General features: G+C 38.5%; 4 protein-coding genes, 1 non-coding gene and 1 pseudogene across 17 annotated transcripts; 5 read left to right on the top strand and 1 right to left on the bottom strand.

Annotated features, from left to right (window-relative positions):
* The first annotated feature begins 1400 nt into the window (after window positions 1-1400).
* ACBD5 (acyl-CoA binding domain containing 5) lies at window positions 1401-44219 on the top strand. Of its 4 annotated transcripts, none has more exons than XM_087420681.1 (13): window positions 1401-1417; window positions 2740-2905; window positions 6921-7041; window positions 9100-9172; window positions 15112-15226; window positions 19438-19572; window positions 20485-20688; window positions 21468-21574; window positions 27062-27329; window positions 30974-31173; window positions 37442-37486; window positions 37821-37930; window positions 42211-44219. In XM_087420681.1, the coding sequence occupies exons 2-13, from the start codon at window positions 2830-2832 to the stop codon at window positions 42221-42223; spliced, it is 1467 nt and encodes a 488-aa protein (XP_087276807.1). In that variant the 5' UTR covers window positions 1401-1417; window positions 2740-2829; the 3' UTR covers window positions 42224-44219. The 4 variants fall into 4 exon arrangements, with proteins under 4 accessions (XP_087276807.1, XP_087276806.1, XP_014639071.1 ...); XM_087420680.1 differs by lacking the exon at window positions 1401-1417 and adding an exon at window positions 2413-2552 and having other exon boundaries at window positions 2750-2905; XM_014783585.2 differs by lacking the exon at window positions 1401-1417 and adding an exon at window positions 2449-2552.
* Window positions 31159-90416, bottom strand: MASTL (microtubule associated serine/threonine kinase like). 10 transcript variants are annotated; one of them, XM_087420671.1, is made up of 12 exons: window positions 90172-90416; window positions 86729-86866; window positions 79368-79507; window positions 78607-78695; window positions 74425-74531; window positions 74032-74182; window positions 71134-71306; window positions 67072-68214; window positions 65861-66002; window positions 59879-59992; window positions 59688-59789; window positions 31159-31217 (listed from the first exon to the last, which is right to left on the bottom strand). In XM_087420671.1, exons 1-12 carry the CDS (start codon window positions 90355-90357, stop codon window positions 31159-31161), a joined length of 2544 nt encoding a protein of 847 aa, XP_087276797.1. In that variant the 5' UTR covers window positions 90358-90416. The 10 variants fall into 10 exon arrangements, with proteins under 10 accessions (XP_087276797.1, XP_087276804.1, XP_087276800.1 ...); XM_087420678.1 differs by having other exon boundaries at window positions 31199-31217; window positions 59904-59992; XM_087420674.1 differs by lacking the exon at window positions 31159-31217 and adding an exon at window positions 45036-45217.
* Window positions 90417-90584: 168 nt separating this feature from the next.
* On the top strand, window positions 90585-144549 carry YME1L1 (YME1 like 1 ATPase). The gene is made up of 19 exons (XM_004425268.3): window positions 90585-91420; window positions 99487-99618; window positions 104806-104968; window positions 108104-108202; window positions 113616-113725; window positions 115077-115227; window positions 115635-115718; window positions 118730-118812; window positions 127296-127386; window positions 130991-131143; window positions 131707-131839; window positions 132633-132695; window positions 133744-133856; window positions 135023-135178; window positions 135765-135916; window positions 136837-136963; window positions 137262-137335; window positions 137996-138082; window positions 140380-144549. Exons 1-19 carry the CDS (start codon window positions 91388-91390, stop codon window positions 140521-140523), a joined length of 2148 nt encoding a protein of 715 aa, XP_004425325.1. The 5' UTR covers window positions 90585-91387; the 3' UTR covers window positions 140524-144549.
* LOC147912960 (U2 spliceosomal RNA) lies at window positions 93377-93481 on the top strand (annotated as a pseudogene).
* A 16669-nt stretch (window positions 144550-161218) lies between the features above and the next one.
* LOC147912959 (ankyrin repeat domain-containing protein 26-like) lies at window positions 161219-162406 on the top strand. The gene is made up of 2 exons (XM_087420670.1): window positions 161219-161626; window positions 161932-162406. The coding sequence occupies exons 1-2, from the start codon at window positions 161349-161351 to the stop codon at window positions 161948-161950; spliced, it is 297 nt and encodes a 98-aa protein (XP_087276796.1). The 5' UTR covers window positions 161219-161348; the 3' UTR covers window positions 161951-162406.
* Window positions 162407-194888: 32482 nt separating this feature from the next.
* LOC147912958 (U6 spliceosomal RNA) lies at window positions 194889-194995 on the top strand. Its single transcript, XR_015549395.1, has one exon. It is a non-coding gene; the product is annotated as a U6 spliceosomal RNA (small nuclear RNA).
* Window positions 194996-243793: the final 48798 nt, after the last annotated feature.

Genomic DNA, 243793 nt, shown 5'->3' with positions numbered 1-243793 from the left:
AGCTATCATCCGTGCCCATCTTCCTCTATTTTGTATGTGGGTCGCGGCCACAGCATGGCTTGATGAGTGGTGTAGGTCCATGCCCAGGATCTGAATCCTTGAACCCAGGCCACAGAAGTGGAGCACCCCAAACTCAACCACTATGCCACCAGGCCGGCCCCTGTTTTACTGCTGATGGTCACTGAGCTGTTTCCAGGTTTGGGCTGTTACCAAATAGTGCTATTATTAACATTTTTGTAGTTGTCTTTTTTTTTTTTTTTTTTTACAAGATTGGCCCTGAGCTAACATCTGTTGCCAATCTTCCTCCTTTTTTCCCTTTTTCTCCCCAAAGCCCCAGTAGACAGTTGTATGTCATAACTTTACATCCTTCTAGTTGCTCTATGTGGGACACCACCTTGGCATGGCTTGAGGGCAGTGCATAGGTCCGCACCCAGGATCCAAACCTGTGAACCCCGGGCCACCGAAGCAGAGCATGCCAACTTAATTGCTACCCCACTGGGCCAGCCCCACGTAGTTGTCTTTTGATGCACATAATATAGCTCTTTTTATATCCTTCAATTTTAACACTTTTGCATCATGTTGTAATTCTTATATTACGTCTGTTTACCACCCTAGACTGAGCTTATTACATAAGCTTTATGAGCAGCTGTCAAAATGAAGTCCTAGATTAGAAGACTTTTATAAGTATGCATGACTGAATAGACAGGAACTGAAAAGGATATCATAAAAGAGCAAGAAAAGAGTAGCGAAAGCAGTACACATTAAACACACACAGTCTTCCTAGTTTGAGTAAATTAGAGAAACTTATTTTCTTACACCTTGGTATCATGGAAGAAAGTCCAAAACTTAAAGTAAGAGTTTTTTGGATTGACTGACTCCTGGCTCTGCTACTTACTAAATTGTGGGACGTTGGGCAAATTAGTTAATATGAGTCTTAATTTCCTCATTCGTAAAAACCCTCCAGACACGTTTCTGGAATACGTGTCATACGTTTGGCAACAACCAGGCACTCAGTAATCAGTAGCTTTTATTACCTAAACGACATTCTTTGCTTTTATATACATAACCTCAAAATTAGTAAGGATTAAGAGCAAGAAATTAGAGGCCACTTCTCCGATTCAAGCGCGCCCCTTTTGCTGGAAACGGACGCGCTAAGTATTTTGAATTGGCACAGAGTCCAACGCAGTTAAAAAGAAAGATTTCCACCGCAAGGCTCGAGCGTCTGCAGAGCCAAGAAACGGAACCGGAACAGGTGGGAGGAACGCCGGCCGCCGGAGGGAGGTGCCCGGAAGCGCCGCCGTGGGGGGGGAGGGGCGGGGGACTACATTTCCCATAAGTCCGCGGGGCAGGGCGAGGGGCAGGGCGAGGGGCGGGCGTCGGGGACATTACCGGACAGGCCTTGCCCGGCAGTACCAAGGTAAATGCCGGCACTGGGGCTCGGAGCGAAAAGTAACTGATAGGCTGCGGCTAGATTTGCACTAGTAACCCTCCTAACCCATCCCGAACTGACAGAAACGACCTGGCGACTTTGGAATTTCCGGGCGGCAGAACTCCACCCCCCCAACAATGTCAGTGCCCCCTCTATGGGCCTGGGGCGCTTCCTAGATATCTGAGGACGCGGGGCGTTGTGCTAGAAAGGTGGAGGCCCAGGGTACCCCTTTCTGGGGTTGATCCGTATTGGTTCATCGTTCGCCCCTCCCCCACGCCTGTCGCCTATTAAATCGGGCTGGAGCTGGGCTGTGCCCGGCTCCCCGGGGCTCGACGTTAGCGGTGGTGCGGGAGAAGATGCCCTCCCTGCCCCGGCCCAGGCTAGTAGCGGGCGACCTCTCCTGCCCTTTGGTTGTTGCTCGGACGTCCCTGTCTCGGGACAGGTAAAGCTGTCGGAGAGCTGCGAGCCAAGCACTGCTAGGCACCTCCATCCAACATCCTAATCCTTTCATCTACCGTTTAGGGTGCTACAAAGACTGCCACCGGAGAGGCTTAAGTAACTTGCCCTTAGGTCACAGAACTTAAATGGCAGAACTTAAGGTTCTCACCGAGGCTTCCGGAACTAAAGCCCTTTGCTTCTGTCCCATCACGTTCCTGAAATCTTAATCTAAGAGGGCAGGTTCTGGGGACCGCAGAGTCATTTTTCCGCCCAGCGGCACCGACGCGCGCGGCTCTGGGCCCAGGCGCAGAATCCAGCCCGCGGCCCGTGCGCGCCCCGCCGCTACAGCTGTGCTGGCGCAGACCGGCGGTCCGCCCTGGTCAGAGAGCGGGCACCGGACCGTCGCGCTTCTCCTCCTCTCCTCCTCCTCAGGGGCCGACGGACAGCGCGTCACCGCCGCGGCCGCGGGCGGGTGGGTGGAGTTTGCTGCGCGGCGGCGGCGGGAGCTCGTGGGTCCTCCGGCGGCTCTGGGGCGTGGCTGTGGGGAGGGCGCGGACGGACAGACCGACCCCGCCGAGATGGGGGGTGTGGCTGCTCCGCCAGGGTCCTGCGGGTGGGAGGGCGGTTCCGCGACCACCGGTGGCCGGAGCCCCTCCGCCTTCTGGTAGAGATGCTCTTCCTCTCGGTGAGTTGTTTTTGTGTCTACGCGGGCCTGCTTCTCGGCCTTGGTCACGCCCCGGGGAGGAGGAAGGAGCCTGGCCACCGCGGTCGGTGTGGCCTGGATGGGGCAGGGCAACGGGGAACTGACCAGCTGCGCTCCTGGGCCTCCTCCCTCTGGGCATGTTGATCCGCGGCTGCGCTCCATGTTCCAGTTTCATGCAGGCTCCTGGGAAAGCTGGTGCTGCTGCTGCCTGATTCCAGCCGACAGACCTTGGGAGCGGGGCCGGCGCTGGCGGCTGGAGATGGCGGACACGAGATCCGTGCATGAAACCAGGTTTGAGGCGGCGGTGAAGGTGATCCAGAGTTTGCCGAAAAATGGTACGTGCACCCGGTCCCCGCTGAAGAAGCCTCTTGCAGAGGCCCGAGGCCCCAGTTTCGGAACCTCATCTCCTCTAACCTGCTTTCTGCTTGCAGCCTTGCTTATTTAACCTACTTCTTTTCTGCGTTTAGAAGGAATGTAATTGAAGGGGAGGTATCGAATGTGAATTAGTTACCTGCTGATCTTTCAAGCCGGAGACAAATATGCTATCCATATTTTAAGTAGTTTTTGTTGTCGAAAACAGAAGTCTTGTCACTTAATGACTGCGGATTTGGGTATGTTTAAAAAAAACTGGGATGGGGACGCCTGGTACCGCATAGTCATCAAGTCTACTGGTTAAGGCTTTTTGAAAACTTTTGGTATGAAAGGAGAGAAAGGAAAGAACAGTTATATTCATTTGTAAAACAATTTATTTTAGTATATATACTATGTTGACTACTTTTTTTTTTTTTTTTTACTATTGTACTAGTGTTCTCTTTTTTATACTTATATTGGATCTGCTTTATATTGGACCTTCTTTATATTGGACCTTCTTTGCAGCTTGGGAGAAAAGTCATTCAAGTTGTTCTCTTGTATTTAATGTGTCGTTTCTCTGGCTGCCTTCAAGATTTTTCTCTTCGGCTTTGGTTTTCAGCAGTTTGAGGATGACGTGTCTAGGTGTGATTTTCTTCATATTTATCCTGTTTGGAGTTTACAGGGCTTTTTGAATTTGTAATTTTTTGTCTTGGACAGTGTTGGGAAGTTTAAGGCCGTTATTCAAGTATTTTTTCTGTGGAGAGGCTTAGAGGGGGGACTTTTACTTTTCATTGATATCTTTTTGCATTAAATGAATTATTGTTCACAATAAACGTGTATTTTTAAATGATGTGTTTAGGGCCGGCCCCGTGGCTTAGCGGTTAAGTGCGCGCGCTCTGATGCTGACGGCCCGGGCCCGGATCCCGGGAGCGCCCCGAGGCACCACTTCTCCGTCCAACGGGAGGCCGAGTCCCACGTACAGCAACTAGAAGGATGTGAACCTATGACGTACAACTATCTACTGGGGCTTTGGGGGGAAAAACTGAATAAATAAAATCTTTAAATGATGTGTTTAAGTACTGTTATTGTGCCAGAGTGTACAACTAATTACACCATTAATATATTACTGTAGTATTTAATCATGTTCTGTTTTTATTAATTATTTGGCTAAGTAATGAATATTCAACATCAATAAAAATTCATTAAGTGCCGATTCAAAACGTTTTAAAAACAGATATACAGTACACAAAATAGTATTCCTTTTGTAATCTCAAACATTGAATTGGAGGAGGACATATGGGGCATTGAAAGATGAGTGAACATAATGTAAAGAAATAATATAGGAACTTATTTAGGTATTGATTTTTTAAATGTCTGATTAAGAGGTTTATAGAAAGGCATGATTCTAAGAGTTTTATATAAGTTGTGCCTTAATCCTTTCTCCTAAACCACACATTTTTATATTTTTTTGAAAACTGATAAAGCTAGACTTGATGTCTAGTGTACTGTCTTTGACATTATATATCACTTAAGAAACCCATGTAAATGTAAATAGAGTGTATCTACATAGCATTGAAGAAGGTATTGCAAAGTTAGATACCAAATGGCATGTGTGGTGGACTATTTCAGTATACTGTTATCCTCTGAAAGTAAATTGGTATTAATTGAAGCAGAAGTATTGTTATAATGAATTATTAAATATTTTTATAATAATACTTTTAAATTGTTTGATCTGCCTGGACTATTTTGCAAAGAGTAAGATCTTATAGTTTTGTGTTCCTTGTTACTTAATCTTTATTTAAGGCCTAAGGTTATAACAAATCCTGTGGCATCTATGTTTGGTATGCGTTTGGCCTCTAGACATTTAAATTCGTAGATAATGTTTTAAACACATACATCAAATATATCATGCCTGAGCACTTTGAGGACAGTGTACTTTATCCAGTGTCTTACACACAGAATACATTCAATGTAATCAGTTTTGCTATAATCTATTCTAATGTATATATCATTCATCTTAACCAATAAACTTTTAAATCTTACTGGATTGACTTACTGAAGATGCTGGGAGATGAGGCTTTTGATTTTTTATTTATTTATTTATTTATTTATTTTATTTTTATTTTATTTTATTTTTTTTTTTAAAGATTTTATTTATTTATTTTTCCCCCAAAGCCCCAGTACATAGTTGTCTGTCATAGCTGCACATCCTTCTAGTTGCTGTATGTGGGATGCGGCCTCAGCATGGCTGGAGGAGTGGTGCCTCGGTGCGCACCCAGGATCCGACCCCGGGCCGCCGGCAGCGGAGAGCACGCACTTAACCGCTAAGCCACGGGGTCGGCCCCAAGGCTTTTGATTTTTTAAATTTAGATTTGTGTTATTTAAATAGGTAACCCTTTTTAACTGTAATTTCTCCATTTTTTTCTCCCTGCTGTATAAAGGACTAACTCTATCATTGAAACACCATATCTAATAGATATGTCTAAATGAGCATATATTATGTAGACAATTATTACTGTGACTTTGAAGTTAATTACTCACTCTTGGCCAAACCTGAAACACCAGCTCTCAGCTTATCTGTGTCGTAATTTTCACAACATTTAGAAACTACTGGCTTTTGATTACTACATATTATCTGTTCATATGTAATCTATAAAGTTTTTAAAATATCTTTTTACAGTTTTAGTTTTTATTTTTATAATAATTTTTGATATAAAAGTAGTATACACTAAATGTAAAATTTTTTAAACACAAATAAGCAAAAAGGAAAATAAAACTAATCTGTATGCCTACTATCCAGAGATATGCTCTTTTAACATTTTGATGTGTTTCCTTCCACTCTACTCTTTATGTATCTGAATACTTGTTTTGCAAAAATGGATTGTACTGGATATGCTCTTTTTTTTTTTAATTTATTTTTTTTCCCCCAAAGCCCCAGTAGATAGTTGTACGTCATAGTTGCACATCCTTCTAGTTGCTGTATGTGGGACGCGGCCTCAGCGTGGCCAGAGAAGCAGTGCATCGGTGCACGCCTGGGATCCGAACCCGGGCTGCCAGTAGTGGAGCGCGTGCACTTAACCACTAAGCCATGGAGCCGGCCCTGGATATGCTCTTTTTAAACTGCTGTTTTTTTCTCCTTTTATAGTAGATCATGAAAATTTTCTCCTGCCGTTATATTTTTCTACAATATAATTTTTAAGGGCTGTAGTTATAAATTATTCTGTTGTATGTGTGTATCATATTTAGCCAATTATATATTATAAAACATTTACATTCCAAATTTTCCCTGTTATTAAAAGTAGTGCAACTTATAGCACTTGTTCATAGAGTTTGAAATTTTTAAACATTAAAAATGTTGTAGATATGCTAGAAACATATATGAAGACTGATCTTCAAAGACACTGATGTGTCCAAAATTACAGAGGTAGGATATGAGAAATCTGTTTTATCTTGGATTCTTTTTCTACCACAGTACACACTGGTTGGCTTTAGCCAAAGTTCCTTATCCACTGAGAAATTGAAATTTGGCCAAGAGGAGTTGAATTTCTTACTGTTGGAATTTTATTAAACAGAGTATACCTTTAACTTTTTCATTTATGCTAGTCAGTTTTAGTTTGTCACAATCTTTGAATAAAAATACCTTATTACACTTGTGTAATAGTTATTCTATATTTTAATATATTTGTTTTTTAAGTGACATTTGCCAGTTATTTTGGTTACACCTACAGCAGGTTTGTTCATTTATTTTTTTATTTATTGAGCTATTTTAGGCATTGTTATTAAAGTATAAAATCAGAGGGGGTTTTTTTTTTGCAGTGAAGGAGTAAAGCAACTAACAGTCATAACTTTTGTTTCTATAAGATAGCAGTGAGTAAATTGTTGTCTGAACTACTAATGAAATATTTAAAAATCATTATTAGTATAGCTAAGCTAATTTATAGTTTTAGATTATGAATTGTATTCTCCAAGTGATCGGTATTTGATGTATGTTTCTAATAGGTTCATTTCAGCCAACAAATGAAATGATGCTCAAGTTCTATAGCTTCTATAAGCAGGCAACTGAAGGACCCTGTAAACTTTCAAGGCCTGGATTCTGGGATCCTGTTGGAAGATATAAATGGTAATTTTATATGGAAAGCCATGAAAAAATTTTCAGTTTAATGACATAATTATCATATGACTGTTATTTATGTGGTTATGCATTATTCTTTGCATAAAGGGTTCTAGGTACTGGATACAATTTTTATCCTCCAGGTGCTCTTAACATAATTTCACCCCAATAGGAACTTAGGGAAGAGAGGAAAACAATAAAACCAAACGGAGTAGATGCATCAAAGATAAAAAAGCACTCTTAGTTAGTCTTCCCTTTTATGGAGTTTTTTCTTTTTATTATGCCAAGAGCAACTCCCAAACTAAGTTAAATAAACAAACAAACTCTCCTGTCTCTTTTACCTGCCAAGAAAAATAAGGACTTTTGTTTGTGACAGTGTTTGCTTTGAGCTTTTAAGATAAGAAGTAACTAGGAACATGACTCAGGTACCACCATGCTGACTTTTTATCTAAAGCTGTCACTCCTGTCCCACTGTGCTTGAATAGAAATTTGATTTTTAATATACTTAAAAGAATCATAAAGTATCCAGAGATGCCTCTGCCATTTTTTCCAATTGACTAACATTTAATGTTCTTAAATATTATTGAAGACTTTACAAATATCTAACAAAACGTCTAATGTAGTCTAACATAAACTGTATGTTATGAACGGAATTTGCTAATTGGTGAAGCATGTCTTAAGAGCCACAGATGCTTGCTCCACTTTGGTGGCCCGGGGTTAGCCAGTTCGGATCCTGGGCACGCACCAACCCACCGCTTGTCAAGCCATGGTGAGGCGGCATCCCATATAAAGTAGAGGAAGATGGGCACGGATGTTAGCCTGGGGCCAATCTTCCTCAGCAAAAAGAGGAGGATTGGCATCGGATGTTAGCTCAGGGCGGGTCTTCCTCACACACAAAAAAAAGAGCCACACATTTTGATGGCTAAATTTCTTCACCTTGAGTTGGAAGTCCTTAAATTCCTTTGAGAATTTCTTAGTACTATACTTTCTTCTAAAATCTTTATGAATAGTCATAAAATAATAGGTTAATTGTAATAGCAATATGTTATTTAATCTGTTTCAAGAAATTTATTTATTTACTTTATGATTTTTCCTCAGTATTGACCTTTGGTGGAGTTCACCTGCTTCTGGAAAAGTATAAAAAGAAAGATTTTCATGTTAGGCAAAAATTTCAAAGGACTATTCTCGTTATTTAGGGGTTTAAAATTTTCCTGTCTTTCACATTTTCATTTTTTTAGAAGTAAGAAACTTTGCATTTATCAGGTGTATAAGTTAGACTCTTATTTAAATTAATGGAAACTTTTAACTAGAACTTCTATTTGTTTTAAAACATGGCTGTGACAGTTCATGTAGAGTCTTCTAAAGTATTCAGTATAAAACTCTCCTTTATAATGATATCAAAACTTTTCAAGAGTTCTTAGCAAATATTTATGAACAGTCTATAGTCTATATAATATATTCTCTATAATCTACAGAAAATAGTTTATAGACTATAGATGGGCTATAGACTATAGTTTATAGCCTTAGATGGGTTGTATACTTATTGAGTTTTAAATACTATTTAATTTGCCAGTTTATTCATTGTGATATTTTTCTTCAAGGCGGTGCATTTAAAGAGATGCTTTGGAAACGTAATAGGGCTTTAAGTAGAGCCTGTTTTTTTTTTTTTTTGTGAGGGAGATCAGCCCTGAGCTAACATCCATGCTAATCCTCCTCTGTTTTTGCTGAGGAAGACCGGCTCTGAGCTAACATCTATTGCCAATCCTCCTCCTTTTTCCTCCCCAAAGCCCCAGCAGACAGTTGTATGTCATAGTTGCACATCCTTCTAGTTGCTGTATGTGGGACTCAGCCTCAGCATGGCTGGAGAAGTGGTGCGTCGGTACACGCCCGGGATCTGAACCAGGGCCGCCAGTAGCAGAGTGCCCGCACTTAACCGCTAAGCCACCAGGCCGGCCCAAGTAGAGCCTGTTTTAAATTAATGACCCTATACCATCAACTATAAATTGTATTCTGAGCAATTGACAATCAAGTGTCTTTTTATTGTTATTTGGATATTTTCATTTCTAGGGATGCTTGGAGTTCACTGGGGAATATGACCAAAGAGGAAGCCATGATTGCATATGTTGAAGAAATGAAAAAGGTAGGGAAAATAATTCACAATAGGAAATAAAAATATTCAAAGCGGCTCTAATTTAATTTTATCAGGCAAATTAGCTTCTTTGTTTTAAGGAACAAAGAGATTGTCATATGTTAGAATATAGACCCTAGACTATTGAATTTATTAGGGCTTTATCTGTCTCGTCAAAGTTCATCTTAAGGTGAGTGTTTTTTCCTTAAGATATATCGCATTGTGGTGATATCTTGATATTTTTTTGTTTTTCGTCTTCCCTATCTTTCTCTATAGTCAACTTCTGCAAAAGTATGGAATAAGAATCTTTTAAAATATTGATGTCCCTTCCTCAGGAATCTGGGAAGTACCTGGGCTGTCTTGAAAATACTTCTGCTTTGGAACTTTTTATTGAGGAGAAATAGTTAAAAGAATGCCCAACGGTGTTCTTGTACAAGTTTTGACTCATAAACTGAGATATTCCTATCACTGGACTTCTCAGTAACACGCATTTTTCTGTGAACGCAAAGATCCTTCAGAAGCAGAATAATATAAGGATACTTTTAGTTTCTCTGGTAACTACTAAGGAGTCCGTTCCTTATTAACTAGCTCTTTTAAGTCTGTTCAAGGGATTGTTTAGAGGAGCAAATTTATGAAGAAATCATAGATTTTAAAGATAATCTTAGTGCCTTTTTATAAAGGACCACTTTTATGTTGGAGATGGATCAGAATTTGTGAAATCTGGATCTGTTTGATAATCTTAAATAAATTATCTTTGAACATGAAGAAAGTCTGTGGAAAGGAATAGTTTTTTTGCCAGATGGTTTTATAGCATTAATCTCTTCAGTAATTTCTATTTTGCAGATTCAGACTTTTTTTTTTTTTTTTTTTGGTTCTAATCTCTTGTACACTGCTCAAAGTTGTGCCCTTTGTTACATTTTCACAATTTTTTTTTCAGTGAACTTTGTTTATTTATAACAGAGGGCAGAGTTTAGTGCTTTTGGCTGAAAGCCAAAAAGGCCCATGTTCCTTTTTCTTTACCTTAAATAGCATTATAATTTTTAGGACACACTTCTGTAATGTAAAGTTGAATTGATACATTAAATAAAATTTACCCATTTTTCCTATCCAATTTTGTTAATTAATGATGTAGCCACAAAGTGGGAGGGGGATGAAACAATGTGTGTTCTATTGTTTTTTTCCAAGAAAGATTAAAACTATACTCCTGCCTTTTAGCTGTCTTAAAATACTTACACTGTGCCTGTAGACTTCTGTAACTACTCTAACTAAAAGAATACACCAACTATTTTCATTCATACTTTTAAAATTTCATTTCATACTGTGAATATAATAAAGTTTATGGTAAACTTTTAGAGATAAATCTAAAAATATTAGGATATCCATAGATTGAAAATTTGGTTAGTCTTTTAAGTTATTTTTAGAGTTTAGCTTTATGGACATCAGTAGATAAAACTGTGTCTTTCCAGATAATCATGTGGGATAGTACATTATCCCAAAGATCTGATTACTAGATTTGGGACTTTTTCTAATTGCAATAATTTACTAACTGAAGCAGTTATCAAATCATGTTCTTAAATGTAGTTCACAAATCACTGTACTATTGCTCTTTAGAATTACTCTTTTAGGGGCTGGCCCATTGGCATACTGGTTAAGTTTGTTTGCTTTGCTTTGGTGGCCTGGCATTCACAGGTTCAGATCTTAGGTGCAGACTTACACACCGCTCATCAAACCATGCTGTGGCAGCGTCCCACATTCAAAATAGAGGAAGATGGGCACAGATGTTAGCTCAGGGCCAGTCTTTCTCAAGCAAAAAGAAGAAGATTGGCAACAGATGTTAGCTCAGTGCCAATCTTCCTCACCAAAAAAAAGAATTGCTCTTTTAGTATAAGTCTCATTCTATGCCTTTGATTTCAAGAGTTTAGGGTACCTTGTTAATTTAATTTATATGTTATAATAGATAATGTTTTATGGAAAATTGCTTTTCATAATTTATAAACTTTCCAGTGAAATATCGCTGAAAAAGTTGCTAGAATCAAAAATTCTTTTAAAATAATTTAATAGGATTTCAGATTTGAGGGAATAGAGTAACTAATGTGGTTTGGGGGAGAAATCTGTGTTTATTTTATTATTATTATTTTTTTTATTTTTTTAAGATTTTATTTTTTTATTTTTTTCCTCCCAAAGCCCCAGTAGATAGTTGTATGTCATAGCTGCACATCCTTCTGGTTGCTGCATGTGGGACACAGCCCCAGCATGGCCAGAGAAGCGGTGCATTGGTGCGCGCCCGGGATCCGAACCCAGGTCGCCAGCAGCGGAGCGTGCGCACTTAACCGCTAAGCCATGGGGCCGGCCCATGTGTGTTTCTTTAAATAAAATTTATTTTGATTCATAATCAGAAAGAAGTATAAAATTCTATTTTCTGTACAAACTTTACAGGCTATCTTATGAGGATTTCAAGAAAATTCAGCCAGTATTTGAATAATGTCTATTATGTCTTTGGAGCTTAAAGAGAGATCAGTGGACTCAACTCTGTGACTACACATTAGAATCACCTGGGGATCTTGTAAAAGAGAAATACAAATGCCCCAGCATACCCCAGGCTATTTCAGGATTTCTAAGAGGATGAGGTAATCACTGTAATAGAGGGAGGATTAGAACAGAGTCTCAAAGGGTGGAACCTGAAAGTTACCATGGTGGAGGGTCTGGTCAATAGCTCTGCAAGTCCAGGACATTGGCCTTCTCTGAGTAGTGAAAGTGGATTTGTTTTTTAAGACTTGACTCATGATAACCATCTTTTGGAAGTTTAGGAAAAAACCAAAATGCCAATTTCTTAGCTTACAGTGGGTGATATGCTTTTCTAGTGCTCAGCATACTCAGGATTGAGATATGGGACATCCCTCAAAATGTCAGAGGCACTTGGGAAACTGGATTAGTATTGATAAGATTGTCTGTTGAACAGAGAGTAGAGCACTGGGATTTGGATGGCTTTAAGAGATGTGTCCCTATGACAAAAAAGCTCAAGGAGTGTAGTCTTTGCTTTACAGTACAGTATACCAGTACCTTTCTAGTATATTTTCATCAGACAGAAGTGATGTCTCTCACTGAGGAAAAGTGCTGGAGAAACCAAGAAAAATTACTGTGCTTCAGATGCTGCTTTTCTAGAGTCCATGCAGCTTACCAGATATTTCTGTTACAACATTCTTCATTTGGATGTTATAATCCAGTTGAATTAACTTAATTACCTTACACTTTACATAAAATCTCTGAGGATAAGTAGTAGTTACCTAGACTGAGATTTGCCTCTGTCACCTTTTCTGTCTGTGTCTTTCTCTCTCTCTGCTTGTTTCTTTTTTCTTTTTTTTTTGTGAGGAAGATCAGCCCTGAGCTAACATCCATGCTAATCCTCCTCTTTTTGCTGAGGAAGACCGGCTCTGAGCTAACATCTATTGCCAATCCTCCTCCTTTTTTTTTCCCCCCCAAAGCCCCAGTAGATAGTTGTATGTCATAGTTGCACATCCTTCTAGTTGCTGTATGTGGGACGCAGCCGCAGCATGGCCAGAGAAGCGGTGCGTCGGTGCGTCGGTACGTGCCTGGGATCCGAACCCGGGCCGCCAGTAGCAGAGCGCGTGCACTTAACTGCTAAGCCACAGGGCCAGCCCATCTGCTTGTTTCTTGTGTGTGTGTGTGTGAGAGTGACTATGTGTGTGTGCCATTTCTTTTATTTCAACATTGGAGTAAGGGAGAGAATTTTGCAAAGGGCGAAGATTATTCTTAGTTTTTGTGTTTTTTTTTTTTTTTTGTGAGGAAGATCAGCCCTGAGCTAACATCCATGCTAATCCTCCTCTTTTTGCTGAGGAAGACTGGCTCTGAGCTAACATCTATTGCCAATCCTCCTCCTTTTTTTTTTTCCCCCAAAGCCCCAATAGATAGTTGTATGTCATAGCTGCACATCCTTCTAGTTGCTGTATGTGGGACGCGGCCTCAGCATGGCTGGAGGAGCGGTGCGTCAGTACGCGCCCAGGATCCGAACCCGGGCCGCCAGTAGTGGAGCGTGTGCACTTAACCGCTAAGCCACGAGGCTGGCCCAAGTTTTTGTATTTTTAAAGTTTCTGGGGCCGGCCTGGTGGTGCAGCGGTTAAGTGCGTGTGCTCCAGTTTGGTGGCCTGGGGTTCGCAGTTTCGGATCCTGGGTATATGGCGGTGTCCCATATAAAGTAGAGGAAGATGGGCGTGGATGTTAGCCCAGGGCCACTCTTCCTCAGCAGAAAAGGGGAGGATTGGCATCGGATGTTAGCTTAGGGCTGATCTTCCTCGGAAAAAAAATAATAAATTTTCTTCTTCAGAGAGTAACCTCTTAAATTTTGGGTGTATCTTGCTCTGGCCACTTGTGTCTTGACTATATCAACTACTGAAATTCTAGGTTATTGAAAGAAAAATTACTCTGCTTATATTTGCTTAGCACCAGCACATACTCCATTTATTTAGTTCTGACATTTCAAGTCCATAATTCACTCTCTTACTTTATGGGGTGTGAGAAATCCAAACACTGAATCAGGTAGGCCTGCTTTAATTTTTAATTGAGAGATAACTAAAAGAAATCTGGTTTGGAGGAGGATCAAAGGAGGTGGTGAGTAGGGGTCAGGGTGGGATATGTGGTAGGCTTACCAGATTCTGCTCAATCAAGTGTTTATATACACTCTTCCAGTGTGGAATAGTGTAAAGGGTGCTGACTTGTGTTTGAATCATATCTCTACCATTTATTTGCTGTGTCTTTGGTCATATCAAAGTAAACATTACCTTATGGTTCCAATTCTTGGTTTGAATCTAATTCTTGGAATTACTATTATAATCCAAATATATTACAAATCATGTATATGTAATAAGCTATAAAAATGCTCTCCCTAGTGGCCCCAGCCTTACAATAAGAAGTATTTTCTTTAGCAAAAAGGTAATTTTATGATTAAAGCATTCTTTTCACTCCCATCCGTTGACAGGAACAGCAATTAGATAATTTACTGTGAGCCATAAAATTAAATTATAATCACCAAAACTAGTTATTGTTAACATAGTTCATTCTGTATAATCTCTCTCAACACCCCCCACTCCCAGGCCCACAAACACACATGGTGGTGGTGTTGCTGGGTGTATCTCAGCTCAGAATCATATCCGAGTTGCTAATGACCATAGACTACTGATGATCTTTCCTGTATCTGGTTTAAAAATAAAAGCACGTCATTTGAACAAGAATTTTAACTAAAATACAGGAGTGATCAAAAACAGATGAAGGCTCTTTTTCATTGAGCTTACATTCTGTTGTGAAAGAATGTGCACTCGTATGTGGAAGATGCACAGACGCATGGATAAAGAGAACAGATTAGTGGTTAGCGGAGGGGAAGGAGGTGGGAAGGTGGGCGAAAGGGGTAAAGAGGCCCATATGTATGGTGATGGATAAAAACTAGACTATTGGTGGTGAGCATGATGCAGTCTATACAGAAATTGATGTATAGTAATGTACACCTGAAATTGCACAATGTTGTAAACAAATAAGACCTCAAAAAAATAATTAAAAAAAAAAAAAGATAGTCGGTGAATGAACAATAAATCTGGGGGAATGACTAATGAGTCCGAGGTTGTTGTTAAATCTAAAGATACAAGTGGCCACTGTAAAACTGCATATAAGCTGAAAATGTATGCAAGAATGACATAATTTTACATGAAGCTTATGTAAAATAGTCTTCAAAATGAGAGCACTTTTAAATCTTTAATATACTTGAAACTTGTCTAGGTGAGTATATACATTAAGTATGTGATTAATATAGATACTTTGAGAGTCTATAAATGAACTTAAAATCTCAAAATTATCAATAAATGAATTGTAAATATTATACTATTTGATACTAGCGTAGGTCAGATTGTTTGTGATTTCACAAGATTTGTTTCTTTTGATTACAGATTCTTGAAACTATGCCCATGACTGAGAAAGTTGAAGAATTGCTACAAGTCATAGGTCCATTTTATGAAATTGTAGAGGACAAAAAGAGTGGCAGAAGTTCTGATTTAACCTCAGGTTGGACTATTTTACCTAGTTTTTAATTCAGTAACGGATATATTATGCATGCATTAATATTTATATGTCTAAATTTTTTTTTTACTTTCACATGCCAGTCCGACTGGAGAAAATCTCTAGATACTTAGAAGGTAGGAATAATGAAATCCATGTAAAAATTTTGTTTAAAATTTACATGCCAAAGAATTCTGCACAAATTTATATAACTTATAAGCTTGTCACTCAAATTTTCATTCCAAGGAAGCACATTAAAGTTTGAAAATATTATAAACCCTTAAGTTTTAACTCTTAAGTTATGAGAACATGACAGGTGGTTCACTTAATACATACAAAATTATAACAAAATTCATACTTTTATTTTGAAGGATGATATTTTCTATTTTGCTTTATGAATTATATTAGCAATACTGTGGCTGAAATGATTTTCTAGCTAACTTTGAAGTGGATGTGTTTGCAGTGGTTTGATTATAGTGTAGCAAGCTAAAATTCTCAGTGAAGAATTGAAAGGCTTGTCTTTCACGTACTAGCAGGAGTTGAATGATATGCTGATTTGCTGGTATTAACTGTAAGCGTTTGCTCTTCAAATTTTTTTAGAAAGCAGAGTAAAATGAGCCTGTAAGAGTCATTTTAAATGAAAATTATATATGTTTTAATATATGGTGTCCCTTTTTTTTCTGGCATCCCTATTTACAAGGCATCTTTTAGTAACTGATGGAAATTACAGTGTTTCAGAACAGTAATCATCCTGTCCTGTCGTAAGGCCTGTGGTGCGCATTGGCCATAGTAAATGATAATGATTGCATGCTGTGCATACCTCTGTACCACTCCTTGTTTATCTGATTTGCCTAGAAGAGTCAAATATTAACAGATAATCTTCCTTATTCATGCGTATTCAATTCAGAAAAAATATTAAGTGTTTTCTCTGTGTAAAGCATGTTATTAGGATGTGGAAGGGAAGAAATCTGGACTTGGCTTTAGTATACCTGCTTTAGGGTCAGAGGCAGAGATGTTTCAACAACTAATTATAAAAACAAAGAAGAGTTAATAATAATAATAAAGGCTCAGGTCCACAGTCCCTTAGCTATAATTTAATAATTCAAAAGCATTGGGAAAAAAACCTTGATAAACTAAAGATTTTTTTGTTACTCATTTGGCAGCAAAACCTGTCCTGACATGAACTACTTGAGGAGCAAACCCTGGCCTAAAATGACAGGAGGCTATTTTAAGTCTTTATTTATCCTGTTTAGTGTGACTATTCATATGTTTTGCTGCAAAAGTCTTAATTTTTTTTAGTAAGAGCTGCCTAGACTCTGTTGAAGGTGTTACATAATATACAGTATATATAGTGTATGACCTTTGCAAAATTAGAAAAGTCTGGATTTTGAATCATATCTGGATCCAAGGGTAGTAAGGGTGTGGACCTGTACCATAGTTTATTTAACCTGTACCATTCTAATGGACATTTAGATTGCTTCCTCTTCTGATCTTCAAAAATGCTGCTGAAAGGAACCATGTACAAATGTCATTTTACATATTGGAAGTATATCTGTAAAAAATAATATTAGGAGTATAATTGCTGGATCAAAGGATACGGGTGTTCGACGAGTGTTTGCAATTTTATAAGATATTGCCAAATTGCAAGGCAGCTTGCAATCTTGATTTTTTTTGTTTTAACAAAGCACCATGTTAAAAGTAGCCATTTAGGTCCAGTAGAACAGATATATCTGTGTCACACAGGCTTTTTCAGAATATACATACGTAGTAAGTTTTGAAATCAAGAAGTAGGCGCCATCCAGCTTTGTTCTTTTTCAAGATTGTTTTGGCTACTCTGGATCCCTCACATTTCCATATAAATTTCAGAATCAGCTTGTCAATTTTTGCCAAACAAGCCAATTGAGATTCTGATAGGGATTGCAATGAATCATAGATTATTTTGGGGAGTATTGTCATCTCAACAATATTGTCTTCCAATCCATTTATTTAGATCTTCTTTAATTTCTTTCATATTTTGTTATTTGCAGTGCATAATTCCTACACCTTCTTTTGTCAAATGTATTCCTAAGTATTTTATTCTCTTTGGGGCTATGTAAATTGAATTGTTTTCTAATTTCATTTTTGGATTGTTTATTGTTAGCTTATAGTAAGACAATTGATTTTTGTATATTGATCTTGTATCGTGCAACCTCACTGAACTATTTATTAGTTCTAATAGTTTTTTTGTAGATTCTTTAGGATTTTCTACATATAAGAGCATGTCATCTGCAAACAGAGACCATTTTACTTCTTTCTTTCCAATCTGGATGCACGTTATTAATTTTTCTTGCCTAACTACCATGCCTAGGACTTCTAGTACAATATTAAATAGAGATGGCAAAGCAGACATCTTTGTCTTGTTCCTTATTTTAGGAGCACAGCATTCAGTCTTTTTATATAAAAAGTGATGCTTGGTTCTGAGTTTTCTTAGATGCCCTTTATCAGTTTGAAGAAATTCTTTTGTATTCTTAATTTCTTTGGCATTATTATCATGAAAGAATGTTGGGTTTTGTTAAGTACTTTTTCTGCATCTATTGTTATAATCGTGTGGCTTTTGTCTGTAGTCTGTTAATATGATGGATTACATTCATTGATTTTTGGACGTTGAGTAGGGCTCCTTAGTAATTCTCTGTGCTTTCTACAACCCTCATCACGGAACTGCTATGATGCTGCTTTTGCTTCTGTCAAGTGGTTTTGCTACGACCATCCATTTGATGGGGGTTTTGGGGATTCCCTGTTACTTAGTTTTGTTGAATATGTCTGTGGGTGGTGGGTATTTTTTTTTTTTGTGAGGAAGATCAGCCCTGAGCTAACATCCATGCTAATCCTCCTCTTTTTGCTGAGGAAGACCGGCTCTGAGCTAACATCTATTGCCAGTCCTCCGCCTTTTTTCCCCAAAGCCCCAGTAGATAGTTGTATGTCATAGCTGCACATCCTTCTAGTTGCTGTATGTGGGACGCGGCCTCAGCATGGCTGGAGAAGCGGTGCGTCGGTGCGCGCCCGGGATCTGAACCCGGGCCGCCAGTAGCGGAGCGCGTGCACTTAACCGCTAAGCCACGGGGCCGGCCCTGTTTTTTGTTAATTGTTGTCATTCTTGCTTTTTCTGGTTGTCTGGGAGAGTAAGGGAGATTCAAAAACTATGCTGCTACCGTGATTCTCTAAGAGAAAATAGAACACAATGCCTGTGATAGAGTTGGATTTTTACTCGTTTGTTCTGTTGATTTGGTAGACTTAAATAAGAACATAGGCCTGACTGTTTAAGATGTATGGAGATTTTGAAATTTAATATGTTATTTGGGATGCAGAGAAGCATCCAAAATGCATTTGCATAAGTGAAAATAAAGCCCAAAAGTTTATGGAGGAAGACCACTGTTTTTGGCCAGTAGCCACTTAGGAGGCCTTTTTATCTTAAAGAGTTGATAAAAATGTAATTCCCTGTATTTCAAAATGTGGTCCAGTAACCAACAGCATTGGCATCATATGGGAGCTTTATGGAAATGCAGAATCTTAGATCCCCCCAGACTTACTGATTCAGAATCTGCGTTGTAACTAGATCTCAGGTGATTCCTATGCATGTTAATATTTGAGAAACCCTGATGTATTTACTCTCAAGTATGACTTTGGGCAATAGGACAAGTTGCCTTTTTAAGTGATTGATCACATTTACTGATGCTTTTAAAAAAGAGCGTAAATATAAAGACATAATAAAGTAACTTGTGCACCTGACACCCTAGAGGTAATGAAAGGATAAAAAATTTCTTAAATGTAGTCCAACTATAATATTGATAAAATTATTGTTAGGGCAATAATATTATATTTATGTTTGCAGTGTGCTAGCATATAGCAACTGTCTCTTTATTTACCATGTATAAAGAAGATCATTCATCTCTAACTTTACTATTTTGATTGATGTTAAGTTAAAAATAGTTTATCCTCTGCCTTGTTCAAGAAAGATTTGATAGCTTTATCATTTTTGTGGTAAACTGATAATTGAAGGAATTTATTTATGTAATGTATGTATATTTATAGTCAAAGAAAAGAATAGTTATATATCAAAATTGTAACTTTTTACTTCAAAATAGTTTTTTTAGGTATTTGCAAATTACAGTATTATTTGTAAATTACAGCATGATCCTGTGTTATAGCATTAGAGATTAAGTGGTAATTTTGTATTTTAGATCTTGGTAATGTTCTCACTTCTACTTCAAATGCCAAAACTGTGAATGGGAAAGCTGAAAGCAGTGATAGCGGAGCTGAGTCTGAGGAAGAAGAGGCCCAAGAAGAAGTGAAAGGAGCAGAACACAGTGATGATGGTAATCTTTGAATGATGGGCTAATAGTTGTACATTAAATAAGATAAAAGGACATGGAGAGGTTTGGGCTGATTTGGCATTGTACATGTGTGGTGGCATGTGGACTGTTGACCTTAAAACCACATTTGCTGCAGACCAGAGGGCTCTACTACAGAGTATAGGGGTAGCCAGCCTTATGCTTAGATGGAATAGATGTCAGTTGAAGGCTAACAAGAGTAGGCCACTCCTCCAAATATAATACCTGAAATGCTGCATTAGAAATATATTCATTTAAGGTATTGTTCCCAATATGAATATGCATATGTTACCAAGGAGAGGAGACAAGTTAAACTCTCAATATCTTGTCAAGAATAGAATGAATCCAGAGAATACGATACAGGCAGAAGTTTTGATGAAGAGGGAACATTGGAATCATGGGGTACTGCATTAGGGGCCCTTGCTGGTAAGAGTATCAGTGATTCTTGGGAAGGCTGTGTTAGAAAGGGGAGGCAGAAAGACCCTAAAACAAGCTGCACAACTTAATTCTGCCTTCACTTTCCAGTAAGGTGTGGTGAATAATACCTTCTTTGAAAGGTCTTTTTTATTGGCTATTTGGACCCCTTTGTACTGCTGGGTCTCGTAGAACAATTTGCCTGTGCTGAGGGAGTGTAAAGACCTTGGGAGATTATCTCTCAAAAGGGGTTCTAGAAAATTCATAGGCAACTGAAGCAGTTTTGAAACCTATACAGTTTGGGTGAGCTCTCAGCATATAATAAACCCTGTTTCAGGGAGCATCCCCTCTCTCTGATCCAAGTAGGAAACCCTTTGAAGGGAATATGGTAGGTTGGGGAAATGCCTACTTGATATTAGAACAAAGTATATAGAAGTTGACCTACTGTGAACTTTTATGACTCTCTCCATTTTCACATAAAAGATAAGAAAATGATGAAGAAACCCACAGACCATAAGAATTTGGAAATCGTTGTCACTAACGGCTATGATAAAGACAGCTTTGTTGAGGAGGTACAGAATGATATTCCTGCCAGTTCTTCCCTGAATGACAGAAGTGCTGAAGAAGTAAAACCTGTAGATCAAAACTTGGAGCAAACTGGAAAAACTGCTGTCTGCATTCACCAAGGTATTGTCCCATAATAATTATTTGTCCAGCCTCTTTCCTGTGAATAAAGTATTCTCTTAATAATTTTAGAAGATTTAGGAGCAATTGAGAATTTAAAAAACTTCTTATTCAGTAATATCTTAGGGTGTTTTAATATTATAAGGGTTTATATCTTTGAAAGACAGTGAATTAGGGCCAGGGCTTTTATATTTTTATTAAGACATTTCTATTGTGTTTTTATATGGCATTTTAAAACAAAATTTTGAAATTTTTACTTTTGTTCCTGATGTTTCTTTTAACCGAAACTTCTGATTATATGATACCTTTGTTCTCCAATCAGCAAGGTAAGTTATAGTCTTTTCATATCTTAGGGCTCTAGGGGTGAGCCTATAATATAATATGTATTTGGTGAATTATTAACATTGCTGCAATTCAGTCGAGAAACCAAGAAGTATCATTTCTTAATGTAACAAACAAACCTGCCTAGTTGCATCCAAATTTAGGCCTCCTAGCTGGTAGTTAGTTTTCTCTTATAAGGTTATTAAGTTGTGTTAAGGTTTTATCTTGGCTGTGTCTTTGTATAATTCCATGTTAAAATACTTTGTAATCTTTTCAAATAAAAATTATCAACTAAATTTAAAGTTTTGGTTAAGTTAAAAGAAAAAAAGTGTGGCTTGGTAAATTAAATTTGTGTCCCAGTATGAAAATAATACAGAGCTGATAAATTTTGAAAATGGAATAAATGCATTTTTCTTCAATTAGAGAATAATTATTCTTCCTGGATGTTTGTTCATATTTAGATATCAATGATGATCATGTTGAAGATGTTTCAGGAATTCAGCATTTGACGAGTGATTCAGACAGCGAAGTTTACTGTGATTCGATGGAGCAATTCGGACAAGAAGAGGTAAAAATGACATTTTTTAATTGGTAAGTTTTCAAAGTGGTATATCAGAATTCAGTGTCTAACTTCTGTTCATAGCAGGTGTACGTGCTGTTCATCACTTTGAAAACATACCTCTAAAATGTTTAAACATCTATTTTACATTATTTTTTGTGAATTGAAAAGTTTATAAAATTCTTGTATATTCAAAATAATATTTAAATATTATAATTTATAATATACTTACATTTATAAATATTCTGAGAGAGATGGGATGGGGAGGCAGAGGGCAAACTCCTTACGCTAGTCCCTATGTTTGAAACATTGATTAACATTCAAGAAAATTGAATAATTTTCAAACAGATCAGTTCTTCACATTGACTTTAATATGTCAAACTGAAATTTTAAGTGGAAATACTTTTCAAATTTCAGTTAATTAAGATTTAGTATTGGAAGCTAACATTTGGAAAAAAATTATTAAAAATAAGTGAGTTTTTTTGTTCTCTTTGACAACTCTTTCTGATAATGACTAGCATGGTTTTGACAGCCGTATTTATGTTTGGTGTTTTGCATCCTTCCCTCACTCTCTCCCCCTCCTGTTCTAACACAGTTGAAGTTTGTCTTATAGAAAATCATTTATTTTTTGCCTCCCTAAAGTAATGATTTTAACTTTTTCTCTTTGCGTTTCCCTTTTTTTAAATTTCATAATGCAATTAAACTTACCTCCTGGCTTTTTCAGACTTTAAAAACACATAAACAGGGTCTGGCCTGGTGGCATGGTGGTTAAGTTCACGCACTCTGCTTCGGTGGCCCAGGGTTTGCAGGTTTGGATCCCGGGTGTGGACCTACACACCACTTATCAAGCCATGCTGTGACAGGCATCCCACATATTAAGTAGAGGAAGATGGGCACGGATTAGCCCAGGGCCAGTCTTCCTCAGCAAAAAGAGGAGGTTTGGCAACAGATGTTAGCTCAGGGCTAATCTTCCTCACCAAAAAAACCCCCGAAAACAAACAAAAAAACAAAACACATCAACAAAATACTTTTTGACTAAAGTCAAACACAAGTGAGTAGCAGAGATGGGAAGAACAATGGTAAGGAGGTCAAACTGAGAATGAACTGAAATTAGTGAAAAATGAAAAGTGATAAAAATCCAGATTCCCTTTTATTTTCTCTTTTTAATTAAAAAAAATTTTTTTTTTTGGAGAGGAAGATCAGCCCTTAGCTAACATCTGCCAATCCTCCTCTTTTTTTTTGCTGAGGAAGACTGGCCCTGGGCTAACATCCATGCCCATCTTCCTCTACTTTATATGGGACGCCGCCACAGCATGGCTTGACAAGTGGTGCATTGGTGTGTGCCCAGGATCTGAACCTGCAAACCCTGGGCTGCCGCAGCGGAGAGCGCTCACTTAACTGCTTGCGCCACCGGGCCAGCCTCTATTTTCTCTTTTTAAAAAGATTTGTTTGGGGAAGGTTGGTGAAAAAAATGTGAGTGAGGCTTAATCTTAGTAGATATCTGGCTAGTAAATTCTAGGCTTGCTCCTGTTTTCTCTGTAGATCAGTTCATGGACTAAAATCCTCCATGAGGCCCTGCCTGATCTGGCTCCTACTTCCCTTTTTGGCCTCTGTTAACACCACTTTCCTGTTTGGGCTTTGCCCGCCACCCACCCTGGCCTTCTTTGTTCCTCTGATATGTCAAGTCCCTTCCCCTTCTCATCAGAATCTTTGCATTCATTTTACCGGAATGTACCTCCTCCCTGTTCACCGAGTGAACTCCTGCACATCCTTTAAACCTTAATTCAGATGTCCCTTCCTGAAGGAAAACTTAGATACGGTACAGCCTCACCTCACCACCACCCTCACCAAGTCTAGGTTAATTATAGGTTGTCTTCCACAGATTTCCTAGGTGGGTTCTTTTAAAAACGTATTTAATCTCTGTTATCAATTTTGGAGTCCTTGAGAATCAAGGTGCTTTTCAAGTTCTTTTTGTGGACAACTGATATCACGTTTATTGTTTGCCTATTATGATTTGAATGTTTTCCTTTTCTTATTAATTTCCACTCATAAAAGTATTTTTAAGAATTTATAATAACCTCTTGAATGTGTTAGTTAAGTATACCCCCTAACCCCCACACACATATACAGAGTAAGCAATATTTTTTTAATCTTTGATATATTTATCTTATTGCAATAAAGTGTTTAGCCTGATAATATGATGTCTAGGATTTGCTTCAGAGTAATTCCCTGGGGATGGCGTGGGAGTGATAGGTGAAACAGGAGTGGCCCTGAAGTGATACTTGCTGAGACTGGGTGTTTGCTATTCTACTCTAGTGTGTTTGAAACTTCCCATAATAAAAAGTTTTAAAATGAGCATTATAGTTGTCTGTGGAATATTTCTTTTTCCTTGTATTTTATTTTCTAACTAATGTTGCCTATTTAAGTTTTCTTTCCTTTTTTTCCCTTCTTCTATGAGAATGTTGAAATTATGTTCTACATACAGTTGCACCATCATTATTATTGCTCTGTAGTTCAGTTATCACTTCATCATAAGTTCCTTTTACTCTACTTCCTTATGACTGCTTTTATTACCTGTTATAAAGAGCCATTATTCATTTTGTCCCCAAGCTTCATCTCTGTGTCTTATCCATTGAAATATTAGCCAATCTACTAGTATAATTAAAATCTTATTTTATTATTACTTGACCTGTTGTTAATCTAAGCTCAATCTTAATGTTATTTTCAACTTCTTTATCCATGACAGATGATCTGTAATAAATCATTATTTTTAAAAAATGTAAGTATTGGAATTTTATTTTCAGGATGTCTATAGTGCTGTTTGAATACAGCAATAGTTCTACCTTGGTATATATAGTACTCCCTTGGTTTCTGTCCTTTCTATGGGGCTTATGGTCTGAGAGCTCTATAGCCCATTGGTTTTGCTAAGTCTTTGAGGTGATAGAGGAGCTCATGCTTCAAGGGCCTCCTCTCACTTAAACAATTATTGTTTACAAGAAAGTCAGTTTTGAGCCAGCCCTGATGGCCTAGTTGTTAAAATTCGGCTCTCTCACTGCTTCGGTGGCCCGGGTTCGTTTCCCAGTCACAGAATGACGCCACCCGTCTGTCAATTGCCATGCTGTGGTGGCGGCTCACGTAGAAGAACTAGAAGGACTTAGAGCTAGGCTATACAACCATGTACTGGGGCTTTGGGGAGGGAAAAAAAAAAAAGAGGGAGATTAGCAGCAGTTGTTAGCTCAGGGTGAATCTTTCCTGCAAAAAAAAAAGTCAGTTTTTTAATTTCACACTTTTTGTTCTCAGTCCAGTTTAAATAAGTTGAGTAGCTTATCTCTTTCTAAAAGGTTGAAATTTTGAAAGATTGAATTATTAGCCATTATTGCTTTGCAGAAGCTAAAAATAAACCACGTTCTAGAATAACCATTTAGTGGAATAGATAATGCTTTGAAAGTACTGTTCTGAAACTGAAACAGAGACTTGGAGATTGTTTTATATATATACACATGTACATCTGATATCCGTTACCAGTGCAGACCAGTGCACTTGGAATTTTGTCAGGTGGGTTAGATTGCTAAGATAAGAGAATAAGAGAAAGAAGCATTTTAGGGTTTTTTCCCCCTTGTCTTACACATTTTTCTTATCTATTAAGCAGTGCTTCTCAGACTTTAATGGGAAGCTTGTTATAGCACAGATTCTTGGGCCTCAACCCCAGAGTTTCTGATTTAGTAGGTTTGGGGTGGAACCCGTGAATTTGCGTTTCCAACAAGTTCCCTTTTAACGCTGATGCTGCTGGTCTACCGACCACACTTTGAGTAGCACCTAAAGCGTAAGAAGCTAGAGTTCTACTAGCATTGGTGATGTGAGTAGGGGATTGATACTCATTTGTCCCGTCTCACCTTTTCCTTGCTTTCATCAAATAATTTTGTTTTCTGCTTCACGGAGAAGATAGAAGCCGTTAGGTTGTTGCTCCTTCAACTTCATGCCTTGACACTTGCTGCTTTAACTTCCTGACTATAAGCTACACCCATTCAGTCCTTGCCGCCTTTCTTCCCACCTCACTGGAAGACATGTTCTTCTTCCCAACTAAGGCCAATTTCTCTACTTTGTATCATATTTCCTCCCACCTTTTTGGAGACCTTCATCTTTTATACCCTCTAGACTGTTCCCAGCCATTGTCCCTCTTCTAGTTTTTTCTTCTCAAGCTATACACATATACATATCCCTTCCATCTTTAACCGAAAATACTCCCTCAACCTTGTGATACCCTCTAACTGTTCTCTTATCTCTCTCCTTCCCTTCATGGCCAGGCTTTCTGTTGTTCATTCACTGTATTTATTCACATTCAGATACATGCCAACATGCTTTTGTTGCTAATTTGAATGGATGCTTTATATTTCGTATCTCACTTGAGTATCATTAAATAATATTAGCTACTCTCTCCTTGAAAATATTCCATTGGCTTCCATCACTCCATTCTTTTAAAGAGTTTCTTAAACTCTTAGGTAGACCTCTTGGGCCCATTGTGGGCTTCCTCTGTGGAGTTTTTCTTCCTCTGTTGACCCCTTAATTTGGTGTTCTTCAGGCGTATATCCCTAGTTACCACTCCCTTAGTTTCAACCACCACTCACATGCTAATGACTCTTAAAGTGATATCTCCAACCTAGATTTCTTTTCTGAATTCTAATTGCCCTATTGGACATCTTGCCTAGGAACCTCAATTTTCACTTACCTCTAACTATACCATTGTCTCTTTCTGTCCCCCTGAAACCTCCTTATCCTCTGTATTTCTTATCTTGGTGAGTATCACAAAATCATCTAGGCTTTTCCTTTCTTTTCCTCCCCACATTCAGTCTTTAAGTCTGATTCTGTAATCTCAGTGTTCTCAAATCATCCTCTATCCTGCTACTACTTTATTGGTACATGTTGTCATCATTACCACACCTTTGACTTGGCTTATGCTTGTTTGTCCTTCAAGTCTTAGTTCATATCATTTCTTCCAGGAGGCCTGTCTTGACCAAGCCTCCATCCAACCGCAGTGTGAGTTAGGCACCCCTCCTGTGAGCTCCTATAGCACCGTTTGTACATCTTGGTAACACTTATCAATGTTATAATCTTACTTCTCTGCCTCACTTACTAAGACTGGGAGCTTCTTGCAGACAGGGATTCTCTCTCTTTCTTCATAGTATCCCTAGAGTTAAGCATAATAACTAGGATAGGAGTAGACATTTAAATGTTTCTTGGATGAATGACTGACTCACAAGAACAATTCGCTGCGAGAACATCTCAGTTCTTTGCTCATGGACGAATCATTCCTATCCCATTTCTTCCCTACATAAAAGAAGCAGAATATGAATTGAAAAAATTTTTTAGAAAAAGAATATTTCCTATAATAACATGAAAAACATTTCATAAAAATAGCAATTCTTCTATTATCATGCAAATATGTGGTATATAGTTTATGTTTATGGCTTTTAACTAAGTGTTGTTTTAAATTTGTAGTCTTTAGACAGCTTTACATCAAATAATGGACCATTTCAATATTACTTGGGTGGTGATCCCAATCAGCCCTTGGAAACTTCTGGTTTTCCTGAACCTGTTCAAGTATCTACTGGAAATGGCAACATTGGGGATATGCAGGAGGTAGCAGTTGAAGGAAAAGGTGAAGTAAAGCACGGAGGAGAAGACGGCAGAAGTAACAGTGGAGCACCACACCGTGAGAGACGGGGTGGAGAAAATGAGGAATTCTCTAATGTCAGAAGAGGGAGAGGTGTGTATACTTCTTTTTTGTTCTCACTATCTTTATAAACTGATTAGCGAAATGGGGAGGTTCTAGGTAGAAGAGGCATTAGAACTATCATTCTGCAAAGGGAATGTTAAAAGTTATCCTTCCAGGGCCGGCCCCATGGCTTAGCGGTCAAGTGCGCGCGCTCCGCTACTGGCGGCCCGGGTTCGGATCCTGGGCGCACACCGACACACCGCTTCTCCCGCCATGCTGAGGCCGCCCCCACGTGCAGCAACTAGAAGGATGTGCAACTATGACAGACAACTATCTACTGGGGCTTTGGGGAAAAAAAAAAGGAGGAGGATTGGCAATAGATGTTAGCTCAGAGCCGGTCTTCCTCAGCAAAAAGAGGAGGATTAGCACAGATGTTAGCTCAGGGCTGATCTTCCTTACACACACAAAAAATAATAAAAAAAAAAAATAAATAAAAGTTATCCTTCCATAACATCTGACCATTTTACTTTATGTTTAGTTTTCCCCTTTGACTCCACAGACATAATAATGTGTTCTCTGAAGCTATGGGGGAAAACATTTCTGTTTCTACATCTTTTATGCAATTTTTTGAGGTAGCCAAATTTATGTTCTATCACCCTTGTGGACAATCACTTACTGCTTGCTCCAGCTGTGCTGCTGCTTTTTTTTTTCCTACTATAGGTAAAAATTTGAATTCTTTGTCTTTTCCACATTTCCCTGCTTAAGTCAAAAGATATTTAAAGCTGACAAGTCAAGTAATAGAAATAAAAGAATATTTAACAATACAAAGGTAAACATTAAGAATAGTAATGTGATGAAGTAATAGAATAAAGAGTTGAGTGGGGAAGAAAAGTAAATATATTAATTTATAACTGTTCATAGTAAGGAATGAATAGGTACTGTCAAAAAAGAGAATTAATGGAAAGACAAGCTCATAGATACAGATTGGCGGTTGCCAGAGGCGAGGGTGGAGTGGGGTGAGGGGTGGGTGGGGGCAAAATGGGTGAAGGGGGGGTCAAAAGGTACAAACTTCCAGTTATAATATAAATAAGTCATGGGGATGTAATGTACAGCATGGCAACTATAGTTATTAATACTGTTTTGCATATTTGAAAGTTGCGAAGAGAGTAAATCTTAAAACTTCTCATCACAAGAAAAGAAGAGCCTGTAACTGTATGGTGACGGATCTTTAGTCTTATTTTGGTGATTGTTTCACAATATATACAAATATTGAATCATTATGTTGTACACCTGAAAAAAAAAGGAAAATCTCTATATAATTTCATGAGGTCCTGAAAGTTAAAGGATTATCTGTGTATCTGGTTGAAAAAAACCTATATAAAATAAAACAAATGAAGACATGGCAGGAAAAAAGAGAATTAATAGTATTAAAATTAGAGTTTAAAAAATAGCCATTTGAATACATACAAAATTGTGAATATTTAGCTAGGAAAAGAAACATCACAGTATATTACTAGAGCCTTGGATTCAGATCCCTTTCTTGAGGGAATTTACCAAAATGATTTCTATGACAGGCTTCCTGTTTACAGCCTGGCTTCACCCCACCTGCAGCATGCTGCAACTCCTCACAATCACAGGGGCCAGTCCAACTAGCAAAACCCTGAAGTTAAGCTTCTCGAGCTTCTTAGTAAATCTGCCTTAGCATTAAACAAATATTACTCAGCACCTGTTCTTTGTCAGGCTCTGTTTTGGATCTTGGGGATGCTGTAGAGAACAAGACAAAGTCCTTCCTTCCCTGGAGCTTACGTTCTAGGAAAGGAAAGCTGACAGTGAATACATGAATAATTCAGATATGTTGCAAATGGTGATAAGTGCTCTGAAGGAAAAAAAAAGTAGGGTAATTGGACAGAGTGACTGGAGGTGGGGATTACTATAACATGGGAGTGGTCTGCTTAATCCTGTCTTTGTGAAGGCTGGTTTGAAAGCTGAATATTATATAGGATATAGTAAAGTGAGCAGAGACAGGAATAGTTCTTTAGCATCATCAGTACCCATTGATAAGCCATCCCGAAATATCTCAAGCTTTTAAGGATGCAGGAAAAAAACTAAGCCTCAAACTGGACTTCCCACTTTTTTTCCCATGTAAATTCCATATCAGTAGCTGAAGTGGTCCTTTTATGAAGGACCACTTTAAAATTTACTTCCTTTTGATACAAGAGTAGAAGTCTTCTGGAAGATGGTACCGAGCACCTCAGTGTTCTCTTTGTGGTTTAACTTAGCAGACAGCTCCAATTCCATTTCTCTTACAACTGCTTGATGCAAATTCAGCTTTGGGAGCACTGCTGTTACAGGGTTCCAGGATGCTGAAGGGCAATGACGTAGAAAATTTCCTGTTTATTATTTAAAGCAGAACAAACAATACTTACTGATTATATTAGCAAACATGTAAAAACTTGTAATATTCCATTTCTGCAAGGGTGGGGTAACATGGTAGTACCTTTTATACACTGCAGTATAAAACTGTTTGAGCCTTTCTGAAAAATAACTTGGCAACACTCATTAAGAACCTTGACAAAGTTGTTATCCTTTGACCCAGTAATTCTTCCTCTTTGAATCTGTGTGTCCTTAAGAAATCAGCAGAAATTTGGACAAGAATTTATGTACAAAGACATTCGTTGCAATGTTATATGTAATTGCAAAAATTTGGAATTGCCCTAACTATCCAAAGGTGGAGAATGATTGAGTAAATTACTACTTCATGGTCTTTTTTTTTGGTGAGGAAGATTGACCCTGCACTAACATCCATTGCCAATCCTCCTCTTTTTGCTGAGGAAGATTAGCCCTGAGCTAACATCTGTGCCCATCTTCCTCTATTTGGTATATGGGACCCCACCACAGCCTGGCTTGATAAGCAGTGTGTTATGTTTGTGCTCGGGATCCGAACCTGTGAACCCTGGGCCGCCAAAGTGGAGTGCTTAAACTTAACCACTACGCCACCGGGCCAGCCTCATACTTCATAGTCTTAATAGGGAATTCATGTAGCCATTTCAATGTTTTTGAAATAAAATTTAATGATACAGATAAATGTTTATAATATTTTTTAAAAGTAGGATACAAAATCATGTATAAGGGGTAATGCCAATTCTGTAAATATATGTTTAGAAAAAAGAATGGATGGATATATAACAAAATCTTAATAGTAGTGAGATTTCAATATCTACATAATATAGTGGAATTTATAATAAGAAAAACACATTTAAAAACCTTTCGAGAGGCTTATAGTGTGATAAAACCAAAAATGACCAGAGAGGAAGACATACCTATTTAGTGTAGCTTTTAATACTCTAAAGAAGCAGTCTTCAAATTTTTTCAATCTTGTTACCATTTTAGTAAAGAAGTTTTGAGAATGCACCACAAATATGTATATTATTTGAGAATTATATGTGTTTAGTCTTGCACTAGTGTATTAAGTGCATTATAAAACCTTAGCAAGAAAAAATTTAGACTATATCAATATAAATGGAAGTTTATATATCTACTTCTTTGATCCCAATATTTTATATCTTCTTTATTGCTTCTACTCCACTTTGGAGATTTAGAGCACAAAGAAATAACAGAGGAAAATGAATAAAGCACACTGTTTCTACTTTTATAAGAATTATTTAAAACTAACTTATTTTGCTTTCTTAAAATAGGGCATAGGATGCAGCAATTGAGCGAAGGAATGAAGGGTCAGCAAGTGGGGAGTGGAGGTGATGGAGAACGCTGGGGTTCAGACAGAGGGTCGAGAGGCAGCCTCAATGAGCAGATTGCCCTTGTGCTCATGCGACTGCAGGAGGACATGCAGAATGTCCTTCAGAGACTTCAGAAACTGGAAACACTAACGGCTTCGCAGGTAAGCTTCAGGATTTGTCTTATTTTCTTCTTCCACTGTTGATCCTGTCAAACAGCATGTAATTGTCATCTGTGTTAATCAGATTTACACAAATCAATGTAGTTTAATGATTTTTTTAAAAATAAAAAAGGATCTTGTAGAAAATTTTTAGAGTGTAAAATTAGCTGTACCGTTTTGGAGGTAGGAGTAGGGTGCTTGGTATTAGAAGAATAAGAGCTGTTAAATAGTGCAGTTTGAAGAATGAGTAAAGAGACTGTAACTAATGCCCTAGAGTTCATCATTAAAGAGTGATTCTTTTGTAGTAAGCATTGTCCCCTATCTTAACTTCTTTTTAAAATGTTGTAGAGATAATATATTAAGTTACTAACTCTTTTTTTTTTTTTAATAATTTTATTTATTTATTTTTTTCTCCCCAAAGCCCCAGTAGATAGCTGTATGTCATAGTTGCACATCCTTCTAGTTGCTGTATGTGGGACGCAGCCTCAGCATGGCCGGAGAAGCGGTAGTGTCGGTGCGCGCCTGGGATCCGAACCCGGGCCGCCAGCAGCAGAGCGCTGCGCACTTAACCGCTAAGCCACGGGGCCGGCCCTAAGTTACTAACTCTTTAGTGTTGATTAGTTTTAGGATCAAAACTTCAAAGCCAGAGAAGAATGTAGAGTTATAGTGTGACTTCCACTGTCGTTTGACCCTGAAAGATCAAGAGTAGTAAACTTTTGAAAACTTAGCTAGTCAGTTGCAGAAACTCAAGCAGAACCCAGACATCCTGTTTCCTAGGGCAGTGCTGTTTCTAGTAGGGCAGATTGCTATCCTGTGCTGAATAAAGCTAGACAGCTGAATATGGAGGAGGTGCTAAAAGAAAAAAGCGTTCATAGGAAGGGACGATTCAGCTTGGTGCATAGTCTTGACTGGGCTGCGATAATCCTTAGACTCAGCTGCAGAGCTTTCAGATGGCTGCTAGTGATCTGCTCCATTTGTCCCCTGACTAGTTCCTCCTTGAGTCATATTGGTTGGAGAAAAGAAAGAGGCAACTGGGGCCGGCCCGGTGGCGCAGTGGTTAAGTTCGTGCACTCTGCTTCAGCGGCCCGGGTTCACCAGTTCGGATCCTGGGCGCGGACCGACACACCACTTGTCTGTGGCGGCATTCCATATAAAGTAGGGGAAGATGGGCACAGATGTTAGCTCAATGACAATCTTCCTCAACCAAAAAGAGGAGGATTGGCAATAGATGTTAGCTCAGGGCTAATCTTCCACACACACACACACACACACACACACACACACACTCTGAACGTCCTCAGAGATAAATAATAAATGCACAAAATTAAAAAAAAAAAGAAAGAGGCAACTAGCCTGAACACACACACACACACACACACACACACACACACACACACACACACACACACACACACTGAACGTCCTCAGAGATAAATAATAAATGCACAAAATTAAAAAAAAAAAGAAAGAGGCAACTAGCCTGACTGTCTGACCTAGCTTCAAACATAAAACGTCGAAGCATGATACTTTAACAAATGTTAAGAAAAATTTCTAGGGATTAATCAAAGAGGATGTGCTTCCATGATAAGACGAAGACATTGAATGTAAATATATGTAAAGAAATTCATACTGTAGGCTTTGTAAACAACGATTATGAATATCTTACCGTTTACCTAATAACTAACTTACTCAAACTATCACAAAGTTTCTCAATTATATGTATCTCAATGATTCTCAGTTACATTTTATTATTACTTAGATTATGAATCTGTAGACTTTTGTGAGTCTATGAACATCCTAAAATAATATGCAAATTTCTGTTTGATTTTGCATTTTTGAGGAGAGGGGGTTTATTGCCTTCATCAGATTCTCAACAGGGTCTATGATGAAAAAAGGTTAAGAATAGTGACTTAAATACGTGACATCTTGTTTGTATAGGTAAGTGTAGGTTGTTGATATCAAACTATTTTATTTGTATCTTTCATTAATAAGAAAATTCTACTATTCTGTATTAGCTTGAAAAATAACATGTATTTAAGGCCTAAGATCCCATCAAACTATCCCTAGATTAATACAGAACCATCTTAAAGGAAGCAAAAAAGAGCTAATGCAGGTGGGAAACCTCATGTGTTAATTTAGTACTATTGAACATTATTGTTCCAGTAGTCTGTATTTTCTTGTTCTGTGATTTTTTAAAAGAATATTTTGTATCTATTTAATGTCTTTAATGGTAAATTCTGCTAAAAATTCTTTTGATTTTTTTTTAGATGTTTTCTTTTTCACTCTTGTCTTACATAAAACAAACTTAAAGATTCTGACATGTTAAGGACTTTTCCCCTTAAAATTTGCATAGTTCATTTGGATGAATAAAAATTTGCATAATTGATTTGGGTGAATAAAAGAACTAAATTGATGGTAGAATAGTAGTAGACTGTAGAACTGAAGGAAACTTTAGTTCCGTACCCTTAGCTCAGCAGACAAGGAAGCTGAGATACTGAGAGAACACAATAATTGGTGACAGAGCCAAGTCTGTAACTAAAGCTGCCTGAGATATATTACTTTTTTTGTAAAATAGTTCCTTAGATTCATTAACTCAATAAATATTTGTTGAATGGCCACGTACCAGATACTTTTCTAGGCAGTGGACACAAAAATGAAAAGGGAGATAGCACGGTGTAGCAGACCTTGGAGCAAACTACCTGGGTTCAAATCCTGGCTCTGCCACTTAGTTTGTGATCTTTGGTCAGGTTACTTAACTTTTCTGTGCCTCAGTTTCCTTATCTATAAAATGGAAATATTAATAATGGCTACCTCATAAGCTTGTTCAGAGGATAAAATAAAATGCTTGGTAGAGTACCTGGAACATATTAAGCACTTAAGTATTATCACATGAGATGATGACGACAACAACGATGGTAAGACAGCTTGGTTTCTTCTCTCAGGAAGTTCACAACCTTACAGAGGACCTAACTTGTATTTTCTTTATATTTTATGTTTTCTTTGCAATGGTTACTATTGTATGAGATTTTTCCTTTCAAAATGATTTTCAGAAAAATTCAGTAATCCTTATTTTAATTTAGCTATAGAATGGTAAATAGAATTTCTAAATATGTAAAAGCTACATAAAAGCCACTTGATAGTGACAAAGATTTGTTGCTTGACCAAACTTTAGTTAAGCTCCTGAACCTTCTCTTAGTCCCATCTGTTCACTTCTTCCTTGTAAAATCCAGTTTTAGCAGGAACCCTGCTAAGTTAGTTTAACCAGAACTGCCCACCCTTGATATCTGATTGGGCGGCTCATCCTCTACCATCCCCCAGATGATGTGTGATCACTCAGGCCTGTCTTCAGTAAGAATCCTCTTAGGTCAATTTAGCCACAATCTCCCTTACCCCTGATGTTTTCTCTGAGTAATTTCCCATCCACTGATCCCTACCCTGCTCCTTGACTGTAAATTCCCCTTGCCCATGCTCTATTTGGAACTGATCCCAATCTCTCTTCCCCACCGCAGTGGTCCCTATACCTATAGTAATAGCCCCTCCTCCCTTGAATAAAGTCTTCCTTACTGTGCTTTAACAAGCGTCATTAAATTTTTTTAATAATATATAAGGATAAATATTGTTAAAACAAAAAGTCATAATGGTTTTTATACAGGTAGTGCCAGTTATTTCTTAGCTGTAAGCAGAGGTCTTTAGGAATCTTCATTTGCCTTTCCAGACCATTTATTACTTAGAAAAAAATCCACTCATAGTTGCATTCAATTATTTTTTTTTGGTGAGGAAGATTAGCCCTGAGCTAACATCTGTGCCCATCTTCCTCTACATTTTTTATATGTAGGCTGCCTGCCACAGCATGGCTTGGTAAGTGGTGCATATGTCGGCGCCTGTGATCCGAACTTGCGAACCCTGGGCTGCCAGAGTGGAGCATGGGAACCCAGCCACTATGCCATGGGGCCGGCTCCTCCATTTAATAGTTTTGATTCAGCCTTAGTATTTGTCAGTAGTTGCTGCTTTAATGAAGAGTAGTTGTGTCTTCACATTGGGATTTGGTCACCTTGAGTTCCGTTCTAAATCACACTGACTAATGTGACCTTGGATAAGTGATCAGATACCTCGGATCCCAGTTTTATAATTCTACACTTTATTCCATGAAGTCTGAAGAAGTGCCATAGGTAAATCTCTTGGTGAAATATTGTTCTGTCTGCAAGGTACTATTACAACTAATACCATAAAAATGATTACCTTGTCTAGATTCTTTCAGTATTTGCAACTTGAGTATACTGGAATGGTAACTTCTTTAACACCGAATGGTCTGAGGCCGGCCCGGTGGCATAGTGGTTAAGTGCGCGTGCTCTGCTTTGGCAGTACAGGGTTTGCAGGTTTGGAACCCCGGGCGCGCAGGACACACTGCTTGTCAGGCCATGCTGTGGCGACGTCCCATATAAAGTAGAGGAAGATGGGCATGGATGTTAGCCCAGGGCTAGTCTTCCTCAGCAAAAACAGGAGGATTGGCAGATGTTAGCTCAGGGCTGATCTTCCTCACACACACAGACAAAGCAACACCTAATGGTCTGTAAGGACTAATGCAGCATCCAGGGGGAACTAATTGAGTTTTGCCTGTAGCTATAGTCATACTGGGTCCTAGAAATCACATTACCCATAACAAGGACATTTAAAAGCCTGCCCCCCCACCCCCACCCCGCACGCGCTTCCTCCTGTTCCCACTCTGCTCCAGCATGCTGGCCTCCTTGCTGTCCTTGAACCTGCAGCAGGCTCCCTCCCACCCTGGCTCTTTGGACTTGCCAGTCCCTCTGTACAGAAGGCTGTTCCCCTAGTTAGCCACATGGCTTACAATTTTTCTTTGTTTAGATCTTTGCTCAAATGTCAGCAAAGCCTTCCCTGACCACTATTTAAAATTACTTCCAAGCCTCCCCTCCTCCGACGTGTCCCATCTCCCTTCCCTGTTTTATTTACATTTATCACTACCTGACATACTGTGTCTTTTACTGGCCTATTTGTTATTATCTGAATCCCTCCACTAGAGTGTAAGATGTATTAGGGTGGCAATTGTTGTCATTTGCTCCCAGCTGTATCTCTAATGCCTAGAATGGTGACTGGTATGGAATAGATGCTCCGTAAGTGTTTGTTGAAGGAATGATCTTATTAATCCTCATACCATTTCTCTAAAGTTATAATAAATGGAGAAACTGGAGTAATAAGTTTCTAACATCTAGCCTAAGGAAACTTGTGTTGGGGATGAGCCAAATAGGAATCTAAGTTTCCTAAATTAGTTTGAAATTTTTCTGCTTAGTTTATACTTTTCATTTAAAAATGTACAAGGGGCCAGCCCCGTGGCATACTGGTTAAATTCACGCGCTCTAAGCTTTGGAGGCCCAGGGTTCACAGGTTGGGATCCCAGGTGTGGACGTATGCACTGTTCATCAAGCCATGCTGTGGTGGTGTCCCACATACAAAATAGAGGAAGATGGGCACAGATGTTAGCTCAGGGACAATCTTCCTCTCTCTCTCTCTCTCTCTCTCTCTCTCTCTCTCTCACACACACACACACACACACACACACAAGCTTACAAAACTCACCACAAAAAAAACAACTGTGAAGTGAGGGATGTGTTAGTTAACTTGATTATGGTAATCACTTCACAATGTATACTTAAATCATCATGTTGTACACTTTAAATATATGCAGTTTTGTCAATTATACCTCAGTAAAGCTAGAAAAAAAAATAAAATAAAAAAAAATAAAAAAATAAAAAATAAATAAAAAAATAAAAACCTACAACACTAACAGTTCATTTCTCATATCTGTTGTATACCTCTTCTGCTTATCATGAATTTCCAAAACAGATCTTTGGATATTGTTTACATAATCATTACAATTTTAATAATCAAGGCTGCAGTTCTCAAATGTGTTTGTAAATTGGTAGTTTGTATGGAAATTAAGGAATTAATAAGAAAAGTTGAGTAGGTAATTTAATAAAAATATAAAAGAAGTAATGGTTTAGATCAATTTGAGCTTTGATAATTTTTTATTATTTGAACTATAAAATATAAAATGTCAAAGATATTTATTTGGCTAGCAATTTTAAGAAACTTGTTATTTGGTCAGTATGGGTTTCAGGATAGTCAAAGCATAGTTAGCAGAAAAATAGAATAAACTAATATTTCGCCTTTTTTTTTTTAAAAAAAAGATAGGAAATAAAGTATTTTTTTTTTTCATTTTTTCAAAGCTAAATTGCTTCATTTGTATTTCTAGGCAAAATCATCAACGTTACAGACTAGTAATCAGCCCCCTTCACAGGTAAGAAATTTTTTTCTTAAATCTAAGTGTCAGGGTTTCAAATAAGTTACAATAAACTTAGATTATATGACATCTTTAAAGTATTCCAAATGAAATCTACCCTTTAGAACTTTGAAGTTAAAAATATATTTATTTTGTGTTTATTTAAATCTGAAGTACTCCTCAAAATCTACTTACTGAATTATGCTCTGAAATAGAGACCATCTCCCTCCCTTTAGCCAGAAGTGAGATTTATTATTAATTATATATTTTCAAAATTATGAATTAGGTGTGTTTTTAAGTTTATACATGCAATTTGTAATAGATTAGTGACCAGCCTGTTTTATATTCTCAGAGACCGTCTTGGTGGCCCTTGGAGATGTCTCCTGGCACATTAGCTTTCGCTATCATATGGCCTTTCATTGCCCAGTGGTTGGTGTATCTATATTATCAAAGACGGAGAAGGTAATACTATGGTTTTATAATTCAAAGTGGTGTGTAGACTCTTGTAATCTATAGCAGACAGAGCTTTCGGCAGCAGTTAAGGGGATGGGTCCGTTTCACAGATATGTTGTCATACCGAACATTCTGTACTAATCCTGAGACTGACTACCTTGGAAATGATAACTGGTGGATTTCTAAGTGCTTGTTAGACTTAAAAAATTTTTACTTGAGAGCATCTGACGGATTTGTACACCTTTGATTTGGGCAACAACAAGAAAATGATTACAGGCTTAAGTTTTGTGGCTAATGAGGAAACAAGGTTCTTAAAAGTCTGATGTTTATTTTGGGCCCTTTGCTAGTACTAAAGGACAGGGGATGGGTAAACATGCCTGCATGCTCTCTGTACCTTTGAAATAGAGACGTGGACGTTTCTGAACATTTTCACCCTGGTGGTTGGCTAGCTCAAGAAATAGGGATTATTCTAATTTGGGGGCCAGAATTTCAATTTGGGATGCCAGGAGATAACTCAGGTAAGTCTGAGAATAATAGATTGGAATCCTTGAAAGTGTTCTGAGATTGTCTAGGTTAGGAATAGCCTGAGGCCAAAACTGTTGGGTTCAAGAAAATCCTAAAAGCATTGTTTTGGACGCTTTGTAAAGTGACTGACTTTCCATGGACAGACAGATAGACAATTGTTTACCTCACTGATGGCCTCGTGATTATCTTTTCAAGTATCTAGTCACCATTTCCCATTAAGTTATAACAAATGGAGAAAAGAAATAGGGTGTTTGATGATAAGATTTTAAAGCGCTCTCTTAAATATGTGCAGGAAAACACATTTTAAAAAATCTAGAAGTTTAAATAATTCTGGGTATGTTGTTCCTCTACCAAAGAACCCAAGTTTCTAATTACTACACTTGATCACAAAAGCAAAAAGCAAACATGTCCCCTTCTCTCCTGTAAAAGGGATACACAGCACATTAGTATAAGTGCTCCGGTTAGACACTTTATAGGAGAGAAACTGAAATGCTAGTGACATTGGCTGAGTCGTTTCAGTCTTCCTTGTTCTCTGCTTGTGTTAAGACAGTTTGACTTATGTTCATAAATTAACTAAATAAGTTTTCTGCTACATTAATGTTCTTGGAATACACCTGCCCACTTGAAAAACTTCAGTAGGATTTCAGAAGCATAAAATGCTTTCTTAGCATTATTTACTCCCTTTCTAATCCATTTGTGTGTGTGTCATTTCAGCTGTTAAGATACAGACCTTAATATAAGTCCTTTCTTTTCTTCTTTCGTACATTTTACTTTTCTCCTATGATGGTTGGGTTTAGTGCTGTGCAGTGGTTTAAATTCTAATTTCCGGGATAATAGGAGGAACAAAGAACCAAACCCTTTTCAGTATGTGGTAATGCTAGATTTAAGCCGAGGGAACAGTGGCACTAAAGGTAGGTGTTGACATACGTTGCAGCGCATTTCAAAGTTTCTTTTCATGTTTCCTTTCTAGAAAGTTGGGGATTGGAGAGTAGAGAAATTTGACATAGGACAAAAAGCCTAAAGCTTACTTTGGTTAATAATTTATTTTCTGCTTAAGGTTGAAGCAGCTTGTCACTTTAGTAAAGACTGAAAAAACAAACTATACTTTGCTTTAGCAGTCACTGAAAATTGCAGTTTTTCTAAAATAATTTTTTAAAATGTTCCTTACCAGTAGAAGTACACACCATTTCTCCTAAGTGTCCCTTTCCGTTGTTTACAGGTATCTCTGAATGGAGAACTCTTCCCTGTTTAATTTTCTACTTTGTTATTATTGAGTCTTTGTCAAGTTTTCCACTGTATGTTAGGTGTTTAGTCCTTCCAAAATGCAAATTATTTGGCATTGCACAACTGCATTTTGATGAGATATAGTGCTTTTAAGTGTTTTTGTTTATATGTGTAACAAATTAACTGGGGTTGGAGATAGAGCCGTATTTGGCCTTGAGGGGATTTAGGCTTCTTTTAATCTGGCAGTGTTTAACAGTTCTTAATCTGACAGTTACAGGAATGAAGATCAGAAAGCAGTGTGTATGGTATGGAGGAGACAGGTCTGTGTTAGAGATGAAGAGAAAGATCTAGAAGTCCTGTCAGGATGGGAAAAGTGTGGGCAGGAGAGGCTGTGCCCTACTCAGGGACTATCCTGTGCCTCATCCCCTGGTACAGTGTCTGCCGTGTCATAGGCTTTCAATAAATATGTGCTGAGTGCATGGCTGAATGCCCACTGTTGGCAGGATGGCAAATTGAGGTACCAGATGACATGGAGAAGCTTTCATTTTATTTAATAAGTAAAATCTGGACACAAATAGACACACTGAGATAGTCCTGTACATATGTAAAATAAGTGGTGATCTATTTGTGGTAAGCTTAAAAAAAATTTTTTTTTAACATTAAAAGTAATACTTAAGGTCCACTGCTTGATTTTTTTTTTCTAGTATACAAGAATATAAATATAAACGTGAAAGAGATTTCTCACATCACTCTGCAGTGGATCAGAACATTCCTTCTTTATGTGATACGGAGAGCAACACCTGCAGACCTATTCAAAAATAGGCCCTGAACAGTCTCCTGTGGTGCCGCCTCTCCCATTACTTAACCTGAAAATTCTACTATTAAAATGATCCAGGAGTTAAATACTGGAAGCAGACCTGTTAAGCCCAAAAGACTACTCTTGATCTATCACTTTGAAGGAAAGAATGTTTCTAACCACTTTTCTTTATCAGTCTGCCCAGAGTCATCAATCTGCTGTCATGTAGTTTCCTTGGTGACACTGAGCTTCATTAGAGAGGTAATCAGTAAAAATTGGATAGGGGTGGGGAGGATCTGGGGAGAAACATTCTTCAAGATGGAGACTGGGGAAGATGGCACTGGCCCAAAATGTCAGGCTGAGGCTTCTGAGGAGAGGAAAGAATCTCAGCAGTACAGCCAGGGCAGAGAGTTCAACAGGCTAAGTAGGGGAAAGGCAGAATTTTATTCCTGTTCCCTTATCTGTTGTTTCTTGTAACTTTTCTTGTCTTATCACACCATACCCTACATTTTACAAGTTAATTTAAAAAAAAAAGGAGAGAAAGATTGCATTAAGAGCCTGAAAAACATTCGAAAGTTCTGAAGATAGTGATAGTAATTTATGTCTATTCTATTTCCCTGTTACAGTAGATAGAAGATTGGGGGTTCATAGACCAAGTGGTGTGCTTTTTTGTAAATCTGCAAAGGACCTTGTATAGTAATTTGCATCATGTGGGTTCTTGATAAGTGTCGCTGACTGCTCTGGCACTTCCCAGCTAAGGTTTCTGCTAAACCCTGGCTCCCAGTTACTTTAGAACCACCCACAGTTCTGTTCCTCCAGGGGCCTTTTTTCTTCATGCCACGACTGATCTTCTGTTACGTGAAAATTGATCTGATTATTTAAAATGTCACTCTTGCCAAGGGGGTGTACATAAGAAGATTTCTACAGAGGATAAGGAATGGTCCAATTATGTAAAATATCATTCCTGCCAAGGGAGTTGCATAAGAGCATTTCTACAGAGGAGAGGCATGAACCTGTAATGAAAGAATTTCAGGCATTTTGGCATCTTGAGTGCTGGGGAGGGTAGAGATTTTACAGCTGTGGGAGCTCTCCCAGAACTCAGATCATATGTGATTGTTGTGTCTTGTGCTGACGAGCCTACCCGTTTCTTAATGGTTCATTGACCCTGCTCTCACTAAAACAGTCACATCATACATATCTCGGTTGTTGGTGTATATGTCCCCCAGTCCCCCTCAACTACATGGAGAGCTCTTTTGAGGGCTGGGAGCCTGCCTCATTTATGTTCGTATCCCCACTGCCTGGAAAGTAACAGATACATAATATTTGTTGATTAAATGAATAGTCCAGGTTGTATATCTATCAACCTTTTGTAGTTTTATTAAGCTTTTTTGTTTCACAACTTTTCCATTTTGATAAAATTATCAAATAATTTGCAACAATCTGAATTGTATAATAGCCAACTAGAAAAGGATGAGAATCTAGAAGCTAGGAGAGGAGAAATGTACATTTAAATTATTTATTAAAAACTATTTGGTAATGTCAGCACTCACAATTGGGTCTTTCCTTTTGAGCTATAAGTCACATGAAGTAACTTCAGAAGGATCATTTATAGTTTTATGGTTTTATTTTGAATTAGAATATTATATTATGTTTTAATTCAGAAAATTCTTTGGTAGGGATGTGTTTCATATTCAGATTGCATTTATATTCATAGGAAATTGGTTTTTACTTTTTTTTTTTTAAGAAAACTGAACTGAAGAAAATGGTATTTTACTCAAGAAGACTACTGGGCCTGGATGACCTCGGAATGAAATGGATTGTGGAGCTCACAAGAAAATCTTAGTTTCTGATGGTTACACTTCTTTTTGTTGTCCAGTAGTTTGGTTTGTGTACATATATACATATATATATATATTTTGCACTACACAAATGATAACATTTTAAGGACTAATATTGCTAATACTTGAATAATCAATCTCACTAGGTTATAAATAGCATACATAGATTTACCCTACCCTTGAACTTGAAGGACATTAAATTATTAATTATTGTTTGGTAACATGTTTACCTGATTATCTCCCATAGAGAAATATAAGCTGCTTTTCCAAGGTACAGTTGTAATAATGAGATCAAATTTATAACTGGGTATTTTTAATTTTCTAAATTAAATATGAGAAAGAATGCAAACCAAGATTGAATTTCAAATGAGATTAAATCGACTTTATATCTTAGTCACTGCATTGTCGTGCCAAGGAGTAGAAAACTGCTAGAAGAAAATTCTCCACATCCACTTTGTGGGCTGTCCGTAATCTTTCTTGAACATTCACAGCTCTGACCTTAGTGTTCAGTCATCTTCCTTACAAAGTAGAGCCCTATGTACTAGGCTTAGTTTTTACAAATGAGTCACAGAACAGACATAGCCTGCTGATGGAAATGATGAAGAATGGGCTTAAAGTAGGTTTGAAAGTGTATTCTGACCCTGCAGATCATTACTAAGATTTTTATTCAATCATATACATTTATTCCTTTGTAATCATTTCTCTTTAACTGAGGATATCTTGTTTCTGCTTCATAGGGTGCTTTGAAATATAAAATGAAAACTTATTTTTACTGTTTTTACAAACGTCAAAAAGGAAACACATGAAAATCACTTTTCTGCAACTGGTAAACTACACAGACTGGACTCTTAACCTCTTAGTGCCTCAGTTTCTCCTTCGGGGTATAATATTTTAGATAAACCTATTTCACAGGGGGATTGGAAGGATTGCAAGCTAGCAGGCCATATGCTTCCATATTAAGAAGCCATCCCCAGCTAATGTCGATGTAAGTGTCTCTCCCCCACCTCCCGTATGTAGACTAAAAAGAAGACTGTAATTTAGATCCTTGAAGGCTTTGTTTGGAATTATTCTTCCTGTATACCTTCTAAAACTCCCTGCTCATTTAGATGTCCCTTGTACTTTAAAGATTTCTCTGATTCAAAGGCTTAACAGCGAATAATTTTTAAGCATTCTTGGTATGTTTGATGTTGGGTTTAGCATCACGTGTTCAGAGTGTTTTCAAGAAGAGAGAAAGTAATCTGTTCCTAGTATAGAGGGTGGGTCTTTGCCTGAAGAAAAAAGTATAAAAATACGGTTGGTTTTTCCCAAGACTCTTTTTTCTTTATTTTTTTTCTTTTATGTAACTTGATGTTTTTTATTTTTTAATCCCATGTTGATTAAGATGTGTCTTTCTAAAGGGATCTACTAATATTTTCTGTCTAAAGGGATCTACTAATATTTGCTTTTTAAAAACTGTCCTCTATTTGTGTAGGAAAACAAAATGAAGCAAGTAACTGAGTTATATGTAAAAATTATATGTAAAAATAAAGTTGAGACCTGTGGATCAGGGATTATTTCCAAAAATTAGATATCAATCTGGTATCAGAAAATGGTGGCTTTTCTCTTAGTATATAAATAAATAAAATGCCAATTAAGAATGTAAGCAATTGTGATTCATTAACAAGCAGTAACTAACTCCTGGGGTAACCATTTGTATCCTATTCCAAAGTCTTATTTTATAGTTTGAAAAGCATTTTGCACACAGTTCTTGTATATAGAAGTAAAGATGTAATTATAGGATACAGTGTTACTGCTTTGTTTAACAAGAACCTCATTTAAAATTTTAAATTGACAGCGATGGTATTTTTTTAATGATCTACTTTTTTTCTGTTTCTTTATTGTAAAACTAAGTTAAAAATAAAAGGTTAATGAGAAATGATATGGTTTTTATTACTTGTTACTGTTAGAAGTGCATTGATTACACACTAAGGATTAAATGAGAACAAAAGTAGGAATTCATGGAAAGCAATCATAACTCTTTGTAAAGCTGTGCTATTACATATAATTTTATAAAAATCAGAAACTGGGATGAAGTTTAACTCGTTTAGTCATTTGGTTGAGAATGTTATTGATTTAGTCAAAATCTTAGTTTCAGTTCTTATACCAAATAGCTTCCCACAGCTACTCAGTGCCCCCTTAATCAGCCATTTTAAATACACACAGTTGGTCTTAGGTGGAAAATGGTGAGAGGGTATTGTGTTTTTAGTACAAATATATAACTTGTACCTTCTACAGATAGTGATAAAGTGATGTTAGCTATTTGGATCATTTAAGAGATCAAGGTAATAGAAACCTAACTGCAGTGGCTTGGCCCAATAGGTTTTGGGTTTTTGTCTCATATACAAGAAGTCTGGAGGTAGGAAGTCCAGGGCTGGTAAGGTGCTTCCACAATGCCATTAGGGTCACAAGTTCCTTCTCTTTTTCTGTTCTGCCATCTTCAGGGTGTGGCTTTTGTCTTCATGCTTGCCAGATGGCTGCTGCCCATCTAGGTCTAATGTCTACATTGCAGGCAGGCGAAGATCCTTGTCTGATCAGGCATCAGTCACTTGGGAGTCTCACACAGGACACTCTCTCTCCATCTCATTGGCTAGAACTGGGTCTCATAGTTATGTCTTTGTCTATAAAAATATTATTTAAAGAATGAAATTATTCTGGGTAATAGAGATATAATTTTATATATTTAATTTTACCCATACATGGTAGGAAATGCTGTGTCTTTTGGCCTTTAATGCCCCGTTTTTCAGTTCTCTTCTTTCTCTATTTGTTTTTCTTTTCTGTTCTCAATCCTTGTTTTCCTGCTGACTTTCTCTCCATTAATCTTCTTTCCCAGTGGTACCACACTTTATAAGCTGGAAAGTGATAAATGTCCTTTTCCTTTTTAAAACAAACAAAAGAGAACTTCAAAAAAAATTATTTTATTGAGGTCATATTGGCTTACAACATTATGTAAATTTCAGGTGTACATCACTGTATTTCAGTTACTGTATAGACTGCATTGTGTTCACCACCAACAGTCCAGTTTTTATCCATCACCGTACATATGTGCCGCTTAGAATTTTTAAATACATACGTAATATAGGTGAGGGTGTAGCCATTGTAATTTTTTTATTCTGCCTAACACCCTTTCCTCCTCCTTCTGATAACAGCACCACTCTCCTCTGTCCCTTCCTCCCTTTGGAGCACACTCCTTCTTCCACTATCATCAGGTGATTCTGGTGAGGCTGCTAAATGGAACACTGAGCTATGCCCGTTCCTGCCCCACCCCAAGCTCCCCAATGGACATGTGACTGAAACCTGGCCAGTGTATATCCCATTCTCCCGACCACAGTGACAGTCCCAGGGATGGGCATATGACCATCAGTGAGGCAGTCAGAGTTATTCCCTGGATTTATTTCATGAAGCTAGGAGAGAGAGCATTTTGCCTTTTCCAGAATGTTACGAGGTTGGAATCATACAGTATGCAGCCTTTTCAAATTGGCTTCTTTTACTTAATAGCATGCATTTAAGTTTTCTCCATGTAATTTCATGGTTTCATAGCTCATTTCTTTTTATATTTTTTATGGCTGTGTTTCAATAAAACTTTATTTATGAAACAAGCAGGGGGGCAGATTTAGCCCATGGGTTGTAGTTTGCTGACTTTTGGCTTAGATAGCTCATTTCTTTTTAGCACTGAATAGTATTTCATTGTATTGATGTAACACAGTTTATTTATCCATTCACCTATTGAAGGATGTCTTGGTTGCTTCCAAATTTTAGCAGTTAGGAATAAAGCTGCTATAAACATGCGTGCAGGTTTTTGTGTGGTCATGTTTTTGGAACATGATTGCTGGATCATATGGTAAAGGTGTTTTTAGTTTTATAAGAAACTGCCAATGGTCTTCCAAAGTGGCTGTACTAGTTTGCATTCCCACCAGTAATGAATGCGAGTTCTTGTTCCACATCTGTGCCAGCATTTGGTGTTGTCAATGTTGTGGATTTTAGCCATTCTGATAGGTACGTAGTGGTATCTCACTGTTGTTGCACGGTCTTTTTCTTTGAATTATAGCCTGTAGGGCTGTGTATGGCCCTAGAGTTTCTGGGGCCATATATCCTGCCATTTGGAGGGGCTTTGGATAATAAGGCCAACATCTAGACCTAGGAACTTAGACAAGAGTCAGAAACAGTGAGTTCAAGTCCCTTAATCCAGTTATCTCTGAAAACACTACCCCTCTCTTTATACAATTTATTTACATGAGTTAATAAATTTCCTTTCTTACTTAAAATAGTTTAAATTAGGTTTCTGACACTTGCAACTAGAGTCCTGACTAGTAGAGGTGGCTCTTGATTCTCAGGACTGACTGCAGGCTCTGGAGCCAGACTGTCTAGGTTTGAATCCTATGCAGTCACGGGAGAGTCACTTAATGTGTTTCAGTTCCCTCATCCATAAAATTTGGATAATGTTATCTCATAGGGTTAATACATGTAAAATACGTAGAACAGTGCTTAAGATACAGTAAGTTCTTCGTAACTGACAGCTAGTTGTGATGGTAATAATAATTTTATTATTTCACTCTCAGTACTTTTCCAGAAGCAGGCCAAGAACATATGAAATCCAGTTCCCCTTTGCAGGTTTTGAAAGTGCTATGAAGAGATAGACAATGGAAACGTTGGTACAAGGGTACAGATTTTTTTTTTTTAAACAAGAGCCAGTCTCTTCCACTGATCCTCTGAATATTATCTCTTTCCTCAAGGATTTTGCTGCATTTTTCTTCCTCAGATTTGAATACTTTCATCACTTTTGGCTGATTATTTTGGTACTTACCTTCAAGGTTCTAAATAATATGTTTGAACTGCTACTTTTTTTTTTTTTTTTTTGGTGAGGAAGATTAGTCCTGAACTAACATCTGTTGCCAATCCTCCTCTTTTTGCTGAGGAAGATTGGCCCTGGGCTAACATCCATGCCAGTCTTCCTCTACTTTATACGTGGGACGCCTGCCACAGCATGGCTTGATAAGCGGTGCATAGGTCCGCGCCTGGGATCCAAACCTGTGAACCCTGGGCCGCTGAAGTGGAGCATGCGAACTTAACCACTATGCCACTGGGCTGGCCCCCAAACTGCTATTTTTTGATATTTCTGTTTCAGGAATTATCTATTTACTTCCTCCTACTGAAATGGAAGATTTCATTCTTTTTCCTTCCTTTACACTTGCTGCTCACTGTATCCCTTTTGTTTCCCCACTTTTGAAATAGTTTGTCAAGAACTGTGAAGGGTCTAAGATTTTATGCTACTTGCAGGCTAACAAGTTTGCCTGCTACAGTTTTATGGATGTTAGTAGAACGGAGGAGAGTTTATTGCACATAGCAATATTAGTAACTGGAGTATCAACATTTTTACACTGATACTCCAAGCCCCAGTTCCCACAGGGTGATGCAGAGAGGCCAGGTGACACTGCACATGCAATGGGGTGCATTACAGGAGAGGAGCTCTGACCTTAGGGACCCTGAGTCTTTTGTAATGGGTAGTAAGCAGGCCTGAACTTTACTCCAGATAGAGACCTTATCTTTATTATTTTAGTAAGTATCCTGCCGTTTACTGCAAAAGGAGATGCCATCTTTGTTTTCCAAGGCTGTTCACTATACAAACATCCTTGAAAAGACGGTCCAGAATGAAGGGCAGGCAGTGCCTCGCTCGCAGGACATGCAGAAATGCAAGAGAGCCATGGAGAGTTTCCTCCCAACACATTTGTATTATAATTACAGTTAGATCAGTATTCAGGGTTCACATTGTTAGGACTGTGTAAACATCGTTCACAGCCGAGCAATTTATTAACCTGCGATCATTTTCCCTTTCCTGCACAGCTTTTTATTATTGCTGGAGTTAACTGTCTTATTTTTCATTTGCTTCGTTTTCTTTGTACTTATCAATAATTTAATCCCTAATTCTTCTCCAGTTGTCTAAGTAACTTTTCGAGACATTCAGATACACCAGATTCTCTATCAATGTCAGCTTTCTTTTTTTTTTTTTTTTTTTTTTTAAAGATTTTATTTATTTATTTTTTCCCCCCAAAGCCCCAGTAGATAGCTGTATGTCATAGCTGCACACTCTTCCAGTCGCTGTATGTGGGACGCGGCCCCAGCATGACCAGAGAAGCGGTGCGTCAGTGCGCAGCCGGGATCCGAACCCGGGCCGCCAGCAGCAGAGCGCACGCACTTAACCACTAAGCCACGGGGCCGGCCCTTGTTTTTTTTTTTTTAAAGATTTTATTTATTTATTTAATGTCAGCTTTCTGATGAAGTCTCCTGGAAGCTTTTGACCTGCTCTGAGCTTGCTGCCCTCTATGCCCGGCACACAGCTCTCATCCTAGGCTCTGACTTGACCGTCATCCTTGGGATTCTTTTCACCTCCCCCCTCTGTTAAATAGTCAGCTTCCTTTATTCTGTGTTCTTCTCCTTTTGGTTTACTCTCTTATTTCGATGGAGCATGATTTCCAGTGTCTTTCAGAGATTGACTGCACAGGAAGTAAATATTTGGGGACTTGGCACGTGTGAAAATGTCTTTATTCTCCCTTTCAGAAGTTCGAAGACGTTGCCGTGTTGCTTTTTTGTTCACAGTCATAACTGTTAAGAAGTTTGAAGACATGATGCAAAGATGCTTCTTTTTTTAAACAAGTTGTATAGAAAAAACTCATGTGTTTTCCCTTTACTCTCACACTGTTCACATTCACAACACTTCAGACACCAGATGTGGGGTTTGTTTTCCCCCACACCAAGCAATTCTGTGACACCAGCTGAGTGTCCTACAATTTATCTTAATTCTGACACTGTCTACCTGGAGATAGTGTCAGATCCCAGAGGTTAAGGGCTCCCCGTCCCCACTTCAGACTGATCATGAGCCCAGGTTGTTACCTGTGCTTCTGAACATTCGGCTATAAATCGGAGGTTCCCATAGCCGCCTCTTTGGGGTCAATTAATTTACTAGAATGGCTCACAGAACACAGGAAAACAGTTTACTTACTGTTTACCAGTTTATTATAAAAGGATATGGTAAAGGATGCAGACAAACATCCAGATGGAAGACATGCATAGGACAAGGTAGGTGGGAAGGGGAACACAGCTTCCATGCCCTCTCTGGGCACACCACTCTCCTAGCACCTCCATGTGTTCACCAACCTAGAAGCTCTCCAAACCCAGTACTTTTGGGACTTTTATGGAAGCTTCATCACATAGGCATGGTCAATCATTAACTCCATTTCCAGCCCCTCTCCCCTCTGGAGAATGGGGGGGTGGGACTGAAAATTCCAAACTTCTCTTCATGGCTTGGTCTTTCTGGTGACCAGCCCCCATCCCGGAGCCCACCGCCGCCAAGAGTCGCCTTATTAGAACAAAAGACACTTCTGTCACCCAGGAAATTCCAAGGGATTTAGGAGCGAGAACGAGGGTCAAAGAGCAAATATTAGAACAAAAGTTGCTCCTAGTGCTCTTATCACTTAGGAAATTATAAGGGTTTTAGGAACTCTGTGCCAGGAACCAGGGACACAATATATATATTTTCTGTTATCTCACACCAGTCTTTTTTCTTCCTCTTTGGATGCTTATAGGATCTTTGCCCCGGTGTCTGAAATTTCACTCTGTTACAACTTGGTATGTATAGGAGAGATACTCGCTGCAGTGATGGATGCTAGGTAACAAACGACCTCAAAACGCAATGGTTTACGAGCGTTTTTCCCTTGCTCATGCGTCTCCTGGTGGGCTGTGCCTGTGCTGGGCTCAGCTAGGTTTGGCAAACCTAGGCTGTGGTTTAAGTTTAGTTCTGCTCCACATGTCTCCTCTTCCTCCTTAGACCAGCATGCATAATGTCTACTAACCTTCCATTGACCAAAGCAAGTCATATGACCAAGTTCAAGATCAATGGGATGGGGAAACATTCCAACTACTACTCTAGTGAAAACACTGCACTCTTGCATGACAACGGGTGTGGGGTGGATTGCGAACAATCATCCGATCTACCCCAGTAGACCCCTCTCTTTTATGCTGAGCATTTGGCTCTTTCAATCTGCAAATTTATGTCCTTCAGTGCTGAACATGTTCTTGATTGATTTTATTAATAATTTCTTTTCCATTTCTTTGTTCATTCTGTCTGGATCTCCTGTTATTTGGATATTGAACCACCTGAGTATGTCCTTGAAATTTATCTTTTCTCTCCTCTTTTCCATCTTTGTCTTTTTATTCTACTTTGTGGGAAATTTCTTCAACTTTGAACTTTTCTTTTTTTGTTTTTTCTTTTTATTTATTTGTTTGTTTGTTTATTTTTTCCCCCAAAGCCCCACTAGATAGTTGTATGTCATAGCTGCACATCCTTTTAGTTGCTGCATGTGGGACGCGGCCCCAGCATGGCCGGAGAAGCGGTGTGTCGGTGCGCGCCCGGGATCCGAACCCCAGGCCGCCAACGCGGAGCGTGCGCACTTAACCGCTAAGCCATGGGGCTGGCCCGGAACTTTTCTCAGTTCAGTTTTCATTTCTACTATCATATTTTTAAGAATTCTTTAAATTTTTTTGAGTATTCTTTTCTTTATACTATACTATTACCAAGCTATACTGTACTATATACAATATCTTTTAAAATCTCTCTGGGGTATTAATGAAAATATTTTTGAAGTTTTTTTCTGTGTGTAGACTCTGTTTCCCTCAGGTTGCTTTTTTTCTTCAAATTGTTTTGGTCTATGTATTTCAAGAGACTTCCCTCAGGTGTCCAGTAATCCTTGGTTGTCTGCTCATATTTACGAGTGAGGGACTAAAAAGCTGATTGGAGGCTCTGAGTGAGGCTTAGAAATGGTGAGCTTCACTGAAGGGCTTGCTGGATGAGCCGTTTAAAGTTGAGGAACATCCGGGCCAGCTCCGTGGCTTAGCGGTTAAGTGCGCGCGTTCTGATGCTGGCGGCCCGGGTTCGGATCCCGGGCGCGCCCCAAGGCACCGCTTCTCCGTCCAGCGCGAGGCTGAGTCCCACGTACAGCAACTAGAAGGATGTGAACCTATGACATACAACTATCTGCTGGGGCTTTGGGGGGAAAAAAGTGAATAAATAAAATCTTTAAAAAAAAAAAAAAAAAAAAAAGTTGAGGAACATCCGTGTCACATCTTTGGATATTTGTAAAGATCTCTTGAGGTGGTTAAATTCCTGAGAACACTCGACCAATCTGTTGCCTGGAGGATTAAATCCTTGCCATCAGCACTCTGGGAACTGACTGAGGGATGGGGTTAGAGGACTGGGGTCTTGGCATTTGATGTACATAGCTCATTTAAAGCCCATTTTAGTGCTATTACTGTATCAGTCAGAGACCCCGCAAGAATGGCAAACTCATCTAGATATGTTGAGGAGAGTGTAATAAAGAGCCTATTTATGAAGGAATGGGCAGGGTGTAAGGAAACCACAAGGAATAGTTTAGTACTGTATTCGTTTGCCAGAGCTGCCATAACAAAGTACCATAGACTGGGTGGCTTAAACAACAGTAATTTATTTTCTCACAGTTCTGGAGTCTAGAAGTCCAAGATTAACATATTGACAGGGTTTTCTTTTGAGGCCTCTCTCCTTGGCTTGTAGGTGGCCATCTTTTCCCCATGACTTCACATGGTCCTCCCTCTGTACCTGTCTGTGTCCTAATCTTTTCTTATAAAGACACCAGTCATATTGGATTAGGGCCCACCTTAATGACCTCATTTAACTTAATTATCTCTTTAAAGACCCTGTCTCCAAATACAGTTACAGTCTGAGGTACTAGGGGTTAGGACTTCAACTTACAAATTTTGGAGTGACACAGTTCAGCCCATACATAACAAGTACCTTGGGAGGTAGTAACACTGGGTCTCTGTTGCCACCCCCCTTGGCCTTCAGGGATGAGGGGAAGGAGCATTTTCAGATGTCAGAAACAGATTGGGACTCATGAAGAGGGTCACCTTACAAGAGCTGAAACTTGGTCAAGGGAGGCAGCCAGCCTGCTAGAACCCATAGAGAGGAAAGTATGGGAATCAACATTCCTACTTCACATCCTTCCTTCCCTTAGATCTCCTGGTGATACTCTTCAGTAGCCAAATCTAACTGGAAGCCAGAGCACAGGGGAGTCAGTTGATGTGGTCGATACAGGTCGGCTTCCCAGGACACAAAGCAGGCTGGAGAAGGGTGGAAGTGGATCTGGAGGGGCAAATGGAAGATCTGCAGCACAGTACCCTGGCCTTCAGCTGTGCTTGGTAGCCTCTCTGTTTACCCTATACAGAGAAAAAAACCTACGATGTTTGGCAAGAGTCAGGGAGGGCAGTCAGAAAGGTGTGTGCAATTGGGGAGGGGATCTAGGGATCTGCTTCTTTTTTTTTTTTTTTTTATAATTTTATTTATTTATTTTTTCCCCCAAAGCCCCAGTAGATAGTTGTATGTCATAGATGCACATCCTTCTAGTTGCTGTACGTGGGACGCGGCCTCAGCGTGCCCGGAGAAGTGCTGCGTCCCTGCGCGCCCGGGATCCGAACCCTGGGCCGCCAGCAGCAGAGCACGCGCACTTAACCGCTAAGCCAGGGGCCGGCCCGGGATCTGCTTCTTAAATGGAATTCAACTGGTTATTTTAACCACTCCCTTTCACCCTTTGAGATGTTCCTGGTACCCACTCCTGACTGAGCCTTTTTTATTTATTTTTATTTTTTTTTGTGAGGAAGATCAGCCCTGAGCTAACATCCATGCCAATCCTCCTTTTTTGCTGAGGAAGACTGGCCCTGGGCTAACATCCATGCCCATCTTCCTCCACTTTATATGGGACCCCGCCACAGCATGGCTTGACAAGCGGTGCCTTGGTGCACGCCCAGGATCCGAACCCAGGAACCCAGGCTGCCAGCAGCAGAGCTAGCGCACTTAACCACTATGCCACAGGGCAGGCCTCCTGACTGTGCCTTTTTGAGGACTTTTGTAGTGTAAATTGGATTGACTTTTGGCTCTCTCCATAACTCACCAAGGGTTTAGTTTTCCTGGGCTTTTTACTACTCACCCATTTATTTACCACCTTCCAAAATTTTGCTATGTGTCCTTTCCTATACTCTCTGTACTTTTGGGTTGTTCCAGTTACTATGGCTGGATAACAAATTATCCCAAAATTTGTGGCATAAAACAGACATTTATTATGCTCATGGATTGTGTGGGTCCAGAATTTGGACAGGGCACAGCAGGGCTCCACAATATCTGAGTTGACTCAAAGGATGGAGGCTAGAATAATCTGAATGGATGCTCACTCATGTCTGGCGGTTGCTTTTGTGAAGACTTGAACAACTGGAGGCCGGCACAGCTGGGGTTCCATGGGTATCTCTGTTTATATGTGGCTTCTCCATATGGCCTTTCCAGTGTGGTGGCCTAGGGATAGCAGGACTTTTTACGTGTCAGCTCAGGCTCCCACGGTGCATGTCCCACGGGAGAGCCAGGCACAAGCTGTATTGCCCTTTCTAACCTGGCCTTGGAAGCTACACAGACTCACTTCCACCATTTTCTTCATTAGAAGCAGGTCACTTAGGCTGGCCCATATTCTAGAGGAGGGGAATTAGACTCCACTTTTTGTGGGAAGTGTCAAAAAATTTGCAGACACATTACAGGAGCACTGTGTTGGTTTATGCCTTAAAACAACAACTCTGCCCTTTTTAGAGAAGTTTCATGGAAGAAAGTAGCTGCATGTATTCTGTCCACCTCTTTTACTTAGAAGTCTAACTGGTTTCTTGAACTCTTTATTTGGATGTCTCACAGACATGTCAAACTTAATACGCCCACGAATCTTGTCCCTCATCCCCCCATTTCAGGGTCTAGCACCATGGTTGACCCAGTGCTTAAGTCAGAAATGAGGTCTCAAACTTGGTTCCTCCCATTCTCTCACCCTCCCCATCCCATCCATCAGTAAGTCCCACTGATTCCACCTCTAAAATACATCTTGAATCCAAGTGGGCTGGTTCAATAGCCTTCTATTCAGTCTCCCTCCTTCAAATATTGCCCTTACAATACACTTTCCACACGGTTCTAAGAATGATCCATCCATGGCTGGCTTGGTATTAATTGAAAGGAGACCTAGTGGAAACAGTAAATGTTTGCACCATCTTTTGGACTCTGAGCATATTTGTAATCGACTAAAAATAAGACAGTTCTTTCTGGCAAATGGAGTGATTAGACCTGAATGTCGTTCAAGATGTTTTGGAGAATAATGGCAAGGTTTTATAGAGTGACCATTTCCCAAACCCAAAATTAAGACAAATATTCTAAGAAGTAGTGGGGTACTTAGGGTTCAAATCATGATCATTTATTAAACACCTTTTATGTTTGCTATCCACTTCATCTTATTTAATTCTGAAAGAGGTACACCAAGATAATAGGTACTTCTTCAAACGTATTTTCTGTATTTGTTTAACACTTAGTGGAGGTGGGGAAAAATTATTTTCTATTAATAAAAACTGTGTATACCAGCAGATGCACAGATCTCTCCTGGCAGAAGCAGTCAGCGTTCTTTAAAGACATGTACGTATACACACACACACCACTGTCAAAGCCACTCCCATTCTTCCCTTGTTCTTGTTCTGTCTCAGGTTTTTCTTTAATGTGTGTCTGAACCCACAACATCTTGACAGGTATATGAAAGTGTTTAGGTTTAAACAATAGATCACTTGTTCCCAGTAAACCGTTACAGCAGCAGAATTCCAAGTGACGGTAGCTGCACACGCTAGGTGTGTAACAGCGCTGCACACGCTAGGTGTGCAGCAGCGAACTGGTTCTAAGTTGTCTACCTAAGGGCACGCTCTTGCATTGGAAATGGGCTCACTGTCCATGTCCCCCAATTTTCCCTTAATGTTTCAAGTCCCTGATAAGATTGGTGTCCTGGGCAGCTCCATTAAGGAACTGGCTTGTTCTTTGTTATTAGTCTGCAGTGTATAAGTGCACAATCAGCAGCTAAGAGGTTAACCTGCCCAAGGTCTTTTAATGTGGCAGAGCAATGGTTTCAACCGTTTGTGCGCGGTTCCAAAGCCCATTGTCCTTTCTACTACTTGAAAATACCATAAAAGGATAATAAATAATCCTATGCTTTTACCTAATTTAAGGGAAAGATGTAATTTATATTAAACAAAGTTTTAACAACTGTATTTTGAACATCATATTAGAAGAGGTGACTATTAGGTAGGAGCATTAAATCTAAGTAGTCATTACTAAGACAACCTCAGGAAAACCATTAAACCATGGATTCAATTATATAGCACTGGTTATAATGGTCTATCTTTCACAATAACAATTTTAAACTTGTATTATCTTTCTCAACTACATTAATAACAGGGCTCTTACTGGGATGGTAATGGAAAGTAAAAACACTAAAGCCAATGTGCAAAAAGAACAATGGTATTTAATAGATTAGCAGAAAATTTACATATGGTACATTGAAATTTGAACTTTGCTCTTTTTAGGGGTAAGTATGCTGAAAGCCTCAATGAATTTAAGATATGACTTGTGAAGCTGAGTCTTAGCGCATGTGTGTATGTATATATATATATTTAAAAGAATGATGTTGACAGATAATATACTTGAAGTATGTTACAATTATATTTATTAAGCAAAAGTAAATTATTTTTTAAGGATCAGGCTGTCTCTGATAATGCTGCATATGTTTTAAATTATTTTAAGACATAAACTATCACGTTTTTTATTAAGGTTGAACAAGCTGTTAAAATTGCTACAGTGGGGCCAGCCCTGTGGCTTGGCGGTTGAGTGCACGCGCTCCGCTGCTGGTGGCCCGGGTTCGGATCCCGGCCACGCACCGACGCATGGCTTCTCCGGCCATGCTGGGGCCACGTCCCACATACAGCAGCTAGCAGGATGTGCAGCTACGACATACAACTGCCTACTGGGGGGCTTTGGGGGAAAAAAAAATTGCTACAGTGTATCAATCACACCTAAGCTTTCCAGTACTATTTTAAACAAATATATATTGTAGAGAAAGCACCAGAAACAGTTAAGGCAGCAAAACTATTCACAGTAAAGTAAGCTAAACCTTAGTCCTTATTCCTCATTGTCCAAAGGAGTTACACTACTGAGTGAAGGAATTTTCCAGCTGCATTTTTGAGGTCACAATTGCAGCCTTGAATGATTGCCTGTGAGACCACAGCTTTTGTAGGCAATCATGCACAAATGCATTACGTTAAAATAAAACTGTATGATGTTTGTGATCTTTTAACACCAAACTGAATGGTGGACGTAAATAACAGATGAGAAAGAAAACCAAGCTCGAGGCTCACTCTTTGTCTAGAGTGGTAGTGTCATTCTAGTTTTATTGATGCATTTTCATAAAGTGCAGTAATAAAATAAATAAGATGAAAAAAGCTTTGAAGATCTATATACAACTCTGAGATTAAGATAAGTTACTGATTATATTCTTGACAGCCTTTTAACTCTGTGGAAGCTGTAACATACATTAAAAGGTCATTGATCCAGGTAAAATAATGATTTTTCCCCCTTAGATCAATCTAGTATTGAGTATATAATTATGCTAGCTTATTCTATAAGACAAGGTTAGATTAAAGGGAAAATTTATGTGCTATAGGCTAAATCCAGATACAGTCAGGTGCTGAGCATTATTCCTGGCTTCAAAATAGGACGTATCTGTTTCATCATCTGGTTGAGGTATAAAAGGCATCGTTTGATGCTGCAGATTTTCCCAGTCCACATCGCTGAAGAGAGGATGATGTTTGAGTTCTTAGGAAAAATATCAAACGGAATATTATGACACCATTACCAAGTAAGCACTGTTTTACAGGAATTAAGAAGAGACTGTGTCACATACATCTTGCTCTACTTTATTATGCCAGTTTCACAGACATTTGTTTAATATCTGCCTCTCTATTCAACCACATCACGACAGCACACAGTGTCATTCTGTTTATCACTTGGCATTTGACAGGTGCCTGGTCTGTATTTATCAAATGAGTGAATGAATAGTTTGCATATATGTCAAATGAGTGAATGAATGATTTGCCTTACAGAAGCCTGTCTTTCTCACTGCCTGCATAGTCTCACATAATCCCTGACTCGATGAGAGAAGAGAGCTTGGCCTACTTCCTGCTCCCTGATACAGCTTCCACACCACTAGTCTTCCATGAATGATGCTCCATTTCTCATTCCAAGTCCTTGCCACCTGTTTATATTTTGCAATCCTTAGCACTATCTGTTGTCCTAGATAACTTTGCCAAGAAGCTCATCTTCTACTCCCTTGCTTTCTTCCCTATGCTTCATCCTTATCCTTCATGGTGATTTCAGCATACACATTGATGACCCTTCTGACACATTCTCTTCATGGTTCTTTGACTTCTTTGATTTCGCTGACTTGCCTCTCCACACACACCAACCATCTAGCAGTATAGCCACATCTGGAATCTTTACTGCTTCCACCTCCACTTACTGCTTCCACAAAAATCTCAACTTTTTAACTACATTTTCAGTACCTGTCATCTTTCCTATTTCTTCTACCTGCGAAAATGAAAATATGCTCTTTTGAACACACTCTGATATTTAGTTGCTAGACATAACCTCCCCTCTCTTCAACCATTTACTTCATAAGGCAACAAAGATGTTGGCAAAAAATGAAGTGACAATTAAGGTAGTAAACAGTTAAAAAAAGCAATCAAATTTAAGGAAAATATTGGGAGAAGACACAAATGGTAAGAATTCTGTGATGGGTTGGGAAATAAATTTGTCTATAAGTTGGTTTTTCCCTAAACTGAAAGACTGGTAGGAAAAGGGATAAAATAGCAAAAAGAATTCACATTTAGAGAATTTATCTGTCTCTTAATTGTTCAAAATAATTAACCGAGCATGGATTACTTTAGAGTTACCTGTAGTAGTAACTATTAAACTGTGATATCTGGATGTGATGTGATGCTTTATGACCCTCTCATCAAAACTATTTATTTAAACTGAATCCACAAAGGAATTCTGATCTAGGTTAAGATTAACTAAACAGCTGTTGAAGCAACTGTTTTTTAAGTGAAGAATACCCCTACCATCTGCTTCACTATGTAAACTGTTCATTAAACAAACGAACAAAAATTTTAGGTCATTGGTAAGAATGCTCTTCTTCTGTCTCCACTTATTTTCAGCAGATTACAGTACATTATAGCCATTTTCTAAACAACGGTTTCTCAACTTCGGCACAACTAACATTTGGGACCGGATAATTCTTTGTTGTAGGGACTGTCCTGTGCATTGTAGGATGTTGAACAGAATCCCTGGCCTCTACTAGATGCCCCCAACAGCTGTGACAACCAAAAATGTCTCCAGATAATGCCAAATGTCTTTTGAGGAGCAAAATCACCCTAGTTGAGATCCGCTGTCCTAAAATAATTTTTAGAGCTGAGTTTTCAAATGTCTGCACCTTCACTTTACACAGGTTTTTGCTCAAATTCCACTCTTCACAGGTCTTCCTGACGACTCTATCTAAAAAAAAATCTGCCGGCACTTGTATCGGCTCACCCTTTATCTTTCTTCACAGTGTTCACCACTAGATGGCACTGTGCTGTGGTTGTATTTGTTTACTTTCGGTCTCTCCACTAGAATGTGAGTTCTGCAAGCACAGGGATTTCAGTCTGGTTCATCCTTCCAGTACCTCCAGTGCCTGCAGCAGCACTGCCTGGCACCTAGAAGTCACTCTGGAGGATTTGATAAATAAATAAAGAAACTGTTGATCTTATTAGAGGGAACACCTAGAAGCAGATGCAAATGACCTATTACTAAAGCTCATTTTTCTAAATATACCCTATGTCACATGGAAATGCATTTTGGGATGTAATGCTTATTTGTCTTTCTATATACCTTGTTACGAAAAGGATTTTAAGGCAGCTGCTAATAAGATTTACTAGACTTTCAAAATTGGAGATTAACATATCCCTTGTGTTGGGAAAAAAAAAATCACTGAATGGGTCACAATGTACCAAATTTGTCTTATTTGAGGCAACCTGGCACCTGATACATTTGTCAATTAATAATGGTATCAGACCTGATTGTATTTGTTGATGGTTAATTTCATTAGGCTTTGAAAAATCCAAGATACTGACAGGATAAGATTGTTTCAGGTACCTGCTTGAGATTAATAAAATTCAATGAGTGACTATCACAACCTGACCAAATTAAAGTTTAATGTAGAATAAGGACAGATATATCAGTGCATACCTAGAGGGCAGAAATAAACTGAAATTTTTTTAAACCAATTTAGCAGTCAGATCATCTGTAGTATTGTACTAGAACTTGATGTCATTATTAATATTCACCACCTGAAACAAATCAAGAATAAACAAGTTTATTAACACAAAACCTTACCTTTCATTCCAGCTCTCTTTGAATCATCAATGGTTAAAAGTATTTCCACTGCACTTTGAGCATTATCAGATAACTTTTCTTCACCTTCAGGCCAAGGGATATCTACAAATACAGATAAGCTTGTTAATCATTGCTCAAAATAATAATACACAGAGATAAATGAACTATCTTAATGGCAGAAAAAGAATCACCTCTTTTCAGAATATTCTGGAATACTTGTTGTGGTGTTTCATCATTGAAGGGGGGAATTCCTGTTAGAAACTCAAACAAGCAAACTCCAAGGGCCCACCAGTCTACTGCAGGACCTGGAATTTAAGAGGAGGTAGCTGAACTTGCAAGCATTTTGTACAAATGTTTGATCAACTAAAACAATACGTGGATATTCTGGACACAATCAAGGCATTCAAGGCTTTCTTCCAGCTTCATAAGGTGCAAAAACCTAAATTACCTTCATTTAGGCCATGTGGCAATTACTTTCCTTCTCTATTTTCCAAGAAGTTTAGATTAGCAATTAACACAGCTCGTTAAAGAAAAGTTAAAGCTATCTTTTTTCGTTTATTGATGACCTCTGATATTCTGGATATTTATTTGTTCTAAATCCTAAAACACAACCAAAGAATGCATTTAATCTAAAGATTATTCTCTACAACAGAGTAGTTCTCAATTTCAAATCAGGAAACAATAACATTTAGATGGTTCTGTATCCCACTTGTCTCACAAAGGTATGAGATGAGGTAGCAACATTTAAACTAATTGGAGGATAGTCTGGTAAGTAGGGGAAGCCCTACTTACAGAGTGTTTTAATGTGGCTTTATTCCTTTTAAGAATACAGAGGGACAAATTAGTTTAACAAAACATATTCACTTAAACTTTGGCTTGAGGAGGTAATTAGGAGATAAATCTTAATAAATAGGTAAAAGTGATTTCTAAATAAAATCTTTATTGGAAGCATCATTTGCATACAAAAATGTTTTCAACGATTATTTTAAACATGACTTTATAATCTGGTATACTTTTGTTTAGTTCTGTCTATGAATAAAGTGTTCCCTAAGCAAAGGTTAATTTCAGTCCAAAAATGGTTAACTTCAATATACGGTTAGAATAGAAATTCTAGTCTAGTACTAAATTTGCCTGAGAATTACCCTTTAAAATCAATGTCACAAAATTCATTACTGTGGTTAAGCAACTTCCACCATTCCATTTTAAAACAAGTAGGAAAGCACCGGGGAATCTGCCATTAGGAAAAATAATCACATGCATTTGAGTGCCTTCTCATCTGCAAGCCACATAATCCCATCTTCCCTAAGGAACCCAAGATGCAAATAGTTGATAGGCATCTATTTCTATAGTAATCACTATAAAAATGTACAAATCACCTCAGTTAGTAGACCTTTTAAGCAGCACTGAGAAAGAATTATTCCAACAGATTAGATACTATAACCAAATAATAGAAAAGTTGGGGGAAATCAGGAAAAAAACATACATTTTTATTTATTTTACTTAGGTTAGAAATTAGGAACCTTTTCCCAGTTCAGCCAAAATGAACTCATGTCAAAAACGTACATGATTTCCCCATGGATATGTCACACATACCCATATACTTGAGTCAAAGTCTAACAAGATCACATATTGTGATAAATCTCAGCGATTATAACATGTATTATTAGCCAGAGAAATAGAACAAATTTGTTTTATACTACTGGCTAATTCAAAACCCACTTCTGTAATTTGTAGGGATAAATTGGTACTGTTACACTTTTCTAAGAATAATAGAATTAAATGGTTTAGAAAATTCAAGCCTTTCTGTAGTTGCTACTTTTAATGTTTTTATCAAGCCTGTTTCCTTGGTTGCAATAAAAAAGGCTGTATCTTCACTCTCTGCTACCTTTAAAGCTTATAAAAAATGCCACCTGCCTACATTTGTTTTCACAGAGAAGAGCAACTTCTCTGGCTGTCTTCCTGCTCAGAAGACAGAGACAATTCATTTGTGTATTTCATAAGTGAGCTGAAAACAAAAAAAGATTTTTTAATGCAATGTGATCTAGTTATACTTTGACTGTTTAGTTTAATGTGCTTTGCCATGTTACTTTACAGAGAAACTCACTCACCCGAAGTCAGAAATCCTGCATGTAAGAAAACAGTAGTTAGGTACATTGCACTAAAGTTATGGGTTCATTCTCACATCATTCATTGAACTAGATACCAGGTATTGTGCCAGATATAAGGGATACAAAGATGAATAAGAAAAAGAGCTTTCCCCAAGGAGAAAACAGCCTACGCTGGGAGAGACAATACAGATAATTTTAACACAATGTTAAGAGAGCTGAAACAAAAATATGCACAAGGAGCGACGGGAAACGCATGCCAGAGTTCCCAAGTCCCCCTGGCTGAGGGGGAAGATCATGGAGGGCGTCCGAGAAGTCTCAGCTGTGCCTCAGCATCATGTTTAGAAACAGAGGTCAGGCCAGCCCCGTGGCTTAGCGGTTGAGTGCCCGCGCACCGCTGCTGGCGGCCCGGGTTCGGATCCCGGGGGTGCACCGACGCACCGCTTCTCTGGCCATGCCGAGGCCGCGTCCCACATACAGCAACTAGAAGGATGTGCAGCTATGACATACAACTATCTACTGGGGCTTTGGGGGAATAAATAAATAAATAAATAAAATTAAAAAAAAAAAAAGAGAGAGGTCAATACAGGGAGAAACAAAAGAGCTGAAGTGACTGCCCTTGGGGCCTGGAATTTGGGGCAAGAGGTAGAGAGCAGGGAATTGTTGGGCTTTTTAAAAATTATAAATTGCTTTGTACTATTTGTTGTTTTAAAAACTACATATCAAATTACTTTTTTTTTTTTTAAAGATTTTATTTATTTATTTATTTTCCCCCCAAAGCCCCAGTAGATAGTTGTATGTCATAGCTGCACATCCCTCCAGCTGCTGTATGCGGGATGCGGCCTCAGCATGGCTGGAGAAGCAGTGCGTCGGTGCACGCCCAGGGTCCTGAACCCGGGCTGCCAGCAGCGGAGTGCGCGCACCCAACCGCCAAGCCACAGGGCCGGCCCCAAATTACTTTTATGTAAAATAAAAATTAAAAAATATATCACTAGATGGCTGAAGTAACAAGATGTTGCACTAAAATAGTGGTAAGATCTTATAAAGTAAATCTTTAAATCTGAAGCCTTCTTTCATACTGTATCCTAAGTTAGAAAAACTGTAAATTATAACATAGGAAATGAGCTAGCAAATCTGTGACTTTGCAAAAGAGACACTGTACAAAAATCAGTTAAGGGCCCAGAGGAACTTAGTGGCTTTGGCTAGTAAGGAAAGGGGAGTATTAAATGTGTCTACTTTCAACATTGTAGAGATTAACAGCGGTTAGTGAGTGTTGCCAAAGAATTATCCTGGAGTGCTGTGTAGAAGGAAAATTCAGACTCTAATCTTAAGAAATTTTCTTAAGCTTTTGTAGCAGAGAAAAATATAATAACTAATGATAACATAGGTAGAATGACATAAGTTTTAAACAGTTTCTAATACAGGGATATGGAAGTGAATAACTAATTCTTCATAACTGATCAAAGGATGCTTTATGGAAGAGATGACATTTCTTTGTATTTATTTATTTATTTATTTTCCCCCCAAAGCCCCAGGAGATAGTTGTATGTCATAGTTGCACATCCTTCTAGTTGCTGTATGTGGGACGTGGCCTCAGCATGGGCGGAGAAGCGGTGCGTCGGTGTGCGCCCGGGATCTGAACCCGGGCCACCAGCAGTGGAGTGCGCGCACTTAACCGCTAAGCCACGGGGGCGGCCCAGAGATGACATTTCAACTGGGGATGAGATGAGAAAAAATTTGACAGGAAGATGATTGGGGATTGGCTTTTCTAAACAAAGGCAAAATACTTATGCAAAATAAGGAAAATTTGAAACTAAATGTGTCTAATAAGTGGAATGGGAACATAAGGCTTATAAAGAGATTCTTTGAGAGATGAGGCTAGTATGAGAGCTTAGAGCCTTAAATGCCATGATCAGTACTCTGGATTTTATTTTGCAGGTAGGAAGGAGGCACCACAGTTTTTCAAGGAGAGTAGTGTGAGCCACGTTATGTTTTTTTTGTGTGTATTTTTTTTTTGGTGAGGAAGATTAGCCCTGAGCTAACATCTGTTGCCAGTCCTCCTCTTTTTGCTGAGGAAGATTGGCCCTGAGCTAACATGTGTGCCCATCTTCCTCTATTTTATATGTGGGACGCCTGCCACAGCAGGGCTTGATAAGCGGTGCATAGGTCCGTGCCCGGGATCCAAACCCGTGAACCCTGGGCCGCCAAAGCGGAATGCGTGAACTTAACCACTACAACACTGGGCCGGCCGCGTGTGAGCCACATTATGTTTTAAGAGGGAAATCCAGTGGCAATGATTATAGACAACAGAATGAAGTCAAGGAGACCAGAAAGAAAGCTATCAAATTAATGAAAGAGCAAGATGAGGTTCTTACATAGAATAGTGGCAGAGATGAAAAGGTGAGGAGAATACTGCAGAGAGATAATTAACCAGATTCAAATGCCTGAATGTAGCGACAATGTCTGTGTCACCACAAAGATGGTGAAATTGAGATGGGGAACAGAGGAAGAGCAGGCTGGATTACACACAGCATTTGAATGACCAGTAGAGTACTGAATAGGTACTCTGGCCATATGTCTGCTGCCTAGAGAAAGTCAGGATTAGAGAGAGATACCTGGGAAACATCGACATGGATGTGACAACTGAAGTCATGGGAGTGATGAGATTAATAGGGAGCAGGAGTAGGGACCAAAAGATAAAGGGCAGAAACTTGAAGAACTTCTATATTTGGAAGAGATAAGGAAAGAACTGAGGGGCAGCAATAAGAGAAGAGGAATGAGACTGAGAAGAAGCTGGTGGATTTGACAATAATGATGTAACTGGTGACTCTTAGTAAAAAAGTTTCAGTTAAATGGTAGGGATAACAACCAGATTGCCAGAGCAAAAATAATCAGGCAAAGAAAAGAGGCAATCTTTGAGAAGTTAGGTGTTAAGGGGGAAGACAAAGGTGGAAACTTATTTTCAAGCTAAGGAGAAAAGCCAGCAAATAATTAAAAACAGAAGGTGTAGGAGGTGGGGTGGGGAAGATGAGACAGATGATCATGAAAGGAGCCCAAACAAAAGAGAAGTAATTAACAGCAAGATGTAGAAGGGGTTCATGTTATGGGTTGAATTATGTCCCACTGAAAAAAAAGATATGTTGAAGTGTTAACCCTGAGGTCCTCTGAACATGACATGTGGGAATAGGGTACTTACAGATGTAACTAGTTAGGTTAAGATGAGGTCATACTGGAGTAGGGTATGACCCCTAATCTGATATGACTGGTGTCCTCATAAGAACACAGCCATGTGACCACAGAGACACAGGGAGAACACCATATGAAGAGGGAGGATTGGAGTGAGGCATCTGCAAGCCAAGGAATGCCAGATTGCCAGCAAACCACCTGAGGCTAGGAAGAGGCAAGGAAGGATTCCCCTACAGGTTTCAGAGGGAGCATGGTCCTGTCGACACCTTGATTTCAGACTTCCAGCTTCCAGAACTGTCAGGCAACACATTTCTGTTGTTTTGAACCACCCAGTTCGTGGTACTTTGTGACAGTAGCCATAGGAAACCAATACAGCTCCTTTCAGAATGTAGGAAGAGAAAATTCTTCAGAGAGTGAAAGGAAAAAAAGAGATAGGTGAAAATGTCATCCTTCTATTCCTCTGCTGCATTTTGAAGGATAGCTCATTTCTAGCTTGATCCTTCTTGCGAGGGAATAAGTGAGGGTAAGCTCTGAACAGGAATAGGCTTCTACAGACTGAACAGAAGTGTAGACCCAACTTTGTATTCCTGAGCCCAAACCAGAACAGACCTGAGGAGACATTTAGACATTCAGAGCAAAGATAATGGAGGGGGTGGAAGGTGGGGCTTCTCTGGATCAGTGAGAATGAACCAGAAGGCAAAGAACGAACGGCTGCATGGCTTCTTTTCCTATAACATATGCTATATATGTGAGAAAAGGGTATCACATGAGTGCATTTTCTTTTAGGTGATCTAAGTACCAAAGAAATTTAAAACAATTTTACCTCAAAAGAAAATGTAGTGATAGACAACACTTCAAAAACTCAACACACGTGTGCCTTACCATGGGCCCTGCCTAATAGCAGCTCAGGTGCGAGATAGTCTGGGGTTCCGAGAATTCGCCCATCATCCACTGGGGCTGCCCCTCTTCTCACACTCTTTGGAGTTCGGAATGGAGTTCCTGACTTGACCTGATTTGGGGTCTGCTAATTTAAAAAGAGTTTAAGAGACAATAAATATCTTAATTCCTTTTACAGTGAACAGAAATGCTAAAACAAACAAGCTAGACTGCTGGGCATAAAAGACATACTCAAATCCTTGATCAGTTTTGAAAATGGACTCACAACTAATTATAACTATGAGAAGTCCTGATAGCTAATGAAATTCAATAGCTTAGACAACACCAATTATTTCAGTATGATCTGGAGATGCAAGAAACAATGAAAAAATCCACAAGAAAAATTTCTTGATAGCATGGATTAATACATGCTTAAGAACACTCACTGAGGGAGGCTGCGGCTGACAAATGATTGAATTATTAGGACAATACATAAGACAAAACTAAACATAAATAACCTCTTCTGCTAATTAGGCACTTAAGTTTTTAGGATATTGCTGTCTCACGAGGACTCTGTGAGACCACAGGACAGGAATCATTCTATTCTACAGACAGATGGGAAACAGGCTCAGAGGGTAAGGGCCTTCTAAGTCACTCAGTAAGGTCTGAATAGAAAACCCAAGTCTTGTAACCCTAAATTCGGGCTTTACGCTTTCTATATTATGACATCTCTCCCAAGGAAGAAAAACATGAAACTGCGTTTATAAAGGTTTAGAAAATAAAAACAAAATAAGACTTGAAATATGTATTTTTCAACTTTTTTCTGTAAAGAAAAGAGATCATCTAAATATGTCCTTAGAAAGCAGTAAGGTAAAGTGGACTTTAATTTTGTATCTCACAGAACTGCTGTGATTAAGAGAAAATATGTAAACGTGATTGAAAATATGTGAAAGTATATAGAGCAATATAAATGAAGGAGGCACTGGAGTTCAGAATAATAAACATTACTACCAGCTTTGCCTTTCTCCATTAAAATTACAAATGAACTATTATATAACAAGGTTTTCAAAGAAAGAAAATCCATAGATTCCCAATAAGCAGAACAAAAACTGTATGATTAATATCATATAGTCTAGCTGAGAGTCCAAGTAGTTCTGGCCTTAACAGTTTATTTTTCTAAAATCTAAAGAACAAAGTGTTAGAAAGTTATCACATACCTCATATGGCATATAGGATCTTCTTTTTTGACTGGGGGTTACAGCCATGGGATATGAACCACTATAAGCACACGAAATATCCATTGCATCTAAAGAAATAATGCTCATTTTGGATGGTTCTGAGTTATTGGATGCATTAATATGACTGTTAAAACTTCGAAAAGCTACAGCATTTCTTTTAGACAAGGTTAATGTTTTCAACACCTCCGAAGAGGGAGCCAACATTCTTTGGTTACTGTCTTGGACAGCAGGATTCTCATCACCTTTTGGCGAGGTATTTTCTTGGCAGCTGGGTGATACAGTAAGTAGGTCTTCAATATTTGATTCTTCCAAAAAGGATTTTTTGATGCTTTTATCTGGATCTAAGGACTGCCTTTCTAACGGACTTTCCATTATAGAAATTCCAGGAAAAGATGAATCAGAGTCCATACAAATACTTTTAGAAGCTCTATCATCATCAGAACCTAGAAAACTAGAACTTAAGTAGTCCTTCTTATTATTCTTGTCACAATCTTCATCCAGTTCACACATGAGGTTTTTTGCTATTATTGGGATAGGTGATTTTTCTGGTGTTTGTTGTTTATCAATAAAAGAACTGACTATGTTCTCCTTATTAGCACCATCATTTTGCTGCCTTCTATCTACAGATAGCTTAAGGTCCTGGACTTCAGCAGTTAGACCTGTACTTTGATTTGTAGAACAATCTCTCATTTCATTACTACGCTTATATTCTATACAATTTCTTTTATTCTGCATAATTTCCTGACAAGGACTGGAGTCAACCAACTCAAAATTTCTTTTAAAACTTCTTTTCCCAAGGTGCTCTTCAGTCACACCACCAGAATCTACAGCCCACTGATCTAACTGATGTAAACCAGACTGTCTTGTGTCAGCAGCCATATTAATATTATTTATATCCAGTTCTCTTCCTTCCCAAGAAACTTCCCTGGAGAAGCATTTTTTAGCAAGGTTTACACAAGAGCTTCCAGTGGCAGGAATGGCCCTGCTGTTGTGAATGGGAGAAAGGGCTAACTCAAGATCCTTGAAACTTTTGGTCTCGATGGCATTTGTAGACTTTGTACATAAGGGCTTTTCCGTTGTATTCCAACTCATTCTTGTAGAGCCCAATGCTTCGTCACTTTCCTAAGAGGGGAAAAAAACCTTTTTTTTTAGTTATGTAAAGCTGTGATTCTTTAACCTTTTAAGATTTTTTTTTTTTTTTTTAATTCATTTTTTCCCCCCAAAGCCCCAGTAGACAGTTGTATGTCATAGGTTCACATCCTTCTAGTTGCTGTACGCGGGACTCGGCCTCGGGTTGGACGGAGATGTGGTGCCTCGGGGCGCGCCCGGGATCCGAACCTGGGCCGCCAGCATCAGAGCGCGCGCACTCAACCGCCAAGCCACGGAGCCGGCCCTCTTTAACCTTTTAAATCTCTGTCCACTTAGGTGGGATAAATGGCCCCAGAAACTACTATGCTACCTATTCTCACTTTCCAATGGAACAAAAGAACAATGATGATAGAGAATTAAAAAGCAATATAGGGCCAGCCCAGTGCCATAGTGGTTAAGTGTGCACACTCCACTTCAGTGACCCGGGGCTTGCAGGTTTGGATCCCAGGTGGGGACTTACACACTGCTCATCAAGCCATGCTGTGGTGGTGTCCCACGTACAAAATAGAGGAAGACTGGCACAGATGTTAGCTCAGGGACCATCTTCCTTAAGCAAAAAGAGGAAGATTGGCAACAGATGTTAGCTCAGGGCCAATCTTCCTCACCAAAAAAAACAATATAAACAATTATAGTATACGTTTATATACATTATTTTGAGTGAAACACTGGTCTAAAATTTAAATCAACTATTCTATAATACGTATTTGATAGTGTACTGCATGTTCTTTATATAGGACAAATTAACATTCAACATATTCAGGCAAAATTGGGGGTAAGGCTACATATGTATATATCTGCTTTGCAACAGGGGTATGGACGACTCGGTTTTGAACTGAAAAATGAACAAGGCTTGAAATATAGTTAGTGGAAAATTACAGACAACAAAACTACTGTTGATGTAATTGTGTGTCACTTCACACAAGTATAATAAAACCAAGCTGATGTAGAATGAAGCTAAACTAATGGTAATTTATAATTAAAAACCAAAAATAACAAGAATTAAAATCCACTGTCAACAAGATGAACTAATGATGCCTTGATAACAAGATGCTTTTCTTGGGCCGGCCCTGTGGCTTGGTGGTTAAGTGCGCGCGCTGCGATGCTGGTGGCCCGGGTTCGGATCCTGGGTGCGCATCGAGGCACCACTTCTCCGTTCATCCTGAGGCCGAGTCCCGCATACAGCAACTAGAAGGATGTGCAGCTACGACATACAACTATCCACTGGGGCTTTGGGGGGAAAAAATAAAATAAATAAAATCTTTAAAAAAAAAAAAAAAAAAGATGCTTTTCTTGAAAACTGTTTGAATGCCAACTATCTGCAGGTGCCTGTGTGATCAGAGCATTGTACATAATATCGCAACTTGGTGCATGGTAATCAGGATTTTTACAAGATTACTCAATTAGAGTCAATCTTCATAAACTCTAACAGTGCCTATTTTTGATATGTGAAAAAATCAAACTTTATTAACTTACGTAGTAATAATAAGGGGTGCTTAGTCATGAACAAAAAGAAAATTCCTAAATTACAACTCACTGATCTGCAAGCACAGAAAATGATCCATTTGGGGATCAGCACAAGGTTTATCAGGGGTCCCTTGTCACTCCTCTGATCATAACTTGAGAAGCACTACTATAATCCAATCATCGCATTTCTCGGAGATGCAGAAGTGGGAGGAAGAAGGTAAAGCTGTGTATAGTGTGAAATATTATATACAATATGCTTTCTTGATGAAAATAAAAGTGAAATAATAGTACTAGGAATGGAACGCTGGTTTATCGTGTAGCATATATTACCTATAGAGCAGCTTATAAGACGAAAAGGAAAAAAGACTGAGAAACCCGGGCTGGCCCTGTGGCTTAGCGGTTAAGTGCGCGCGCTCCGCTGCTGGCAGCCCGGGTTCGGACCCCGGGCGCACACTGACGCACCGCTTCTCCGGCCATGCTAAGGCTGCATCCCACATACAGCAACTAGAAGGATGTGCAACTATGACATACAACTATCTACTGGGGCTTTGAGGGAAAAATAAATAAATAAAATTATTAAAAAAAAAAAAAAAAAAAAAGATTGAGAAACCCTGCTTGAACTAAAAAATAATGTGACCTGACTCCTAAAATACAAATATCCAACAACAATAAAGAAAATCATATTACTAAGAGCAAATACAATCTAAATTATTTTATCAAAAGGAAAGTTTATTCTTTGTGTAATTCCCATTATTCTAATCTAACATTATTTTATCAGCATTCTAATGAGAGAAAGTTTATTATAATTTAAAATTTTAGTTCCTCTCAGCTTTAATATTTATTAGCTTCAGTAGCTTAAAAAAGGCAAAAACCAAATATATAAATTAAGTAAAATAACTTTAGGTAAATCCATTCACTTAGTAAGCAATCTTCTCAGAATAGATACTTTCAAAGGTACACCTACGTTACTTTGGTGGTCTGAAAGATATTTCTGATCTAGAAGAGTTACTATTCCCTTAAATGAGAAATGGGCAGAAAACAGTATAGAAGGAGATAGTATAAATTTTAAAAACTAAGATATAGATTAAAAAAACTCAACAAGCTAATGTCTGTGTCGTGGTAGGGAATTAACAAAAAAGAGAAGTCCATCCAGATGCCTAGAAGCCAAACATTTACTATCAATTTACTGTGAAAATTTAAAAATTTGGAATCTCATTATGTATCAAGCAAGAATTATTTCACATGTGAATGAGAAATAAAATATTTCAAAAGAATTTGACAGAATATACAGGAAAATGAAGAACGCCTTGACTGCCATTCGTGTCAGAGTTTCATTTCCTTACAGAATTTATATGAAAAGGTATCAAGTGTTTCCATCATTAATTAGACATACATACTTGTGTTAGCTAAGATAAATCTGACTCTAACCTGGCAATCCTTTTCCCATCTGGGACTGCTATGGCACTCAGATTCCACGCTGGACACGAAGGTGTGGGACTGGCTACTGGCACTTGATGTAGCCAGCCTCTTCCTAGACTGGAGGAGATTAGAAGTTAGACACTTCACAGGCATCTCAGGGTTGGAGGCAACTGTCTCAAGACCTGTAGGGAACAGAAAATATCGAAGCTTATGTCACATTTTTCTTAGTTCCTCACTGAACCTGAATCTTTACAGATAATTAGGCAAAGTATTAAGTATTGCATATCAGAACTATTTCTGTGTATGTCTTCTTTTTCTTTGTAAACGTTATCAATCCACAAGGATGGTGGCAGGTATTCTGGCATACAAGTACTGTTCTGAAAGCTAAAAAAAAAAAACCTCTCAACATTCATAAAGTAAAAACCAGGACAAGAGAACTAATTAATAATTAAGAGGAAATCCATTCTGAATATCTGTTATTCTATTTGAAACTCTTCTTGATAAAGGAGCATTATTGATGTGTATATCCAGATGTGATCTAAGGTTAGAACGTGACTAAATTTACTCAGTTCAATTTGTATTTAATTTAAACTACAGCTTTATTTTAATGTTGAGGTTTACGTGCTTACAAGTGTGAATTATACACACCCATAAGGGATTTTTTTTTAATACTACTGGGTAAAACAAATTAGTGAATTGGCTAAGAGCAAGCCAGTGCAAGAAAGCAGTACCATCTACATGATACCTGTTCCTTTATCATAAAAATAATGATGCTAAATACTGTTGCTCCTGGACTTGAAATAAGATACAGCAGATAATTGTGCTTTTACTAAAGATCATAATATGTACATATAAAGATTTTATACATATGTAAAAAGATATGTACATCTTGTTTTCTCTTTCCCAAAAAGGGTGAACATAACTTTACTCCCAAGTAAATTCTTAGTCTTACAGATTTTTAATTTAATAAATCTTAGAACTTTAAAACTGGAAGGAGAATTTCAAAGTCCATCTAAAACAACTTTCTTTTTGGTACATAAATCCTCTCAATGGAATTCCTAAAACTCACTGGACACTGACCTTGATATCTGACTAAACTGCTCAGCTGCCTTTCCCCAGTAATATGGGAACTTGTGTCTAATCTAATGCCAAGTGCATACTGTATATTGGCTAATGAGTTCTCTCTGGATCACTGATATGATCAGACTGTTCCCTACTTTGGAACTTTTGATGGCTCCCCTTCTCTACAGCTTAAATTCTAGGCTCCCTGTCATGACACTTGATCCTTCCCCATCTACCTGCTAAGCTTCCTTTTCCATTGCACGTGCTTCCCATTGTCACATAAAAGCATTTAGTCCCTACGGTCTGAAGACGGAATGTACTTCCATGTGTCCGTGCCTTTGCTCATGCCTCTATCTGAAATGCCCTTTTCCAATATACTTGGAGCTATTAAGTTCCTATTTCTCTTTCTAGGTCCAGCTTGGCTGTTGCCATTTCTTTATTTAGAACCATTCCTGATTTTCCCCACCATTCCTGATTTTCCCAATTAGCATGTATCACTTTCTGTGTTGTATCATAGTATCCTTCTTGTGGCATTTATTTTAGAGGATTCTTGTTCTTATCCCTTCATACCTGTAATCACCACAAAATCACAAGCTCTTCTGAGGCAAGGACCTCTTATTCATCTTCATATCCACCCAAGTGACCAGCACAGTGCCTTGCACCCATCTAGTTCTGACTAGACTAGAAAATGCCTAAGGGAGATGCAATTATTTTCCCTTCAGAATAAAGCTATAAATAACATCTGCATATTCCATATTTTAAACAGTTTTCTCTTTATCAAAGCTATATATATTTTTCAGCCATTTTGATTTTCACAGAAGTGATTTTGGCAGAAGAAACAAGACTCACTGAATTTGAAGCAAAGGGTCAGTAGACAGAAAATTGTACCTGCAATCAGTACTTGGCTTACCCATTAATAGTGTGTAACTAAACATTTTCAGATATTAGTTTTCTCATTTGTAAAAATGAGGTAACATCTATGAAAACAACTAACACTAATTACTCTTTAAAGCATCATTATTCACATTCCCAAGATGAAGAACATGAGTGCAGAGAACTAAATTATCCACTGTTGTTAAGTTATAAAGGGTGAAGTGCTATACAAATGTCCCACTCTCTTCCTCTGCTACTCGGATTTTGTCTTTTATTGTGTGCTAATTAAAAAAATTATATCTTTACTTCAACTATTTTGTTTCAAAATCTTTTGGAAATAATTTTATAAAGACACACAATATTATAGGTACTACATCTTCTCTATATAAGATTTCCATAGACAAATATAGTGTATTTTGAAATATACTACCAGTATAGTGAAATTTACCCAATGATCATTCCAATATTATAGCTAATTGAAGAATATCTCATTACCTAGGCATTTTATTCTGTTGACTTAAAGATCTGCAACAATCCCTATCAGAAATGGCATTTACATGATGAAATATAGGAATGTCACAGATTGTTCAAATAGCTGCATTTCAAAATTATTGAATTCATATTAGAGATTTACTTATTTATTTATTTTTTGGTGAGGCAGATTAGCCCTGAGCTAACGTCTGTTGCCAATCCTCCTCTTTTTGCTGAGGAAGGTTGGCTCTGAGCTAACAGTGTGCCCATCTTCCTCTAATTTATATGTGGGACGCCTGCCACAGCATGGCTTGATAAGCAGTGCGTAGGTCCACGTCTGGGATCCGAACCTGTGAACCCCGGGCCACTGAAGTGGAGTGCGTGAACTTAACCACTATGGCACTGGGCCAGCCCCAGATATTAGAGATTTAAAAATTCAAAAACATTTTGTTCCTTAAAAGACATAATTAATGGAATAAACTACCTTTTTTTAATACTCACATGATTTTAGTAGTTTGCTAGAATAAGGAGTAGTGTCCTTTTGATCTATAGACATAGGACAAATCAGTCCTTGAGAAAGCTGCGATATTTCAGATACATGAGTTGAAAGAATATTTGCAGGGTCTTGATTTTTTTCTGCAACTGGTGTGTACTATTAAAAAGAGAAAGACAAAAACAAATGCTAAGATTTATCTTCACAAAAACACCACCTAAGTGCATAGATTGTTATACCACCTAAGGAGATAAACTGTTAAAGTAACTCAACATGCTTGATATTTAAATTTATTTTGATCATTTATTGAAAAAAAAAAGAAAGAAAGAAAAGAATTTTAAGTTTTAAATGGCAATCTTGAAAGGGCATGTTATGTGAGTCTTTCCTTATCAAGTACGTACAAATCCCAAAGAGCTGATGAGAGATAATACTTGTCCTGGGGTTCTTGAATAATCTTGTCTAGGTTTAGCCATTGACGGTGTTGTAAGGATATCCATCATGTTGAGATCTATGTATGAAAGAAAAGTATATGAAATTCTTTAAAAACTTCAACTGTCATTGACTAAGTCAATAATTGTCTGTTCTGAACTTTGCCCCTCTTTCCACATTATTAACATTGTCTACAAAATTGGCTTGTGCAAGACAAATATAACCAGGGAAGCCACCACGCCACAGAGTAAACAATTACGACTAAGCAGACAGAGAAAGACAAATACCGTATGATCTCTCTCATGTATGGAATCTAACAAAACAAAACAAAACCAAGCTCGTAGATACAGAGAACAGAGTGGTAGTTCTGTTCTTCGCCCAGAGGCAAGGGTGGGGCGTGGGAAAAATGGGTGAAAGGGGTCAAAAAGTAAAAAAAATAAAATTTCCCTATTAAAAAAAAAAGGCAATGATTGAAATCATTAAAGTTTGATAGAACTGAGTCTTGCTCTGGAATGAATAGAACACAGTGTAATGACCTGAAGTCTTAGCTTTTTAGGGAGTACTCAGTCACTAAACAAGAGTGTTATCTAACTGGCAACAAACTAATTCTTGGTAAATCAAATATCAGAAAAGGAGGTAGTAAGAAAAACTAAGACAGGAATCAAGATATTAGGCACATAAATTAAATTTCAATCTCTGAATCTATTTAAGGAATTAATACAAATTATAGGCCCTCATGTTAACTAACGTGCAAGTGTAGGTCAAGATAGAAACTGATGCAGATTTTTATCAGGTTTCAGTGCATAACATTGTAAAATACAACATTCACATGTAATATCATACTATTTTCTTTAGATATCAAAAATGGTAAGAGAAGTGTAATACTTTGTATGTGGTATAAGACTTTAAAAGGTAGACTGAAAGTTTGAACGTAAATTTCATTTATACCTCACCTTGATGAAGCAACAAGGACTAATAGGCAACAATAAATATCTTAAAGAATATTTTACAATTTAACTGTTAAAAAATATTATGGCAATGATTTCTTGGATATGACTCCAAAAGCACAGGCAAAAAGCAAAAATAGACAAATGAGACTACATCAAACTTAAAAACTTCTGCACATCACAGGAAACAATCAACAGAATGAAAAGACAACCTACGGAATGGGAGAAAATATCTGCAAGTCATTTATCTGGATAAGGTGTTAATATAAAGAATATATAAAGAACTACAATTCAACAACAACAATGGAAAACAGATAATCTAATTAAAAAGTGGACAAAGGACTTGGATATACATTTCTCCAAAGAAGATAAACAAATGTTCAACATGATTATGAAAAGATGCTCAACGTTAGTAATCAATAGAAAAATGCAAATCAAAACTACAATGAAATATCACCTCACATCCATTAGGATGGCCACTATCAAAAAACAGAAAATAAGAAGTGTTGGCAAGGATGTAGAGAAATTGGACCCTTGTGCATTGCTGGTAGGAATGTAAAATAGTGCAGCTACTAGGAAAAATACAAGGAAGTTTCCTCAAAAAATTAAAAATAGAATTACTATATAATCCAGCAATTCCACTGCTGGGTATACACCCAAAAGTCTTGAAAGTGGGGTTTCTAAGAGATAGTTACACACTCCTGTTCATTTGCAGCATTATTCACAGGAGCCAAGAAGTAGAAGCAACCCAAATGTCTATTCACAGGTGAAGGGATAAAGAAAATGTTGCATATATATATAATAGAATATTATATGGCCTTAAAAAAGAAAGAAATCTTGTCATATGCTACAATATGGATGAACCCTGAGGACATTATGCTAAGTGATATAAGTCAGTCACAAAAAGACAAATACTGTATGATTCTACTTATATAAAGTATCTAAAGTAATCAAACTCATAGATACAGAAAGTAGAATTGTGGTTGCCAGGGCTAGAGGGAGGGAAAAATGGGATGCAGTGTTTCACTTTCGCCTGGTGAAAAAGTTCTAGAGATCTGTTGCACAACAATGTGAATATAGTTAATACTACTGAACTGTACACTTAAAAATGGTTAAGAAGGTAAATTTTATGAGTTTTTTTATGACTCATAAAATGTTATGAGTCATGAGTTTTTTACCACAATCAAAAAAAAAGAAAGAAACCAAATTCAGAAAAATCTATACGCTCAAAGATGTTTGTCATAGTATTATTTACATTAACCTAAATGTACAATGCTTGGGAGCCATCTCTAAACTTAATCATGAGATACGAAAAAAAATAAAAATAAATAAAAAACATTAAACTGTTATAAAAATAATTTAAATTCATCAGTAACATCACCCTCATACAAAATTTTTCTCATTTGTGATTTTTTCCAATATCTTATCTGAAGACAGATTTGCCGGGCCGGCCCCGTGGCTTAGTGGTTAAGTGCGCGCACTCCACTGCTGGCGGCCCGGGTTCGGATCCCCGGCGCGCACCAACGTACCGCTTCTCCGGCCATGCTGAGGCCACGTCCCACATACAGCAACTAGAAGGATGTGCAGCTATGACATACAACTATCTACTGGGTCTTTGGGGGGGAAATAAATAAATAAATAAATAAAATCTTTAAAAAAAAAAAAAAAAAGACAGATTTGCCTTACAATTAAAAAATGTTCAGATTTTAGAAAGGTTATGTGATAAATAGTATGGAACATCTCTAGTGGCATCTCATCCAGCCACCTGTACTCAAATATTATTACTGCTGTGAAAAGTATGAGTAGTTACATGAAGGAGGATTAATAAAAACTATAAACAGCCCACATCAGCTCAGGTCAGATTTTACCAAATATATGAGAAACATTTAGGTATCCAAAACTTCTTGAAATTTGTACTTGCAGATAAAGAATTGTAGATCTGTATTTATTTTGAAATAATTATAATCCCATGGTTTATAATTTATAAGCCCAATTTTGGATTTCACTGTTCATTTATTTCCATCCTCTACCATTTTAATAGACAATACAATATGCTACCAAGTCGATAAACTATCATTTATCCATGTTTATATGATAAACTTAAGTAATTTCTAATTTCTCCCTATTATAAACAATGCTGCTACAAATAATTTTATTCATATATTTTGTTCTTTTGAATCATTTCCTTAGAATTAATGCCAAGACACAAGTCACTAAGTCAAAGAGAATTAAAACCTTTTGTTTCTTAAGACGCATTGGTAGATTTCCTTTGGAAAGCACTATGCTAATTTACAATGCCCCTAGAAAAAACCTACTGTGCTTTTTGCAGTCTCATTAATACTGGATCTTCAGTTCTCTCTCTCTTTTTTTTTTTGGCTAGCTTAATGGTGTAAAAGGATTCATATATTATTTTTTAAATTAGCATTTTTTTTTTTTTGTGAGGACGATCAGCCCTGAGCTAACATCCATGGCAATCCTCCTCTTTTTGCTGAGGAAGACTGGCCCTGAGCTAACATCTGTTGCCAGTCCTCTTCCTTTTTCTCCCCAAAGCCCCAGTAGATAGTTGTATGTCATAGCTGCACATCCATCTAGTTGCTGTATGTGGGACGCCGCCTCAGCACGGCCGGACAAGCGGTGCATCGGTGCACGCCCGGGATGTGAACCTGGGCTGCCAGTAGCGGAGCGTAAGCACTTAACCACTAAGCCCCGGGGCCCGCCCCTAAATTAGCATTTCTTTCATTACTACTAGTGAAATTAACATACTCCCATATATATATGTGTGTGAATTATGTGTTCATTTTCTTTGTCCCTTGTTTATCAAGGTCTTGGTGATGGTCATGTACATTTGAGTAAGTTCTTTAGGTATTAACTGTTTATCACATTATAGTTATTTTAGTCATTTTATTGATGTTTAATTGGTCAGAACCAGTTTTAGGAGGGATAAAAAGCCAGAAGAACAGAAATTGTGAGTTCCTCTTTGAAGACCCAAAGATCTTTGAGGACTTTTGAGGATTTAACGATAATTATTCCCATTTTTCATCTTTAATTGAAAGAAAATACCATAATACCTTTCTAGTCTATTTTGGAACAAATAATCATCAAATTTTATTCATTATAAACTAACAGAAAAACAGTATAAGTTAATGAAATGTAGTGTCTAAAATTTGTCAGATATTTAAAAAGGTACTTGCCTGTTATTTTTCTTACCTCTATTCAAAGTAACTTTGGAAAGGCCAAAATCTGTTAGTTTAATATGACCTTCATTGGAAATAAGCATATTGTCTGGTTTCAAATCCCTGCACATACAAAAGACAAATAGCAGATAACTAAAAAAGAGCTAGTGTTACCAGGGGAATAAACAGAAAGTTACAGAAGAATCAAACCCTATTTATTTTCTCTAAAATGAGGCACTCATTGGTAGCTTTGGAAGTCCAGAAGACAACTCTCAAAAGAAAACCATCTTTTATCTATCGACTCTACAAGAAAGCTAACTGGTTTAATGCTAGATTATCTCTGGCATTAGATATTCCATTAAAATAAACAAACCTCATTATATAAAATAGAACTCACGCCAGGTCAAAATCATATTTCCCTCTTTCAAGGAGGGTAAGATTAAGCCTTAATAGAGAAGATTCACTTAACCCGACTTTCTTTACACAGAGCAAAACACTGTAAATCAGCTGGGATTATAAAATATAGCACTTTTGTATGATGGTAAAGGAGTGGAAAAAAGATTCAGTACTCTTCACAATAAAATGGTATACACATGGTCAAAGCAACATATTCAAAACCCACAGGCAGAGGAAAGAAGAGTTGATGGAATTTCTGTAACTCACAGTTACTGATAACCTGTAGATAACCTGAATATATGGGCAAGTGGTTATGGAAATATTTAAAACTCAAGTATTTAATACATAATTTGATTACTTGTGCTTTTAAGTAATGGTTGGAGAAAAGTCAGTCTTTACCTGTGGATGATTCCATGTCTATGAAGATAGTCTAGAGCCAATGCTACTTCAGAAATATATTTCACAGCCATGTCTTCATCAAAATAACCATATATATGTAGGAGAGACTTGACATCTCCACCTATAAGATATTCCATTACCTATCAAAAAATACAAATGTTGCAAAATAAAACTAATATGATTACTTTAAAAATGTACTATTAGAGCATTACAGTTATATATTTTTAGTATCATTGTGTAACAGACACGTTTTCTTGGTATCATTCAGTACACATTAATACCAGGTTTGCTCATGTTGCCATATAGTTTTTAAAATTTAAATTAAACTGTTTGGTCTGAATAAAAATTCAGACTTACAGAAAAGGTGTAAGAATAATAGAATGACTTCGCATATAGTCTTCATCTATATTCACCGACTGTTAGCGTTTTGCCACATTTGCTTTTTTCCTCTCCACATATATGAATATAAAATACATAATATTTATGTTAATCGTTAACAATTAGGTTACATAACAAACATCATAACACAACACAGTTATTAACATCATTACCATAAGTATCTTATATGCATGTATTTCTGTTTAGACTAAACAGTTTAATTTTAAAAAAATATGGCAACATTAGTAACTGGTATTAATGTATAGCTTTTAAACTTTTGCTGAATAATTCGAGAATAAAGTTGAAGAGATCATGACCTGTCATCACTAAATTCTTCATCATGTATCTCCTAACAAGGACATCCTTACATAACTATAGCATAATAAAATTCAGGGAGATAAATATTTAACGCAAATATTCCGTTACTATCTAATGTATAGTCCACATTCAAATTTCTCTGATTATCTCAATATTGTCCGATGGCATCTTTCCTCATTCCCCATGCATGGATCATGCATGGCATTTAGTTGTCATGTCTCTTTAGTCTCCTTTAATCTGGAACAGTTTTTTGCCTTTTTGTGGGGGTGGGGTAGAAGCAGTCTTTCATGATACAGTCCTGACATCTGATTGTTTCCTCATGGTTAAACTCAGGTTATGCATTTTTGGCAGGATACTACATAAACGATGTTGAGTCCTTCTTAGTGACTCCCATCAGATGGGACACCTAACATCAGTGTGTTCCATTACCGGTGATGTTAACTTTGACCACTTAAGTAAGGTGATGACTTACCGATTTCTTCAGTGAAGAAGTGCTTTTTTCCCATTTCTAATTAATAAGTAATCTGGGGGGAGATACTTTGAAACTATGTAAATAACCTGTTCCCTAACAAACTTTCAAGCAATGATTTTAGCATCATGTGACTACAGATGATTCTTGCCTGAATCCGTTATTGCTATGTGGTTGGAAAGCTCTATTATTCCTGATACATGTACTAGTCATTATTCTCAAAATTTTCTATAGTTTTAATATAGTTTAATAAAATACTGCCTACTAAGAACTTAATAAAACAAGGTCATTTCTTTTCTCTTTAGGTCAGTAGTTTCCCTAGTACATAGAGGTTAGTCAATATTTGTTGATAAGACCAATCATTAAAACACTTACTAAACATAAAATCCATGCTTCATACTGTGCTAGCACTGGGAATATAAGCATGAATAAAATGTAGTCACTGTACTTACAGAGTTTATAATTCAGTAGTAGGCAAATAAGTAAACAGATACTGTATTTGAGCTTATGAGAATGCTTATTTCCTTACATCCTCATCAACAATGATTATCAACTTTTTTATCTTTGCCAAACCAAGGAAGAAAAAAATGGAGTTGTTCACATGCTTACTTTCTTTACTTTTAGGAAGATTTAGCATCTTTACACTGTTTCTGGTCTTTTATATTTCTTCTGTGAACTAATTCTTCTATTCTTGGCCCATTTTTCTACTGGGGTATTTATCCTTTCTTATTGTTTTGTAAAATCTATTTACACAGTAGTTAAATTAGCCCTTTGTCTGTCTTCTGGACAATAAATATTTTCTCCAAACTTGTCATTTCATTATGTATATGGTAGTTGGTGTCAATATAGGTTTTATTTTCTACTTAGTTAAGACCTGCACCATTTTATGATTACAAAAATATTCACATCAGTTTTCTTCTAGTACTTTTATGGATTGCCTTTTTTAAGTAGAAATCTCTGATACAAAAGGGGAACAAATGAACCTAGCACTATATCAAGTTTCATAACCATACAGAGAATTATTTCAAGTGACTTCAGAAAACAGAATCTTGACAGTATATCTCAAGGACAAAAAGAACTGCAAAGAAATCCTAAATTGAATCCAGTTGTTTTAGTATTAGTAAAACAATGTTGGTATTGTTATTTTGAAAATATTAGATATACATATGCTGTAAGTTAAAGCAAATAAGTAGTTATGTTAATGTTGTTAGGAACCCAGATTCTCGGTAAAAGAATACAAATGCTTTTTTCAAAGTATTTTTATATCTTATACATTTTTTCAAAGATATTAAGTAAAAATTCCATAATCAGCATGAACTCATGATATATTATGTTCTTTCTATAAAAATATGTATTTCCTAGTCTGTCCACTAAAAGGAATGACAACCTAATGAACCTGAAGTTCATCGCTAAAAGCAACGAATGTTACTATTCACTACCACCTAGACTGTGGTCTCTAAACACTATTTCCCAATAAAATTAGAAGCTGGACCTCCTTGCCCAGGTCTAATAAAGGACATTTACAAAATGAGCCTTAAATATCTTGTCACGCCAGTGCCAGCCCTGTGGCTTAGCGGTTAAGTGCGCGCGCTCCGCTGGCGGCCCGGGTTCGGATCCCGGGCGCGGACCGATGCACCGCTTCTCTGGCCATGCTGAGGCTGCGTCCCACATACAGCAACTAGAAGGATGTGCAACTATGACACACAACTATCTACTGCGGCTTTGGGGAAAAAAAAGGAGGAGGATTGGCAATAGATGTTAGCTCAGAGCCGGTCTTCCTCAGCAAAAAGAGGAGGATTAGCACGGATGTTAGCTCAGGGCTGATCTTCCTCACACACACACAAAAAATCTTGTCATGCCAGAAAGCAAGGAAGCTATCAGAATACTAGGATAGTATGAAAAGACAAAGAAGTTAACCGAAGGGGCTTCCATTCACTGAAGATGGGATAATTTGAACATAGAAAATAATGACTGGGGCCAGCCTTGTGGCATAGCAGTTAAGTTGGCGCGCTCCACTTCAGCGGCTGGGGGTTCGCAGGGTCAGATCCCAGGCACGGACTGACGCACCCGCTTGTCAAGCCATGCTATGGCAGCATCCCATATAAAGTGGAGGAAGATGGGCATGGATGTTAGCCCAGGGCCAATCTTCCTCAGCAGAAAGAGGAGGATTGGCAACAGATGTTAGCTCATGGCTAATATTCCTCACACACACACACAAAATGACTGCAGTGGATTAAAATACATCAAATCATAAAATTCCGTGAATTCATAAAGATACTAAAAAAACATGCATTTGGAGGTTGCTCTTCAGAAAACTGGTGATGAAAGGAAAAGAATCAAGCAGTTATTCTGCCTTCCTCATACAAGCTGTATTACAGAGCAACGAATTATATGAAAAGGGGAAGTTCTTTATAGAATTCCAGTTAATAAAAGCTGAAGGAATAACAGAATTTACAAACTCATTTTGCAAACCTTGATAAAATAAAGAATCCAGGCAATGAATCAAAGGATACCAAAACCATTACATGACAGGTTGATGGGGAGGGGGAAATAGAAGAAACAAATTTGGCAAAATATTGGTAACTGTTGAACTTAGGTGATAGATACATGGGGGTTCATTATATCAATCTTTCCATTTTTGTGTGTGTTTGAATTTTTCCATAATAAACATTTTAATCTTTACATTCTTTGTACCTAGCATAGTACCTGGCATGTAGTAGCCAATTATTTGTTGTTATTGTGGTTAAGTTCAGTCTTACCTTATCTCTTTGCCCCAAAGTAGCTTCCTATTTCTAGGAAATCTTTGTTTTGTCTAAAGAGGTGCTTTGCACACTTTAATGAGCCTGGGATCTCATTAAAATTCTGATTCAGCAGATTTGGAGTGGGGCTTGAGATTCTGCATTTCTAATAAGCTCCCACATGATGCTGATGCTGCCTGTCTGTGGACTACACTTTGAATATCAAGGATCTAAACAAGTGATGAAGTTGATAGACAAGATACAGTCCCCTACCTAATTTTAGGAATAGGAAATTAAAAATATTATAGTTGTTTACCTATTCCACTAATTCTAGGACACAAACATGGAAAAAAAAATCTACCAAGTTGAGCAATTCAACCTAGCTCTTCAACCACCACTGTTAGACCAGGGTTGGGGAAACTCCTGGCTGCCACAGGGCTAAGTCAGGATTGATGCGACAGCCAGTCATGGCATTGAGGAAGGCACACACCCTGCATATGAAACAGTATGTGGTAAAGGCATTAGAGGGTGCCAGGAAAAACTGAAGAATTAAACAGTCACCCACCTTCTTTGGAAATGACATACAATAATGTTTCCTTCTTTTTCTGTAAAGAGCCAGATAGTAAATACTTTAGCCTTTGTGAGCCATATGGTCTGTGTTGCAACGACTTCACTCCTCTGTTGTAGTACGAGTAGCCATAGATAATATGTAAACAAAAGGATGTGGCTGTGTTCCACTAAAACTTTATTTATTCACTGAAATTCAGATTTCATATAATTTTAATGTATCACAAAATATTATTCTTTTTTGATTTTTTCCAACATTTAAAAAATGCAAAAACTATTCTTAGCTCACACGCTGTACAGAAACAGTGGGCCAGATTCAGCTCATGGGCCAGCTGGCCAATCACCGGCTTAAGAGATTGCTCTTAAGTCAATTACTCTTATAGTATTTGACTTATAGTTAAGGTGGTCACTTCCAGATTTCTTCATTGAAGAATCAATTACTCTTATGGTATTTGGTTTTCACCTTCTTACTGCTACTATATATTTTTTTGACTCACTCAGACAGTAAATCATCCTAAAAAGTAGACCCCTATCTCATGCTTTCTCAGAACCTAGGGGTCTCCTGAGGGGCTGTCTTTAAACCTGCTCTGGGGCTGGCCCCGTGGCGTAGTGGTTAAGTGTGCGCACTCTGCTGCTGGCAGCCTGGGTTCGGATCCCGGGCGCGCACCAACTCGCCACTTGTCAGGCCATGTTGTGGCGGCGTCCCACATAAAGTGGAGGAAGATCAGCACGGATGTTAGCTCAAGGCCAGTCTTCCTCAGTAAAAAGAGGAGGATTGGGGTAGATGTTAGCTCAGGGCTGATCTTCCTCACAAAAAGTAAATAAATAAATAAATAAATAAACAAACCTGCTCTGATACAAATCTGTATCTTTACTCCAAAATCTTTTGCCCCAGTGTTAGCAGGTCTCATCTCCCAAAGAGAAGGTCATTATAACCAGGTACTGCAATTCACGCTACGTTATTTACTGGAGCATTGTTTAGAATAGTAGCAAAACCAAGCAGTTAAAAAAAGAATCCAGACCAATTCATCAATAGGGCATTTGTTAGAGAAATTATGGAATTCATAAATAAATCTATGTAATTCTCTGCAGTCATTAAAAAGGATGAGGTCACCACTAAGTGGAAAAAATAGGTAGAAGAATAGTGTCTACGATATGATCACATTTCATGCGTTCCTTTAAACAACTGTGGTTTGTAAAAACCTCTTATTTATCCTGAATTAGTCCTAATGCAAAAACGGTGGTCACTGCTATCCTAAAAAAACTTTACTCTCCAAAGTTTTCTGGCCTCCCCATAAATCTTTGCAATCACATTTAACATCAGTCTAAGTATACTCACAGATTTACTGAAAGATTAGAAATGGATTTCACCATCAGGTGCCAAAAGACTTTTAGATTAGACTCTCTTTTTACAAACTATCCTGAATTTTCAGGTCTATGGCTTGAAGCTGGATATCGTGTCCTTCCACACCAGAGTTCTATTCAGTTTCCAGCTTTTGGTACAGCAAAAAGTTGCAATGTGGCACAATTATGTTCGAGAGTTGCAAGAGAACTTTAGCATATTGAGGATAAAGGGTTTCCACTCTTGAACGAGGTCAAATTATTAAAGGAATGAGGCTCCTGTTGATAAATATATAAATCCCAGGTCTAAAATCTACATCCTAAAGACCAATTCATTCATACTATACATACTAAACAGAAGCTATTGGAGTTACCAAACATTTAATCCACGGACCATCTCTGAAGTCAGAAGAACCTCTGGAATTTGTAGGTAAAATATCCTCACCTATTCCTGCCGGCCTCAAGTTCCTCATTAGAATTAAGAGTGGAAGCTGCTGCTTTAAATGAAAATCAGGCAACTCTCAAAGTCCACACATCCAAACCCCACCACTTCCTAATATCTCTCCTTATTATACACCAAACTTTATATAATAGTTCTATTAAATGTTCTTTACTTATCAAATAATTTTAGCACTATGTGCCAGACACTGTTCTATGTGTTTTGTATTAACCTACTGAAATTTTGTAATAACCTTTGAGGTAGGTACTATTATTATCTCCATTTTGCAGAAGAAGAAACTGAGGGGGGGTGGTTAATTTTATGTGTCAACTTGGCTAAGCTACGGTACCCAGATATTTGGTGAAACACCAACCTAAATGTTGCTGTGAAGGTATTTTTTAGATGAGATTAACATTTAAATCAGTAGACTTTGAGTTAAGGCTGATTACCCTCCACAATGTGGGTGGGCCTTATCCAATCAATTGAAGGCCTTACAAGAAAAAAGATAGAGGTGTTGTCCTCCATTGCCACTCCCACCACCCACCAAGAAGAGGGATTTCTGCCTCTACACTGCTTTTATTTATTTATTTATTTATTTTCCCCCCAAAGCCCCAGTAGATAGTTGTATGTCATAGCTGCACATCCTTCTAGTTGCTGTATGTGGGACGCGGCCTCAGCATGGCCGGAGAAGCGGTGCGTTGGTGCACACCCGGGATCCGAACCGGGGCCGCCAGCAGCGGAGGGCGCGCACTTAACCGCTAAGTCACGGAGTCCACCCTACACTGCTTTTGGACTTGAGCTGCAACATCAACTCTTCCCTGGGTCTACAGCCAGCTGAGCTACCTTGCAGATCTCAGACTTGCCCCTCAAGCATGCAGGGCAATTCCTTAAAATAAATCCCCCTCTCTCTCCACACACACACCCTATTAGTTCTTTTTCTCTGGAGAACTCTCACTAATACAACAGGTAAGGTGTTGGCCAAGGTCATAAAGCCAGTAAGTATAAGAGCTGTAATTCAAACCCAGGTACTCTGAACCCAGAGACTGTATTCTTAAATCACTATGTTCAGTGATCGCTGAATGAAGAAAAAAATGTGAAATTATTTACTCACCAAGTAGACATTGTTTGCTGACTGCAGTGAATAGTACAGATGGACAATGAAAGGACTTTTGCTTAGTGCCAGTGCATCCCTCTCTGCCTGTACCTGATGAGTCATATTTTTGTTGATCATGTCTGCTTTCTTGACAACCTATAGTAGACAACATAACATGATAACATGACTCATTCATTTTATTTTTATTACAAAATGTCCTCAGCTTTCAAAGTTGCCATCATAAAAACAACCAGAGAGAGAACATATAAATGTCATTTGGATCTCACATTGCCACCAGGAAACTCTGACAGAAAAACAGCCAGTATGGTGAAGACAAAACAAAACTTTCTTCAACACAGAACTGCTTATCTTGGTATCAAACAGCAAAAGTATCACATCTCTTTTGAGAAGGAAAAAGAAGAAACGAAACACTCCCTTACTGCCCTACATATTAGTAATATTAGTAGAAAAAAAATTCTGTTCTGCTGTTCTTTTTTTTTTTTTTTGTGAGGAAGATCAGCCCTGAGCTAGCATCCATGCCAATCCTCCTCTTTTTTTGCTGAGAAGACCGGCTCTGAGCTAACATCTATTGCCAATTTTCCTCCTTTTTTTTTCCCCAAAGCCCCAGTAGGTAGTTGTATGTCATAGTTGCACATCCTTGTAGTTGCTGTATGTGGGACGCGGCCTCAGCATGACCGGAGAAGCGGTGCCTCAGTGCGCACCCGGGATCCGAACCCGGGCCGCCAGTAGCGGAGGGCACGAACTTAACCGCTAAGCCATGGGGCCGGCCCTGTTCTGCTGTTCTTATAAGAAAGACAAAAGATAGTACTGTTCCTAATAAGCCCCCAGATAATCTGGAATCTCAGCCCAGAGAAATAGTAGCTAATAAATTTTTTTTTACTTCTGATTCTTTGATGGATGGGAATAGATTCAGAAAGAAGAAGACTGCAGGAAGTTTGTGTAGAAACAAAATCTTAAGATTAAGATCTAGAAAAAAAAAATCTTAAGAATGGTTAGAACTACTGAAACTTAACAGTCTCAAATGCTGTCTTAGGGAAGATAACTAATTGCTCGTTTCAAGTTTCAAGGTAATTGGTACTGAAGCAAAACTATAAACTACAGTAAAACCGGAGCACTAAACTGGTCAGTAATGTTGAGATAATTCTCAGGATGATTACAAGAAAAAAAGGCATATTTCTTCCAAAGATTCATTAGAGTATTTAATAAAATCATTAATACACTGTAAATTCTAGCCTTATATCCTTTCCATAGGAAAACTGAGGGAAATTGACAAAGCCTGTCTGTAGCCTGATTTCACCGATCATTCCACTAGATTGGAAGCTCTAGGAGGGCATGTTTGTTTTATTTACCACTGTACCCCAGATCCTACAAAGGGGACGCTCAACAAATATTTATTGAAAAAATGAACTAGTGTTTTCATTTCAACCGATAATGATTGATTAGTAGTACAGTAGAAGGAAAAGCAAAAAAAATCTTGGGGACATATGAAGCAGAGCAGAATTAATTTCAATGAGGTGGGTCTGAAAGGTGGGGAAGGCTTGAAGAGGAGCTAAGCTGAGCCTTAATACATAAGTAACATGGGTGGAGAAGAGCAGAGAAGGGTAGAAGAAAAGCACTTAAGGAGGAATCAGCATAAACATAAGCTTGGAAACAAGACAACACACAGCATTCAGGGATTAGCCAATTGTCTGGCATGGCTAGAACATAGGACATGCAGAAGATCCAGTGGAAGTTTAGAGCCAGAACTTGGAGAATGACTGCTTTTCTAAGGAGTTTGGACTTTAGCTTGCATGTCACAAGGAACGGATAGCCTAAGGAATGGATGAAAAAATACACAGTGATTCCAGTTAGGGGTCCATTCCAATAGAGTAGGTATGGAAATGAAGGCCTAATGAATGTCAAAAACATCATGTCAAGTGAAAAAAGCCAGATGCAAAAGACCATATTCTGTATGATTCTATTTATACGCAATGTCCAGAAAAGGCAAACCTATAGAGATAAAAAGCAGATTGGTGGTTACTCGGGGCTAGGGTTATTAAGGGAGGAGGAATGGCAGATGGGCAGGAGAGGTGGTTTCAGGGTGACGGAGATGTTCTACAATTGGCTTATGGTGATGGTTACCCAATCTTTAATTCACTAAAACCCAAACTGTACTTTTAGAAAGAAAGAAATGAGAGAGAGAAATGAGAGAGAGAGACAGAGAGAAAGAAGGAAAGAAAGAAAGGAAAAGGGAGAAAAAAACGAAGTCTTGTACTTGGGCAGATTTGGGAATAGAATGGAAGGGGTAATAATAACGAATATGAGACAGAATTGACAGGACTAGTTGAGAGATAGGATAGACAGAGGAAGTAGAGGAAAGTTCAAATGACTCAAGCATCTAGCCTGAATGGCAGGGATGATGGTGGTGTTATTAAATGGAGAGAGGCAATATAGCAGGTTCGAGTTTAGGTGGCTAGGTGGAGAGGATTGTTTAAAGTTAGGCAAGTACAATTTCGAGGTGTCTGCTAGATATTCACACAGCAATGTCCAACAGGAAGTTGAAACTGATGGGCACTCAGACTGGTTTCTTTCCTTTATCACGTTCACTCAGGGCTGAAATGAGAGTAATCTGAAACTATGCGAGCGGATGAGAAGCAAGAGTGGCCAGTACAGCCTCAAATACACTGAGCGCTCTTGAATGCTTGTGGAATGATATATACTGCTCCAAGGCTAAAGAAGTGATTCAGGACATATTTCGGCTTAGTCTTTAAATAAAAGTACGTTCTAGATTTATAATGAAAGGTTTGAAGAGAAAAAATGGGGTTTGTTTAATGAGATCTTTTGGTTATATAGTAGGTCAGGAATTAAACTATATCACAGCCTGGTAACTGATTATTAACTGACATAGTTAATAATACTGCATTGTATATTTGAAAGTGGTTAAGATAGTAGATCTTAAAAGTTCTCACCACAAGGAAAAAAATTTCAACTGTGTTAATGATGGATGTTAACTAGACTTACTGTGGTAATCATTTCACCAGATATACAAATACTGAATCATTATGTTGTACACCTGAAACTCATGTTAATGTCCATTATATCTCAATAAAAAAGAAATTAATCTATATCAAACCGATAGAATTAAAATATAATTTTCAAATAACTGTTTCAAATTTAAAGTTTCAAACTTAATCCTGCTAAAGGCCACATCAGCAAAAAGGATTCAGAAGTTCTGGTGTCTCCCAAGTTCTCGCAGTGTGAAGAGAAGGGCGGGGCAGCGGTGAGACACCCGACTAGCCCGGCTGATGTCACCCTGAGGGAGAAGTCAGCTCGCAGGGCTCTGGGGCTTCAGCAACCACGCCACCCAGTCTAGTTGCTGCAGCGGCCTGCCCAATTCAGGGAGTAGGAAGGAGGGCTGAAGGGCCGGACTCCTTCCCTTTCTTTACTCCTCGACCTCTTACCTTCACCGCATACAACTTGTCGCCTTTCTGCCCCAGATACACCTTCCCGAAGGCGCCACGGCTAATGGGCTTCACTATTGTGAATTCCTCAATGGAGGGAGGTCTTGGCAGCGGGATCCTATGCACGCACTCCACTGTCGCCGCGCCTCCTCCACACTCCTTCTCGCTCCCCGCAGCGGGCTCCATCGCCGGCCAGCCCGGACGGAAGCCTGCAGCAGGCGCCAAGGTCCCTTTCCCAGCCGCCGGTCCCGCCAACTGGGTTCAAAGTAAGGCTCCGCCCACGCCGCTCGCCGGCCGTGACGTCACGCCGTCGCCGCGCTCGCCGCGCGGAGCCCAACGTAGCCCCGCCCCTGTCACCTCCTTTCGTCGACGCCGAAGGAAGCAATGGGCGTAAATGAGGGGCGCTGGGAAGTTCTGGAACCACCCACAGCCTATTCGAGGGCAGTGAGCACGGCCCACTTCATCTGTAATGACGGGGGAGGCACAAACAGTTCTTGCCTGACAGGAAAAGGAACAACGGGGCTTTGAATCTGAATTGGGGGGCTTGTGTTTTATGTAAACCAGTTCGGTGTGCTCAGTAAAGCCACGGCCAGTGAAGTCACGGAATGTGGAGAAACTGGATGAACGGGAAGCGGGTGGCTGGCCTGTAAATCTGTCACTTTAACATGATGTAACTTGCCTGACTGAAACAGATTAGGACCAACAGGAAGAATTTTCCGATTGATTGTGAGGAAGACAGCACTAAATTGTAGCACAGGGTCTTACAGCTCGAGGCCCAGTCGGAAGAGAAGGCATTGGAAGATTTGATAAGGAAGCTGTACCAAGTCAGGTTTCACAGGGGGGATGCCGGTCCCCCTTAAGGAAAAGAAAACTACAGCCAGAGAGCTTTGGGGAGCCAGGGCGTGTATTCAACGTCAGCATCAACTACTTCGGGGGGGCCAGCGGCCCCCGGAAAGAGCGGAGCGCTGGCGTCAGTGCCTAGATGGTGGCTCTCACCTGCCCCGGAAGTACTGTTGCTTTAGAGCCTTGCCTTCCGGGGCAGACTGTCTGTCGCAGCAGCTGGAGGAAAGGGAGGCCATTTTCCGTTTTTGAGAAGAGTGAGGGGTAAGGGGGGGGAGAAAAGGAAGGGACAGAAAGGGCTCGGCGCCTCCCCGCTGGGCCGTGGACAGTGGGGCAGTTTTGGCAGGCGGGTGAGGTCGCTGCGGGCCCGGAGGAGATGTTTTCCCTGTCGAGCACGGTGCAGCCCCAGGTGAGTCCAGCATCCGGTCCATTTTTCTCCCCGTCGGCCCGCGGCTGTTTGCCGTTTGCGTTTCGTGGAAGCGGTTAACCCAGCGTGAGTCCCGAGGTTGAGAAGTGGATCAGGGGCAACGCTGAGAGTGGGACCTGAGTCTTATTAAAGGGCTGATGATGAAGCAGAGGCATGATATGAGCGTGATGGAGACGTTGGCTTACCGAGTTGATTGCGTGGAATTTTTGCTCGAGAATCCATCAGGCATTGTTCAATGCCGGACATTCTGGAGGGGGTGGGGGTGGGGAAGGGGAAAACGTCTTTGCCGTAGATGGAAAGGGAGCAAGTAATGTTTCCTTTCCTTCTTTCTGCCTCTCCAGAGACTTCAGTATTTATAGCCCCGATCCCCTTCTCTCTTTCCCTTTAACTCAACTCGATGTAATAATTTGAATAATCTGTCACGAATGGTTTCTTTTTATTGATCAGAAATGACTAATATATATATATTTCAAGTTACTGAGTGCTTGCAGTTAAAATTTTGAATCAGCCTCCTCCCCATCTTTTCATAAAGCAATAATAGGGCGGAGAAAAATGTTTCTAAGGGTTTTTAATTATGTTTCAGGAGTAATCACTGTGACAATATTTTCTAGGTTCATTTAAAAATGTTTTTGGATGGTAACATTTTGATAGTTTTTTTGGGGGGGGAGTTCTCACAGTTTTGCAAGTAAACAGTTTTGAAAATATTCAGATTTATGTAATTATGTTTCAGCATGTAATTATGTTCCTTTATGTAACCCCCTCTGCCTGTTCCCCGCCCCCCCCCCCCCCCGTACTGACTGGGTAGTAGAAAATAAAACGATTAGTTTATTAGGTATCAGTAATGTGCCGGGTTAATAAAGCAAATCTTTGGTGATTTGGTGAGATCTTAATGGTGCTATGAAGAAAACGATGTGTAGGAGTTATCCAGGTGAAGAGTGAATGGAAGTGAACAGGTATCCTAGGCAGAGGGAAGGATATCTGAAGATCCTGGGATACGGAAGAGTTTAGCCGATTGGAGGAACAAAAGTAGGGCCAGGATGGCCAGAGCGTGGTGATTAAAGGTTGCAATGACAAGAAATGAGGTTGGAGAGAAGCCTTGACGCACATCGTACGGGGAGTTATCATAAGGGATTTTGGATTTAATTTTAAGTGTGTTGGGAACCGTTGAATGCGTTTAAGCACGGAGTAACATGATCAGATTTACATTTTTAATAGATCACTCTGGCTCCTTGCTGTGTGGAGAATGTGGAAGGGTACGAGTGGAAGTGTTTTCAATTAAGGATGCTGTTGCACATCCAGGAGAGGGATAATGCACCACTAAAGTGGTGGCAGTGATTATGGAAAGAAGGGGATGAGATTTATTTTGAAGAAAGAATGGAATTTCATGAGAGATTGGATATAAGGGATGATGGAAAGAGATGTTTCTGGTTTGACCAGCTGGATGCATGAAGGTATTATTTACTAAAATGACAGTGTCTGGAGGAGTCCTGGCAATTGTTTGAAAAGAAGTCTGACTTGGCCTGTTGAGTACAGTATTAAACCTTTTAAAACTGAACTTTTGGAAGCTCACATCAAGAAAATCTCATTTTAGGAGAAAATATCATCAGCTGGATGGAGAGTTAGTGGTATATGATTTTGGTAGAGATGGTGAAGGGATTTTGTGTACTATAGGCAGTCATAACTATGAGCATATAGGACCCTTATGCATTTTATGCTGTGAACATGGTGAACACATTTGTAATTCCTGGTTGCTTAATTGATTGAATACACTTGAATTTAAATTGTAAAATTAGGAAAGACACAGAAAGTGAGCTTTTTCATTGAGAAGAGATCAAAGTATCTTTTAGCAATTTAATTCCTTTTTTGAATGAGAAGAGGTAACTGAAATAAAACTTTTCAAAAAAATAGGCAGGAAATATGTATCTTAAAATAATTTGAATTGCTTTTCGGCCAAGATCAAAGATAGTATCTGTTCTTATCAGTTTAATATATGATACGTCCCCTATCCAAGGACAATAAGTTAAATTAAAAAATTGAGCTCATAGATACAGAGAACAGATTGGGGGTTGCTGGAGGTTAGAGGTGGGAGGTTGGCGAGATGGGTCAAGAGGGTCAGAAGGTACAAACTTCGAGTTAGAAAATGAATAAGTCATGAGAATGTGATATATAGCATGGTGACTATAGTTATAATACAGTCACGCTGCTTAACATTGGGGATACGTTCTGAGAAATGCATCGTTAGGCGATTTCATCGTTTTGCAAACATCAAACGGTGTACTTACACAAACCTAGATGGTATAGCCTACTACACACCTAGGCTAAATGGTACTAATCTTGTAGGACCACTTTCCTATAATGCAGTCTTGTTGTTGACTGAAATGTTATGCAGTGCATGACTGTATTGTAAACTTAAAATTTGCTAGGAGAGTAGATCTTAAAAGTTCTCATCACAGGAAAAAAATTTATGTAACTATGGTGATGGATGTTAACTAGACTTACTGTGATCATTTCTCAATATATACAAATATCAAATCGTTATGTTATACACCTGAAACTAATATGTCAGTTATATCTCAATAAAAAAATTTCATTCCTATAGTTTTAAAAGAGCTTAATGTTCTTTCTGACTCTAAAAATAATACACACTCATTGCCAACAATGCTGAAAAGAAAAATATATAAAGAAGAAAATAAAGATTACCTATAATCTCATTACCCAGAGAGATCACATTTTAGTTTAAATTCTTTCGTACATTTTATCTCTACACAAATGTGTGTGTTCATACTTTAAAAAAAGATGTTACAGATAATTTTATAGCCTGCTTTTTTCATTTAATACCATATCATGAATTTACTTTTATATCAATAACTATGGGATGAAAAGTCTTTAACTGAAATCTTGAGTTATCTGAGTTGGAATCCTTGCTCCTATTCTTATTCTTACTGGTTGTGTAACTTTGAGCATGCCACTAAACCTACCTAAATCTTTGTTGTCTTCGTCAGTTAAATAGAAAGTATAATAGTAACTAATTTTTATAACTCTTATGAGGATTAAAGGAGATAATATGAACAAAGCAGGTAGTACAAAATCCAGCTATAGGAGGAACCCATTTAATTTATTCATTTATGCAACAAATATTTATTTAGTATCTACTGTGTTCATTGTTGTTGCACTGGGATACAGTATTGAATAAAATAGAGAAAAGAGAAAAATAAAATAATACAAAATATGTAAATTATGTAAGCATTATGTAAAAACATTTTGTATTAAATAATTATATAAATATAAAATAAAATAGAAGTAAAACAATAAAATAGAGAAAAAATCACTTGCCACGTGGAACTTAACTTTGAGTGGAGAGTGTGGTATAATAAAAAATAAATATTTGGTCTGTGTTCCCAGTTCTTGGCACAGAGCTCCTAAAACCCTTGGAATTTCCTGAGTGATTGGAGTCTTGTTATTTATAAGGAGTCCCTTTGGATCACACCTGGATTTATGCTAATGAAGTGACTTAAGTGGGGTCTCTGGATAGCCTCAGGATTGGGTTGGTCACCAGAAAGACCTAGTGATTAGAAGGTAAGGAATTCTCAGCCCCAACCCCTCCAGCCTCTGGCAGGGAGCTGGGTAAAAACTCTTGAACATGAGATTCAGCACAGAGATTCACAGTGCAGGAGGATGGTATACTCCAAATCCATGGGGAATATGAACTCCTGTGCTTGGGACCCTTCCGGACCTTGCCCTATGTATCTCTTCATCTGGCTGTTTATTTCTGTCTTTTATGATAGACTGGTAAATGTAAATAAAGTTTTTTTTTTTTAACATATATTGCTCAACACATGCCTGGCATTTAATGTATTCAATACTTATTAGTTATTATAATTTTATTTTTATTAATTTTAATAACATATTTTATATATGTACATATATTTCTGTAAGATAAATTCTTGTGAGTGGGACTCCTGGGTCAAAGGAGAAACACATTTGTAGTTTTGATGGATATTACCATATTGCCCTTTAGAAAGGATATACTAGTTTGTTTGGTTTGGTTTCATTTTTTCCTACTTCCAATCCATTTAATTGAGTCAGTATAGAAGAGTGGTTAAGAGCACAGATTTAGGAGTGAGGCATCCCTGGTTTTGTATCCTGACTCCACTGATTATTAGCTGCGTGACCATGGCAAGTTACTAAACCTCTCTGAGACTCAGTCTTCTCATCTATAAAATAATAATAATAAACTGCTTCAAAGTACTGTAAGGAATAATAAATGAGATGAGTAGGAACTACTTAACACAATGTCTCATCTAGTACTTGATGCCAGGTATTTTTCTATTTCCAAAATAATCATCTCATATAACGTTTATTTTTTAGCACCTACTGTGACAGCTTTCTTTTCTGAAGGAGGTGATTAAACTTTAATGCATGATTTGAAGTGTTTTATTTTTTTAAATTTTATTTATTTATTTTTTTTATCTTTTGACCCCCTTCGCCCATTTCTGCCATGTCCCTCCCCGTGCCCCTAGGAACCACCAGTCTATTCTCTATCTATGAGCTTTTTTGTTGTTGTTTTTTCGGATTTCACATATAAGAGAGAACATACGGCATTAGTGTTTCTCTGTCTGATAGATCACTTAGCATAAGGCCTTTGAGGTCCATCCATGTTGTCACACATGGCAAGGTTTCATACTTTTTTATGGCTGAATAATATTCAGTGGGGTATATATACCACATTTTCTTTATCCATTCATCCATTGATGGACACTTAGGTTGTTTCCGTACCTGGGCTGTTGTAAATAATGCTGCAGTGACCATGAGGGTGCATGTATCTTTTCAAGTTAATGTTTTCGTTTTCTTCAGATAAATACTAGAAGTGGAATTGCTGGATCATGATAGTTCTATTTTAAATTTTTTGAAGAATCTTCATACTGTTTTCCATAGTGGCTGCACTGATTTACATTCTCACCTGCAGTGCACAAGGGTTCCGTTTTTTCCACATTGTTGCCAACACTTGTTATTTCTTGTCTTTTTGATATTAGCCAGTCTAACAGATGTGAAGTGATAGCTCATTGTGGTTTTGATTTGCATTTCCCTGTTGGTTAGTGATGTGGAGCATCTTTTCATGAACCTTTTGGCCATCGATGTTTTCTTTGGAAAATTGTCTATTCAGATCTTCTGCCTATTTTTTAATCGGATTTTTTTTATTTTTTATTTTTGCCTTTGAGTTGTATGAGTTCTTTATATGTTTTGTATATTAGCCTCTTATCAGATAACATGATTTGCGAATATTTTCTTCTGTTCAGTAAGTTGCCTTTTTATTTTGTTGATGGCTTCCTTTGCTGTGCGGAAGCTGTTTAGCATCAAGTAGTCCCACTTCTTTATTTTTGCTTTTGTTGCTTTTGCTTTTTGGTGTCAAGATTCAAAAAATCATTGCTAAGACCTATGTCAAGGAGCTTACTGCCTATGTTTTCTTCTAGGAGTTTTATGGTTTCAGGTCTTATGTTTGAGTCTTTAATCCATTTTGAGTTAATTTTTGTGTATGGTCTAAACTAGTGGTTGAGTTTCATTCTTTTGCCTGTGGCTGTCGAGTATTCTCAACATCATTTAAGGACAGAGACTGTCCTTTCCCCACTGTATAGTCTTGGCTCCTTCGTCGTTAATTAATTGACCATATATGTGTGGGTCTATTTCTGGGCTCTCTATTCTGTTCCATTGATGTATGTGTCTGTTTTTATGCCAATACCATAGTATTTTAATTATTATAGCTTGTAATAATAGTTTGAAATCAGGGAGTGTGATGCCTCCAGTTTTGGGTTTTTCTTTCTCAAGATTAATTTGGCTATTTGAGAGTTTTTTTGTGATTCTAGACAAATTTTAGGATCATTTGTTCTATTTCTTTGAAAAATGCCACTGAAATTTAGATAGGAATTGCACTGAATCTATAGATGGCTTTGGGTAGTATGGACATTTTAACAATATTGATTCTTGTAATCCATGAGCACAGAATATCTTTCCATTCATTTGTGTCTTCTTCACTTTCTTTTATTAATGTCTTATAGTTTTCAATATACAGGTCTTTCATCTCCTTGGTTAAATTTATTCCTAGGTATTTTATTCTTTTTGATGCAGTTGTAAATGGGATTTTCTTTATTTCTCTTTCTAATAGTTTGTTATTGGTGTATAGAAACACAATAGATTTTTGTGTATTGATTTTGTATCCTACAACTTTACTGAATTTGTTTATTAGTTCTAACAGTTTTTTGATGGCATCTTTATGGTTTTCTATATATAATATCATGTCATCTGCAAATAGTGACAGTTTTACTTCTTCCTTTCCAATATAGATGCATTTTATTTCTTTTTCTTACCTAATTGCTCTGGTTAGGACTTCCAATACTACGTTGAATAAAAGTGGTGAGAGTGGGCATCCTTGTCTTGTTCCTGATCTTAGAGGAAAAGTTTTTAGCTTTTCAGTTTTTCACCATTGAGTGTGATGTTAGCTGTGGGCTTGTCATATATGGCCTTATTATACTGAGGTATACATTCCCTTAAGTAAAGTATTTTCCTTAGTTCTTTGAGCTGTTCTATCAAATTATTGAACCTTAAGAGGAGGTTGTGGGAAACCCTGATTATATCTATCTGATAGATATAATCTATCCCAGTGGCCTGGGACTTTTATTTGGCGTCTGAAATGGGATCAGTCTTATGAGAGTGAGCCCTTGACTTCTGGGTAATTAGTGTCAGAATTGAATTGAATTGTTGGACATAGAGTTGGTTTCAGAGGATTGGTTGGGAGAGAGAGAGACAGATAATAAACAATATGTAGATAAATAAGTAGATATGTAAAGTGTGTTAGACAGTGAAAGTGCCAGAAAAAATAAAGCAGAGAAAGAGGATAAGGAATATTTTTTAGGGGGGGTTGTTGAAATATTAAATAGGTTGGCTAGGAAAAAGACTCATGAAAAGATGACTTTCGAGTTAAAAACTGAAGGGAATATGAAAGCAAGCTGTGTTACTAACTGGACTAGAGGGAATCAATGGCAATCCAAAGGCCTTGAGGTGAGGGGGCTGCCAGGTGTGTTCCAGGAGCAGCAAGGAGGCCAGTGGGGCTGGAGCAGAGAGAAGGAAGGGAGTGTAATAGTGGGTAAATTTGGAGATGGAATAAAGAGCCATGGAGGGCTTTTATGCCCTAGTTCTTAGGACTTTGGCTTGTATTGTAAGTGAGAAGAGAAGCCATTGAAGGGATTTGAGCAGAGGAGTGATGTGATCGGACTTTGGTCTTAATAGAGCAGATGCAGGGAGAGTAGTTCGGAGGCTATTGCAGAAATCCATGTATAGATTAGATGATGGTGGCTTAGAACAGGATGGTGCAGTAAGGAAGTTGAGAAGTATAAAATTCTGGATATATGCTTACTTTTTAAAAAAATCTCTGAAATATTTCCTTTTGTGGTGGTATCATTTATTTAGCCAATCCTCTAATGGTGGACATTTCTGGCTTTCCACTAATTTTAAAATGTTCTGATGAAAATTGTCATCTATGCATATCCAAGCACTTATCAGATTATTTCCTTAGAATAAATTCCTAGAAGTTAGATTGCTGGGACAACAAAATGTATGTACAGTCTTGTGCCACTTAACAGGGATATTGTCTGAGAAATGCATTGTTAGGTGATTTCATTGTTGTGCGAACATCATAGAATATGTTTACACAAACCTAGATGGCAAAGCCTACTACACACCTAGGCTATATGGTACTAATCTTATGGGACCACCTTCCTATATGCCGTCCATCCTTGACCAAAAGGTCGTTATTCAGTGCATGACTGTATTCTTAATACTTTTGATTCATATAGCCAGAATACTATCCTGAAAGAATATATCAAGTTTTCTTCCTACTAGCAATAAATCTGAGTATTTACAATTTTTAATATATAGTTTTGATATACAGTAAATGTTTAACTTTTTACACATCCCAAATCCTGACAATAAAAGATTCTTTTCTGTTTTTATTTTAAAAAACACACTACTTAATTTCAACTTTTATCTTCTTCTAGGTTACAGTTCCTCTGAGTCATCTCATCAATGCCTTCCAGTCACCAAAAACCACATCTATTTCTGTCGGTGCATCAATTTCTCAAAACCAACATCGAGATGTGGTTCCTGAGCATGATACTCCTAGCAATGAGGTCATAGCTTTTCCCCTGCTTGTGTGACAAAGCCTTTTTGATTTAGTACATTGTAGACATGTTTGAAATGTCTTTCTATGTTTACGCATTTGTAACAAGATGATTTCTGTCTTCAGCTTAATTTCCTATATGATTAAAGATGTCTAATTCTGACTTTATTGTACATATAGAAAAGTTACTTTGTTTTATTCTTTAACATTTAATCTATAAAAATTTTCATGTGGCAGTATATTTGGTATTCAATTTTAGATTACTACTCCTGTGATGCCATTTAGATACTCTTTTGTGTTCCTCCAGCAGTAGCAGTGAACCCACGGTTAACTGACCAAAATTGCCTCCCAAGTCTCAGGGAAGATAGACTAGTAATAAGTTATCATCTACTGCCTCATAGGAGCTGTCACTGTAATTGAACGATTAGCATATAGGAACCTGAAAGTGAAATGTCTGAGCTATGAAACTGTACTTTCAGCGTTCAGAGAATTACAAAATCAGTGTTGCCTAGGACATAGGGAATTGCCAGCCTAGGATCCTTTGTGTTCACATGATTCATTAATAAGATAGTTGCTTGTAGCTCAGAAGACATTATTCATAGAAAATATTATAGTCTGTAGTTAGGTTTCCCCAAAGCCTCTGCAGCCTGTACATAGGTTGTATTCTTAGTGCTGATATCAGGGGCTTTGGCAAAGGACAGTGGAGGAGGAGTTGAAAAAAGTTCACTTTGGGGGGTTGTGGGGTCAGTCTTAGGATAAAATTTTAATTAGATGAAAAGTTTGTCATTTTTATGGTTCCCGTTTATACTATGTGCCCAGTTCCTATTGTCTCTTTCTGTAGGCAGTCTTTTGTCTGTCTACTGTTGTGACACCCCTCTCCCAAATTATAGTCCAAGAGAGCTTTCCTCATGAAAATACTACATGTATTAAAATTGCTACATGCAGCGTAATTATATTTATTTTAGAAATTGTGAAAAATATTATGTAGGTAGAAGAAATTCACCTGTGGTCCTTTTCCTCTGGGATAATGCTGTTAACCTTTGTATTTACATTTCATGTCTCTTTTTTTCTCTTGTAGTTTTATAATAACTGGATTATGCTGTATATGTTGATTTCGATTCTGCTTTGTTCACTTAATAGTCATATGAACTTGTGTCATACATTTTCTGTTTTTAATGACTTCAAAGTGCATTATATGATGTCCCTTTGTTGGATATTGTTTTAATTTTTTGTTGCTTTAGGCAGCACCATTTTTACTGTTCTTGTTGCTAAATCTTTGAAATTGCTAGGTCAGTAGTGAAGTACATTTTTGGGGCTTGAAAAGTAGCTAAACACTAGAAGCCGGTGTTGAGTTTGAGACTAATGGTCTAAAATACATAATTGGTGTTCCTAACCTCTGATATACCCTCATTTAGGCATATGATGGGTGACAAACAATGGGTGATATACCCTCATTAGGCACATGATGGGTGACAAACAATAGGTTTGTCTTCACTGAGTGCTCGTTAGTGTTTCACAAACATTTCGTTCTCCCTGAGCATCCTACCTGTCTCTGCTCTCTTTGCTGTGTGGTGACTTGGCTTGCATCGTCTTGCTCGTCCGGACATCCACTCCACAATGCAAGCAAAAATCCTTCCTTTAACTTCCTTCAAGCTACTGACTTCTTTTCCATTTGCTTTCAGACTTCTTGAAAAAGTACTCTGAACTTGTTACTGTACTTGCAAAACTTTTATTCACACTATATCCTATTGTACTTGGCTACTACTTCTACCATTTTACAGACTTATTTTGCTATATTTTGTTGATTTCCTAGGACTAAACATAAACCTTTTTAAAAATCCTTGTCTTTTTCAACTTTTCCTCAGCATTTGATCTTGCTGAACATCCACTACTTTCAAAATACTCTCTTAAGTTGAGTGATGTTACACTGATGATTTTTTTCTCTTTTTATTTTGCTGGCCGTTTTTATTGCCAACCCCTTAAATACTGGGTGTACTGTGCATTTATTCTTAATCTAGTTTTCATTATGCATAGCCTCCCAGGTTGTATTATCCATTTTCATATCTTCACGTAACATTTATATGTCTATATTCTGATAACCCCCGAATATATCTAACCTAAAGTTTCTCTAAAGTTTTAAAGTAATTTATCTAGTGGCTTGTTAAAATATCCCTCTGGTAGGCTCCAGGGACCTCAAAATTAAAACGTCCAAAACTGAGCTCTTCCCCAGATTCCAGTGTGTTTGATCTTACAGTGGTTTCTGCCCCTCTTTATCAGTCTGGGTCCAAACAGGAGAGAGAAACCACATAGTCATTTCAACAGTGAAATTTTAATATAAAAAATCAGTATAATTTTTTAGTTTAGTATTTAAAAAACCCTGTTTCTACAGAGGGTTGGGATAACAATAGATTGGCTAGTAATAAGTAAAGAAACCTTTAAAATTCATCCAAGACTAGCAGATGTCAGGAGCAGCTAATCCTCCTAGTACTGAGACAGAGCATCCCAGGACGAGTTCTCCACCCTGGGGCTGAGGTCCTGACCTTGTTGGTGAGGGCATGGCCTTGGCTCACTGAATAGCAGAGAAGTCACTGGTGCCACGCCAGCTGAGCTTGATGGAAATCTAGGGTACCAGGGAAAGCTGTTCATGGGGATGTGTCTTCCTGGAAAAACTGCTACAGAGCTGCCCAGTGAAGGAGTGGTGCCGCAGGAAGCTGCTGGGTACTGCTGGCCACTGTGCACGGCAGGAGCCAGGCTTTGGAGAAGCTGCACACGTGGCAGGAGCCAGATGCTGGAGAAACCCTGGGTGCTGCAGACAGGAGCCTGCTGAGTGAGCACACTGGAACCAGGAGCAAAACCTCTTTCCCCGCAGTGTCTCTCGGGCGCCCTCTACTGACGAAGCTTAACATTGTGCCTGCTGGCAAAGGAAGAATATTTAAAGGGTCCACTTCCAGGGCAGGCCCCATGGCTTAGCGGTTAAGTGCGTGCGCTCTGCTGCTGGCAGCCTGGGTTCCAATCCCCGTGCACCAACGCACCGCTTCTCCGGCCATGCTGAGGCCGCGTCCCACATACAGCAACTAGAGGGATGTGCAGCTATGACATACAACTATCTACTGGGGCTTTGGGGGAAAAAATAAAATAAATAAATAAAATTATTAAAAAAAAAAAATAAAGGGCCCACATCCATGTTCATGGGAACAAGAGGGATGAAGAGGAGCTAAGAGACAATTGATAACCAACACATCCATGAGAACCCTGCTCCCTCTCCATTTCTCTACCAGTTTCTTCAAGTGTCTGTTATCTATGGTTTATTTCCATCCTTCTTAGTCAGGGCTTAGTTCAGGCTCATATCATTTTTCTCTTCTTCCATCAGCCTTCTCTCATCTGGTTTATCTTCTTTATCTTCTATTTTCTTGCTATAAAACAAAACTAATATCACCTCTAGAATTAAATTCAAATAAGGCTCTTCACAGTTTGGGCATAGCCCATCTTTCTAGTCCCTTCCTCCGTCTTTTTACTACAGTTTTTACTTTTTAGTTTACTAAAAAGTAAACTTTTTACTACATCTCAAACATTCTAGGCCCTTTGATGACTTTTTGTGTGCTCCCTTCCCCAAGGCTTCCTCCCCCAGCATTTTGCTAACTTAACTGTTACCTCAGTGAAGCCTAGTCCTACTTAGGAAATTGGTTGCTCTGTGTTCTCTCACCACTTGTTTTTATGTCTCTGTAATAGAAGTTACCATGTTGTATGATAATTACTATTCTTTTATGTACCTTATTTCTCTGTATGTTCCTAGGACCTGACACCCAATCAGTAAGGGGAGTAATTCTCTTTTTAGTTAAGAATCTGCATTTCCCTTTTGAAGTCTATGTATTGTAAATAGACTTTTTTGTTTTCCATTCTAAAAGATAACTTTTGAAAAGGAGCTCTTGAATATTGTAGTCTTGCTTCCATTATAATAATATGCTTTAAATTGTATAGTTTTTAGAAGTTTAAAAAGCACTTTTAAGTATTTTATTTCATCATGCCTTTAACTATCTTACTGCATATGTTAGGATAAGTAGGTGAGCAAGGCATGATCTCTTCTGTTGACCCATTCTGTCTCATCATGAAATAGGGTGTATTTCCTGGTCATTTTGCTAATGAGGAGATGGATTCTAAGAATATAAATGACTTCTCACAAAGCTAGTAAATGACAGACCCCTGGATGTCAATCCAGAGCTATGTAATCCCTGGATCTAACTTTATGTCCATCATAAGAAGTTGATACATTACTTGTTTTATTTATTGTGCTCTCCTGACTTGAAGTTTTAGCTCATAACGACTTGTAATTGTTACTGGTCTTTAGTATCTTCCTGTCAGCTCATGTGGACAAGAAAATAACTTACCCCTACCTAATTTTAGTTACTTTAGACCTGTTGTAAGGTGAGTGCATTTTTCGCCTGGTTTTCGCACAATTTGACTTTGTTCAATTTTCCTCATTATTAGAAGTTAGATGTGGGTAATTATAGAACCTCTCAGTTCAAAGAAGGATCTCAGCAGTGAGGCTCGAGGAGTGAGATGTCCTGCGGTCACAGAGCACACCCTTTCTTTTTTTTTTTTTTTTTTGCGAGGAAGATCAGCCCTGAGCTAACATCCATGCTAATCCTTCTCTTTTTGCTGAGGAAGACTGGCTCTGAGCTAACATCTATTGCCAATCCTCCTCCTTTTTTTTTTCCCCCCAAAGCCCCAGTAGATAGTTGTATGTCATAGTTGCACATCCTTCTAGTTGCTGTATGTGGGACGCGGCCTCAGCATGGCTGGAGAAGCGGTGCGTCGGTGCACGCCCGAGATCCGAACCCAGGCCGCCAGCAGCGGAGCTCGAGCACCCAACTGCTAAGCCACGGGGCCAGCCCAGCACACCCTTTCTTTGTCAAATGGGCTTTTGTTTATGGGCATTAGGGATTGGAGGAAGCTTTAAAGCTCCACGGACTGGTGATACCATTGGCAATATGATTTTTTAACCTTTGTCAAACTGTGCATTACTGACCTCAGTAAAACTAGAACAAAAATATTTGCACCAACTTATTTTTTAAATATTAGAAGAAAATGGAAATCAGTACATTTGTTAGATTTTTAAAAATCCGTATTATTTCAACTGATGAGTACTCTTTAAATATCTTGATAGTACTCCTTACTTGGTTGACTCAATCTTTTACAGGCTGTACTGAATTTAAGGGACCTTGGATTATCTGAATTAAAAATTGGACACATTGATCAACTGGTAGACAGTCTACTTCCTGGATTTTGTAAAGGCAAAAACGTTTCTTCCCATTGGCATACATCTCATGTCTCTGCACAGTCCTTCTTTGAAAATAAATATGGTAAGTTAATATATTTTTCTTTCAATTAAAATAAGCCATTTTAGGCTATAATGAACAAGACGAAATAACAGGTGTTGGAGAGGATGTGGAGAAAAGGGAACTCTCATACACTGCTGGTAGGAGTGCAAACTGGTGCAACCACTGTGGAAAACAATATGGAGATTCCTCAAAAAATTAAGAATAGAACTATGATCCAGCTATTCCACTGCTAGGTATTCATCCAAAGAACATGAAAACATGAATGCGTAAAAATATATGCACGCCTGTGTTCATTGCAGCATTATTCACAATAGCCAAGACTTGGAAGCAACCTAGGTGCCCGTCAAGGGACTAATGGATAAAGAAGATGTGGTGTATATACACAATGGAATACTACTCAGCCATAAAAAAAGATGAAATCTTGCCATTTGCAACAACATGGTTGGACCTTGAGGGTATTATGCTAAGTGAAATAAGTCAGAGGAAGAAAGTCAAGTGCCATATGATCTCACTCATAAAGACAACAACAAACAATCACGTAGAGACAGAGGTTGGATTGGTGGTTACCAGAGGGGAAGGGGGGAGGGAGGAGGGTGAAAGGGGTGATTCACACATGTGTGGTGAGGGATGGTAATTAGTCTTTGGGTAGTAAACATAATGTAATCTACACAGAGAGCAAAATATAACGATATACACTTGAAATTTATGTAATGTTATAAACCAATGATACCTCAATTAAAACAATTAAAATGAGCCATTTTAATGCTATTAATAATTCTAATAGGTACCATTTATTAGCATTTACTGTGTGCCAGGTTCTTTTATGAGTTGTTTTCTTTCTTTTTTTTTTTGGTAACTTCATGTTGAATAAGTTTAGATTTACAGAAAAGTTGCAAAAGTAGTACAGAGAGTTCCTATATATTCTTCATCTGGCATCTTCTAATGTTGACTACTTAAAGAACCATGGTACATTTGTCAAAACTAAGAAATTAACATTGGGACAATACTTTTAACTAAACGATAGACTTTGTTTAGATTTTACAAAATAAAATTTAATTTCCCCAAATCACTAGTGTTTCCACTACGGTTCATTTTCTGTTCTAGTATCTAATACAGCACACTACATAGCATTTAGAATAGGGAGTGTTGTAGGTTTTTTCCCCTTAATTTTAGGTGACAAACATTGGATTCCAGGTGAGATACTAATCTCTGAGAATACATCGAAGAAATAGTCATGGTCCCTTATTTTATAGAATGTCTGTATATTTTCTTATTTGAATCTTGTAATGATCTGGTATTATAATAAGGGGACAATTTGTTTGAAAGGGGTGTCAGCTTCATGAGTTTCTTTTTGGATGATGCTTAAACAAGGAATGTTAGAGGATTATCAGAATACTTGTTTTATGTTGATGGAAGAATAGATTTTTAAAATCAGTGTAAGCTATAAAAGCCCAGGAATAAGAGAGCAAGTTTGAATAGTTTTGTGACGGAGGTTTGATTTGAAGCTTTACTTTGTATAAACTTAGTTTATTTACTAATTCTTCATTTTTCTTCTGCCTTTATTTCATATAAGGGCTGTAGGATAAATAAAGAATTCAAGAGTGCAAAAAAATGAAAAAGTTTTTGAGCTTGAGGGCTCGGACTAAAAATCTACTCCTGTTTTATGATTTTTTATGCTATACTACCTCCTTCCTGAGAGGAGCCCTGAGGCTTAGTGGTTAAGAGTAGACTAGGCTCAAACTCAGTCCTGCCACTGAGTGACTATGGTATTTACTTTATTTCTCTAAATCACTTTCTCATATGATGCATGAGGAATAACTCCTTATCTCACTTTAGAGAATCAAATGAAATAATCTAAGTACTTGGTCCATAGTAAGTATTTAGGAGAGTAAAATTTTTGTTACTATCATTGTTATTATAGTATTATTACTATTGCTCTTCTAGTCTGCACATGTACATTTCCTTTTTTTTTTGCTGAGGAAGATTCACCCTGAGCTAACATCTGTTGCCAATCTTCCTCTTTTTTTTTTTTTTTTTAAAGATTTTATTTATTTATTTTTTCCCCCCAAAGCCCCAGTAGATAGTTGTATGTCATAGCTGCACATCCTTCCAGTTGCTGTATGTGGGACGCGGCCCCAGCATAGCCGGAGAAGTGGTGCGCGCCCGGGATCCGAACCCGGGCCGCCAGCAGCGGAGCGCATGCACTTAACCGCTAAGCCACGGGGCCGGCCCCAATCTTCCTCTTTTTGCTTGAGAAAGATTCGCCCTGAGCTAACATCTGTGGCCAGTCTTCCTCTATTTTATAGTTGGGTCACTGCCACAGCATGGCTGACAAGTGGCATAGGTCTGCACCCAGGCTGCCGAAGCAGAGCACGCTGAATTTAACCACTATTAACCACTAGGCCACTGCCCTGGCCACTACATTTCCTTTTAAGGTTGTTCCTCTTACTGCCAGCTGATTTCTTGGCTTAGGGAGGCAGAGGTGTTAGGAAGGGGTTTCTTGACTTGACTGTAAAAGTTCTTAGAAAAATCCCTGAATCCTAACTGAGATACAGGGATAGATGAGAACCAGTTTCTCTTGTTGCTGCTTGCGTTTTCCATGGGGTCATGGATGTAACGTAGGATGGGGCCCGTTAGTCAAGAGTAGGAGTTAGGAAGGATCAGCAAAGTATTCATGGCTCACAGCTGTGGAAGGAACTTTCTTCATGCCCAGCGACTATGGAAACTTTGAGAAAGATCACAGTACCTCTGGTTTGCAGTGTTTTATCACATCTTCATTAGAGTTTTTGAAATTTTCTGTAGGAAATAGCAATTCTTTTATCTCTTTATGCTCTTACCTAAAAGTAACTAGCTAAACATATATATCTTTTACTTCTTGATTTGAATTTGGTTTCCTTGGCAGCTGTATTTGTATATCAGATAAAAGAGATAATCTAATGAACAAGTGATAAACAGTAAAGTGATGAAGAACTGTAATTTGATTAGCAGTGCTTTTAGATATTTATAAAAGCGGAGTCGTATATGGACAAATAGAAGGCAAAACTTATATTTTGCTTTTTTTTTAATATTTGGTAAAATTGTCATAGTTCATGTGACTTTTTTTTCCCCTCTTTGGTTTGGCTGTTAGAAAATTTACTTTTTTCAATTTCCCTCCAGGTTACTTAGATATGTTTAGTACTTTACGTTCCTCTGGCTTGTATAGACAACGTTCAAGAACTCTTAAAAGCATTTGTTCAGATCTTCAGTACTGGCCAGGTAAGAAGCAAAAACTGTGTTATTTTGAAAAAAATAATAGATTTATTTAATATATTCTGATTGGTCTTTCTTACTGATATTAAAGATTTTATTAGTTTGTAGCTCATAGTAGAACTTAAAGAGTACTTGAAATCCATTAGTTTGGGTGTGTTTGTAATTTTTAATCTGGAAAATGTAAAAGAGGAGCTAGATTTTGAATGTGAGTAATAAGTGTCACAGTAAATCAAACTCTAGCGAACTTATCTACACCTTTCTTAGAAATAATTAAGCACATTTGTTTACTTTCCCTCAATTTCAAAATCTGATTACAGTGACAGAAAAAATATAAAAATGATACAGAAGTCAGAGGGACAGCAGAGCGATTTCATCAGTGGACTAGAAATTTGAGGACTGTCTATAAGTTATGAAGTAGGTGACATCAAATTGATAGCAAAATCAAATATGCATTCATTCATATTTGTTTAATACCAGGCACTAGTGATAGGTGTCAGGTGACAGTGATATTATAAATGAAAAAGACAGATGTCACTTCCCTTGGTGGGAGTCACAGTAGAGTGACATGAAGGAGATGGGTACTGCTGTTTCCGGTAGAACATCAGAAAAACCCCAAGTCCCAAGTCGGTAATCCTGGGCTCTGGGATGGTTGACGTGGTAAACAGTTGAAAGATGGCTGAAAGTGGGCCAATTATGGAACAGTCATAGCTTGTAACTGTTAGGCTACAATTGGCAAAAAAACACCCTTGTAATAAGGTGCATGAGTGTGTTGAGAGGGGTCTGTCTTTGAAGGCTCCTGGTTTGAGCACTGATGACAAAGAGAAACAAGACAGTACCCCAGCTTACTTTGGACTTGAATCGTGCACTAAAGGTATCCTGCTCATTCACCGTAAGTCTGTTTTGTGGTCTAAATACATTTACCACCTTGGTAGTTTAGAGGAAACCCATCTACAGTTAGTACTGATCACTGTATTCTTCTTTACAAATACAAATAGATTAGCAAGAATCCACGTATTTGAGGAAAACTTGTAGCACGAAAGAGAAGGACCAAGTTGAGCCAAGAAACCAGTAATCCTCTGAAGAAATGGTTAATGCAGAAGACAGAAGAATACTTAAGAAGGATGATATAGGGCCAGCCCCGTGGCTTAGCGGTTAAGTGCACGCGCTCCGTTGCTGGCAGCCCAGGTTCGGATCCTGGGTGCGCACCGACACACCACTTCTCCGGCCATGCTGAGGCCGTGTCCCACATACAGCAACTAGAAGGATGTGCAACTGTGACATACAACTATCTACTGGGGCTTTGGGGGAAAAATAAATAAATAAAATTATTAAAAAAAAAAAAAAAAGGGTGACATATTTTTTCCTGAGGAAGATTTGCCCTGAGCTAACATCTGTTGCCAATCTTCCTCTTTTTGTGCGTGAGCTGCTGCCACAGCATGGCCACTGACAGATGAGTGGTGTAGGTCCACAACCAGGAACCAAACCTGGGCTGCCAAAGCAGAAGGTGCCAAACTCAACCACTAGGCCACCAGGGCTGGCCCAAGAAGGATGATATATTTTTAAATATTCATGAAAGACTTATAAAAACTGAGCATGTATTCAAGTATAAAGAAGATCTTAATAAATTTTCAAAATGTAATAACTAAGAGGTTAGGTTTTCTGATCACACAATAAAACCAAAATCACATTAACAGAAAGGATAGCTTAAAAAAAACACCTAAGTACATGGAAATTTGAGAATCTTTTCTAAGTGTCATGTGGCTGAAGGGAGATCAAAACTGAAATTACAGTTAGTCGTGAACCACAATGAAAATCTGCATATCAAAATCTTTGGGTTGAAGACAAAGTGATGCTGAGGGCATTGTATAATTTATTAGAAGACAAGAAAGATGGGAAATAAATATTCACTTTGAGAATTTTTTTCAAAGAATGGGAGAAATTAATATGGATAAAACAGACATTAAATGAATATAAAAGCAAGAACCAGTTTTACTTAATTAAACCAAGAATAAGTTTAATTTGAAAAAAACTTATGAAATAGAACAACCTAACAAGTCTGAGTAAGAAACAAGGAAACAAGTAAGAATGCCACAGATGATGATTTTAAAATTACAAGATGGTGTGTATAATTTTATATTGTGAAAAAAAATGTATTGAAAACAGTTATCCAAGCTATAAATTAGCAAAATTGACACAAGAAGAGATAAGACAATAGTCATAAAATTTGCAAGATAATATTTTTCAAATGTAATCTCTTTGCCCCAGAGGCCTTAGGCTCAGATGGTTTTATGGCTGTGTTCTGTTTTCCAAGATCAGAAGTTTCCTGTTACTTAAAACTTTTCTAATAAAGAAAAGGATAGAGGCTTTCATGAGATTACTGATACTAAAATATTAACACAAAAAGAGAATGCAATACATCAATTTCTCTTATAATAATATAGATACAGAAATCCAAATTAAAATCTGAAAGTAAGTGTAGAAATGTGCTAAAAAATATGATTAAGGACTATAGGAGTGAATTAATGTTAGGAAGTGTATTAATTTATCAGGTTAATTGATTAGAGAAGAAAAATAATATTGTTGCAACGTATGGTAAAAAGATGTGTGATATATTTTAATTGCTATGCTTCCTAAAAACTCTTAGAAAGCTAGAATAGAAGGAAACTTTTAATTTCTTAGGAATATCTATTATGATCTCATTAATATGAGAAATAAGATGTCTAGTATCCTGTTTTTGTTCCGTGGTAATTTGGGGATTCTGAACAATGTGATTAAAAAGAAAAAGAATTTTCTAAAGTAAGTCGTTCTATTTTATTGGTTTTTTTCAAGTTAAACTTAGTCTTGGTTTAATTAAGTAAAATTGTTTCTTGTTCTTATATTCATTTAATGTCTGTTTTATCCATATTTTTCTCATTCTTTAAAAAAATTTATATAGAAATTAATATAAAATTTTTAAAAATTATATATAAATTAATGGAAGGGGCAAAATTATAATTAGCAGGGGATATGATTATTTACAGAAAATTCAAGAAAGTCAACTGAAAGGCTGTTCAAGTAGTAAGGATTCATTACATTGGTACCATATAGGATAAATGCATAAGAATCAATAGTTTTCTTATAACAATAGGTTTTATTTACAGTTTCTTCAAAATTCATTAAATCTTTTGTCTTCATAAGAAATCTGTAACATGATATATACGCGTATACACGTATATATATGTGTGTGAAACTTTACTGAAGGAAATAAAAGAAGACCTGAGTACAATAAAATGAGGGAATACCATAATGCTTTTTAAAAGGACTCAGTATTATAACAGTGTCAATTTATACCCAAATTTATTAATTCAATGCAACTCCAATCAAAACTCTAAAGACTTGTTATGAAAATCAAGAAGTTGATTTTAAACTTGGGCATAAAAAGAGGGACTCAGATTCTTTTCTTACATCTTAAAAAAAAGTCCAAATAGGTAAAGATCTGAAAACAAAAGAGTTAAAAGTATTAGATGGAGTAAGTAGAATATCTTTAAAATCTTAGCTTGGAGATGGGACTCTGTAATCAAAACACAATGCAGAAAACACTAAAGATTAAAAGGTAGCGCTACATTAACCTTATAAATTACTGTTTAACGTAATTAAAAAGCACACAGACATATTAAAATAATTGTTTGAAATATACATAATTAAAGGTCAGTGTGCACAACATCCATATTCTTCTACAAATGAGAACGGAAAAAGGGGCAAGGGTCATGAGTAGTCAATTCACTAAAGAATAAAGTAGTCAGTAAAAATAAAAAATTTTCTCAAAAATTTTCCTTCTAATCGGAAATGCATGTTAAAACAAGGTCCCAGTTTTGCCCATCAGATTTGTACAAATTGAAAAGATTTATATTTGTTATCCATTGTTGGTGAGGGTATGGAGAAAAGGACATTCATATTTATTGGTGTGTGTAAAAATTGATAACAGAATTTTAGAGGGCAGTTTCTTTCTTTCTTTCTTTTTTTTTGTGAGAAGATCTGCCCTGAGCTACCATCTGCTAATCCTCCTCTTTTTTTGCTGAGGAAGACTGGCCCTGGGCTAACATCCATGCCATCTTCCTCTACTTTATATGGGACGCTGCCACAGCATGGCTTGCCAAGCGGTGCGTCGGTGCGCGCCCGGGATCGAAGGCTGCCACAGCAGAACGCGTGCACTTAACTGCTTGCCCCACCAGGCTGGCACCGCCCCCCCCCTTTTTTTTTTGATGAGGAAGACTAGCCCTGAACTAACATCTGTTGCCAATCTTCCTCTTTTTGCTTGAGAAAGATAGTCCCTGAGCTAACATCCGTGCCAGTCTTTCTCTATTTTGTATATAGGACACTGCCACAGCATGGCTTGATGAGTGGTGTGTAGGTCCGTGCCTGGGATCTGAACCCACAGACCCCAGGTGGCAGAAGCAGAGTGTGTGAACTTAACCACTACACCACCAGTGTGGCACCCTAGAGAGCAATTTCTTGGTGTTAAATAATTTAAACCTCACAGTTTCACTTTTAGGAATTTAGTTTACATGTGCTGAGAGAGAATATGTACAAGAATGTTTACTGTGGTATTATTTTTAGTAATAAAAACCAAGAAACAACTAATGTCCATTGTAGAGAAGTGGTTGAATGAACTGCTATACTCTGATAAATTGAAAGACTATGAACAACCATTAAACTGAATGCACTATCTGACCTGTTCTGGAAAATGTCCATGATATACTGTTAAGTGAAAGAAGATGACTGCAAAAAGTTACACACTATGTTTATAGAAAGAGCATGTGTTTAAATACATAGAAGTAGGGTCATGGAGTTATTAACAGTGGTTACTTCTGGGAAGTGGGATTGGGGTTTGAGGAATTAGGAGACATTGACTTTTATTTGATGCTCATCGATAGATTTTTGTTTTGTTTTGTTTTGTTTTTAAAATGCTTATGCACACACACATATATATATTTTTATTAATTTTTATTTTATTTTTTTTTCCCCCAAAGCCCCAGTAGATAGTTGTATGTCATAGCTGCACATCCTTCTATTTGCTCTATGTGGGACGCGGCCTCAGCATGGCCGGACAAGCGGTGTGTCGGTGCGCGCCCGGGATCCGAACCCGGGCCGCCAACAGCGCAGCGCATGCACTTAACCGCTAAGCCATGGGGCTGGCCCTGTTTTGTTTTGTTTTTAATATTTTAAAATTACCAAGAAAAAGTAAAGTTATTTGTATAGATTGAGTCCGTTTTAATGACTTCAGTGATAAGCGTGTTGAAGTGTCAGGCAAAGAACTGTTAAAAAAATAAGATGATAAACTAGGATGTACAAGTATGCTGGGAGAGTTTTGAATCTTAGGCAATTTTCTTTTCTTATAAAAATTTGCAATGAAAAGTAAATGTGATACTGTTTTATTCAGTTTTCATACAGTCTCGGGGTTTTAAAACTTTGAAATCAAGGACACGACGTCTGCAGTCTACCTCTGAAAGATTAGCAGAAACACAGCATATAGCACCATCATTTGTGAAGGTAATTAGACCTTTTTTGTTTGAAAAAGTAATAATTTTCAAGTTATTAAAATGAGAACCTTCAATATCGGATTTCTTTTGTTGGCCGATTGGTTTTCTCCCATCTTTCCACTTATGAAAAAGGATGAATAACCTGTGCGATCATTATACCTACAACTCTTCTGGGTGCCAAGCTTTTCTCTCCACTTGCCTATTAGACATCCCCTCTGATTTTTTTCCCTACCAACCTGCACCTGCATATGTGTTCTCTGTGTTAACAAGTAGCATCCATCTAAGCTAGAAATCGGGTGATCCACCTTGATTTGTCTATCTTCTCACACCTCCCACATCCATTAATTGCTAAAGTCCTGTTGATCCAGCCTCTTAAATATTTCTTAAGTCTCTCTCTCATCCCCCCTAGTTCCACGGCATAGACAGACTATAACCACTTCTTGCCTGGATTACTCTAATAAACACTTCTTTAGTCTCCTTGCCTTTAGTTTTGCTACCTTCAGTCTAGCCTCCAGACTGCCACCCACCAGTCTGTCTAAAATGTATTAATGTAATAATTATATTCTTCTGCTTTACTCTCAGACTCCTGCTGTGGTACACAGGCCATTTCATCATTTGACCCCTGCGTACCATTTTTTCTGTTCTCGTATTTCCGTGTGCCACTCTCTCTCTACCCCTACCCTCCTCCTCTTGGCATTTTAAAGTCCTGTCACACAAGACTGCTTGCAGTTCTTGAGCTCTAAAGGCTGCTGTTTTCATGCCTCTGTCAAATTGTTCATGCTGTTTGTTCCCTGTGGTTTAGGTATTTCATTCTCTTTAAGGCCTTTGCTGACTTCCTTAGGTAGCATTTATTTTACCGCCATACCAGGTACTTCTAACAGAATATCAAAATGATTTTTAAAACTTAGTTATTTGTGTATCTCTCCTGTCTAGACTGAAAATATTCAGCTCATGGTTATTTATCTATGTCTTCAGAACTTACACAGGGCCAAATATATGAAATGTGCTCAGTAAACATTTAATATATTAATGAAGTTTTCCTCTAGCAGAGATAAAGGAGTGTGACATCAAGCCATTAGAACCCTAGGTCAATATGTGACTTATTAATTGTTTTCAGTATAGTGTTCTTTCAGAGAGTTTCTTTATATTAAATGATTGAGGCAGGTATAGGGTCCAGGGTTAGTTTCCTAGCCATTGCTTAAGGGATTTATTGCTGAGTTTTAATCTGATGCTTTACATTGACAATAAAAATAGAAAATTCTGGAATTGTAGTGAATTTTTTTGTGAGTGGTCACAATATTTGTGGAGAGTGTTATTATCTATGTAGTCAGCCAAAACTGATGTGTCATTTGTGTATTTAGGGATTTCTTTTGCGGGACAGAGGAACAGATGTTGAGAGTTTGGACAAACTCATGAAAACCAAAAACATACCTGAAGCTCACCAAGATGCATTTAAGACTGGTTTTGCAGAGGGTTTTCTGAAAGCTCAAGCACTAACACAAAAAACCAATGGTACGTTGATTTGACACTGTCCATGTTTGATAAGAGTATTTGAAAGGAAGTTGTAGTTCTACCGTCAAGTGATGATAAATAACTTTTCTAACAATTATCCAACTTTCTGTTGGTTACATTCTACTATATTTCTAACTTAAGCTGGGTGGAAATGGAAATATCTGCTGGCACTTGAACTTTATCAGGTGAGAAACCAAAGTCAAGGACAGAAGCATGAATGGCTTCATGAAGTTTTTGGTAACAGGGTGCTGAAAAGAAATCATGGCAATTAGACAAAAGAATACCAGGTTCCAAGATTGCGTGTGATGAAATGTGATTATTATCAGTTTAACCTAATGTTTGCATTTCATTGAGCTGTCATTTCTCGTTGGTGTCATTTGATTCAAGGCTTTTTCTTTCTTCTCCAGATTCTCTAAGACGAACTCGTCTGATTCTCTTTGTTCTGCTGCTATTCGGCATTTATGGACTCTTAAAAAATCCATTTTTATCTGGTAAAGTCTCTTTTGATGTATCTGACTTATTTTTTTAATCCTTTAAGTACTCATTTCTTTTTTATAGTTAGTCTAGCTAAGACTTAGAGAAAGAAAACTTCAATGTTTATAATTCTAGGGTCTAGGCCTTCAATTCCTAAGTCAGAATTTCTCAGATTGGGTCACTTTGAGGTTGTTTTTTGCATGGAAGTAGAAAAGTTTTAATCTGTTATGATTGTATACCATCTGCATTGTTTGAGGGCTTATTCACATTGCTTTGTGGATTACAAGAAAAATTCCTTCAGACAATGTACAAATTCAGGTTTTTGAGATAGATAATTAATATTTTGTTAAAGTTCCAAGGATTATGTTAGAGTGAAAATGTTATTTCAGTTACTAGTAGTGGTTAGTTTCCTAGATTTTTAGAAAATGATACCTGTCCAATTATAAAATTTTTTAAAATGTGGAAGAATTTTATAGTAGCAATACAAAGTGAAACAGTCATCTATTTCAAAGACAAATTAATAAATTGAATTTATTTTAAAAATACTTTATGTTAAAAAAGTGACTTTAAATGTGTCCCATATTTTTTCAGTTTGCCAGTTTAAAATGAAGTACTAACATCAGGTTTAAGTGGTTCCACTTGCTTTTTCAACTACTATTTAGTTTCTACTCTTTTTTTTTTTATTTTAATTTTTTTATTTTTTTCTCCCAAAGCCCCAGTAGATAGTTATATGTCATAGCTGCACATCCTTCTAGTTGCTGCATGTGGGACACGGCCTCAGCATGGCCGGAGAAGTGGTGTGTCAGTGCGCGCCCGGGATCCGAACCCGGGCCACCAGCAGCGGAGCGCGCACACTTAACTGCTAAGCCACGGGGCCAGTCCCCAGTTTCTACTCTTTATGATTGATTACCTTGAGGAAAAAACCGATGTAAAGTTAAGAACATCGGTTGACCTGGATCGGGACTTCATCCCAGAACTTGTGTGTAGCCCCAGATATTTTTAAAGGTTTTTGTGGCTTCAAACCTGAGATAAGATTTTAATATCCAGGAGTAGCCTTTTTATTTTTATTTTTTAAATTTATTTATTTATTTTTTGCTGAGGAAGATTTGCCATGAGCTAACATCTGTTGCCAATCTCCTCCCCTGGTTTTTTTTTTTCGCTTGAGGAAGATTCGCCCTGAGCTAAGATCTGTGCCAATCTTCCTCTACTTTGTATATAGGTCGCTGCCACGGTGTGGCTGAAGAGTGGTGTAGGGGTGTGCCCAGGAACTGAACCCTTGAACCCATGCCGCCAAAAGTGGAGCGCGCTGAACTTAACCACTAGGCCATGGGTCCGGCCCCCCAGGAATAGCCTTTTTATATCTCGATTCACCTTTTCTTGTCTCCTTTTTTTTTCAAAAAAGAACCAGTATCAGGACGCAAGGGTGATATTGGTGGGTGGCAGTGGGGTGAGATGAGCTCTGATTATTCTTTTATGTTTCTTAATTGATATGTTAAAGCAAAATACATATTAAAGTATGAAATGCATTGCCTGTGGGTAATTACTCTAATTTTTTATTAGGTCCAACTGGTTCTGCTGCAAATTTATTCACATTATGTGTTAAGTCCAACAACTATATAGATACTTAAATAATTTAGTAGGCCGTAACTATTAGTGTCCATTCTAGAATTACTGGTTTTGGGCCGGCCCCATGGCTTAGTGGTTGAGTGCATGTGCTCTGCTGCTGGCGGCCTGGGTTCGGATCCCGGGCGTGCACCGATGCACCGCTTCTCCGGCCATGCTGAGGCCGTGTCCCACATACAGCAACTAGAAGGATGTACAACTATGACATACAACTATCTACTGGGGCTTTGGGGGAAAAATAAATATATATATAAAAAAAATGGAATTACTGGTTTAAATTTGCTGTCCTGACATTTATGTTCTTGATATTTTAAGCATTTCTTGTTTACCCTATATTTTTGTCTACTCATTTTTTGCTTCTAAATTTCAGGGTATCTTAAAGACAATATTTTTGGTTTCTTCTGAGGAAGTTAGATGTTGCTCAGTTTACTCATTCATATCTGTCTGCTGTGGAAATTTACCCAAGGGGGAGAGGTTTAAGAAAGCTTTGTAATAGTTCCCCATAGTTGATCTCAAATCTTTTATCATCCTTCCAAAGTTTTACTGTCTTTCTTATACTTAATGATGCCATTACTGCTATATGGTTGGAGGGCAAATAATAACAATTGTCAAAGGAAGAAAGCTACATGAAAAGTGAAATAGTATGTTAAGCTTCACTCTTTGTTTTTTCTTAATGCCAGTGCCAGTTTTTTATGGTAGGTAAAAAGAGAATGTATTTCAAAGTGTAGATCCATGACCAGTTGAATCAGAATAATGAAGGATGATTATTAAAAATGCAAACTCCCTTGGGCCCTTTTCCTAAATCTACAAACCAGAAAGTCTGGGCCATGTGGTTTGAAAACCTGCATTGATATATTTTTCAGGAGATTTTTCTGTGTACTGGAGTTTGAAAACTTTTGGATTAGGATTTCTGTTGTTAGGTATTATATGGAGCAGAGGAAAATAATTCTTAGTTTTAATTGCAAAGTACAAAGATGTTGTTCTTTTTTTTTTTTTAATTTTATTTATTTATTTATTTTTTCCCCCAAAGCCCCGGTAGATAGTTGTATGTCATAGCTGCACATCCTTCTAGTTGATGTATGTGGGACACGGCCTCAGCATGGCCGGAGAAGCGGTGTGTTGGTGCGTGCCTGGGATCCGAACCCGGGCCGCCAGTAGCGGATCGCAATCACTTAACCGCTAAGCCATGGGGCCGGCCCAAAGATGTTGTTCTGATGTGAATCATTTATTCCTTGAACATTATCTAGAAATCTAGAAGACCTAGTTTCTACTCTTTACCCTGATTGAATGTATGTGAACTTAGGTATTTAATTTTTCTGGGTTTTCCTTTCTTGTGTCTGAAAAATAGGTGGTTAGAATTTTATGATTCTATCAAATACATAAACATTTCTTTTCTTCCTGTTAGTCCGCTTCCGGACAACAACAGGGCTTGATTCTGCAGTAGATCCTGTCCAGATGAAAAATGTCACCTTTGAACATGTTAAAGGAGTAAGTTAAAAAGTTTACCTTGCCCACTTCAAACATTATCTAATTGTATAAGATCGGTATTTGATTGTAAAGGTGTGAAATAATAGATAGATAATAGATATATTGGTCTCTGATTCCTGACACAGAGCTTCTAAGTCCGTTGGAATTTTCTGGGGGCTAGGAGTGTCTTTAGTTCTAATGAGGTGATTCTGGGTGGGCTCCTGGATAGCTTCAGGATGGGGTGTGTCACCAGAAAGACCAAGGCATGGTTAAAAGCTTGACACTTTCAGCTCCACTGCCAATTCTCCAGAGAGGGGAGAGGGGCTGGAAATGGAGTTAATAATTGGTCATGACTACATGAGGAAGCCTCCATAAAAATCCCAGTATGGGGTTCAGGGATCCTTCCGAATTGGTGAACGTGTGGAGGTGCTGGGAGAGTGGCGCACCCAGAGAGGGCATGGAAGCTCTGCATCCCTTCCCATATACCTTACCCTGTGCATCTCTTCCATCTGGCTGTTCCCGAGTTATGTCCTTGTGTAATAAACTAATAATCTAGTAACTGAAGTGTTTTCCTGAGTTCGTTGAGCCACTCTAGCAAATTAATCGAACACAAGGAGGGGTCATGGGAAGCTCCAATTTATAACCAGTTAATGAGAAGCACAGGTGACAATCTGGACTTGGGATTGGCATCTGAAGTGTTTGTGTGTGGGGGCAGTCTCGTGGGACTGAGCTCTTAGCCTGTGGGGTCTAATGCCATCTCAAGGTAGATAGTATGGAACTAAATCGAATTGCAGGACACTCGACTGGTGTTCAGAGTGCTTGGTGTGGGGAAAAACTACGATACATTGGTGACCAGAAGTGTCAGAGTTGAAGTGGAGTAGTTGAGAGTGAGTAAAGGAAAACGTGTGTGTATTTCCTTTCCATTAAAGATTATTCTGAAATAGGTAAAATTGCAACCAAACATATTAGAGACGTTAATGTTTTGGGTAAATGACAGTGGCAGAATATCAAATCATGTTTCATTCCAGGGCTTAGTATTAACTTGTGGAAGCAGCAAGGTGTAGTGGAATGAATGTGGACTTAAGAGTCAAACACTAAGGTTTCAAATTCATTTTTGACACTTAACTGGCTGTGACCATAATTTGAAGCAAGTTACTTTAGATTCTCACAGATAAAGTGTGTGCTTGGCATATAATTGATGCTTGACAAATGGTACTTACCTTTACTTATTCCTCTTATTGATCTTTGTATCTAAAACATCTGTATTTCTTTTTTTCTTTTTATTTTATTGAGGTCATAATAGTTTATAACATTATGAGATTTCAGGTGTACGTTATTGTTTATGTATATGTGCCCCTTTACCCCTTTTGCCCACTCCCCAACCCCCTTCCCCTCTGGTAACCACTAATCTGTTCTCTTTGTCCGTGTCTTTTTCTTCCACATATGAGTAAAATCATGCAGTGTTTGTCTTTTTCTTTCTGGCTTATTTGCCTTCATATAATACCCTCACGGTCCATCCATGTTGTTGCAAATGGGACGATTTTGTCTTTTTATGGCTGCATAGTATTCCATTATACATATATATGCACCACATCTTCTTTATCCATTCATCAGTTGATGGGCACTTGAGCTGCTTCCACGTCTTGGCTATTGTGAAGAATGCAGCAATGAACGTAGGGGTGCATAAGTCTTAAATTGTTGATTTCAAGTTCTTTGGATAAATACCCAGTAGTGGGATAGCTGGGTCGTATGGTATTTCTATTTTTAACTTTTTGTTTTGTTTTCTTTTTTGGAGAGGAAGATTAGCCCTGAGTTAACATCTGTTGCCAATCCTCCTTCTTTTGCTGAGGAAGATTGGCCGTGGGTTAACATCTGGGCCCGTCTTCTTCTACTTTATAGGTGGGACGCCTGCCACAGCATGGCTTGATAAGCGGTGTGTAGGTCTGTGCCCAGGATCTGAACCTGCAAACCCCAGGCCGCCGAAATGGAGCGTATGACCTTAACCACTATGCCACTGGGCCGGCCCCTCTCTGTTTTTAATTTTTTAAGAAATCTGCATAGTGTTTTCCATAGTGGCTGCACCAGTTTGCATTCTCACCTGCAGTGTATGAGGGTTCCCTTTTCTCCACATCCTCTCCAACATTTGTTATTTTTTGTCTTGGTAATTACAGCCATTCTGACAAGTGTGAGGTGATATCTCATTGGAGTTTTGATTTGCATTTCTCTAATAATTAGGGGTGTTGAACATGTTTTCATGTGTCTCTTGGCCATCTGTGTATCTTCTTTTGAAAAATGTCTGTTCATATCCTCTGCCCATTTTTTAATCGGGTTGTTTATTTTGGAGGTTAACCCCTTGTCGGATATGTGATTTGCAAATATTTTCACCAACCCAGTTGGTGGGTTGTCTTTTTGTTTTGTTCTGGTTTCCTTTGCCTTTCATTTTGTTCTCTTTAGTCTGATGTAGCCCCATTTGTTTATTTTTTTCTTTTCTTTCCCAAGCCTGAGTAGACATGGTGTATGAAAAGATGCTGCTAAGACCGATGTCAAAGAGCGTACTACCTATATTTTCTTCTAGGAGTTTTATGGTTTCACATCTTGCCTTCAAGTCTTTAATCCATTTTGAGTTAATTTTTGTGTGTAGCATAAGATAATGGTCTACTTTCATTCTTTTGCATGTGGCTGTCCAGTTTTCCCAATACCATTTATCGAAGAGCCTTTCCTTTCTCCATTGTATGTTCTTGGCTCCTTTGTTGAAGATTAGCTATCGGTAGATGTGTGGTTTTATTTCTGAGGTTTCAATTCTGTTCCATTGATCTCTATGTCTGTTTCTGTACCAGTACCATGCTGTTTTGATTACTATAGCTTTGTTGTATAATTTGAAGTCAGGGATTGTGATGCCTCGAGCTTTGTTCTTTTTTCTCAGGATTGCTTTAGCTGTTTGGGGTCTTTTGTTGTTCCATATGAATTTTAGGATTCTTTGTTTTATTTCTGTGAAGAATGTCATTGGGATTCTGATTGGGATTGCATTGAATCTGCAGATTGCTTTAGGTAATATGGACATTTTAACTATGTTTATTCTTCCAATCCATGTGCGTGGGATGTCTTTCCAATTTATGTCATCATCGATTTATTTCAAAAGTGTCTTATGGTTTTCAATGTATAGGTCTTTCACCTTCTATTCCTAGATATTTTCTTCTTTTTGTTGCGATTGTAAATGGGATTGTATTCTTGAGTTTGCTTTCTGCTAATTCGTTAGTAGTGTATAGAAATGCAACTGATTTTTGTAAGTTGATTTTGTACCCTGCAACTTTGCTGTAGTTGTTGATTATTTCTAATGGTTTTCTGATGGATTCTCTAGGGTCTTCTATATATTAGAATCATGGTGTCTGCCAACAATGAGAGTTTCCCTTCTTCCTTACCATTTTGGATACCTTTTATTTCTTTTTCTTGCCTAATCGCTCTGGCCAAAACCTCCAGTACTGTGTTGGATGAGAGTGGTGAGAGTGGATACCCTTGTCTTGTTCCTATTCTCAGAGGGATAGCTTTCAGTTTTTCACTGTTGAGTATGATGTTGGCTGTAGGTTTGTCATATATGGCGTTTATTATGTTGAGGTGCTTTCCTTCTATACCCATTTTATTGAGAGTAAAACATCTGTATTTCTTGAATGAACAGAATGGATGAATGCTAATGTATAGCCAGTTAATGAAATTATTTATTTAAGAAATGAATCAATAATGTCTACTAAGTTCCAGGTCCTGTTTTAGGTACTAAGAACAAATGAAACAAATCTCTGCCCTCATGTAGTTTTAATTCTAACAGGAATTGGACAATGATATGGTATATAAGGAAATAATAGAGATGTCAAAAAGTGATAAAATGTTGTGGTGGAAAATAGAGCGTGGAAATGAGGTTTGGGAGTTCTGGGAGGAAGGTCACAATTTTTCAATGGGGCATTCAGGGTGTGATTGACTGAGAAGGAGACATTTGAGTGAAGATTTGAAGAACATGGAGGAGAGCATACATGTATCTGAGCAAAGAGCATTTCTGGCCAGAGGAAGTGAGAGAGCAAAGGCCCTGAAGCATTAATGTGCCTGGTTTGTTTGTTGAGCAATGAAAAGGTCACTTTTATGTGGAATGGAGTGAGCAAGGTGAGTGAGCAAAAACAGCAGGAGATGAGATCAGGGAGGTTCACAGGATCGGATTGCATAGTGTCTTGCAAGCCATAGTAAAGACTTTGGCTTTTACTCTGAGAAAGTGGGAGTCACTGAAGGATTTTGAGGAGAGGAATGATATGGTTTGACATAAAATTTATTGGGAACACTGGCTGCTGTGTTGATAATAATCTTGAGGGGACAAAAGTAGAAAACAGTCTACTACGATAGTCCAGGCAAGAGATGATGGGGGCCTAGACCAACTTGGTAGAGGAGTTGGTGAGAAGTGGTTAGATTTTTAATATATGTTGAAGGTAGAACCAACAGGGTTTCCTGAGGGATTAGAATATAGGCTATAAGAGAAAGAGGTGGCAAGAATGACCACAAGAGTTTTAGTTTGAACAGTTGGGAGGATGGAGCTGTCATATACTGAGAAGAGAAGAGCTGCGGGTAGAGCAGATTTGGGGACAAATTCCAGGAATTCAGTTTGGGGCATGTTAAGTGAGAGATGTCCAAATGGAGGTGTTGAGTAAGCACGTGGATGCACCATGTTGGAGTTCCCGGGAGAGGTCTGAGGTAGAGATGGAAATTGTAATAGAGATTATGTTTAGATATGTTAAGTCCATGTTTTTGCATGAGATCACCAGCAGGTGAGTGTAAGTAGAAAAGAGAAGAGGTGTAAGTACTGAGCTGTAGAGCCCTCAGGAGCAGAGGACAGAGAAGAGGAATCAGAAAAGGAGAACTGAGAAGGAGCTACCAGTGAGGTAGGTGAGGGTGGTGTTCTGGAAGAAAACGTGTCCATGATGAGAGAGTGGTCAGCTATGGGGAATGGTATTGATGACCTGGTGAGAATTGATTGTTCAGTTTAGCAATGGGGAGGTCACTGGTGTGCTTGAGAAAGAGCAGTTTCATTGGAGTAGCAGGGGTTTAAATCCTGATTGCAATGGGTTTACCAGAGATGGAAGGAGATGAAATGGAATAGGTGATTACAGACAGTTCTTGCATTTTGTTAGAAGGCTATCACAGACAATTCATCTGTTAGAACAGGAAATAAAGTAGACATACTGGTAAACTGGTAGGTGGGGTATATATGGTGGGGGGGGGTGTGGAAGTTCACTGACAGTGAAGTCAGAATCAAGGTCATGAGCGGAGAGAATGTATGCAAAGAAGAAGAGGGATGAGTGATTTATGGAGGAGATGTGGAATTGTGTAGAAAGGAGAGAATGAATGGATTAGGGAAATAAAGTATGACTGCTGGGCCTGCTTGAGGTTTGGGACCGTGAGTTTATATTGAGATCAGTCAGCGTGAGTGTTTTCTTCTTCTACTGATTGACAAGCAGGAGGGAAAGCATAATAATAGTGTTTTATTACTCGAACAGACTGTCTTGTAATTTAAAGACCTGTCACTAAGGAATGTGTTCAAGTAGAGGCTGGGTTGTTGTCTTTGAGGAATGTTTGGAAGAAAATCTTCCTGCAGGAGGGACTCGAAAGCCCTGACTTCTAAGGACTCATCCAACTCTGAAGAGGCTGGTTATGTTACTGTTTCTGCTCGTCCTCTTTGCACACTCTGTTTTCTGTTGATAAGTACACGTTTGCTTTCAGCCTTGACTGTTGGGGAACAAGGCATTGGGAGTCGTTATGGTGGTTCCACACCAAGCGGTCCTTTTCATTCCTTTGCAGTTTAAATAGCTGTGAACCCTGGTGGAACTGTGAAAGGGGAACAGTGGAGGAAGAGGCTGGCGCAGTGACTATTTGAAAACTAGACGCATCAGTGCGGAGGGCCCTGCTGATTCTGTTTGAGGTCTGCAGTCAGAGAGCCTGCTTACACTGAACTTGCGCTAAGGCCGTGGTCAGCGAGGCATTCGTACTTTCTCCCCGCTGTGTGTATACTTCATTACTCAATATACCACACTTCTTTTTTGGATGAGGCCATTTGGAGTACAAAACTAAGGAAGATATGCTGATAACAAACATTAGAGAAGGGGGACATCACAAGGTAGATCCTCACAAAGGTTTCCATGCTAACGTGAATAAATGTTATCTTGCGATAAAATCTAAATTTATATAGAGCAAAGTAATTCAGTAGCATTTACCATAATAGCTATGCCACTAAGGTGCACCTGTGATCAATTTTACCAAGCCTTAAAGAGGTTGTAGAGGAATGTCATTTCTTTGCCCAGAACTCCTGAACATATAGGGATACTTTTGTATATAGCCACCGTGAAAATAGTCATGAGGGCTTTGATAACTTCATTCACTGCATTGATCCCCTTAACCCTGTTTTCCTCCATAGATTTTATGTTCCTCAACTGGGAATTCTCTTGCCACAGAGGTTGGGAGAGAAAATGTATTCTGAATAGATGACGTTTACTCTTTTCCTTTTTGCCTCCAATTTAAAGTTATTCTTACCTTGACCAAATGTATTTTGGTCTTCTTTTAGTATACGGATTTCTTTGAATATTTAAAAAAATTCTTTTGATAGCCCAGCCAAATTTTTTTTTAAACATAAATTTTATTGAAGCTTAACATTCACACAGAAATGCACAAATCGTAAATGTATACCTCAATCAATTTTCACACATAGCTTTGAACATGTCTGTGTTATCAGCACCCAGCTCAGGAAACAGAACACCAGAACCTGCCTAGTGCCTCTTTCTAGTTACTATCTTTTCCTATCCCATGAGTAATCATTGTCTTGTCTACTACTATATATTAGTTTGGCCTGTTTTTGATTTTTGTATAAATGTAACACACCTAGTATGTATGGCTTCTTTCACCCAACATGATGTTTGTGAGATCCATCCGTGTTATATGGAGTGGTAGTTCATTCATCCTCACTGCGTAGTATTCTATGAATACCCCAATACTGTATATTTATTCTACATTAGGTGGACATTTGGGTTCTGTCTAGTTTGAGCTCAAATAGTCCTGCTGTGAACGTTCTTGTACAGGTCTTTTGGTGAGCATATGTTTACATTTCTCCTGGGCCTAGGAGTGGACAAAGCTTTGCTTTTAACCATTAACTTTATAAACATTTTAGTAATTTTAATAATTTAATCAGAATAACTTTAAAGACCATTTCAAGCCTAAGAAAAAACCTGCTTATTCTTTAACAATTGTATATTTCCTGGAAATAGTCTTGGGAAATTTTCTACAAGTCTAAGATAGTCATAAGTTTAATTTTAGATTTCCAGAATGCCCTTTGGCCCAGAGATTTGTTTCATGTTTTACTACACTCCTTCCCAGGTAGTTTTTTTAACCCTGCCCAGTGTACTTCAGTTCTTTTTTGTCACTGAGAGCTATTTAAAGTTGTCTGATGTGAGGTTGCAAACTGACTGCCACTGAGCTGAATTGGATTAACAAATGTATTAGTTGGCCAGAGTAATTTAAGATAAATGAATATAAATAAGTACACACGCAAACACATTTTTAATTTCAATTGGTAGCCAACATTTTTAAATTGGAAGATTTCACCCACATAAAAATTTCTGGTTTTTTCCTTAGAAAATTAAAAGTCTGGAGCACTAGGTGTCTGTTCCTTGGTAGAGCCAAGTTGTGGCTGTTGTCCTCTTGAAGGGACTATGGCTTTTCAGTTCAGCTTATTGCCACCACTGTTGTTTTATACCTGGCCTTCTGCAGTCAATTTTTGGTTTCATTCTGGCCCTAGGTATTTGCATTTGTGACTTCTAGTTGTATGCAAACTAGGAAAATTGCTCACCATTTCTGACAGGTAGCTTTCTTATTCTTATATCAGAGTTTTTAAAGTTTAGCTAATGTTCTACTTGCCATCTTTGTTGGCCTGATTGGGCTTTATTCTTGCTAAGGATCGCAGGTCTGCAAAATTTTATATTTTGGGAATTAAATCTTCTAAACATTTTTTTACCACAGCCATTTACAAAACAATATCAGTACACTATAGCTTAATTTTAGTTTTTATCTTTTGGCTTTTGTTAGGAACTGAATCATTTATAATCTACAAGTAATTCCTTATAATGAAAACAACCTTATAATTAATCACAAATTAATGTTATAACTTAAACACAGACTCCCTTATCATTAATACATAGTAAGTCCACATAATTTGCCCTTGAAACTTATAACCAGGTCCAAAAAGTTGTGGATTTGAAACTTGGTAGGTGACTGTTTGTATCAAGTGCCACTGACACATTTAACTAGAATTTTGAATGTAACAGTCCTTGTTAACTGGAGGAAGCACTATTTCTTGAAAATATAAGAAGTTAAAAATGGTTTTTGTTGTGATATGTAAGACGATTTTTCATAATTGAAAATAAGGGTTAGGAGAAAAGCCTTTGTGTGTGCATTAAATTATTTTGTAAATTGTGTCACTTTAGGTGGAGGAAGCTAAACAAGAATTACAGGAAGTTGTTGAATTCTTGAAAAACCCACAAAAATTTACTGTGCTTGGAGGTAAACTTCCAAAAGGTAAGATATCTTCCCTTTACCATGACTTGACATCAGAAAATACTATATTAATAATTTAATTTTTATCAGATTTAATGATTAAAATTTAGTTCTTAATTGCTATTTTACAAATAAGTTCTCATTCCGAACATACCATTCTATAACTTTTTTTTTTGGTAGTTTAAAACTTTGCTATAATTTCAAACTTTAAGTTGCAAGAATAGTACAGTGAAGTCTCTCTATACTCTTAACCCAGACTCAACAGTTTTTTAACATTTTGTCCCATTTATTTATTCACTTTCTTTACATACATGTAATTTTTTAACTATTTGAGAATAAGTTGTAGACATTTTGCTCCTTCACCCCTAAATACCTCATTGTGTATTTCCTAAGAATAATAATATTCTTTTTAAATAACTCCAGTACAGTTATTAAAATCAGTAAATTTAACATGAATCCAAAACTGTTATCAAATTCAGTCATATTCAAATACACTAGTTCCCCCTTATCCATGGTTTCTGTTACCCATGGTCAACCACAGTCTGAAAACATTAAATGGAAAATTTCAGAAATAAACAGTTCATAAGTTTTAAATTGAATGATGTTCTGAGTAGCATGATGAAATCTTGCGCCATCTTGTTCCATCCCACCTGGGATGTTAATCATCTCTTTGTCTAGCATACCCACGCTGTATGTGCTACCTGCCAGTTAGTCACTTAATAGCCATCTCAGATCAACTGTCAATATCACAGTGCTTATGTTCAAGTCACCCTTATTTTACTCAATAATGGCCCCAAAGTGCAAGTGATGCTGGCAATTGACATATGCCAAAGAGAAGACATAAAGTGCTTCCTTTAAAGTGAAATGGTTCAAGTTATTGACTTAAGGAAAGAAAATTTGTATGCTGAGGTTGCTAAGATCTATCGTAAGAATGAATATTCTATCTGTGAAATTGTGAAGAAGGAAAAAGAAATTTATGCTACTTTTGCTGTTGTACCTCAAACTACAAAAGCTATGGCCATAGTACATGACAAGTGCTTAGTATAGGAGAAGCATAGTATATATAGGGTTTGGTACTATCGGTGGTTTCAGGCATCCGCTGGGGGTCTTGGAACATTTCCCCCTTGAATAAGCGGGGATTACTGTATCAGCAGTTGTCCCAATAATATCCTTTGTAGCGAGGTCCCCCCGTCTCCCACATCCACCCCAGGTTCGGGACCCAATCTAGGTTCACACATAATATTTAATTTTTTCTTTAATCTGAAAAAATTTCCTCAGCCTTTTTTTAGGGGGTGGATCTTTTATGATCTTAACAGTCGTGTAGAGTATACACTATTTGTAGACTGTTCCTCAGTTTGGCTTAGATAAAAAAACTTTCTCATAATTACTCAATATGATTTTTAATTACTGTGATACTGTGATTTATAATAAGAAATACATATTTGGTCTTTGTCCCCTTTTCTGGCACAGAACTCCTAAAACTCTTGGAATTTCATAAGATGAGAGTGATAAAAAGTGTCTTTTGTTGTGTTAACGAGGTGACTTTGGGAACACACCTAAAGATGAGAACTGTTTACCAGGAGAGCCAGCCATGTGATTAGAGGGTTGGAACTTTCAGTCCCACCCAGGGGAGAGGGACTGAAGATTGAGCTTAATCGCCAAATGGCCAATGATTTAATCAATCATGCCTAAATAATGAAGCCTCCATTAAACCCCAGAAGGATTGGGTTCGGAGAGCTTCGGGCTTGGTGAACATATGGAGATATAGATGGAGTGTGCCTGGAGAGGACATAGAAACTCCACGCCCCCTTTCCCTTCACTTTCTCTATATATCTCTTCCATCTGGCTGTTCCTGAGTTATATCCTTTTATAATAAACTGGTAATCTAGTAAGTAGAATGTTTCTCTGAGTTCTCTGAGCTGCTCTAGCAAATTAATTGAACCCAAGAAGGAGGTTGTTGGAACCTCCAATCTATAGCTTGTTGGTCGGAAGCACAGGGAACAACCTGGACTTGCAACTGGTGGCTGAGGTTGAGGGGAGGGGGCAGTCTTGTGGGACCCAGCCCTTAATCTGTGGGATCTGATGCTATCTCCAGGCAGGTAGTGTCAGAATTAAGTTGATTTGTAGGAAACCTAGCTGGTGTCGGCGAATTGCTTGCTGGGGGGGGCGTGGCATCTGTTGAAATTGGGTACAGAATTGTAATGATATTATGATGTCCTGCTGCTATATGGTTTTACTGTATTTAACCATTTATATTGAACTTTTAAATTGTTTTCAGTGTTTTGCTATTAAAATTAGTACTGTGATGATAATCTTAATTTCTCAAAGCTTTGCCTACATGCTTAATTATTTCCTTAGAATAAATTTTAGATTTATTAATGTATTATTCATAGATTATTCTAGATTCTAATTGTAGAAATGGAATTGGTGAGTTAAAGGGGGCACTCCTATTTAAGTCTTGTTTTTATACCTCTGAGTATCTCTACTGAGAATGTTTAGCAGTATATAAACGTGTTTGCCTGAACCTTTGCTAATTTAGGGTTCATTTATTAAATCAATACTATAACATCATTGAGAGCATGTTTAAAACCATAAAAATAGTTAACATTCTTGGGGCCGGCCTGGTGGCGCAAGCGGTTAAGTGCATGTGCTCCGCTGCGGCGGCCCGGGGTTTGCTGGTTTGGATCCCGGGCGCGCACCGACACACCGCTTGGCAAGCCATGCTATGGCGGCATCCTATATAAAGTGGAGGAGGATGGGCATGGATGTTAGCCCAGGGCAAGTCTTCCTCAGCAAAAAGGGAGGATTGGCAGATGGTAGCTCAGGGCCGATCTTCCTCACAAAAAAAAAAAAGTGACCTTCTTTCTTTCTGACCACAAGGAATATTTTATAAATTTTTGGAAAAAACCTCAGATACCAAGATAAAATCTACAGAAATTGATAAATAATGATTTAAAGCAGTTAGGAATCACAGTAATGTGGCAATACTAGGAGAGTCTTAAGGGTATTATGAAAAACTTACTGTTATTTTGACATTTTTCAAACATATGGAAAAGCTGGAAAGAAAGCTGTAGATTTTAACTACATTGCATCTAAATACTTTGTTGTGCATCACTTAAGAATAAGGACATTGTCCTAAATAAACACAATAATTTATCTTACCAAATAAAATTAAACACTATTTCCTTAATATCATGTACTCTACAGTCTTTTTTAAATTTTTCACCAAATGTCCCTAGAATTTTTTTTTAAGATTTTTTCTGGAAGAGCATCAAGTCAAGGTTCGTGCATTACATTTGGTTGTTTAGTCTCTTAATTTGTTTTTATGTGAATTGTATCTTATCTGTTTAGTGATAAATGTTTATATTCCTTTCCCTTAAGATTCTGTCTTGTCTGTGGCTGATGTGTAAACCAGGATTTAAATGATACAGGAAAATCAGTTATGGAGAAGATCCTAAAGTGAATCATTAATAGAGACAAATATGTTATGCTCCGTTTCACAATATTGGTCTTTGATATGTCTTCAACCTCAAAATTGTGTAAATTAATAATTATTTGGTTTATAGGTTCATATCAGCGTTGGCTTATTTTAATTTGAATCATTCTTGTTTACTTTTTCTTTTAGGAATTCTTTTAGTTGGACCACCAGGGACAGGAAAGACACTTCTTGCCAGAGCTGTGGCCGGAGAAGCCGATGTTCCTTTTTATTATGCTTCTGGATCAGAATTTGATGAGATGTTTGTGGGTGTGGGAGCCAGCCGTATAAGAAATCTTTTTAGTACGTTTTAATGTATCTTTCACACAATACAAAATTTTCTTAATTTTAGGGGAAGAGGGTTTCTTACCCTTTCTTTACTTGTTGAATATGATTGATAGTAAGCTGAAACAGCCATTGTGGCGTTCTGGTTTCAGATAACTTGATGCGTGAGCTAAAACAGAACTGTACTTTTTTTTCCAAATAGAAGAGCTAGCAGAAGTGCTAGATGAGGTGTAGGGCTGCTGAAAAGCTTTTTTTTTTTTCATTTTATTCATTAATACTGCACTATGTAATTAAAGAGTATTTAGCCTCAAACCTGATTGTATATGATATTTGTATAGCTAGGAAGGATGAATACTCAATTCTTTTTATTTTATATCATTTTGTATGGTATAGTTGTTTTTCTTCTGAGGCCATTGTTTTTAAATTAGTAAAAAAAAAAAAAAAAAAGAACAACTTTGTGTATTTTCTCCCTAATGAATGTCTTTTATGGCTTTTGACAATCTTATAAGCTTTTAATATGTAAGGCTTTGTTCAAAAACTGTCGATTTCAAAACTGATTTGAATCTTTTCTGGTTTTATAGGGGAAGCAAAAGCAAATGCTCCTTGTGTTATATTTATTGATGAATTAGATTCTGTTGGTGGGAAGCGAATTGAATCTCCAATGCATCCATATTCAAGGCAGACTATAAATCAACTTCTTGCTGAAATGGATGGGTAATTGAATCTTCCTCTGTCTCTGGAATATGGTGATATTTTTGGTAACATTCTAGAGATATGAAAAACATCATATTTAAAGGCAACAGAATAGTCCCTTGTGTAAGAAGTTAAGAAAAGCTCTTCTCATTATTGTATTGTTTCCATTACGAGTGGGATAAAGATGTGTCAACTCCTCTTCATTGTGATATTTACACCTTTTCTCATTTATTATATCATACTTATGACAGGAAAGCAGTGATTCCAGCTGAGACTAGTGGTCTACTTAGAGCTGTAAAGGGGAGAGTACGCTGGTTCCCACATAATCTGTGACTAGCTTTGAGTGTTTTGAGAGATTTAAAAAGCTTGCATCAGTTTTCATAATATAAAAAAGCAAGAGGTGGGGTTGCTTTGAAAGAAGTAAAAATGTCTCTTAAAGTCATATGCAACATTTTGGAAACAAATAGGAAGTCTAGAAGCAAATAATTTGAATTGGTAAACTTGAAAATAATTTTTCAAAAATTAGGTAACCAAGCTTTCTATGTCATCATTCCTTCCTAAGTAGAACAAAGACTGTGGAGGTATGTAATAACAGATGATTTGGGGATTTATTATTAGCAGTGTTATTGAAGTGCACTGGCCGGACATCTGTTCCTTTTAAAAAACAATTAGGGATGCCTTATCATTTTGGTCATGAAAAAGATCCCTTTTCTTTGCTGTTGTTAAGATTAACGATAAACAGTTTTGTGTAGAGCGTTTCTATATGTGTGCTGTTTTAACTTTCAGTGAAAAGCTACTTTTTTAAAAAAAACAGGTTTAAACCCAATGAAGGAGTTATCATCATAGGAGCCACAAATTTTCCAGAGGCATTAGATAAGTAAGTATCAAAAGAAAATTTTTGTCAAGTACTGATACGTGGTAGAACATGAATAAATTTTAAAAACATTGTGCTAAAAGTCCATCACAAAACATCACATGTTATGTTACTCCGTTTATATGGAATGTCTAGAATAAGCAAATCCATAGCGACAGAAAGTAGATTAGTGATAGCGGGAGGCTGGGGAGAATGGGGAGTGACTGCCAGTGGATATGGTATTTCTTTTTGGGGGGATGAAAATATTCTAAAGTTAGATTGTGGTGATGGTTGTACAACTATAAATATTAAAAACCACTGAATTATTCACTTTAAGTTCTCTGATATGTGAATTCTGTCTCAATAAAGCTGTTAAAAGAATCTTTTGGGCTGGCCTGGTGGCATAGTTGTTAAGTTCAGCATGCTCTGCTTGGCAGCCCAGGTTCGGTTCCTGGGCATGGACCTACACCACTCATCAGCCATGCTGTGGTGGTGACCCACATAGAAAATAGAGGAAGATTGCCCAGAGATGTTAGCTCAAGGTGAATCTTCTTCAGCACAAAAAAAAAAAAAAAAAAAAGAATCTTCTGACTACTTATATCATAAAATTTTGGGGAGTTGGAGAGCATTTTTAAAATAAAATTTACTATAATAGATTTTTCTTGATTTTATTATAGAAGTTACTCATATTTTCATTTGATCTAGTAGTTTTTTTCTTCGCCTAAGACTAGTTTAATGTATATTTCAGCAGTTAAGATGGGTGTGTAGCTCTTATAGTAGGTAGCTATAGAATTATTTGTTCCTTGACTGACTGATTTGCGTGTGTTTGTTTCTGAGGGATGTGTGCTCTCTAGATGCACACGTATGAACCTTTGTTCTGCCTTCTGGTTATTGAAACTGTTATCTGAACCATGTTTTACAAGGAACTGTCTGATCATTTATGTTCAAAACTCCATCTACCCTCTGGTTGCCATTGTCTTTCCATCCTCCCTTTAGTGTGTCCAGTGTTTAACCTGACCTTCTGCATAGTCAGCTTATTAATTTATATTTTCTTTTTGTATCCTCCTTTTAGCGCCTTAATACGTCCTGGTCGTTTTGACATGCAAGTTACAGTTCCAAGGCCAGATGTAAGAGGTCGAACAGAAATTTTAAAATGGTATCTGAACAAAATAAAGTTTGATCAGTGTAAGTCTAATTCCATAAAACAAACATCATCTCTATAAAATGGTAATATATCAACCTACCTTGTTTGTGGTCCTTACTGGATAAATGTCGTAAAAGACCAGTTCCTTTATATGTCCTTTTTTCTTTCCATTTATACGTCCTTTTAAAAAAGTCTGTACCTTATTTAGTGTGTATCCAGGAGATTCTATCATTTTGAATCCTGATTCTAAACAATGTTTCCTTTAGAGTATTCAGATAGATAATATTTGAAGATGAATATATGTATAAATGTTTTTTAAGGTGAATGTAACATAAATAATAGAAAAAGCACCTGTATATCATGAACACTGTACCTTATGATATAGTCACTTTGGGGCTGAAAGAGGGGAAAGCAAACTGGAAAACAAAACACATGGAAATATTATGGAGTCACGTGAGTAATGAAAGCAGCTATTTAAGCTGCAGTATTTTCAAAGATAGCTGAATCAGTTCATAAAACCAATACATTTCCTATAAATAAGGGGAGCTTTTATTTCCAAAATATTTCAAGGTGAAATTCAGAAAACAAAATGTTGTCTATGAGTATGCTTTTTCAGTTCGTGTTTAGGCTAATAACGATGTAAGTCATAATTGAAAGTTTATAAATCATATCTGGCAACTCTACATTTCTTTGTTTTTCACGATTATTTAAGTATAATAACTTTTGTGGGGGCCAGCCCGGTGGCGCAAGCCATTGAGTGCCCGTGCTCCGCTGTGGTGGCCCGGGGTTCACTGGTTCGGATCCCAGGCGTGCACCGACGCACTGCTTGTTAAAGCCGTGCTGTGGCGGCGTCCCATATAAAGTGGAGGAAGATAGGCACGGATGTTGGCCCAGGGCCAGTCTTCCTCAGCAAAAAAAAAAAAAAAAAAAAGAGGATTGGCATCGGATGTTAGCTCAGGGCTGGGCTTCCTCACACACACACAAAAAAGAACTTTTGTGATTTGTCCCAATGGCAATTTTAATGACATGTTTATTGGCAGTGTTGGCTTTTCTCCCTTAGAATTTAGTAATGTAAGTTTATTTTGTGGTTTCATTAAGATAAATATTCTAAATTATAGTTCACGATATCAGTATTATTTCTTTTATAATGTGATTTCTTTGTGAAGAGCTAGTTTTAGAGTTTTAATAGCGGGTTGTATCTACACAGCTGTTGATCCAGAAATCATAGCTCGAGGTACTGTTGGCTTTTCTGGAGCAGAGTTGGAGAACCTTGTGAATCAAGCTGCATTAAAGGCAGCTGTTGATGGAAAAGAGATGGTTACCATGAAGGAACTAGAGTTTTCCAAAGATAAAATTCTAATGGGTAGGTTTTTTTTTTCTTATCTTAATACTATTCATTATGTTAGAGAATAAATTCTTTTTGAGAGAGTTTATGAAAAAGAAAGGTATAGGAACCTGAAAATATATACTCGAAAATAGCAACACAATTTAGCCTCTTCCAGAACAAATATATTATAGCTTATGAGTACATTGTTTGGGGGTGGGGGGGCCCATTTGTTTCCTGTTATCTGATATTGCTGATAAAAGAATAATTAATTTTATTTCATCTCAATATTTAATTTTGATTTTAAATCTTGAATTGGTTTCAAAACAGGTTAGTTATGACGTTCTTGTTAAATTGGAAGTTTATTTTCTAGAAATAGAATTAAGCTTTCCCTCTTGATATAAGGATTCAGATGATAGTTCTTACAGTTTTGATTTTCAGTTGACAGATTGTTGTGGTTTATGTGTTGTAGGGTGAATTCTACTCATTTTTTAAACTTTTACTGTTTAAAATATTTAATAATGATATATGTTACTCTAAGAATGACTTGAAGGCAAATGGGTTTCATTCATTTCAATATACCTTCCTTAAGGAGAATTTTACTTAATTAAAATTTTATCCTTAGGGCCTGAACGTAGAAGTGTGGAAATTGATAACAAAAACAAAACCATCACAGCTTATCATGAATCTGGTCATGCTATTATTGCGTATTACACTAAAGATGCAATGCCTATCAACAAAGCTACGATCATGCCACGAGGGCCAACACTTGGACATGTAAGTGTCTTGTAGTTTTTTCTTTTCTTTCAAATAGTACTCCCCAAAGCTTAAGTAGGAAATTGCCAATGAAACATTTAAAAAGAAAATTCAGCTATTTCCTAAGTTTATCGATACTTGCTTTAACTTCCTGAACCATCTTGAAATCAGAGATACTTGTGAACTTTGTCTTCTAATAAAGAATATTGTCTTAATATTTCAGATATTGCATATTTACATTATGAAATTTAATTCAGGAATGACAGCAGTATACTTCTTAAATATGTAATTGTTCTTTTCCTGCCAAGAAGAAATTGTGTAGCATAGTGACTGGTTCAATACTTCTGAGAGTTTTCTTATTAAGTATTAGTTTTGTTCTCATATCTTTCTTTTTTTTAAACTATTTTTTTTGTTCTCTGAATGCTCTTTTTTTAATTAATTAATTAATTATTTTTTTGCTGAGGAAGATTGGCCCTGAGCTAACAGCCATGCCCATCTTTCTCTACTTTATATGTGAGATGCCTGCCGCAGCATGGCTTTATTCACAGTGCACATGTCCGCGCCCGGGATCCGAACCCGTGAACCCCGGGCTGCTGAAGCAGAGAGCATGAACTTAACCACCATGCCACCAGGCCGGCCCCCTCATATCTTTCTAATTATAGACATTTTAAACATTTTTGTGCAACTAGAGAGAAAACAGTGCTGTTGCAGCATTATCTACCTCTTATTTATAAAATACACTTTTGCTGTGTAAAGAATTTTCCTTATTTTGTCAATTGCTGGTTTTGTCATCAGTCACTGACGACCGTCTCTGCTAAATGCTCTTGAGCTTTCAGCATCGGGGTGTCGTCAGGTGGTGAGAGACCCGTGGTCATTCTGCTTGTTAATATAAGTGTTTCCAACCTGTGTCTGAGGTTTTTCTCTGTTTTTCAATTGTCTAGGTGTCCCTGCTGCCTGAGAATGACAGATGGAATGAGACCAGAGCTCAGCTGCTGGCACAAATGGATGTTAGTATGGGAGGAAGAGTGGCCGAGGAGCTCATATTTGGAACTGATCATATTACAACAGGTTGGCTATAAAGCATGGCTTTCATTCAAATTGTGTTGGTTGGTTTAAAGATATTTTTTAAAATTGAGTTTATGTATATTTTTATTTTATTTATTTATTTATTTTATTGAAGTATAGTTGGCATACAATATTGTATTAGTTTCAGGTGTACAACATAGTGATTGGACATTTATTTACATTGTAAATGATCACCCTGATGGGATTAGTTACCATCTCTTGTCATACAAAGTTATTGCAACATTATTGACTATATTCCCTGTGCTGTACATTACATTCTGTGTATATTTTAAAATTTTAGGTGCTTCCAGTGATTTTGATAATGCAACCAAAATAGCAAAGCGGATGGTTACCAGATTTGGAATGAGTGAAAAGGTAATAGCTAATTTTAATCCTTCCTCATGTGTCAAATGATAATGTGCCAAGTGTGTCTTGGTGAGAGTGTTCTCATAAATTGATAACATTTGTTTTTCCTCTGTCCCATTCCAAATGGATTTGACGCAGCTTATTCTAAACTAAACGTTATTTTCTAAGAAATAAAATGTAGCATTCTCTTTCCATTCTAGTTGCTCAAACAGTAACAGTTATTACTCCATGACTTAACAAAATTGTAAGATAAAATCGTTAGCCTTTTCTATTCGTATGACATAAAAGACGTACTTGTTGAGCTTGCTCACTTTGCCCTTTCCACATATTTCATGTTCTTACATTGTCACTGTGGTTCCATTGAAGCAATTCTGTTACTCTGTGAATTGTGGATTTCTAGACTTGGAGTAGCTGCCAGCGTTTTCTAAGAAGGTACTCAGAAGCATACTTAGGATGTAAAATTTTCTCTCTTGCTCACACTTCTAATTTTAGTACTATACTTTGAGAGGAGTTATGAAATTTCTTTGCCCTGAAGGGCATTTTTATATGTATTTCTTACTTGCCCCCCATGATATTTATTTCTTTATGTATAGGATAGTACTTCCTCTGTTACATTTATTAGTGTTTTCAGGTTTTTCTGTTCAATTTCTTTCTTCTCATTGGTTTTAGCTTGGAGTTATGACCTACAGTGATACAGGAAAACTGAGTCCAGAAACTCAATCTGCTATTGAACAAGAAATCAGAATCCTTCTAAGGGTAATGACCATATTTTTCTATGCTTATTTATCTATTTAGTCATTATATGCCTAAAAGGCTGGGTGCTTACAAAATAGCTGAAGGCGCTCTGTTCTTTAGAAATGTCACTCTATTAGCAGATGCACCATTGCAGCCGTGATTTAAATATGTTGTTAGGGAACCTCTGGTCATAGACTGGATCTTTACTTTATTCTGGCCATAGGCTAAGAACAGTTTATATCTGTGATTATAAAGATGTAATTCTACTTTAGCTGCAAAACCATAATAGGTATTAGAATGGGGGATGTTGAGTATTGATTCTCTATTGCTTTTCCACTCTGACATATTTATTCAACAAATAGTGTTATTTGCTTTGTGCCTAGCAGTGCTGAGAATACAGAATAAGCCAAATAAAATCCTTTTGACTACAGTGTCCAATAGAGATTAAGGTAAAGGAATGTGAGAGAGTAAAGTCAGTGAGATCAGTTAGTACTGTGGTAATCCAGTCATGGTATAATGCTTGCTTGGATCAGGGTGGTGAAAGTAGAAAGTGAGAAACGTGAGTGGGTTCAGAAGATACTGGTCTAGTGAAATCAACCTGGCTTTGTGAGGTTTTGGCTGAGAGAGCAGCTAATATAAAGCCGTTAGATTTCTGCCTCATGCAAAATTTCTGAAAACTCAGAAAACAGAAGAGCAAAAATTGAATTCTTTCCTTCTGAAACGATAGATTAGAACGACAGTAGATACTTTTTCCACTAGATGGAAAGCTTACATTGTTATGAAGGGGAAATGATTACTGGTTAGTACCATTTTAGGTTAAAATGTATATGAGACTTAAAGCATAACAACCTAATAGTAGTCTTCCATGTTAGGGCTTCAATCCACGAGAGTTTTAAAAGATATTACTAATTTATCCTTGATTTTTAGCTGCAGCTTTCCATGATGTATTTCTAATATTTTATATATTTTCTTTAATTTGATTATTTTACTTGAACATGATTATGTTCACAATGTCTAATGATTATGTTCTATTTATATGACCTCTGTTTCTTGGTGTTGGTAAATTAATTTTTAAATTTTCCACTCAGTTTTATAAGGGCAAAAATATGATTAAATATTCAAATATTGGCATAGACACTGTACAGGCAAATGTTGAGACCCTGCCAAAAATGAATTGTTATTATAAGTGCCGTTATTTGTGAGCTGATAAACTTAATCCAAACTCACCTTTGGAAGGACAATTGAAGAATTTAAGTGACAAACTTAAGGTGGGTTGCAAAAAAAAATTAAAATGTATGAAAATCAAGGATCATCTAATGATACTGTGTTACACTTGTCACAAATTGACAAGTGAGTCTGTTACCAAGTAAAAGAATGGAAAGGTATATCCTTTCTTGCCATTTTAGATTGAATAAATTGCTGAAATCTCAAGAGGCAAAAGGAGCAAACTTTCTTTACTTTTTAACATATATATTGAATACAGAAATAGATTTGTCTGTTCTCAGATTTAAATTATAATGTATATTTTTTATTTTATTTAATTAATTAATTTATTTATTTTTGTGAGGAAGATCAGCCCTGAGCTAACATCCGTTGCCAATCCTCCTTCTTTTGCTGAGGAGCATTGGCCCTCGGCTAACATCCGTGCCCATCTTCCTCTACTTTCTGTGGGACACTGCCATAGCATGGCTTGACAAGCAGTACGTTGGTCCTCGCGCAGGATCCAAACCTGCGAAGCCCGCGCCCCTGGAGCTGAGCGTGCGAACTCAACCGCTGTTTCACCTGGCTGGCCCCTATTTTTATTTTTTTAAGTAGCTTTTTGTCTAAGTAGTCCTCAGTTATCCGAGTGATAGATTTTGAGGTTAAAAATAGAGCATTTGAGGGGCCAGCCTGGTGGCACAAACGGTTAAGTGCGCGCGCTCTGCTGTGGCGGCCCGGGGTTCGCCAGTTTGGATCCTGGGCGTGCACTGACACACTGCTTGCCAAGCCATGCTGTGGCGGCATCCCATATAAAGTGGAGGAAGATGGGCACGGATGTTAGCCCAGGACCAGTCTTGCTCAGCCAAAAAAAGAGGAGGATTGGCAGATGTTAGCACAGGGCTGATCTCCTCACAAAAAAAACAAAAAACAAAAAACGATAGCGTTTGAGAGTATGAAATAATTGCCTTTGTGAACCAAGCTTTTAAATATTTTTATCTGTCATACATAGAAATAAGCAGATTTCACATTTTTTAGGATACGTAAAAGTTTTTTTCTTTTCTCATTTATGGTTTTTGCTTCTCCTAAGTTTTCTGCTTCTTACATATCTGCTATTTCAGGACTCATATGAACGAGCGAAACATATCTTGAAGACTCATGCAAAAGAGCATAAGAATCTGGCAGAAGCTTTATTGACCTATGAGACTTTGGATGCCAAGGAGATTCAAGTTGTTCTTGAGGGGAAGAAATTGGAAGTGAGATGATAACTCTCTTGAAATGGAGGCATTGCTGGTTTTATTGCAAGAATATAAGTATCATTGCAGTAATCTCCTTTTGCAATGCTTTTCTCCCATTCTTGACTTGATATCACTCAAGGGTGTGAAATACTTTGTTGATATTTGTCACAGTTATCTAATTATGGTTATTCTCATGATGGACACCTACTGCAAATAGCAAACATATTAAAGAAAATAAAGAACTATCAGGATTGAAAACAGCTTGTTTGAAAATGTCAATCAGTTATTAAGTTGAAAATAAGTAATGATTTTATGGGTGGTTATTGTACTAGATGTGAATAAAAATTGTGCCTTTAGCTCCTGGGAAGTATTTTTAGTTAGCAAAGTAAAATTGTTGAAGGGTTGTCTTTATTTCTAGATCATACCATTGATCTTTGATAAAGAAATGATGCTATTTGGCTGTTGGTAAACCATATTTCTATGTACATCAGTGGAAACTTCATTAAGATGCACTTAATCATGCTCCATTGACCATATATAAAATGGTTTTTAAAAATCTAAGAGTAGAGAATTGTAAACGTACAGATAGAATCGGGATTTAAATGATTCTAACCTTTTAAAAATGCATCTTGCATTTATTTTCAGTGTTTTTTTAAAACATTACTATCACTCTAATGACATTTATTTTATAGCAGCAGTATTTTGTTAATTAAACAAGTAACATACTTCAAATTCATATAGTTATGCTTGGTATTATTGAAAGCAAAATAGAACCAAAAAGTCAGTCCCTTCAAAGTGAACTTTTGAATTACCCTGTGTTAGAAATGGAAAGTTGTGTTTACCTTTCGTTCAGATTTTGTGAATATGAATGTGTTGTTACAGGCTTTACAGATGAATTTATTTAACTCAATAGAGTAATTATTTTAGAGGACATTGTATTGGTTTTACAACCAAATTATATTCTTGATGTGATTTTATTAAAATTACGTACAGTTTTCTAATAACTTTTATGCTGGATATGGTCTTCATTGAAGAAGTTGATAGAGGGAGCTTGTTATGCACTATTTTTGCCCCCTTTTTTGGTAATTTTAAATTTTTATGTACTTTCAATCTTACAGAAATGTTATCAGAATAATACAAGGCACTCCCATATACCCTTGATCCAGATTCACCAATTATTTTCATTTACCCCATTTTTTTTTATTGTGCCCCTTCCTTTCTCTTCTCCTCCCTCCCTCCCTCTCCCTTTTTCTGTGTATATGTTTATGTATGTGTGTGTACATGTCTTTGTGTGGCTGTGTGTTTTCCTTTCTCTTGGTTACTTCTAGAATTGAAATGGCTGGGTCGTGTGGTAAGTTATTGTTTAACTTTTTAAGAACCTGATGAACTGTTTTCAAAATAACTATACAATTTTATGTTCCAAGCACTAATGTATGATGGTTCCAGTTTCTCCACATCTTCTACTGTACTTCTTGTAGTCTGTCTTTTTGATAAGGCTATTCTAGTGGGTATGAAGTAGTATCTCACTGTGGATTTAATTTACGTTTCTCTAGGACTAGTGATGTTGAGTAGCCTCTCCTATGCTATTGGCCATTTGTGTATCTTCTTTGGAGAAATGTCTATTCAAATCTTTTACCCCCTTCCACCCCTTTTTTTGGGTTGTTTGTCTTATGTGTTGTAAGAGATCATGTATTCTGAATACAAGTCTTTTTATCAAATGGATTTTGCTTTTTTTATCCAGTCTGACAATCTGTCATTTGAGTGGGGTGTTTAGTTCATTCATATTTAATATTGATATAGTTGTTTTTACATTGGCAATTTTGCTATTTCTTTTCTGTTCTCATATCTAAAGTGATCCCTCTGTTCCTCCTTTTTTGAGTTACATTTTAGTGGTTGCTCTATGGATGACAGTATGCATCTTAACTTATCACAGTCTATTTCAAAATAATACAGATTTAATTCTGGTAAAATGTGGGAACTTTATTTCTATCTCCTTTTCTTCTCTTCTTTGTGCTCTTGTTGTCATATGTTACATCTGTACATGTTAAAGCTTAACAATACAGTGACATTACTCCTGCTTTATGTAATCATATGCTCAGTCTTTATCTGGGAATGTCTTTATTTTGCCTTTGTTGTTTAAGAATCATTTTGCTGGATGTAGAATACATGGTTGACAGTTTTTTCTTTAATCACTTTGAATATGGTATCCCACAGACCCCTGACTTGCATTATTTTTCATGAGCAGTCAGCTGTTAATTATAATTTTGGTCTTCTTTTGTAATAGGTTGTTTTTTTTCTTGCAGCTTTCAAGATTTTTTTCTTAGCCTTGTCTTTTAACAGTTTGATTATAATGTGTTTAGGTGTAGCTCTCCATGTGATTTTTCCTACTTGGGATTTGTTGAGCTTCTTGGATCTGTAGATTAATGTTTTTCATCAGATTTGAGAAGTTTTGGCAATTATTTCTTCACATATATTTATCTGTCCTTTTCTCTCTCTCTTTTCCTTGTGGGATTCTTGTCACGTGTGTTGATACATTTGATGTTGATCTGGTGTCTGAGACTTTGTTCATTTGCTGATTCTTCTTCAAGTTCACTGCTTCTTTCTTCTGCCATCTCAAATCCACTGAATTTATCATTTCAGAGATTGTATTTTTCAGCTCCAAGTTTCCATTTGTTCTTTCATATACTTTGTATTTCTTTATTGAGATTCTTCATGCATTACATCATTTTCATCATAGTTTTCATTAAGTCTTTAAACATGACTTCCATTAGTTCTTTGAACATGTTCATAATAGCTGCTTTTAGGTCTTTGCTAAATCCAGCACTTGGAGACACTCAGTTTCTATTTAATGCTTTTCTTCCTTAGTAAGGGTCACACTTGTTTCTTTGCTGTCTTGTTGAATTTCAGATAATGTAGCAGTTACAGATTCTGATTTTCTCCCCAGAGTGGTGTTCTGATTTTGTTTAGTATCTTGCCTTCAGTAAATTTGTGAAGTCTGTCTCTACTACAATATGCAGCCACTTATGATATCTCTGCCTATTTTTTAAAATTTTGAATCTTGCTTCCTGAAGGTCTGTTGCATCTGCATAGCTTAGCATTATCCAAAGATTGAACAGAGGTTGTGTTCAATCCCCATCAGTCAGGCCCTCCATTCTGCTGATGGATCTGTGTGTGGAATGGTGAGTACATTCAGTATTCAGGTCATTTGCAAGACTGCCCTGGTTTTTGCTTTCTAATGAGCTTTTTTGCTTCTCCTTAGTGCATATGTGCAGGCTTTGGCAATCATAGATGTGTGGGTGGCTTGAACTAGCTTCACTTTCTGCTCTGCATGCCTCTGGTAAATCTGGAGTATATGGAGCACGTGTCAAACCCAGATGGCTGTCTTACCTCCCAGAACTTCCAGCTACTCCATTTGTTGTTTGCCCCAAACAGTTCTGCAGCCTCAGGCTAGAGAACTTTGCTTACCACTGAGATCCCCACTTCACCTTACAATGCATGGAGTCAAGTGTGTCTCTCTGGCAGTGGCAGCAAGCTCTGGCGTGGGATGTGAGGGCACACCACTACAGACTCACAATGTTCTTGCCTGAACTTCGGTGGTTTTCATGAATAAACACTTCTTAGTTTGTTGTAGATCTTCAGTTGATTTCCAGAGTACCTACATGGTAGTTTTTAAACAATTTTATCCAACTTAAGAGTTGCTGTTTTAAAAGTGGAGTTGATTGGTCAGCCTCCTCACATCATCATGCTGAAAGTAAATCTCCCTGACTTATTTTGAATCACACTCCACTCAAAACAGTTTAATAAGAATGGACTTAGGACTTGTAAACCTTTCAAAGCTATCCATTCAAAGCTACTAGTATGCCAGAGTTTCGCATGTAACCCATATCTATTAAATTGATTGCTTTTGGTAATTGATATGTTTTATTCTTAGATACTCTTTGTATTTGTTCATATTCATTTTAAAGTAAATACTGAGTTATTTCAATCCAGCAAGTTATGAGCGTATTTCTTAATGTAAGTATGTAATATTTTAATAAAATATGTTGGAATGTAGACTTGATCTTTGGATTGAAAAAATAACACCTAGTTGCGGACATAAAAATTTGGAGAGTTGACACATTTGAACTGAAGATTTGATTTCTCTGCAAATTTTCCCTGCCCCCATTTTGTCACGGGTGAATCTCCATTCTTAGGCAAGAATGTGATCACCCTCCTCATTTACAAGAGAAACTTAATTTAGTTCTATTATAAATGCTATGTAGTTTTCAGTCTTTCATCATATAGTATTTTAATGAGTAGCTAATCTGTAATGAATTTGAGAATGCATTTCATGGAAAAAAAGAAAAGTTACAAAGTTGCCAAAGGGAGGAGGTAAGAGGCTGTTTATTTCTCATAAAACTGAGTTGGGAGAGCTTGATAGGAATCTCCTACAGTTCTGGAAGCAGGTGTTTGAGTCATACCCAGGAAACCTGGAACCTGAGAAGATTTTGGCTGATGAAGGGAGAATTGCTAATATGTTGATCCTGCTCTGCACTCGAAGCATTTTTTTTGACAAAAACCACTTGAGTGCTTATGAAGGACCACGTGTTCGTCAAGCATGAAAGAGAGTGAGCCATTATGGGGGATCCATTTTAGATACAGTACAAAAGGGCCACTTAGAGGTCTGAAGAGGCCTCAGAAGAGGATAATCCAAAGTGAATCTCTGGATTCCTTAAGAGTGAAGAAGAAAGAAAGGCCAACAGAATGGATTGTATTCATTCAGGTCAAGGGAGTTGCAGGTGAGAACAGTTGTGAGTACAGAAAGGCTCCTGAAAGCAAGTCAGCTATAAAATAATTGCCAGTTTCAGACTGCTTAAAACCATCTTGTAATAGTATCAGCCAGATATTAAACCACACTTTACAGTTTTGACCCTGGCAGGATCAAGCTATAATTAGCTAGCTGAGGGAGAAGGGATAGAATTAGGCAGGAAAGAAGAAAAGGACCATGCCTGCCTTCTACGCCTACTGCAGGTGGTCAGCTTGTAGCCTGGCCTAGCTGGTGGACTGTGACTTTTGGTGTTTTTATAGTTATAGGGGGCTAGACATTCTGTTTCAGTGCTTTGTGAATTAAAGGAATACTGTGGACTTATTACTTGAGGGTAAGGTTTTTCAACTTGGGAGAAAAATATCTGAATATTTAAAAAGGTAGTAGGAGATGATGTTGCCTTCTGGTTATATCCCATGAGTCAAAAATAGTGGTTACATATATTTGCAGATTTTTGTTTGAGCACTTTTTTTGGTGATATGATATAATTCTATTCATATGATTTTTCAAAATCTGAAATATTTGTGTAATTTCTATCACAATCATGTATGGGATATGTGTGTGAATATATATCACCTTTAACTTTTTAAACAAAACTTCTTTTTTATATGATATTTGATTGTACTGTATTATGGCTTAGTATTCTTTCCCCTTAAAATTCCTATGAAATTTAGTCATTTTCCCATTATTGTTATCAAAATTAATATTGTTGATACCAAAAGAGCCAATCCAGGGATTTCATAGAATTATCTATTTATACTATTGCTAAATTTATAATAGGGACAAGAGAAACCCTTTCTGATGACTGCTTTTAGTTGGTTACAGCTCTTTTTCTCCCTTTATTCTATTGTTAACATTTCTATGATTATGTTGAAATTCAGGAATTATCTTGTGGGGTCCTTTATTCTTTGCTCTCCCTTTCATGTTGGTAAACTCTGTTAAAGCCTGGTCCTTTTAGCTTCTCTCTGTATTTTTTCTATCATCTCTCTGCTGGTGACTTCTTAGTCTTTCTAGCGCTTTCTAGATGGGCTGTGTGTCCAACTGCTTTCTCTGTTTCTCCAGAGCATTTGATTTGTACCTCTGTAATAATCTGTTCTCTAATTTACTGTTTCTATGTCTGCCTTCTGCCACGTGATGGTGAGCTCTAGGAAACAATCTTGAACACTTTTGTATCTCTAGGACTAAATGGAATGCTTTATAGGTAGTCAGCTCATACATTTTCAGTGAACGAAAGAATAACAGGTATTGAGTAGATTAATTATCCTAGTTTCCTCACCATCAGGCAGAGCACTGGAATAGATGGATCAGACTCTCCATAGAGGGTTAAATAATGCTATAGAGAATATGAGTATTAAGTGACTTTTTCATCTCTGAAAATATCTCAGTGAGTATAACAGTAAAGGAGATATCCTTTAAACCACTGGCATGTCTTCTTGTGGAGGAAAATCTGATATCTTTTTTATTTATTTATTTATTTTTAATAATTTGATTTATTTATTTAGTTTTTTCCCCCAAAGCCCCAGTAGATAGTTGTATGTCATAGCTGCACATCCTTCTAGTTGCTGTATGTGGGACGCGGCCTCAGCATGGCCGGAGAAGCGGTGCGTCAGTGCATGCCCGGGATCCGAACCTGGGCTGCCAGCAGCGGAGCGCACGCACTTAACCGCTAAGCCACGGGGCCGGCCCATGCTATCTTTTTTAGAAGATAAAAAAGGCAAGGTAGGATTGTGTGCTAGGCTAACAGAGTATCTGTCACGTAGAAGGATCCTAGAAGTGGATAAAAAGATAAATTTAAGACCTATGGCATGTGAAATTCTTTAAGGTGTTCTGGATTGATTTTACACAAGATGTACTTTATCTTTGATCAGTTGCTGCCTTTCAGGTTCCTAACTTATGTCTTACATAACTTTATTATTAATCAAAATCCCTTAAAATTCAAGCTTGGGGATACAGTTTCATGAATCTCTCATATATCTGTTTCGTAATGCTGGGAGGTTTTAGATTTAAGACTAGAAGAGGATGTTGATGGACTTACAGAAAGTGGAGCAGATGGAGAAGCAGTTAAATTGAACTCATGGCCTCCAGTCATTAATCACATCCATGTCAAATTCTTTTTTTTTAAAATACTCGATTCCATTTTTTTTAAAATTTTTTTTATTTTTATTTTTTTGTGAGGAAGATCAGCCCTGAGCTAACATCCATGCTAATCCTCCTCTTTTTGCTGAGGAAAACCGGCTCTGAGCTAACATCTATTGCCAATCCTCCTCCTTTTTTTTGTCCCCCCAAAGCCCCAGGAGATAGTTGTATGTCATAGTTGTACATCCTTCTAGTTGCTGTATGTGGGACACGGCCTCAGCATGGCCGGAGAAGCGGTGCGTCGGTGCGCGCCCGGGATCTGAACCCGGGCGGCCAGTAGCGGAGCGCGCGCGCTTAACCGCTAAGCCACGGGCCGGCCCTCCATGTCACACTCTTTACTCACCAAGTTTACACAAAGTCACAGGTTTCATTAATTGATAGGATCTTGTAATTAAAGTGGGTGACTATGTTCTTGCTTTCCCTTAGAAGAATGTATTAAATCTGAGTTTTGAAGTTGAATTGATGTACCATTAGCAATCAGATGTAGTCTTTTTTGTAGTTAAAAATAATGAAATAGGGCTGGCCCCGTAGCTTAGCGGTTGAGTGCGCGCGCTCCGCTGCTGGCGACCAGGGTTCGGATCCCGGGCGCGCACTGACGCACCGCTTCTCTGGCCATGCTGAGGTCGAGTCCCACGTACACCAACTAGAAGGATGTGCAGCTATAACATACAACTATCTACTGGGGCTTTGGGGGAAAAAATAAATAAATAAAATAAAAAAATAATGAAATAGAATATTTCATGTTATAAAGAAGTGAAAAATCTCTTCTTTTCCGTTTTCAAGATTCCTTGTTTCTCTTTTTATATTGTTCTGTGAACCTACCGAATCAGGGTGGTTGTGTATTTGAGTAGATAGGCATCTACTGAGTAGGTCCTGGACTTGAATAGGAGTGGTTACAGTGTAAAAACGACATAGCACATGGACTTGGTCTTACTGAAGAACTATGTTTAATTGGATATATTTCACTTAAATTTGCTTATCTTTCATGTTTCCTCCTTTCTGCTCTGCAGAAATGCTTTTAGGCTCTCACCTCAAATTCTGCCACTCTTTACAGTCGTGAGGCATGTTACCAACCAGTTGTTAAACTGAAGATGTTAGTTATGTATGTATTACGCTTCTGTAAATTATGAGCTAGGTCATGAAAGAGGCAGAGGGAGGAGAAGATGGAGGAAGAGACAAGATATAGAGGCAATTGGAGAAGTTAGTTGCTAAAGGATTTCCAGGAAGAGCAAAAGAGAAACTGTTTTTATATTATTTTGAAATAACCATGGTTATCTAAAAAGAAACCATAATCAACCATAGCCAAAAAAAATGAAATGGCTGAGTGATTATAAGAAATTTGTGAATCAAGCGATGCAAAGCCTGGTGCAAAATGTACATGGGTAGAGGGAGCATGGCACCCACCAGGTAGAGTGGCATGTTGTCAGTATTAGCTCTGCTGTGTCACAAGGTTCAAAATATTTTTAATTTTAATGAAAAATGACATTTTATACTGTTATAGTACAAAGAAACTGACTTTTTTCAGAATTTTTACAGCTGATTTCATATATCTTTTATTACTATATTATATATAACTAAATGTGATTTTTTTTTTCCTATTTGGGAAGTTGGCAGGTGGGCATGTGGTTGCCTGTGCCCTTTGTCCACATAAGGTTATGCTTTTTCATCCTTGTTAGATTTTAAGATTCTTAAATTGAATGCTGCTTCTTAGTGTCATAAAATCTCTTCAAATCCTCTCATAAAATTTGAAGAAAGAGTTGCTATAGGAATACATAGAAGGTAAAAAGAATGTCTCTATTAGGTTTTATAAAAATACACTGTTTCTAAAAGTGAGATGTTTCTATGCATCTATGCTTTTCACTACCCCACATCACAAATTTCATTTTATCCACCAAAGCTTTGGTCACTGTTAGAACTGACTATATTGTTAACATTATATTTTGTAAATTATGTGTGATACCATGATGGTATTTTGAATTTGTGCTTAACATTGGGGAAATATTTCTTTAAGTCTAAATGGATAAAGCTGGTCTGTTTTTTAAGAGGGTTGACATAAATTATAACAGTGAGTAAAGAAGTTTTTACCAGGACTTTCAAACTCATCTCCCATTTCCTATGCACCTAATACTATCAGCATGAAGTCGTCCACATAATGGGTAAATGTGATGACCTGTAGGTAGTGAGAATATCAAGATCCCAGTGAATTAAATTATGACAGAACTGAAGAGCAAAAGTTGTCTTGAGTCAGGATGATGAAGTTGAACCTACCATCCCTATCAGGTAAGAGTGGGAAGCTTCTGGAACTCATGGTTAATTTGTGAAGTGATTATATCCTTTGATCACTTAAAAAAATTTGTTACTTTATTGTAAACAAATAAGAATGTTTTATTATTTATGCATATCAGTGCTTTTTTCCTATATTTGCATTTATACTAAGTTTATTTGGTCACAAATTTTATGTGGCCAAATGTATTGATATTTTCTTTTATAACTTTCCATTTTTTGTTTGAAAAATCTACCACTCGTCAATAATACCACTCATCTCTGTTTTCTTCTAAAATATTTAATGGTTTAATGGTTTCATTAAAAAGACTAAACCACTTTTATTGATCTGCAGTTTATTTTGGTGTAGGTGTTGTGAGATGTGTAGTTAAGTTCTCGCTAGTACTAGTTGATTCTCCCCAAACCATTTATTTAATAATCCATATCATCCTCATTGATTTGTGTAGTTTCTATGTTAAAAGTTCTCAGCCTCTATGTGGTTTTCCATTGATATGCTTATTCTTCTGTACGCGACATAGTATTTAATAATTATATTTTTACATTTATGAATTATATATTTTATACTTTAATAGAGAATATTTTATTTATGTTAATTTTCTTTTACACATTTAAAGTTACTATTTTAACTAAAATCACTGTATGTTCATGCAAAAGTAATATGTATTTATTGTTGAAAAGTTAGAAAATATAAATAAGATAATAAATATGAAACAAGGGAGACCTTAGTAGTCAGAGTAAATGCAGGTATGCCTCATTCTCCTAACATTGGGTACCCCACAGGCAGGGTTGTGAAGGGTGATGCTAAGTTTTCACCCACCCCCTTCCCACCTCAGGGCTTCTTAGAACCCACTTGGGCCCCGGGTTGGAGACTGAGCCGCTTAATTTGCTTCCAGTGAAAAAAGTATGGCCACAAAGGAGATGGCTATAACAAGTCTCTGGGCACCAACTCCCTGTAAAACTTAGAGATCCTATGTATGGCACAGTTTCTGGAACAAATGAAAAAGACTTGAGGTTTTATGAAGTAGAGATGCCCACTCATTTTTCTGTTGAAGACAGGAAGTTCATTGGGTGGATGGCTCTGTAGTCCTGAGAAAATAAGCTTAGTATTGGTATTTGCTTTTCCCTTATAGGAAACAAAGACCCTTGTGGGAAGGGTGAAAGTAGGCACACTGCCAACCAATGCTCCACCCCCTCACAATGTGCAGGGTCAGGGACACAGGAGTTGGCCTGGATTTTATAGAGGAGAAGTGTGGAAGTAAAATAGAAGACCCAGCTGAAAATTTAAGTTGCAGTGCTAATCTGAGTTTTCATGTTTAAGAGTTACAAAGAAAAGTTACAAATGTCCCATTCTCCCTAAGGCATCTCAGAGTCACAGATGATGTCTGCTCTGGGTAGGTGGGGAAGGTGGGAAGAGGGGCTGTAGAGAAGACAGTGAAGAAATTCTCCAGCCATAAACTGCCACGATTAGAAATTATCCTAAGAGGGGGTCAGGGAGATGAGGGGTATGTTGGGCCTGAGAATGTCTCCAGTGTTTGGGATAGGGTGACCAACCATTCCAGTTTTCCTGAAAATATCTTGGTTTTAGCACTGGCAGTCATGTGTCCCAAGAATCCTCCAGTCCTGGGAAAACTGGAGAACCCACTGAGATTCTGGAGTCAGAGGTCTGAAGTGATTCTCACTGGGCAGAAGTCAAGGTGTCAGCAAGAAAGTTCCTTTCTGGAGGTTCTAGAGGACAATCCATTTTCTTGTCTTTTCCAACTTCTAGAGGCCACCTGCATTCCTTGGCTCCTGGCCCCCTTCCATCTTCAAAGCCAGCAATGGTCTGTTGAGTCTCTCTCACATCACTCAGACACTTCTGCCTCCCTCTTCCCCATTTACAGGACCCTTGTGATTACATTGGACTCACCTGGATAATCCAGGTTAATCTTGATTAGCAACCTTAATTCCCTCTGCAAGCTTAATACCCCCGCTTGCCATGGAACATAACATTCACAGGCTCCAGGGATTAGGATATGAACATTTTGGGGACTAATATTCTACTTGTCACACTCCCCTTTTTCCTTCCTAGGCATTTCCCCAGTCAATCTCTTGCATATCTAGTCCTACCTAAGCATCTACTTGTCTGAGGACTCAGCTAACACAGGTGATGCCAGGAGTGGTCTGAGAAAACAGGTTTTGAGACTGCCTTACTCACAGCTGAAAACAAACACCATTGTGAGTGGCAGATGGGGCATGAGGATTCCCTGGCACTAAATGGTAGTGACCTTGGAAAAATTCTTGGTGCATGCACTTTGAAAGATATGGAGAGAGCATGTTAGATCCATTCCTAAGTATATACCCAAGAGTAATGAGAACATATAGCCACACAGATGTTCCCAGCAGCATTGTTAATCATAACAAAAAAGTGGAAACAGCCTAAATGTCCATCAACTGAAAAATGGATAAACAAAATGTGGCATATCCATAAAGTAGAATATTATGTGGCCATAAAAAGGAATGAAGTACTGATAAAAGCTGCAACATGGATAGTGGCTTGAAAGGTGTCTCCCAAAAAGATATGTCCATGTCCTCACCCCTGGAACCCGTGAATGTGACCTTATTTGGAACAAGAGTCTTTGCAGATGTCCATAAGAATCTTGAGATGAGATCATCCTGGATTATCTGGTTGGGCTCTAAATCCAATGACATTTGTTCTTATAAGAGACTCAAGAGAGACACAGGACGGGCCGGCCTGGTGGCGCAAGCAGTTAAGTGCGCGCGCATGCTTCGCTGTGGTGGCCCAGGGTTTGCCAGTTCGGATCCCGGGCGCACACCGACGCACTGCTTGGCAGTCCATGCTGTGGCAGCGTCCCATATAAAGTGGAGGAAGATGGGCCCGGATGTTAGCCCAGGGCCAGTCTAACTCAGCAAAAAAAAGAGGAGGATTGGCAGATGTTAGCACAGGGTTGATCTCCTCACACACAAAAAAAAGAGACAGGGAAAAGAAGAGAAAGCCAAGTGAAGACAGGCAGAGGTTGGAGAGTTGTCGCCACAAGCCAAGGAATGCCTGAGGCCACCAGAAGCTGGAAGAGGCAAGGAAGGATTCTCTCTTAAAGGCTTTGGAGGAAGTAGGGCCTTGCAGACACCATGATTTCAGAAATCTGGCTTCCAGAACTGTGAGAATAAATTTCTGTTCCTTTAAGCCAGCAAGTTTGTGGTATTTGTGGTAATTTGTTGTAGCAGCGCTAGGAAACTAATAGAATGGATGAAACTTGAAAACATTCTGCTGAGAGAAGCCAGTCACAACAGACAATATAATGTATGATTCCATTTATGTGAATGTGCAGAATAGGCAGGTCTATCGAGACAGAAAGTAGGTTAGTGGTTGCCTAGGGTCGAGGGGTTGGAAGGAAATGAGGAGTGACTGCTAACAGGCATGGGATTTCTTTGGGGGATGATGAAAATATCTTAAAATTGATGGTGGTGACAGTTGCACAATTCTCTGAATATTCTAAAATCATTGAATTGTACATTTTAAACAGGCGAATGTATGTGAATTATATCTCAATAAATCTCTTTTAAAAAGATATCTGGGTACTGCAAAGTTGTATCTTCATCTTGCGTTGGGATAATGAGAAACTGAGGGAGGTTACCGAGTGTAAAGGCGACATGCGAGAGCTCCAGGGCCTCTTTGGAAGTCCATGAGGAGGCCCTGATCCCCCACAGTGGAAGAGCGGAAACTGAAAGAGCAAACCGAAGATCTGAGAGAGCTGCAGAGCTCCAGGATGTTTAAATGCTCAGTATACTATGCCAAGTTCAGGGCCATTGAGGAAATCTGGACTCGAAAATGGGATGGAGTCATGAGGATGTAGCCCATGAGCGGTTGTGCAGACCCCACTAAATCCTCATGGATTGAGCTCTCTAGGCCCAGCCTACGTTAGTAAGTACGAGCACTTGCCCCACGCTGGAAGATCTTGCAGAGCTTCTCCCTGACAAGGCAACAGGTGTCCCCTCAGATGCTACACCCACCTCCTCGCTTGGCTGCCAGGCTAATAGTTTGTGTTAAATCCCAATAGAAGCAGGCTGGGATGTGCTGGGCTTCATAAAGGAAGAAGAGACCATACACCAAAGGAGCCGCAAGAACTAGCTAGCATGCACAGCACAAGCCAGGGTGAGTACCCCTGGGATTGGATTTTAAGAGGCTTGATCAAGTGGGATAGAGTGTAAGACTGGAACAGCAAGAATGCATTGATGTGGGAGTATTTCTTGGGGACACAGGATTTAACACTCAAGCAAGAGCCCGAGGGGATGGAGTAAACTTTCTGTTAGCTTCTAGTTAGAACTCAGGAGAAAACAATGGCCAAGGCTACATGAAGTGGAAATGCCCGAGTTGCATACAGTTGCAACACCAACTGTCCAGCAATTCAATTTGATACACTAACTACCCAAACTTAGCAGAGACCCCACAGGTTAAGGGGCTTGGTCCCACAGGACTGCCCCCCACTTTGGACACCAGCCACAACTCCCAGGTCCCCAGGCTACTCACACTTCTGCCCGACTTGCCTGCAAGTTTGGAAGTTCCCACATCCCCCCTTTAGGTTTGATAATGCGCTAGAAGGACTCAGGAAAGTGATATACGTAAGATTGCTGGTTTGTTTTAAAGGATATAAATGAACAACCAGATGAAGAGACACATAAGGCAGGAAGGTCTGGGGAGGTCGGGGCAAGGTTTCCACACCCTCTCCAAGCATGCCACCCCATCAGCACATTGATGTGTTCACCAACCAGGAAGCTCTCTGCGCCTTATCTCAGAGTTTTTATATGTGGTTTCATCACGTGAGCATGATTGATTAAATCATTGGCCATGTGATTGAACTCCATCTCCAGTCTCTCTCCCCTCCTTGGAGGTTGTGAGGGGCAAGGGGGTAAGACTGAAAGTTCCAACCTTCTAATCACCTGGTTGGTTCCTCTGGTTACTAGCTCCCTTCCTGAAGCTATCTGGGGCCTCCTCCCATAATGAGTCACTTCCTTAGCATAAACTCAGGTATGGTGAGATGGGCTAATTATGAAAACAATTAGACACGCCTCTCTCAGGAAATTCTAAGGGTTTTAGGAGCTCTGTGCCAGGAACTGGGAACAAAGACCAAATATATTTCTTATTATACCATACCTTGCAAGGTGGTAGATGAAGGAATAAAGAGGCCAAGAGAAGTGTGCATGCTGGAATGGGAATTTTATGTGAGGCCAGAAGACCCAATAGAGAATTATATTCCATGGGAGGGCCCAGAGAACACATCAAGACCAACAGTAATGCACAGCAAGATTGGAGGGACAGCCAAGGGGACTTAACCAACAGGGAGTTGTGGAGATGGTTAAAAGAGCATGGTGTCCCTAGATGGATTTTTCCATCTGGTGAGCAACAAGGGTGATGCTTAATATCTACAACCAGACAAAGGCAAGAACGGAGGAGCAGAAGGATGAGGGCAATTGCCCCAATAAAAACTCATGATCCCTTGACAATTTTCAGATCCAGACCCAACTGACTGAAGAGGTGGATGGGTCCCTGGGAGGAAGGACACTGCAATACCATGGCAGAGATATACTACAATATTTCCCTCAGCCTTCCTACAAAGGGACTTAATGTCATTCACTTGGATGACTCTACATTGGGGAAAGGGGAATTCTTAGATATTTCAAGGACTATCAGATATAGGGTCTCAGTTGACATCGATACCTGGGGCCCCAAACATCATCATAGCTAGACGTAAGAGTAGAGGTTTATGGGGACCAGGTAATAAATTTATAAAGTCTGGCTCACAGGGTCTGCACACTTACCAGTGGTCATTTCTCAAGTCTCTGAGTATATGGTTGGAGTTAACATACATGGCTGTAGGAGTAACCCCCATATTAGGTGCTTGGCCTGTAGGTACTTAGCCTATAAACTGTCATTACAAAAGTCCGAGTGGAAACCTCTGAACCATCATCAATCCCTCAGTTAAGAGACTACACCAGAAACAACATTGTATCCCAGGAGAGATGGGGGGCTAATGCTACCACTCAAGATCTAAAGGATGCAAGGGTGGTGAGCTCTACCATATTTCTGTTTGAGTCACTAGTCTGGCCCCTTCAGAAACTAGATAGATCTTACAGAATGTCTGTAGACTACTGTAAACTCAACCAAATAGTAGCCCCAATCATAGCTGCTATTCTGGACCTGGTATTGCTTCCAGAACAGATTAATAAGGCCTCAGTTACCTGGTATGTGACCACTGATTTGGCAAATGCATTCTTTTCTATTCCAATTACAAAGAGGATCTGAAGCAGTTCACATTTACATGGTATCGACAAATTGTTCATTTAGTTTTGCCTCAGGCTTATATTAACTCTTCGACTCTCTGTCTACTATTCTGAAAAGATCTGGACCTGAGCATCCCCAGAATATCACATTGGTCTGTTTTATTCATGACATCATACTGATTTGACAGGATGAGTAATAAGTGGCTATAATCCTGGAGGCCTTCGTAAGAATGAACTGCCACTTCAGTGAACTTCTTAGGGATCAGGGGCATGTCAGGATATTCCCTCAAAAGTGCAAGAGAAATTGCCTCTTGAATACCTTTTCACAAAGAAGGAAAGACAGAGACTAGTTGGCCTCTGGGTTCTGGAGGCAGCATATTTTACACCAGTGATTCTCAATGTTTAGGGGTGGGCGAGTAATTCTGCTCCCCAGGGACATTTTGCAATGTCTGGAGACATTTTTATTGTCACAACTGAGGATGCTACTAACATCTAGTGGGTAGAACTCAGGAATGCTGCTACCATAAACAGGACAGCCCCCCACAACAAAAAATTACCCGACCCAATATGTCAATAGAGCGAGGTAGAGAAACCCTGTCCTACCCTTAGGACTACTCCTTGGTCCTTATCCCTTGGCGACACTAAAGTATGCAAGACCGAAGTGGGCCCAGAGCAGATGAGTTCTGCAGTAGGTCCAGGCTGTGCTTCAAGAAGCCCTGCTGCTTTGCTCACAGGATCTGGTAGACCCCATGGTGTTAGTGGTATCAGTGGTGGGGTAAAGTTATAGTGTGGGTCTCAGGGCAAGCCCCAGCAGGAAAATCATAGTGTAGGCCCTTGGGTTGTGATGTTGAGTATCCATCAAGATATTTCTCATAGAGGAGTCCTATGTGGACAGAAATGACTTGGCCTTACCATCCCTTCTGTGCTCAGTCATTGGCTCGACAGAGCACGGCAGATGTAAGGCCTCAGTGGGAGCACCATGGGGGACAGAAAAGGCAGCTGGTGGCTACAGTTCAACTGTGCTGCCCATGTTAGGTTCTCTTGATGACAGATCTGAACAGTGCAACTCCACGACCTCAGTATCGGTCTGGGTCCGATTAGAAGACAGGTACCACATGGTAATTTAAACAGTGGAAGTTTAATATAAAGAATTATTAAGCTATGATAGGACAGTAATTATTAAGATGGAAAGAGAATTCTGAAGGGCACCCTAGGGCTGAAGGGGAGTACCCACAAAAGGGCAGACTCGGTAGGGGGGGTTCAAACCTTGTTGAAGGAGGTGTGGTTGCAGCTCAATGGATGGCAGAGGAGTTTGACTCCTGTAGGTCTGACTTCCTCAGACTACCAACCTCAACTCATCTGTGTCCCAGTGGGTTGTTCCTGTTTACCTGGAGATTGAGGAGTGGCCCTGGCCCAGGTTCTGGTGTGCTGCTGTTTTGCTGCTTCTTCCTTCTGCACCAACACCTGAAGTGCTCTGCCCCGCTGTGCACCCCCTGAGCACGCAGTCCAACCCCAGCCAGTGACCCCCCTAACAGCGTCACCATGCCCCTGGCAAGCAGCTCCTGACACCCTCCTCCCTCTGTGCGCCCAGCCCTCACCCTTGACTCTGCTGTATCCTGAAGGTGTCTGCTGCCTCCTTCTGGACATGGATATGACACATCCCAGGCCTTGCACTGCTCTGCTGGTAAGTGGGCTTCCTGCACTCCTGAAGGGCATTTCCTGCTTGCTCGATGACTGGGGACTAGTTCTGGCCTGGGCAACTCAGTGAACTGTACCACACCTTTTTCAATGAGGTCTAATCCCAGCCTTGGGGAGCCACCCATTTAAGTTGTTCCTTCCTTGGCTATTCTCGCAACCACGTGTATTGTTGAGATTTCTCTTTTCACCTCTATAGTGGGTCTACTGTTATAGTTAATAATTCTTGATATTAAATGGTACCTGTTCAAATTACCGAATGGTTTCTCTCCTGATTGGACCCTCACTGATACATTATCCCTTCTTTCTGGAATGTGCTTCTTTCCATTTCCTCCCCTCTCACTGGCCAACTCCTATTCATTCCTTCAGTTTCAGCTTTGATATCACTTCTTCCTGTGCATCTTTCCCTGACTTACCATCCTCCTCTTTACATGATTCTATAGGCCCTTGCTCACCTTTAATGTGGCACTAAATATAAAACTTGCCTCCCTCCCTGAACACAGGAATGTCATGTCTGTTTTTTCCTCACTGACTCTCATGATGCCACAATAAATGTTTTCAGTACATTTTTCTGTTTTAACTCTATGGCCCCCTTGATACGGTTTTCCCAGGTCAGGGATCTCCTGTAGACACTGGTAGATCAGCCTCAATACACATAGTCTAATCACAGTTTAATTACTATACAGTCTTAATTTTCCTCAGCAGACACAGTGGAATGCATGGGAAGACCCATCTCAAACAACAAATGAACCAGTTGTGGAAAAGTGTTTGATGAGTTTCATGGCAACTCTTAAAAGGAGAAAACATTTATGACAGCCTTGAACTGGAACTGGAGAACCTTAGCTAAGGGATTTGTTAAGGCATCCATATCTTAGTTGTTTTTCATCATAAAACAAATATTACTCTAATACATTATTAATTTCATTAGAATAACTATTAAATGAGGGAGCAAGAAAGCTGACCAGGGCATTATTTGAGCCTTAGATAGGCATGGGCATTCTAAGCAACAATTTTCTAAAAGGCATCTGCTTTGGATCTGAAATGAGTTTCCACAGAAGTCTGGGAATGGGAAATCTTAGATTTCCATTGTTTGTAAGAAACTCTTTGGGGATCCAGATAGCATCTGACCAAGGAACACAGAAGCTCAGAGTTGACCTAACATATACTCCTTGAGTACCTCTGGTCCATACAAAAACACTAGGGTCAACCAAATCTCTACAACCTACCTGGAGTCCTGGTGTGCGGTTCCTGCCTCTCTACAGCCTGGTAATGTCTTTGACCCTCATTCCAGGCTGCATCAGGGAATGTCAGAGTCTTCTCCAGATGTCACTTACAGAGAGCCTTTATTGTTCTCATAGGTCACCTTGGGGAATACTGAGGAGACAAATAGGGGATGAAAGACAATTTTCTAGTTGGGCTAGTGTAGGAGGTAAATGCTTGGTGATCATAGTTGAAACCATTCACACCCATACCATTTAGTCCAGCTAAGCTGGAGAGACCTGAGAAACGGCTTTGTTGCTGTTTTTGTTCATTGCTGTTTCACTGATGAAGACGCCCATCCTGGAACCAGCCACCTCCTCAGCAGGGATCCCAACACTCTCTAAAGCGCCGGAGGTGCATTCTGGCAGCAATTTAGGCTGACGGTCCAGACACTCGACTTCTGAGTTGCTAATTCCAAACAATTTGTTGTCAAATCATTCAACCTACAGAGAACACAATGGCATTAAATGGCCTCTGAAGAATAACTTAATGTCTATGGATATTTTTTGTGGTAAAATATGGCTGCCAAACTTTCAAATTTTGCTGGTGCATCTTGTGCAACACTGATTTCTGTTACTTTTTATTTTGGTTAATTCTTGTAGTCATTAACAAGTGTAATAGGAACCTGGTGAGTTTTGGGTTAGCTGGTTTTGTATTAGCTGTGTTGTGGGCCTGCTCCTGCTCCTGTCTGCTTCCCTACAATACCAAGTATAGGTGGAATTACTGGATCAAATATTACACTAAAAGGAGTTTTGGTATATACTCACCTGTTTATACCAGTTCCTATGGAGTATGGAGTCAACAAATTTTGCCTTCCTAAGAAACACACAAGTTGCAGATAGAGAAAGATGGAAGGAAGGGGAAATGATTATTTAGAGTTTGTTTGAAAGATCTTAAGGAATATGGGACAAGTGTGGAGCACAGAGGCTTCATAACAATGGAGATGATAAGATTACACAAGGTCAGTCTGATAAGAGAGGGGAATAGATTTGTTAGATAAAGCAAAGGAACAGAGAGAATATTCAGAGGGAACAAAAAAGTTAGATATCTCTGTTAGGTAGCTAATTACTGAAAAATTTGGCTAATAGGATTTGAGTAAAAAATAGCTATATTATATATTTTTAAAAATTTTAGCAATTATCTTTCCCTCCAATAAAAATAGCCCATCTTGTTTGCATTTTACTTGATTTTTTCCATCTGCATCACACCATTCTTCAATACTACATCTTTCTGGTGAAATCTTTACCACTCAGTTTGTGCCTTCCCTAAGTATCTGCCAGAAACTGTTAACTTTTTCTCCTGTTACAAAATTATAGCTTAAAAAAGTTCTTCACTCTGGTTGTCAAATGAATACACAGATATCAAAACAATGATCATTACAAATTATAAGAAGTGTGCAGGATTTACATACCAGAAAAAACTATCAAAAGCTAATGAGGGACATAAAAAGAAGTTAAAATGGTAGAGTAGGGATGCAGGAAGAAGCAGGCCATTCAATGGAATAGAATGGAAAACCCAGAAAGAGAAAAACACAGCTGAGGATTTAATGTAACATAAAGTGGTATTTTAAACTAGGTGAGAAAAGATGGATTGTTTGGGACAAATGAACAGTCATTTTTTAAAAAGTTTTTAAATGTCACAGCATGCTCCAAAATAAATCTTAGATTGATTAAAGAATTAATTGGGGGAAAATAAAAGCAAAAAATAAAAGTAAAGAAGATGCAAACGTAAGGTCGGGCCAAAGGGAGGGTTAAGAGGCATGCAGAAATGCGTTTCATTTCATCTGGAGAATGTGCATTGGTTTCTCCTAAATTTGCACTTGATAACAAATATGGCCACAATCTCTGACACCGTGAAAACAGCTTTCTATTGTTGCATCCGCTGAATTCCATGGAGTCCTGCAAGGGCCCAGAGAGATGTGGAAAGGGAATAAACTGAGGGGTAAGGAGATTTTAAAGAGAGTCTTTTTAGCGGACATTTCTGGGGGACGAGTTCTTCGGCATTCAGAATTTCCAAGCTACTGTAGCCCCAGTTATATGCAAAGACTGCTTTTCCATTGAAAAGAGTCTAACTTTTGCAAACGTCCTGAAACGCTCAGCCAACTCCCACCTAAGATTGAAAGGATCCCGTGGGGCGCACACGCCACTGCTGAGCTCTGAGACGCCTGGGCCGCGCACATGCGCTCTGGGCACACTTGCCGGCCAGGTCTCTGTGCGCACGCGCAGTGACGTCATCTTTTGAGGACGTTTAGCGGCAGTTGCTGGGCTACAGTTGGTCTGCGCTGAAAGATTCTAAGCCGCGGAGGTTGGCGTCGTGATGTTGTGGCGAGACCCGGCTAGCTTATGTCTAGTACTATTGTCCCGCTCAGGATGCAGCGAAAAGCGGAGGCGGCGGCGAGATGTCTCTGAAGCCCGTAGGCTCTGCGATGAAGAAGATTTTTGGCTTTCGGAGTAGGAAGGGCGAGTCGCCCCGGGGCTCCCTCACCAGCCGGAGGAGGGCCGGCGCGGGCGTCGGGCATGAGAGTAGTGATGGAGTCAGCTCACGGCCCGGGTACCACCTCCGAGACGAGGATCTCGGAAAGATCCACAGAGCTGCCAGCGTGGGCAACGTAGCGAAAGTGCAGCAGATTCTGTTGCTTGGGAAAAGTGGCTTGAATGATAGAGACAAGTTGAACAGGTAATAGGGACTGCGGGCTTGTGCGATCATTGGTGAGAAATGTTGCTTCTAGTAAATCACACAGGCCAAGTAGTATGTAACTTAAATCTGTGAAAAGAGAAGATTAACACTCTCCGTCAGATAAATAAAGCACAGCCATTTCATTGGACTGATCTCTTCCCAGGGCTGGGAGACTGGTTTAATGGGTTGATGGGAAATGTGTTTCCATTTGTTCTTTTCTGCTTCATCCTAATTGTAATCTATGTTCTTTTTCCCTTTGCAGATCTCTTACCACTCAGCTACTAACACTATTATTCTCTCCACAGCCGCCAGCTCATCTTTTAATATGGGAAACTGCCAGGAAAGTTGCAGAGGAGGGAACTGATGGGGCTCAGGGCAGACTGCTCCCAAATATGCCAAAGTGGCATATGGATTATTTTGAATTAGTGTTACTTGAGAAACAACTGGTGCAAGAAGGACACTTTGACTCTCCTCTCTGTCGCCCTAAAAGCAGGAAATGAACATCCCATGTGAAAGCTACCCTCCCTGAACCAGAAGGTAGAGAGCCATCCTTATTGCTAGAGATAGGGAATTCAGGGCTGAGAAGGCTGTGTAAACAAACTCTGCTTAGTTTCTTCACTAATTAGTACCCACGGCTAAGTTTCTTTGTCTTGTCAGCTCACAAATTTTTTGTTTCTTTGTCTAAAAGGTGTATAAACAGCCTGCTTTGCACACGTCTTGGGTCCCACATCTATGAGACCTCTGTACATACAAAATTAAATTTTTTTCCCGTTCTGTTAATCTGTTTTATGTCAATTTAATTATTAGACCAGCCAAAAGAACCAAGGTGGTTAGGGGTAAATTTTCCCCTCCCCAACAAGGGCCAGCAGAACTGCTTGAAGCTGTCTGCCTTCAGGCAGTCCCAAGGAAAACAGAGACTAAACTGACCTCAATTATTCAGACTGAACTAAGCGGGGGAGGGTGGCACTAAACCTTCCCAGTTAGTGGGAGGTGGGAGACGATGCTGGGGCCCTGTCCACTGTGCTGCTTGACTAATTTATGTTCAACTCGTGGTCCCTAACAACTGGAAACTTCCTGGGGAGTCCTGTGTCCTCTAGGATTCTTGTGTTGTCATGGGAAAGGCAGCAGTAAGTTGGCACTCTAGTGAAAAAACTGTGATGTACACCTAGAGGCATTTATCAGAAACATTTGAATGCTGAAGGAAACACTCCTTTAGTGCACATAGCCCCCACATGTGTATGCTGTGGGCGGTTTTATGTAAATGTGAGATATTCCATTAGAACGGCAGTAGGAAATTGTGAAATTTGTCGCTGACTCCTGCTGAAAGTCAGCCACTTTGGCCTGAAAGGCATTATGAGGAGATTTAACTCACTGGCTAGTGTTGTATGAATAACAGAATTTGCCATAGATTCTTTCCTTGCATGTCGAGGCAACATCTGTGCAAATTGTTAGCATAGCTAGCTGTGTTTGGGTATGTGCCTTGGACCAGATAGAAAAGGTTTATACGGAAACATAAGGAAGAAGCTACCTGGCTTTCCAAGGTAGACTCTAACAGTTTTGGGGACTCACTTAGATGCCTGAATCTGAGATCTTGGGGTGTTTGGCTGAGACCAATGCTACAGGTTCATCTCCTATTGCTCAGGGTCCTGCTGATGAAAGCTCTGAGTAAATGTTGCCTAAGACAAGACAAAAGGATTTGGTGACTGCCAATGCCAATTTGAGTTTGACAGGTTAGAGTGGTTGATGTTGTGGCAGACACTTAGGAAAATTCCCTGGGGGCTAAAATTATTTCAGTGTTAAGGGGTGGAATTGTGGGAAAATAAAACTAACTGGGATTTCTCAGTGATTCTGTGAAAAGCCCTAGCCCTCTAAGACTCCTCATGCAGTATGAGATTTAGATCTGCCCCCATTTGCCTAGTTAATTGCTCTGATCTGCAAGGATTAATAATGCCTCTTATCTCCCTAGGAGGACCAAATAGTTACAGTCGAGAGTAAGTCCCCTAAGGTGCACTATAACCCTAGGTATTTACATTTCAATGAGGAATAAGGCCCAGGAAGTTGGAGAGGGCCCCAAGTCTGGCTCCTGGAGAGATTTTTTTTTACATATCGAAGGGCTGGAGTAAGGAAGACAGCCTTCCCAGGGGGGAGGACAGCTCACTTCTGCCCCTTGATAAACAGCAGGGAAAAATCAGTTTTCCTGTTCTTCACCTACTGGTGTAGGACAATTGACCAGATCTCAACATCTCACCCCAGGGGTAAGACTGAGCAATGGAAGGAATGTGCATGTTGTTTACTGTAAAATATTTAATAAGAACTCTGTCTCTGATCAGAATACCATGCGTGTGCATTAAGGATAAAATTAACGAATACTAAAAGCCCAGCCCAACCAAAAGGAGAGAGTGTCTCAAGGAGGTCAATGGAGAATGAGAAAGAGGAACGAGAAATTAGGTTAGACAAAGACTGGAAAAACGTCACTTTGATTTAGCAACATGGAAGTCATCAGCGGCTTTTGAGTAGTTTTGGGAGAATGGGGGAGAAGACATACTAAAGATGATGGCCATAAATTGTTGATGAGGAAACAGACAAATCTTTCAAGAAGTTTGTCATGGGAAATAAGATCACTTGGTACAAGGGAGAGGGAAGAAATAGGGTAGGAAGTTGATAGAGAGAGGAGATTTGACATCATCATTGTGATGAAAGGAGATGCAAATTAACTAAAGAAAAGTAGTGTTACTGTGCACAGGGCATAATCTACTTGCCACAAAATAAAAGCCAGTTGTCAAGAGGCAGGATGGTGGCAGAGAAAGGGCGTTTATTAAGTGATAAGCTAGACAATTGGAAGGTGAGGAGACTAGCATCCTAAAGAACCATCTTAAGAGGGGGCAAAGAATCTTGAAGCCATTATATAAGCTAGTGTGTTATAGGGGAGGGGGTTGGGAATGTGGACCCTCTTGTGTTACAGACTGGGAGTCACCACCCCAGATAGACTCTCTGTCCAGGGGTCATCACGTTCCTAAGGAACTCAAAAGAACAAAGCTATCATTTTATCGCAGCTGGGAGGTACATGCATAAGTAGGGGTCGGTCATAAAATCTATAGAGCAGGTGGATTTCTTGGAAGGTGCATATCCAGCTGGGTCAGTTAATCAGAGGTGATTCAAAGTTACAATATGGTTTCTTTTCTACAATATGGTTTCCCTTATGTCAACCTTGTGTTGAGCAGGTATCAGTAGTAGGATCGCTGTGCACTGTGTGATCTTCTTCAGCAGCACATAGATGTCTGGGTGAAGGTAAGGGGAAGAATAATAATTAAGATGAGCTTGGAACATGCTGTACCAAAGGGTAAGGAAATGCTCAAAGAATACTGGGGACAGCCTAAAAAGCCATGAAGTCAGCTTCAAATGACTACCCCTGGCCAAGCCTGGGGCATTTTAAGCACTAAAATAATCTTTTGTTTCTCCTTCGTTTATTTGTTTGTTTGGTTTCTGGTTTTATTTATTTATCAATGTAGAAGGAAGGACAGCATAAGAAAATCATCATTGACAAACATCATAATAATTGATTCAAGCAAGAATCATCATTGAGTGCTAAATCTAGTGGGTGAAATTTTGAGGAGTAACCAAATACTTCTAACGTCTCGCAGTATCTCCACACAAGATATTATGAAATACAAAGGGTAAATAGTAATTTTACTTTGGACAAACCCGGCAGACACTTCTTAACCAAATGATCAAAGTCAATATCGCAAGTAATGGAACCAAGGCTGTGCCTCCAGAGTTGCTGCACTGGGAAGAACTCAGCATCACTTACGTGACACTCCTGCCCAAATGGCATAATCTAAATCTACTTCTGAGGAAACATCACACAAACCCAACCTGAGAGACAGTCTACAAAATAACTGACCTATGCTCTTCAAAATGTAAATGTCATGAAAATCAAAGGAAGACTAAAGAACTGTCCCAGATTAAAGGAGATTAAAGAAACAGGACAATTGGACACAACACATCATCTTGGATGTTCTTTGCCTATAAAGGACATTATTGAGACAACTGGCAAAATTTCAGTAAGGTCCATAGATTAGACATTAATGTTGAACCAATTTTAATTTCCTGGTTTTGATGATTATACTATAATTATGTAAGATAATTCCTTGTTCTTAGGAAATACACAGTAAAGAATTTAGGAGTAAGGAGGCATTGTACCTGCCACTTACAAATGGTTCAGGAAAAAAAGTATATTATATGCCTACATTTATGTTTATCTGGAAAGAGAGGAGGAGAAGGGAGAAAGGATAAAGCAAATATAGTAAAATGTCAAGATTTGGGGAATGGTATCAAAGAATTCTTTGTGCTATTCTTGCAACTTTTCTATAAATCTGAAATTGTCAAAATAGAAGATTTCTAAAAGAACAGTAAATTTTTAAAAATGATATTAAATTATAACCCATTGAATAAAATAAATCATGAATCCATATTGATATAAGTAAATGAATAAATAAAAGTTTCAGGAGGAAAAGAGATATTTACATAGTCTCAAAGTACTTCTCCCATAAAATACTAATTAATCATAAAGTGAAAAAGTAACATTACGTGGCAGATACTACCTTCAGTGATCAACATTAGCCACCAGTAATGGGATGGATAAATCAGAATTATAGGTCACAGGATAGATGCGTTGAGAAAAGTACAGGACCACTTCTGTGATGCTCTTGCTAAATAGGTATGATCTGAATCTTATCATAAGGAAACATCAGAAAAATCCCCCATTGAGGGATATTCTACATTATTGAAATTGACTCTTCAAAAGATTCAAGGTCATGAAAGTCGAGAAAAGCCTGAGGAAGTGTTCCAGACTGAAGGAGACTAAGAGACATGACAGCTAAATGCAATCCATGGATCTGAACAGGATCTTTTTGCTATAAACAATGCCACAAACAAGTGGTAAAACTTGAAAAGAGTATGAGGATTAAATGACAGAATGTATTAGTCTTAATTTTCTGATTGTGAAGGATGATGGTAGTTATGTGGAATGTACGGACTTGTAGGAAATAAACACTAAAGGAATCAGAGATGATAGCATAATGTTAGCAATTTACTCTCAAATGGTTCAGGGGAAGAAAGTTCTTTACTAAAATTTGGAACTTTTCTGTAATTTTAAGACTGTTTCCACAAAGTAAATAATAAATAAATAAATATAAAAAGGGAACACACACTCAAATTTTATTTCTCCATGAGGAGAGATCTATGAATCAGTGTTTAAAAATAAAATTGGATATAATAAGTTTTATGGCACTATAACAATTGTAATACATCCAAACATTGACAGTATCCAGTGTAGCAGTATATCAAATGCTGTCTCTCTAAATCTTGAGGTGCATATATAGTGAGAAAAATTGGAAAATACAAATAAGCTATCACTTAACACCACTAGAGGGTTAGTGACAACTCGGTTGTTTGGGTGCTGCTTAAACAGCTGCTATGTGAGCAGTTTGAGTATGTAAAACTCAGTAGTGCTGGTTTTCTTTCTTTTATTGCAGTAACATTGGTTTATAATAGTATGTAAATTTCAGGTGTACATCATATATTTCAATTTCTGTCTAGATTACATCATGTTCACCACCGAAAGACTAACTAAAATCCATTACCATACACATTTGCAAATCACCCATTTAGCCCTCTCTCTTCCCCTTCGCCTCTGGTAAACACCAATCCAATCTCTATCTCTATGTGATTGTTATTGATTTTATCTACTACTTATGAGTGAGATCATATGGTATTTGACTTTCTCCATCTGACCTATTTAGCTTAACATAATACCCTCAAGGTCCATCCATGTTGTCACAAATGGCCAGATTTTATCATTTCCTATGGCTGAGTAATATTCCATTGTGTATATATACCACACCTTCTTTATCCGTTTGTCCTTTGATGCGTGCTTAGATTGCTTCCAAGTCTTAGCTCTTATGAATAATGTTGCAATGAACACAGGGAGGCATGTATCTTTACCCATTCATGTTTTCATGTTCTTTGGATAAATACCCAGCTGTGGAATAGCTGGATCTTATGGTAGTTCTATTCTTAATTTTTTGAGGAATCTCCATACTGTTTTCCTTAGTGGCTGCACCAGTTTGCACTCCCACCAGCAGTGTGTGAGAGTTCCCTTTCTCCACATCCTCTCCAACAATTGTTGTTTCCTGTCTTGTTAATTATAGCCATTCTGACGATAATGAGATGATATCTCATTATAGTTTGGATTTACATTTCTATAATAGAGATAAAGAGATAGATGATAGATAGACAGATAGATAGATAGATATCATTTACATGATAGTTAATGATGTTTAATATCTTTTCATGTGCCTGTTGGCCATCTGTATATCTTCTTTGGAGAAATGTCTGTTCAGATCTTTTGACCATTTTTTACTTGGGTTGTTAGTTTTTTTGTTATTCAGATGTGTGAGTTCTTTATATATTGTGGATATTAACCCCTTATCAGATATATGGTTTGCAAATATCTTCTCCCAATTGTCAGATTGTCTTTTCGTTTTGTTGATGGTTTCCTTTGCTGTGCAGAAGCATTTTAGTTTGATGTAGTCCTATTTGTTTATTTTTTTCTGTTGTTTCCCTTGCCTCATCAGACATGGTACTCGAAAATATGCTGCTAAGACCAGTGTCGAAGAGCATACTGCCTATGTTTTCTTATAGAAGTTTCATGGTTTCAGGTCTTACATTCAAGTCTTTATCCATTTTGAGATAATTTTGGAGTGTAGTGTAAAATAAAAGTGTACTTTCGTTCTTTTGATTCTTTTGTACATGGCAGTCCAGTTTTCCCAACACCATTTATTGAACAGACTTTCCTTTCTCCATTGTATGTTCTTGTTCTTGGCTCCTTTGTCAAAAATTAGCTGTCCATAGATGTGTGGTTTTATTTCTGGGCTCTTGATTCTATTCCATTGTTCTGTGTGTCTGTGTTTGTGCCAGCACCATGCTGTTTTGGTTACCATAGCTTTGTTGTATATTTTGAAATCAGGGAGCGTGACATCTTCAGCTTTGTTCTTTTTTTCTCAGGATTCCTTTGGCTATTCGAGGTCTTTTGTTGTTCCATATAAATTCTAGATTTTGTGTTCTATTTCCATGAAAAATGTCATTGGAACTTTGATAGGGATTGCACTGAATCTGTAGGTTGCTTTAGGAAGTATGGACATTTTAACTATGTTAATTCTTCCAATGCAAGAGCACAGAATGTCTTTCCATTTCTTTGTGTCTTCTTCAATTTCTTTTAACAATGTTTTAGTTTTCAATGTACAGATCTCTCACATCTTTGGTTAGGGTTATTCTTAGGTATTTTATTTTGGTTGCAATTGTATGGGATTGTATTCTTCATTTCTCTTTCTGCTACTTCGTTGTTAGTGTATAGAAGCACAACTGATTTTTTTATGTTGCTTTTGTATCCTACAACTTTACCATATTCATTTATTATTTCTAAAAGTTTTTTGGTGGATTCTTTAGCGTTTTCTATATATAAAATCATGTCATCTGCAAACAGTGACAGTTTCACTTCTCCCTTTCCAATTTGGATCCCTTTTATTTCTTTTTCTTGCCTGATCCCTCTGCTACAGCTTCCAATACTATGTTAAATAAGAGTGGTGAAATGGGCATCCTTGTCTGGTTCCTGTTCTTAGAGGGATAGCTTTCAGTTTTTCTCCATTGAGTATGATATTATCTGTGGGTGTTTCATATACAGCCTTTGTTATGTTGAGGTACTTTCCTTCTATACCCATTTTATTCAGAGTTCGTATCATAAATGGATTCTGTATCTTGTCAAATGCTTTCTCTGCATCGATTGAGATGATCATGTGATTTTTATTCTCCATTTTGTTAATGTAGTCTATCAGGTTGATTGATTTGTGGATGTTGAACCATCCCTGCATCGCTGGAATAAATCCCACTTGATCACTGTGTATGATCTTTTTAATGTATTGTTGTATTTGATTTGTTAGTATTTTGTTGAGGATTTTTGCATCGATGTTTATCAGTGATATTGGCCTGTAATTTTCTTTTTTTGTGTTGTCCTTGTCTGGTTTTGTTATCAGGGTAATGCTGGCTTTGTAGAATGAGCAGGAAGCATCACCTCCTCTTCAATTTTTTGGAAGAGTTTGAGAAGGATAGGTATTAAGTCTTCTTTGAATGTTTTGTAGAATTCACCAGCAAAGCTGTCTGGTCCTGGTCTTTTATTTTTTGGGAGGATTTTGATTACTGTTTCAATCTCCTTACTGGTGATTGGTCTATTCAAATTCTCTATTTCTTCTTAATTCAGTTTTGGAAGGCTGTATGATTCTAAGAAATTATCCATTTCTTCTAGATTATCTAATTTGTTGGCATACAGTTTTTTGTAGTATTCCCTTATAATCTTTTGTATTTCTGAGGTGTCTGTTGTAATTTCTCCTCTTTCATTTCTGATTTTACTTATTTGTGCCTTCTCTCTTTTTTTCTTGGTGAGTCTAGTTAAAGGTTTGTCAATTTTGTTTATCTTTTCAAAGAACCAGCTCTTGTTATCATTGATTTTTTTCTATTTTTTTTTAGTCTCTATATCATTTATTTCTGCCCTGATTTTTATTATTTCCCTCCTTCTTGTGATTTTGGACTTTGTGTGTTCTTCTTTTTCCAGTTCCTTTAGGTGCACTGTTAGATTGTTTATTTGAGATATTTCTTATTTGTTAAGGTAAACCTGTATTGCTATAAACTTCCCTCTTAGAACAGCTTTTGCTGTATCCCATAAATTCTGGCATGTCATATATTGATTTTCATTTGTCTGCAGGTAATTTTTAATTTCTCCTTTGATTTCTTTTTTTTTTTTTTTTTTTTTTTTTTAAAGATTTTATTTATTTTATTTTTCCCCCCAAAGCCCCAGCAGATAGTTGTATGTCATAGCTGCACATCCTTCTAGTTGCGGCATGTGGGACTCGGCCTCAGGATGGACGGAGAAGTGGTGCCTCGATGCACACCCGGGATCTGAACCCGGGCCGCCAGCATTGCAGCGCGCGCACTTAACCACCAAGCCACAGGGCCGGCCCACTCCTTTGATTTCTTCATTGACCCAGTCACGGTTCAGTAGGCTTTTTTTTTAGTCTCCACATATTTGTGGCTTTTTAAATTTTCTTCCTGTAGTTGATTTCTAGTTTCATACCATTGTGGTCAGAAAAGATGCTTGGTGTTATTTCGGTATTCTCAAATTTATGGAGACTTGTTTTTGGCCTAATATGTGATCAATCCTGGAGAATGTTCTGTGTGCATTTGAAAAGAATTTGTATTCTTCCATTTTTAGGAGCAATGTTCTATATATATCTACTAAGTCCATCTGACCTAGTGTGTCACTTAAGGCCATTGTTTCCTTGCTGAGCTTCTGTTTGGATCATCTATCCACAGGTGTAAATGGAATGTTCAAGTCCCCTACTATTACTGTGTTACTGTGTATTTCACCTTTTCTGTCTGCTAATAATTGCTTTATATATTTAGATGCTCCTCTGATGGGTGCATAGATCTTTACAAGTGTTATATCCTCTTGTTGTATTGTTCCCTTTATCATTATATAGTGACCTTCTTTGTCTCTTGTTACACTTTTTGTTTTAAAGTCTATTTTGACTAATGTAAGTATTGCTACCCCAGCTTTTTTTTCATTGCCATTAGCATGGAGTATCTTTTTCCATCCCTTCACTTTCAGCTTGTGTGTATCTTTAGGTATGACGTGTGTCTCTTGTAAGCAGCATATATATGGGTATGGTTCTTTTATCCAATCAGCCATCCTATGTCTTTTTTGGGGGGGATGGAGGAGGAAGATTGGCCATGAGCTAACATCTGTTGCCAATCTTCCTCTTGTTTGCTGAGGAAGATCGGCCCTGAGCCAACGTCCTTGCCCATATTCCTCTATTTTGTACATGTGATGCCTCTACAGCATGGTCCGATGATTGGTGCGCAGGTTCACTCCTGGGATCTAAACCCATGAACCCTGGGCAGCTGGAGCAGAGTGTGCGAACTTAACTACTACCCCACAGGGCTAGCCCCTACCCTATGTCTTTTTATTGTAGCATTTAGTCCATTGACAATTAAAGTAGCTGTTGATGAGTATGTGCTTATCGCCATTTTGTTACTTTTTTTCTGGGTGTTTTAGTAGTTTTTCTGTTCCTTTCTTCTTCTCTTGCGTTCATCCCTTGTGGTTTGATGGCTTTCTTTAGTATTATATTTGGGTTCCTCTCTCTCAATGTTTTGTGTTTATTAAAGTTTTATGGTTTATGCTTACTATGAGGTTCATATATAATAACCTATGTAAATAGCAATCTGTGTTAAGTTGATGATCTCTTAAGTTTGACCTCTGGCTAAAAACTCTACTCTTTTACAACCCTCCTCCCACATTTTATGTTGTTGATATCATATTTAACCTTTTTCTAGTGCATGTGTTTGTGTTAACCTCCTATCTTAGATAATTTTAGTACTTTTGCCTTTTGACCTTCCTATTATCTTCATAGGTGGTTGATCTGCTACCTTTGCTATTTGCCTTTACCAGTGGTTTTATTTATTTATTTATTTCTGATAATTTTCTTATTCCTATTTGTGGACTTTTCTTCTCCACTTAAATAAGTCCTTTTAGCATTTCTTGTAAGGCTGGTTTCTTGGTGATAAACTCTTTTAGTTTTGCCTTGTCTGGAAAACTTTATCTCTCCTTCTGTTCTGAATGATGACTTTGTGGGGTAGAGTACTCTGCTGTAGGTTTTTACCTTTCAGCACTTTAAATATATCATGCCATACCCTTTTAGCCTGTAAGGTTTCTGCTGAGAAGTCAGCTGATAGCCTTATGGGATTTCCTTTGTATGTAACTTGTTGCCTTTCTCTTGCAGCTTTTAGGATTCTCTCTTTATCTTTAAATATTGACATTTTAATTCTAATGTATCTTGGAGTGGGCCTCTTTGGGTTCATCGTGTTTGGTGCTCTCTGTGCTTCCTGTACCTGGAAGTCTGTTTCCTTTCTTAGGTTAGGAAAGTTTTCAGCTATTATTTCTTCAAATAGATTCTCTGCCCCACTGTCTTTCTCTTTTCCTGATGGGACACATATTATGTAGTGTTAGGGCACTTGATGTTGTCCCAGAGGTCCCTTAAACTGTCCTTTTTCTTCTTAATTCTTTTATCTCTTATCTGTTCAGCTTGGGTGATTTTCTGTACTCTTTTGTTCAGTTCACTGATCTGTTCTTCTGTATCATCTACTCTGCTATTGAGTCCCTCTAGTGAATTTTTTATTTCCATTGTTGTATTCTTCACTTCTGATTGGTTCTTTTTTGTATTTTCCTATTCTTCATTGAAGTTCTCACTGAATTCATCCATTTTTCTCCCAAGATCAGTGAGCAACGTTATGACTGCTAGTGTGTACTCTTTACCAGGTAGATTATTTATCTCTGTTTCATTTAGTTCTTATTCTTAGGATTTTTTCCTCTTCCATTATTTGGAACATATTCCTTTGTCTCCTCATTTTCCCTCTTTCTCTGTCCTAATATCTATGTATTAGGTAGGTCAGCTATGTCTCCCAATCTTGGAGAGGTGGCCTTATGTAAGAGATGCCTTATGAGGCCCAGCAGTGTGCTTCCCTCTTGTCACCAGTTCCACATGTTCCACAAGTGTCCCTTGTGTGGGCCACCTGTGTCCTTCTGTTGTGGCAGGGTTGCTCTTGCTGCAGGTGCATGGGGAGGCTGGGCTGTCCCCCTGGCTGGCCAGTTTTTTTTTTTTAAACAGTTTTTTTTTAACTTTATTTATTTATTTTTTTTCCCCCAAAGCCCCAGTAGATAGTTGTATGTCATAGCTGCACTTCCTTCTAGTTGCTGTATGTGGGACGCGACCTCAGCATGGCTGGAGAAGCGGTGCGTTGGTGCGCGCCCGGGATCCAAACCAGGGCCGCCAGCAGTGGAGCACGCGCACTTAACCGCTAAGCCACAGGGCCGGCCCCTGGCTGGCCAATTGTAATGCCCAGCTCTGTGCCACTGCTGTCGTCCCTTTAGTCACTTTATCAGGTGTAGGGAATCCCATCACAGTTGGCTGCAAGGTCTAATGGCACAAACCTGCTGCAGTTTTTCTGAAGTGAGTAGGCCCCCAGCACAGCTGGTTGCTAGGCTTGGGCTCACAATTGCTGCAGGCCTCCGGTGAGGCTCCCTACCTCTTGAAGCTGTTGTCAGCTCTCTCAGAAGCACAGTTATGTGGGTCCAGCCCCAGGTGTGACAGCACACAACTGTTTCAGGTGTTGGAAGGTAGGGCAGTTCCCCTGTGTGGCTGTATGAGATGGCCAGTGGCACAAGTCTGCTGCTGGCTACCACGTACCACTGCCTCTGAGCCCACACACCCCACCAAAGCAGGCCTACCCCATGCAAATACCCTGTCTCACCAAGGCAGACCCACTTGCCCCACTGCAGAGGTCTCACATACCCCACCTACACTGGCTCACCAGTTCCCTGTGTGTTTGCTGGTGAGCTGGGCCAGTCCCTAAGGCGGGCTGCCTGCCCTGGCTGAGCTAGGTTAAATTGGTGCTCCAGTGGGCAGGGCAAACGTCCTGTGCTAACAGGCCAGAAGAAGAAATCCTATGGTGTCTTATAGTGTCCCTGTTAGTATGACTGCACTAGGTTACAATAACAACTGCTGCCAGTGTCTCAGTCCTTGGGGAGGTGGGCCCACCTGCCTCCTGCCTCTCCGACATGTACTCAGAGCTTAGCAAGTGAGTCTCTTTTACCAAAGGACCATGACCCTGTCTTAATAGTGTTCTTGTCTTGGTTTCTGGAATGGGTGAATCTGTGCATGGGCCCTTTAAGAGCAGGCTTTTCTTTCTCTGAAATTCCATAGTTTTTCTAAGTGTATCCATGTTGGTTTTATAAGGCAGCAAAGCCAGGTATTATGGGAAATGGTCTTGGTTATGCTGAATTCAAAGGCTGGGATGCTTATCGTGGCATGGACCTCCTGCTCAGATCCCCCCACTCCTCCAGGAAAAGCTTCGTACCTGAATTTGCACCTGGCTGTGAAGCCCTGTGGCTAGAATGTGTTTTTTTACTCAGCAAACATGTATTTCTGCCTCTTCCACCCCTGTCTTTGTTGTCCCTTATTGTGGGTTTTATTTATTCTCCACTTTCCAGTTCTCTCTCAGAGGTACTTGTTCCACAGGTAGTTGTAGATTTGCTGTGTCCATGGGAGGAGGTGAGTTCAGTGTCCTCCTGTGCCACCATCTCCCCAGAATCCTCCCCATTTATATTTAAGTACCAATAGTGAAGGACTTACTATTGACGTGGCATTCATTGCTTTCTGTATGTCTTGTAGTTATTTTGTCCCTCTTTGCCTCTCTTGCTTCCTTTCTTTGTGTTTCATGGCTTTTTTTGTTTTTGTTTTTGTTTTTGTTTTTTGTAGTGACTTGTTCTGATTACTTTCTCATTTTCTTTTGTGAACCTTCTATAGGTATTTTTTTGTGGTTATCATGGGGATTACAAAAAACATTTATAGTTATAACAATCTATTTTAAAGAGATAAGTAATTAACTTCAATTGCATAAAAATCTCTACTCCACATCTACCGCTACACTTTATGCTATCAATGTCCGAAATTACATCATTTTGTATTTTGCATTTATTAACATAGTTTTGTATGTATTGTTATTTTTGTCTTTTAAATTTTATACCAGAATTAAAATAGATTTATGCACCACCATTACTCTGTCATAAGATTTTGTATTTGTCTACATATTTACCATTACTAGAGAGCTTTATATTTTCATCTGCTGTAATATTGCTTTCATCATCCTTTCATTTCAACTTGAAGGACTCCCTTTAGCATGTCTTGTAAGGCATGTCTAGTCGTGATGAACTCCCTCAGTTTTTGTTTATTTGGGAAGGTTTTTATTTCTCCTCCATTTCTGAAGGACAGTTTTGCCAGGTATAGTATTCTTGGTTGGTAGTTTTTTCTTCTGGCACTTTGAAAATATCATTTGACTCCTTTCTATCCTGTAGTGTTTCTCCTGAGAAATCCACTGATATCTTATGGAAGCTCCCATGTACGTGATGAGTCAGTCTTCTCTTGCTGCTTTCAGTATTCTGTCTTTCTCTTTGACTTTGACAATTTGAATATAATGTGTCTTGGTGTGGGCCTCTTTAAATTCATCCTTGTTGGAGTCCTTTCAGCTTCTTGAATTTGGATTTCCATTTCCTTGCTCTGATTTTGGAAGTTTTGGCCATTACTTCTTGAAATAAGCTCTCTGACCCTTTCTTTCTCTCTCCTTCTTATGGGACTCCCACAATACATATATTGGTCCATTTGAAGATATCCCATAAGTCCCTTTGTCTTTCCTCATTTTTTGTTATTCTTTTTTTTTTTTTTGCTCCTCTGATGGGATGATTTTAAATGACCTGTCTTCCAGTTCACTGATTCTCTCTTCTGCTTGATCAAGTCTGCTGTTGAGCCCCTCTAGTGAATTTTTCAATTCAGTTATTGTACTCTTCAGTTCTAGGATTTGTTTAGTTCTTTTTTATAGTTTCTATCTCTGTTGTTATTCTCATTTTATTCATGCATTGTTTTCCTGTTTCTGTTTACTTAATCTGTCTGTTTTCTCTTGTAGTTCGTTGAGCTTCTTTAAGATAATTATTCTGAGTTATTTGTCAGGTAATTCATAGATCTCTATTTTTTTTTTTTTTTGTGAGGAATATCAGCCCTGAGGTAGCATCTGATGTCAATCCTCCTCTTTTTGCTGAGGAAGATTGCCCCCGGGGTACCATCTGTGCCCGTCTTCCTTTACTTTATATGGGACACCCACAGCATGGCTTGATGACCAGTGTGTCAGTGCGTGCCCGGGATCCGAAGCTATGAACCCCGGGCCGCTGAAGCGGAGGGCGTGCACTTCACCGCTGCACCAGTGGGCTGACCCCAATAGATCTCTAGTTTTTTAGGGTCAGTTTTGGAATGTTCATTTTTCTTTGACTGGGTCATATTTCCCTGTTTCTTTTTATGCCATAATATTTTTTGCTGGGATTTGGCAATTTGAAAAACCAGCCACCTCTCTCATGCACTAGCTTCACACACAGAAAGACCTTCAGCAATCAGCCTGGCTAGAGATTCCAGGGGTCTTTCAAACTTTTTCTGGGGATACATCTTCTCTGGGCTTGTGTGCATAATTTTCCAATTAAAGAGATTTGCTGGTTTCTTTTTCAGGAGCTTATAATCTCTTGCTCCTGATGGTGTCTGTCTATCATACTATGGTTGTCCGATGCTGCAACAGGCCACTGAACTCTCCTGTTTTCTCACTGGTTCCCAGTCATACAAAGTACGTCAATTTCCTGTTAGCGCTCTGAATCAGGCAAGACAGAAACCAGTCCCTCAGGCAGCACCCCTGAGAAAGCCAGCAGAACATTGAACTATATTCCACTCTTCTCTTTCCCTCAGAGGGAAGAAGCTGTGAGTTGAGTGCTTTCTCCTGATAGTGCTGAGCTCTTCCAGCCTGGGAAAAGGGATGTTGCAGGTGAAACACAATGGCTTTTCTTACCCATTTTAATGTGGCTGTTCTCGGCTTTGCATTTGCCAAGAGTACTGCAACTTCTTAACTGTTTTTTGAGTCCTCATAAAGGCTATTTGGACCATATTGTTAAGTCAGTGTCCCTGTGGGGGAATGAGGCCTGGGGCTTCCTATTCTACCATCTTACCGACATCACTGCAATGCAAACTTTTATGTGTAAGAGAAATCAAACTACCTTATCATTTTAACTTACTATAATTTCATTTCTGTTAAAGCAGATGGACTCATTTTCTAACTTACGCTCAAGTGTATTGAACTTCAATATACTTTTTAGCAAGCTCTCCTTGTATTTCTTATAGCTTTTATTTGTAGGTTTAGCTGTAAGTGTTGGTACATATACATTTACATTTACAGTCTTCATGAATTGATCTTGTTAGCATTGCATAATAATCTTTTATCTTTGCCCTTTAAACTTTAATTTCACCTTGTTCCAGTTCTGCTTTCTTTTTGTTTGCATTTTCCTGGTATCTCTCTGCCATCCTTATGTTTTCCAACTCCCCTAATGATGTTGTTTCAAATGAATTTCTTGTGAACACAACATAGCTGGATTTTTTTTCTTAATCCAGTGTGATGGCATGTGTTTCTTAATGAAAGAATCCAGTCCACTTACAATTCATGAAATAATTTATATGTTTGGTCTTTTTACTCCCATCTTACTTTATAATGATTATTTATTATTCTTATTTTTTTTCCCTTTCTCCCATACATTATTTTTGCATGTTTGATCAAGTTGGTATTCATTCTCTCTTCTCTTGTCTGTAATTGTGAGCTCTATAGACTTTTTCATTTCATTAACGTTTAACAACCCTTTCTTAGCGCTCAATCAAACCTACCATTGTCTACTATAACACAATAGTAAGACACTAAGCACCCTACCTATTCATCCTCTCCAATAAAATGGAATTTTTAGTATATGTGCTGCCAAAGTGAGCACTAAAACGGAATTTTTAGACATTCTTTTGTTGCAAGTTGGATTTTCCAGAAGTAGACACTGAGATACACTTTGAGGTTCAAGATGCGTTGTTTGAGATTAACACCTGTGAAAGGATGAATGCAGAAGTAGAATCTAGGAGGTTGAAGTTTAACTCTGATTCGGGCCTGTCAAGAATCAGCTAACTTGCTGGGGAACTCTGGAGCAAGAATTGCCCATCACTGTCCCACTTGAGGTTAAACTGGCCAGGTTTCTTTCTTTTATTCTTTTTGAGGGAGATTGGCCCTGCGCTAACATCTGTTGCCGATCTTCCTCTTTTTTTCTTTTTTCTCCTCAAAGCCCCAGTATGTAGTTGTGTATCATAGTAGTAGTGTTGTACTCTTCTATATGGGATACCACTTCAGCAAGGCTTGATGAGCAGTGAGAAGGTCCATGCCCAGGATCCGAACTGACAAACCCTGGGCCGCCGAAGCGGAACACGCCAACCTAACCGCTTCACCAGTGGGCCAGCCCCCTAAACTGGCCAGGTTTCATACCTCAACCTGGCTCAATAGCAGATATGGCACTGCCCCAGGAAAGATACAACCTCAGATGAGGTGGCTCCGCTCACTGAGGCAGACCCTAAAGGAGCTGATAGCCACACGCTTTCAGCTGATCACACTCCCTGCAGCCAGGCAACAACTCTCTCATTGAAGGAGAATCTGGTGGTGCATTTCCATATCTAGCACAAACCCTCCATTGAGCCGCTTAGATACATTTGTCCATATACTTTGGGGAAAAGCTCCTCCAGGATTCTGGGGCCTCTCTTCCTGTGGGTCACCTTAGAAGAAGAAGGTTAGTAGAACCAACTTTATCCCTATTACTACAGTTGGGCTTGAGGCCACAATTGATACTCATCATCTCCTTCCTCCACTATCCATTTTAGATTTCTCTCAGTTCAGATATGGCTGGCCTTGGTGGATTCCCTAGTGGGGGCATGTTGAGAGTCCCTAGACTCTCAACAGTGAACGATTTGAGCCCCGGTCACCAAGCCCATCAGAGGTTTGGGTTGCTGTACTGGTACATTCATAGTCACAGTCAGGCAGGAAATGCCCAAGTGGATCATCTGGGTGTCACAGATATTCTTCTCTGTCCCCACTATGTCACAGCAGCTCCATCTCCTCATGATCAGAGCTAATTACCCTTGTTACTGTGGTGACCCTTCTTCTTGCCTGCTCGTTGCTGGACAAAAAGAGCTCAAAGTTCTCAGGTGGTCACTATAACAATTTAATAGGACTTTTGCTGAATCCCGTGGTCAAATTGTGCTTCCTTTGCGGACCAGGACTTTTAAACTTTCATAGCCCAGTATTATGAGCATAGGAAGCACAAAGCCCCCCATGGGGTCATTAAGAATGTTAGTGAGCCCCATTATTTTTTTCTTTTTTTCTTTCTTTCTTTTTTTTTTTTTTTTTTGCTGGGGAAGGTTTTCCTGAGCTAACATCCACTACCAATCCTCCTCTTTTCTTTTTATGTGAGCCAACACCACAGCATGGCCACTGACAGATAAGTGGTGTAGGTGTGTGCCCTGGAACCAAACCCGGGCCGCCGAAGCAAAGCACGCGGGCCAAGTTAACTGCTTGGCCGCCGGGGCTGGACCAGCCCCATGAATTTTGATTCAGTGTATATACTCTGTCCTGGAGGATGGCACCCCATCCCCACACACACAGAATATTACTTCTGACTGAGTTACTGCTTCAGTTGTGCCTCCAGCAAACTATCCTGACACTTTTTATGACAACAGCTTTTCCATGATGCAGCATGTGATAAAATCAATGGATCCCATTGTCATAGCTCACTCCTAAAACTCTTGTACCATAGCATGTGTCTCCTGATCTGATGCAATATTATGTTGTGCTCCCATGCCATGGATCAAGCACTGCACGAGTCCTCAGAAGGGCTACTGGCTGAGGACCCCCAGGGAGGAAAGCCAAACCCACATCAGGAATGTGTGTCTACTCCTAGGAGAATGAACTGCTGGCCTTTATAGTCCAAGATGGTTAACTTGCCATAAATGGCTGGTTGATCTCAGGTAATGGTGCCATATTGGGGGCTCATCAGTGGTCTCAGTAGTAGCAGTTGTCAGATGAGATAGGTAAGTGGGATTCTGTGCCATTGGGCCCCTGCATAGTCTCCATCTCTGCGACCATGACACTTTGTTCATGTATCCATCATGCCAGCCATTGGGTGTCTGGAGACAAAGACTGACTGATATCAACTGGCCTATTTTGTCACATGAGGTTACTGTCAGAGTTTTTTTGTCTAAAAGAGATATATTATTTTGTTTAATATAGAACACTGCCCATCCTTCATTTCCATACTTCAAGGATTATTAACTATTAGATTTTTATTGAATGGCTTAATAAAATTTCAAAGAGTTCAAACTATTTTTAAAACAGTTATAATGATTCTTGTGTGAGTATGTGTGTGTGTGTGTGTGTGTGTGTGATTGAGAGAGACAGAGAGAAAATGGTTTTTTCTGCTTTTAAATTTTCTCCCTTTTCCTTTCTTTTTTTTATTTTTTTATTTTTTTTAAAGATTTTATTTATTCATTTTTTCCCCCCCAAAGCCCCAGTAGATAGTTGTATGTCATAGGTTCACATCCTTCTAGTTGCTGTACGTGGGACTCGGCCTCGCATTGGACGGAGAAGTGGTGCCTTGGGGCGTGCCCGGGATCTGAGCCCCGGCCGCCAGCATCAGAGCGCGCACACTTAACCGCTAAGCCACGGAGCCGGCCCCCCCCCCTTTTCCTTTCAAAGAAAAGATAAGTAGGCTTTTACAGTGATAACTTTATATTTTTCTAAAGCTAGCTTCCTATCTCCTTTTTCTCTTTTTTTTTATGTTCCTCTCCCTCTCTTTTCCCCACATTTGCAAATTTTTTAAGACGAATTTCTCAGAAAAGTTATTTTGTGCACACTCTCAAAATATCTAGTCCAGATAACAGTCATAATATTTAAGATCTAGAAAGAAACAGCCTATGAACTGTATTTTTTCTCTTTAAAAAATCTGAATGTAAATACCAGCCTATGTAACTATTGTTATAAGATAAGAAAAGGACTTAGTTTCAAACATGATTTTAAAATTCTTTAAAGTTTGGCTTATGAATAGGACATTTATGAATTATATTTTTGAAAGATTCATGAAATATTTTCAGTAAGTAAATGAGAATCTTTAGGAAAATTGGAATGAGTTAATAGTATTGATCTAAGGATAACTCGATGATCTATCCCCAGTTTTAGTATATACATTATTATATAAAATTAATAATCTAGTTTGTTTAAGACTAAGGTTAAACTGTCTGTGATCTAAACTTTCTAAATTTCTTCTATTGGTTTTACGGGTCAAGTAAATTATTGTTTCAGCAAACATTTTTTAAATTGTAAAATATAAGATGGTATTTAATCAAGGGAAATTTTACTAATGGATATCTGTTTAGAAGATTTTGATCTTATAAAATCCTTATAATACTATAAACCATAGAGATTTAATGTTTTAGCTAAAATTATAATTTCCAGATGTTTAGTTAGGTTTTTAAGACCTAGGCTAATGTTAAGTTGAATTAATTGATAAATAATCTTTGGCTACCTGGACAATTTCTGAGAAAAAACAGAGAGAGAGAGAGAGAAAGACTGTTTCAGTTATGTATGGCCACATAACAAATTATCCACAGAACTCAGCAGTTTAAAACAATAATCATTTAGTATCTCACATAACCCCTCAAAAATCCAGGAGCAGCTTAGCTGTGTGGCTCTGGCTCAGGCCCGTGCATAGTCTCCTTCTCTGCCTCGATGGGTTGCAGTCATGATGTTGGCTGGGGCTACAGCCACCTGACAGCTTGACTGGCCTGGAGGTCCACTTCCAAGATGACTCACTCACATGGCTGTTAGCCGAAGGCCCCAGTTCCTTGCCACGTGGGCCTCTCCACAAAGCTGCTTGAACGTCCTCACCACATGGCAGCTGGCTTCTGCCAGAACAGATGATCTCAGAAAAAAAAGGAGGAAACGGTGGTGCCTTTCATTACCTAGTCTCCTAAGTCACACACCAGCCCATCTGCTTTTTTTCTATTCATTGGAAATGTGCCCCTAAGGATAGCCCATAATCAAGGAGCAAAGAATTACATTCCACGTCATAAAGGGAAAAAAATCAAAGAAGTTTTAACATCTTTTTAGGCGTACTTTAAAATAACCACAAATTTAAAACCTTAGTCATAAACATGTTTTCATTTACTCTTATTCTCATACATTATCAACTGATTTATAAATTAATAGAATGTCCGAATGCTTTGGCTGATTTTATGTATGCATTTGTTTTGCAATCTTAAAATTTATAAAGGTAATCTAAAATGTGTATTTGTAAAAAATCATCAAATTAATTCTTGGATTCCTGTCTTACTTCTAGTTTTTGTGTCTGAGGAAAACAAAAGTTGGTTACTTTAATTAAATGTGGTAATTAATAAAAATGATTAAGACTGTAGTTGATATAATAATTACAACACATGAATATGTATACAGGCTAAGGTAATGATAAAAAAGTTATCAGTTTACTAAAAAGGGCAATTTAAAGGTAATATATACATGGTTTTATTTAAATTCTGAAAGATTCATTATATATTAAAATTAAACCTTTAATTTTATCTACTTACATACTTATGAATTTATGTACATCTAAACCTGTGACAGTATCTCTATGATTAGTTTTTTAAAGTCTGTATATGTTAAAGGACAAATATTAGAATATACTCAATGTTAGTAGATTTATGCATTTTTTGAAAAGCCTTGTAAATCCTTTACTGAATATTGCTATATGGATGATATAAAAAAGAGTAAAATCAGACTTTGGAGTTTCTTTTTATAAAGTGACCAAATAATTCTGTGCTCAGGTAACAGAAATTCCCATTTAACAACAGATTATTATGGTAACTCTCTCTGTGTTTCTAGTAAACTCTTGAATGATTTGACAAAACACTCCTTATTTTCTAAGGTGAGTGGTTAAAAATCACTGCTATTGATTGTTTAAAAATATTGTGTAAAATAGCTGCATTTGTTTATAGAACTATGACTTATGTTCATGTCTCATCTCACCCAACACTTATTTTTGACTTTGCCTTCCCTTTATCTGACCCTGAACTTGCAATAATAAAACTGTCTGGATCTCTTTTATCCCTGTACTGTCTTTGGATTTTCTGGAATGGCCACCAGGTAACACAAAGTTTTGCTCTTTTGTCTTATAAATAGAAAAAATAAAATAATTAGACTTGTTTTGGCATTCTCCAAATTTAATTGTCAGAACTATTGTGCAAACTCTTTGTTTTTCAAATTTAAGATGTATCCTAAAAAAGACACCAAGCTTAGTTCATTTTATGCCTGAGTTCTGCCAGACTTCAAGAAAGAGATCGTATGTTCCTGAAATTTTTTTAGATCATAGAAAAAGATGAAACATTTTTAAATTTGTGTTACCCAAGGAGGGTAACATGGCCATGAAGTTTCTGGATGCAAAGTAAATATTCAAAGGGAATCAGGGGCTGGCCTGGTGGTGCACTGGTTAGGTTCAGCATGCTCTGCTTTGGCAGCACAGGTTCGTGGGTTTGGATTCTGGGTCCGGACCTACGCCACTCATCAATCCATGCTGTGCCAGTGACCAATATACAAAATAGAGGAAGATGGACACAGATGTTAGCTCAGGGCCACTCTTCCTCAAGCAAAAAGAGGCAGATTGTCAACAGGAGTTAGCTCAGGGCCAATCTTCCTTACTAAAAAAAGAAAAAAAAATCAATGGTTTTCCTTTATATCTGATATAAGCAATCAGTAAATGCAAAGAAAACAAGATTACAATCATAATAGGAAAAATAGTTATAAAATTTATGGAAATGAATTAAGAAATGTATAAGATGTACTCGAAGCAAACTATAAAACTTTCATGAAGAATCTAAATCTAAATCTCAATGATGAGACTAAAAAATTAGAGATAATCTTAGTCCCAAAAATTATATCTAAAGAGATTGAAATTTCAATCAGATACTAAATTGTGTGTGTGTAACTTGATAAACTAATTTCCAAGTTTATACAGAAGGGACAACATGTAAAAACAGCTACTTTTTTTCTCCAAAAAGAAAAAGAACCATCATGAGTAGGAGGTCTTATTCTACTGGATATCAGACCATATTACAATCCTAGAAGACTGTGCTGGTACAAAAATTACATCCATGGCATTAGCTTGACAGTCCAGACACACAGTTAAGTACATAGAAGAAAGTAAGAGACGAGAAATATAGCATTTGAAATCAGTAGAGGAAAAAATATCATTGTTTGGGAAACTTGGGTATTATTTGCAATAAAAGAAAACAAGAATAATAAATTTCAAAAACATAAAAACTTCGATGGAAAAACAAAATCAACATTACAAGAAAATATAGAATATATTTATATTCTTGCAGTAAGTAATGCTTTGACTGCATGGTATGAAATGCAAATGTCATGAAGAAAAAAATGGACAAATTTTACTACGCCAAAATTAAAATCTTTTTAGTAAAACATTGATGAACAGTGTTAAAAGACAAACGATACACTGCCACAAAATGTTTGCAATCTATGTATATAACAAAAAGGTAATATTGAGAATACACAAAGAGCTCATTCAAAAAAGTAAGAACTTGCAAAGCCCAATGGGAAAATGGGCAAAGAATATAAAGAGGAATTGGACAAGGAAAAAAAAATCGTGTATAAACAAATGGAAAGATCCTTCATCTGTCTAAAGGCCAAAATTGTATATTAAAATGTGAGATAGCATTCTTCTCATCTCATTGGTAAAATTTTAAACTGCATATACCATTCCAGATATTTTTTTACCAGTTTAGTATTTTTCAATTAATTAGTATCAGTTTTGTTATTATAAAAAATGTTGAAAGAAGATATGAGTTCAAAAATAGCATAAGGAAAATATCATAAATATTTGTATGATGTTAGGGATAGGGAAGACTAAGTAAGACCCCAAGGGCAGAATGTTAATGGGAAAAACTAATAAATTTACCCATATAAGAATTGCAGGGGCCAGCCCCGTGGCGTAGTGGTTAAGTTCATATGCTTTACCACGGTGGCCCAGGGTTCACAGGTTCAGATCTTAGACGTGGACCTACACCACTCATTAAGCCATGCTGTGGCAGCGACCCACATACAAATTAGAGGAAGATTGGCACATTAGCTCAGGACCAAACTTCCTCAAGCAAAAAGGGGAAGGTTGGCAGCAGATGTTAGCTCAGAACTAACCTTCCTCACCAAAAAAAAAAAAAAAGAATTGCAAATTATTTCTGTTCATCAAAAAGTAAAAATTAAAGGGATGGCCCAGTGGCATAGTGGTTAAGTTCACTCACTCCACTTTGGTGGCCTGGGGTTTGAGGGTTTGGATTCCAGGTGTGAACCTACACACTGCTCATCAAGCCATGCTGTGGCAGCATCCCACATACAAAATAGAGGAAAATGGGCAGAGATGTTAGCTCAAGTCCAGTCTTCCTCAGCAAAAAGTAGAAGATTGGCAACAGATGCTAGCTCAGGGCCAATCTTCCTCACCCAAAAAAATAAAATTAAAAAAACATAAAAATTAACAACCCCACAAAGCAAATTAAAAGGACATCAGAGAAAAGTAATTTCAAAATAATCCCACACCTCAGTCTCCTGTGATTGAGAGACTATTCTTACCTCTACGGTGAAGCCTAAATATATCCTTGGGCATCTGGACTAATATTGGCTTAGGGTAGCCTAGAAAATTCAAGACTAGCAAAGGTACACAAACTTATGAAACTTGAAGCATATTATCCCATATAGCTCTTGTGAAGTTTATTAAAATTTAATGCAGTGCCTGGCACAGAGTGAGCCCTTAACTGATTTTGGATGAGGTCTAGCATAGTACTAAAGAGCCTTAGAATTAGGCAATGATGTTTTTAAGGTGTTGCTTATGAGCTATTATTTTTCTCTAATTTAATTTAAAAATCTAAATGCTTATTTTAATTAAATAATTACGTGCCATCATATTTGTCTCAGAACACTAAACCAATAACAATAAAAACAATAAGAAGGAGAATCTCTGCTAATCAAACTCATACTCTTCCTTTCTATGTGAAACCAATTGAGTAAATTCTTCACATAATCTTTTGGTATTTGGGAATAATTTCTACTACTAATTTCTTTTAAGTGGAATTTTGTAAATATTTCCCAGATTAGGAATCAACAATGAACAAATTAATTGGGAAAGTACTAAATTTAGCAAACCTTATATTTTGATTAGTGAAGATATTTTTTATTTTAATTAAAGATTTTGGATTTAGCTTTGGCTAATAAAATGAGTTAGTATAGGGAATATTTACTAACATACATAAATTAAAATGAGTTAAGTTAGTTTCGAATGTCAATTTAATATTCGTCAAAGTTGCCTGAAATTTTCAGGAAAAAAAATGTATGTGAAACATTAGTTAAGTTTAACACAATTTTGTTTGGATCCTGTTTATAATCTTGAACTTCTATTTTTGTTCTGATTCAGCATGCTGCATGAATTAAAAAAAAAAATTCTTATGGATTGTAGTCATTCCTCCCCTTGAAAAGTTTTATTTGATTCTTCTTCCAGAAACAATTTTAAGGTTTGCAGAGTTGCGTCTAAATCAAGTAGTTTGATTAGAGGAATTCGAACCTTTAGATCATGAAAGAGCCTACTTTGAATTGTCATAGCTGATATCGAGTCAATGCCTAATAACCTAAGCGATGTGGACATTGTAATGTCTTTAAGGTTTGTATTCACGAATTCACTAGCTAAAGAAGTGATATACTCATCTGTTGATACCTGAGATGAAGAATGAGTATAAGGCATGCAAGAATCTTCCAGAAAATTACATTCATCTTGGAAAATGTTGGAGAAACGAATTCTGAGAGATGGAACTTGGCGAAAGTTCTGCTGTAATTTTTTGAAATCAAATTTGATTATAGCTTGTTGAGAATTATTCAGAATTAAGCATTTTTCAAGGTTCTCATGGATTTCTGATATTTGAAGAGTAAGTATTCCTTTGGTGGCTAAAACATTTTGGAGATGGTGTTTATTTAGAAGCAATCCAAGATTCAAGGCTCCCCAGTTAATTGATTGTCCAGAGAGACCACAGTTTCTGCGATAGTGGCAGAAGGCATCCAGGAAAGAGTTGGCAGCAGCATAGTTGGCTTGCCTTGCATTCCCAATTAAGGCAGAAGAAGATGAATAGCACACAAAATAATCAAGTTCCTGCCCTCTGGTCGCAAGGTGAAGATTTACTGCTCCAGCTACTTTGGGGTTTAACACTTTCTCAAATTGAGAGATACCCAGGGCTTCCAGGTCCCCATCATGCAAGACTGCAGCACTGTGAAATACACCTGTGAGTTCACTCTTTAGGAAGATACGTCCTATTGAGTTTATTGCCTTTTCCACCTCAGAATAAACACCGACATTACACTGTAGGCTGATAATCCTGCATCCTTCATTCTGATTTTCCAGCAACTGCATTTCTTTCAACTGCTCAGAAGTTGGATTTCGCCGTGAAAGAATCACAACAGAGCCACCTCCTTTCTGTACAATAAACTTCACAGTTTCAAATCCAAGGCCAGAGAGGCCCCCTGACACAACATACACCCCATTAGCCTTGAAGAGTTTCCTCATTGCTTTATACGTAGGTATTTGTGAAAGTTGACAGTCTGGATCATTGACTTCCAACACAGCAAGAGGGATGGCCACACATGTGAAATATGAAGACAGAGCAGGATTCACCAGTGCGTTTTGTTGAAAAAGAGAGAAAGCCAAATTTAAATTATTTTTCAAGTTCATTGATTTTAGCCACTGACAGACAGATCTGTTGGATGCTATCAGGCAGGATCTCTGTAAAACCTGGCTAAGGTTTAGAACGTGGATCTGGATGTGATTGTGACCATTATACAGCAACTGCTGTAAAAATTCGGGCTGGTGTAGGCCACATAGGAATATGACATCTCGGAGGTGGGGAAAGTCAGAGAGCGTTTCTTTGAAGAGTTCCTCTAGAGGTGGCAGAAAAATGAGTGCCTGGCAATGTTCTACCTTTTGCCGTAGACCCTCAGAGAGGGAGAGAAGTGTGGCCTCCCAGCCTACTTCCTTAGCAGCCAGAGTTAGCACCTCACCTAGAGCTGATCCTGGCTGTGGGGAGATGACAGCAAGCATAGAGAGATGGTCGGCCTTTGGTAATATCTGGGTGAGAATTTTCCAAGCTATTATAAAGTATGATGCACAAGGTACATTTCTAAATACTGGAAACTCCTTGCTGTGAAAGCACACGATGTCAGGAATTAAGATCTTTGATGATGCCACAACAGGAAAACAGGTGGCAATGTGATCACCAATCTTCACTTCTTTAACATCCTTGCCTATGGCTGTTACTGTGCCACTGAAGTCCAGTGCTAGCAATTTATGTTTCTCCATTGTGTCGTCAGCCCAGTACAAGGTATTGCCAAAATTACAGCTGGAGGTGCTCACAGGAAAATAATCTTCTGAGTGGATGCATATTTTATCAGTCTGAACTTCCACAGATTGGTCATCGAGCAGTGTGAGTTTGTGTCTTTCCATCTCGCCCATCACCTCTACTACGTTGTAGGGATCTGAGGTGTATAGAGTAAACATCTCAGAGTTCTGGTTGCCTTTGTGAGGTTTGCTATCATAAACCCTTTCAAAGGAAGTATGCCTGAGTTCAGAAATGAAGATTCTCCCCTGATCAATAGAGAGTTCTGGATAATCCTTCCCTTTACATTTAATAATAGCTTCTGCTAAGCTTGCTATGTCCTGTGGGCTTGTATCGCTAATGTCTATCATCTGAAATATGACGCTTGGCACTTCAATCAGAGAGGCTCTTGTCATCCCAGAGAGAGCAAATCCTGGGTTAATGTGATCCACGTTTCTCATTGTTCTGTAAGTGATGACTGTCACAGGATGATCAGCATTTTGGTCTTTTAAGAACAAAATAAGTTGGCGAAATGCCTCGCAGCACTTGATAAGGTATTGAAGAAGTGTTCCTGGATTCTCTTCATTTAGTTTTTTAATCCCCCACATGAATAAAATATGATGGAAGTCCTTGATTTCAGTTTTTATCATATCCCCCACTCTCATCTCAGAATCTTGGCTTGTTTCCCATTCCTGAAACCCAATATACTTGGAGTCACGAGGCAAATATTTTTTAAGCTGTTGAGCTACTCCAAATGTGTCAGCCAGAACTAGTAGTGGAGGTACTTCACCAGGGTTCCCAAGCATCTGAATGTGTGATATTTGCTTCCACGTGTTTTCTAGAAGGCAGTTATCATTAGGTTGTACTTGTTTACTATACATCAACCCAATCTCTTCTAGTCTTGCTAAAATGAAACCATATTTGTCCGTAAAGAACCCACACACTTCAAAGTAGTTTTCTGTACATTTGATGGCCTTTATGTATATATTCATTTCCCCTTCCAGATTTTTGAAAACTGTCAGTTTGCCTATCTTTGATGGAAAACAGGATTTTCCTGCAAGTTTTCTTTCTCTTGTGCCCAAGACAAAAGCAATTTGCAAGAAACAGTCTAACAGCACTGGGTGGATATGATATTCATACATTTCTCTTTGGAGACCTTCACTAACTTTGATAGTTGTTATGCTTTCCTTTAGCTCATCACAAAATGACAGGGTGTTTAACTGTTTGAAAATGGTACCATATTGAAAACCAGCATGGAAGAGTCTTTCATACACTTCATCACTGGTTAAAATCGACTTAGACCTTTGAAAGATGCTCTCAGGGGAAATATGCTTTCTTTCACTCAAAGTTTTTTTTATTTTTGTAACTTTCCCTGTTGCATAAACTACTGATGAAGAAATTTTAAATTTTGTTTCTGTTTCTCCTGATTCCAACTGCACCTTTGTATCTAAGAAGTTTTGGCTCAGCACACAGGGAGCTAAAAATTCCACTCTTACTTGACATGCGCTCAGAGGTACTCGAGGCTTTAGGCTGTCCATGACACAAGCCAAACCAATTTCCACAAAACAAGAACCGGGAACCAAAGGAGTCCCATTGTTTTTGTGCTCAAAAACATAGGGTGCTGTATCCTGAGTTATGAAGCAGGTGAAATCTAAGCTGTCATTGGCACTACTAATAAGAGGGTGATTGAAGTCAGCAATTTTGTTTTGCAACTGAAGACTTTTTAAATAAGTCTTAAGATTCTTGTGATCAAACTGATATCTTGGGTAACTCGTTGGAGTTGTTTTCAAACCTTCGTAAAAGCATGGCCAATCAAGGCTGTGTCCAAATTCAAATAGAGATTTCACCAAATCAAAAAGAGTCTCATACTCTTTATTTTGTTGTAGAGAAGAAAAAATTGTGATTTCTTCACCTAAGATTTCCCTGATACATCTTTGGAGGGATCTCTTGGGAGCGATTTCAACAAACACGGCATTTCCCCTTCCTGTGGCTGCAGTTGTGATAGCCTGGGTAAGAGCTACTGGCTCGCGAATGTTCCTGGACCAATATTTGCCAGTAGTAAAATCTCCTTCAGAAGCTGTTTTTCCTGTCACTGTTGAAATCAATTCCATTTCAGGCTCCCTCCTCGGCAAATTCCCAATGCATTCTTCAACATCCTTGAGTATAGGATCCATCACATAACTGTGATAAGCAGCTGGAACTGACAGGATGTGCAGGAATATGTTTCTTCTCTCAAACTGTTGAGCCAGCTCTTCAGAACACTTTGCTATAGCTTCTGCTTCTCCTGACAGAATACAGGAGCAAGGACTGCTAAAGACTGCAATGCACACCTTCACAGAGAGGGAGACTAGAGCCTTTGAGGTTTCCTCCACAGGAATGTTTCCAACCATCAACATTTTCCCTCCAACCACCTCTGCCTGTAACCTGCTCCGGCAGTGGATCACCTTCACAGCATCTTCGAGGGAAATGACCCCTGCACAGTGGGCAGCAGCAACTTCTCCCACTGAGGTACCCAAGACGGTGTTAGGGACAATGCCCCAGTATTTCAGGAGAGTCATCAAAGCTACCTGGAGTATGAAAAGGAGAGATTGGGCTATTTCAGGATTTGAAAAATTGTCATAGTCATTTTCTATTAACTCGAGGAGATTTGTGGGTAGGTATTGGAGAAACAACTTGGCGATTTCCAGGCATTTTGCTCTGAACACTGGTTCACGTTTGAGCAGGACCTTGCCCATCCCTCGGTAGTGGACTCCATTTCCACAGAACACGAATATCAGCTGAGGAGGTCCCTGAGTTTGAGCTATTTCCTCCTTGGCTGCTGATTCCAGCTGTTGCCTTAGCTGCTCTGAGGAAGTGACTACAAATGCTTTCCTGTACAGGTAGCTCACATGGCTCCTTCTGCAGGCTGCTGTGTAGGCCAGATTTTGCAGTGATGTTTGAACACTTTGGCCCAAATGATGAGCCGTGTCTTCCATTGTGAGCTGGAGGGATTTTCTGGAAGCCGCAGATAGTAAAAATATTTCATATGGCCTCCTCAAGGGAAGATTCTGGGATTGCTGCTTCAACTGTCTAATGACAACATGAGCATTGGTTCCCCCAAATCCAAAACTGCTTATCCCAGCTCTTCTGCCAAATTCTTGGGGCTGTTCCCAAGCCTCCAGGCTTGTAGGAATGGACAGATTTAGCCTCGTCATGTCTATGCTGCTCAGACTGTCTGAATAGTGCAGAGATGGAACGATCTTTTCATGGTGCATCATCAGAAGCACTTTGATGAGACCTGCTGTTCCCGCTGCAGATTCAGTGTGGCCGATGTTGCCTTTCACGGACCCAATCTTCAGAGCAGGGGCCCCCCATTTCCTGTTTCTTCCAAAGATGTTCCCCAAGCTCTCTGCTTCAGTGGGATCTCCAGCGGATGTTCCTGTGCCATGAGCTTCGATGTACTGCACACTTAGTGGGTCAATGTGAGTAGAATAGATGCTCTGCAGGAGCCTCTCCTGCTGCCTCTGAGATGGTCTGGTGATAGGAGTAGCTGATCGTCCATCTTGATTGACACCAATGGCGTCGATGACTCCCCAGACTGTGTTATGCTCTTCCAGTGCCTGATAAAAGAAATAATAACATTTCAGCTTTCATTTTTGAAGTTGCTTTGTAAGGGTAACAATGATGACAAGTAAATAATGAAATAGTAATTAACGGTTGTTAATATAGGGAATAGTGCTACTTTGGGATCAACAAAACATCTCCCTCCTTTACTATCTAGCAAAATGAGTCACAAATTTTGGAGTGAATTTAAAACTCTGGGATATTTGGGAGTGAGGTCAATATGGTAATGTAGGAGACCCCAGCCTCCATCCCCTCACAAAGATCAGCAATTGGATACTATCCATGAAGGAAAACAGCTGCAGGAGAGCTCTGCAGATGACTTAACAATCTTCAGCAACATGGTAGAACAAAAAACTTGAGAATAACCACACGAGAAGAGAAGAAAGACAGTTTCACTTTGCCTGCATCACCCCATCCCCCAAGCGGGCATTTCTGAGTGCCAAGAGGGAACTTCCCAGCTAGAAAGAGTTCCTCTTGCCAGGCAAGGAAAGGAAAGCAGCCACACAGGGGGAGTGATCATGGTTCACAGCAACCTGCTCTGCAGAGAAATCCAGCAGCTTTCACCACTGAAGAAATCAATGGCCAGCATAGCCACGATAGACCCCCTGCAGATTGCACCAGCTTTCACCCCACGGGTTTTGGCATTCGCCGATGCCAGCTGCCTGAGTCTCTCCCACTCTCTCCCCTCCCCTGCTCCCATCAGAGACTGGGAGCCACAGGGGCATCCAGCACAAGTACAAGATGCTAGCCTAGACTCCCGTGGCTGACCTCACTGCCGTGTGTGCACTTGGGGTTTGTCCCTCTAGCTGTGCACTTTCACTGTGCCAGCCTGACAATTGTCACCGGCCTCCACTGCAGTGTGCATGCTTTGGGAGAGACTGTGCGGCCACAGGAGAACAACCCCAGCCAGGACCCATGGAACTGCTTGTGAGATCAAGCCCTGTCTCCTGTCACTGTCCTGCACCACTGCACTCACCTGGAGCTGGCCCTGCCAGCTATGCTCCTGCACACCCATGGCTTGACCCCTATCACCAGCCTACACTGCCACGTGCCCATGGCAAGACCCTGCAGCCACGTCAGTGCACACCAACAGCCAGGTCACCCTCACCTGCTACTGAGCTGATAGTTGACCTCCGTACTTGCCACCTTCCCTTACCCCACGAATACATTGTGTCTGCAACTGGCCCCTGACTCTAAACAGGTACTTGTGGCTGTCCCCCCACAGCCAAGTATGTGCACACCACCAGCTCTGGCCAGCACCACTGCCTGCCCTGGTTCCTACCCCTGGAACTGGAGGTGCCACTGAAGACCTCCATAGCCCTTGCAGCCACTGTGGACACACTGAGCCCTCACCAAGGACCACATAGTTGTCAGTGCTGTGGACCCCAGTGGGCTGAGCCCAAGAGATGTCACACGCCCCCACATCCAGTGTCACCCACACCCCTGCACTTGGTGCCCTGCCACAGCACGCCACCAGTCACAGGTGAAAGTGTTCCCTTATCAAAGTCAGTCCATAAAGTCTAGAAGAGGTGATTACTTCTTCAAATGCACAGACACTTATGAAAGGCTATAGGAATCATGAAGAATCAGCGAAACACGACTCCACCAAAGAAACACAGTGAACTTCCAGTAACTGGCCCCAAAGGAATGGAGATCCAGGAATTGTCCATCCAAGAATTCAAAATAATTGTTCTAGAGATGCTCAGGGAGCTACAAGAGAACACGTAAACAATTTAACGATACCAGAGACAGAATACAAGAACAAAATGAAAAATTCAACAAAGAGAAAACATTAAAAAAAACACCACACATAAATTTTGGATCTGAAGAGTACAATAACTGAATAAGCCAATAGAGAGCTTCAATAGCAGACTTGGCAAAGCAGAATAATCAGTGAGCTAAAAGACAGATCAATTGAAATTATTTAATTAGAGGAGCAAAAAGAAAAAAGAATGAAAAGGAATGAAGAAAACCTATGAGACTCACAGTACACTATCAAAAGAAACATGTAAGTATCAGTCTGGAGTCCCAGAAGGAGGAGGGGGAGAGAGGGGTAAAAAGCTTCCTTAAAGAAATAATGGCTGAGAACTTCCAAAATCTGAGGAGAGATTTGGATATCCAAGTCCATGAAGCTAATAAGTCACCCCAAAATTTCAATCCAAAGCAATCTTCTGCAAGACACATTATATTAAAACGGACTAAAATCAAAGACAAGAAAAGAATTTTAAAAGCAACAAACGAAAATAAATTTTGTTCATACAAGGTAAGTCCCATAAGGGTATGAGCAGATTTCTCAGCAGAGACTTTGCAGGCCAGCAGAGAATGGGATGATATATTCAAAGGGCTGAAGGAAAGAAACTCCCTCCAAGACTCCTTTACTCAGCAAAGTTGTTCTTCAGAAACAAAGGCAAGATAAAAACTCTCTAAGAAACAAAAGCTAAGGAAGTCCATCACCACTAGACCAGCCTTACAAGAAATACTGAAAGGAGTTCTTCATGCTGAGATGAAATGATACTAATTAGTAACAAGAAAATATACAACACTATGGTAAAGTTATGCCTACAGTCAGGTTCAGAATGCTCTAATACTGTAATGTGTGTGTGGTCTGTTAAGCACTTAAGTCTAGTTTGAAAGTAAAAGGACATGTGCTCGCTTCGGCAGCACATATACTAAAATTGGAACGATACAGAGAAGATTAGCATGGCCCCTGTGCAAGGATGACACGCAAATTCGTGAAGCGTTCCATATTTTTCGGTACATGTGTGTGGTGATGGGTTGTAATTAGTATTTTGGTGGTGAACATGATGTAATCTATGCAGAAATAGAAGTACAGTGATGTATACCTGAAATTTTTACAATGTTATAAACCAATGTTACTGCAATAAACAAAAAATTAAAAAAAAAAAAAAGAAAGTAAAAGGACAAACGTATTAAAAATAGCAATAGCTGCTAGAATTTGTTAATGGATACACAATATAAAAAGATGTAAAGGGTGACATCAAAAACATAAAATTAAGGAAGTAAAAGGGTAGAGTTCTTTAATGTGATTGAAGTTAAATGACTATCAGTGTAAAATAGACTGTTATATATATAAGATGATTTATGTAAGCCTCATGGTAACCACAAAGCAAAAAGCTACAGTAGATTCATGAAAGATAAATAGAAGAGAATCAAAGCAGACCACTACAGAAAATCATCAATTCCTAAAGGAAGGCAGCAAGAGAGGAAGAAAAGTACAAGGGAAATACAAGAGCCAAAAAACAATTAATAAGAAGCATAAGTAAGTCTTTACCTATGAATAATTACTCTAACTGAAAATGCATTAACTTGTCCAATCAAAAGATGTAGAGTGGTTGAACGGATAAAAAATAGAAGACTCAACTATACGCTGCCTACAAGAGACTCATTTCAGCTTTAACATACATAGGCTCAAAGTGAAGGGATGGAAAAAGATAGTCCATGCCGGTGGAAACCAAAAGAAATCAGGGGTAGCTATACTTATATCAGACAAAACAGACTTGAAGCCAAAAATAGTAACAAGAGACGAAGAGGGTCATTATATCAAGAAGATATAACAATTGTAAATATGCATGCACCCAACGTTGGTGCACACAAATATATTAAGCAAATACTAATATATCTGAAGGGAGAAATAGGTAACAATACAATAATATTAGAAGATTTCAATACCCCACTTTCAACATTGGACTGATCATCCAGGCAGAAAATCAACAAGGAAATGTTGGACTTCAACTGTACTTTAGACCAAATGGATCTAACAGACATACATAGAACATTCCATCCAAAGCAGCAGAATACAGATTCTTCTCCAGCACACACAAAGCATTCTCCAGAATAGATCCTAAGATCTGTCACAAAAGAAGTCTTAACAAATTTAAAAAGATTGAAATCATACCAAATATCTTTCCTGAACAAAATGGTGTAAAACTAAAAATCAAGAGCAAGTGGAAGCTGGAAAATTCACAAATATGTGGAAATTAAACAACACACTCCTGAACAACCAATGGGTCAAGAATAAAGAGAAATAAAAAAATACCTTGAAATGAATAAAAGTGGAAACATAACGTACCGAAGCCAAGACATGCAGCAAAACAGTTCTAAGAGGAATTTTATAGTGATAAATGCCTACATTAATAAAAAAGAAAGATCTCAAATAAACAACTTATGTTTATACCTCAAGGAACTGGAGAAAGAAGAAAAAATAAGCACAAAGTTAGCAGAAGGAGGGAAATAACAAAGATCAGAGGAGAAGTAAATGAAATAGAGAGCAGGAAAACAACAGAAAAGATTAACAAAACTAAGAGCTGGTTTTTGAAAAGATAAACAAAATTGACAAAACTTTAACTACACTAACAAAGAAAAAAAGAGAGAAGATTCAAATAAAGAAAATGAAGTAAAAAAGGAAAAATTTAAAACTGACACCATAGATATATAAGGATCATAAGAGACAACTATGAACAACTATATGCCAAGAAATTGGATAACCTAAAAGAAATACATAAATTCATAGAAATATACAACCTGTAAAGACTGAATCGTGAAGAAATAGAACATCTGAACAGACCAATAATAGGTAAGGAGATTGAATCAGTAATCAAAAACCTCCCAACGAAGAAAAGCCCAGGACCAGATGGTTTCATTGGTTGAAATCTACCTAACATTAAAGAAGCATTAACACTACTCCTTCTCAAACACTTAAAAAAAATGAAGAGGAAGCAACACTCCCAAACTCATTTTTCAAGGCCAGCATTCTGCTGATACCAAAGCCAGATAAGGACACTACAAGGAAAAAAAAAACTACAGACGAACATCCGTGACGAATATAGATGTAAAAATTCTCAACAAATATTAGTAAACCAATTCAACATCACATTAAAAAAGATCATACACCATGATCAAGCAGGTTTCATCCCTGCGATACAAAGATGGTTCAACATATGCAAATCAATAAATGTGATACATCGCATTAATAAAATAAAAGATAATAATCATATGATCATCTCAATAGAAGCAGAAAAATCAATTGACAGAATTCAACATCCGTCCATAAGAACCCTCAAGACATTACGTATAGAAGATACATAGCTAAACATAATAAAGGCCATATATGACCAGAACACAGCTAATGTCCTACTCAATGGTGAAAGGTTGAAATCTTTTCCTCTAAGATCAGGAACAAGACAAGGATGCCCACTCTCACCACACCTATTCAAAATAGTACAGGAAGTCCTAGCCAGTGTAATCAAGCAAAGAAAAGATAGCAAAGGCATGCAAATTGGAAAAGAAGAAGTAAAACTGTCCCTATTTGCAGATGACATGATTTTATATACAGAGTATTATGAACACTCCACCAAAAACCTGTTATATCTAATTAACAAATTCATGAAACTTGTAGGATACAAAATCAAGATATCAATATCAGTAGAGTTTCTACACAATAACAAAAAATTATCTAAAAAAATAAAAATAATTCCATTTATAGTAGTATCGAATGCAATAAAATACTTAGGAATATATTTAACCAAGGAGGTGACAGATGTCTATACTGAAAACTATAAAACATTGATGAAAAAATTGAAGAAGACACAAATAAATAAAGATAACCTGTGCTTATGAATCAGAAGAATTATCTTGTTTAAATGTCCATACTACCCAAAGCCATCTATAGATTCAATGCAATCCCTGCCAAGATTCCAATGGTATTTTCCACAGAAATAGAAAAAGCAATTCTAAAATTTGTGTGGAACTACAAAAGACCCTGAATAGCCAAAGCTATCCTGAGAAAGAAGAAGACAGCTGGAGGCATCACACTCCTTGTTTTCAGACTACCTTACAAAGCTATAGTAATCAAAGCAGTCTGGTGCTGGCATAAAAATAGACACACAGACAAATGGAACAGAACCAACAGCCCAGAAACACACCCATCATTTACAGTCAACTAATATTTGACAAGACAGCCAAGAATGTCCCGTGGGATAAGGATACTCTTCAGTAAATAGTGTTGGGAAAGCTGGGCAGCCACAAGCAGAAGAATGAAATAAGACCTCTATCTTACACCACGCACAAAAATTAACCTGAAATGGATTAAAGATTTAAACATAAGGACTGAAACCATTAAACTCCTAGAAGAAGCATAGGAAGATATCTCCTTGACTTCAGTCTTGGCCAAGACTTTTTGGATTTGACACCAAAAGCACAGCAAGAAAAGCAAAAATTAATAAGTGGGACAACATAAACCTAAATAGCTTCTGCACAGCAAAAGAAACAATCAACAAAATGAAAAGGCAATCTATGGAATGAGAAAAAATATTTGCAAATTATATATCTGATAAGAGCTTAATATTCAAAGTACATAAAGAACGCATACAACTCAATAGCATAGAAACAAACAATCCAATTTTAAAATAGGCAAATGAACCAAATAGATGTCTTTCCAAAGAAGACTTACAAATGGCCAACAGGTACATGAAAAGACGCTCAACATCGCTAATCATTGGGAAAATGCAAATCAAAATCACAATGAGATAACACTTCACAAGTGTTAGAATGGCTATTATCAAAAAGATAAGAAATAACAGGCGTTGGTGAGGATGCAGAGAAAAGGGAATCCTTGTGCGCTGTTGGTGAGAATGTAAATTAATGCAGCCACTATGAAAAGCAGTATGGGGCTTCCTCAAAAAATTAAAAATAAAACTACCATATGATCCAGAAATCCCACTTCTGGGTATTTATCTGAAGAAATGAAAACAGCAACACAAAGATATGCACCCCCATATTCACTGCAGCCTTATTTACAACAGGCAAGATATGGAAACAACCTAAGTGTCTGTCTATGGATGAGGGGATAAGGAAAATGTGATATATTGTTCAGCCATAAAACAGAATGAAATATTGTCATTTGTTTCAACATGGATGGACCTTGAAGAAATTATGCTAAATGAGAAGTCAGGCAGAGAAAGACAAATACTGCATGATCTCACTTATGTGTGGAATCTAAAAAAGCCAAACTCATTGAAACCGAGAATAGAACGGTGCTTTTCAGGGCCTAGAAGGTGGGGGAAATGGGGAGATGGCGGTGACAGGGTACAAACTTCCAGTTATAAGAAGAATAGGTTCTGGGGATCTAACGTACAGCGTGGTGATTACAGTTAGTTAACAATACTGTATTATATACTTGAAAGTTGCTAAGAGAGTAGATCTTAAATATTCTCACCACAAATCAAAATGGTAATTTCGTGATGTGATGGAGGTGTTAGCTAACACTATGGTGGTGATCATTTGCTATAGAAAACTGTATCAAACCAACTCATTGTGTACCTTAAACTTACACAATGTTATATGTCAATTATATCTCAATAAACCTGGGAAAACTCTGGGAACCTTGCTAATCTCTGTATTTTTCACCCCACTTAGAGAAATCCTGATGGAGTACATCTGCAATGTAGGGGGCAGGTGGGACATCAATATGCAATAATTCTCATGGAAGTGCTCCTCAGACTGCTTTGAGAGGCATGGACACAGTGAAAGTGGATGATATATACACACAAAATGACGATCTCGGAAGGAATTATTTATCTACCAAAAAAAGGCCCTGTGAACCCAGGGGCAGGAGAGCTCATCTCAGGCGGGGGGAGATGGCAGAAGTAGAAATACTCGATTTAGAGGAAAGCATCATGACTTTGGCCTCACTGCACAGGTGGAACATCAGCTGGTGGAGGCGAGACAGTGGCGTTGTGGGCTAGGGAGTAGGCTAATGCGGCTGTAAGTGTGAAGAGAAAAGTCACAGGAATTAATTTTTCAGGAAAGCTTCCATTTTAGGGAACAGTAGCAACCACATCACTTGAATGATATTTTGTGGTTCCTCCTGACAAATGTTTGTGGAACTACAGAGGAAAACGTAGTCCTATCCTTCCAATCTAATAGAAACCTATCACTTAGTAAAGATTTATTCCATGTATATACGGTTTATGGAAGATGAAAGATGGCCGCAAATTCTTTGACACTTCTCCCCTCAAGACGTGGTGTCTATTTCCTCTTCCACTGAACCTGGGCTGGCCTTTGATTGCTTGGAACAATAGAATAACTATACCAGTTCTGGGGGCCTCATTTTTAAGAGAACTGGCAGCTTTTGCCTTGGCCTTTTTGTGCCCTGAGCCACCACGTAGGAAGTCCTGCTGGAGAGACCAGGTGGAGAGATGCTGAGACCTCATGGGGAAAGAGCAGGTCCCAGCTGATCTCTGCCTCCCAGGTGCTCTGCAAAGGCACCAGACACATCAGTGAAGCATCTTGGCCCCTCCAGACCAGCCTGGCTGCCGGCCGAATACCACGCAGTGATCCAGTCCATCTCACTATGGAGCAGAAGGCTCATCTCGCCAGGCTCTGCCAGAACTTCTGACTCGCTAAGTCCTGACATATAGTGAAATAGTCGTTGTTTTAAGTTATTAAATTTGGGGTGGTTGCTACAAAGTATCAATGACTAGAATATTACCAAGTATTACTCTTGGTAATAATCTTTTGAAGAAGAGGAATGTTTTTCCTTTTTCTCTTTCCATAATATAAATACTACTCATAGGGGACTAGAAATTCAAGAACACTGTGATTCTCTTCATTGGTTAATTAACAAAGGTAAAATAGCCCATGTCTACTTGAAATATCAAATATCTAGAGATAACATTCACCTGACTAATACTCAAAGAATTTTCTGAATATAAGGATTGTGGGATTCCACGTTGAAAGGAATTCTGAAGTTATCCTTTCTGCAGAAAAAAAAAAGTCAGGCTTCAATCCCATGACTTTCATACTCCGTGCTGGGGCTTTAAGTATAACATTCCTAAAAACACTTTTGATATGCAGGATGATCATCAATTAGTTATTCTCTAGAAAATGCTTCACACAGCACTTGGCATTTGGTAAGAACTCGACAAATGTTGTTATTGCCAGATATGCAGTAGAACATTGCCATTAAGTGCACAGTTTCCAGAGCTAGATGGCCTGTGTTCAAACACAGACTGATGAAGAACTGTGAATGTGTATTAATGTAACAATAAAAAAGGGCATATATCAAGAGCCACAGGAATTTAGAGGAAAGAAAACCATTTTGGGGGCAATAGTTAGGAAGGCTTCATCAAAGAGTTGAGAACTAGCTTGGATCCTGACAGAAGGTTTAGACACATGTGATGGGGAGGAGAGACGAGGGCTCTCCAGACAGAGGGAATGGCTCAACGAAAGCTCAGACCCTGCAATTAAGGTGTGTTTGGGGCAACCATACATAAATCAGAAGACGTGGGAAAAGAAGGTAAGAGATGCTTAGAGTGCATGTTCTACTCACCGCATCTTGAATAATAGTAATAATAACAGAGAACACTCATAAAATGCTTACTGCATCCTGGGCACTTTCCTTAGTACTTTTCGGTATTAACTTATTTAATTCTCACTACAGCTCTATTAGATATGTACTGTTGGTGTCATTCCATTTTACTGAACATAAAACTGAGGCATAGAGAGGTTAGTAATTTGCCCAAGATCACACAGGCTGGAGGTGACAGAGCCTAGAATAACTACTGTAATCAACTTCTCATTTCCAGGTACTCTGTTACTGCAACAGCCACCCCTCCCTGCTTTGCATTATTCCATGTCAGACTCGCCTGCCTTTGGGCATGTTGCTCCATTTACCTGATCAGCCCTTATTCTCCTGAACACTCACCAACAATTGGCTTCCCCAAATTTGACTTAACCTTAAAACCCCAGATCCCTCAAACTCGTTTTGGTAACACTCCATGTCTAACATTGAATTTGCCACCTTGTTCTGTAACCGCTAATGTCCTTGAACCTCCTCCCTACTAGATTGTGACTGCAATCTGCATGGGAATCGTCTTGTTAAGATGCAGTGTGTCTGGGGCAGCACCTGGGATTCTGCATTCTAACAAGGGCCTGGTGATGCTGATGAGGTCGCCACGGCTGCCATGTTCCGGTGCCCGGACAGCACTTTGAGTAGGAGATCCAGAGGGCAGGGACAGGATCTTCTTCAAGTGAGTGCACCACCCGGCCCTCAGTAGCTGCTCAGTGAACCACTCTATGAACGATCTTCAAAGTGACTGACCTTCCTGAGAGGTTTCAGCAGGACGACACCACACCCTTCTCCGCGTCCATATCCATCTGCCCTTCCCGAAAAGGGTTTACTCATCCCGTCTGGAGAGATCATTTTGGCTTTACTCAACACGACATTAAGTGTAGGGTCTAGCATGCAGCTCACTCCACCACAGAGAGCTGTTTCGCAGTCTCCTGCAACCAAGCAGCAAAAAACAAACCCAGTTAGAAGCAGCAGTATTGGATTTACATACACAGTGGCTTCCCACCTCACCATAATGTGCATAAAGGAGGCTATTTAGAAAGAGTAATTGTCTACTAATGAGCCGATTCCTGAATTCTCCCGTGGCTTCTTTTCACTCTTCTGAGCAGGCTTTCCCGGAAGTTGTCCCAGCTTGTGAGACTTGACAAGATTTAACTTGATTTTTGGAGCCTCGCACCATGGTGTGAGCTGCACACTCGGGCTCTTTTCACTCTTGTCTGGACAGTCAGTGGCCCTGTGCGGCTCTGTCCCCAGGCACCGTGCTTCTCTATTTTCACTTGCTAACACTTTATTTAGGCTTACTGCCTTATTATTTGAGTAGAATACAGTTTCCTTTTTTTGTGTTCTTCCTTTGTCCAAGTAATGCTCTTTCTTCAAAATGAATTTGGAAGCTTTGCCTCATAGAGAAGAAATCAGTTTCTCTCTTAAAAGAGTTACTGCTTCTCTGAAGATTTGATGGGATCTCTTGTGAAATTATGTGCATCTGGTTCCAAGACAAATGTCTTCATTTTTTCCATGTCAATAAGTCTGTTTATACTTCCTGTCTTTTATAGCATCAATTTTGGTTATTTCTGTTTTTCTAGAAAAGTTCATCTATTCATCCAGTTTTTAAATTTAAATTTAAATTACATGGGAATTGTGCTTTCTGTCATTATAAATGTCCCCTCCCTTTGTCTTGAATACAACTCTGCATCATGGTATTAACCCAGCATCTACTCTATCTGTTGTTAGTTTACATCTGCCTGCTATGTCTGTGCCCATTCTGTCCTCTCAAACTCTCTGGATCGTCTTGTTTTCAGCATTACTCTTGTGCATAGCATAGGGCTTTTTCATTAATTGATCGAATCTAAATCTCTAAGAACATAGGTGTTTAACTCATTTCTTAGTTGAAATGAAAATTATTGGAGGTCTTAGTTACGTCATTGTATTTTATATTATGCTTTCTCTTTATAAACCTTCTTTCTTAAAAATATTTCCCATTAAATGGTCTCTGAGTTACTTATTTTCTTTGTGTATGAATTTTCCTTCTGCAATCTTTTAAGGATTATAGACTTTTAAAAGTTCTATTGGAGTTACGTTTATAATTTTATATAACATAATTAAACTTTACCTGTAAAAGATTTTGTGCAACACATTCATCTGACTTTTTTAAAATTGATCTATCTATTCTGATTAGTATCCAGTGTAAACCTTTACTTATGGATCAAATTTAATTCTTCTCTATTGGTAGATGCTAGTACCCACTGAAATGACTGGATGGTGCTTGAATTACTACCCAGGCTTAATCCAGAATGTGATTTGCAGATGCTGTCTTGGGGGATATCCCTGTAGAGAATTTTATGGGTCACTGGCAAGGCTACTGCCTTCTCCACTGCTAGGGAACAGCATTCACCTGTATTGAGGTCTATGTGAAAGGTACAGTTCACATTGTATTCTCTAGCGAGGTAAACTCTACAGGTGCCCTTCTCATGGAATACAATGTGAATGGTGGCCCCGGAGATTATATAATGTAGAGATACAGGGCTAGAAAAAGAACTGGACTGGGAATGAAGTGATTTGGGTTCTGGTCTTAGTTCTGTCACCACCTAGGGGTGGATATTAATCAAGTCATTTAATTTTACAGGACCTCATTTATTGGAGCTATAGTGTGACTAGGTTACACTAGAGATCTCCAATATTAATTCCAGCTTCAATATACTAATACGAGCTAAACTTTTGCAATGGGCTTTCTTCATTTAGTTTAAAGAATCTTGCAAAAGGCATTGGGAGAACTCATTTCAGTTCCCATTCTCCCATGGTTTTGTCAACGTGAATCCTCAAGAATTTACTAAATTGATATCAGGGGAGCCAATTGTATAATTCATGATAGTGAATGTTCACTATGTTCAGTATGAGAAATATTCACTTTTCTTGCTACCCTTCTGCCTTATGTCTTGGTTACTTAACTTCAGAATACCTTGTTTAATTGCAAGGAACCCATAGTACAGTGCAACAAGAGATGATGAGCATGCAGTGTCTATAGCAAGAGATGGCCCAGTTAAGTCAAACACGTAAGAAATCCTATTAGCAGCTATGCTCATTGCAGATCCAGCGGCATTATAATGGTTTATAGTTCTTGGACTTCTACGGGACACAAAGTCATAGTCTTGATTCATAAGACCTGTAAGAATCAAAAAGATTGTTAAGTGAGTCTTTTATTGAAGAAAAAAAGCATAGCAAATATAAACTTACCCTTTGACTTACTAGGTAGATTTTAAAGCATGTTAAGGTTTCTGTATCTTTCATTTCCATTGGCCGTGACTACTAATCATGATAAGAGAATGTAAAATCCAATGGCATGTGAGTATACTTCAGAGAGGAGGTGCATTTTCATTCAAGTTCACATTTTTATTACAGGTGACATAGCATTGATGATTTTATGACAACAAAATGATATTTGTCATCTCTAGTAGTACTTTTCAGTTTTGCAAAATGCTTTCACGTACATTTCATCATCTGCCCTCACATCCCCAGATCTTTCCATTTCTGAAGGACAGATATAGAGACGTTTTTAGCAGCATCTTAGAACCATGGAAATAGAAGCTCAGAAAAGTTGAAGAAATCAGCTTAAGGTCATTCAGTTAGATAAAGAGATGAGCCAGGATTCTACTTAAATATTTTGGATTCAGCACACTGAACTGTATTCACTTTCCTCAAAGGTTGTGCTGTCACACCTCTGAGACCGCAGTCTTTTTTCTTACTTTACCGCCTCCCCCTGGGAAAGCTCATTCATTCCCATAGCTTCAGTTACCATGTGGTGCTAATGACACTCGGTCCTCTCTCTCCAGCCTGGATCTCTCTCTTCCTAAATTCAAAAGCACATTTCTAAAGCATACTGACATCGCTCCTTGGTGGCGTACAGACATCTAAAACTCGACTATCTTACCCACATTGATTCCACAGGAATCTCAGACTCGACACACCCAAAACGGAACTTCACTTCTGACTCCTTCAAACCCAGACTAGAGGTCTGTTTTACCTATAGTGCAGGTGCTTCAGCCAAGCCACGAACCTCAGTGAAACCCTTTGCTCCTCCCCATTCTTAAGACCCGATGTCTAATTACTTACCACGTTCTGCCCATTATGCCTTTATTTCTCTCAAATCTGCAGACCTTCATCTTAGTTCAGGCCATCTCCCTCTCTTCCCTGAGTCAGTCTCCACCTTGGAGTTTCTGCCTGCATCCTTGCCCACTCCTGCAGCCCCTAAATCCACTGTCTGCTCTATGGCCAAGGTGACATTTGAAAATGGAAATCCCATCATGGGCTTCTCCTGATCATGCTTTTCTCTTATTTTCAAACACTTTAGTGTCTCCCCATTTTCCTACTACTCCTCAATGGGTCTTAAGTCCCCTGCCACCCACCTCTCCAGACTTGTCTACTCAAGATTGCCTCTTGTACTCTAGGACTGGTCATACTGAACTTTCCATTCCAGGAGCTCAGCATGGGCTCTTTCACCTCCTCACCTTTGGAAAGCTGTTATTACAATTCACTATTTCTGGATGCTTTTCCTTCCATTCTCTCCCCACGGACTGGGTAACTCCCGTGCATACTTTAGGTTTCACTTAAGATATCACTTCTTCTTGTGCAGCTTCCCCTGACTCATCAAGATTGAAGTTGGCACTCTCCTCTCTGTTCATTCCGTAACTCCCTGTGCTCACTCTGAATGTGGTACTTATCACTCCACATAAAATCACCTCCCTCCATTTAATTTTATGGTGATGTTGCTTTGATTCTCTCACATCACAGATCTCTAATAGATACTGACAGCTCATCCCCAACACACATGAACCTTCATATTCTACTCATGGTTTAATTACAATTCAATTTTGCTCACTAGACACAGTGAAATATGTGGGAGATACCCCACAAGGAAGGAAGAAATCAGTTGGAGAAACATAGAGGCTGAGTTTGATGGGTTTCTTGGTAACTCTATAAAAAAGAAAACATTTAGAACAGCCTTGCACTGGTAAGCTTGGTAAGCTTTAGCTAATGGAATTTAGCTAATGACATCCACTCCAAGTTGATATTTATTATAAGACAAATATTATTCTAATACAGTATTAAGTTTATTAATATAAATAAAACTAAACCAGGGCATGATTTGAGCCTTAGGATACAGGCTGAGAACAAGACAGGGCTAGGAATTCTAAGTGACAGCTACCTAGAGTATGTGCTCTGGATCTCAAACTAATTTCAAGAGAAGTTTGGGAGTGTGAAATCTCAGATTTCAATTGATTCCCAGAAACTCCTTGGGGGTCCAGACCCTGTATAGAGCCTGGAACGCAGAAGCTCAAAGCTGGCCTAATATATACTCCTTGAGTCTTTCTGGCCTACACCAATCCACTAGGGTCAATGAAGCTCCTGAATCTCTGCAATCTACTAGGATAGGTGTGCGGTTCCTACGTCCCCACAGTCTGGTAATGTCTATGATCCTCATTCCAGGCTGTGTCAGGAAATGTCTCTGTCTCCCTGCCACTTCCCACTGTAGAGAGGTTTCACAAGTCTTACAGGTTCCCCTGAGAAATACAGAGAAGAAAAACATGGGTTACAACCACAATATTTTAGAAAAAGACCAGTTTTGTGGCAGGGCTGGAGGAGGTAAACGCTTGGTGGTCATAGTTGAAATCACTCACATTTCTACTTTGCGCTAGCTACACTGGGTAGGTCTGAGAAGTGTTTGTTGTTGCTGTTAGTTTGTTTTGTTTGTGCTGCACTGCTCTCTCACCAATAAAGACGCCCGTCCTAGAACCAGCCAGCTCCTCAGCAGGGACCCCTGCACTCTCCAAAGCTCTGTAGGTGCATTCCAGAAGCAATTTCTGCTGAGGGTCCAGCCGCTCGGATTCTGCGTCACTGATCCCAAACAATTTGTTGTCAAATTCATTCAACCTACAAAGGACAAAATGGCATTAAATGGCCTCTGAAGCGTAACTACTTAGATTAATATCTATGCATTGGTCTTCTGTAAAATATGGTCGCCGAACTTTCAGACTAAGCTGGTTCATCTCCTGTGACCGTAGTTTCTGTTACTTTTTATTTTTTTCAAAATGAGATAGTTAACAAATACCTCATAAGCTAGGTGATTTCTTTGGGGCCGACTCCTGCTCGCTTCTGCCACACCAAAAATACTGGGGATAGTTCAAGTGGAATTACTAGGTCATGTATTACATTAAAATGAGTTTCTGTCTACAGTCACCTGTTTATACCAGTTTCCACAGAGTATGGAGTCCACACATTTTGCCCTCTAAGAAAGATAATAAAGACTGAAAAACAGAAATTGCAGATTGAGAAAGAAGGAAGCCAGGGGAAATGATCATTTAGATTTCAAGTTCAGACAACTGAAAAATCTAATGAGACAAGTGAGCAGCAAGAAATGCTTCGTCAGATGGCGGTTATGAGACTGCCAGGGTTAGCTGTAGGAGTAGGGAATAGACGTGGGTGGATAAAGTAAAGGAATAGAGAGCATGTTAAGAGGGAACAAAAAGTTAGAAGCCCCTACCAGTTAATCATTGAAGAATTTGGTTAACAGGATGTGAAGGAAAAACATTAACTAGATTATATGTATTGGAAAAGCCAATAATGATCTTACCCTTCAAGGAAAGCAGCTCTTCTTGTCCAGCTTTTACCTGGTTTGTTTTCATCTGTATCATACCATTCTTCAATATTAAACCTTTCTGGTAAAATCTCTACCGTGCAGTTCCTGCCTTCCACAAGCACTTGCCAGAAATTGTCCACTCCCTCTCCTGTTATAAAATAGTAGTTTAAAAAACTATTCACTGTGGTTGTAAAATAAATACGCAGAAATCAAAAATTTTCCTATATGCTGTCAATAGTTAGAAAGTATAACTGAGAAGAATACCATCACATTTAAAAAATGAAAAGCCCAGGAATATTTGTATCAACAAATGTGCAGGATTTATATGCAGAAAAAATACCAAAGCTGAAGAGGGACACCAAATACTGTGAATAATGTCCTCCATCTGAAAGAGCTCTTTAAAATCAGTAAAGGGAAAAGCCTATTAGGAGAACAAGGGATAACACAAATAGTATTTCACATACACATATAAAGAAATATAAATGAAATAGAAATAATTTCACTTGTAATAAAGTGCAAGTTGAAATGCAAATTGAAACAATGATGCCTTGTCATTTTTCATTGTAGGGTTACAAAGATTTAAATAATCACAAACGTTTTTTGAATAGTGGGAAAACAGGAACTTTCCTGAACTTGGGGTAGGTATGTAAAAGATTGAGGGGTAGGAAGGATTTGGCAATCAAGAGCCTTAAAAAATGCCTGCCTTTTGACTTAGCACCATCACTTCAAATAACTTTTCCTACAGAAGTCTAGTCTGCAAAGATATGTTTATGTGACTAGTCATTGCACAATTATTTGTAATATTGAAAAATTATCACAGTAGGGTTTGGTGCATTGATATAATCCAATATTATGCAACAGTAAAAACTAAGGGTAAATTATTTTGATGTAGAAAGATCTTCATTGTGGGTGAATCACATAGTATGTACTGCGTAATCTAATTTTGGCATATTGGTATAAATGATACAAATAAATTTTTTTCGTTTAGAAGACTATAAGCCTGAATGTTATCCCTAGATGGATTGTGGCTGATTTGAAACACGTTCTTATTGCTTATCTGGATTTTCTAATTATTCTACATAGACTCATTTCATAAATAAATTTCCGGTCGGTGAACTGTAGTAAAGTTAGGGTCATAACAACTGATTCGCTTACCAGTTATTGCTTCTCTAAGATGAATTTTTATAAATGAATCAAGCTGCTTTCTAGTGATGTCGTGTTAACTAAAAGGTTCAGGAATCTAAAAGAGGATATTTCAGGAAATGATAGATATACATGAAAGGACAGATCTGAACTCACTACCCAAACCTCTTTTTGAAGACTGTCTTCTATCCTTCACTCCAATTATGCACTGTTTATTCATTCATATTAGTAATGCTAATATTTAAAAAGATAATATCTGTAGAACACTCGCTACATTCTTGGTACTAGGCTAAATCTTTGTATGGACTATATCACGTATTCTTCATATGAAGTAGTTATAACGTTAGTTTTATCAACGTTTTACAGGTGGTGAAACTGAAACTAATAGAGGTTAAATATTTTGCAAGACATCTCAATGCTGGTAAGTAGTGGAGCTGGAATTCAAATACAAGAAGTCTGGGGCCGGCCCTGTGGCTTAGCGGTTGGGTGCGCGCGCTCCGATGCAGGCGGCCCGGGTTCGGATCCCGGGCGCTCACCGACGCACCGCTTCTCTGGCCATGCTGAGGCCGCGTCCCACATACAGCAACTGGAGGGATGTGCAGCTATGACATACGGCTATCTACTGGGGCTTTGGGGGGAAAAATAAATAAATAAAATCTTTAAAAAAAAAAAAAAAAAAAAAAAGAAGTCTGCCTTCTGCCCCATGCTCTTAACTACCACATGGTTACAACCAGATTCATTACCTCATTTTTTAAAATGTTCCCTGTGTACTTGTCAAGAATATGTATCCTTTTATTGTTGGATACTGAACTCTCCATATATCCATTAAGAGAAAATTGTTAACTGTGTTGTTCAAATCATCTGTGTTTAAAATTTCCTTGAGTTACCGATAATTAAGAGAAATATGTTGGAAAATCCCGTATGACAGTGGATTTGTCAATTTCTCTCCAAAACTCTACGTTTTTGCTTTATTTATTTTGAGTCTATTTTATTAGGTGCATGTCACTTGAGATTTGTTACCTTCCTCATCAATGGAATGCTCTGCAATCATCATAGTTACCTACTTTCTCCCCAACAATGCTTTCTTTCTTAAAGTTTATTTTGTCTGATTTTAATGTAGTTAACATTAATAGTTATTTTGGATAATATTTGCCTTGTATATTGTTCCTTTCTTTTACTTTTAATCTTTCTGCTTTTATGTTTTAGATGGATCTCTTCATAGTGTAGAGCCAGATTTTGTTTTATAATTAAAACTGAAAATCACTACTTTTTAAATGGTAACTATAGCTCATTCAATTTATTGTTGCTATATTAAGATGTTTCCGATATTTTACTTTTTGTTTTCTATTTCATTTCATTTTTTTCCCTTCTTTTTTCAATTTCTTTTTCATCTTCTCACCTGTTTCTAGGATTAATGGGTGTTTCATTTTATTTTCTCAGTCCATTATTTCTTTCTACTGGTGTGGATGTTATACTCTCTATGTGTACTATTTTAGTGGTTACTCTTGAAACGATGCCCTGGATACTTGCGTTTAAAGGTCTAAATTTAATATCTTAACCCCTTTCCTGAAAAATACTCTGTCACTCCCTCTATACCTATATGCTATTGTTGTCCAGTATTTTATGTGTCCCCTTTTTAACCCCACAAATTAGACATCACCATTGTTATTATTTTTTACAAACAATGTTTGTTTAGATTTATCCACATAATTAACAATTTCTTGGCTCACCCTTTCTTTGTACATTCTAGATGTTACTTCTGCATCTTTTTCCTACTTCCTGAAATATGTCCTTTAGAAATGACTTTTGTCTCTTGGTAGCAAACGCTCTAGTTTCTGTTTATCTGAAAATGTCTTTCTTTTATCTGCATTCATAGAAGATAGATTTTCTGGAGCACTTCTAAATTTAGAATTATTTTCTCTCAGAATTTTGAAGATATTATTCTACTTTCTTCTGGCTTCTATTGTTGCATTTAGAAAAGTGCTGTCAGCTAATTGTTGTTCTTTTGTTGGTAATCATGCTTTTGTCTCTGTTATTAGCATTTCTTTGCCTTTGGTATCCGTAATTTCATTACAAGATGTCTAGATTTGGCTTTCTTCCTGTTTATGCTGTTTTGTCATCATACGCTTCTTGTATTACTAGGTTTTAGTTGAAATAAAAGGAGAGGGTCTGAGAAGACTTGTTTGAAGCCATGTTTCCTTATCAAGGCCATTCTTTTAACTAAAATTGTATGCTAAATTAGGGGAATTCCTTGACCCTTTATCCCAAATGACTTCTCTAATATGGTGGCAGAAATTTAGTAATTTTTGGGCAAATAGAATTTCTTTCTGAACACAGTTTCTAAAGAGGAGTTCTACAGCTATCTTGAGTAGTATCATAGGCGTAAGAATTTAGTTTCCCAGAGTATATTGAAGGAAGTCTCTCCCTTGGATGTATGACGTCCAGAAGATTTTTTTATTTTTCAGAATCACTCGCATAACTTAATGAAGGACGGTATTTCACAGGGAGCATATTCTGGCAGACTGCTTGTTTCTGAGTCCTGGCTCTCAGGGCCTTGGGCATCTTAGCCTATGCACTCCAGAGGCCTCCCCTTTAAAGTGAAGACATAGTAGATGTCTTTGTATTGTTCATTCAAAGTGTGGCTCTGGCAGAGAGTAAGCCCTCAAACATGACCTCCTCTTCCTTTTATGATAAATGGCATAACTTACTCGTAACAAGGATTCTTTTAGTTATTTAGGCAATTTATAGGTCATGGATTATTGTTGTTGTTGTGTTGTTTCATTATTATCACTCTTACCTCCTGGAAAATTGCATCCTATTCCCACAATCGCAACCTCATCATCTTTTTCCATTGTTTTATTAATTTTATTGGCAACTAAAAATTAAAAAAAAAGGATTAACAATCAGGGGAGTAAAGTGAAGTCACTTTTTCAAATTAAAAAACCAATGGGAGCAACGACATGGATGGACCTTGAGGACATTCTGCAAAGTGAGATAAGTCAGACAGAGAAAGACAAGTACCGTATGATCTCACTTATATGTGGAATCTAAAAAACCGAACTTATAGAAACAGAGAACAAGATGGGTAGTTTCGGGGCAGTGGATGGGGGGGTGTGGGAAATGGGTGAAGGTGGTCAACCAGCACAAACATCTAGTTATAAAATAAATAAGGCCTATAGATGGAATGCACAGCATGGTGACTAAAGTTAACAACACTGTATTGTATATTTGAAAGTTGCTAAGAGGGTAGATCTTAAAAATTTTCATCATGAAAAAAAAAAACTATGTGACGTAACTATATGAGGTGACGGAGGTATTAAGTAAATTTGTGGTAATCTTTTCGCAAAATATACATATATCAAATCATCATACTGTATACCTAAAACTAATAACAATATTATATGTCAATTATATCTAAATAAAACTCGGGGAAAAAAGATTTAAAAGAGGATTTGTAGAGATGGGATGAAATGATTCTAAAATCCAGTAGACTATATGAGACAAACAAGGACATTTAGAAATAGAAGAATAATGAGGGGGTCAAGGAGGGGCCACTGGATATTAAAATATATTCTAAGGCTATAATAATTAAATAGTTTGGTACTGGTTTAGGGATTAACCAAAGATATCAATGAAGCAGAAAAAAAAAACAAAACGAAAACCATAGGAGTTTGGGTAAATTACTCAATCTGCCCATCATATTCCTGTTAGAACTAACAATTCTTCAGGGGTCTCTTGGGTTTTTGCACCTCTTGTATCAGCACATCATGCAGCGGTACATCTTGCATGTTTTCAAGGCTGTTTCCACGGCAAATGACTGAGACAGTGGCCCCCTCTGGGACAGAGGGCAGATTTGTGTGCTGAGCAGAATAATAAAGACAATGACTTCCCAGGGCAGGGAGGACATTGGGCAGATTTATTAGTAGCTCCTTTCAAATACCAGAGTTTCCCAAGCTTCAGGTTCCTTGCTTCTGCAAACTCACCGCGTGTGCAGACAAGGACTTTATTCCTCAGGCACTGCAGCCAGCAGGAGCTTCATGTCCTCACTGGTCCCCAGGTCCCACTGCACAGTGCAGAGCAGCCCAGGAGGAAGCTGCACATGTGGTGGGTTTGGGTCATAGCCAAGGAACCCCCAGCTTAGGAATTCCCAGTAATTAGAAGAGGACTACTAACAACCTGCCCGGCCTCTTCCCTCTGACACAGGAGTCTTGTGCCTTCTGCCAGCATCAGTGATACTGTGGCAGGCTAACCTGTCAGCTTATAAGTCAGTAAAAGCCGAGAGTCCTCACAGTTCTGGACAGTTTGGTGTTTATCAAACCCTCCCCACCCCCAGAAACTTCAATGACTCCAAGCACTAGATTTAGAACTTCCTACCTATTTGCTATTATAACATGGGCTTATAATACTTCCAGTTTGAAGGTCTACTTCAAAATTTCCATACATACTCGTTACTTGTTCCTTTAAACCAAAATGTTTTGTGCAACTCAGGGAAAACAAGTACCATTTCATTACTTTCCTCACTGCCTGTTCTCCAAGACTGGGGTGGGCCAGCAGGGGGAAAAGTCCTAGTGAAATTATGTTTTTATCTTCAAGTCTAAAATTATATTAAGGTCTCAAAAAATGCTTTGAGCCAGTTGGTGGATTATTATTTTTATCTCTGCGAATAGGAATTAGTTCATGGCATAGGAGGTATTGGGATTTGTGGGCCAGAGAATAGGAAACTAGAACATTTTCTCTTTTCTTTAGGGCGTAATGTCATTTTTGTTACATTTTATTGCACACACACAGAGAGGGATGAAACACAGATTATAATATGCATTTTGCACAATAAAAGGCAAAACATTGTGCATTTTTATAATGGTCCTCTAGTAATTCAGGGAAGGAAATGAAAGATTGATGGCCTTGTCTATGATGATGGGCTAGACTGAGACAAGGAAACAAAGTCCCTGTGAGTCCTCTTGTTAAGTCCCCGGCTGAATCCAGGACTCACTTCCATCAGGTGCAGTACATCACCCTCTCAGGCTGGCTGCAGAAAGGCCTTGGCAAACTGGCCCTTCAGGGAAAAGGAACAGGCCTTGTGGCACAGCAAGACGTGCACTTTCCTGCATCTGAACGCTCTCACGCTAATCCCATGTTGCATGACCAGGTCTTCTGGCTCATTGAGAGGAGAAGAAAAAAAGTTACAAAAATTCCCCAGCAATAAGGTTTGTAAAAGCTTCTATTGACTTTGTAAAGCTATCTTGACAGCTCTATGCCCACTAGGATAACACCTATAATTACTTTAGGAGCCATCCTTTCTCTACACTTCTTGTCATTATTGCAAACTATTCCGAGGAAGTAAACCTGGAATGTTTGCACAGGTAAGGAAGAGTTAAAAATGTTTGACTTAGAAAAATTAGTTTTGACTCATGTTTTGAGTGTCTATATCTGGTCATTACTTGCTGGGGCCTCCTGGCTCCAAGCACCAGCCAACAGGTGCATCCAATGTCCTACCTAAATGATCTGAAGATCAGTGCCTGTTCCTCTGTCAGATTGTCTTGGGCATCATGGGGATCCATGCCCTGATGGAAATGTAATGCTTTTGATCCCGGGCGTCTTTGCAGTAGCCACACACACAAAGCCTCTTCCTCTGGTCAGCAATGGAGTTTGAAATATAGTTATCACCCTCAAGCAGGGATTAACAATTTATATCTGCTCCTCAGAGTTCTAGATTCCTTTAAAATGGATACATGGCTGTTGGAGCTTTAGGGGTGTAAATGATAACACACCTCTCCCCTTGAATTCTAAACCAATTTAGAACCAAACCAAGAGATCCAATCAATATCCAATGATATGATTCCTGGTAAAGCTGATTTGGAAAATATGTTTTGACCTTTTGACCAAAAAAGAGTTTTCTAATACTTTCTCCAAGTCTTGACTTTGGAACCTGAATATAGAGAAGTTTCGTCCATAGAATAGACACTTACCCAAGCGATGAATGCAAGGTCTTCACTTGCTTTACCTCTCTCCTGTGCAGAGTCCAGGAGACAATGGGAGACTCTGCCTTCTCACTTATCATAACATATCAACCTTGATGACAGGGAAAAGTGGACCAATGAATGGAAGACTCTTACCATCCACCAGATAAGTTACTCCTCCTCTTGGCACCCGGAAAGAGCTGGCTCAAGGTCAAGAGTCGGCAGTGTTTCTACTCAATACTTGTGAGAATAGAGAAGTTCTTGTCTATGGGTAGACATGTGATGAGAGAGAAAGGAAGTTTCTTTCATCACGGACTTCTTTGCATTCATCTACTATTTGTTGAAGGTTGCAACCAGAATAATTGACTTTTGGAAAGAGGATTCCCCTCACAATAGCTTTATTTTGAAATATTTTATTTTGTGCTCAAACAACTGATGTTGATAGTGCATGTTGCATTAATGAGAAAACTCTTAGTATGGAAGGAGGAGGAAGTTTCCTTTTCCTTTCTACAATATTAATTTGATTGTCAACTAAAAAAAAAAAGAATTCAAGATCAGGGAAATAAAGTGAAATTACTTTTTCAAACTAAAAAACCAATGGGAGAGGGTGGCCCCTCTCCAGTGGTGTAGTGGTTAAGTTTGCGTGCTTGGCTTTGGCAGCTGGGGGCTCGTCAGTTCGAATCCCTGTGCAGACCTACGCATGGCTAATCAAGCCATGCTGTGGCAGGCGTCCCACATATAAGATAGAGAAATGTGGGCATGGATGTTAGCCCAGGGCCAATCTTCCTCAGCAAAAAGAGTAGGATTGGCAACAAATGTTAGCTCAGGGCCAATCTTCCTCAAAAAAAAAAAAATACAGTAGACTATATGCAACAAACAAGGACATTTAGAAATAGAAGAATAATGGAGTGGAGGGGCAGTACCGACCACTGGATATTAAAATATATTCCAAGGCTATAATAATTAGATAGTTTGGTACTGGTCTAGGGATTAACCAAAGATATCAATGAAGAAAAACAACTTTGGAAGCTTCGTAGACTACTCAATTTACCCATTATATTCCTGTTAGAACTAACAATTCTTCATGGATCTCTTGCATTTTTGCACCTCTTGAATCAGCACATCATTTATCAGCACAACTTGTACGTTTTCAAGGATATTTGCCTGGCAGACAGAGAGGGACAGTGGCCTCCTCAGGGCAGAAAGCCGGTCTGTGTGCTGAGCAGAATGATAAAGACAATGAGTTCCCAGGGAGGGGGACGCCGTGTAGATCTATTAGCAGCTCCTTTTAAATATTAGGGTTTCTCAAGCTTTAGGATCCTCGGCTGTGACACAAACTCACCACGTGTGCCGACAAAGGACTTTATTCCTCTTCCACTGCAGCCAGCAGGAGCTTCATGTCCACCCTGGTCCCCAGGTCCCACCACACAATGCAGAGCAGCCCAGGAGGAAGCTGCACATGTGGTGGGTTTGGGTCACAGGCAAGGAACCCCCAGTTTAGGAGCCCCAATATTTAGAAGAGGACTACTAACAAACCTGCCTAACCTTTTCTCTCTGACACAGGAGTCTTGTGTCTTCTGCCAGTATCAGTGACACTGTGGCAGGCTAAAGTGTCAGCTTACAAGTCGGTAAAAGCCAAGAGTCCTCACAGTTCTCGACGGTTTGGTGTTATCTGACCCTTCCCACTCCCAGAAACTTCAATGACTCCAAGCACTAGATTTAGAACTTACTTCCTAACTATTTGGTGTTATAAAATGAGTTTATAATACTTCCAATTTGAGGGTCTACTACTGCAGAATTCCTATAAATACCCATTGCTGGCCCCACTAAACCAGAAATTTTTGTGCACCTTATAGAAAACAAATACCATTTCATTACTCTGCTCAGTGTCTGTTCTCTAGGAGTGGGGTGGGCCAGGAAGGGGAAAAGTCCTAGTGAGTTTACATCTTTATCTACAAATCTAAAGTCATATTAAGGTCTCCAAAAAGTGCTTTGAGCCAGTGGGTGGATTATAATTTTTATCTCTATGAATAGGAATTAGTTCAAAGCATAGGAGGTATTGGGATTTGTGGGCCAGAGAGTAGGAAAATAGAACATTTTCTCTTCTCTTCGGGGCATAATGTCATTTTGGTACATTTTATGGCATACACACAGAAAGGGATAAAACAGGTCATGATATGAATTTTTCACAATCAAAAGGCAAAGCATTGTACATGTTTATAATGGTCCTCTCATAATTCAGGGAAGGAAGTGAAAGATTGATGGCCTTGTCTAGAATGATGGGCTAAACTGAGACAAGGAAACAAAGTCCCTGTGAGTCCTCTCGTTATGTCCCCGGCTGAATCCGGGACTCACTTCCATCAGGTGCAGTACATCACTCTCAGGCTGGCTGCAGACAGGCCTTGGCAAACTGGCCCTCCAGGGCAAAGGAACAGGCCCTGCGGCACAGCAGAGTGTGCACTTCCCTGCGTCTGAACGCTCTCACACTAATCCCATGTTGCATGACCAGGTCTTCTGGCTCATCGAGAGGAGAATAAAAAATGTCACCAAAATTCCTCAGCAATAAGACATGTAAAAGTTTCTTTTGGCTTTGCAAAGCTATCTTTACAGCTCTGCATACTGGGATAATACCTATAATTATTTTAGGAGCAATCCTTTCTCTACACTTCCCTCTTGTCATTATTGAAAACTATTCTGAGGAAGTAAACCTGGAATGTTTGCACAGGTAAGGAAGAGCTAAAAATGTTTGACTTACAGAAATTTGTTGTGACTCATGTTTTGGGTGTCTATATCTGGTCATTACTTGCTGGGCCCTCCTGGTTCCAAGCGCCAGCCAACAGGTGCATCCAACTTCCTACCTGAATGATTTGAAGGTTATTGCCTGTACCATCCTCTGCCAGACTTTCTCGGGTATCCCGGGGATCCGTGTCCTGATGGAAACGTGATGCTTTGTACCTTGGGCATGTGTGCAGTAGCCACACACACAAAGCCTCTGCCTCTGGTCAGCAGTGGAGTTTGAAATATAGTCATCACCCTCAAACAGGGATAAATAATTCATATATGCTCCTCAGAGTTCTAGATTCCATTAAAATGGATTCATGGCTGTTGGAGCTCTAGGGGTGAAAATTGATAACACACCACTCCCCTTTGAGTTCTAAACCAATTTAGAACTAAACCAAGAGGTCAGATCAATATCCAATGATATGATTCCTGGTAAAGCTCTTTTAGCCAGCCTTAGTGGTCTAGTGTTTAAGATTCGGTGCTGTCACTGCCATGGCCCAGGTTTGTTTCCCCCTCAGGGAACCACAGCACCCGTCTGTCGGTTGTCAGGCTGTTGTGGCTGCATGTAGCTGTGATGCTGAAAGGTATGCCACAGTATTTCAAATTCCAGCAGGGTCATCCATGGTGGACTGGTGTCAGCAGAGATTCCAGACTAAGACAGACAAGGAAGAAAGACCTGGCCACCCACTTGTGAAAAAATTGGCCCTGAAAACCCTGTGAATAACAGCAGAGTATTATCTGATATAGAGCCAGAAAGTGAGAGGATTGTGCAAGAAGACCAGGCAGGACTCGGCTCTGCTGTACACTGGGTCACTGGGAGTCAGAATTGACTCGATGGCACTAACAACAACAAAGCTGAATTGGAAAATACAGCTTGACCCTATGAGCAAAAAGGACTTTTTTCTAATACTTTCTCCAAGTCTTGACTTTGGAACCTGAATATAGAGAAGGTTGGTCCACAGAATACACATTTACCTAACCCAGCTGATGCATAGAGGGTCTTCCCCTAGTTTACACCTCCCCTGAGCAGAGTCCAGGAGAGAAAGGGAGACCATGCCTTCTCACTGATCATTAACTCACTAACCTAACTGACAGGGAAATGTAGACCAGTGAATGGAAGACTCTTATCATCCACCAAAGAAGCCACTTCTCTTGGCTTCAGGCATGAGCTGGTTCAAGGTGAGTAGCTGGCAGTGTTTTTATTCAATATTTGTGAGAAGACAGAAGGTCTTGTCTATGGGTAAATAGAAATGTGATGGCAGAGAATGGAAGTTTCTTTCATCATGGACTTCTTTGCTTTCGTCTAGAATATGCTGAAGATTGCACCAAAATAATTGACTTTTGGAAAGAGAATTCCCCTCACAGTAGCTTTATCTTGAATATTTTTATTTTTGTGGTTAAAGAATGGATGTTGATTTATGGTTTTTATAGTGCACATTGAGATAATGGGAAAAATCTCAGTATGGAAGCAGGAGGAAGTGTCTCTTTCCTTGTTACTATATCCATGACTATCTACTCATGTTATCCAAGATTTCTCATTCATAACATGAGACAAGTGTCCTGGATGACTTGCACAGTGCTGTGCATGGTAATTTGAAGTTCATATCAGAAGTGACACCTGGAAACACAGTATAAAGGAAAAACAGAATGAGAACAAACAGGGACTAGATTATAATTTTGTCAACTGGGACAAATATTGCAGTTTTAGACAAATATTTGCCTCCTTTGTAGTAGATTATTTTGACTTGTAAATTCTAAATTTTCCTATGATATTTATAAGTAACCCTGATGATTACTGAGATGGTAGCTGTTAGTGTCCCGGACCATCTGTACAGGGTGTTGTAAATCCTTTACAAGGAACATAAGCCAGCGCTCCTGCACAAAACAGCAATATACCTGGTTTTGCTTGGCTTTCCTAACTGGAAAATTTTGTGAAAGCAATTTCCAAATGATATAAAGGAATTTCTCTCATGAGAAAAGTTTAATCTTCCCAAACCCCTACTACAGGAGAGCATGTGGATTGTAGGTAAGGGTGGATATGAGAGGGGTGGGAAATTGTTAAGCTAATAAAATAAGTCTCTCTCTCTTTCTCTCAACTTCTCTCTCTCTCTCTCTCTTTTGACAAGGAAGCAAATCATGAAAAGCAGATTGAAATAAAAAAATATGTTTCCGCTATAGCAAATTACTGGGAAAAGGTAAAGAAGTGGATGAGACAAAAGTTTAAAAGAGTAACCATAAAGAACATTGAGATTTAGAGCAAAGTGTATGGTAAAACAGTAATAAAAAATATATTTTGTCCAGAATATATAAAGAACTCTTACAACTCAACAACAAAACAACCAATACAAAGATGGTCAAAGGATATGAATAGACATTTCTCCAAAGGAGATAGATAAATGCCTAACAAGTACATGAAAAGATGCTCAACATCGTTTCTCATAAGGGAAATACAAATCAAAACCATAATGAGGTACCACTCCATACCACTGTGATGCCTATAATGAAAAAGATGGAAAAGAAGTGTGGGCAAGGATGCAGAGAAATTGGAACCCTCATTCACTGCTGGTAAGAATGTCAAATGATATAGCCACTATGGAAAATAGTCTGATTGTTCCTCAAAAGGTTGAACAGATTTACAATATGATCCAGCAATTCCACTCCTAAGTATTTACTCAAGAGGTACCTACATTCACACAAAAATGAATATTTATAGCAGCATTATTCATAACAGTCAAAGTGTGGAAACAACCCAAATGTCCATCAACTGATGAATGGATAAACAAAAAGTGGCATATCCATACGGTGGAATATTACCTGCAATAAAAAGAAGTAAAGGACCAATACGTGCTACAATGAGGATGAACCTTGAAAACATAACACTAAGTGAAAGAAGCCAGTCACCAAAGACCACATATTGTATGATTCCATTGATATGAAATGTCTGAAGCAGTCAAGTATATAAAGACAGAAAGTAAATTAGTGGTAGCCTTGGGGAGGATGGAGTGGGAGGGGTAGACAGTGACTGCTAATGAGTATGCATTCATGAGGGGTAACGAAGATGCTCTAGAATTGGTTGTGGTGAGGGTTGCACAACTCTATGAATATACTAAATTCCATTGAATTGAACACTTTAAATAGGTAAGTTGTATGGTATTCAAATTATACCTCAGTAAACTTTTTAAAAAAAATACTAACAGTAAAAGAAAAATTCCAATTCAAATATAAAGAAATGACATAAAGAGATGTACAGACGCAAATAAACACATAAAAAAAATATTTAATACCATTAGTCACTAGGAGATGCAAATTGAAACCACGATGGAGAAACTGGATCGCTGAACATCATTAGTCATTTAATGATGGGAACGTAAAATGGTACAGCCTCTCTGGAAAACATTTCTGCAGTTTCTGAAAAACCAAATATCCAACTAGCATGTGTCTTAGAAATTGTACTCTGGGGCATTTTTCTAGAGAAATGAAGAATTTTGTTTATATAAAAAGTGTACACAAATGTTTCTAGCAGCTTTATTAGTAATAGCCCAAAATAAGAGACAACACAGTTGTTCTTCAATGGATGAATTCAACTAATGAATTCAATAGATGAAACAAAGTCTGGTACATTCATATCACGGATTACTACTCAGCAATAAAAATTATGAATTATTGACACATGAAACAACGTGGATGGATCTCCAGAGAATTATTCTGAGTGCGAAAAGCCAATCCTAAAATGTTATATAGTGTATGATTCTATTTGTGTAACATTTATGAAGTGACAACATTTTTGAAATGGATAACAGATTAGTACTTGCTAGGGTTTAAGGAGAGGATGGGGTTGGCAGGAGTGGAAGCAGGAAGGAAAGGAAACACGAGAACCTGTGGTGATGGAAATATTCTGTATCTATACTGTATCAATATCAATATCCTGATTGTGATATAGTAGTATAGTTTTGCAAGGTATTATTATTGGAGGAAATGGGGTACACTGTACAGAGTGTCTCTCTGTGTTATTTCTTACAACTGCATATGAATCTATAATTATCTCTAAATTAATAAGTATTATCTTCAGAATCTCCATCTTTTTTACTATGGGCCTCCTAGCAGTTTGAAGCAGTACCTCATTATGGTTTTGATTTGCATTTCTCTAACGACTAATGATGTTGAGCATCTTTTCCTGTGGGTATGGCCATTTGTGTATCTTTCTTCTATTTGAAGAAATTTTATTCATATCGTTTGACCATTTTTGTATTAGTTCATTGATTTTTGCTGTTGAGATTTAAGAGTACTTTATGTATTCTGGGAATCGGAGCCTTATCAGATATATGATTCCAAATGCTTTCTCCCAATTTTGGGGTGGTATTTTCACTTTCTTGATATGTCCTTTGATGCACAAATGTCTTTAATTTTGATGATGTCTAATTGATCAATTTTTCCTTTAGTTGCTTGTGCTTTTGTTGTTTTATCAATCAGAATCCCAAGGACATTCTTCACAAAAATAGAACAAAGAATACTAACATTTGTATGGGGCAACAAAAGACTCCAAATAGCTAAAGCAACCCTGAGAAAAAAGAGAAAAGCTGGAGGCATCACAATCCTTGACTTCAAAACATACTACAAAGCGATAGTAATTAAAACAGCATGGTACTGGTACAAAAACAGACACATAGATCAACGGAACAGAATTGGAAGTCCAGAAAATAAAACCTCACATCTATGGGCAGCTAATCTTCGACAAAGGAGCTAAGAATATACAACAGAGAAAGGAAACTCTCTTCAATAAATGGTGCTGGGAAAACTGGACAGCCACTTGCAAATGAATGAAAGTAGACCATCTTCTTTTGCCATACAAAAAAATTAACTCATAATGGATCAAATACCTGAAGGTGAGAACTGAAACTATAAAACTCCTGGAGCAAAATATAGGTAGTTGCCTACTCGTCATCAGCCATAAAGGGATCTTTTCAAATTCCGTGTCTACTCAGACAAGGGAAACAAAAGAAAAAATAAACAAGTGGGACTTCATCAGATTAAAGAGCTTCTACAAGGCAAATGAAACCAGGATCACAATGAATAGGGAACCCACCAGCTGGGCAAAAATATTTGCAAACCATATATTCGACAAGGGATTAATCTCCATAATATATAAAGAACTCACATGACTGAACAACAAATAAACAAACAACCCTATCAAAAAATGGGCAGAGGAAATGAACAGTGAACAGACACTTCTCCAAAGAAGATATACAGATGGCCAATAGGCACATGAAAAGATGCTCAACATCACTAATCATCAGGGAAATGCAAATCAAAACCACATTAAGATATTATCTTACACCCATTAGAATGGCTATAATCACCAAGACAAAAAACAACAAATGCTGGAGAGGCTGGGGAGAAATGAGAACCCTAACCCACTGCTGGTGGGAATGCAAACTGGTGCAGCCTCTATGGAAAACAGTATGGAGATTCCTCCAAAAATTAAAAATAGAAATACCTTATGATCCAGCTATCCCACTACTGGGTATCTACCCAATGAACCTGAAATCAACAATCCAAAGAGGCTTATGCATCCCTATGTTCATGGCAGCATTATTCACTATAGCGAAGCCATGGAAGCAACCTATGTCCCTCAACTGATGACTGGATAAAGAAGATGTGGTATATATACGCCATGGAATACTACTCAGCCATAAAAAAAGACAAAATCGTCCCATTTGCAACAACATGGATGGACCTGGAGAGTATTATGTTAAGCGAAGTAAGCCAGAAAGAGAAAGACAAACAGTGCATGATTTCACTCATATGTGGAAGATAAACCAACACACTGACAGATAGAACTGTTTGGTGGTTACCAGGGGCTGGGGGGTGGAGGGTGGGCACAAGGGGTGGAGGGATGCATTTATATGGTGACTGACAAACAATAACGTATCACAAAAATTTCACAATAGAAAAAAAAGAAAAAAAAAAGAAAAAAAAGGAGAGGGGAAGGAAGGAAGAAAGGAAGGAAAAGAGATAAAAGACATTCAGATTGGAAAGGAATAAGTAAGACTGTCTTTATTCACAGAAAACATGTTCCTCTAAGTAGAAAACCCAATGAAATCTATTAACAAGCTACTGAAGCCAATAAGCGAGTTTTACAAGGTTGCAGGATACGAGATTAATATACAAAAATCAACTCTATTTCTATATGTTAAGGGCAATCAGAGATTGAAATTTTAAAAATAAAACTATTTACGATAACATTAACTTACGAAATGCTCAGGGAGAAATCTAACAAAATACGTGAAAGACCTATAAATTATGACTAAAAAATATTGTTGAAAAAATTATAGAAGGCCTAAAATAAATGAAGATATAAACCTTGTTCATGGGTTGTGAGACTCAACGTTGTTAAGGTATCAGTTCTTCCCCCAAATTGACCTATAGATTCACGGAACACCAACCAAAATCCAAGCAAACTTTTTGGTAGAAATTGACAAGCTGATTCTAAATTTCACATGGAAAAGCAGAGGACCTAGAATAACCACAACAAAGCTGAAGAACAAATGTGAAGGGCAAACATATTGCAAGAATTATTATAAACTACAGTAATCATAACAGTGTAGTACTGGCATAAAGATAGAAAAAGAGATCAGTGAAAGAGAATAGAGAGTCCAGAGATCAATCCACATGTATATATATGCATAACTGATTTTTGACAGAGGGGCAAAGGCTAGCTGGAACAATTTGATATCCACATGCAAAATAATTAACTTGTACCCATGCCTCACCCATATACAAAATTAATTCAAAGTAGATCATAGACCTAAATGTAAAACCTAAAACAGTGAAGCTTTTAGAACAAAATCATCGTGGCTTTGTTCTAGGCAAAGATTTCCTAGGTAGGACATCAAAAGCGCATTTCACAAAAGAGCAAATGAATTAGTTAGATTTCCTTAAAACTGTTGCTCATCAAAAGACACTGTTAAGAGAATGAAATAGAGAACATCTTGTAAAGCATCTTTCTGATAAAGGATTTGTCTCCAGATATATAAAGAATTCTCAAAACTCAACAATAAGAAAACAGACAACCCAATTGAAAAAAATGGGGAAAGAGTCAAAATGGTTCATCAAAGGCTAAATACAGATGGCATGAAAAGAGGCCATGAAAAGATTTTCAACATCCTTAGTCATTAGAGAAATGCTAATAAAAACCATAATGAGATACCACTCACACCTATTTGAGTGTCTGAAGTTAAAAGACTGACCTTAACAAGGGTTATGAATAGACTCTGAGTTTGGGAAAAGAATGAGTCCTGGGTGATGGGTTTTTGCTAAGATTCTTGCCTAAGGGAAGACAGACTCCAGATCTAAACATGCTTTTGGAGTTTTTGGCATGGCTACCACATGCGCACATTTTGAAAGGCAACTTTAACCTTGCCAAAGAGCTCTTGAGGAAATGGGTGCGCTCGTTTCTGTGTAGATTAACTTGGACCTGGAATGCTGCTTGCCTGGCCCAGCAGTGTCTCAGCTTTGCACGAGAAAGGACCTTCTTTTTTCTGAAGGAAGGAAAAGCTGCAGTCTGGTTTGGGCATCCTAGATTCACAAGAGGTTTCCCTTAATTGCCTGGGCCTGCCTCATGAGATGCTGCACGCTTTGGTTTTCAGATCTGCAAAGCTGAGAGCAGGCATGGTCACCCTGTGCAGGCAGCGGAATTCAGACTCTGAGACTGTTGACTCTGAGGCTCAGACTCTTAGCCCCCCTTTGTGGGGCTGGTGAGCTGTGCAGCAGCATGGATGCTAGGTCAACCTGAGTTCACAGATGGCCACCAGGCTGTTCTCTGACTCCAGCACTATGGGGAGCCTGATTGTATATTTCTGAAGGCAGAAGGTAGCTTCCTTCCTGGATTTCCTGCCAAAACCCACCAGGTGGGGGAGGGCCACGTTGCAAAGAGTGAGGCCCTCCACCTGCTCAGGGCAAAGAGAATCAGGTTGGACTTTCGAGCCCCTCCTGGGGATATCTCACTCCTGTTGGCCTTTACTGCTTGGACTTTTGAGCTATTTGCATTCTGACAATTTGTGCCTCTGTGGCAGCAGTTAATCAACAGTGAGATGATCCTTGACTCTGCTTCCTCTCCCTTTCCCCAGTACACACCTTACTAAGGCAGTTTGATTTTTAAAGGCAGCTGTTCCCAGAGAGAGCTGATCTTCTCTCTCAACTTTTTATTAACTCACAATACATACAGAAGTGGTGGGAGATGGTGTAGATCTATTTTGAAAATGAAGGATTTCCCCCTGCCCATTTCCCTGGGCATGATGTGTGTATCTCCTAACAGTAACGCCAGGTTAGCTTGGTTGAAAGGGAGCTTAGAGGATTAGGACTTATTTCCGTTTAAGTTGTATGTAAATGTTCTTCAGTGAAAAGACTTTTGATTCCCTTGCACTCTTACCCTCTAGAAATGGTCTGAGGGAGAGTAGAAGATGACCAGAAAAAAATGTGACATTACACTTACTGATATGGGACACACAGATTCTATAACAATGGAGAGAAAGTAAAAACCATGTTGCCTGGATGCCCTTAGACTGCCAGGGGAGGGGAGACATTAATGATCTTGGCCTTTCAGAAACTGCTCCGAGAGCCCTCTCCCCAAAAGGAAACACTGTGTGCTGCCTACCCTACTCCCTAAGAAAACAATTTTCCAAGCTGCTGAGAGTGCTGTGAATTCAAGTTGACTGCAGCCTCTGACCTGGAGAGAGTAGGGGACGGCTCTAGCTCCTGCCTTTTCCATGCAGGACTTCTCCAGATGTCATTCAGACCCCGTGGGACAGATGAGTTGGTGTTGATGGTGATGGGGCTGAGAGCAGGCTGCCCCAAAATATGCCAAAGTGGCGTACTGATTATTTTGAATTAAACTTACTTAAGCAGCAGCAGTGCAGGAAGGACACTCTGACCCTCCTCTCTGTCCCCTGAAAGCAGAAAATAAATCTCCCTTCTGAAAGCTACCCTCCCGGCACAAGGAGGTAGGCGGAAGAACTTATCACCAGAGATAGGGAACTCAGGGCTGAGAAGGCTAGATAAACAAATTCTGCTTAGTTTTTTCACAAATTGGTACCCAAGTCTAAGGTGCTTTGTCTTGTCAGTTCTTCATGAATTGATTGTTTCTTGGTCTAGAAGGCATATAAACAGCCTGCTTGAGTCACTTCTTGGCTCCCGTATCTACAAAACTTCCGTAGGTACAAAATTAAATTTATTTTCTTTTCTCCTGTTAATCTGTCTTGTGTCATTTTAATTATTACACCAGTGAAAGGAACCAACAGGAATGGGAGAAACTTTCCCCTTCTGGACAAGGGCCAGCAGAACTGATGGAAACTGACTGTCTCTGAAAACAGGGACTGAACTAATCTCAATTATTTGGAGTGAACTAGAGGGGAGGGTGGCACTAAACCTTCCCAGACAGTGGGAGGTGGAGGCCATGCTGGGGCCCTGTCCACTGTGCTGCCTGACTAATCTATGTCGAGTTTGTAGCCCCTAACAACTGGACACTCTATTTCCTGAGGAGTCACGTGTGTCCGCTGGGATTGTTTTGTTGTATGTGGGACAGACAGACAGCAAACTGGCTCTCTGGTGAAAACACTGCTATTTACACCCATGGGCATTCATCAGAAACATTCAAATGTTTAAGTAAACCCTCCTTTAGTGCACGTAGCCCCTAAATATGTATGCTGTGGGAGCTTTTACCTACAATGGGAGATATTCCAGGAGTAGGGAAGTATGAAATTTATCCCTGACTCCTGCTGAAGTGAACAATGACCTCATCTCAGCCTGAAAGGCATGCAGGTGAGTTTCAACTCACTGGCTAGTGTTGTTTGGATAACAGAGTTTGCCATAGATTTCTTCCTTGCAGGCCAAGGCAAAGTCTTTGAAAACTGTTAGCACAGCTAGCTGTACCTGGGTATGTGCCTTACACCAGGTAGAAAAGGTTAATACAGAAACATAAGGAGGAAGACACCTGGCTTTCCAAGATAGACACTAACAGTTTGGGGCACTCACTTAGATGCCTGAATCCAATACCTTTGGGTGTTCGACTGAGACCAATGCTACGAGCTCATCTCTTCCTATTGCTCAGGGTCCTGCCCAAGACAAGACAAAGGGTTTGGCTACCACCAATGCCAATTTCAGTTTGACAGGTTAGAGTGCTAATGTTGTGGCAGAGACTTAGGAAAAGTCCCCAGAGGTTAAAACTCTTTCAGGAACAAGGAACAATTGTGAGGAAATAAAACTTCCTGGGATTTTTCAGTGATTCTGTAAAAAAGTGGTAGCGTTCTAAGACTCTTCATGCAGTATGTGATTTAGATCTGTAGCCATTTGTCTAGCTAATTGCTCTGATCTGCAGAGTTAATAATGTCTCTTATCTCCTAAGGAGGACCAAATAGTTACAGCCCAGAATAGGTCCCCTGATGTCCTTACTATTTATATTTCAAGGAGGAATGAGGCCCAGAAAGTTGGAGAGGACTCCAGGTCTGGCTGCTGAGGGGAAAGGGTGAAAAGTGTAAAGGGGCAGATGTGTATGAGGACGAATGGCAACGAGACTCTTGGTGAACACAATGCAGTCTATATAGAAGTCAAAATATAATGATGGACTCCTGAAATTTATGTAATGTTATAAACCAATGTGACCTCAATATTAAAAAAAATATTTTTTTTTACATACCAAAGGACTAGAGTAAAGAGGAGAGAGTCTTCCCAGCGGGGAGGACAGCTAGCTCCTGCCCCTTCATAAGCAGCAGGGAAAAATCAGTTTTCCTGTCCTTCACCTACTGGTGTAGGACAATTGATCTACTCTCAACATCTCACCCCAGGAGTAAGACTGGGCAAAAAGGGCAATGTGTATATTATTGACTGTGAGATATTTAATAAGAACTCTGTCTCTGATCAGAATACCTCGTGTGTGCATTCAGGATAAAATTAAAGAATATTAAAAGCCCAGCCCAGCCAAAAGGAGAGAGTGTCTCAAGGAGGTCACTTTATATTGACTTCTAAGAGGAATGAGAAATTAAGTCACACAAGGCCTGCAAAAGTGTTGCTTCGATTTAGCAACGTGGAAGTCATTGGTGGCTTTCAAGTAGTATGGGGGAACGGGGGAAAGAGGAGACGTGCTAGAGACGGTGCGGGTAAATTGTCGATGAAGAAGCAGGCAAATCTTTCAAGAAGTTTGTCATGGGAAATAAGATCATCTGGTACAAGTAAGAGGGAATAAATAGGTTGAAAAGTTTATAGAGAGAGGAGATTTGAATTCATCATTGTGAAGAAAGCAGAGAGCATATTAACTAATAGAGGTAATGAGATTGCTGGGCACTGTGTGGTCTTCTTCAGCGGCTCTCAGATGTCTGGGTGCAGGTGAGGGGGAAGAATGACAATTAATCTCTTGTGTAGTTGGGGTTTTGCCAAATAAGTACACTGAAAAGACAGCAAGAAAGGGGAATAAACAATATAAGTAAGAGTGATTAAAACTTGAGCTCTTGAAATTGTTGGGAAGGAAAAGACTTCCTATACCCTTTTAGGTTTATTGCTTGGGGATCTACAAATTAAGTTGACAAAAGCAGATTAGCCTGAGAAAAAAGCATCTAATCATGTGCTACTACATGCAGGAGCTCACAAAGATCAGTGATTCAAAGGGTTGGATAGAATTTGGGGCTTATGTGCCATTTAATAGGTGGGGGAAGTAGGAGAAAGGCACTTTCTGGAAAATAAATGGCTTCTCAGTGGTGGGGGGAGAAAGGGCACTTATGAGAAAACAAATGACATTTAGAAAAGATAAATGGGACCTTAGGAGAATAGATGGGGGATATGTTAGTTCTGTGACAATGTCTGTTTGAGTCTGGTGCTGACTTCTCCTCTCCAAGAGGATTAGAGTTGCTCCCAGGTAGGGGATTTATGACAATAAGTTCTTTGGAGTTCTCTTTGGAATCTCTGCTTTTAGGTTGATAAGGTATTTCAGAAATTCAAATGCCTTCAGTTCAAAATAATTGTTTTGCCACAGTGGCATTCTGGACCCTTTCAGAATCTAAGAACGATAAAGAGGAACAAGAAGGCAGAAGGCAACAAGAACATAGACACTTCCTCTGGACGCTGAACTTTCTCTGACTGTGAGAGAATAAATTGCTTCCATTTGTTAGGGCTTTCGAGGAAATGGTGTCTTTAAAGTTTAAATCTGATTCCAGATAAGACAAGAGGTAAAAGAAATGTTCAGAAAATGACATGGTTAGAGACATACAGGATATCCAAAAAGTCTGGAAAAATAGAAAAAAATATTTTACCAAGTAATCAGTAGATTCTTAACTTTAAATTAAGGCCTACTGCTTTCACCTGGGAGTTGAAAGAAAACAATACTGCATGTTGTTTACATATAAAATTTTCCCTGTGTCTCTAGACTTTTAGGACATCTTTCATACAGAGGTCTACGTTTTCTTAACATAGGCTGCGCTCTTTGTATCTATTTCTTGTATCTTAGTTTCTGTAAATCACACAAATATTTTGTTTTAATATGGTGAGTAAATCTTGACTGAAGCTGGAGAATGTGAACCTCTAAGTGACAGCCTTAGTGGCTGTGGCGGGTGTCAAAGACAAAAACCAGAGAAGTAAGAAAAGTGATTTTATTCAGGCTGTTGCAAGAGGAGGAACACCTGGATCCAAGGACCAGAGTGTCTGAAAGGATGGTTTTACCCTACATTTTCGTAGAGAGGAGTAAACAAGTTATAGGTGGCGTGATTCATGGTTGGGATTGTTTCTGAAATCAGGAAAAGTCTCTGTCGGTCAGGTGAACAGCACCTGTTTATCTCTGTCTAGCTCATTTCAGGGAAGAAACAGTTTAGCTACCCATTCATAAGACAGAAAACGAGGGACCTGGAGGGTCTGTGTCTGGCCTTGTCAACAGGTTCAGGCAAAACAGGAAAGGTTTACATGTGTCCTTGTCACAGGTAAGCAAGGGGCTCATCCACGGGTCTTATGGTCCTCATGAGGAACAGAATCTTATTTAAGCTCTCATATACTAGTGAGTCTTATTTATGTCAGGGTAGCTCTTTGCTGTAAGCCACTTGCTGCAACACCAAGGGTGAAGGGATTTCTTAACCATCACTGTTTGCCAGGAACACAAGGGAAAGTTCAACATTGTCATGGGGACAGGGAAGAGAGGATATTTCCCAAGACAGGATTCATTTATTTACTCAGTTACTGGATTCCAACTAGTATAGCAAATAAAATATTTTGCAACAACACTTAGGGCTGAGAAAGTTCTCAAAGGTAATAAATGAAATAAACCCAGTATATCCTTTTCTAGAAATGGTAAGCTAGATTATTAGGATGAGTACTTCCCTGAATATAGTTTAAAATGTGGAATTAAAGTATATTTTCTAATCACCATAGAGGGAACAAAAGGAGATAAGATAGTGGGGAGTTGCCAGTCAAAAATTCCAGAGGAAAGTCAAAACCCAGAGAGATAAACGGAATACAAGCACATCAAAGCCGCTGTGTTGATGAGGGCATTTGCTGAACCTAACGAACAGGAGCTGTGGTTTTGTAATCTTGTCTAACGAGGAGGACCTAAGTCAAGACCCAGGGCCCAGTCACTGTGTGTAAGGTCTTATGGAAAATGCCCCACATTAAACTGGAACATCAAAGACTACATCCTCAGACATAAACCAAAGCAACCTTTCCCTCGCCCATCCCCAGGGTTCTACAGAGAAGGTAGCCTTGGTACTGAGTTGAGCAGAAGGAAAAAGAAAAGAAGAAGAAGAATAAAAAGATTAGTCTTTATTTTGATGGGGGCAGGGAGGGGGCACTCTGAGATGGGAGGTTAGTCTCCAAAGAAACTCAAGCTTTGGATTTGGTTTAAGGCACTCGGCAGAAGTAAACGTAAACCCTCTCTAGACAGAGTCACCTTCGTTCCAGCACTTCGGCATCGCTACATATAATTTTCAAGAGCCATAATCAACGTAGTCAAAGCCAACCAAACGCACAGGAGATAATGTCCCAACAGTGAAACAACACAAAACCAAAACAGACCCAAACATAGTTTAGATATTGGAACTCTTAGACACAGGTTTTGAAAAAACGATGTTTACTTTTAAAATGAGCATAAATGATAAGCTTGAAAAATCTCCAAGTTTTACTTGAAGCCCAAGCAAGAGCTAAGGAGAAGACCCCTGGGTTTTCAGAGCCCTATGGTAACTGCAGTCTAGAAGGATAGAGGCAGTTACTCTGGGGCATCTATGATTAACTGAGCAAAGACCACAATGAAGCCCCAGAAGACTACACGGAAACAGCACAATTTAACCTCAGGACTCCAGGTGTGAATGAGAAACCCCTGGGCTGACATTAGCTGCAAAGTTCATAATGCTCTTTATTTAGCATGCAGTTTTAATTTGCTTCAGGTTACCAGGATAGGGCTCTTTCTCACCAGTCACTAAGTCCACCTCTTTCAAGTTTCTTACAGAGCGATGGGGAATCATTTCAGCCCTTGAAAAGTGATATTAATAGCCTGATGCATATAGAAGAATAAATGTATGGATTTGCACAAGTACAGAGAGGAAATTTTAAGGAGAAATTTAGCCTTGCCATATTCAAAAGAATTCATGTCACATAGTTAAAAACTAGCAAAAGGATGCTTAATGTCTTACCCTCAAACATCATGACCCTTTAGAGATCTTCGGTGTCATACAACCCTTATCTAACCCTTATCTATATGTATTTGTCTCTTATCCAAGGGACAAATACCATGACTGTATTTTCAAATTCATATTTGACCTCTTTTAAAGTGTGTATTTATTTCTTCTCAGATGTATATCATCAATTTTCCCTTTCAAATAGCCTCTTTTTTGCTTTAAAAAAAAGCCAGGCTCCTTGAGGTATAATTTATACCAAATGAGTCACCCATTGTAGGAGTACAGTTCAATGATTTTGAGTAAATTTACAGAACTGTACAACTATCACCACAATCAAGTTTTAGTACATTTCTTCCACTCCAAAGTTTCCTTGTGCTAGTTGATGGTAAATCTCTTATCCCAGCCCCACCCTAAGGCAACCACTGATCTTCTTTAAGTCCGTACTGGTTTGCCTTTTTGAAAATTTGATGTAAGTGCAATCCTAAAATATATAGTCTTTTGTGTGTGGCTTCTTTCAATTAACATAACATTTATGAAGGTCAGCGTGGTGTAGCCTGTATTCATAGGTATTTCCGTAAAGGTGTGTGTATTCCTGGTGTGGATGAACCACATTGTGTTTATCCATCACCAGTTGATGAACATTGTAACTGTCTCACTTTTTGGCTCTTATGAATAATGCTGCTGAGACACTCATGCACAATTTTTCCCATATCCTCCCTTCTCTGTGGGTCGCATAGCTATTCCTGGAAGAGAAGAGGGTGGAATCTTCACTGCACTCATGCATAAAGGACAACCTATAAAAATTCACATATTAAGAGCTGAGGTGTTCACATCATCAAGATGGTGACACATGAAGCTTCTGAATTTTCCTTCCTCCCACAGACACATCAAATGTACAGCTGTATATGGATCAGTTCCCTCCAATAGAAAGTCAGAGACTACTTAAGTGATGCCCACTCATCACTAACTAAGAAAATAACCACCTTGAAATCGTTAGGAAAAGCTGAGACACACTCTCACTATAAACCTCACAACTGGCACAGCACCTTGCAATCAGGAGGGAACCCCCAACTCCCAGCTTCTCCCTGAGGAGTGAAGTGTTTGGACCACACATATTACTCCCCAAATTCTAAGGCTACCAACTGAGAAATGGGCACACAAATCATCTAGCTCTGAGAGCCAGTGGTCCTGCGTTCATGAGTCCCACAGGACTATGGCAAACAAAGAAGCAGTTTTTACATGAGCACATGAGCACTCCTCACAGCTATGCCCCCCACTCCAGGCTCAGTGCAGAGGGACAGGCAGAAACACTCATCTCCCGGCTTCTGCCTGGAAGAGATTTGACTGCATACTTTCCCAGCTGCTGCCTGAGGGTCCACTTTCTCATTAGCCTGTATCAAGGTGCTGACTGGAATCCTCATGGGAGCCTGATGGAGCAAGGATGCCCCAGCCCACTCCAAGAGTAAAAGCAAGTCTCCAGCTTCTCCCTGGAAGGAGCTTGTCCACACATCTAGCACCCCAACTGTTATGGCTGCCACATAAGGGACTAACTCCCAAATCATCTAGTTCTGGGAGCTGACAGGGCTCAGCATTTATGAGTCCCCCAGGACCACAGAAAACAAAGAGGCAGTTCTATGTGGCTGCACAAGTACTCCCAGCACCTGTTTCCTCTGGCTAGACAGAGAGTGAGTAGGAAAACCACCCAGCTCCTGGTTTCTCCCTATAGGGACTTTACTGCATATCTGATGTCCTGACTTTCCCAGCTGTTGCCTCAAGGTTGGAATTCCGATGAGTCTGCATCGGGGAGCTAAACGGGCAGGAAATTAGTATTCCTCCAGGAGCATGAACAGGTGTATGGGCATTTCCTATGCCTTTGCGACAATGAAGGGTCTTTGCACATCCTCGACTGGGAGCCACTACAAAAAAGAATGTGACTTGGACAATCATGAAGATATGAGTGGCAACCAGGAGTTCAGGCTGGGCTGAATGACGAGCTTCATCTGCTACACAAGACCAGTCTGTCAGGCCTGGAAGAGGTGGCTGTTTTATCTAATATGCAGAAACCAGCACAGAATGGGAAGGAAACATAAAGAAGTAGAGGTATATGTTCTACACAAAAGAGCAAGATAAGCTGCAGAAATGGATCTTAGTGAAATGAAGATAAGAGATTTACATGATGGAGAGTTCAAAATAATGATGAAGACGATGCTTGCTGATGTCAGCTGATTAAAGCATGAACAAAGTGAGAATATAATCCAAGAGACAAAAAAGTGCCAAACAGAAATAAAACAGCTGAAGAATTCATAACTGAACTGAAAAATTCAATGTAGATGTTCAACAGCAGACTAGTTTAAGAAGAAGAAAGGATCGGTGAACTCAAAAGATAGGGCAATGCAATTCATCCAATCAGAGGAGCAAACAACAAAAAGACTGAGAAAGAGCGAAGATAGCTGAGGGGACTTATAGGACACCATCCCACAGAGCAAAACCTATGGAATGGAGCAAAAGTAGTTCTAAGTGGGGAGTTTACAATGAAAGTCAAGGAGAGACTGAAGAAGTGTTCCTGACTGAAGGAGACTAAGAGACATGATAACTAAATGCAATCCTTGGATCTGAACAGGATCTTTTGCTATGAAGGACACCATAGACATGTGGTAAAACTTGAAAAGAATATGAGGATTAAATGACAGAATACACTAGTGTTAATTTTCTGATTGTGAAGGTTGCATGTAGTTATGTGGAAGGCACTGACTTGTAGGAAATTAACACTAAAGGAATCAGGGATGGCCGCATAATGCCAGCAATTTACTCTCAAATAGTTCAGGGAAGAAGAGTTCTTTACTAAAACTTGGAACTTTTCCCTAATTTTAAGACTGTTTCCAAAAAGTAAATTAAAAATAAATAAATAAATAGAAAAGGTAAATAACCCTAGGCAAATCTTATATCTCTATGAGGAAAGAGCTTTTAATCAGTGTTTAGATTAAAATTACATAGAATGAGTTTTCTGACACTACAACAATCGTAACACATCCAAACACTGATAATAGCCACAGCAGCAGTGTATCAAATGATGTCTGTCTCATTTAGGTCCATATATAGTGATAAAAATTTCAAAATGCAAATAAACTGTCAATCAACAGCACTAAAGAGTTAATCACAATTTTTTTTTTTGATGTTGTTTAAACAGCTGGTATTTGGGCAGTTTGAGTATGAAAAACTCAGAAGTGCTGGTTTTCATTCGAAAATCTGCTTAAAAGTTAGATGCCAAGAAACAGAGTTTAAAATACTATGTAAGTTTTCATCATACACATATGACAAAAATACTTTCCTTTAATAAAGATTTTCACAAGTCATACTTTTAATGAGAAACAGTTAAAACATTATGTAAAGACCCCATTAAATACATTTTTACTCTTTATTTTTCAGATCATATAATTTTTCTTCAAAATCTGGACATATTATTGTGAAGTGTTTATTTATTGTGAAGTTGATCTAAATCAACTAGATCTTGATTTAGATTTGACTCATCAGTAGATCCTAGAGGAAAAGCCCTACAGAATCCAGAATCAAATTCAGCAACAGCCATAAAGAAAAAGAAAGAATTACATTCTTCATCTAAAACACTTCATAGTTAACTAAGTATAAGTTAATAAAAAAAGTTGAGACCTTTGTAAGTGTTTAGAAGAATGAAAAATATCTACATACAGCTACAATGCAAAATACAAGATGACTATGAAACATAATTGGCCCAGTGCAGCACACTGAATTAATTGCTATTGTGGCTAAGTTTCAGAGCCTCTGGTTTTCTCATTCTTCACTTCTTCTTCAATAACCAGGTGCTCAGGTACTGTAACAAGCACTGGAATTACAAGATGAAGATGACACAGTCCCTCCCTCAGCAATCGTACACTATAAACTGAAAACACCGACAAACAGTCAATTTCCATATAGGCTCCAATATTCCATGACAGGGATGAAACGGGGCACTATTGGAACACACAGAAGGGACATCCCAGGTTTGTGTCAATGTTGTCAGCTTTTTGGTGGAGGTGATTTGTAAGTTGATACCTGAGGACAAGGAAAAAGTGTGCCAGATAGAGGGAAGAAGCATACGCTGAGACTGGAGGGAGGAAGAACACTGTGGAATGGTAAGTTGTCTAGTTTGGTGAGATGCTAGAGCAAAGGGGCAGAGGAGGGTAAGTAGCAAGAGATAAGGTTGAATAATTTGGCATGAACTAAATTGATTTGGGTGTCTTTATTGCATGCTGAGTAATGTGGAATTTTTCCTGAGGGCAAAAGGTAAGCCACTGACACAGTCAATGACTGGAGAGTTAAATGTCACCCGTCAAGTGACAGCTGCATGAACTGTCTTTGCTTGACCAAGTGTTACTAGATGAGTCTGGTATATTTGGCCTTGTATCACTTCCAGAAATGTCAGAAGCTGATGAAGCCCATGTTTTCTGAGAATGGTTTCAGTGTGCAGGTTGACAGTTCCATAGGGATAGCAGATGTGCAGGAAGGGTATAGCCAGAAATAAAAAGAGATACATCAACTTTTTGAGATTTTTAAAAAGCTATGAAACATGATGAATAAATGAGGAATAAGTAAATTCTTCATTATGAATGTTTATGCTTTCACATTTTTCATTAGCTATGTACAAGAAAAATTATTTAACATAGTATCTATTATTCAAATAAGGGAAAGGGATGCCATTTACTAGTGACAATCTATTTCAGAAATCATCAATATTTAATTTAGGTCATCAATTTTGCAACATACCTTCTTCTAGTTCTCTAGTTATATATTTTTTCCAAGTGCTGCTGCATCTGAAATAAGTCAAATATTATTTATAATGTTTAAGTTAAACAAGAGATATTATCATGGCAATGATATATAGCTTACAAAACGTAGCCTTTAAATAATTCTTTGAGACACTAGACCTAACTTGGAGTTTGTTTACATAGAAAAATAATCAAATAAATAAAATAAAATAAATTCCTGCTTATTGTGATTTTAGATAATACAGAAAATATATATGTAATGCTTTTTTGTTAATCTGGTAGAAAGTACAATTAGGATTGGTCCACAGAATATACACAACTTCAGAAGGGTGATGTTTGGTCATAACATAACAGAACTTGAACTAGAATGGGTCCAGGGAACACTTCCCTGAGGAGGAAACAGGAAGAAGGACGAGCAGGAAGCAATTCAGCACAGAAGGAAGAAGAGCATTCTAGATAGTGTAAGGCATGTGCCAAGGCTCTATTGCAATCTGCTTCTAGCCAAGATGGAGTCACAGGTACTGATTTACCTAACTATCCGACCAAGCAAAAACAAAACAGACAAAATACATTAAAAAGTGATTTTGAAGACAAAGGACTTCAGGCAATGAAGGACAATGCTCCCTGAAAACAGATGAAGCTAGCCTAACGAACACCCAGCTCACTGCCTTGAGAGAATGGCCAGGCCACAACACAGGGAGAAGGGACTGAGGTGGGGCCCACCAGACTCCCTGAGCTGAGGTGACGAAGCTGAGAGTCTGCTGACACCAAGGCCAATAGAGATCACAGGTCAGAACACTGGGCAGTAGAGAGCGGAACAGAGAAAGAACCCTGGAGATCTGCAGAGGGCCCCCTGGGTGTTCAGCAGAGTAGTGCACAGTGCACACAGGTGAGGAAACCACCAGGACCAGGGGGAAAGACCATCTGAAAAGGGTAGAGGAAACAGCACCTGGTGCTCACACAGCACCAGGAATGGTGGCTATTCCCACTAGCCAGGCTGAAAAGACTCATAATTCACAGGACAATGAATAGAATTGTCAGAAAAGTCATGTCTCAGTAGTGGGGAATAATTAGCCATAGGCTGAGCACTGCTTTGGATGCACCTCACAGATCATAAGAGCAAGACCAGAAGGGATCAAACTGTTTATAAGTAACTTAACTGTATCCCCAAAGAAAGCTCAAAGAGATACATAGAGGCATGGAAGCTATTTTTTAAAAAAACAAATAACATTTATAGAGATGCAAATGATAACGTCAGAGATGAAAAATACACTGGATGGGAACAAAGGCATATTATTATCACAAAATAAAAGATTACTAAGTTTGACATCAGTGAACTGGTAAAATTTCAAATGGCTAATACACAATTCCCCAAAGAGGCAGGGCAAAGGAACAGAAAAAAATATTTGAAGAAAAAATGGCCAAACACCTTCTAAACTTAATGAAAACTATAATCCCACAGATCCAGGAAGGATCTGGCCAGGAGAGAAGAAATGGAAGTAAAGTATGGTAATTTTCTTACACTATATATGATGTGGTATAATACGACTTGAAGGTGACTGTGATAATTTAAAGTCATATACTATAACCTCTAAAGCAACCAATAAAATAGCAAAACAAACAAGTTATAGCTAAAAATCCAAAAAGACAAATAAAACTAAATCCTAAAAGTTACTCGATAAATCTAAAAGAAGGCAGAGAAAGAAGAAAAGGGGAACAAAGAGCAGACAGACGAGACAAATCAAAGTCAAACATGACCATGACAGATTCAAACCTACTATCTCATTAATCACATTAAAAGAAATGGTTTAAAAACCTCAATTAAAGACAGATTGTCAGACTGGATAAAAAAGCAAGACCCAGCCATAGGCTACCTATAAGAAATGCACTTTAAACAGAAAGACACAAATTTGTTAGAAGGATAGAAATTAGATATACCACACTAACACTTGACAAAAGGCCGCTGAGCTGGAGGGGCTATATTAATAGCAGACAAAGTAGATTTCAGAGAAAACAATATTACCAGCAACAAACAAGGTCATTTCATAATGATACGACGGTCAATTAATAAGCAGCATAACAGTCCTAAATGTTCATGCACCAAGTAACAGCTTCAAAATACATGAAGCAAAAACTGGTAGACCCGCAGAGAGAAACAGACACCTTCACAATTATAGTCTGGGATTTCAATACCCCTCACACAATAAGTGATAGAACAAGCAGCAAAAAATCATCAAGGGGATATGGTAGACTTGAACATCACCAATCCCCTCAAGTACCCATGGAACACTTACCAAAAGAGACCATATTCTGGGTCATAAGGTGAATCTAGTGAGAAGAATAAAGGATTTAAAGTCATTACAAAGTATGCGCCCTGACCACAAAGCAATCAAACTGGAAATCAAGAACAAAAATATCTCTGGAAAATATTCAAATACTTGGAAACTAAATAACACACACTCAAATAACCCCTGGGTCAAAGAGGTAATGAAAAGAGAAATTAGAATGTATTTTGAACTGAATGAAAATGAAAGCATATCAGAATTTATGGAATGATGCTACAGCAGTGCTGACAAGGAAATTTATAGAATGTCTGTATTGTAAAAGAAGAAAGGTCTCAATTCAATGACCTTGGTTTCCACCTTAAGAAACTAGAAAAAGAAGAGCAAATTAAACCCAAAGCAAGCAGAAAAAGGAAATAATAAACATCGAAGATGAAATCAATGTGACAGAAAACAGAAAAACAATAGAGAAAAGGCAATGAAACCAAAGCTTTCAGGAGATCAATAAGAGTGACAAATCTCTAGGCAGGCTGATGAGGAAAAAAAGAGAGAAGGCAAAAGTTACCAATATCAGAAATGAGTAATGTGACATTACTACAGATATTAAAAGAATAACAGAGTAATATTAGGAACTTTATGTAAACAAGTTTGACAACTCAGATGAAGTGGGTAAATACCCTGAAGACAGAAATTACCAAAGCTCACACAAGAAAGAACAAGGATAAATCTAAAAAAGAAACTAAATTCCCACTTAAGGACCTGTCACAAAGAAAATTCCAGGCCTAAATGGCTACACTGGTGAATTCTACCAAACAATTTAGAAAGCATTAATATCAATTCTGCACAAACTCTCCCCCCAAAATGAAGAGGAGAAATACATCTCAACTAATTCTATAAGTCCAACATTACCCTGAAACCAACACCAGACAAAGATATTACAAGATAGGAAACTACATCATGAGCATGGAGGTAAAAATTCTAAACAAAACATTAGCAAATCAAATCCAACCATATATTAAAAGGATCATTCATCATGACCAAACGGGGTTTATCCAGGAATGCAGGGCTGCTTTAACATTCAAAAATCAAGTAATGTTCTTCACCATATTAGCAAACTAAAAAGGGAACACCATATAATCGTATCAGCAGATTCAAAAAAGGCACTTGACAAAATTCAATATCTATTCCTGATAAAACCTTTCAGCAAACTAGGAATACGAGGGAACTTCTTCAATATGATAAAGTCTGTGATAACTCGACAGCTAAGATCCTATATAATAGTGTAAGACAGAATGCTTTCCCCAGAAGATCAGGAACAAGACAGGAAAGACTTCTTTCACTCCTATTCAGCACTACACTAGAGGTTCTAGCCAGTGCAACCAAGCCAGACAAAGAAACAAAAAGCATCCAGATGGGAAAGGAAAAAGTAAAACTGTCTTGATTAGTAGACGACAGGATCACATAATAAGAAGCAGCAAACTCCATGCTGTGGACAAAGTTGCTTGTTTCAGTAAATAAAGTTTTACCGAAATACAGCCACGTCCATTAATTCATGTTTTGTCTATAGGTACTCGCATGGTACAACGGCAGAGCTGATGAGTTGTGACAGACAAGGTACTGGCCACAAGTCTTAAATATTTACTATCTTTAGTAAGAGAGTAGTTTAAGAAAGAAAAAATTTGACAACTTTTGGTTCTGTAGAAAATCTGACGGCATCTACAAAAAAGCTACTAGAATTATGAGTTTAGCAAGGTTGGAAGGTACAGAATCAATATACAAAATCAACTATATTTCTAAATATTAGGAATGAACAGAGATTAAAATTTAAAACATACTATTTACAACTACATTGAAAAATAAGAAATACTTATGGGTAGTTTCATAAAAGATGGAAAGACCTATACACTAAGAACTACAAAAAATTCCTGAGAAAATTAAAGAGGACCTATATAACGGGAGAGATACACTTTGTTCAGGGGTTGAAAATTCAAAATTGTTAAGAAATCAATTCTCCCCAAACCAATCTGTAGATTTTACATAATCCAAAGAAGATCATAATTCTAGAAGACCAGCAGACTTTTTTTTAAGAAATCAACAAGTTGATTCTAAAATTCATGTGGAAACGCAAACGATCCCAAAGAGCAAAATGACCCTGAAGAAGACAACTGAAAATTGGAGGACTCACACTACCAAATTTCAGTATGATTATAAACTTATAGTAAGGAAAACAGCATGATATTGGTGTAGAGATGGTCAAACAGATCAAGAGGAAAGGACAGAGTCGAAAAATAAACCCACACGTGTATGGTCAACTGATTTTGACGAAGGCTCCACGGCATGAAGTGACTTGAATCACGTGTTTCATCCTCCTGGAGCAGACAAGCCACAAATCATAAAGGCTTCACGGATCTCTGGACTAAGGTGTATGTCCAGTGTCTAATTTCCAATGTGTGGTCTTTTCGTTCATATTTTTGGTCATGTGAATACCAAACTCTTGGTCTGCTTGCACTTCAAATGTAACTACTGGGTTCCTTACTTTTTCATTCTCTGAATCGTTATAAAAAGCCTCCTCATTTCTGTTAAAAACATGTTCAGTGTCTGCTTTATCATTTTCATTGTCAAATTTATTTTCATTTAAGCAGTGCTTTGAAGGTGACTGGCAAGCATATTACGGGGACCCTGAGTCTGAATGAGATGGAAAGACATTTTCGAGACTGGATTCTTTTTGCCAGGAAATGCCTGGGGTACCACAGACGCTCTGAATGTATCTTTTTCCTCGCGGTCAAGTGTGTGATCTTTCCCATTAGAAGGTAGCGCCTCAGTTTGCTCCTTCTTCTGAGTTGTCACGTAGTGGCTCTTCCTCAGGACAAGTAGGCATTCTGTAGTTTTCACCAATTTCGCTGAACTTCTGCATTAACTCATTTATGATGAGTCTTAAATTAATCTTTCACTCTAATTTGCCATGTTTGATCCACATTTCTTCACATTTTTGCATACGAGGAAGTCCTGAATACACAAATATATCCTCTCTATCGCATTCCTGATTCATTACTGGTTCTCGAGGTGTTTTTGGCAGACGTAAAAGTGGAAGATTAATTTGCTTGTTTTGACTTTCCGATGTCTTTCCTGTCAGAGTGTGTGTTTGTAAAATAACTTCATCCTTAAGTAAGCAAGTAAGGACAAAGAAAAGTCAGATGGTAATTAAAATTTATCTGTTAGACTTCTTCATCTATGCTTAGCTACTCCCAAATCACTGCACTGTAACTAAGAAGTGAAAAATAACTTGCATTAGCCTAAAATAGCAGAAAAACATGACCCCAACAAACCTGATTTTCTCACTGTTGGAACTAAACAATTCCTTGTATGTTAAATCTGCCAAAAGTGAATTAGGAAATGATTTGCAGTGCTACAAAGACTTTCTCACTTGAAAATATTTCACCTCACTCTACCTTAAATAGTGAGCCCCTACAGTGCATTTAAGGATTTCTTTTAAAGATTAATAACTGGGGAAGAGGCAAACTTTAAATTATTAGGAGGCAAAATCAATTCACATCAATCAGAAAGGAAAGCAAATTCCTAAATTTTAATTCCAATTATATACTACGAAGGGTTATACATCGATATAGAATATCTGCTTTCATCAAGTTCTAATAGTTACTAATATTCGATAATGAGAGTGGATAAAATTTTTTTTTTAAATAGCTACTGATCTTCTACACTGAGATGAAATAAATGAGAAAGTTATTATCTGTACCATAACAACAAAGCTCCCATCCTGGAAGGTGTAATTCTCTTCCTAGGCAGTAGGGTGGATCTATGACCCCACTCTCTCCCTGAACGTAGACTCTAAAGTCAATTCCACAGAGATCATGCGGCAGAATAAATCTTTCATCCCGGCATTAGTGACTGGCAATACGAAAGTGCAAATTTTGACCCACCAGGAATGATTACTCCTTTTATAGGAAT

This window comes from Ceratotherium simum, chromosome 32 (genome assembly GCF_057802395.1).
Source record: "Ceratotherium simum simum isolate JZ-2026a chromosome 32, ASM5780239v1, whole genome shotgun sequence".
NCBI lineage: Eukaryota > Metazoa > Chordata > Mammalia > Perissodactyla > Rhinocerotidae > Ceratotherium > Ceratotherium simum.
This window is presented reverse-complemented; position numbering and strand designations above follow the sequence as displayed.

Bases quoted from the DNA above. Each gene is read 5' to 3' on its own strand.
- ACBD5 (XM_087420679.1), top strand. From the start codon at position 2,650: ATGGGGCAGGGCAACGGGGAACTGACCAGCTGCGCTCCTGGGCCTCCT. The intron at 7,042-9,099 runs GTAATTTTATAT...TTTCATTTCTAG, and splicing joins CCTGTTGGAAGATATAAATG to GGATGCTTGGAGTTCACTGG. The intron at 31,174-37,441 runs GTAAGCTTCAGG...TTGTATTTCTAG, and splicing joins AAACACTAACGGCTTCGCAG to GCAAAATCATCAACGTTACA.
- MASTL (XM_004425270.3), bottom strand. From the start codon at position 90,357: ATGGAGCCCGCTGCGGGGAGCGAGAAGGAGTGTGGAGGAGGCGCGGCG. The intron at 86,867-90,171 runs GTAAGAGGTCGA...TGTCTACTATAG, and splicing joins ACAAGTTGTATGCGGTGAAG to GTTGTCAAGAAAGCAGACAT. The intron at 79,508-86,728 runs GTGAGTAAATAA...ATTTTTTGATAG, and splicing joins CAGCAAACAATGTCTACTTG to GTAATGGAATATCTTATAGG.
- YME1L1 (XM_004425268.3), top strand. From the start codon at position 91,388: ATGTTTTCCCTGTCGAGCACGGTGCAGCCCCAG. The intron at 104,969-108,103 runs GTAAGTTAATAT...ATTTCCCTCCAG, and splicing joins CTTCTTTGAAAATAAATATG to GTTACTTAGATATGTTTAGT. The intron at 108,203-113,615 runs GTAAGAAGCAAA...TGTTTTATTCAG, and splicing joins AGATCTTCAGTACTGGCCAG to TTTTCATACAGTCTCGGGGT.
- LOC147912959 (XM_087420670.1), top strand. From the start codon at position 161,349: ATGTCTCTGAAGCCCGTAGGCTCTGCGATGAAGAAGATTTTTGGCTTT.